The sequence below is a fragment of the Pezoporus occidentalis genome, unplaced genomic scaffold (assembly GCF_034315485.1).
Source record: "Pezoporus occidentalis ecotype Australia unplaced genomic scaffold, CSIRO_AGI_Poc_V1 ctg81, whole genome shotgun sequence".
NCBI lineage: Eukaryota > Metazoa > Chordata > Aves > Psittaciformes > Psittacidae > Pezoporus > Pezoporus occidentalis.
In genome coordinates, this window is record NW_026916170.1 from 5,561,242 (window position 1) to 5,849,599 (window position 288,358).

A 288,358-nucleotide genomic window follows, 5' to 3' on the forward strand; every position below is an offset into this window, starting at 1 on the left:
GAAAAATTGAACCAAGTAAGATTAAAGTGTGCAGTCTGTAATCCCAGACTGCACAGAATGGCAATAACAAATATTTGTGTATGTTCAGACAGAGCATTCAGAGGGTAATCTCTCTTCTTACCATTTTCACTTAAAGATACTTGAGATACTCTGTCCCTAGGGGCATCAGCCTCCCTTCCTGAAGTTGAAGGCTGAAAAGCAGGCTCAGAAGAGGGCTCCTCTGGATCTGTCTGAGGGATGAGTTTCAAACAACCCTTGTTCATTCCCCTGTTTATTATGACTTTTGTACCTCAATAGAATTCCCACTAACTTGCAGAGAGGCAGTATTTCACTTTAGGTACTTATCTCCAAAATATCAGATTCTTTTTTTGTTCTGAAACGGTGGAATAATTTTAAATGCATTTCTTTTAAATAAGGAGAACAGTAAATGCAACTCAAGAAGAAAGAAGGATTCAGATTAAGAACTTTAGGTAGACTTTAATTAGAAATCCAAAAATAGGCTTTTCAAGAGTTGAACTAAGTAAGTGGGAAGCAGTGGTATATTTTTGTCCTTTCTACAACAAATCCTCTAATATAAGCAGAAACCTTTGGATATCCACCTTTCCTTCATGGCCACAAAAATAAGCTTATTGAAATGTTTCATGAGAAGTGGTGTGAAGAAACAGTTGTTCATGGAAGTAGTTCTCCACTGCTTTCATCAATTCCATTAATTTTTTCCTCAGCTTCATTAAGCAAAAGGTTGTTTCCTGCTTGTTTTGAGGTGGAAAGTGAGGCTTTCAAGGGTAATTTTCTGTCCCCAGTCAGAAAAATCCTTGATCAACCCACCAGTTTATGCATCCGGTGTGAAGACACTGAAGATAAAAGTTTGTGCACAAAGAGCTGGTTCAACATGAAGTTCAATGGAACTTGGGCTGTGTTGAAAAAAACGACTTGGCTGTGTTAAAACCAAAAAACAGTACTTACCAGAAGTACGAAGTTTGAACAAAAGCTGAATATAGCCAGCAAAAATGGGATCCAGGTCACTTGTCTTCCAGTCCATGCAGGTCATGTCTGGTGAAGGGACTTATCTGCCTGCTTACCTGTGGTGTGGGAAATAACTTCCCATGCCTTCAACTCACATAGGTCTTGAGGTGAGCTTTGTGAGAGATGAATGGGAAGGATGCTACCCACTGAACAAGAAACACCTCCTCTCTTTGCATAATGGAAAATGACTATCCAAACTACCTACTTTGCTTACCGTACCATGCAAATAGAAGTCCGAAGAATTGTTTGAACAGCCTTCCCAAAGACTGGGGGGGATCATAGAACAGGCATGTTTAACATGTGCAGGGGTCACAGATCACTTAGAAAAATTATATGAGAGATGAGATCAGTCATGGTAATCAGATGTCTGAGTTGCAATTTGGTTAAATGTTTTTTATCCTTGTCTTGGGTTCAGCAGTAGCAGCCATTTTTCTCCTCCTTGGTAGCTGGTGCAGTGCAGTGTTTTGACTTTTGTAACAGAGCTGATAACAAGGATGTTTTGGGTTGGCCAAGGACTTTGTGAGCCTCGTGCTCTGCCAGGGAGGAGGGAAAGCCAGGAGGAAGCAGAGACAGGACACCTGACCCAAACTGACCAAAGAGGTATTCCATACCACAGCACGTCATGCCCAGGATGTAACTGGGAGTGAGCCGGAAGGGCTGGGAGACTGCAGGGTTGGAGGAGGTATCGGTCAGTGCTTGGTCGGGCTGGGGGGGCGAGTTATCGGTTGGTTGGTGGTGAGATGTCGTATTCTCTTCCCTTGTTATTTCCTTTCTCATTGTTATTATTGGTGGTAGCAGTAGTGATTTGTGTTATGCCTTAGTTACTAAACTGTTCTTATCTCAACCCGTGGGAGTTGCATTCTTTTCGATTCTCCTCTCCGTCCCTCTGGGAGTAGGGGGAGGGAAAGAAGGGGGGGAGTGAGTGAACGAGCCCTCTGCCTGGTTTTAAACCACGACAATCCTTCACCTATTTTAATAAAATTTGGAGTTACAGGCATGAAAGGTATTTGCTCCATGTGACAGTTTGCTGCTGGAATATGAATAGTGAGATCTGATGTACCTTGCGTGGGTGAAAGACAATAGGGAACTCCTGCAAGCTTTGTCTATCTGTTCCTAACTGTCTAACTGACATGATACAGAGTAGATACACCACAGGCTCTTGAAACTGTCTTTAAAAATACAATTATGTTAGAACATGTGTATTGCTTTAGGGTGTCTCAAGCACAATGTACAGAAAGCACCATGCAATCATTATCTGCCACAATTGTACAAATTAATTCAATACATCTTAGGGCTAATGCATATTCTGGTCTGATGCCCACAGGGTGAGAAGCTGAAGGAGCTCACACTTCTTTCTTTTCAGTGACACTCTGATTCCTGCATGAGGCATCAAAGACTGCTATATCTAAAGCTTGTTCAAGCCCTTGCTTGGTGGTCTGAAAGCCAAGTGACGTGCAGCTATTTGCGGAAGGGATGGGGCAGAGCTGCGCTGTTGCTCTGATAGCTAGGGATGGGCCTGGGTGCATGTGGTGCCCCAAAGGCTGGGCAAATGGAGCTGCCAACTAAGACGAGTGAAAAGGGGTGGTTTAAAAAAAAAATGGTGCTGTTATAAATATGGGAGGGAGAACTCTGAGAAATGAATGTGTGCTATGTAAAGTGATACTGCTGGGAATAGGAAAAAGGCAAATACCAGCCACACATATCAAGTATTTCTTAATGATTTTAACACAGCATCTGTGTGGATGAGGTAGAAGATTTTACGTATAGCTGTCTTGGAAGACTGCACATTTGGCTACACTTCTAACCACTGCTACCAGTTTATTTCTTTAGGATGAAGTCAGCCTCACCTCTGTGGCTGGCAAAGTCTTGGAGTAGATTCTCCTGGAAGGCATGCTAAAGCACATGAACAACAACAAGGTGCTTGGTGACAGCCAGCATGGCTTCACTAAGGGGAAATCCTGCCTGACCAATCTGGTGGCCTTCTATGATGGGGCTACAGAACTGATGCACAAGGGCAGAGCACGTGGTGTAATCTACCAGGACATGTGCAAAGCGTTTGACACTGTCCCACACGACATCCTTGTCTCTAAATTGGAGACATGAATTTGATAGGTGCACCACTCAGTGGATAAAGAACTGTCTGGATGGCTGCATGCAAAGAGTTGTGGTCAATGGCTCAATGTCCGGCTGGAGACCAGTAATGAGTGGTGTCCCTCAGGGATCGGTGTTGGGACCAGTCTTGTTCAACATCTTTGTCGGTGACATGGACAGTGGAATTGAGTGTGCCCTCAGCAAGTTTGCCGATGACACCAAGCTGTGTGGTTCGGTTGATACGCTGGAGGGAAGGAATGCCATCCAGAGGGACCTCGACATGCTTGTGAGGTGGGCTGATGCCAGCCTCATGAAGTTTAACCATGCCAAGTGCAAGGTCCTACAGCTGGGTCGGAGCAATCCCAGGCACAGCTACAGGTTGGGCAGAGATTCAGAACAGCCCTGTGGAGAAGGACCTGGGGGTGTTGGTTGGTGAGAAACTGAATATGAGCCAGCTTCAGTGTGTGCTTGCAGCCCAGAAAGCCAACCACATCCTGGGCTGCATCAGAAGGAATGTGACCAGCAGGTCCAAGGAGGTGATCCTGCCCCTCTACTCTGCTCTCGTGAGACCTCACTTGGAGTATTGTGTGCAGTTCTGGTGTCCTCAACATAAAAAGGACATGGAACTGTTGAAACAAGTCCAGAGGAGGGCCATGATGGTGATCGGGGGCTGGAGCACCTCCTGTGTGAAGACAGGCTGAGAAAGTTGGAGCTGTTCAGCCTGGAGAAGAGCAGGCTGCATGGAGACCTCATAGCAGCCTTCCAGTATCTGAAGGGGGGCTATAGGGATGCTGGGGAGGGACTCTTCATTAGGGACTGTAGTGACAGGACAAGGGGTAACGGGTTCAGACTTAAACAGGGGAAGTTTAGATTGGATATAAGGAGGAAGTTCTTTACTGTAAGGGTTTTGAGGCACTGGAATGGGTTGCCAAAGGGAGTTGTGAATGCTCCATCCCTGATGGTGTTCAAGGCCAGGTTGGACAGAGCCTTGGGTGACATGGTTTAGTGTGAGGTGTCCCTGCCCATGGCAGGGGGGTTGGAACTTGATGATCTTAAGGTCCTTTCCAACCCTAACTATTCTATGATTCTATACTGTCATCAAAAGCCATTGGGAAAAAAAGTTAACATTTACTTTCAATCTTGACAGTCATCATAACCCTCACTGCCAGAGGAGAGACGGGGCTGAGAATATCTGGGACCTCTCCATTGTTGCTTGCCATGAAAAGAGGGGTACAACTGCTAGATCTTCCCTACCCACAATTTCCGGAGAAATCTATCTTATTAGTTTATCGTTCAGTACACTGAATACTGTAGACTTTGATCGATATTGTTATTTGAGGTTACCAGAATGAATTGATTCCATCTTATAAGAAAGCCTTTAAAAGCATATATTCTGCTGGCCATACTAACACGTTATGTCTTTTTTCTATTTCAGGATGTATTGTACAGTTGCAACAAGTTTTCTCCTGTGATGGACTTTCATCTGAAGTCAGACATCTTACAGCAGTGTGTTGGTTTAGATGATATTTCCTGGACAAAAAGTCCTTTCAGCATAGTTATTACAAGGATTGTGGCTGAATTTACTGTAGTTCTTCCTCTTTTTGAGCTAACTTTTCTCAACTTTGATGTAAAATTCTGAAATGAAAAGCAAAATTGTAATTCCTGTCCTTAATCTGTCATAATGGATGAAGTCCCTCTTGTTCATAGTACAAAATACATGATTCAATACTTTATTAGTAAAGGTAGGTTTTATCAAGTTTAAGAGCTGTGTGCTGGTGTCAGTAGTAATAAGCAAAAAAGTTTAAGCATATTGCAGTCAAAGATAATTATAAAAAGCTTGCAGATTTATTTCTTTTCATATAAATTCAAGTACTTCACTGCAGGTATTTCTGATAAGGGTCCTGGCTGGAAGTTTCTTGAATAACACTTTGAATCATTCTACCAACAGCAAATTTAAGTGTTGTTTGCATATGGCGCATTAATATTTGTTTGTATCTTATTCCATTCTTGAATCACCCTGCAGACACTATAGCGAGGTGTCATGTTGTAGGAATTAAGAAATATCATGGGCAACAAACTTGTGCCATGTTAAAATACAGTATCTTGAGGGCAGTATACACTAAAGCTTAAAATAATTTAAAAGCTGTCTCTGAATGCTTTTCATTATGCATTGGTTTATGACAGCATGCAGAAGCATGAGAAAGAGTTTTCAATGTCATTTCTTCTGCCATAAGATCATTACAGACATATTTTTCTATTTCACATTGGAATTCTTAAATTCATCCTCCCAGCTTCCACAATCTTTGTTAAATGGCATCAATGCTTACTGTGTTATCTGGTGCAGAGTCAGTTATCCAGTTAATCTGAAGAGATGGAAGGATGAAACATTTGGTCTGATCACCTGTTCTTGCTTGGTCTTGGGAAAGAGACAAGGTGGCCCTTGGTGCTGCTTGCAGCCATCTAAGGCGTAGCTGAGTTAGTAGGCAGTGCAGTGTGGAAATAGTCAGCCCTGGAGGAGGAAGGCATGTTCTGTACTTCTTCCCCAGTCTAATAGTCCAGGGAAGGTTGCATTAACCGGTTACTAATTTATGTGAAAACAGGCCCAAGCTGGTAAATCTGTGTGGATCCACACTGTGGAATTCCCAGACCAGGTTATTGGCCTTTCCTCCATAGACATCTCTCTGTAGTGGGCTTTGCTATAGCTCAAAGTCAGCCTAGCAGCTGACTGCTGCTTGTGGGCCCTGAACTTGTTCTGCCAATGACAGAGTTGGAGGACTTCACAAAAAAATGAGATCTATTTAAATTCAGATATTGGTTGGAATCATTGCAACTGTTCTTCAGCATACAGAGATTTTCATGGCAATGTAAGACTCCAGGGAATGAGTTTTGTCCAATGTCTGGCCCTTATACACCACCTGGTACATAGTATTGGCGGAAAAAAACAAGTAGATGTGAATGAGCTAAAAATTAACCTTAGGCTGATCAGTAGAACTTGATTAATTAGGAAAGAAGTGAGGCTCTGGAGCAGCCTTGCAAATGAGACACAGGGTATGCAATAGAGGCTATGGTTGTTTACCCTGTTAATACTTACGCATTTTCTTAAAAAGCATATTGCTGGGCAGCATTGGAAGACTGTTTAGGTGTCCCATGCTGGCTGGCAAGGCAAAGCTGTCACAGAGACGGGGAGGTTCCCTCTACCCTTCCAGTCAGGAGGAACTTTTGGAGCAAAGATGTGGCATGTGGGTTTGGAGGGTAAGGCAGAGCAGGCAGGGAGCTTGTGGCACAGGCTCAGACTATAAGAGAGAAGCAAGTGGCTACTTTCTGCAAGGAACAGACTCACAGACAGGCCCAGAAGCTGCAAATTACTGCTCCCTGGGAAAACAGGATTGAAAGGAAGGACATGCCTTTCCCCACAATGGGCTGGCTGTGGTCTTGTTTTCAGACTTCTGTGGTTTGCATTTTCCACTTTAAACAGCTATCTGGTCATAAACTGTAGAGTTTGTAGAGTTTGAAAGCCTTGTGATGCTTCCTCTGGGAAGGAGACATTTTTTGTAATCCAAGTCTCTGGGCATTTCAGCAGAGGGAGAAAAGCCCACACTAGTTTTTAAAATAGAGACATATGAGTTAAATAAGAGTACTGTAAAATGCAAATGCTGTATTCGGGCAGCAACTGGACTTCATGATCTTGGGGTCCATTTGCCTATGTCCATGGTAGGGTGGGTGTCCATTAAGTAAGGTCATAATACATGTAAGCAGATCCTAACTCTGTTGAATCATCCGCATGTTCTCTAGTACATTTTTAGTGGTCAAGATGTGCTCTTCATGCAAGGTTAAAGGTGGCTTAGGGAACAGCACAGGCCATGGACCATTTCTAATAGATGATATGGAGAATGTTGTTCTCATCTTGTGGGATGAAAAGCTTAGGTGTAGGGATGCAAACTATTCTATGACTCAACCAAAAACTGGCTGGGATAGGCATGCACAGTTAGTGTTGCTTAACAGACAAGTCTATTTCAGAGAAGAGTAAGTCAGAGCACTTACTTTCATGCTGTTTTGTAGAAATTTGGTGGTAATAAGTAAGGTGTATAGATAGCTATTAGCTATTTTCTCCTGTGTACAGTAGAAGTAAAATTCCAGACCACTGAAGAGAAAGGGGTAAAATTGACTTCTGTGACCAATGGTTAATCCTAAACTTGTGTAATCTTACAGGTTTTTCGCTGCACAGATAGTTTCAGTAGTTTCCTAGCTCTGGTTTCCGGCTCAAGCCTGCTGCCCTGCATTTCAGGCCTGACTGTCTCAAGCACCTGCTTTTTTCCCTGTGAACAATTTTTCTTGTCCTGAGAATAGGGAAGGAAGTTTACTTAAAAATGCGTAGAGAATGGGCTAAATTTCCAACAAAACAATTCGAGAAAAGACGTTTCTATAAATAACTGGATTTAATCTTATTTCTCTGTAATAAGATTTATAAAATTTCCGTGTGCCTTACGTCATAACCTCATGTACAGTGCATTGGGCCCTAGGCGATGACCTGTTGGTTTGGGATATGATTATGTATGATGTTCTCTTGTTTCTGAGATTCACTGTGTAAAAATACATTTTCATACTGTGGCTCTTCCTCAGGGTGAAGCTTTCCGATCTCCCCCATGAGCTCTTATGTCTGCACAAGGACATTGCCACACGTAAATGAGTCAGATTATCTCACGAAGGCCCTGCTGGGTTCACCAACAAGATAAGGGGAGGTCGCTCAGGATGTGGTTCTGGTGGAGCCCATACAAATGCCTTGAGGGCTTAGGTAATTGGTGGTGAACAGGAAGCCACTGTTGGGTGCTATGGCATTAAGACATCTGCAATCAGATGCTGCTCGAAGACAAATTTCACCAATGTTCAGATTTAGGAGATCATGAGAAATAGTGAAATTATCTGTAAACATGAAATTTTGCAGGGCTAAGTTAATAGCTGAAAAGAGAACAACATGAAGAGAGAGTATCAAAAGTACAAAAGTCAGGATACAGAGTAGTGTGTGCTAAATGATCCTACTTCCTTCTGGCCTGAAAACTCCTAAAAGTTGGCCTTCCCTGTTACACTTTGCTTCTGACCTGCTATTTGCATCTGTGGCCAGCAAATAAATGCACTATTAGTAACCAACTGTGTTGAAAGTGAGTTGCTAAAGGCTTTTGCAAATGTTTTTCCAAGTTGCCTCTCCTACTTCTGTACTACTTTTCATTTTATTTTGTATTAAGTACACAATGCTTGTTCGAGTGTTTGTGTATCTGTACATTTATAATTTGATGGGAACGACTGCAAGGATTGTGTAAGTCTTCTCTTACTTGGGTCACATGCGATTTGAAGACCTTGTTTTTTATCTCCTGTTTTTTTAAGTTAATTGTAAGTAAATGTCATCTCTGCAGGGTGAGATCAGCTAACTTGAAAATAAGATACCTGGACATGATGAGACATTTTGAAGGTTTGCCACTTTTATTTCAATGCTAGAGGTGGTTTATATTCATAGAGCATGCAATCTCTAGTCAAAGCAAACCAAACAACTCCTTACTTAGTGTTGTAGCTAAAAGTAGCAGTATAGTCTGTTACTACCCTGAAAAACATTAGAACTGTGGTTTGAAAATAGGAATATCATTAAACACGTACCATTTCATCAGTTTCTCAGCCAGAACAAAGGCATGACTGCCAAAATTTGCCATACAGTATGGGTTTTCAGTTTAAGAAAATCTCAGTATTTGTGATACTCAATTCTTCGATGTGACCGCTGCTTTCCAGTTCTCTAGATAAATGTGTTATCCATGCTCTTTATTTCAAAAATTGTTCCTCTTAGTTCAGTTAGTAGCAATAAACTAGGACAAAAGCTGGCAGAAGCTGAGTGCAGTCTAGCTGTGTTAGACTGGGGCCTTTGGATACCCTCCTGTGCCAGTCTGCTGGCTTCTGGGGACTGACAGAAGATATGGGATTAGGCAATAACTGTAAATGGGGGTCTTGAGGTTTACAGGAGTCTGCTACAAAACTGGATGCGGAAGAGAGAGAGGTCAGCTGTTGTGCAGTATGCTTGGTCAGTAGGGATCTGCTTACTGAGCAAATGTCTATGCTCACCTCAGGAGGAGCCTCTGTTAACAATGCTGAGTCCAAAAGTCAAGTTTAAAAGTCAAGTCCAAAAGCAGAGTGGTTCCACAATCCATACAAAAGCCCCCACAAAGTCTTCCAAAAGTCTCTGTGAAACAGCAGGGCAGAGAGGTAGAAAATGAAGGGATAATCTTCCCTGCTGCATTTGTACTGTAGTGAAAGCAGTTGATGGTGTACCAGTTTATGAGGATTATAAAGTAGCAATCAACCTTTCTTCAGACATGGATCAATGCCTCCTTCACTTGGCGTGTCATGGGAGGTCAGAGGCTAGCTGAGCTTACCAGAAGGTAGTGCTGGGTGGTCACCCTTCCTTGCCATCAGTTATTAAAAGGATTATTCCAGTGTAACTTGTTGCCCTGGGGTGCAGGGATGCAACATTTTATTTTTTCATACCACTGTAGAGTAGTTGTTACACAGTGGTTTTTGGATGGCATCCTCATGACTGCTGAGACAAAGCAGTACTTGCAACTTGAAAATTACATAAAGCAGAATGTCCACCTTTGTGTTAAGACTGAGAAAATACCACAAGTGTTTGCAGGCAATTGTAAATAATTTTAGGGGAAGAGTTGATGGTGTTGTAGTTCAGCTTCTTATGTCAGTAATACAAACAATAAACCTAGCACAGGCTGGAAAACTCCTGACATTGCTATGATGCTAGGGACAAGTCATTTCATGCTTCCTTGATCTTGTAAAATGCATAAGCAAATTGTTTCTGGAACGTAAGGTATTGGGGTGGTCATATGAATGCCAGAAGGCATTCGTTTGCAGTTGCTACATGGTAAAGAATTTCTCTTTGTGCCTCTAACATGAATCCAGAGGTAGAGTCTTGGTAATGAAAAGCAGAGTTTGTTTTTAGCAGTAGTCAAACAGTAAAAGAGGTCTTAGATCTGTTTCTTAGTAGAAATCTTAAATTCAGTACATGGATATTATGCAGACTCTGTTTACACTGAACATCTTTCCCACAGGAACTAAATATGTTCCTTGAAGAATAGTAGAAGGTGGAAAAACTTGAATTTGACAGTAAATAGAGAAAATCCTTGAGACAACAGAGCACATCATTGGTCAATAAATAGGATTTTATTTGAATTTCTTGGAGAAATGTGTCTCTATAGAACTGAGAGTGATCATTTTCAGCTTTAGAACTGAAATTCTTCCCATTACTGGGACAAAAAAATGTTTTTATTCTTAATTAGCAAAATTATTAGATGATTTGGACAACAAGCAGTAGATTCTTTAAGCAAGAATGCCTCAGTAAAATAAAGAAGAAAATGACACAGTTAAAAAAGGAATCCATTGAAATTCATTATGACATATTTATTGAATTCATGGAGAACTATGCTATCCATAATTGTATCCTTTTGTGCACCTGTTTTTGAATAAACTTTTGTTTGTGTATGTGAAACTTTCATTACTAGAAAACTAAAGAGGCCTGTGGTGATTATAATTTTTTCTAGCTTGCTGTTAAATTTTAATTATTGTATATGTATTTGGATAAGTATTGTATATGTAATTTGATAAATTAATAAACTTATAATTAAATTAGTATTTACTCCAGACAAACAAACAAAAAAACCCTCACATGCCCTAGTTATTCTTGACTCCACATATTGCAAATAACATTGGAATTTTGGTACCATATTTCTAAAAATATTATTTTTCCATTTTCTGCTTGGTATGGACTTTGCAAGAGCAGGTGACAAACAAGGAAACATTGACTCCTTATGAAAAACATGTAAAAATCTAATGAGATATAAAAAAAATCCAAAACAAACCAAAACCCTTTAAAAACTACAAGGGGATCAAGAAAAATCTATTCTCCTAAGACAAGCCAAAGCAAACCAAAGCAAACCAAACCAAAAAAAGAAAAAAAAAAAAAAGGTCACAATTCAAACCATTTCTACAATGTAAGCAAAAGGTAAGAAACATACGGGTCTTTTTACCTTCATCTACCTTACGAAATTTTTCATTGGTATTGAAATTTCCCCTCCATTGAAACGAACGGGGTTTTATGCATGATGCCATTTGGGTAGCTGCTCAAAAGCATAAAAATGCCTATGATTATGAAATCAAAAAAAGCAATTGCACAGAAGTGTCTTCAATCACGCTAGTTTTATTTGGCCAGCCCAGGCACAGCATTGCTGTTGTTATCCAAGCCTCATATAATAGTTTGAGTAATTCTGGCCCATTTCAGAAGTCTTGTTGTGCTTGTTTCCAGACAATGTAGAGAACAATGACATTCCACATTTCTTTCTGAATCATACCTACAAATTTGCAGTGAAACATCTCTCCTTGATTCATCTCTTTCAAAACTCTGAACAAATGCTGTTTCATCTCCCAGGCTTGCAAGGACTGTATAGGCACAGCATGCAGATATTATCAGAGTCCCATTAAAAGTAATTGCAGGCAGTAATACAGACAATTATTTCTGACTGACTGGGTTATTGATCTTTTCAGTTCATGAAAACAATATGAAGATTCTCTGCCCTCTTTTCCTATCTTGTCCTGTTTAATTGACAGGCCAGCATTGCTCACAATTTACAGATTTGCAGATTGTAGTCTCCTGTCAGAAGACATTCTGAATTCAGAGCACAGTCTTACACTGCTTTGCTGCTAAGGTTAATTAACAGTTCTTTTTGTTGATCCCAGGAACAGAAATGTGAAGGGAACAAGAACCTGGCATAAATGGAAATCTGACAATTATACCCTGCAAACTTAAGTTTAGATATTGTCTAGTGACAGTAATAAGAAAAGCAAGTTTATCATCTCTATTTTGCAGAAAACACTTTTTCCTCATTTCAAGTCAGTATGCATTTGTAAAGCATAAACACTTCCATTTTTGCTTTTTAACTTTCTTACTACAACAGCATAATTTGCCTTTATTTTTGTCACCCTTAATTCTTAAAGATTTTCTTTTATTTCTGCCTTACCTGTTAAATCTTCCCCAAAATATTTCCAGTGCATAACAGTTTAATTTGTCATTATTCTACCTCTGTAAAAGTCCTCATCTTCCCCTAATGATTTCTCACTAATTAAGTGCCAATTATTTCTAAGTTTCAGTTCCTACAGCTCCTTTAAGTTTCAGGACAGAAAAACAAACCAAAAACCAATCATCTTCAACTAAGTCCAGAAGATCCACACTGATATCAAGAACCATTAAAAAAACTGGTTTCAATGAAAATCATCCATAGCCTGCCACCAGCATATGGATGAATTCCTTCCTGTATGTCCATTTTGGAAAAAGAATCAATGTTTTTGAAGCATTTCCTTGAACACATCCCACTCATGGAGATAGGGGTGGGTTGTAATAAAAAAGTTATATTAGTTGTAATAATGCAAGTAAAGCAGAATAGGTTTAAGTTTAACTTTGAATTGCAGAGGGAAATCACAGAAAGAACACTAAGGTCACCACCCCTCCCCACTACTCTTGTGCCACAGTGTACAGATTTCATGATTTCTTCAGTTTGAAATGGCTTTATACAAATTAATATCCATTTTTCCTTAAAATGTTCCAAAGGAACATCTGGAACATTGTTCCAAAGTCCTTCTTCTTATCTTTACCTACAGGAGCTGTAACATGGCTGTGGGACCAGGTTTCTGAGTGAAAAGTCAAAATAATTTTATGTAAGAGACATGCTCAATTAACATTCATTTAGGCGTAGCCATAAATGAATGTGAGAATGGTGACAAAAGGTGCCCTCAAGGTAGCCACCTTGCATATGATTTGAGGTGAGCTTCTGGCAGACTGTGGGAAATTCACGTTAGCGTAAGTTCATTTGAAATGTAAATGCATTTCAGAAATCCTAAAAGGAAAATTTATGGTGAGAATATGGGAAGATGACAAGAAATTGGTATACGGAAATCAGCTTTCAGTGGGAGGAACTGGGACCCAAAATCAAGATGTCTGTAGCAGCTGTAGAAACCCAACATTTCTTCAGTATCAACTGTAGACTAATAGAGGAAGGCTGCTGACAAGACTGCAAGACTTCTCTGTTTAATTACTTCATCTTCATAACAGACAGACCTTTGTTGGTAATATTCCAGAACACTTCAGGGTACTTTTCCTTGGACAACTCAGATTGTGGAGAAAAATATTAATTTTGTTTAGGACTTAATGCTGTCTCTGGCATAGAAGTGGGAACTACCTACCTTTTAATACTTAGAGTGAACATCATCAACATCACCTTTTCTTCATTTTTTTTCGTTTTAACTAGACAAAGATACTGCACCAAAATGGGATCTACTAGAGCAGGGTATGATAGGTTAATTGGACCATTATTGTTGGATGATACAATGCAATTATCACTTCTGATTCTGATGTAATGTGGAAGTGTGGGTTCACAGTATATTACAACCTATTGTAAAAATCTCATGACTGGGAAGAAATTAGCCATGTTCAACATTGTAATTAGGAAAAAAAGTCTTGGTAGAAGCAGTGTTGGCATACCTCCAATTCTTTAAAAATACCAAAATTGTTCTTCACAAATCCGTATTCTGCAAATTAAAATGAAGTACATTCAAATTGATTCTGTCTCTTTGGGACTATATTATAATTCTGCAAAAGGTAAAATATTTCCAGTAGGCTACTTTAAAGAGCTACTCCAAGAATACACACCAAATTAGGAAGCCGAACATTCCATAACTTCCTTTTTGAAAAAAAATTATTCCATATATAAATATCAAATTATGTAAATCTGCATGGTTTGAGAATGCCATCAAAGACTCAAAGGGGAGGAAGTCCAATCCCCCTCCCAAAGAACAGAGAGAAAGTTTTCACCTTTCATCATTTCTAACTGACATTTATCTTGCTTACCCCCAAATCTAATGATGAAGAATTCAAGGCAATCTATAGCAGTGTTTACTTCCAAATCTCTTTTAAGAACAGAGCCTATTGCCTGGGCACTGTCTAGGACAAACACATTGCTGAACTAACTTGGTTTAAACTGAGTTTTAAAAGTGCTAAGTACCTAGAAATTGCAATGAAGGCAATGGTGACTTTTGCTTTTATACTGAAAATAAAGACATCAAGTTTCACAAGGTGAGGAGTAAGCTGCCAAGTTTCAATTCCTAACCCAACCCATCTTTAACACATAAAGATATTACCCAAGTAGAAATAATTACATACACTTCATGTTCTCATTGCAAATTCAAAAATCCTCATAGCAGAACATTTACTTTCTGCAGCATTCTTAATATTTACTTTACAGAGAGTGTTGAAAAGGAACGGGAAGGCTCTAAGGAAACCTTTCAGATGCTGGATGGCAGCTGTGCCTGTTATTGTGCCCTTAATCTCCAGGCTCCAATCTAGCTGACCATTTAGGTTGGTGTAATTATTACTTACAGTTTTTGCATTTGTGGGAGAAAGTTATGAAGCTAAAACAAAACCTGTACTATCTGTGTTGGCTGTAATGACATTTAACATTTTGAGTAAGGGAAATTAGGAGAGACGTTCCTGAAGTGCTTTCTGTCTGGCATGTGTAGGGCTGAGCACTGTTTGAAACTTAGCAGGATGGGTCTCTCCTCAGCCATTACTGTTAAGCAAGCAATTGATCCTTATGGGAAAAGTAGTTCATTGGTCACTGGAGTTTCTCCTTGGCATCTGCTGTTTCTGCAGACACAGGTATCTGAAGATGCATTTACATTAGTATCCATATGCATGAATTGTGAAAGATGACTGTCCTTTTGAGGGAAAGGCCAGTACAGAAGGATACACGAAGTTTTGAGTTATTAAGTATTCATGATGAAAGCAGGGGGAGATAGACTACTGATTATAGAAAAGACCATACAAATCATGATGGATACGTTCCTCTTCGAGCAATAGGAAAAGAATAGGGTCCTGAGGGACCTGAGCAACTTGACCAAACGGGGTAACTGCAACAAAAATTGGCATTGTTTGAGCAGGTGAATAGGACCAGATGGCCTCCAGAGATCTCTTACAAAATGAATTACTCTTTGATTCCATTATGTAATTCTATAACATATAAGCATAGAAAATTGCACTGCACAAGGCTTCATGAGGCCATGTAGTCCCTTCTCTCCCAGTGCAATCTCATGTGTTCCTGTTTTTCAGGACTGAAGCATTTGAAATATTCTCTGTGTCTGGACATTTTTACAGCCTCCCACAAAGCTCTTACAGCTTCCAAATAATATTAGGAATTTTTTCTTGACATCAAATTTAAATCTTCCCCGGTGTAATTTAAGCCCATTTTATTTTGCCTTAAACCAAGAGCTGAAAAAGAATGATTCATTAATCATTTGGTTTGCAGCTACCTTTTCTATAGCTGAAGACAGCTGTACATCATAGAATCATAGAATCGTTAGGGTTGGAAAGGACCTTAAGATCATCTAGTTCCAACCCCCCTGCCATGGCCAGGGACACCTTACGCTAAATCATATCACCCAAGGCCTCGTCCAACCTGGCCTTGAACACCACCAGGGATGGAGCATTCACAACCTCCCTGGGCAACACATTCCAGTGCCTCACCACCCTAACAGGAAAGAATTTCCTCCTTATATCCAATCTAAACTTCCCCTGTTTAAGTTTTAACCCGTTACCCCTTGTCCTGTCAGTACAGTCTGTAATGAGGAGACCCTCTCCAGCATCCCTATAGTCCCCCTTCAGATACTGGAAGGCTGCTATGAGGTCTCCATGCAGCCTTCTCCAGGCTGAACAGCCCCAACTTCCTCACCCTGTCTTCATACAGGAGGTGCTCCAGTCCCCTGATCATCCTCATGGCCCTCCCCTGGACTCGTTCCAACAGTTCCATGTCCTTTTTACCTGGAGGACACCAGAACTGCACACAATACTCCAGGTGAGGTCTCACAAGAGCAGAGTAGAGGGGCAGGATCACCTCCTTCGACCTTCCTGTCATGGTCCTTTTAATGCAGCCCAGGATACGGTTGGCTTTCTGGGCTGCAAGCGCACACTGCCAGCCCACGTTCATTTTCTCATCAACCAACACCCCCAAGTCCTTCTCCGCAGGGCTGCTCTGAATCTCTTCTCTGCCCAACCTGTAGCTGTGCCTGGGATTGCTCTGACCCAAGTGTAGGACCTTGCACTTGTCATGGTTAAACCTTTCAAGGTTGGCATCAGCCCACCTCACAAGTGTGTCAAGGTCCCTCTGGATGGCATTCCTTCCCTCCAGCGTATCAACCGAACCACACAGCTTGGTGTCATCGGCAAACTTGCTGAGGGCACACTCAATCCCATCATCTTTGGCTCCTTTTCCCTACACAAAGTAACAGGGCATCTAGGCCTCTGACCATTCTTATTACTTCACGGAATCACAGAATGTTTGAAGGGACCACCAGTGGTCATCTAGTCCAGCCTCCCTGCTCAAGCAGGGTCACCTAGAGCACATTGCTCTGGGTTGTGGCCAGTTGACTCTTTAATATCTCCAGGGAAGGAGACTCTACAACATCTCTGAGCAACCTATTCCAATGCTCAGTCACCCTCACAGTAAAGTGAAGTTCTTCTTCATGTTCAGTGAACTTCCTGTGTTTTAGTTTATGCCCATTGCTTCTTGTCCTATTGCTTGGCACCACCAAGAAGAGCCTTTCCTCTGAACCTTTTCCAATAAGTCCATAGATCTTGGCTAAACAAAGCCCCAGCCTGGAACCAGTTCTACAGGTGACTCCTGTAATCATCTGTAGCTCAGCTTTCAGTGCTGAGCAGAACAGAGATTATCAGAAGAGTTTCAGCAATGATGTGCCTCTTTGTAGATCACGATAAAATTTTACCATTTAAAACCAGCATAATATGACTGACTCAACCTCAGATGTTAGCTTTGTAAAGCATGATCCTCACTCTGAAAGTTTTCAAACATTTTTCAATTACCACATTGCTGTTATTATGTCTTTTGGTGAAATAGAGCTCTCTGCAGGAGCAAAAAGAAATTATAGGACAGCACAGGCTAGAATGCTGTGGTAGAAGGACGGTATTTCAAAGAAAAAGTGAACATGGACTTTCCTATATGTTACCCTGTCCTAGAGAAATATATGACCTTTCCTGAAAGGGAAGCAATAGATTACTTAGAGTAATAATATCTTAGCATGTATTTTCAGTTAATTATTGCACATGCTGGGTGTTGTTTTGTTATATGTTATCAGAAAGAACAGCAGGTTACAATAAATCAAGGAGTAGAAAAAAAATAAAATACAATAAAAATGCAGTTCCTGTACCTGGTTGGATTTCCTTATTAGCTACAATACTTTTTACATTGTGATTTTTATTCTGTGTTCTCTGCAACCAAATACAATTGTTAGCAATCATGTTATGAAGGACATCTAGAAATAATGAGGCCTTGAAATGCTGCCTTCCCTACCAACAAAACACTATCACTTAATTGAATGCTTTTAGGAATGCCTCAGGAGAACTATGCACAGGATGGATCACTTCCAATTAAGTAAAATAATGATGCCTCATAGAAGCTTTTTTTTTTTTTACTTTTGTTTTAGCAATTTCTACCTCAAACTATGGTAAAAAACAGTGAAATACTTGCCTTCAAATCCATTAATAGTCATTGGATGTCGAAAAACTGAGACCAGGGGGAATTGCAAGGCCAGCCCACAAGAGATCTATGGCAGAATGGGACATGTCTAATGAATCCCGATGTGAAAGATGCAGAGCTATTGTTCATTTAAGGAACCAAAGGACAAAAAGTGGCTAATAAGTTAAATGAGACATGTCACGCAATATTACACTTAGGAACATGCTGTTTCTAAGGTATACAGATGAAGGAAGCTGTGTTAAGGAGAGTAGGAAAGCCATTAAATGGTTGGAGCGTTGATATTGTGCACATCCTACTGAACTGTGAGGCAAAATCAAAGCCTTCCATTCATCTCACAAATTGTCTACAACAGTGATCCTCAAGAGGCCTTAACTATATTACTGCTTAACTTTCTTAACTTCTCATGGACCACTGGGAATCCTTTGAATCAAGCTTTTAACTGAAAACACTTTTTTTTTTTTTTTTTAATCATTTCACAGACACCAGTGGGCTGTGGGCTAGTTTTGGAGTCATTAATACAAAGAGGCATAGATCAGAACTCTCTGGCTGTCTCCTGTGGGTATAAAAGGCAAACTAAAATTTTAGTCTGAACAAATATGTCACAATGTTGTCATTTTCAAATACCTGTACAAGCTATGTGGATAATTTCCAGAACTTAGCTTCAAATAAGAAAATTCTTAGTGTTTACAGCCATAGTTCAGTTTATGTTATAGAGGCTTATTTTCTTTATACACAGAAATAACTTTACCGATCATTTCAAGCTGTTTGATCCAAAATTTGGTTCAGACTTCCCCCCCCTTCTCTTTTTTTGGCTATTGATTGTTAGCTGTTTCAACCCTTTCATATGATCAGCTGTAGCAATTCCTGCAATATTAAGCATCAATTCACTAAACCACAGTCTGGGTAAAAGGAAGACCATGTGATGTCTGACTGAGATACACACATGGGTAGAGCGAGCCTGTTGTTACTAGGGAGTGAGCCAGTTGTTACTGGGGAAAGTACCAAGAGCTGGGCAGGCCGGGCAGCAGAGAACCTAGGAAGGAGAAGGAAACGCTGCTCACATGACGCAAGGAAGAACTTACAGGGGACATGGCAGGAATCTGGTCTGCAGGGAGGGAATGGTCTGAAATGGCTCAGCAAGCCAGTCATTTTCTTCTTGTGATTTCACTGCTCGTTTCCACTTGTTGACGAAGAACAATATTGGTTTCAAAGTCAGTGTTTTGAAAATGAGAGTCTGGCAAAGGCATAAATGGAGTGAGTGTTTAGATTTATCTAGAAATGTGCGTGGCATAGCAGAAATTAAAAAGCAATATATCTAGTCTTCTAATTTCAAAAATGATCCATATCATTTGAGAAGCAAAACTTTTAATACATATTTTTTTTTTAAATAGTACACAAGCTTCTATGTGTGTATTTTTGAAAGATCAGATTCAAAACTTTATTTGTTCTGAATATGGAAATTCCTTGAACATCTTACATTAAACATAACAAGAAACTACTAATTTATCTATCTTACATATTTTCTAAGAAATCTTAAGATATCTTTTATGTCTATAAGTCAGATGTTTATGGTTAACTTTTTGCTGCTGAAGCTGTGTTTCCTACCACAATTTAATGAAAAACAGGTATAAAGGATACTTCATTGTTCTAGAGGGATGATGGGGAGCCAAAAAGAGAGTAAATAATTCAACGGATGGAACAGTTCTTGTCAAGATGCACCATTAGTGGTAATACAGCCCTCCCCTTTAAAAATGTACCACAAGTGTCACTGAAATGTCCAGCTGGAAATAGACAGACTATTATAGAAATTTTACTTTTCTTGCCATTTTGCTTTAGATTACTGAAGGCTAATCTTTAAGAATGAAAAGGAGGTTTTATCAGTTAGAAAAAAATAATGTTGTCCTTAATAATCACTCATCTAAAACTTATTTCATCAGCTCTAATGGCTCATGTGGAATCTTACCACCTCCTGCTCTGGAGGTGGTATTAATATCCTCCCTCCCCCCACCCCGTTGCAATTCTCAGGGACATTTTATTAGGTTATGTGGGACTGAACAAATTAAAACTGGCAAATACCTCCAAAATATTTGGGTAAATGTCAGCTCATGTAAAAAAAAATAAAGAATAAAATTCTGTTTAAGCTCATTTTATTTTGATAACTCTACAGAAAATCCAACAAATCTGGAATCCATTTGTTGTATATATGATTTTTCACCTCATTTGGATAATTTCCATGGAAACTTAGACTCTCATTTCATTGTTAGTCTGGGTGACTGAGTCAGGTAATTGACTTGGGTGACCATGGTACTTCAGTCACTGGTGTCCCCAGTTACTCAGGTGTCTTCCTTAAACAAGAGAGAGGAAATCAAACAGAAATTTCTGTAGCTGGACTGTCAGTCAGTCAAGATTATATTGTAACCTTTTGATATGGAGATAAAAAGGAGGTATTTAATTTCACCAGGTGAATAAAACCAGGATATTACTGCTATGGCATGAAAACCCAGAAGTGTCTGGAAAGTGAAGGAGAACTATTTGTATCTAAATAGGAAAAGTTTTACTTTCTCTTTAGATATAGAGGCAAGGTTTTAATACAGATCTCTATGGAATTGAGGGAGGCTGAAGGCTGGGGATGCTTCAGGGTTCTGAAAACTCTGTGTAAGTGACAGCCCTCCATCACTGGGCAGGCTGGTGGGGGCTCTAACAGATGGTCATGGGGGCCGATAACAGAGTGCCCTGGCATTGCTAGTGTGGCTAGAGCAGACACTGAGACCATCCCACCAGAGGGATCAGAGCTTCTGTTGAGCATGGCTGTAATATATAATTTTCAGGTCATATATGAAGGGTTTATGTTATGCAAATATGTGATGAGAATGCCTGGGTTTTCTTGATGCTTTTGAATACCTGGAATGATAAAAAAGGCATCATTTTTCTATGTCTGGTTTTGTTTCCCACATACGTGGAATCAGACTATATTTAACTTTCCAAAAAAGTGCTAGAAAAGAGATTCTTAAAAATGTAAATCAACAGTGAAGATCCACAAGAACTATATAGGAGAGTCAGATTTACTGTCTTTCCAGGACTGATGATGTTAATTTACTGAATGTTTCTGGGAACCTTCTTAATCTGGCCACTAAATGGAGGTGGGGTTCACAGTTTCTCCTCTTCTTTGTCCCTTTTAACACAGCTGATGGACTTGCAGCTTGAACAGCATCTCAGCTGCAATTCTGCATTAAGTGTTCCCAGCAATATCGTCTACCACCTTGTGCATTTTGGACTCTGAAGGTCTGAATAGATGAAAGGGGGGAAGAAAGAACAGATACTCATTTGGTCTTGTGGGTGAAAATAATCACAGTTTAAAAAGCAAAATACTGCTTCTATCGTACCTGTTTTGGATTTCCTGGAAATGGATAATTGGGAAATGATATTATTCTGAAATAACCCTACCTGAACTTTCAAAGTTCAGAATCAATGCTGTGGTATCAAAACTCAGTGACTCTCAAAGTAGCATGGACATAGCTTTTTTGTTCATCACTTAGTGATGACATAATCTGGATAATACTTACAGACTTTTATTGAGATCCACACAGCATTCCACATATAAATGATATTACCTTATTTATCCAAATAAGATTTCTCCCTTCTAGCTTGAATATCATCTTCATTTTAATCCATTTTTCTTGTAGAATAAGTCTATGTTTGTCTCCATGGGGAGTCATCCTAAAAAGTGTCTTGTAGCTCTGTGTTGGGAAAAGGGTCATTTCTTATTACAGGTCTTTGCCGTTTGCTGAGATATGTAGTGACTCAGACAGGGTTTCAGTAATGTCCTGAATTCTGCAATGCAGCAAGAAGCCCTAGATGAAGTTCATGGCCATTCAGGAATTGTGTGATCTTTCCTGTGAAGGATATTTTACGTAGGAATGCTTTTTGTGGGATTGAACCAGTGTTTAGCATATGACTAAGTGGAAAGTTACTTTGAGGACATATGTTAAAAAATGAAAGCAAATAAATAATGTGGAAGAGACTAGACTGCTCTGCGAATTTGTTGCGAAGGTTCACAGACATCATGAATGATGTTCCATCACAAGAAAGGAAAATAAATGAAGGAAGACTGTTCTAAAGAAAATACAGGACAAAAAGATTGACATTTGCTAAATGGGAAAGTCTAGCATTTTTATTCAGAGACACATATTTTTATTCAGAGACAGTTTTGCATTTCCAGAAAGTTGCTTCAAAAGCAATTACAATTAAATAAGGAAGCAAAGGTTTGATTTCTCCCTTTCCTTTCTCTACATGTTTATTCATCTTTTCCCAATGAACATGATTTCTAATTGAAATCAGAAAATGGACTTGTTTTGATTGTATTAAGTGGTAAATCAAGTGTTAAATAGTCACAATTCCTTCTGATATCAATACGAGTTATGTATGAAGACATGTAGAAATTAGTGATGCAGACCAGGGAAGTGAATTTAGATTTGAAAGACAAAAATAAGTAAGTAAATTCCTTGATTCTGGAAAAAAACAAAACAAAACAAACCAACCAACCAATTGATATAGGCCAACATGCCTGAGCTGGATATGGAATATGTAAGTGAATTTAACTGCGTGTGAAAAGCTTCCCTTGTGAACTGAGGGTAGTTTCCATTTTCGGCACTGAAATTCAATAGCAATGGAAAAAAAGGATGTGGTCAGAGTATACATAAAATAAATCTTTTAAGTTCTCTGCACTGCTTATTTACAAAAAGCATCATCAATGATATACTATAAGCCTTCAAATACTAAAACCAGGTTGAATGAATAATTCAAGAAACATCTTCAGTAGTACTCTAAAGGGACCAGTTAGGTCCACTAGATAAATAAATCTAAGTTTTTAAAAGTCTGCAAGCAACTTACTGCCTTGATGGCAGGACTTGGCACAGTATATCACACTTGATATGAAGCACATGTGATTATCCTTCTGGGTTAAGCACAATAGGGAAGACGATTCATTAAATATACACTGATTAGCATTTATCTTAAGCTGGTAATTCTTTTTTTTTTTTCTTTTTTTCTCAAGTTCCACTCGTTTTGTGTTCTCCCCAGAAATGATACTGGAGAATATCCCCACATTAAATGATTCCAAATCATCATACTGCCACAAGGAAAGCCTCTGCACCTTAGCAAAATTTTCTTATAAGAGAAAGAAGGATTAGACAGTTAACTAAAACACATAAGCTTTTGGTTTAATTAAAAGATGTAAATTGCTTTTTCAGTACATACTGTAGATTTGTGGTTCTACAGCTCTGAGGCAGCAGCTCTCTGAAAAATACAGACACCTTCAGTTGAGCTGCCTGCATCTGAGAATGCATAAGGATTCATGTGACACAGCTGGAATTCACTGTTTCTAATGGCTTAGGTTGGAGAGGATGAGGCAGGCGGATGTTAACTTCATTTATCTGAAGGTTTTCTAGGAGGCTGTCTTCAGGTGCCCAAAGGGTTAACAAGACAACAAATTGGAGTTCTGACCTTAAATATTGGTAAAATTGACCCATCCATCATCATCTCCTTCAAGATCTGTGTCAGAATGACACATTTGCTGCAGTGGTGGTATTTCCTCTGCATTTATAGTAAAAATATTTGCTCTCTTGACTGTATTCCTAACTGGTTTGGCATTCATGGGAGAAGAGTTAGAAGTGTTGATGAACTGTTGAAATATCAGACCTGGCATCCAGGCACGAGAGCTGCCTTGGCTTGCGCCAAGAGAGGTTCAAGGGCGCAAGATAGTTGCTACCTTTTCCTGGATGATAACTTGCTGCTTTCTGAGTCTCAATGAAACCTGGTGCCTTCTTTTTCAGTGTCATTTAATAAATTCATAGGGTTTGGTTTGGTTTGTTCTAAAAATGCTCTCCCATGATTTTAAAGCCCTGTACAGTTTATATGACTGAGGCAATTGGCATTAGCAAATGGCATGGTTTAGCATGAAAGACCTCAAATTTAGGAGGAAAGGATAAAAACTGACAATGCTGGCCGTCCAGGGTCACTGCGTTTCAAACTGGACCATGGATATGGTCAAAGCGTATCCCTAAGGGTCTGTAGGTATGCTTTGGATCTGTAATTATGCTTTACTTACTTCTGGATCTATATTTGCCCAAATAAACTTGAAGGCTGTTTTTCTGTACTGGTGTCAGTCTTTGCTGACAAGATTTGCTATCAAGATTCATTCCACAACATCACAACTTTTAACTAGTAATGGTTAATATCTTTATTTCAAAAAATCAGTACTGTTCTTGTCTTTCTTAATAGAGATATCCACAGCTGCAAGACAATCTTAATATTTTGAGATTATGTTGTTCAGAAGGTTTTGGGTTTGTGGATTTTTTTTTTTCTGTCTCTCCCATTTTATACTGATTGTTGAAGCAGCAAAAGCTGAACACTCCAATTTTGACAAAATATAGTTCTTTATGAATAGCAGATTCTGGGATGCTGCACTACTCAAATGGTTTTAGAAGAGGCTAGTAACTACCTAGTAACTAGATAGTAACTACCCAACTATAAAATATAACTGTGGAGATGACTGAAACCTTGGCATAAGCAGTCTTTACTGAATATACTTGAAAACAAAGCAGGTTTTTTGTTTATAAAAGCTTTGAAGCAAACCTGCTTAACAAGCTGAATACATTTAATATCTGAAAGCTCCAATGAAACTCCAATTGACTTTAATTTGGCTCATACTTTGTCAGGAAAGGAGAAAAGCCTGGGAGAATGACCTTTGCTTGTTCCCTAGAGTGTAAACAATTGAGATAGATATGAACAGATCCACATTCTCTGTAGGAGCCTTTTTGTCCTCTCAGTGTGTAATGAATGTGCAACTCACATTGGTGTCGATAGCAATTATGTACATGCACTGGGAGGGAATGAAATTTTAAATTGGTAACTCTTCATAAAATCTTATTACAACTGTTCTATAGGCTATTGTTCAATGCAGTGAGTTAATAAGCATTAGTCAAACTCCTGTTGGGGCAGTAGCAATAATACAAGTAGAATGTTTAATAGAAACTTGTGGCTTAATTACTTTCCAAAGAGAAGAGGGTTCAGCTAAAAGATCTGTTTTGTAATAAATTTTTCTTTATATTATCTATCACTTAGGACTGGTTTTGTCAGTGAATACCACCAGATGTGAAAAGCTTGTTTAAGCATCGGATTAATAAAAAATTCATAGAAAAAGCAAGGTGAGAGAATACAAACCTGCATGGTTAAGCATTCCAGTTAGGAAATGTATGGGCAATCTTCATTTTACCCCATAATGAATAATGTGTTATATTATAGCCTTTAATTATGTTATTGTATACTATTTCTTGAATAATTTTCTTCAACACATTTTAAGTACTGGTTTATGCAATTTTTGTAGTGCTATCAATTGCTCAGTGTATACTAAGAAGGATCCAATAAAGTGTTCTATATAAAATCCCATAGCATGCTAATCTTGCTCAATAAATTTATAAATAAATCACCCTTTCTGGAACACTGAAATCTTTGGATTTCAGACAGCCTTACAGATGACTGAGACATTATTCAGAAGTGTTTTAACAATTCCTCTAGGTTCTAAGTACCTGACCCTGCCACAGCATGTATCGTTTTCATAGGCAAACAGATGCTTTAAAGTTAAGAAACGATCACAGCTCAAAGACTACTAATGACTTATAGTATACCTTGCAAATATCTCTATTTATAGAAAAAAATTATTATGAATATGTGCATACCAGTAACATACAGCCCGTGAATCTGGAGTCAACACATCTTTGGGTCTTTCCTCTGCTTTTGAAGTTTAATAGACTCCTTATCACAGGAATATCCAAGTTCTGCCTGCTACCAGGCAGCTGCAGAGCCAGCAGTGAGTCACAGTAATGTAGAAACTGAGATCCCTCCCTCTCTATGCTGCACCACAGAAACTAAAGTGGCTGTCAGATGAGGTGGAAAAAGCACTTTCCCTTGCAATAGCTAGTACCATGGAAAAGACGGGGAAAGCATTTGTGCACCCCCACACTCACACGTTTGCTCTTGATATTCCTCTCTAGTAAATGCTAGAGCAAAAAATAGAAGTGAGAGATACTTCTGTGGTGTGGAAACCCACAAAACAAACTTTTCAGAGCACACATCAGTATTAGTTTTGTGTTGTTGATACTTTATTGCATACTCTATGCTACTGCTAGAGCATGCTGTTCTGTGACTAAAGGACTTTGTAGTGCAAATGCCACAGGTGAGTGTTCAAATATCACCTGGGACAAACATTTTTCCCTTTCTAATCTGGGAGGATGGTTTAATTTATTTACATCCATTAAAGTATGTGTCTGCATTTTGGATTTGCTAGGGGATGGCTAATCCTGTTAAGGTAGAACCAGCACAAGGAAGACACAATTATCTAAATCATTTATATTTTGTACTATGATTATTTTCATCATGCTCTTCACCAGGCATATAAAATTAAAGTACCAGTTTAAAGAAACTCATGTAATCCATTTATAAATAAATTAAGCTTTACAGCTTTTCTTCAGTCTGCATACATGATTACACCAGTTTGAATCTCACCACCCTTATGGCTAGATCAGATGTCATATTGTAAAATCTATTTAAAAATGTTATTTTGAATAAGCTTGGCATGCATTAAATGGGGTAAAAAATTGTTTTGTTTCAAGCCAGGAAGAATGCATACTTGATTAAATATCAAAGACCAAAATTTACAAAATAATACCGTCAGAACAGAAGCAAGTTCAGTTTACAAGCATTAAGGGAAGACATGATTAAACTGATTACAATGTGCAGCATTACTCACTGATACTATATAATTCTGCTGCTGCTGAAGTCTCTAATCTACTGTAAAAGTAAGATATTTGGTTCATGAGTTAATATATAACATCTGGAACAAAATAATTACTGCAAATGAAATTGAGAAGTGTGACAGAATTTTCATGCATTTATACACACATATTGGAATCAAGTGTTCACTAGATAAATCATATTATTACAACTTGGTAGTAATCCCATCAGACACACATTAGATAAATCTTTTGCATAGCTCTTTTTTCTTTTGTTTCTGTTACTACTTAAAAAAAATCAAAATACAAAAGCTGAATGAATGTTGGTCAGACACTGAGTTTGGCTACCAAATTCTAAGAATTTAATGGCCTGATGATTTTCTACAAAAACCTTCTCTCTCATAGCTGTGGTTAGCTCAGATAAAGTAAAAAAGGAGATGGGCAGGAGCATATATTTACAATACATTTGTTAAGTACAGTTTCATATACAGTAAACACAATCATAACAGTTCATATCATTAACTTTTCTTTTGAGTGGCTCCACTTAGTATGCTCAATTTGTATATGATGTATTTTGTAGAAATTGTAACTGATGATGTTCTTATCCAAGTGAAATTAAACAAGAGTTTTCAACAGTTTTCCTGTAGTGATGATGATCTAGACAAAAGCCCAGACACATAGACAGGAACAAGAACTGATCTCACAGCTGACTCAACTATACTTTGGGTATAAGTGTGCAGAAGTAAACAAGGTTGTTATTTCTTGGTCTCTGGAAAGTGGGCAATGGATAGCAGCCTGTTAATTCAGGCCACTTTCTCTGCCTTCTGACTATCATAAACTGAAGTAACACAGTTCAGAAAGGGAGAAATCCATTGCTAAAACAGGTTTGGAACCACTTCTGGCTGTAAGGGTCCCTTCTAAGCCAGCCAGTATTTCCAGGTAAGGAGGTTCTGATTTTGCAAGAGAAGACTTAAAAAGCAAGGCAAGGCACCAGTTTAATGTTTAAGACTGTTTTTTTTTCATCATGAGTAGAGGCTGCCTTTGGTGGAAGGGTCCTCTTCGGATATTCTCTTGAAATACGTCACATATAATACATGCTGTCTTAGCAATTTAAGCCATAAATGACCCCTAAGTGCTGGGAATTATTCAGACTCACATTTAAATTGCCAGAAAACAATATGAAAGGAGGGATAAGAATAATTTTGTGATGTTTCTGAATACTACTTTTCCTCCTGCTTGAGTATCTGCCAGTTCCTCCCAGTATGAACCACATACTGGGACTGAAGGTTGAGGGCTGAATGAGTAGCTCATTTTAACCTTTTTTCCTCCTCCTTCTCCACAAGGAGATCTGGACAGGTTGAAGTACATATAACTTTATATTCATATTTTCCCCTTATTTCCAATGTTATCTTATTCCAAAAGCCAGCTATTTCCATTTTATTTGTGTGAAATTCTCCCCTATTCTGTAATGGCTTCACTGCATCTGAAGAGTAGAGATCTATAAATCACCTAAATCGGTCTCATGGCATAGGAAGTTATTGGGAAAACCAGAAATCTGATGGTAATGCTGGAAGTCAAAAGCTGAACTCACGTGAGCCAACTGGTAAAACTGAAGTAACTCCCTATGTAATTAAATGTAAAGCTACCAAACAAGAACAAATTTTCAAATGAGTTTTAGTGTATTCTTTATTTTCTATCTTTGCAGTGTAAAGAAATTACACTGGCTAATGATATTACAAGGCACTTTATAATACAAAGATAAATATAGGCATATATTATAAATTATTATATATGTAATATATAATATACATTCAAATGTTCAGAAAGTAAAATTCAGATGTAAGAAGTAAACTGAGTACAAAATTATATTTACAATACGTAATTCCATTCAAGAGAAATTATGTCCTCCCTCCAGCTGTGCTTATTATTATTTAAAAGCAAAAACCATGTGATAAAGAATAAGGACTTCTATATATTTTTGTTGAAGTTTTGAGATACTTAGGCAAGTAATATATAAAAAGAAGGAAGGATGTGAAAATATTTTGAATATAAACAGAATAAAGCTGTACTGACTAATGCTTTGTTATATCTGTTAATGTCAGATATAAAAATGTTACATATATATATGTATATGTTTATAAATTACGTAAACATAATTCGTTTTCATACTGAAAAGCTACCTATTGCCTTGTCCTAACATAACTAAGGCTATCATTGTTATTCACTGAAAGAGACTTCTTATTAACACAGTTCTTAGAGTTAAACAGAATTAATTTACAGGTTTTGATCCTTTACATAATTTGTTATGGTACAGTTTCAAAACCAGGCCAGTTGGTTTCTTATCCTTAGCTCATCATGCAGTCATGTTAGATTACCTTCAAGTTTTTGTTTTGGCTTTTTTACCTTCACTATAATTGGATGTTTTACATAGACTGTACTCTTTATTAATTTATATTTGGCAGTTTATTGGAATACACTTGGCATTGTTAACAAACATCCAACAATTATGATAATCTGACATACCATTTTGAAAGTTATATTGAATTTTCTCTTCTTATAGACACTAATTGCACATTTGAAGTGATGTATTTTGCTTCCTTAGAAGCATGCTTCTGGATCACTTATTTATCATCATTTGAGAAAGCGGTATGATCTTATTTCTTCCATTTCGTAGAGTTCCAAAAAAGCATACACAATGCAAACAAACGTAAATTATGTGCCATCAACTGTTATAAAACCACTTACATGGAAACGGTGATTCTGTCCTATTTTCTGCCCAGTAGTTAGTGCTTAATAAACTCAGGTGGAATAGAGTAATGACTAAATTAATTCTTACTTGAAATAATATACCACATTTAGCATGATTATCAAGCTTTGCTATATGCCTGGGGAACCAAAGGGATGCGTTATTCAGTCTCTTCACCAGAGAAGCAGCATTTCCCTCTTATCTTCCTCTGCATCCCAGTACCATTTTACTACAAGCTTCCCCGTCCTACCCCTTGACTCCCATTCATTTGCCACACTTCTGCAGTTAGAAATGTGCTGTGGGAGATAACAAATGAGTGACACTGGAAAGAATCACATCCATGCAACTCGATGTACACAGCTCATCCAGAAACTGCTGCACATCAGTGGTTGTACTCATAGCTCTGGCTCCTTCAGAAGAAGGTGACTCTGAGAAGTGCAGTGTACATTCCCACAAAGTGCTTCCAAATGGTCCCCTTGTCTGCAGAACTGTGAATCATGCCTCACCATCGAGTGTGCATTTAATAGACACTCAAGTTGTGGATGAACGACAACTTAGATACAGTACTCAAAAAAACTATACTTTTTTTTTTCTTTTTTAATAGAATTAGGATGAGGAAGAACTGTTGCAAAAATGACTGACATCAAGAACTTTCTCATGCATGTGTTAACTCATGGAAAAGTTGTGAAGGATGCACTAAAGTCTGGCCCTCCCCTCCCCCTCTTCCAGACACAGATGGGAGTTTGACCTAAACCCCTCTGATTAGAGGAAATAGTTGCTTTGAGCCCTCAGAATTTCAAGAAGAGAGCTATTTGAGTGACTGTTGCTGTTACTTAAGTTAGTATCAGTAAAGCGCTATTTTCAGCCTTTAATAATGAAGTTTTATTTGGCACTTCCATGTAACCACCATGTGGAGCAACATGTCACTGAAGCCTCCAGGCATTTGGAAGTGTAAGGAATGGTAGAGTAGATACTCAAAATTTTCGTTATTACATCTGTCACCATATTTTTACAACCCCAACCCCAATTAAGGGCAGGTTATTTTGAAGAACTTCCTGCAACTTTCATTCAGCTTAGGGATATAACTATTTAACATTTCAAATATCTGTGAAGCACAGAAAATGGCTGCTAGCAGCTAAATCTTGGAAAGCAGACTTCCAAGTAAGTTTTCTTTAGTTAGATAGCTAACAGAAATGTTCAGTTACTTTCTCCAACAAAAAAAAAAGACAATGAACATTTATGGGTCTTTTAAAAGCATGTCATGTCACAAAACCCATGTTAACACCCTCATTGGAAAGACACCTGCAGTATTCAGTGACTTCTGCACTAGGAACTCTGCATTAGGAACTCTGTGAGCAGTCCTGAGATTCCCCACACTTTTAAGCAGGTGGCAGTGTAGGTTAGAGAGACATAGATTTTTCCTGCAGCTGATAGAAATTGTTGCTTTCCAATTTCTCCATTTATTTTAACCCAAGGTAACAGTATATAGCAGTTTTATTTGGCTCCTTTCTAGATGGGAACAGGCACAAATTCTGAAAGGTTTAACTTTGTTGATTCAAAACCACTCCATTATTTTCAGATGCAGCTTTATGAGCTTTATTTCTCAGAGCGAGACAATGCAGTAAGAAACATAACAACCTCTCTTTAATATGTCAGTAGGAGGACCTATCTTCTGAAGAGGTTAGAGGATATTACAGGGCAGTGATTCAGCACCAACACTCAACGTTTACTGTTAAACACTGTCAATTTTAATAAAAACAAATTCTGTGGACTTTCTTCTGCTGGACCTTCATTTATACTATTGACTCAGCAGGAAAGACTACAGATTTAACTTACATTTGTATGTTTGGACTGATTTTTCCAGTTATTTCAATCTTTTGTGCATAAGGTGTTTTAATATTTAGCACTTGCACCTATGAATAGCAAGTAGATTTTCTTTTTCAGATAGGTCCTACACTATTAAAGTAAACAAACAAAATGCAGCAACTGACTTTCATTTAATGAACAGCAAGTGGCTTTGATCTCTTGCTAATGCAGTAGTAGAACATCTCCTTTTCAGAAGCAATTTTTGAAGATGACTACAAATATAGTAAAAGTATCTGTCATGGAGAAGCAGATTCTTGTACTTGGGAGATTGAAGAAATGTGTGTGTGCAAATACTTTTGTGGAAGTGAAGCAGTGTTCAGGTGGTCACATACCCAGACAGGAGAATACAGCTGGACCTAAAACTGAAGGAAAAACAGTAACTTGTTTATTTTGGGAGTGCAGGATGAGTAAAAAAAGACAACTTCTTTGCAGGCATTGGTTTCCAGATTGTTAAAACAGATTTAATTATGATTTACACAAAATTTAGGATTTTCCAGTGGGAAGCAACTGAACTGGTGAGGAAGCATCCTGCTTCTTTTCAGGGTGTTGCAGAGTGCACAGAACCAGAGGGTAAGCAGTAGTGGGAGGGAGGGAAAGCCATGGTGGAAGCAGAGGAAAAACCATTTTATATTCCCTGAACATCATGAGATAGGAATTGTCAGCTGCCCATTTAAACCTACATGACCAAAATGCTTTAAGGGTTGTAGTGTGTTCAGCAGTTTCTTTGGTCACCATATGTGCTTCAGAGGGGCAAGTTATTCTCTTCCTCCTCTTTAACAACGTGACTCCTCAGTGACATCTTGGGTTTAACAGGAGAACCTGTAACTGAGCAATAGGGAAGCACTGAGGGAAGGCCATGGGACTGACTTTGGAGAACGGCAAAGGTGGGCCTCATCCCTACTCCATCATTGCCCATCTGTGGGGTCTTGTGTAATTACATTCCTGTTCCAACTCCCTGTGTCCACAAAGAGAAGTGTCTCCTTCCAACGTGTTGGGGTATGGAGACTGAAACATCCCCTTGTAAGATGTCTGCCATTATCTTCTTTTCTAAACCATGGGGAAGAGAAATAAAAAACAATTGGAAATAGAAACTACACAATCTTGCCTCTTTGGTATCTCCACAAACTCCCCACAGACTCCTCACACTCCTCCTCCTCACACCCACTCGGGTCTTTTCGGAGCAGCTCCCAAGAGAGGAGCCAGCTCCTGTCGCAGGGACTCCTTCCCTGCGGGAGCTCCTTCCTGCCTCCTCTCTCCAAGGAAGCAGAGGTCTTCCTGTCCCCTTTCCCACTCACCACAGACACCTGGAAGAAGGAGGCACTTCCCTAAGGGGCGCGACATGGCTCCCTGAGCGACCCCACGGACAGAGGGACGGCGCACACGGAAAGCCCCTCACTTCCCCCCCCGACTCACGAACACCCCGCGCAGTTACCCCCCCGCACACCCGGAGACACCCCGTCACACACACCCGCACACACCAGGCGCCCCCGGGCGCGCACACGCAGGCACGGACACGCGCACTCACCAGCCTCCACTCGCTGCCCCCCCCCCCCCCCCAAGCTCTCACAGACCACGCGCATGCGCAGTGGAGGGCTCGGAGCTGTCCGAGTACTGAATTTCTCGCGCGGTGCGCTCCCTCCCGCCTCATTCCAGCACAGGCTCCGGGGTTCCCCGCGGCCCCCGCCCGGTCCATCCCTCCCTCCCTTCATCCTTCCTTCTGTCCCTCCCTCCCTCCCTGCCCCCCTCCGGCAGCGCCGACGCCTCCCTGCCCAAAGAGGGGAAATCCAGACCGACCCAGTAGCTCAGGCACCAGTTATAAATACTAATTTTCAAAGCGAAAGGGGAATCAAACGTACCAGCAACAGAACGGCTCTCAGCACTATTTCCCTTTTCGTGATGCTCCTTGCATAGCGGGGTTTCCTCTTCCTTTCCTTTCCTCTTTCTTTCTTCTTCTTTCTTTTTTTGTTTTTATTTCCTTTTTTTTTTTTTTTTCGAATTTCGTTTCCCCCCTGACATCACCAAAAACTAGGTGGGGGAACAACCAGGTCTGGTGCTTTGTCTGTTTCATGCTGGCTGCTGGAGATGAGCCTAGGCTTGACTTGACCATGAGTCCAAGGACTGGCACTTCTTTTTTACCCCCAGTTTGTAGATATCCAGACCTTCTCTTCCTGATTGTCAAGAAAATTAAATTATTGCTGAATTTGGGAATCTAAGCAGCACCAGCTTACTTTTCCCCCGCATCTCTCTGGAATCGTTTCTGGGATATTTTCCAAATCATCACAGAAAGCAGGAGGAATGAACCGGCAGCTAGTGAAAATTCTGACAACCTTGTTTGCATTTTTCTTAGAGACAAACAACTTCAGGTAGGTGATACAACTCTGTGTGATGATATTTGTGAAAAGGTTGTGGAAATCATAACTATAAAGATACTATGTCATATTACCTAGTTTGTTTGCTGTATTTGAGAGTATTTCATGCTAATTCTGTATAGGCTATCCTTTTTACACTCGGAGTCTCGTTGCTTAGTAACAAACACAAAAAATAATAATCTCAAGTTTTTTGTATTTCTCTGATTCAAAGACATGTTTTTTCACTGAGTATTAATATAGCTGAAAACATTCTCTTCAGTTTTAATTCCGAAACGCAAATTCTCTGTTCCCACTGAAGGTTGTTTAGGAAGTTGCTTTGTAATTTGGAAATTACAGAATCAGCCCTCTGATTTTGGGAAAACCGTGAATCAGACCAGTATTGTGTTCACTAAAATGCCAGCACACACGATTGTTTTGAAATTTTCTCAACATTTCATGAGCTTTTGCTTCAGCTATTGACTTCTTGCTGCACGGAGCAAACAGGTCATCTACTAACCAAAGCACCATTTCAGCTGAGATTCATTATTATGCAGTACGCTGTTGTATATCTACATGTGCACATACAAAGTGGGTTTATATGACTGATGAGGTACATACACACAATGACAGAGTGAAATAGTGTTCATATCCATGAATCTGGGATCCCAATTCAAGTCATAACTAGTGAGCTTTGAATGAAAACACAAGTAATTTGTATAGGAACACCCCAAATACGTGCACTGGATTAATTTGCAGTTTTTATCTTAGGTGAATGGGTTTAGGACATAAGTGGACAATATTATGCATCAGCAAGTAAAGATATTTTATAATAATATATGTCATTGGCGAAAGCAAAAAGGAGCAACTGCCCCCTGTAAATGGAACCTGAAAAAACGTGGGGAATCACACTATGAGAATTTACTATCACCTTGCCTTTTAAAAGTTCCAGTGCTTCTGCAAAGGGATAAAGGTTTGCTATTTGCTTCTCATTTCAGATGCTTGTATATATATAAAATTTTTTTAGACTTGTGTATAGATGCATGAACACCCCCCCCCCCCCCCCACACACCCCCCCCCCCCACACACACACCCCCAGAAAGACTCCTGAAACTGAATGGCTCGCTTTGGGCAAATATATAAGAAGACACAGTCATAGAATTACTTTGAATATAGCTCAAAAATTATGTTGAAGCATAGATACAATGAAATTGGTTATTTAAGAATCAGGTAATGCTTTATGATTAAATCTGTGCCTCTAAACACCAAATATGACCATTTCATTCTAGTTTCTTTTTCCTTAGGGAACAGACATGGGAAATCCTAAATTCTCTTTCCCTGCATAAATAATGTATTTGCAATATGTAAGATGCTATGTACAAAGCATTTAATGTGCATGATATGATACCAGAAGTTTGCTCTTAAATTCTGACAGCAGAGACGTATTTCAAGAGCCTTCATATAAATATCAGCTGGTAATAATACTAATAGTTTGTTGGGTTTTTTTTACTTGATGTTTACTGATAAAAATCCCCAAAGATCAGATGTGGCTGGCTCTGGAACCCTTTTTGCTGTGTCGGGGAAGACTCCAGACATTCACTAGCATAAGTCAAACATTTGTTGGGTATCATTTGTAAGAAAGGTTTTTTTTTGCAACTATCTCCTTCTCAACATTAACAAAATCAGTGTTTTTCAGTGTTGCTTGGTGTGTGTTACCAGCTATTGTTTGCAAGTTTAAGACTACCTCAAACCCAGGGTTAACATATACTTTTAACAGTGTACATGCAAGAAAAGCAATGATATGAAATAAGATTTCAAAGCCCCTGTAAGATTGCTCTAGACATAAGGATAAAAAGTAAATTGAAACTTCTAAAGTCTTAAAGCTGTAATGAATTTCTTTTTAAAGCTGTGTTGTTTGCTTGCTTGTTTGTTTCTGAATAACAAACTGCCCATGCATATTACCTTAAACTCATAGAATAAAGTTTTCAGATTAAAAATAGACTATATTGCTCTATAAAAATAATGCTACATTCACTGGATTGAGACAATTTTATTTGCTGTTATAATTTCTCCATAACTTGAATACAATACAAGTTAAATATTATCTAATCATGGCTAATAATTTATTTAGGACAACTTTCTGTAAAGAACATGATTCAAGATCTGGAAAATCCCCCTCACAGACCCTGTCTCCTTCAGATTTTTTGGACAAATTGATGGGAAGGACATCGGGGTATGATGCTAGAATCAGACCAAATTTTAAAGGTAAGTTTTTTAAGACTTCCAATTAATTAATCAATTACATTTTTGGCAAATTATAGGTTTGAGGGGCTTAATTCTGGGTTCTAATTCTCTTTCCAATAAATTCAGATTTCCAGTGTGATAGTGGAGATCAGCTAACCCATGGGGAGGACTAGGAGAGCAGTGTAGGTGATATGGGTCCAGAGCTTGAAAAACCTCTTTTCATGCGACAGTAATATTTAGCTGTCAGAGGATGCTTCTGAAGATTCTGCTAATTCCATGTAGTAAATAGAATTCTAGTTCCAACTAAAAACATTGAGATAACTTGTTCCTGAATTTTTTATCTGTGAAGACAGTATCTTTTAACACTGCCATGCTGAACTGTCATGTTCTTTATAGCAGTGTCTGAAGAAAAGGTCTATGCTTTCATTCAACTTGAAGAAAGTAAAACCTCTTTCTCCAAAGTAGAGAGATAGGCCTCAAGGTATGCACACATAAAATTTTATCCTACGAATGCTGACGGAATGATAAAAAACTATTTGTCAGTATCCCTACAAAATATAAAAATATTTTGGTTTTCACTTCCATAACTCCCCCCTTTTCTTCCAAAATTTGCACTGAGCTATGGAGAGTCACCATCATTCCAGCACAAACAAGGCTGTGGACTGGAAACCTCTTTTGCAACCATTACTATTCACAGCAAGTTTTCCTTGATGTAGTCTTGTAAATCCCTATGGAAGTAAGCACAGAATGAGTTACGGCTTTCAGTGAAAGGAGTTGAGAGAGAAGTTTTCACTGCAAACATTTTAACATTTCTGGAAAGCTCTGTAATTCTGTGAAACTGGCTCTTCTATGCCAATTTAAAGCTTAGAATGTGTTTTTACATTGAAAACTGATAAAATGCTTCCTTAACAAATCTGATGCCAATGTACATTTGCACTCTTATCTCTCAGCTTTGGTCACCGAAATGAATGTTTTCCTGTACAGAGCCATGTTAGCAGTGCTGTGAATGTTGATAACAACTGGAAAAAACCTGTCATTTCTTAGCTAGTGAATGAACTGTTAGGAAAGAAGCTCGCATGTCAATTAGAAAAGCGCTTAATTAAATTTAGATCAAAGATTAGTTTCTTCTCTCTGTTCCACATGTGCGAATTACAAGATTTGGAACAAAGTGCCTGTTTTTGCTGCTTGCTTATGGAGTTCCCAAACTGGAGTCCACATTAGCTTGTAGTAACTAAGCAAGCATTAGGCCCTCATATTCATTTTGTGCATTTGTATGAATATTAGTGAAGTTTTAGAGAATGCAAATAAAGGCAGAAATTCCCTGAATTGAGCAAGGTAGCAATCATTAAAAACTTATTCCTGCTCTTTACATGAAAGGGTCACTAAAACAAGATTTCCCCTTCATCTCTTGAAGCTCAGATTAAATCAGGAATAGTAGCAGTCCCTGTACATAGAACTACTTAAAGACTGCACTTTATTGCTCCCCAGTACGTGCCTAAAGCCGTTTCATGAAAAACACAGGAGGAGACAGATTCAAAGCTCTGCTGTCAGGATGTTCAAGCAGGTAGAGCAGGTATGGTGTGCACGATGTTATGTGGTGCATGCTGAACTGTTTGACAGACACGGCTGCTCTCCAAGTCTCACAGTTTCTTTGTGTTCCCAAAGTGAAGCTGCTCCTGATGACATCTATGAATGCTTAATGGCAAAGAATATGCTGTTTCTTATTTTTTATTTATTTTTTTATTGTCACTTTCCAGAGCAGGACAGTACTTTGCAGCAGTGTTTTCTTCAGTGTTTTTTCCTAACTTCACATCTCTGAGCTCTCGCATAAGTCTCAGTCTTCTGGGGAGGGGTCTGAAAGGTTTTCTTGTTCTTTGCTATGTTCCCTTGAAGGGTATTTTATATCTCAGAGTTCAAAACTAAGTCATGCAGTTTTGAACTTCACATCACTCATAAAAACCTTGTCAGCTGATAACCCTTTTTAATTATTCATTATGATGCACACCCATGTTCTAGTTGCCCAAGTCTTGTTAACTTTTTAAAGAAATTGAAACTACTTTTTTGCTTTATACTGCATATTTATTCTTTTTAAAGAATAAGAAGTACACCTGCAAAGAGGATAAAATAAATCTGTCTTGCATGGAGTTAAGTATTATAAAGTTTTTTTTTGTACTGAGTTTTATTGTGACCATAATACAGATTGTTTCAGTTTCTCACATTCATTAATCTCTTTGAGATCTTTTTGGGGATATAGGGTATTGTACAATACCGATAGTCTAAACCATACAAATGGATGGATGTATGAAATGTGGAATAATTGCCTAATTTAGAACACTTTTTGTATTTTAAGGCAAGGACTTTTAAACACAAGAGAGCTCCACAGGAACAATGGTTTACACTAAGGATCTGCTATGTGGTTTTGCATGCAGTCTGGGGCTAATATTTATTTTCTACATTTCACAAAACACGTGGATCAACATAGTTGTGCAATTGCTCATGCATTTGTCTAGGTTTTTCTATTTTATACCATGTACATGGCCTTCTGTGAGCTCACTGTAGGCATTTAAAAGTATCAGAAATGTCTGATCTCATGGAAAGGTAGAACCTATACCACTGATTATAAAAGAATGAAATATGCTTTGATGACTAGTCTGAATTACTGGAAAACTACAGCTATTTGATTAATTTGTGGACTAAAGGCTGCACATTCTAAAAAGAGAGGAAAATGCTACTTACTGGAACAAGGTGCTTTATCCAGATAAAGCACTTCATCATTACTTATTGCTGTTCCCTAACTTGCTCTTGCAAATCAGAAAATTCAAGAAGGTAGCAGGAGAGCAACAGGTGAATATATGAAAGTTCAAACATCAGCAACAGTTTGTTTTGGCTTTTTTTTGAGGCTTTTGTTTGTTTGTTTTTTAAATAAAAGTACTGTATACTGAAATATATTGAAAGATCCTTTCTTTTTTTTTTGTATCTTTCTGTCTTACACAATCATTTGAAAGCAGAGGACTAGATTTCTGGTTCTTCACACACCAAGCAGTCAGATACAAAATGACCAGGCACTGAGAGCAACTGCCCCCCGATGAGCAGCCACAGAGAAGTGCCAGAGTGACAGCTCTCAAAATTGCCTTTCTTTAATCACTGTGAGATACTTAATGCATATTTTTTCATCTTACACTTACCGTTTATTGAATCTGAGTAGGCTAATAATTTGCGTAAGAACACGGAGGGGAATATTTTTAAATGTAAATATGAAGACTGCAATCTAATACTAGTTGAAATCCCTGAGAGCCTTTCTGTTGACAGCAAATATGCGCTAGTGGTCATATGAGTTGTTTTGTTGTTTCTTCTTCAGTTATAACATCAGTCGAGCATGATTTCTGTAAAACAATAAAACATGAAACCTTCATGATGTACTTTTTACCTGGTTATTGTCAATGTTGTATCTTTTTTAGTGGTAAAAAACAACAGCAAGAAATCAGAGTGATGTCTTTTAATTTCTCCACTGCATATTTTGCTTTCCTCAAGAAAACTAGAAATAGTCGTGTCAGGCAGCTGTGCTATAAAACTAGCCAGGAATGTGCTTTCTCATTGGTAGAAACCAGAGATGGTGAAGTGGTATCTCAGATTAGTGTATATTCAGTTCAGGCTCCCTCAAGAGCACTGTCGTAATGCTATGATACAAGAGATCAATCTGCAACTTAATCACAACGTGAGATGTGGGGCTAATGGAAAGTCAGCTTGAATTTAAAATTTCCTAGCAGGTGTTGACCTTCAAAGATCACTAAATTATTTCCACTTTTTAACACTTTCACCTTCTAAATCCACTTAAAATCTAAACATAACCTAGAACTTATCAGATAGAGAAAACTTTCTCTATAGGCACTACTACATTCTTTATGCCAAATACTTTATGTAGTAGACTAGCTGTCATGCAGTGAGTGGAGAGAAGTGGAGTTTGTCACCAAAAGCTCAAGAAGCTTATTATCTTTGGTATGAAAAAAGTTTGCAAAGAAGACGATAGTGATTTTCTCCTGTATTGAATTTTCATTCTATGTTTTAAGTGCTTTCTTTCACACTAATTAATTTGCTAACAAATATTCTGATTTTTATGGAGGTACCTGGAGATGTGCAGCAACACTGCTGATGTTACTCTCATCACTGGGTGATGCAATCAGTGTGAATTAACTTGCTCAAAAGCTGCTGTTTCTGAACTCAGAGAAGACTTGTCAGAGGGTTGCAGTTTGGGGGTGTAGTGGCTGTATCTGTAAAAGATTAGTCGGTAATTGGAGCAGTGTAATGTCATTTTCATGCCGAGTCAGTCGGTTTATATCTGAATAATAAACATGTAGACTAAATAATTTACTGAAAATTAGCTTGACAACTGTTACAGGAAATGGCTTATACACTTTAATACCTTAACTCCTTGGCAGCAAGGGTCAGTTTTTCCATATGTTCGAGCTCATTGTTTACTTATTTGGCCCCTGAGTTGGTCAGTAATGAAATCCTTAAAAAAACATGAATGGAAACCAATGAATGACATTTAAGGGTGAAATTACTGGCATCAGGCTTAATAAATGAAAGCAGCTTCTATGTACATGATGAGAAGAGGAACTGTCCACAGAAGGTGACCTTAATCTGGATGTGATACTTCACAATAAAACCTGTTAGAAAAACAACCTGTAAAACATAGAAGTTGAAAAGCATAGGCTGTGGGATCCATTCTCCAGTGCTTAATAACCTTCTTAAAGGAAGACTTCAGTTGCTAACAACTCCCGAACATGAAGTCAAATGCAGGGAGTATACTGTACTGGGCTATTTTCCACACAGTTCAAAGGCTCAAAGGACCATATCCAATGGAGACTCAAATCTAGCTCAGGCATGATGGCATGTAGGAAGGAAGTCCATGCTCTTGGTGTATTCTCATTGTAGGCCATGGGCTAAAGGTTCATTGTAGGAGAAGGGAGGCTACCTGGACAGTTTTTGGATGTGGCCAAGGCCATTGCACTCCCTAAATTTAGGTTGCTTGGAATGTGCAAGCATCCATTATTTGTAAGGTGTGCTTCTGGTTTATTTTCTGCCTTGAAACATGTCTACAACTACACTGCTTTCACATGAAGCTGTGTATGCACATCTCACTACACAGTTAGATGCTGCATGAGGATCTTTCCTAACAGGATATTTGGTTTCTTTGGTTTTACTTCATTTTTCTTCAACTGCAAAGAGGTAGCTAAGGAAATGATGTTCAGTCCCTACCCTAGGTATGGACTTTTTCATGCAGAAACCTTTTTACCTCAATTATGCAAGGATCCTTTTAACTGTTTTTCTTTTAAAATTGTTCATAAAGAGGGATGTGGAACTTGTCCTTCTCCCTCTCTTTCTTTAACTTCAAGTTCTTTCCCAGAACATGAGTAGGCTGGGGAAATTGCATGGCTAGTTAGGTTGTGTCTAGACTTCTAGACAAATGAGACTAGACAGCAAGATCAAGCAGCCCCCCTGATTATCTACACTGCTTAGCTGTTTTCTCATTCCCTGGATCCCTTTCTGAGCTTCCTGCAGGCAGCTCCCTCCAAAGCAGGTCAGAAAGGCTGTGAGCACGTAGCAGTGTAAGGCACAATCTAACCAGTGCTGCTTGGCATCCAAACTGAGGAACCGTCTTGGTCTTCTTTTATATTTAAAAGGTTAGCCACACTGATCTTTATCGTATTGGTATGTTGCCTTTCTTGCAGAACCAATGATTTAATTAAGAGATATCAATGGATTTGGCTGTTGTCATGGAATACTGCTGTGCTGCTGCATAAACTGTCAAGAGAATTTATGAAAAACAAATGTCAAAGCAGATCCAAAGACCTTTGATATCAAAACAGGAGACACTATTGTTTTTATCATGTTCTAATTTAATCAAGGATTTTCTATCACATACGTTGTCATGTTTAGATTTACATTTTCTATGCAGCTGAAGGCAGTGCCCTTGGGTCACTCATTAAGAATCTTGTGTTTTGGAAAACATGAAATTTAAATATAGAATATATAAAAGCACATACACTTAATTTACCAAGAATGTACACATATTTAAACTGCAAATCTATTACAAACAGTGATACAGTAACTAGGAATATGTATACATAAAAAAGAAATATGCAGTTTTATTAGAAAGATTTATTTATTTTTTTCCTTCTGGAAATATGAATATAAATCCCTTATTAAGGCAATAGAAAATGTATATTTGATGGTTCAACTTCAAAATATGCATTTCATAGTCTTTCACAGAAATGAGTGATCTTAACAGTCTGCAAAGAAAAGCTCCCCTAAATGATGTAGACAGGGCAGTACAGGTTCTGGCAGAGCTCTAAAATTAAGAGTGAACAATGTCTGGCATAAATAGTGGCCTGCCAGTGTTACAAACCCCAAGCCCATGGTTGAAATTCAAAATTTACAGAAATATAAAACCTCTGATTCCGGAAACCATGCGAGATCTGAGGAGTACAGTTCATGACAGAGAAGTGCCATTCACCAAGTATTCTGCTACTTAGAAGGGATAAATTAGAGCAGCCTAGTGGCTTATCTGAACTGTGCCAGCTACCAGCAAGCATCAAGTGTTGGAAGAGCATGAAGGCACACTGATTGCTCCTTATGCCTCAGCTACATGGCAGCAGCTGGGAAGGATGGGAGCATAAAGACTTCATGAACCAATAAAAGATGGAAGCTTTAAAAACTGGACATAGGTGGAATGTAAAACCACAAACAAACAATCCCCCCTGGAATTACCAACTTACCTACTCCGTAATACTGGCAATGCATTACTGTTTTTCCTCATACTCTCTTGGTTCTGCTCCTGGGTGTGCCCAGAATTGCTGCAGGCTGCCTCGGCACTCACATCCCTTCTAAGCCAAATCCAGGCTGTTTGATTGGAACCAGATAATCTTAAGGTCTTTTGCAGCCCTAACAATTCTATGATTCTATGATTTTATGATTCTATGATGAGGCACTGTTCCACCTCCATTTCCCTGTATGGAACAGGAATCTCAGAGCCTGCTTTATATTTATTCCCCAGGAAAGGGATTCCTCTCAGGGTGGGATTCCTCTCAGGTTGGATCAGTGAGCACTTAAAATCTCACAAATACAAAACAGTGTCTATAGGTGGCCCGCCTTCCTCTACAATACACAGAAGATTTTTTGTCATTTCCCCTCAGCTTGAAGGGTTCTGCATCTGATCCAAAGGGCTATAAATGATTCTGTGTAGCCCATTTTGCAGCATTATGATTAATGGAATAAATGTTATTTCATTTTCCAGGAAACCCACAGCCTAGGAGGTGCAAGTTTGCATCCCTTCAATCTGAGGCAGGTATAGAAGTCTAGAAAGGACTCTTTCTAAATGAAATGTCTCAATGTTTTCTTATTGCCTGCAAAACTGGCTGTATTTTAGATGGAAAAACTGATATTCTTGACTGATTTTTCAAAGTAAGGTTGTACATTTTGACTTGGTGGAGAGTGGTCTGAGTAGTGGATTTTGAATGAGGTGCCTCAACCTTGCTGAGAAGCAAGGATTCAGAAAGGCTCTCAAAGAGCCCACTGAAAATTATTTGCTCTCTGCAAGTGGAACCCCATTTCCTATGTTCATGGACTATATAGGGTCCTTAGGGTTCCTCCTGTGGTGGTACACATCAAAGTATCAGACATAGCAACTCCTGCCTGTCATGGGACAAATATTGTTTTGGCTATAGCAAAAAGGGGGCTGCTGCACAGTAGCAGTGTGATACTCTTCTCCAAAAGCTGATAACTCCTACATGGGTGTTTCTGTGCCTTCAAAACCCAGGACTGCATAGAAGCAGCTGGGCACATCTGTGACTGAACTTGGGGTACTTTTCCTTAAAGAATGGAAACTGGTACTAAATTGATACACATTGCATGAACAAACTCAGTCTTTTTCCATCCTAAGAACACCACTATGAGTTATCTCCTTTGCTTTTGTATTTGGGAAATATAGATGAGAAGAGGTTAAATGCTTTCCTTAAACCAGCATAGTTAGTCAGGGAAAAGCTAAGATTAAAATTTAGCAGATCAATACTCATTATGTTAGGCTGCCTATAATGACTATATTCCCAATGTGTGATGGCCGTGTCTTTGTCTTAGGCTATAAAACTGTCTTATCAGGATTAATCTTTCTTCTATTTTGTTTACTGTGTCTAATAAAGAAATAGTCCTAAATAAAATATAAAATAACAGTAACACATTGGCCAGAATGCTGCTATAAATTCTCACACTGCCATTTAAAGCAGTTGTTGAAATGATGCATGCAAATTACATGCATGGGTCCAAATCAGGAGCGTATGTAAAAAATCCTTCTTTGTCATAGCTGAATGTAGCCTGTTGCCTGTTGCATAAACACATGTACATACTCTCCCTCATGCCAAACTAAAATGAAGATGTGGCCGCTCCACATGAGAGTTTCAGAATGCAGCAATTTTCCTTTCCAGAGAGTGATATTCCATCCAATGGAGAAGTCTGAGGTGCAAAAAGCCTTTGGTCAGTCTGGTTATAGGAGACATCCTAAAAATAAACGCCTGAGAAAAAGTTTTAGCTCTTTGCCTCTATACTTCTGAGAATAATTTTGCAGCTCTCTGGCTCCATACCCCTGAGAATTCTGGTTTTGACACATTTCTGTGGTGTGTTTGCATGAGGTAAAGCACACATAATCTGTTAAAAACAGATTTTTTTTTAATAAAATAAAACATTTTACTTATCAAAATTACAAAAATAATTAAGGACAAATTCAGTTCAAGCCAGTAAGCTCATCAGTGTGTATATAGACTCATTTGGATCACTTTGTAGAAGACTCCTACTCAGCATAGCTGTGGTGGTAGAAACCAGAAAAAGACCAGATGCCCTGACCCTGCAACAGGCTTAATGTCAGCAGAGCTCTAAGTCTTTGTGAAAGCCATTTGATGCTTCTCACAGCAATGCAGTGAACATCCTTCATCATAAAGCTGATTTGGTATTGATAAAAAAGTAAGTTAGTCACTTTATAAGATGCTTACTTTCTAGGCTGGTGAAGAGCTCTCATTGCATCTCCCATTCTTCCAGACATTTTATATATAGGAAGAACTGATGACTGAAAAAAATCCTGGTGAAAGACACCCAAGAAGTGCCTTAAGGATGTCTTGAAGTTGCAAAACAGATCCTTTTGGCATTCAGGATGTGGGAGACCCTTAAGGAGGTTCCAAAGGAAGTGGAGATGTGTGAATGGGAGGGATAGGAGGCTGGGAGAAATGTGCAACAGATCAGATGATAGGAGCATTGAAGCTGAGAGTCAGGAGGGAGGAATTAATTTCAAAGTAATATTCTGCACAGATTGTATGGAAATTAGTGGAACTATAAGGAGGCAAAAAATTGAAAAGTTTTGAAAATAAAAAGAAAATTTTATTTTATTAATGCTAGATATAGTGGGATCTGTATGTCTCTGACCAGTTGCAGATTTCCATCTATACCAGCTCCTGATCATTTCTGTTGCCATTTATCCCTATGCCTGAGCTATCCCATTTGTCTAAATCCCATCATTCACCTGTGTCACATATATCATTTGGTGTATTATTCCCTAGCAGCCATAAATCAATGTCTGCTCATAATTTTAGTCATCCAAACTGCTTTTTTTCTCAGTCTTGTGTAGGCCTTCAAACAGTTAAAACAAGGAACATTATGGAGAGATTAAAGGAAAAGCTGGCAGAACTGTGAAATACAGTGAATATGTGAGGCTCAAACAAACAAACTAAAGGAGTTAAAATCGATTCTGAGACCTTTCTGTGGACATGTGCTTGAGACTGTGCCTATTGACGTTTATAACTGAGCTTTCATTAATTCCTGCAGTGCAAGATCAGAATCACAGAGAAAGAACGAAGAAATATTTTTTAAAAAAGAAAAAAGTTCTAATTGTTTTTGGCTTTTTAAAAATAAACATTTTGAGGTATGCTGAGCAGAGTGCAGCTGTTCATTATGACTGAAAATAGAAACCTAGGCTGATTTACAACATTTCAGTATCTTTATTAATACTTCCCTTTTTCACTAAGTAAACCTTCCCTCCTGCCTTCTCTTTGCAGTGAAAATCTTTTATCTTGTGGTTCCATGCAGTCTCTTAGATGAGTTGGCTACGCTGACTTTGTAAAACATTATTAAAAGTAAGATTACTTAGGAGCAGTTTAACTGACTCTACACTGGAGTGCAAATTTCATGACTAGACATGTAATACCACCTTTTATTTAACCACATTTGGGAATGTTCCAGGCCTCTGCACACATGCAGTTCACACGCCGATCAGCAGTGAAGAGCTCTGTCTCCATTAGTGCAAAGCAACCAAGCAGTTCCTCAGAATAAGGTACAAGGAGGATCTCTGCTACTTGCTCCCAGTAGGTCTGAGACCCTCTGCCTTTCCATTTGTTCACTTCAGTGAGCACAGTTTTGTGATAAGAAGCCGGTGCCTGGACCTTTTTATGTTATAAAAAAAGCAACCAATTCAATTTCCCTAAATACAACCCATTGCTCTATTGTACTGGAGGAAGGAAGACTTCAGAAAGTCTTGCAGTGATGTGCTTGTTATGACTTGGAATGGAAAGATTTGAAAGAAGAGTGGAGGGCTCAGAGATAAAAACCAAAGTTTGATGGACATATGAAGAGTTAAATCATTCATTTTAATATTTCCAAAGTTGACATAAGTACTAATCAACTTTGCATTGTAGGCTTGTAGTTCCAACAGGAAGTTTCCGGATGTAAGTTTTGTGATTCACTGGTTCTTAGATTTACTCCCACAGACTAATTTGCACATGGAAGACTTTAGCTCTGGGACTGGCTGCACTCAGTCACAAGTACAACTGAAGCTTGTGCAGAAATATCTGAGTTAGCTTTCAAGTAATTTGCTCAGAGGTGCTCTGTGCCACACCGACATGATAAAGAGCTCAGCACAAGTTATAATGCCTGAGGTTAATGGCCTCCAGTGAATTCCAGCATGCCATGACTACATCAGTTGCAGCCCTCAAACTACCTACGTGAAAGCCAGCTCCAGCATTTGTACAATTCATTGTGACTGCTATATATATTGGATGGCTATATATTCTTTTCAGACTAGCTCAGGTTAGCCAGATAAATCAGGAGCATTTCAACTGTTTAAAGGGCTTTTCATTCTGCAGTAAAATAAAATAGTGCCTAAATATTGTTCTTGTGCACTGTCTGTTAGATAACCTATGTGAAAATATCCCACTGAACCCCAGAGCTGTCAGTAATATATGTTTCTGTTATCAGCCTCAGCAGAAAGAGTCAGGGAAAATAAACAGATTGTAGAATACCTTGTAATGCCAACTGCAGAACTGAAGGTTTTGTAGTGTGAGACTTACCTTCCTCTTCCAGTGCTGGGTCTGTGGACAAAGGCTTTCCAAGCTTGCCAATCCAAGAATTTTCACAAGTGCTTTAAAAGCACACAAAAAGACGCATCTTAGCAGGGATTCTCCTTCTGTGAAAAGTTGATAGGATTTCACTGGCATGACTCCCATTACATTCAGCAATAGTCCCACAGCTGAAAACTCACAAACCACTTCTCAAATTGATTACGCACTGTTTGACCTCAGACTATGTCAATGTATATATATTGATGGCTTTAGCTGCACTTACTCCAGAGAAATTTTCTTTCTGTGTCCGATACTGTAATCACCTGGATCTGACAATCACTGGAGTATTTGTCTTGTGAGGCCTTAGTGGCATTTTGCTGAAGAAGAGCTTTCAGGTTTGGAATGTTGTATGCCCTTTTTATATGCAGGTCACATCATAAGGCCATGTTTTTGGTCAGATGTTTTCTCAAGTCAACCAAGTGAAGGGAAACAGCTTAAATCTTGATGTAAGAGGAGAGTTCTCTTTATGGCAATTTGTTTATTTATATTTGTGTGTGTGCCTGCATGTGCATGTCAGGAAATAGGCACCTGAAACTAGGAAAAAAGATACTTTCTCTCTAATGCTTTTCTGCAGATTCTATTCAGCCCTGCCTCTATCTCTCAGCTGCTTTGGGTAGGTCATGTTGTGTCTCCTCCAGTATGTAAACATAATTGTCATAAGAGGTGTTGCTCACATATATTCCTCAGATACTTGGTAGTATTTGGTCTAAGTGATATCAGTGGGAGACAGTCCTAAAGAGGATTTAGACACCTAAATGTCTCTGCAGGTCTTGCTCTGGCTCTATAAGTGCCTTGTGGTTCTTAGTCTTATTCTGTTGATAATAAATGTATATTGATGTCACAGAATATGGTTCTGAGTCTGAGCAAGCACCCAAAACTGTTGCCACATTCCCATCAGGAGATATGACATTCTCGGCAAGCTGAGTTACTATATATGACAGATGAACTTTCAGAGGATGTTGGTTTTAGCTTGATGAAGCAGAACAATAATTTTCTTATTTGATTTTTCAAGCAAATTGCATCAGTGCAAAGTACCATGTAATTACTGTATTTCACAGGTTCCTGAAATCTGTGCCTGTTTGGTTTTGTTATTTTTTCATTTGGAGTTTTCTTTTTTTTGTTGTTTTTGTTTAGTAGGTACAATTGTCATCAATGAATAACAAAAATGACATAAGCATAATAATTTCTGGGGTACGTTGTGTTGTGGCAAGTGCTTTCAAAAAAGAAGGAATTCTCAGTTTACCAGTCATATAATGACTTGGGGGGCCAGGGTGAGTGCATACTCTACAGGAATCCCACAGAAAGACAACCTCATAAATGAAAGGCATCACTCCCCAGTAAGAAATGTCACCTTGATTTTTAAGCCTTAGGATAACTATGTTTTCCTGCTGTCATTAATTTTGCCTCCTGTGACTGATTCCCTTGCTGTTAACATTCTAATGAGATGATTCTGCTGAAATGGAGGAAACATTGTTTTTTCCCAAAAGCAGAACAATAAGGAAAGTTAAAAGGCCTACCTAGGTACTTGCAATAAAGACTACCTATGGTCTACCTCCTGCTTTCTTATTAGAAGCTCAAGCTTGTTAAATCATGTGAATTTTCTCATCAGCAGTTGGACTATGAATTATACAAATCCTTGAAAACAATTGCGCAAGCTAAACTGCTTCTGGAGTAGCTACAGGATCCCTGTGGCTCAGAGGAATTTTTCTAGCACATCAAAGCTACCTTTCTCTCCTTGGCCCAATATCCATGGGCCCTGACCACAAGGTTGGCTGAATTGCCTTTGATAGCACCCTGCCTGACATACTCTGAGCAGCCATGAAGGTAGACAAGCCACTTGCTCCTGTCTAATGACCACGGCCATCTGAGGTGTCCGAGCAGTAGTTCAGCCTTGCTGTTTGACTTACAGGGATGTGCCTGGAGGGCCATGAAGAGATGCATTGGAAAGCTTTTGAAGTTGGAATTCAGGCACCTGTAGAACTGCAGCTGCAAAAGCAGAGCCCTCCATAGGGGTTAGCTCTGTTTCAGGTCTCAAGAAGACTGTGCTAGACTCAGAAGCTGTTCAGTTTGGTTGAGGATAAATGGTCGCTAAACCCACAGCTGCCTTTAGAACTGGCAATTAAGAAACCATCTCCAACAAGCTCTGCTACCCTTCCCTGCTGCCCTGGGATCTGTGTTACCAGTGTTCAGGTCAGCATATGAGTCTTTGTCCTGCTCAGCCATATTTGATCACCTCCCTTGTTTGATCTCAGACATGAAATACTTGTTCCACAGATGAAAGGATGCTCAGTCCCTGGTGGGTTCACTGCCCCCTCACTTTGACCCTTGGTCCTGTTCCTGTGAACCTGATCTATCCCCACACTCAGATGGGATTGATTTTAGTCTTCTGAAACAGTCCTGATGCTTATCTTGCTCTCTGTGATAAGGTAAGAAGGGCAGCTCAGCTCACCTCTCTCCCCTGTATATGCACTGAGATGGTGGGAAAAGCGTTTTTCCATTTGTACCATTTGCACCAAAATCAGAAAGTAGACCAAAATCTACTACATATACAGAAAGACATAAGATTCTTCACAGATCTGTAAACATTTTGCCAGAATTTTCATTGCCATTCCATGAGGTGGTTCGGCCTCACTATCTCTCATTTTTGCTTCCACATCTCTCTGATTTGCCCACAGTTCTCTGTGTGTGTATGGTATTTTAGCTTGCCTTACAAAATCCCTTAATAATAGACATATAAAAGAAAATTAACAAGTGCAGAGGTATCATTTTAAATCTTTTGTATGATTATAATATTACCACTAATGATATTTTATCTATATGGTTGAAATTATTGTAAAGAGAAAAAGGCTACCAGGTGCAGCCTGGAAGTTGTACACCAAAAGGCAGTTAGGATGGATGTGTGAATACAGATATGATTAGTTGCAGTTAGGATGATCTCCAGGGCAAGAGTACAAGTAGGTCTGCTCAAGAACATACCAAATGAAGGAAGCTTTCAGGCTGTGTCTTATCAAGACTGGAGAATATTCAGCAAAAGCTGCACTTAGCAGCTGGATGGGGCTCAGGGTACATCTTTCAGCACTCATCAGTCAACATGGGGATTCACCCATGCAGTGGGATGGATTCACCCCCTCTGGCAACTGACAAGGAAAGGATTCACTCTCTAGCCAGGCAACCAGACAAGGTCACAGACACCTCTGGTACATGAGTTGTGAGGCAATATGCCACAGCAAATTCAGGGAAATATTTGGTATAGTCAGGTTTCTCATGAGTAGGGTGAGCAGATGAGTGCTGAGGACTTTCTGTAAGTGCCAAGTGCCCTGAAGTCACAGGAGGTGTGTAACATACCAAAATGTCAGAGTTTTTCCATAAGACAGTGTATTGGAGCAGTAGTTTTCTTGACTGGCAGTATTTGCAGGGGGACGAGAGTGTAGGGAACAGAAACAGTATCTTAGCTGTTTGTCAGAATACAAGAGACTGCTACTGCCTGGTAGCTTTGAGCATTAGTTACCTGTTTGGTTTTTTTTTTTCTTTTTTTCACCTGTGTCCTTTCAAGAAGCAGACATTTTCCTTGTGACTCGAAAATCACTTTGATTACCTCAAATGTGCCTGAAATGCAGCTGGACTGTTACCCTGTTGCATTGGAGGTGGCAAAAAAAAAACAAGTGGGGGAAAAGGGATTTCATTATAAAGTATACTTTGCTTAATTTTTTAGAGGAAATGACAACTCTTTTTAGATTTTAGGCAATAAAGACAAATTAAATATTTCCTTTGTCTTTGAAGAGTTTTAGATTGTGTTCTCAAACCTTGGCTATACTTCATAGAAATTTACTGCTTTCATTTTAAATTAATTACTAGATCAGAAAAATCTCATAGGATGCAGTGTAATTCTTAAGATGTACGAGACCTATACACCCCTTCCCCACTGGAATATTATCAGTAAAATAAACCTGAAAGATCAATACAAAAGAATAGAAACATAACCAAATTCAGTGCTCAGTTAGCTATCTTTTTCTTATCTACTTCATTTAGCTCATCTTTTTTATGCACATTTAGAAACCCCATCACCAGCAGACTGACTTTAACAGAAAGTTGGTCTTCTAGCTTAGAATCTGTGATTTATGTGATCAAATGCTAGATTTTAAGATACTTTAGTAAATATCTACAGTTCTCATTTAGTTGTAAATCTTGCATTACATTTTTTATGTTTATAAGTAAATATAAATGATCAGGAAAAAAAACTGAATTGGTGATATCTCACTGACAAAACTCTTTCCAGGAAACTCTGAGGGTGAAGAGAACATGGTCAGTTTTGCAGATTTATAGAATCACAGAATCATAATCTTAGAATAGTTTAGGTTAGAAGGGACTTTGAAAGATCATCTGGTCCAAACTCCCTGCAGTGAGTAGGGACACCTTCGACCATTATCAGGCTGCTCAGAGCCCAGTCCAACCTCATCTTGAATGTTTCTAGGGCTGTGAGCACACATTGTATCCAATATAGAGAGAAAGATATTGTAAAGGACTCTGTCAAAGGCCTTACAGACATCCAGATAGACAACATCCATAGCTCTACCCTTCTTCACTGATGTAGCCACTCTATAACAGAAGGTTGCTAGGTTGGTCAGACAGGACTTGCCCCTGGTGAAGCCATTCTGGCTGTCTCAAACCACTTCTCTGTCCTCCATGGGCCTTAGCATAGCTTCTATTTTGGTGTCTCAACAGAGTTGAGACTGACAGGTTAGTAGTTCCCAGGGTCCACATTTCTATATTTCTCTTTACATCTACCAGCAGAAAACAACTGAGTAGAGAAATGAAGGCAGATATTTTCTTTGTTTTCTTTGTTGTAAGATACAATGCTCTAGCACATACCTACTTAGTGTTCATCTGAACTGAAGTCTGTGTTGAAGTAGCATGTTTCCTAACATAGGTAAGCATGTTTACTGGGCTCTGCTGGCACTCAGAATTGAAAGTCATGGTCCTCATATTTGGCAGCTTTTGCAATGCAACACCATAAGATTAAAGAAAATTTGACAAAACACATGGGAAAACGACAAGGCATTCAGTACCTTCTTCATCTCAGTCTTCACTGATAAGGTCTTCAGGAATCCAATGCCTCTGAGACCTACGGAAAGTCCAGATCAAGGAAAACTCAGTGGAGAAGAATCAGACTGCAGAGTATTTAGGCAAACTGGGTACAGATAAGACCATTGTAACCACATAGGAAGCACCCACAAGTGCTGAGGGAGCGAACTGATGGTATTGTGAGGCCATTTTTAGTTATCTTTAAAATTTTATGGCCATTAGAGGAGGTTCTTCATCATGGGAAAAAAGAAAAAAAAATCATTCCCATATTTGAGAAAGACAAGGAGGAGGATCCAGAACTACAAACTGTCCAGCCTTACTTTGAAGCCAGAAGCAAATCCTCCTTGAAGCCATTTCCAGATACGCAGGACAGAAAGATGACCGGGGTAGCAAGCATTCCTGACACATTACTTATCTTTCCATTTTTCAAAAAAGAAAGTAATCATGTTTCCATCTTTTGCAATTTCAGGTCTAAATATGAAACCAAGTGTAGCTATTTATATTCTGTGCACTGACATTATTTTATAATATTACAAAAATTATGTGAATAAAAACAATGAGAAAAGAGATAAGAATGTACTTGATACTCGATGTTTGTACCAACTTTTGTGTCACTGAAATTTAGGCATTTAGCATTAATCATTGTTGATTCAGTTGTGAACCCCTGTTTATTTCATCACACCTAAGAAATTAGTGGCTAACAGACAACTAATTGAATATTAACTCCGCATTCATTCTGCTACATGTCAGTGACCACTGAAAAACAGGAAAGGATCTGGGAGGGAAGAGATTACAAATAGCTGTTTAACAAAAGCTATGTTGAGCCAGAACAGATATTGCTAAAATATTTGCTTATGGCAATGCAGACATCTTCAGATCAGGTGCACAAAAGGCTTCTTGTCCAAGTCTATTTTCAGTGGATTTGAGTCAGTATGAAAAGTAGTCCTTGTTGAGAATTTCAGTGGCAAGACTTTGCATACAGAGTGAAATAAATGTGGAGAGATAATATTTTAATTTTAAGTCTGAGAAGGAAATGAGAGAGGAGTGTTTGTAATGCTAAACCATATTCTGCATTGGTACAGTGGATAAGGAAAAAACTGTTATACTCCTGCCCTCACTCAACTCTTCTCATAAATACTTAAATGCAAGGATGTAGTTCTGTGTATTTATATAACAACTTCCAATGAAACTAGGTTAATTAAATTACTGTTAATGATGTTTTTCTTTTCATCAAAATTTACATGATCTGTTTGGGAAACCTCACTTTTCACTTGTTTTCAGCCACATCTGTACCAGACTGTACGGAGGCTGAGGGATCTGTACTTTTGTTTCAATGTATATTGCAACATTTTTATTGCATTCCACAGGTCCTCCAGTAAACGTTACTTGCAATATTTTTATCAACAGTTTTGGATCAGTCACAGAAACCACAATGGTAAGTGCTATGATGCCATTGGCAAGAGAGCAACAATACTTAATATATGTCATGAACACAACCTGTCAATTTTTCTATTTATTGTTCAACTTGCAGGTCCTCCTGTAAATGTTACCTGCAACATATTTATCAACAGCTTTGGTTCAATAGCAGAAACTACAATGGTGAGTGGGACTGGTCATTGAAGCCATCTTGTGAAGGAGTGGGATGTGATGTAGAATAGAGATGCTTAGGACGTGGGGACATTCCTAAATTATGAAGCTACTACAAGCCTACCAGATGAGCTGAAATAAAATAAATATAAAATAGCTATCTAAAAATATATATAAAAATACATATAAATAATTAAACTCAACTACCAAGTCTAAACATACCTACACAATCTGTACTGTCTGTAATGGCAGCAAATATAGGTGAGCATAAACCAGCTTTTTCAGGTTGTATTAACACTGAAGAGGCGGAGGAATGGCTAGAGCTCAGCTGTGGGGCTCCCTGCCAAGCACTCCATATTTTGAGTGGGTCTTACACCACATGTTGAATTATCTGCTGCTGCAGATTGTGCTGACAGAACTGCCAGAACAGTCTTGTTTAACTTTGCTAAATCTCTGTGCATTGCAGCCACATCAGCAAATGAAGTGAATGTATAACTTGAGTTAAATGACTAAAACATATTTTTCTACAAAGAAATTTGGGTATTTTGAGGGTTAAATTGGTACTATGGATCCCAGCTGACTGAAATGTGTATTTTGACTGAATTCAAAGAACACTATCAGTCAAAATATATATTAAAATGAAACATTGCAGAGTTTCAATTTTGTTACATATAAAAATAAATAGCTCAATTTTTCATGTCAAGATGAGATTTTTCTTCAAAAATTGCCAAAATTTAGGGATAAAGGAGACAAGCTAAAAAAATTAAAATTTTAGTCCAACTTTTTTCTGGTTTACTCTAGACATGAATTTTTTCTTTTTTTTTTTTTTTACTATTTGCTAAAAAAAAAACTTTTCTGAGCTATTAAAAAAGATGCTGAAGTTTTAAATCTTTTTCAAATACTGAGTAAAAAAGATCACTTATGTATTCAAGCATACATATACCTGACTACTGCTGTTAGCCCAGAGAGTGATTTTTGATGGCTTTCTTATAATAATGTGATAAACCCATAATAATTATCAGGTATTCATATACAGGAAGAATGTTAAATCCATTCCAGAAAGAGCCTGGTTACAAACTCCATTTCGACTGAACTATTCAAGTCACTGCTACCACAAAATAAATTAACCTTCATTGAAATTTTGCAAGACTTCTTCTCATTGTTTCAGGTGGCTATAGAAAACTATGGGCACTTCTGAAGAACTGCAATGTAGTTTTCCAACTGCTTTCCAGGCATTGCTACAAAGAATCCAGGTCTTTCTGTATTTGCTGAAGCCAGAGGCAATAAAGATGCTTAGCATCCTGTAGGATTGAGTTCTTGGTAGCTAAAAATGAATTTGTTACACAAAAGGACTTAAGATATACCAAATAAATATTTTTTCATAAAAATTGGATAGATACTGCCTTGCGATCTTTGCATTACAAAGGAAGAACAGAGATTTAGCCCAACAGAAATATTTAATTTAATATTCAAATACTTCATTTAAATTCAATTGTAATTCATGCCATCATTTTAGAAAGTGATGCTTAAGGAATGTCCCAGATATTTTTACATAAACCCCCCTAAGATGCTATTTAATGTTTTCTAGAGATAAAGTAAAATTTATATGTAGGGCAGGTTGATTTGTTAAATAGTGTGGGAAAGACTCTTCTATAAATGACAAGCTATAACATACAAAGCCATAAAATAAACAATTAAGTAAAACTTTAGCCTGTGTATCTGTAGTATTTTAAAAACACTTTAAATGAAAACTAAAATCAAGTTAAAAAATACAGGAGAAAACATATTTTGATGTAACATAATTATCAACTTCCTTAATTTTCTTTTTTTTTATTTTTAAACTTTTTTTAATATATATTTAAAGGATTCTGAGAAGATAGCTAGGCATGTAGCCTTTTTTACCCAGCCACGTCTGTTTATCCTAGTGTGCAGAGGCATTAGCATAGTGTTAAGTAGCAAAAAAACCTGCACGTCACTAGCTTTACAAGATGGCATTCAATGAAAATATTTGCACGACCTAATGCTGATTGCATTAATTAGACTCCTTCATTGCTTTGATTAAATCCCCTCATTGCATTTTACCTTCTATCAAATATGTTAATGTGCACCTTTCCAATGTTCATTAACACATTTCTGCTGAAAACAGCCAAACATTCAAGTAGATGAAAACAAAGAAATTGGCTTTCTTATTTTGCTTTGTTCATAATATCTGCAAAACTATGGAAAGATTTCTCTTAGATGCTGTTCAATGGTTTGATATTGATTTTCTTAATGCTGTCACCTCTTTAACGACTAGTGCCATCACTTTTAGGATGTTTTAAAACTGCTCTGAGAGGCACACATCAATTACTGTTCCATCTACTTTGCCTTTCTGAAATAGACATAATCATGTGGTAAAAATGTTGTCATCCCTTGTGATAAGTACTGAGTTTTGTTTGACTCCTAGGATTAATTTTTCCCTATAAAGTGCTCTTGATGGTTTTGACATAAAACCAAACGATTCATTTAAAACCCTGGATTGTAAATTCAATAGAGACACTCCTTTCTCAGAGGACAGGAATGCTTAGTGAAACCATGCATATGTACCGAAGGGACATGAGAACATGGATGATCCGCAGCAGCTCATTAGAAACTTGGGAGATGAAAACTTGTTTAGAGAAGCTTTCAGTAGGAGAAATGAACATGGAAAACAGGATTACAGTCTCAGACCTACTAAATTCAGTAAGCCAGGTTCTCAATAACATTAACAGGAGTAGCTTCTGTTTTCTGAATAGGACAGACACCATCATGAAATTCATCCCTCTGTGAGAGGCCAGCAGAGCTCTTATGTCCAGCATATTCTTCTAAAAGCTAAAACATTTAATTCAGAAATAAAACAGGATTTTGTGCTGATTCTCTCCAAATGGATGAATCCCACAGAGTATTCACAAGTTTTGTTCCCAAAGATCTAGGGAAACAAAATGCAAATGTATTAGACTTTCTGTACTATAATGCACATATGGGGCAGTAGCACAATTGATTTCTTTTTTCTCCAAAAGAAATGGTTTCTTCCATATTGGAATGGTATATATTATACCAAAATAAAAATAGTAAAGAAGAAGATGAGTCAAGATGTAATCGTTGGAAATATTCTTCGTTGATTTATTTAAGCCCTAACTAGCAGAGAAAGGTGAAAAGGCATTCCTGAGTAAGTTCACTGAATAAATCAGTTATGCCAGTAAACTCTGTATCCATTTTTGGAAGCATTCACACATGCAGTATTCAGCAGAAAATTCACTGTACAGCGTGACTGCAGCTGAGTATCAAAGATGAGTAATCCACATTGGGCTGGGCGGAGTCCCAAAGAATTCAGATGTTCAATGCTGCTAATGACCAGGAATTTTAGCTATCAGCTGTAGGAGAAAGTAAAAGCAGTTTGTTCATCGACAAGCTAATTGTTAATTACAGAAATTATTAACTGTGAGGACTTTATTATTGTTGTTATGCCCTATAATCAGTGACTGACACTACGCAGCAGGTTCGCTGTTGGGGTAAATGCATCAAACTCTAGTTGTGTTTTGAGTAATTTTGTTAGCAGAAAGAAAATGCCATTCCTTTGTTTTAAAAGCTTGGTTGTGTCTGAATGTATATTATCTTTCCAGTAGAAAAAACATAACTGCAAATGAGCTTGTTACATGTGGATTAATTCACATGTATAGTTTTAATTGCGTAAGAAAGTTCCACTGAAGCCATTGGGGACACCTTGCATGCTTAGGTACATAGGTAACCAAGTGATCTTCTGTAACATCTTCTGAGCCTTAAAATAGGTCATTAAACCACTATTTTTCAGTTAGCATTCATATTTAGGATTTAGAAAGAGAGAGAGCAGTCTCTTTGGCAAGACCTTCCTACCCATGGAAGGACAGCTAAAGTCTGCTGCTTTCGTCAGACATCAGTCTCAAAGCCTGAGAGATCAATGCTATTGGCAGGGGGCTAAGATGGAAGGAAGGCTAAGATCAGTTCAGAGACAGAAAGTAACACTGAAGAGGGAGCACGGCTCCCCTGCATCAACCCTGCCATAGCAGTGCCTGAGACCAAGGGCTTTGCCGAAGCTCTGGGCAGCAAATCTGGTGGTTGCTGAAAGACCATTTTTATCTAGAGTCCTGTAACACAAACAGTATATTTGTAGATTGAGTGCCTAAATCTTCAGATAAATCTACTAAAACTAATCAGATGACTATTTCTTCAGCATGTAACTATTACTCCCATCTTATGGTTTGACAACAGACAAAAACTGTTTATCTGAGTTGCCTTGAGCTATGTTGCAAACTGATTGAATCTTTTGGTCCACACTCCTCGTTCAGAGCAGCAGTGCTGTCAGAAAGAATTTGTGGAGCAGGTGTACTCATAGTTGTGTAGGTGTGCATTACTACAGTCCACCCACTTTTACCCTCAGGAGCTTGCAAAATACACACTGTAGTCTGCCTGAGCTCTATGTTGTGAGAGTTTTCTCAGGACAATTTTTCTTCAGAAGATAGTTACACAGTTAGCACAGGAAAAGTAAATCCAAAATTCTGCACATGACTAAGTCTGACTGTGTAAACACACATCCTTCCCAAGTGGTTATACCACAAGAACAGGAGAAAAAAGTAATTGCAGTTTTGTGCTGTACCTGTTATATTTCCATTTTTCTTTCTTATTAAATTATCTATACATACATATGTATGCAAAGCCTATCAGACATAAACACAATTTTCAGTGCTGTTATGCTTCTAACAACAAAACTTACAGTGAGAAAGCTTTTCTGAGTTTGTCAGTGTGATGGCTCTGATGTATTTATGAAGATACATACTAGAAAAGACAGCATAATCCTTTCAAAATTATTTATGCTTTTGGTATAATATATATCATCATACACAAACTTCATTGAATAAGGATTCTTCAGACTCTTTTCTGTTATCTAAATCACAAACCACTGAAGTTCATTAAAATATTTATTTTTAGGTATTTCTAAACAATTTACTAATTTGACTTGTTTATGATTTCTATGTCATGGGGGGAAAAGCCCTCTGCTTTCCATAGGCTTCATTATATATCTTATTTCAAAGAAAAAAGAAGGCAGTTGCACAACTAGTTGTAGGAATTTTATTCTATCAGCACTTGCTCATGACAGCTCCTGCCTTCTTTTCTGCAGAATGAAAATCCAGTGCTTTCCTGGATTTATAACTAAAACTGTCTCATTAAACTTATAAGACATGCTCAGCTTCTATGATGAAAACACAAGGGAAAGTATGATTAGGGTTAGTGTATCCTCACAAGTCCTCATCCTGTATGAAACAACACCATCATAAAAAGTACACTGGCTTGTGAAAAACAGATACAAGCTTTTTTAAGTATCTTGAATACATGTGCTGTTCTTGAGACCTCTCTCAGGACTGTCTTGCTTTGATTAGTAGACACTTCTGTTTTGACTCACATCTACACAACAGCAAAAAGAAAATGACAAAGAAAGCAAGAAAAAAAAGAACATGGCTCCCAGTGAGATTGTAGAGCATCAACCCAACGGGTTAGAAAACTTCATCAATCTGGATGTCAGAATCAATCTCTTAGGGATGCAGTACACCTTGTCACAAATGTACTGAACTAAAGATAGGAAGTGCTCAAGCCTGGAGAGGCTTGCTCACAGGGTCTGGATATTGGGCAAACTGCTTTCTGCAGCTGTAATCTGGGTGAGAATATTTATCTACTCTTCATAGATGATAAATTCTTTAGACTATGCAGTTCAGTGGCCTAAATAAGCCCAAGTCAGCTCATACATTTTCCAAGTCAAAGCATAATGCTGCCATATTAATGTACTGCACCTTACCATAAAGTAAATCCTGAATGTGAGGGTCTTTACAGTTGGCAGAATTATTTGATAAAATATTCCTTCAGATTACAGTATTGCTATTAATGTTATGAAATATTTTCCCTTCAAAGGAAGAATAGATGTATTTCTAAGAGGGTGCTCACAAGCAAGTGAAATGTAGTAATTTCAGGTAAACATTTTATAATAATAAGGAAAGATGGGGGAGATGAAGCTATTATTTGCTGACTTTGGAATTTCAGGATAAGGAGAATACGCATTAGCATCTTCCCATTCCCTCCAGAGAGTCTAGACCCTAAAAGCTCCTTTCACAATCCCCTTTAAAATAGTCAGTTCTTGACACAATGTTAATGTCAATTCTAAATGAACCTCTAAGTAATTGCTGCCTTTCCCAATTTTGACTAGCAGACCACACAGCAGAAGAATGAAATTAGAATAATTTCAATGGGATGCAGAGAGGGAGGAGTGAATGAAGTAACATACAGAGAAAAGCATACAGTAGATAAAAAAAGGATACAAACAGTAAATAAGTAGTGCTGATCTAATTTATTCTATACAAATCTGGCTTCACTTGAATTAGCAACTATTCATGAGTACATTAGAAATAACTGATTTACATTTCGGAAGTAATTTATTTAAATTACTAGTTTTTATAGAATATTTGTTGAAATTGTATATATCTAGCTGCAATGCTTTTTGACTTTCTAAGTACCTCTGAGTTAACCCATCACATTGGAAAAAGGTTTATATTTAATATTTGAGGATGCAATTAATACTTTTTTCATCATTGAAGTAATTTTGATTTGGAAAATGTTCCAGTTGTGTGTGTTTGGTTCAACACAGCTTTTAGACTGCTTTATTTTCAAATGAGATCTCTTATGTTCAAAGGATAACATAAATGTTTTCTGCAACACTGGTACTGTAGTAAGTCTAACAGCATAAAGAAAGCTAAAGTGGGCTCCAAGTTTCGATAAGTGGCTTAGTAACCTTTTCACATGGCATTTCTGTAGGACTACAGAGTGAATATATTTTTGAGACAACAGTGGAATGACTCACGCCTGGCTTACAGCGAATATCCTGATGATTCCCTGGATTTGGATCCCTCTATGTTGGACTCTATTTGGAAGCCAGACTTATTCTTTGCCAATGAGAAAGGAGCAAACTTCCATGATGTCACAACAGACAACAAGTTGCTGAGGATTTCTAAGACTGGAAAAGTGCTGTACAGCATCAGGTAAACCAGTTAATTTTTTATCCCTTTTTTTTTCTGTTCATCTGCTTTTTTCTCCTCACTCCCTGTTTTTCTGCAGGTAACTATACTCACAGAACATAATGGACATATTTAATCTTTTATTGTCCCATGTGTACAGCTGAAATGAGACTTAATAATAACAGGGTAGAAAGAAAATTTGCCTGTGTTCCTTTGCTCAGCTTTTACTTTTCACAAGAGTCTGTAAGTGGCACAGCAGTACTTCTTAGTCTTGTTGGAAACCTGAGGCTGTCTAAAACTTTAATGGCATGCCTCAGTAATTCCCATTAACGTTAGCTCAAGTCACTCCTCTTACAAAGAGAGGAAATCAACTCCTCTGTAGTTTGTGTGTTGCAATTTAAAAGTAAAGGGGAATACTATTTTAAGTGACGGCTGAACAGTTTAAGTAAAAGACGTGCTTGAAATGAAATAAACTTGACATGCAAGTCAGTGGGTAATCAGATGTATCTATTCACATTTTAAAAAGACTGGAATTACAGAAAGCATTTTTAACACTGAGTTCTTTGAAGTGTGTGCCATGTGACTGGATTTAGGCTGAATTAATAAACACTGACAAAACATGATTTGATATGACCTGATGAAACAGGACATATGCAGAGAATTGGAATTTAATTACACAGGCATAAACAGCAGCAAATAATACGCAGGATTTATTTAACATTCAGCTTACTGTGCACTGTTAATTGTTTAATATAGGTAGTCAAAGATGCAAAACACTGTATTATAGTTGTTAACAATTGTTTTTTTTTTAAAGTAATTGCTGTGTTTTATTTGTTCCTGAGAGTGCTTTTCAGCTTTTGCCTTCTTTGCATTATAGAAAGTAAACATAATAGTATTCGTTTAACAGATCGTTTAGTTAATTTACTCCTCTGTAAGGCAGATTAGTTTAGAAGGGAGTTGTTTCTGACTAGGCATTCTGTTTGTCACTTGCATTTTCATTAAGGAATTATTATTGATCTAGGGTCAGGACAGCTCTGTTCTTTAGGATGATAAATAAATAGATTATAATGTGGCACTTCCTCTGTTTGCATAATTCTTGTGGAAATTCCTTGGTAAGACCCCAGTAACGTTTGTATGAAGTAGGGTAGAAAGGAAATGTTTATTGAGCAAGATTTGAAATCGGTGTACCTGAACAGTTTGAGAAAAATAATAGGATACAAGGATGGAACTAGCACAGGCAGAATGATAAATATGTTGTCACTTATGAATATTTCTTGTTTCACTCTGGGAAAGAAATGAATGCATCTGTTTGTTTGAGTGACATCAGACATCATCTTATTGCAGGCAACAGTGCAGTTGGGTGCTGTTCTGAATGCAGACAGATAATTTTCCTGACATTAGTCCATGAGGGAAAAATAATATTTTGTGCTGTCATATCACATTTGTAAAAATCCCACACCTAAACACAAATTAATGTGAAGCAGAGTAAGCAGGATTTCAATGGAGTACTAAGCAAAACCCATTGTTTCTCGTTTGTATTGCACAGCAGTAACAGAAGTTTACCTGGCACCTCTAACATGACATATAATTTTTTTAGTACATTCCAGGGTATAGAAGCTTGAAGTCAGAAGTCTTTATTCTCTAGATACTGGGCAAGATACATCCGTGTATTGCCACTTTTAGCTGTGCTATGCAGAAACAAACAAGAACATTTTAGTGACTGGTTTCAGTACATAGAAAACGTAGTAGTAGTTTCACTACTGCACCAACAGCATTTCACCTGACATCATTATACTTAACACTTGGCATTTAGTGTGTTCTAAATGTTTAAAGCACTTCACAAACATGCCTGAGAAGTAGTGGTGTAGGCTATTTTGTCATACTCCTAAATTTAATAAAATCAAGGTGAAGTTAATCTCATGCAAATATATACTGCTCTCTGCATAAAATGAGTTTAGAACCGCTCCTAGTAATTAGTGGGTAAGAAGCAAGTTGTGTGCATTATATGACAATGGTATTCCTTTATATACTGCACTGAAAACATAGAAACACAGAATCATGGAATGGTTTGGGTTGGAAGGGACCTTTAAAGATCATCGATTTCCAACCCCACTCCCATGGGCAAGAACAGCTTCCACTACACCAGGCTGTTCAAAGCTCCATGCAATCTAGCCCTCAACAACATGGAAATATGCTACACAAGAGGCAAAACTGGCTTATGCTGTTAAATGCCCTCAGAGCCAATCCGGCCCTTTCTGAAAAGAACATGGAAGGTCACCTGGAACTAGATCTTATGGTGTACAATACAGGCGCTCAGATAAGGCATGGAAGGGCCGGTGAGGGTCTGTAGACTGTGTTACCCCTACTGTAGTGGCTGGCTCTGGGAATTATCTACCCTGTGGTAAGCATGAGGCTCTTTGTCCTTCTGTCAGTGAGAGATAAACCATACTGCATTTGCTGGTGATGGTAGGCAAGACGTAGATTTCCATCATAGTTTGCCTTATCATAATTATAATGTTCATGCTTGCAGACTCCTAGATCTATATTTAATTTTCTGGGAGTTGTTCATGGTTGATGTATTCACCTATGAATCATGTAAGTTTAGGAGTCCAAGCCTATTTTTAGATACTTGCTTCATGCTCAAATGACTACCTTTGTTTTGATCTCAGATAGCATGCTATATATGCTATATAAAGCTCCAGACTCTATATCTGGATAACTGGTCTAAACCTTTGGGTACTGCAGGGAGAACTAGATTCTTGTGGAGGGAACTGAGCACTACTCAATACCACAAATACATGCTATTGACACTAGAGATGCACCAACAGCTCTTAGAGGTGCACACATTTTAAGAAGTCAGCAGTTTCAGAGAAGTTACATTCAGCAAATAACTGCACTTTAGTGAAGATGAGTCTCAGCTGCACTCTTTGAGTTGCAAACCAGTTAAATAGCTATAACTTTAATTTTAGAGCCCTCTGCAGAGAGCAGTCAACAAGAGGGTTTTGTTATAGCAGTATTCAATAAAATTAGCTGGTGAATATTTTGTGTGTTGAAAAAGCAATGAGAGTCAAAATCAAAACCTACACAATATTACCCCTTAGACGCTTGTGACTCATCTTCTCCCAATCCTTGAATGATCTCCAAAATCCAATAAATTGGATTTTGCAGGGGGTCATGCACTCAGAAAGAGTGGCAGTGCTGTTCATGATACCGATAATCCTGTTCCTGGCACTCACATTTTGTGTGACACCTGGATTTTGCACCATATACACTGCTGAACTGATTTTGTGTTCCAGGGGTAAGGATCATATCTTCTCTGGCCCATTACAAACACCTGGGTCATGAAGAAAATATTAAATAACCTCTGAGTTCTCTCCAAGCCACCCATGTGTGCTACCTGATTCCCACAAACTCATTTCAGGCTGCCAGACCACTTAGAATATTAGCATCTGCTAAAAAGCTTATTTTAACAAAGTGATAGAAAGTGGAATGATTTTATTTAAGGTTTGGGTGGGTTTTTTTCAGCATTAATTGCCCCCCTCTCCTTTTAACATTTTCAGGGCATCTCAGCCATATGAACTTGATGCAGAAGGTGATACAACTCAACTGTAACGCTGATCCATGGCATTGAACCTAGAATATATTGGTCAGGAAGCATGAAGGGGCTCTTATTTTTTTTTTTATTTTTTTTTTCCACCTGCTGCTCCAGAAAACACTCCCGATTGCCTGATGATGGTATAGGGCTGTGCTCTGAAACATAGCGACTATGTGCTTAGCCAGAAAGAGTTACAAAGCAGATTACCCCATATTTTTAACGTGTTTTTTGCACAAAGATTTTAGAATGTCTTGCTTAATTGACAAAAGAGCCACTTGGAATTCTAGGGAGGAGATCTGTTCAAATTCACAAATTGCATTTCTCCTCCCATTTTTATTATTCCTGTCCAAAGAACAATGAAATACCTAGGAAGAATTTCCTTAAGTCTTTCAAAATACCTGTTTTGTTGTCTTTGTTTATCTTCACAGTGCCAGAAATGTTACAGCTACGTAGACAAACAGTTCTTTGTGGCTTCAACTCTTGACTGAGATTTAATTGTTAGATGTTATTATGGATGAAGGCAGAGTGTCTGCTGGAGAGCAGTACTGTGTGGTTAGGGCACCACAAAAAAAGGGGAAATTCAAGCTATTAGATGGCTCTCTATTTGTGCAGCTGTTCTGGGGTGATTACTAGCCCCTCCATTTGGCAACAAGTAGCTGACAGGATGAGTTGGCACATACAAAAGCCCTTGCCTGCTTATGTAACCAAAGAGAAGTATCTGTGAAAACAGCACATTTATTTGCAGTACCATCTCCCATGCTAGCTTCCTTACTCGGGAGTTTCCAAAATCAGCTCTTCCTAGTGTGGCCCTACTGCTGAGTGACGTAGCAGAGTCAACTCTCCCCTGCACCCCCACCACACCACACACCATTTTGGATTTTATTACAAGTTACAATTATCATGTCTCTCACTAAATCATCAGAAGCAATCTATAGTATGTTTTAAATTCAGCTTTTCTGCGTGAAACTTCTGTGTACTGTAGTCTACTCTGTAATTGTGTTCTTTGCACTATAGGAAAGAAATACAAAGCAGCGTAAGGAAACACATGGGTAACTGTGCTAGTCCCTCTGCAACAGACTATTCATAGGGCAAAAAGTCCACTATCGTTCTGAAATATTTTGTTTTTAAATAAGATCAGATCTTATTTTTTTGGTCAGGCATGGGTTTTCAAAAGCAATTTCTAGGCCAAGATCTTATCAGCATTATGATACTGAAGCTCCATTTACACCTGATGAGACAGTGTGTGAATCATCCATGGCACAGCACAGTCTAGCCTAACAGAGTGGTAAGATATGTTATGTTCTGCAGCTTTGTGTGCATCCTGCGCTTTAATTTGAAGACATCAATTTTATTTTACAATATAATGCTGGGATTTAAGGGGATTTGGACTTTACTAGCAGCATTGTCTTTCCATGCGACAGATAAGCAGAGGAGAGCAGAGAGACTGTTATCATGATTGACATGATTGCTTATTATGTAGGAAACCCTCTCTCTGACCCCACACAATCATATTTCTTACCTCAGCTCCTATCAGAATAATACTGGTACTGACAAGGTGAGGATTTTCCCTTAGAAGTTAATAAAAATCACCACAGGAACATTTTCATAGAAAATTATTTGGTTTTCCAGTTAGCAACACTGTCCCATGCTCTCTGTCCTGACAACTTTCCAAAAGCATACAATGCCTTCATATACCTCAAACTAAATTTTCCACATTTAAAACAAGCCAATACATTGAAGAACAATCAATGCAGGAATGCTAACTGAAATAGAGCACATATCTAAAGAAGTTTTGAGTTTGACAGCTATATTGTAGGCAGAAGTCCTATAGACATTATATAAATAGTGCTAGAATCAGTAAACTTTATTAAACTGCACAATATTACTGAGATAACGGTGACTTCTCAAATTATGGCTGCATGCTATGTGAATCCAGTGAATTTGAAAGATTTATGTTCTCATGGGCATGATTACAATAATAACAATAGTTTCAGAGGCTAAATTATTGCAGCCTTTTGTGGGAAATGCAACCACTCTCATTATGGCTGACCCAATGTCCTTGGATTATAACTGTCCGCTTTTCACCTATCCTTTTTCTTTCTTTCTTGCCCTTATTCCTGCTTCTCATTCTATCCCAATTTCCTTTCATTTTAGGGTCTTTTAATTACATAGCCTCAGATTCTTCTCATATTTTGGGATGGTTTCCTAACACTACTTGCTTTCTCATTCACTCCCAATCTACAAATTCAGTCTGAGGATTTAGACCTGGGTTTCCAATACTCTTATTTTTCTGTGGTATCTAAGGTATCTTTTTTGCACAACAAATAATAAAAACTACTAAGTAAATAATGAGGCCTGATATGGGTACTTTGCCATGCAACTGCAGGAAAAGAAGATAAAAATGACAGAGGGGAAAGGAGAGATGAAATACCGTTCTTCATGGAAAGGAAACAGGCGGTTACAGAATGTAACTGTTACATGAAATCACGCTTGAATATAATTTCATAGATTTGCTTGAGCAATAATTGGAAAATCATTTGCTGGCAGCTCATGCACTGGCATTGTGCATCTACAGACAGTGATTGCATTACAACGAGAAGTGGGATGCCTGTAATGAGAAATCCAGCACCCTGTTCCATGCCAGCTCCTGTGTTGTTAAGCAGTACATGAAGCAAAGCAAAGCACTGGAAGGAGCAAGAACATGCTTATAAAGAGCAGTACCTGAAACTCCAGCCTACATCTCACATTTTGCCATAGCAAAGAAGGCTCCACATCTCTAAGCTCAGCTTCAGCCCATTCCCACCTGACCGAAATGAAGCTGCAGAACATGATAAATATTAGGGAGTAATTGCAGGACTCAAAAAAAAAAAAAAAAAAAAATAAAAAGAGCGGACAGTTTGACTGTTCCATTTAACAGGACAAACCCAGTAGAATGTGAAAATTACCGGAATTGACATTCAAAATGATGACTCAGGTGCCTGAAAAAATAGAGATGGACTACAAAATGAAAAGCCCTTTAAAAGAAGAATGTCACTGGGATTTTATACTTTTTGTTTTTTCAGCCTTCTGATATATGAACAGTGTGTGTACCCTTCTTGCAGGCACAAATCACCCAAGAGAGGGGGCTGGGAGGAATAAAAGGAGATTTTAGTTTCTCCACCCTGTTTCAGAGCCACTAGCCTGAATGGCATTTGCTCCTGCGTCGTGTAATGCTGTCATGGTTGCTGTGCAACTCCATCTCCCCTGCCAGTTTAATGGGGAACTCTGTTTGTGCTTAGGTAGTATTTCAATGTTATTTGAGCAGCTCTGAGGATCAGGAATTTAATCTTCCAAAGAAAAATGTACCACTAAAAATACTTTTACCTACATTGTCAGCTTGGAGCTTTCAGAAAAATACCAGGTATCTTGCAATTTATGATAGCATCTATAGAATTGGCAATATGGGAAAGAAAAAAATAAATCCCACTTGTCTCACTAAATCCAACACTATGGGCTTAGCACAGGTATAAGACTTTTCACTAAAATGGCTCAAAGCCAAAGTTAGCAGTGACTGTGCCCATACTATATGTGTTATGGCATTTGCAGCATAAAATCCTAGATTGTGAAGTCTCCTGTCCCAACAGCTGAGGTGCAGATGGGCGTAGCGTGAAAGAATGAAGGGATAAGAAAAGAAACAAAAATGTTATTTTTGGTACCATGCCCACATTTGTTGCTTTTCATGCTTGTGAAGAGATAATCATGTATTTTTAGGAGACAAAAGGGACTTGTACTCTTATCTCCAAGACTGTTTAAATTCCCAACAGTGTTTCTTTATTTAATAAGGCTGACCCCAGTTGTCATTAGAAAAAACTCTATGAGGAGGCTGTTGTTCTGAAGCCCACGCACAAACCACCAGTCTTTCAGGATAATTAATGAAAATTATATTCCCCTGTTTTCAGATACCTCATATTGTGATCCACGGAGCTTTTCTCTTGTGGGATCAGTGTTCTGTCCTGGGGCAAGTTTATTGCTTAGATAAAGGGAAGTTTTGAGTAAGCTGCAACACATCAGGCTAAGGAGTGACAGCTGCTTGGAAAGAGGTGTATTAGAATACAGTTTAATGGTTGCTGCAGATCAGGCAAGATGTCAGATCCCAGTTAAAATTAGATATTCTCTTAAATTTATATATTAAAAAAAAAAATCCTTGGATTATGTAATGTGTAAATCCAATTCCCTAAGGATTTAACACAATACTAGCAGTTCCCTACTTCAGTTCTGTGTTGCAGACCATTCACAAGCAGTCTGTATGCGTAGAACTCTGAAGCAGTTTTGTAGTATTGTAAGATTATCACAGAAGTGGTATGATGGTGAGGAGCATCAGTATTCAAAACCCTCAAGCGAAAGAATGAGATTGGAGATCATCTTGAGAGTAATCCGTTTACAAATATTTTACCCCTATTGATTTTTAATTATTTTTTTTTTGTGTGTGTGTGTATGTGTGTATTAAAGGACCTTACCCTCTGCTGATGGTGCTGCTTTGGGGATTAGGTGTCAAACAGCAGACTGGTCTCAGAGGCTTAATACTCTGAAGAGAGATGGGAAAAGGAAGGGGAAAGAGTAGAGGACAGGCTAGGATGAAAAGGAAAGAGGCTGGGCTCTGGGTTATGTAGGTGTCAGATGGGACAGAGGCAGGGGAGATGGGCAGACATAGGAGAAGGCGGGGAAAGTATCCCCAGGGCCAGAAAAAGGACAGGATAAGGGCAGGAATGGGTAAAGTATAAATATAGGAAGCACAGTATCTCGGCCCCTGAGCTGAGCTCAGGAATTGATTGCATTGCAAGTAAATACCTCTGAGCTCCCTGAGCTGCATGTGTGTCAGCTCCCTTCACTGGCTTTCCCTTGCAGGACAATGGCTGGCAATGGCAGCTACATTTAGGGCAGCGGTAGCACCTGTGCTGAGCTATGCTGCTGGCCCATCTGAGGGCATGTCTACTCCCACCTGGACAAAACACTGACTTTGCAAAACAGTGTGTTCAGGTGTTAAAGATCACCAGCATAAGGGTTTCTGATTAATAACATGTTGTCAAGCTATTTATTTTTTCCCCACAGGATAGCTTAGTCTGGTTTCTATGACAAAAGAAGATACAGCATGCAGGACTTCTGCCTTCCTGCCTGCAGAAGTAGGAAATACAGATCTCTGTATGATGCTGTAAGGGGGTTTCTGAGGTAGCCAGAAATAAAAGATGTTGAGCTGGGCTCAGAAGAGAGACAGGTCCAAATCTGAGTGATTTCTCTGGACACCAGAGAATGAAAGTGAAACCAGAGAATGAAAGGAGAGTGTGTGGGTAAGCGAGGATGATGAATGAGATACCGAGTGAAGAAATCCAGCAGTGCACAGTGCATTTAGAAAGCATTTGAAGTATCAACAAATACTGCTCAGAAGGTCTTTCATGTATGAGGGAATCCTCAGGAAGAGGGTCCAAACTTGAAGAGATGCAATACTGCCCTGGTGTAATTTGATTAGAGCCCTGCCTCTGCCACAGCATTGCTCAGTAAAATTACTGATTTTTTTTATTATTATTTTTTGTCACAGCGCTGGCTAATTGTTAATTCCTTGTTTTCTGGCTCTGATTCTGCATTTTTTTCTATTTATACTCTATTTGCACTGTTCCAAGGCTTGATTCTTCCTGACTGTGGGGTAGGTGAGGGAGCAGGGAAGGAAAGAAGAGAGTAACTTTACCTCTCCTCACAGGTGTCTTGCTGACCCTGGCATTGTGCCTGAAGTGCTGGGAAGCTGGAGACAAGATTCTCTCCTGCTCTCTCATCACTTATCTACTCAGATGGAAAATAGAACATGCCTAGCTCCAGAACTCTCTGTGAGTGACCTGTGTGAACTGAGCCTGGCTAATAGTGGGTAAAGGGTGCTTAGGTACCTGAAGAGAGAATCAAGTCCGTGGTCATCTACTTCTCCTTTTGGCTGTACAGATTGCCATAAAACACTTCCCATCAGTGTCTTATGGTGCTGTGCCACCAAATGTGTTGTTTATGCATCTCAAACGCTTTGGTGGCAGGGTGCCTGAAAAATAAAATAATTGTTCTATAGCAATTTATTCTATTTTATTAATGATTGAAGTGTTCATCAATGTAATTGCCAGTTAAACTTGCACTTTGCAACAAATCTCCAGGGGTACTTCTTGAATTTGCTAAGTGTGAGATGTTCACTTTGCTGAAATGTATTCTGCCAATGACACTGATACTATAGGCAATGTGGGTTGCTGTATCTACCTAACACTTTACATTGCTGATCCTGTTTCTTCATTAATGTCAATATACAAGTAGTGTATGGCACCTGGGTTTGGAAATAGTTGCAGGATCATGTTTTTACTGGAAAAGTCAACTGCTATAAATTGATCCACCACCATGGCTTCAGTGGAGCTACTTCAGACTCCAACAGCTGAACATTTAGGGTGTAGTAATCTTGTAGAAAAGTGATTAATCTGTGGACAATACCAGGCTGTAAGCGTTGGTTCAACAGTTGCATTACCCCTACTAAAAGGGACTATGACTACAGAGGCAAAGATGTTAACTATGAATGGCTTCTCTGCTAAGATGAGCAAGTAGAGGTAAAGCTATAAGGGCATGATTTCTTGAATAGAAATTATGTTCCTTTTGTCAGGGTGAACAGTGTCTTTGAGTGAATTGAGTCTTTGAAACAGACACACAGTTGGTTAGGAAGAGAAAGAAGAGGTGTTAGTCTCTGTGCAAACCTATATAGTCAGCATTTTCTCAGCTCACCTCCAGAAGACAGTTTTTCTCTGTGAGGCTTGAAAGCTGCAACCGGATGTATTAACTTTCTCATTAGTTATATTATTAGTTCCTATATTAGACTAAGATGAGACCCACCCGCCCATGTATGTAGTCAACCCTCCAGATTATATGAGGTTCTTGGGGAGTAGAAGGGTGGAAGGAAACAAAGTCAGTATGCAGCCCACAGCTGACAGTGAGTAAATCGGAGGGGTGGATAGGCCATGCCTACTTCAGTAAAAAATTAAAAGAAATATGTATTTAGAAAAGCTGCATTTGTGTAAAGACATGTTTGAAATGAATATAAAAGATCTAAGCCATAATTAGGTGGTGACAGAAAAGAAGGAAGAGAGTTTGAGGTAGCAACATTTCAGGGGAAAAGGCAGAAGCAGTCTTTTGTTAATGCTGGGGATTAGCAAACTAATTAGCTCAATCTTCAATGTAGGAAATTACCTAACACAAATGACACTACTTAACATTTGCAGGGCACTTAAAATGCTTAAATGAGTAAAGGGCAGAATTCCAATGATGTTTATGCATCTACTAGATGTACTTTTATCTTTAGATGGAGAATTTTTCTCAATGCTTATGGTATTTGCTCCCAAAGGTTAAATGGGAGTTTATTTACTATGGTGGTGTTGAGAGGATGACTGGGGGATTTTATTCATCTCAGTGCACTTCACTGCCACAGACCAGTCAAAAGATCTCTAATTTTCTGATATTACCATCTTATATGTCAAAGACTGTGTCAAGAGCAAAATATTATGACTTTCTCTAGGTAGCCCGCTAGTAGGCAAAAGCAGTGATGAATGTCATTTTTGATCAGGTTGAGACCATTTTGATCTCTGTTACCTAAACATCATCTTCTTGTCATAGTGATTTGATGGCAGGACATTAGCGCTATAAAAACCCAATCAGGCCATCCCTAAAGAGTCACATGACCAAGAAATAAACTGGAAGAACCTGAATCAACTATATGTAGTGAGAAGCACAAAACCACTAGGGGAGACAGAACTTAGTGAACTATTTCTCCATAGAGATCACATTTGTCTGTGGGACAACATATTTTCAGAGTTAGCAGCTAGCCTGTCGGTTCATTGGCACTATTAAAAAATTGTTCTCATTGTACTGTGTCAGCATTTCGGTGTACATTCAAATCAGAAAATTTAGTTCTCATCTTTTTATTTATTTGCTTTCTTTGTGTCAAGATGGCTTTATATACTGAAGTTTATCTGGAATAAAAATTTATTCTTTTTATATTTGAACCAAAATCTTAACAATTCTTCTGTTTTTCAAAGCAGCCAGTTGTTTGTAATGATATCATCCAGTATCTTGGCTTGTTAAAAATGGTTTCCTCTCCCCATATAAAAAATAAAAGAAATAAATCAGAGAAGAAATCTTGAAACAGATTTCAATCAAATGTGGAAAAGTAAATTAAAAAAAAAAGGGGGGGGGTAGAAAGATACATTAAGAATGTTCTTATCTAAGTGAAATTAGCCTTTATCTGGGACAAAACAACTGAACTACTAAGAGAGAAATTTAGTTTGTATGATAATGTTCCTTTAGGCTTACTTTCTTCTATCTGCACTCTTTATCTTTAAATGCTATGTGATTCTTGCTTCTACTGTATGGTTTTTTTCTTTCTTTTAATTGCTAAGCAGTAAGAATGAAGTGCTGGAAATAGATCACAGTATCACAGTATCACAGTATGCTAGAGATTGGAAGGGACCTCGAAAGATCATCTAGTCCAATCCCCCTGCCGGAGCAGGAACACCTAGATAAGGTTACACAGGAATGTGTCCAGGCGAGTTTTGAATGTCTCCAGGGAAGGAGACTCCACAACCTCCCTGGGCAGCCTGTTCCAGTGTTCCGTCACCCTCACTGAGAAGAAGTTTCTTCTCAAGTTTAAGTGGAGCCTCTTGTGTTCCAGTTTGTACCCATTACCCCTTGTCCTATCATTGTTTGCCACATCTCATACACAACGAAAGCACCGTCTGTTGCAAAAACCCATACTTGTTTTCTTCCTTTGCTTTTCCAAAACAAAGCTTAAAAGTGTGTGTCCCATGTTGAGACATTTTAGCTTTTGCATTATTTGAGTTCAGTAATGCACATCAAACATTCACTGGTACATTAGTGGAGAGTGTTTCTTACTGTCCTGATGTTGTCTTCTCTGTCTCTGTTCTGCTCAGCTGTCACAGCCAGTGAGTGCCCAGTTTGCTCACACATTCTGTCTTCACAGTTCTCACATCCCTAAAATTTTAGAGGGGAGAGTGAGCCCAGTCTCTGAGTTGTTAAGATTTGTTTTTGATCCTTTAAACTCTAATATGGGACTTTGGATAAAACCTATAGATTTCTAACAAAAGCTTCTTTTTCTTTTCTTTCTTTTTTCTTTTTTTCTTCCCCCCCCCCCCCCCCCATTTTAGGCTTACTTTAACCTTATCCTGTCCCATGGACTTGAAGAATTTTCCTATGGATGTACAAACATGTACAATGCAGCTAGAGAGCTGTGAGTGTCCAACTGCTTTTTCTGTTAAGAATGAGATTTTACCTTCACATTTGGTGGTTAGATAGTATCTACATTATTGTATTTATGTGGTGAAACTCAATATTCCTATTTTGTAAGGGAAAATCATGGAGGAACAGTGATTTAACTGTCCATGAATGTGTCATGCAGGTCCCTTGTCTCTGTGCTGTTCCTGTTCTCTTCCCTTTCTGCCTCCTTGGGCACTTCACCTCACTTCCAGCAATAACCACAACAATGCTGTGCAGGAGAAATTTTTAAATCTTGGGAAAGTAAAAGCAATTAGTACACAGTCAGGGATTAGTACACATGTCTGATTGAGACATGCTATAGTCTTTTGAAAAATGAAAGCAACATACCTAATAAAGCAGAAGTCTTATTAGTATATTTATGCTGGTAAGCTAAACATGGCAAAAGCACGGACTTGGGTACTAGCATGCACCCATTCGTACCATGTAGCTGTCAGCACAAACTGTGGCACCATTTCAACCTGTACCAGGTAACAATCAGACAAAACCAGGGGCAGCTCAGATAACAGCATGCAATAGCAATCATTCCCAAAAGTCAGTAGGTGCCAGGTCACCTTGGGTTTTTTGGGGAGGGGAGAATAGGTTTAGCTGTATGGATATTAGCTGTAGGCTACCACCTGCCTTTGTGCCCAGAGAATTATAGATTTATAGAATGGTTAGGGTTGGAAAGGACCTTAAGATCACCTACTTCCAACCCTCCGACATTGGCAGGGAGGCATGCTAGACTATGTTGCCCAAGGCCCTGATTTACCCATAAAGATGTAGCCATTGCAGTCAAAAAGATTCTTGTGTGAATCAAAGCCTCTCTTTTCCCTTCACACCTCTCACTGGTTAGCTCACAGGTTTATAAAAGCTGCTGTTTTCTTTTCAGCAAAGGCAGTTTAGAAACCTTTGTTTTGTTGGTGCATACCAACTCCATCATCAAAGAATGATGAAAATAAAGCAAATAGATAAAGCAGGCTGACCTGTAAGCACAGAGAAATGTCATTTCAGTTGTAAACGGTATCTTTGATGGGCCAGCAAAATTACTTTTTAGTGGCAAACTAGGGCAGTATTTCAGAATGCTGCTACTTGATGCTACAGAATAATAGCGCAGTAATAGTAACTGGCAAGTAACAGCAGTAACACCGCTGTTAACCTGACAGTTTAAAAATATAACACTTATTGCAATAAAACACATGCTTCTTGGACATAATAATATTTGCTTTTGATGTTTTCCAGTCAGCTAACATCTAACAAACTCTAATTTCTTTATTGTAGTTGGCTACACTATGAATGATCTGATATTTGAGTGGCTAAGTGACGGACCTGTGCAAGTTGCAGAAGGTTTAACCTTGCCACAGTTTATTTTGAAAGAAGATAAAGAACTTGGTTATTGCACAAAACATTACAACACTGGTAAGCATTATACTATGTTTGTTTTTTTTTCTACAATCGCCTTAATGGTATTTTGTGTCAATTGACAAAGGAAAAAGAGGTAAAACGAAAAAAAATTGAAATCAAAAGTCTTTTCAGCCACACTTATTTTTTACATCTAAAAAAAAAAAAAAAAAGAAGAAATATTCTCCCTTTTGATTTTGTGTTTAAAAGATTTTGTTTCCAAATTTCCTTTAATTTCATTGAAGATATTTTAGTATACATATTCTAATATTCTTAAAATCAGTAAGGAATTTAAGGTCTTAAAAAATAATAAAAAATCTAGCTGTCTTGATTTCCTTAAAATGGAACATTTTTAGCAAAGTGAATCTTTTCTTAAATATTGATTCATCACTTTTAAAGTACTGGTTTTTTCTGAACTTGATATTTTTCTCCAGCATATCAAATTGCCAGTGAGGAAAAATATAAAATTTTCACCAGCTTTTATGTGTGGTCTAATTTATGAGGCGTAGTATTTGAAAGGACAATGCTTTCATTGCTGATCTGAATATTGTACAGGCATGGGAAATTAAATGTTTGTTTAATACTCCAGTGTTTTTCTCATATTTGCTGTTTTGAAGTCTCAAATGCTGTGTTTTCTGTCTTTAGCCTTACAGAGAAGACAGAACTCTGTTAAAATTTTGATCTAGCTGCTCGGAGTTTATTTAATGGGGACAGCACTTAGAGAACAGTTTGCTGGGTGCTTGCTGGGATTAAATATAATCCCTCTCATCTAAAATAGCTTTTTCATGATTTCATCATAAGAGTGAATCCTGTTGCATCAAATACATTTGTTTTGCTGACTGAAATAATACAGCATGAGAGGTTCTGCTTCTGCCAAAAATAAAGTCACATTAATTTCTTATGAATAGACAGGTACTGTTTTTCATTTTTATAAATGCAGCTTTGCATTTTGGGGCCCAAAGTGCCAAGGAAAGAAAACTTCACGATTACACAGTCTAAGACCTGTGGAAAGGGGGATTGCTGTGACTTCTCATACTTAGAGGGGATAATCAAGAGTAAATTCCAATAAGTATATATAAAACATAAATTATTTCCCACCATATGACTCAAACTCTGAATAACAGAGTTCATCTTCTTTTCTAACTACTTTGCAGGGACAAATACTGAAAGTAAGGGAGAAGGGAGATCACAGGCAATAGCTTCCTTATATATCTAGGAAGACTCCCCACAATGGATAATAAAAGCTTCCATTATATGTAATAAAACAAAATAAACGTGTAGGTATCAGAAGTTGAAAGTGTGTAGTTTGGCAAGGGGAACTGACAAGCAGTATTCAAGCAAAAAAAATTTTGCTTAGAGGCACCCACATTCTGCCTTCTCTGTAGTGTGCTCCTTCAGATTTGGTGTGAAATTAAAATGTGAATAAAAGCTGTACTATTTAGCTTTGTCCTGCTTACACTGTCCAGGTTGTGCCCCAGGAATCTGGAGAGCATTCAGCAGGTAGGGCTTCTTTCATGCCATGGCCACCTCACTCCTCTGGAGTGCCCTTGGGGGGACAGGATCAGTTATTATCCATGTCTCAGAGTCTGCCTTTAAGGTCACAGGTCCAGCCACTCATTTCAGAGCTTCTGTCCTGCCAGAAGGTACTATTCAGTTCTTCTCCCCTGCTTGCTTTGTCAAGCAGCCTCTGCATTGTCCTTTGTGCCAACTCTCACACCCTGCCATTCAGCTTTCTAGACTAGCAGAAAAATATGTGTACATCACAAAAGGAGGAAAAAATAGCTCATTTCTCCAGAAAGGATGAATGAGAAACAAGGCATCTTCATGCATTTGACCAGCCAGCACAAGAGAGGTCCTCTGAAACCATAAGCATGAAACTTCAGGAGTGACAGTATTTATCATACTTGGTGTAGTCTGCCTCAAATGACAGCCTTCACAGTACCTAACCCACAGTAATTTGTAGAAAAGTCATGGTGACTGCATCAGTAGATGTTGCAGCTCAGGGCTATGCATCCCCCACTGAACAACTAGCTCTGCTGTCAGGCAATCCTAAACTTCCATCCTCTGCTATCTGTTTGAAGAATCACTCCCCTCCCACAAAGAGATTGTTGTGGGTTCCTGGAATTAGACTATTGACAAAATTCAAAGTAGGTCTTGAGTTGATTCTGCTGCAAAATGTTATCCACAGATACAGGCAAATGACATGACCAGAATGAGAAGGTGTGTGATATATCATAGGGCTGTAAGACTACCAGTTTTTAATTTGTTTTTTTTTTTTTAAATACATTTTCTTAATCTCATGTCATTAAAATAGGAAAATGCCGTCTCCTTTTAGGACTAAACATATTTGACTAAAATAGAATCTCACTGAAATCTGAGAAAAAAAACAAAAAAAATTACATTTTCTGGAACATATATATTCTGGAGGTGAAACTGCTGTGCTAATATTCGTTTTCTCAGTTAATGTGAAGAACTGGGTACAGCTTACTTCAAAGGTCCCATGTGTCCCCCAGGCTAGTGTGAAACAAATGGCTGACTTGCAATTGTGTATCAGGACCTGGTTATACTCTTAGATTAGGAAACAGGCCATGCACCTGACTTATGTTTGTAAAATGAGATAAAAATGTGCAAAAAGCATTTATGAAAGTAATTTCATGTTCTAGGAAAGTTTACATGCATTGAAGTCAAGTTTCATTTGGAGCGTCAGATGGGATACTATTTAATCCAGATGTACATTCCTAGCCTGCTGATTGTCATTTTGTCCTGGGTTTCTTTCTGGATCAACATGGATGCTGCTCCAGCTAGAGTCGCACTGGGTATCACTACAGTTTTGACAATGACCACGCAAAGCTCAGGATCAAGAGCTTCCCTCCCAAAAGTAAGGAAATAATTTCACACCACCAATTTGTTACTAGCAAGAAGTATTTGTACAATTCTTAAAGTTTCTCAAAGATCTGTGTAAATTTGCATCTGATAAGGATACATGAGAAAGTGGTAACAATGTGATGTTAAACTTGTAGTCCTCTTGCATTTGGATTCAGGCAGGTTTCTGCTGGTTTGTGGGATGGCTAGAGGATTCGACTGTATGGATTTTTAGAGTTTCTGCTAATTCTGAGACTTAGTTTTCAGTATGTCAAAGCCAGATTTTCTGAAGTATTTAGGTACCTAACTGGATTTCTGAAAGTGCTTTCGTTCTGTCTGACTGGCTACTTTATAAACTCTGGTCTTTTCTAGAACGTTAGACTTCATGATAATTTGGTGTTTCTAGATATGGCACTTGGTTCAATGTATATATAAATATACATAAAAACAGGTATATATAAAACACACACACATATACGTATATAACACATGTATACACCTAGAAGGTTTCTCTGGAGAATCTTTTCAGTGAGGAACTGCTGATGTCTTTGCTTCATGTCAGAATTTGTCCACGTTCTCATTCAAGTGTTGTCTGCAGACCTTTATCTTTTCTATGCACAAAAATACACTCACTAAAATTTTGTGTTATTTTTTTTAATCCAGGCCAGATGCTGTAGATGGTTTTACAGATTACAAACTGGATTCTGTGTTTAGTCACGCTGACAGCTCTTTTCAGCATAGGCACAGCCTGAATGCTTCTGCTGATAGTAGTCCCAGCAGAATTTCATGTGCATGTCTAGGTTTTACAGTTTTCAGGGACAGAGCTCAAAGGTAGGTCAGGTTACAATAGTCTAAGGAGTCATGAGATATAGTCTCTCTTTACAGAAGTCCAGCATCACATGGATTGGGATCACAGCAGCAATGAAAAGCACAGATTTTTGAGTGTTTGTATAGAACATGATCCATTCCAAAAAGCATGTTGTATTTTGTGCTACTTTACCCTCAGAATCACATTTAGTCACATTCCAAATACTGTGATTTTTTCAAGTGGAGTGTGTATATATATATAGATATATATATAGGGCAACTTCAAAAACTGCACAGATTGCGTTACTCTTTTGTTGGTAATGAGAAGATATCACTTAAAAATCTGGTGACTAAAACAGCTGATTCAGCTTCACTTGTTCACTTGGAGATATGTATAATTTTCCATGCAAACTGAAAGTCTTTTGTATATTAACTTCATATCCATTTCAAATGGATAATTTCTTAAACATTTTTTTCAGACAATTCAGTCAATACTGTGAAGTGAACACTCTGAAAAGAAAGTCAACAAAGAGATAATGTTGGCAAGGAGCATACAGACTCTGTACATAGAAAATTTAAAGTCAATGAACACTGTGTCTAGGTGGTACTGCATGAATCCATGTGTTATATTTCAAGTTTCTTCCAAATTAACTGGAATTAGAGATGGTACAATCACGTTAGTGGAGATTTCCATCCACATTTCCAACTGGGCAAACATAACCTGCCAAGAAGCTCTGCAGTGTTAGCATGCCCAAAATGCTGATGCTTTAGAAATACTTTTTGTCATATGCCTTTGATCCAGCTGAAATGTTTTTCGCTTTTGTATTCTGCCTTGTTTGAGCAGAAAAGTATTTGCTGGATAATTTTCTGGGCTTTTGCTAAGTAGAAGAAGTGGTCATATCCAGAATTTGTTGATTGTGTCTATTTGAATAGTGGAGAGTTTCTCCTCCAGCCTCAGGAATAAATACATTTTCACAGCAGCTATCAGAGAACAGTGATGCTCTGACCCTACTCCATCTTCTCCTTTCTTATTGTGTTCTTTTGCCAGAAGATAAGCACTAAGGGAAAGTACCTCACCAGGTAGCCCAACACCTTATTTCTGTCAGGCTACACCCGATTGTTGCAATTTCATTGTGTAACTCAGCTCAGCTGTACTTTAGTTTTATTCTCTATATAAGTGAACTAACATGCATGGGGACTTTTGAAGGTTCTGACTCCTGCCTTGGATGACACAGGTGCCCAAAGAAACATGGGACCGACCAAAATAAAAGTGCTTCAAAACGGGCTTTGTGTGCAAACACATCCCATCATCAGTATCTGATTCCTTACACAAAGCAGAAAGTTTTTGTTGTTGCAGGCACATAGCTATTTTAAAACCTCTTCTGTAACTTACTACCAAAATTGTATTTCTTAATAAAATCTGTCCAGCTGAAATGCATTTAGAGATAAAAATAAAAACTGAATCAAATCACTGTTAAGTCCCCAAATGGGTCTTTAAAAGTAATGTTTTTTTTTAAGTCCTTCTACATACTGCTATGACACTGGAAGTTAGGCTGTCGATAAAACATCCATTTAAAAATTGCTCCAAGCATGAATTCTAACAGAATAAGACATGACAGGTTTATTTTTGCAAGACTACTGAAAGAGATGCAACCTTGCTTTGTGAAAGCAATAAAGCAACCTACATTTGAATATAAAAGTTCTATTTTCCCCCATCCTTCTTTTTGTCCTGTTCTTAACAACACACATCTATACAACTTAACTTTACCTTCAGTTTCCTACTGCCACATGCTAAGAGCTTCTTCTCATTCTTCTCTATTTTAGCAGCTCTTTACCACGCACACACAAGCAAAAAAAAAAAAAAATAAAATCAAATCATTAATCATTAAAACTCACCACTTTAAAAGGAACCTAAAAAAGACACAGAAGAACTGTGATAAGATTACCAGTCAGATATTCTGTCTGTTTCCAAGTTACTATATAAATGATTAAAGTGTTACTGTTCAGGAGTAATTACATACATATTGTTCTCAACCCTGGTACAGGATTACATGACAGAGTTCTGTTTACTTAGAACTGCTCTTTTCTGTATTAATAACCAATATTCATTGTCATACACAGATTTCATAATGACATTAAGCACTCTGGTGTCAAAAATTAAGCAGAAGATTGAGACTACTAAAAAGAAAAAAATTAAAGAAAAGGAAAGAATGCAATTAATTCCAACTGAGGTTCATGTTTGCTGCACATAAGGGAAACACCTAGAAAGCCTCTTCTAAATGAAGTGCAATTATATTTCTTTGGTAAATTCTGTAGTATTTCTGTAGAATTATTATCTTTGGAGTGTTTTAAAATTCTGGGTAAGAATAGAGGGTTACATTCCAATGTAAGCAACACAGTGATAAAAAAACATACTTTTTTTTTCCTTATTCTTCCACAAAGTTGATTTCTTTGTTATAAAAGGTAAGAATAAACCATGAGAGAGGTTATATCCCAGAAAAGCTAATACTGTTCTCTAGTGCCTGTTTCAGAAAGCAGAAAGGTTCTCTTCCTCTACAGTTTTAACATAAGCTGAGAAATACTGCATCCTGCTTCCTTCATGGAGATGAAGTAATGATTTTCTGTATAGGGAGTATCTGCAAAAAAAGTATTCACCAGGATGTTAAAATCTATTACAGTGATGAAATTATTTTGTGTTTGTTACAGAAGCATAGTGAGGGGTCCTATAACCAGAGTTACCCTTACTGGTTGTGTTAGGAGGTGGTGAGGAACTCATCCAGAAAGCTGGGCTTGAATACCTTCTCTGCAGTTCAGCTAATCCATTGCTGGGATGCCCAAGAATGGTGATCCAAAATAGCAGGGTTTCTATGATCAGTTCCCCTTCCCACACATTCATATGTGTACATCTTACCCACATCTGATATTCTGTGTCTGGATTCCTCTGGTTTTATTATCATTTTCCACTTAGGGTCTTTGACTAGATAAATGTTTGTGCACCCAGCTACACCAGAAACTCTTGCCGATCAGCCAGCTGAGCAGAAATCCTGGTTGTCAGCTGGGTCATCAGTGTGGCCACACACTGCAATGAAAACCTCACGAAACCCTGAGCTTTCTGTGTGAGCTCCGAGTATGAACCAGGGAGCCTGCTTGCAGCTAGGGTCTGTGGGACTTCACCTATGCAGAGAAACTCTACGGCACACAAATCAGGAATCTGATGTAACCTACCATACACCCATGCAGTACACACTTAGATCCAACGCCTTCTGGAAGTATCAGACCCACAGCACAAAAATGGCAGTATGTATTAATCAAAATACAGATTAAGGCATGTCTGAGCATCATGAGAGACATGGAGACATAGAATATGCCTTCATGTATTTTACAGTCCCAGCTGTATATAAGCTGGGGGAATAAAGGGAAGGATATCAATGTGCAATAGTGCAGAACTGTTGAGAAGTGTTAGAAAAGAATTCTTCAGAGAATCGAATGACCATTCTCTTGTTATTCTATTTATTTTTATACATCTTCCCTTATGTTGAATCAACAGAATCAAAAGTTTTCAAGCACTTTCAAATGAAGCATTTGAAATAATAATGAGTTCTCTATTGTGCTGCTAACTGGGTATTTTTCAGATTGCTTCCTTCTTAAAACACTTATATAAACCAAACCTTAGCAACAACAGCCCAAGAAAATGAATTCCTTCTAATGCTATAATGCAAAACATTTGAGGACATTTTAAGTCAAGTAAGTGATAGCAACTGCATTTTACACAGTTGCATAGCATTCATATTGTGTTACTTTAATGCACAGTGCTTGATGAATGCATGTTTCTTCCCCAGGGAGCAATCTCTGCAGAAAAAAAGTCTCATTCAAAGCTCACTGAAACATCTGGGAGTCCTTCCATTCACTTCATTTGGCTTTGGATCAAATGCATTACCAAATGCAATAAAAGCATTTTATTCTAAAAGGTGCAGAGACTTGCAAAAACAAAGTCAATGAAGTCTATGCCCTTTGGCAGCAAATGACTACTTTCATATGTTTTTCACTATCCCCAACATATTTGGAAACTTCAAGATTCTTTGGGTTCTGGCAGACCAGTCTGAGAAAGTAACCTCTCCCTTTTTGGATGCCAAAAGTTATGAAATAAAGAAGCTCCAAGAATACATCACATTTTATATTTTGAATTAAAGTTAAAATGATGCCATAATTTTTTTTTTTTTTGAAGGAAGAAACAAGAATAACAGTAAGAAAAAGGAATAGATGCTGTTAGCAGAAATTATATTCTTCGTTCATTTGTTTTCATAGTAAGTAGAGAACCTAAGGTGATAGCTTACTCTTTCATGAAAAAAAAAAAAACAACCTGAGGTGATTCGTTTTTGTGCAGCATTGTGGTAAAAAAGCAGGAATTGAAGTAACTTGGAATGGAACAATTTTTTGACAAATTACTTTTACTCTAGTCTCAGGATCTGAAAATAAAATATAGGAGTAATTCAGTGATCACGAGATATGTTAACTGGAACTTGGATTATGTGGATATCTAAACACATCATATGCTGCCTGAAATAATTAAGCTAACCCTATTTTTATTAGATGCTTACAAATTCCTGTTGGAGACCTAATGGTCCTAAAACATTGCCTTGATAATTAATATGCTTGCACATATTTATGTACTCTGATAAGGGAACTGCAAACAAATTTCCACTTTACAAAAAATCATTCAGGGGCCTTGAGTGGATTAAAAAAAAACCCATCCTAGTGGTTGTCAGTTTTCTTGACCCTTATAAAAGTGGGCATGCTGTCCAAACACTTGGCAAGTCAGGCTGTGCTCTCAGGTAACCATGAAAATCTGCTCTTTGATCATGTGCCTACGTGGAAATGTTTTAGCACTCTCTTGTACATTTCCAATATTCTTATATAACTTTCTTTTCCCTCCCCATTACAATTTTAACATATATTCCTTCTTTTACTTATATTAAGATACCAAGAGACCTGCTTTAGCCCTTTTTTTTCTTTTTCTTTTTTTTTTTTTTTGAACTTGGTTAAGCTAGGCACAACTAAATCTTATATTCAGACAATGTTTTCAATATCCATTGTTATATTATATACAGTATTTGAATCTGGATACAAAGATCTCTTCTACATTACATAACAAAAGACATCACATAGACTGAACCTATTTTTCAACCAAAAAAGTTCCAAAATAAAACAAAGTTTATAAGTAAGTGAGCATGTGTTTGCTTATTGCAACTTATTGAAGCAGTTACTTGAGCACAAACTGATCGTGACTAAATATAGTTCTCTGTGTAAAATAATCTGTCCTACAAAATATTAGCAGATAAATTACTGTCAAGCTCCTTATAAACATCTGCTCATAAATTCTAGCCCAAAAAGGAGTTTTGTTATTCTGCTCTACAGCTTTTTCATATTCCATTTCTTTATTCTTACTTCTTCCCCCTTTACATATGTTTTGTCACGTATGGTTTAGAGGTAAGATGTTAATGTGCTTGTGCTTGAGGTCAAGAGGGTGTTTGAACTGCAGTGGAAGATGTGTTATATGTATCAGATGATATGTGATGTAACACAGAGAACTTTCTAGCCACTTCCAAGTATTAATAGCTGGGGCCATGCTAATACCAGCTTGAAAATATGTACTTAGCCCTAATGAAAAGAGTCTGTGTTGCCCAGAAACTTCTCTGCTGCCACCACATACATCAGCTGGTCTTGTAAAGACACCTTCCCTTCTTGCAAATCTTGCACCTTTAGGATCTAGTTTGACACATAGATAGCCTATGAAGTTACAACTTCGGTGGGAGCAATATCTTAATTAAAGCAATGTTGGACAAGCTTTGGCGCAGTTATATATGCCGTGATCATGCATCCATTATATGAAGATTTTTTTTTTCTCCCATTCCACAACCATTTCTAATTTTATAAAACCTAAGGTTTGTGTCTGCTGCGCAGGTAGGAAGACAAAATACAGCAGGTTCTATGCTTCTTGTGAGAAGAGCAGGATGAAGAATGACATAGATGTTACAGAGAGCATATAAATCTGTTGCTAGAAATAGCCACATTAACCTGTTTAACTTGGCCATAGATGTTTTGAATTTTTGGGTCTTACAGTGGTTATGTATAGATTCTAGTGAAATACTTGCTGCCCTTCATTCTGTGCAAAGCTAACTGACTGGTATGTTGTCTGATAAAGACTAATACATCTATAGCAGGTTGTACTCCATGAAAGTAAAAAAATAAACGACTGAGTAAATCAGTCACTTTTTCCGCTGTACTAAGCTAAACTTTAGTTCACTTTTCTGTATAGGAAGACAGTGGTATTTACTGTAGTACAAAAACAGTGGTTGCTGCCATGCGTGACAGCTAAAAATACACAATAAAATGTGTCTGAATACCTTTGGGATGTAGTTTGAGTACTCCTGGCACTTCCTCAGCAGGTTTTATAATGCAGTCATCTGGGAGGGCTGGCATTCAGAGGAACTTATTTCAAGCATCAGAGAAGAGTTGAAGTCATTGTGTTCACCAGTCTGGTGGCTGTTTCATAACCCTGGCATGGTGCTGGGGCTCTCTGGCTCTGTTGTTGCACCCTCCAGGACCTTCTGGCAGCTTTTAGCAGCTCTCTGAGGAACACTCCCTGACGCTCTTTCACATACATAAGTACTGCAAACCCACTCTGAAGGAACAACACACGCTGTTGTGGCTCATTCATTTCAAGTAATTGCAAGCCTTGACTCTATTAGATCATCTAGGAGTATTACTTATGAATATCCTCTGTTAATCGGAAAAAATGTTGATGGGACCCCCTGGAGTCTGGGAAAATACACTTTAATTTGAAGTGTACCTTAAGGCTGCCACCTTCCTGTCTGAACATCAGTGAACACTGCACATTGCTGTTAAAACAGCTGAGCCATCAATGTCTTATTCCCCAAAAGTTGTCTTTGGGTTACAGCCCAACTGCTTGAATTCCGTTGCTTGAATGACAGGTCTTTGGTTTTGTTTTTTTCTTTGGGAAACATTTCTGTGGCAAAAATACCATCGATACTGATGCCTAGAACTATTAACACATTCCTCTTGTCTCCCACTACCTCAGAAAGAAAACAGAGAGAGGCAATTTCCTTTTTTCCATGAAAGCATCAAAACAAACTTCTGCAGGAGGAAGAATCAAATGACTCAATATCTTGTTTTTATATATATTTGTGTTATGATATGACTATGAAGTAGTTCTGGGCAACCTGGTCTAGTTGAAAACGCCCCTGCTTATTGCAGGGGGGTTGGATCAGGTAACCTTTGAAAGTCCCTTCCAATCCAAACTATGATTCTATAGAATCATACAATCAACTACGTTGGAAAAGACCTTTAAGATCAAATCCAACCATTACCCCAGGACTGTCAAGACTACCACTAAACCATACCACTGGAGACCTAATCCACATGGTTTTTGAACACTTCCAGGGACAAATACGATTCTATGACTTTAATTTGCCAGTAGTGAGGTGCACTATTCCTTGTTGCTGTAAAATCAGCCTTGGAAAAAAAACAATTCTGAATTAGGCATTGGCAAGAAAACAATATAATTTTGTTCTAAGTCATGGGAATATATAGTAATGCGCTCTAGAATGCCTCATTATTCACAGATCCTAGTAGTAAGGTTTAAAAACCTGATGAAGTAGTCTCTACTCCTCATTATTTCTTCTTCACAGAAGCTTGGAGTTAACTGAGATATCTTGTCTCAAAGAGAAGGGAACATGAAATCAAAGAGCTTTGATCCTCAGTAGCTTCTATCTGGTGCTAGGCTTCCCTGCCTGTGAGAAACAGACACAGTGTGCTGTCTTTCCTTATTCTACCAAAGGTTAAGGCTCTGGAGAATTGTGCCAGAGCTCTCAGTACGTCAGGAGAGAAATGTAAGTGACTAAATCACAGCAGAAAACATAAGTTAGAAAAAAGGAAGAACCCATAACAAATGTTCCTTAGTACACGTATTCACAGAATGGTTCATAGTATTAATGTATAATGTTAGTTTAAAAGTATTTTATCAATATAAATTATTGCATTTTTTGTTTCTTTTCTGCAAAGGCGATTTCCCTTTTTTGTGCATAATAGCCATCAACACACTCTTGTTGATAGGTTTGTATTAAAATATGATGAACAGAGCTACTTTTAAAATTTATCTGTGGTCAGGGGACGCTGATGCCCATCCCTGTATAAGGCATGATCAGCTTAAAAGGATCTCTTAATTTTCCAGGGAACCACGTAGATGGTCACAGATAGCAATGAGAGTACCACCTTCCTGGATTTCACCACTTTGTGCTTGAGTGTGGTTTGCTCATCAACTGACTTAAACCCAGTTTAAATTTGCATCAAACTGACAAAGGAAAAATGAAAAGTTAAAAAAGTGAAACAGTCCAAATGTCAGAATTATAATGAAAACTCTTGGAGCTAGACAGTGTTCTGTTGCTTTTTCTCATTAAAAAAAGACCAAACTGCTCATTTGTTTTTTTAAGGAAGCTGTAGTTGTCTGACAAGATCTATTTTATGAGGTTGTTGGCTGCATTTTGCTGTCTCCTGAGCCTTCTAGCAGAAAGAGAATCTGCTAGGAATGAAAACAAAATCCTGTTACTGGATATGCTGTGAATTAAAGCATTTAGATTCTCAGGCTTTAGCACTGCTCTTACTTTTTATCAGGGTTCCCCAAAGTTAAGGATGATGGGGTTATGCCATGAAGACAACAGTGCAGAACAACATAGTTCTGCATATATCTATATTTGGATGTGACACCCCCTTTGCTTTTATGTATTTCAGAATGGCTAAAATACTACTCTAGCAAGCAATGTGGTGTCCTTATTTTTGTCTTGTTTTCTCTATCTACCTGTCCCATCTAGTGAGTGGGAAGAATAAGACAGCTGTTCTTGTAATTGGTCAATTATTCTCTCTGAAGTTAATCCATTTGCCATTCTTTAGTAATGGTGTAGCGTTGATTTTAACTGGGTACTGTTGTCTTTTGGTAAATAAAAAATGTGAATTTGATTTTCTTTTTTAACAATTTTCCTATCCCTTCTTAGAATGGGGACAAACACTGTATTGCTCACTCCAGAAGTGTTATGTGACAACCGCCCTATGTTGTATAGATGTGATTTCTTTTCTTTTTCTACCTTAAACTGGAACAGAAGATAGATGTTTTGCAGCAAGTCAAAATAGTGCATATTGTACATGCTTCCAGGCAAGATTTGTAGCTTGGGTAATGATTTCATGGTGAATTGTTTTAGGGTAAAACTCTCTCAGTAAGAGCAACTATAAGAGGTGATAAGTTTCTTGCATTAATGAGGTTTCAGAAGCAGCTTTTCCCAAATTGAAAGACATATCTAATTAAACCACTGTGGATTACCTGAATATGGGCACTGCTCTTAACGGCAAGTTCATCTGTCCAGTTTTATTCCTGATTTCCGTGATTATGCTTACTTCCTCCAGATGTACTTCCCTCTTAGTTAAGGACAAGCATCCTCAAAAGCAGCTGTTGACCACTGCAGAGTTCAAAAACATCTTACCCAGCTCCTCTGCCATCTGTGAAAGACCTTTAAAATAAATCCTTGCTAATGCTTGCATTGTCATCATTATGATTTTTCTTTTTTTTTGTAGTTCATACTTTTTTGAGATGCTGTTAAGAAAGACGGCTGAAAACCATCCTCAAGAGACAATGAAAATTTTAAGCTAGAACCAAATTCTGCTATTTTCAGCTAAAATCAAATAAAGAGCTCTTCCTAAATCCTCTTTGTCTGTGTAGTACACATTGTATTAGATATGTGTTCCAGTAGTGATATACATTTTAGATGCAGTCAGGATTTTTTTTCTGAGGGACTGTTTTTTGCAAACCAAAAAGACCCTTTTTCGAAGCTATCTAAAGGATACTTAAAATACTGTTCTCATTTATTGGAAAAATTTCCTAAACTGTTGCTCTTGACTTCCAACAAGCACTGTCTGAATTCTCCAAGACATTTTTTTTAATTTGTTTTTGAAACTGCTTTGTTATTTGGAAATCAAAAATTAATCAATCTAAAAATATCTGAAAAGCTTGATGTGAGAATAGAAATGATGAAAATAGTTCAACTGACATGATTTAAAAATATTTAATTTATGATTTGTGACTTTTTTTTTTTTTTACATTTTCTTTTTTATTCTAATTTAGAAGACATTTCTGAAATGTCAAAAATCCCCAGGGTAGGGAAAAAACACATCCCACTCAGATCTAGCATTTACTGAGATACGGGTAGGCACTTTTCAACTTTAAATAATATTAAGAGTTCAGAGAAAAGTTGCTATAATTAAAACCTTACTACAGTCACAAGATTGTGACTGAAACACTGAGAGGAAGAGAATAAAACCAAAACTACCTCATAGTGCTCTTCAGCCATGCTGTTTGTAGCCAACATATGAATCTTCCAGTCATTGGCGCTGGTTTTATTCTGATGTGGCTTAGTAACTTCTAGAAATCATAGATCTTTTCTGTCCAGAAGTGACAATGTGGCCTTCCAGGATAACACTGTTATTTTTGCATCCAATTGTTATTACAGTTTTGTTCTATAACACACGGGGGATTCTCTGGCTTTGCCCTCCAGCCTGTGTTTCTTGCTATGTATTTCTTGTCTGGTCTATAAATACTTTCCAGACTGTTTTCTCATTCAAGAATTCCTATGATGAAATTGAGTAACCTTGTGATCTCTTTTTTAGTAAACTAAACAAATTGAGCTTCATTTATCTCTCACTGACACGATATCTTCTTCAGACTTCAATTCTGTATCATCTTCCTCACTGTACCAATATAATTTTTTTTTTTAATATAGCATCTACAACTCTGCTACCATCTCTTCCTCCTCCTGTGTTCTGTTTATACACTCAATAGTCATAGTTCCCCACAGCTTTGTATAGCTGATGGTCCATTATCAGTCCCTTTCAGTTACATTCATGGTGCGCAGCACAGCCATGCTGCCTACAGATGTGGCCCCTTCCTTGTCTCCAGCACTTTTCACAAGTGGGGGCTCTTTTCACAAGCATTTAGCTTGGAAGTGCCTAGTAATCCTAATTACACTGTTCTTGTCATTGTTTATAGTTCTACCACTCTTAATTTCTTCTGACATTTTTTTGCATTTTTCCAGGACATTCTGTTTCTACTGATTGGTGCTAATGTTCCTCTGGTTTTACTTGTTTTTTAAGTATTTTCTTTTTAGCTCTCTTTCAATAATAATGCCTATTTCTACTTTTGTCATGCTATAAAAGGTATTTAAAAACCAGATTGGGACAGTTCAATGGCTGTGGAATTGCAGTTTTTAAAATCTTTAATTCTTGTATGGTTATAACATACTTAGTGCTAATAAATAAGAAAATGTTTGTGAAAGTCTGTGCTTATGCCACATAAACCAGGAGAAACCCAACTGATTGTAAGTGATTAATTCTCAGATGGAGGACACTTTTAGAGAAAGCTATAGCTAAAGCAGTATCAGAGTGTAAATAGGGACAAAAAGGAGCACTATGACATTTTATGTGACTTTTCTTGCCATTTGTGGATAAGAAATTATGCTGAAAACTAAATTTAAATCAAAATGGAAAAGTCAGATTAAATTGAGTAGTAATTTCCAAGGAGTATCAGTCTGTATTGTGAAAAATGGTGGTTTATGCCCATTTAGCCAGTTAAAGAGAGATACAGCCTAGAGCACCTGGGAGAGGTGTGATTGTATGAGAGCTTCTCAGGTCCTCAGCCAGAAAAATAGCTGATGGTTTGGGCTGTAGCAGTGAGGTGAAGTAAGAATTTGTAAGAAGTCAAGTTTTTGTAGCACCAGATAGGAACAATGTGGATTAAGATGCAACACACAAAAGAGAAGTTTGTGAATTTCATTAATTATGAGACAATAAGAGTTCCAGTGAAAACATTAGCCTGGGAGGAGAAAAAGCACTTCATAAGCAAAACTGGGGAGACAATAATTTATAGTATCAATTAAAGTGAATAAAGACAATAGTAAAAGTTCTAAAATGTAGATTTTCTTTTGGATTTGAAGAGCTGTAATCATCATAGAATCATACAGAATCATAGAATAGTTAGGGTTGGAAAGGACTTTAAGATCATCTCGTTCCAACCCCCCTGCCATGGGCAGGGACATCTTGCACTAAACCATGTAAAGAGTTACTTTTCCATCTATGTAAGATAAAAAGTGCACAGGAAAAAGAAAAAAAATGCTTAACAGAGGGTGAAAAGAGAGGAGGAAATAAGTAACAAGCCCCTTAATAGAGCTTTAAATCAACTAGTGATATACATGCACTAAAAATATTCATATGTAGCTGTCTATGAAGAATATGAATAAAGGATTAATTTTCAGCTGTGGCTTGTAATAACAGATTGAGGAAAGAGTAAAATAGCATATAATGGAAAGAAATCATGTTTCAGTTGCATCTGCCTTTTTGAAGCTTTCTCGAAAAAGCCGGAGCAATTCTTTACACTTAGACTAATGATGGCTACTTTAATAGACTCATCTGTATTTCACAACCAATTTTAAATCAGAAAGTAAATACTGGTCTTGTAAACCTCCAGTGAGATCCAACTGTCACAACTGAGGTGACGGAAAATTGTTTTACACTGCCTTTCTAGTCAACAGAGAAAAGGAAGCACTTTCACTGCCAGATTCTGCAAGGTAGGTCAGAGGAATTGCTTGCCAACAAGGGAAGCCAAGGTGACCAGTCTGAAAGTCAGATGTCTGAAGTGGTGGGAGGTAAATCCAATCCCAAACACACAGTGTGAAAAGTAGTAAAATGTGCAGCATAATACAGAAATATTCAAAACATTAAGCTCTGCTGTTTTTTTTTTTTTCAGACAAGCAGCTATATGAGAATCTTCTTACATACATCTACTGTTTGTGTGTGATTAGGGTCAAACCTGTGGTATTAGGAAAAGAAAGTAATTGTTTTCCTTCCCATTCTTTTTTAGTGCAGTGCTGACATGGATTAGAGTGAATGAATTGGGGATGAAGTGGTATCCAAGTGCTTGTTTCATTATAGTCTGTTACACACTTGTTAATCTTTAAGGGAAACGGGTTACAGGAGGTGACTGTAAGGCCCTGTGTAGAGCCAGTGGTGCTGCTCATACGGCATAATTCAGCCTGCAGAACCAGGCAAAGAACTGCAGAATCACAAGTACTCAGTTTAACTCTTGGAGCTGTAAATTAGAAAATTGAATACATACAAAGTAGAAATAATTGAAGCAGTAGATACGTAACTTCACAGTAGATTAAAAAAAATCAATTCTCAGCATAAACTGTCACACCACTTTGTACATTCTAGGAGGAAATCAGAGAAAAGGGTTTCTATTAGTCATTTCTCCAATGCAAGCATTTCTGGATAAACATTATTTAAGCATTTCAAGAATGGATTGTCATCAACTAATCTTATCAAATCCTCTTGAGTATAAAACGGTCACATTGCATACCGACTGAAGCCAATACTGTTGTTCTTAGATCATTTTGAGCGATATACCAGTGGTGTTTTTCCATTTATGCACAGGTCTACCATGCAGAGAGCATTTATATAATGCTCCTTACTCTATGAGAGCTCTGGGTTGTGTTTATTCATATAGTGGATTTTTAGGCCTTTGTGGATGTCACTGTGATTATGTGTGTTTGAAGGACAAAAAAGTAAATGCAAGGCACATGCCGCTCTCTGACATAGGAGATGTCTCTCTGTCTGTGCAGAAGACCAGTGCTCCAGTCTAATATATAATGTCAGAGCTTCTTATTCACTGGGGTTGCATTTTATTTGCTATATTTTGGGTAAATGCATTAAGAGTTCAGTGCATGAACAAGGTTACAAGTGTGTCTTAGAGTCTAATATAAGAGTGTTTGAGCTCTTTGCTTTAGTATATCCAACAGGGTACACAGGGAGATTCTAAAATCTTACATAAAATAAAAAGTTGAGCTTTCCTATATAAATTCTGCAGTATTATCTGATCTGTGAATCTCTCATGTGCATGGAACAAGCACACACCACACAATTGAGATATGCTTTTCACAGAGGAGGCTAAATCTTAAGTTCCTTTGACAAAACTGACAAGATGCAAATGAAACATGATTGACTTAGACTTTGATTGGCACAAATCCCCTAACTAATTTACCAACTGGAGACCTTGTTTGAGTACATTTATTTTTTAATAGAAGATATTTATTCTTTTAATTCCATCAACCTTCTGTAAATAAGTGTCGTCTTTTAATGAAAAACTGAGGGATTTTTTCTTCAGATGATCCAAAATAAATCCATTCAAGAAAAGCTTAAAGTGTTTCCACTTGGATAAACTACTGCAATTGTTTCAGGAAAGTTGGGAATCACTTACATCATTGTCCCCTTTCTTCTGTGTCCTTCACTGACATTTCATTTTATTACTTTCTATAATGCACTCCTGGCTCCTTCCAAAGTGAATGTATCACAGGATCTAACAGGATGTAACACAGGAGCTAAAAGGAAAACCCATAGAAATCCCAGGAGGGATTTCTCTCTGTGAGAGAAAACCCCACGGCTCAGAAAATACGTGGTGACTCTTTGTATTGCGTGATTTGTATATTGTTCCAAATTTGAAAGTTGACACATGTATGCTGTTCTGTGTGCTCTTGCTAGATCGGCTGCTCCATTAGAGGCAAACTGCTGCTAGTATTTCAACACTGTTCACATAATTGCTTATATGATTTATAAGCTGTGTGGTTTGGTTGATACACTGGAGGGAAAGAACGCCATCCAGAGGGACCTTGACATGCTTGAGGGGTGGGCCAATGCCAACCTCATGAAATTCAATCAAGCCAAGTGCAAGGATCTACACCTGGGTCAGAGCAATCCCAGGCACAGCTACAGGTTGGGCAGAGAAGAGATTCAGAGCAGCCCTGAGGAGAAGGACTTGGGGGTGTTGGTTGGTGAGAAACTGAACATGAGCCAGCTTCAGTGTGCACTCGCAGCCCAGAAAGCCAACTGTATCCTGGGCTGCACCAAAAGGAGCATGACCAGCAGGTCGAAGGAGGTGATCCTGCCCCTCTACTCTGCTCTTGTGAGACCTCACTTACATTGTGTGCAGTTCTGGACATGGAGATGTTGGAACAAGTCCAGAGGAGGGCCATGAGGATGATCAGGGCACTGGAGCACCTCCCGTATGAGGACAGGCTGAGAAAGTTGGGGCTGTTCAGCCTGGAGAAGAGAAGGCTTTGTGGAGACCTCATAGCAGCCTTCCAGTATCTGAAGGGGGGCTATAGGGATGGTGGGGAGGGACCCTTCATCAGGGACTGCAGTGATAGGACGAGGGGTAATAAGTTCAAACTCAAACAGGGAAAGTTCAGGTTAGATATAAGGAAGATGTTCTTTACTGTGAGGGTGGTGAGGCACTGGAATGGGTTGCCCAGGGAAGTTGTGAATGCTCCATCCCTGGCAGTGTTCAAGGCCAGGTTGGGCGGAGTCTTGGGTGAGATGTTTTAGTGTGAGGTGTCCCTGTCCATGGCAGGGGGGTTGGAACTAGATGATCTTAAGGTCCTTTCTAACCCCAACCACTCTATGATTCTATTTCCCTATGTTTTTGTTTCTTGGTCATTTCTACAGTCTAGGATCTTAAAAGCACAGGAAGCTTTGCTGATTAAGGAAAACAGTTCTGTGAAACCACAACCAGTTCCCAGTATGCCAATCTTCTGAAAAAGTTTGCTTTTCTTTTATTCTACCAGATAACCTTCAGTGCAACAGTTTAAATCTGAAACTAGCAGTGGTCACATGACATCTTACTTTTCATATGCAAACATTTACATTTTCAGAGGTCATTGTTTATGCACGAATTTGGTGATAAAAGCAGAATATTTTGTAAATTAGACTCTCAAAAATGGATTAAAATGAAAGAATTCTGTGATGAGATTAATCCATAAGTGAAAATATATTTTATCTAACAAATAAACACATGCTTGCAAACTGAGAATTTTATCAAGGATATTATACATGTTCAACACTTCTGCTTATTGCTATGTAACAAAAAGCCTTTAACTATTTCACCATTGCTACTAATGCCCATAATAACAGGCGATATAACAGTAGATAAGAGCAGTGCAACTGGGATTTCATTGTTAGAACGTTATTGGAGGAAAGTAATTATCTTGCATCTTCTTTTTGCCTTCAACTATCATTTCTGATGCTATGAACTTGGCTGGAAATCTGCAAATTGGTGGCTTCATGCAAAACCAAAGCTGCACTGGAAAAAGCAATCTGTCCTTGTACTGTTCATGTCACTTGTGGAAATGAACTTGAATGTTTTTATACAAATATTTTCAAACAGCCACACTTCCTTCCCTGTGCTACCTCACTTCCCTCCCACATAACCACAGTCCATCCAGACTTGCCAGGATACTGTGAGAAAGGCTGGTTTTGCCTCACAGCTTGTGCTCAGGTACAGAAATGTGATTGCTTTGGAGAGGGCTTCTCTCCACAGAGTTTTCATGCCATGTTGGCAGGCTTGGGAGATGTGCATCAGAGGTATCTCCATTAGTGCTCTCTGGGTGAGGCACATCAATATGTGAGAATGCACTGGAGCAGGTGCTTCTTGAGATTTGCTCCTTCCAGAGTGTCTTTCACATTTTTCTCAGCTAAGCTTCACTGAGCTGAAACTTAACTGCTGTTTACAGCACTTGGAGAAACAGCAAGAAGGTGCTGACATCAACTGCTCTTTACCCTCCAGGAGTGCCCAGAGGTCCAAGTGATACTCTGGACTCACACCTGTGTAGCCAGGTGCCCAAGTTGTCTGTTGAAGAGTATGGATTTTGACCATATTGGGGGATTTTTTTTAGCACAATCTTTTTTTTTTTTTAAATACATATTTGTCAAATTCAGGAAAATTTCCTAGAGACAGTAGAGACAGGATGATATGTTATGATTCCAGGACAACTAGCAGACTGAAGCACAAAACCAGGAAATTAAGATCTGAGTTTGATTAACTGGTCACATCTGATTTTAAATCTAAGTAGGGTAAACAAAACCTTAACTCCACTGACTCAAATTACTCAAATAAATGAGCTGAATTACACACCAGAGGCGTCTATTTTTCTCCTCTTGTTGTAAAAATAACAGGTCAGATGCAGAGCTGTAAAGACGCTGCAGTTAGATGAAATGACCCCCCTGCCATCATATGTGTCTGCTGCAGGTTCGCTAACTACTATTTAACTAGCTATTTTAATTTATGATCTTCTCCCCCCACAGTGTCTCACTAAAAATAAAGATGGATCACTATTTTATTTTAAAATAGTCAGGGAAAAAAAAACAAAAACAAAACCAAATTATGAATATTTCCTGGACAAATTTTTTATTTTCAGACTATTACCCATGTATGGCTCACACTGCAGGAAATATGTTCTGGAAAGCAGTAAATCTCAGTTTTAGAAACTATAGGAGAAAAGCAACTACACAAGGACTACAGAGAGATGTCACGCAAAAGGGGCTAACTTGGTCTATGGCTGTGTCAGTTGTGCATGGGAATGGAGTGATGGTTTTAACTCTTTATATAGCATTTTTATGACCAACACTTCGGTTTTCCCTTTTTATGTGACCAGGCAAGAGAGAACTCATACCTACTTTATAAAATTAAAAAATGTATTCTTTGCGTAATGGTCCTCAACGCAGTTTTACTCAAGTCTGGTTTTTGCTGAGATTACTGTCTTCTCCTTGTATTCTCTTTTTTTACATTCTGTGCTGAAATCCTTTAACATCGTCCTGCCATCTTATATGATAAAGCTCTGCATGGCCTCATAGATTCATGCAGGTAGCTGCAGTCTGTAAGCATGCACACAACTTCTACAGAGAATGACAGCATAGGCACTGAAATAAATTATAAGGACACTTTTTGTAGTATAAGGACACTTTTTAGCTGTCGTAAGATCTGATCCAGAGCTGAAATCCAGGTGGCTAAACTGCTTTACAAGGATTTCACTTCTCTTTTCTCTAGTTCATGGTTGATTAACTGAAAATAAATTCCCAATCAAAACTAAGAGAACATCTGTTTGCTTAGCTGTCTCCAGTGTGCCAGCAATGTACTAGCTCAGTGCCCAGCTCAGCTGCACTAGCTTGACACCAGCTGTCTTGGACACTGTCAAGGGCAGCTCAGTAAGAGCTAGTGGCAAACTGCATTAAACTCCCAAGTTCTGTGCTTAAGCCAGGCTTGCTTTCTGGCTCTCTGAGGTATATATGAACTCTGTGGACTATGGTGGGGCAAGTTATGTGAGTGAATCAGGTAGCTTATGACCTGCCAGTGTCCCTCTCTACTTACACCACCAGTTCTGTAGTCATATCATGTCATCAGCATCAAGCAAACAATCTGCCTATAGGTCTCAAAAAAAGCTCAGTGTCTGAGGCAACGCAAGGACTGATAGCATTACGTTATTTAGGGGCCCCCACACATCATTACTGACAGCTTAATCCTTTAAATGTCTAAGGTGTCTATGCTCTTTCAGCACTAGTCTCACCTCTGACCCAACAAGAACCAAGGAACCCTAGCTCATGCTGAAGCCTTGGAAGACAGGTCTTGGAGCCCGCATCTCTCACCAGCCCAGTACATGCTGTAGGCATTTTCCAAGAGGGGCGAGACATGGACATATATCTGTGCCAATGACACTTCAGGGACATGAGACAGAACAGCATACTTCTCAGGCCACTTAGGAATTGAACACTGAAGCCCCTGGGTTCACCTGAAGAACTATCAGACAGCAAATGAATGGCACCTAGTCCTACAGTAACAAATCCCAGTAACTTCAGGTTCCCCCTACCCATGCTTCCTTCTTGTAGAAAAGCAAGAAATTCAATAGAGATGTGACACCACATTCACTGTAGCATAATTTCAACAAAGCTAGTACAAGATCAACTTATCCCTTAATGTTTTGTTCAACAATCTACTTGTGTCCCCCTTTTCTTGTCACTTTGTCCTTCTAAGGGAAGAGAATATGAGGTTACTGAGACAGTTTTGATCAATAACAGTAGGATCTGATAGCCTTGGCTTGCCCTGGTGTGAGAAGCCCTAAATGTCACTAGAAAAGTGGCTGACCAGCTCAGGATGTACCTTAGACCCATGTTAGGCTTTGCATCACAGGAGTTTACTTGTGAACTCCAAACCCACTCCAGTGAAATAGCACAGTCACAAGCCCACTTACAGTAGGTGACCCAACTCTGCTCTCTGCTCTGGACAGTATGCTATTGCATTACCATCTTAAAAAATAGAGAGGTATTGTTACTATTAGCATGCTGTGACATCATAAGATTACAAAGACACTCTGTCCCCCCCCAGAAACAGCTAGTGGCATCCTTAATTCTGCAACAACTTGTTTGTGAAGTCATCTGTGATACCCCTTGGTGAAGTGTGGGTTAATCCTGCCCAGTGAGATGCATCCTCCTGCAGGCTGCGCCTGGGGATTCCCTGACAGAAAACTCTTGGCACCCTCTGGGTCTCTGTAGAGGCCATAGAAGAGGTCCGAAGCACTCCCTGCTGTCTCCTGTGTGCTAGGACTCAATCCTGCCTGAAAGGACCCAAAACTGGTGTGAGATCCCTTGCACCCACTTCAGTGCCAGCCAAACAGGGCCTGGATGCAGAAACACAGTTCTCTGGAGGCATTAATTCATTTCACTATACGCGTGTGTGTATCTGCTCTGCAGTTGGTAACCATGATATCTCTATATTCACAGCCATGGTTTAATTAATCCTCTTATGGATAGAACCTACCACGGCATTAAGAGAGCAAATATTTTTAGCCTATATAAGGAGTCAGTCCTGCCCACTCGCACGAAATACTTTAGAAGCCAACTTACCTACTGCAGGTAGCTGGGATGACAAAAGAAAATGAGGTTTAGATTATAGTAATTAAAACTTACTGAGCAAAGGAAGCCCTTTGTGAAAGAACATGAATAACTGGTGACTTCACCTTTTAGGGAAAAATAAAAACTATTCTGCTGTATGCCAGGCCCCCTTCCTGCCCTCAGGGCAGAGGTCATACCATTTTTGACTGTGACTTTTATAAAGGTGTGAAAATAAGCCATTTTAACTGCTGAGTTCACACCACTGAGACTGATGGAAGCAAATTGCAAAGATTGAGGGAAAAACCACCATGAGAGGCAGTGTTTTACGTAAGTATTATGAACAACATCACTCACCTCTTTCTGTTTGTCAGACAGATTTGTGCTTCTTCAGAACCATCAGGACAAGAGCACACATGAATTTTTTAGAAGTGTTCAAGCCCTAATAAACTGAAAAGGAAAAGTGAGTTCCCCTCTGCCCCTTCTCTAGGAAATTACAAACTCAAACTGAATATCTACTACTGATTTGCCTCTATGTTCATGACTTAAGCATGGAAAAGCCCTATTAGGACACTTGAGTATTCCTTCTTGCCTACAAGTAACACTTTTTAGTGATACTTCATATGCTTTTCTTAAACATTTAGAATGAAAATAAATCCTTACCCTGAAGTTTATATTTTGCTTCCTACAACTCAGACAACTTCCACTTTCTGAAAGAAACAGCTCAAATGTTGCATGTGTTTGAGTCCCAGGGAAGCGTTTAGTGTGGTGGCCAGCGGGAGTGACAGACTTACAAGTAGCTATGGATCACTGAGCTGTGGCAGATACTGTGCTGAAACTCTATTTGAGGAAGAGTATTCAGAAACTCATATAAACTGAGATTTTTTTTAATCCTTTACATTGCAAGGAACTTTCTCTGAAGCCTTATATGACCACTTTCTTACTCAGAGCAAATACATAACTGTTGGTAAGAAAATTATTTTCTGAACATATATTATTTCCTTGGGATAGAAATGCAAGCAAATATTGGGGGTGAGGTGGGTGTAGAAATGGTTCTTTTATAAGAAAAAATATCAGTAATGAAATTTAACCCAACTCACTGTATTGAGGAAGTAGCTGTTAATGTTTTGGGATATGTCAAATATTTACTTTTTAATATTATTAATATTAAATGAAAGAAAATTAATTTTACACATGCCTGATCAGGATAAAGTCAATTTTGACTAAAATCCATGTGCTGTGGACTACCAAGCTAAACGTTTTGAAGGAGGACATAATACAATTTCCAATATGAGGGCAGACAAGAAGAGACAGAGAAAACCATTTTCTTTTGGAACTGATTATACATTTCCAATTGAAAGTAAAAGATGACTTATCCTGACTCACATGTATAAACATATACACCAGTCTAGTGTGCACACAGCAGCCAGTCTTAAAGAGCCTTTTGAAGCCCTCCTTGACTTGTCTTTGCCATGCCACCCACTGTCCAGCCTAGTAACTATGCCACCTCTCCCCATCTTTGCTGTAGCTGGGATAGAAATCATGGGAAGAGTCAGAGGAAAGGTGCACCTGCATCTAGAGGTCTCTTTTGCTTCCCTGAAGGTGTCTTCCAGCTCCCTTCTTGACAACTTCTAGTGTCACGCTGGAAGTTTCCTCGAACTACCCTTACCCCTGCTTCTTGCCACCCTGTGGCCATCCCTTTATAGCAGCCTCTCATCAAAGCTAGATTAGGAAAAATATAGGATGATTGGCTTTGTTGCCATCAAAAAGACCAGCACTGCAAGGCACCAAGATGGGGGAAAGAAACAGACTCCTGTGCCTCAGCACACCTTTCCATCTGTTTCTTGCATGTTCCTGATACCTTCTCCCTTCCTTCACCTTCATGAGCACAGATCAGCTGACAGTTGAGCTGGTGAGACAGGGACCTTCTAGGTCAGACCTACAGGATGATCAGGGTGAGAGCAGGGAATCACCTTAGGGAAAGGGAGCTGAACAGGCTCAACAGGCTTTTTTATTGTACTTCCACTGGTTTGTTGTGTTGTGATGCTTCCTGTCAGCATTCTGCTCATAAAAGATCTCTTGTCCCCAAACCAATCTGCTTTTCTCAGGACCACCGTCTGCTCTACTAAGAGAGAACTCATTTCCTCAAACCCAGTTTTGAGTCTGTAGGCCATCATGGCTGCAGCAACTCCTCTGCTGTTATTTATTTGCATTCTGCTGAATTGCAGTAGATTTCAAGCCTCAGCTGCTAAACACAGTACTAGGAAAATCAGTCATATAGCTGTGTTCTTCTCCAGCATCGATGGGATGGATTCCTCCTGGACGGTCCTGGAATAATATCCTGGAGTGGCTTTGACAGAAGCTCTGCCATCATTAGCTTCTGCAGGCTTTGTAATAAAAAAAAACCTTTCAGTGGGCTGCATGGTCTGTCTAATCACTTCTCAGAAAGAGAAAATCCATGTTTCAGTATACTTTCTGAACAACTTCTATGTGAAGGAGATTTTAATTGTGTTGAATATCAGTTGAATATTAAAATATGTGAAAAAATACTTCGAAAGTGTCAGGGATTCACTAATGGAAATTAAACCAGTATGCATTTCTAGTTAGTATTGAGTGAATCATTAAACATCTGCTGCAGGTTATTATAGAAGGAGAAGCCAAATGAGAATGGAAAATGTGTACTCTCAGCTGCAGGAGCTGGAGGGAGACAGCATGTAAATGCTATTTGAGGGAATTGCCGATCACTCTGCATTGCTCCTTTGAAAGCCAGGGGCTTTTGTGCTGGACCCTTCAGCTCCTGAACAAAGCCTGTGCACAGCAGGAAATTGACAAACGGGCTGGAGAGACTGTGGAAAAGGCCTGACTGTGGGAAGCAGAAAAGAAGGCAGCAGAGACACATTTGCATGGATTGGACAGGGTAGACAGGATGGATCCCATATCAATTCAATTTGCTCCCCATTGTGGGAATTAATTAGTTGATTGGGAGAGAAGAAAGGCTCAGTAGAGGTGCTATGGCAGAGGGCAGGCAGTGAGGAACAGATGCTTCCTGAGGAATGGCTCTGAACCGACCAGTCTGTAAGTTGGGCACTAGGGAGTACTTACAGTTATCACAATTAATTTCTTTCTCTGCTGGTTTGTTGTTCAGCGCTCAGGGTAATATGTTGTTCAGATCCAACCACTAATTAAGGGTATCTCTTCAGTGTGAAGTACCCTAGAAACAGAACAGGTACAGATGACATGGATGAAGAATTACAGGATTTCTTGGGTCAAATGTGTTCAAATCCAGGGTCTATTCTCAACCTCTCTGTGGTTGTAGCACATGCCTCAGGTCCAGAAGCAGCCAGATTACGAGTATGTCCACACTCAAAAGAGTCAATGTTGTACCTTGTACATACATGGCACACAGCTGAGCAAGGGCACCTCATAACAATGGGCTCACTGTGCCCGCTTTATGAAATCTGCTTTGCTACTCTGCAAATCGAAATAAATCCCTGTGGTTGAGCCAGTCCTACCCAGCTCTACATGTTTTGGGCCAGGTAGTTCTGCTGAAGTCACAAAACTCTGTACTCTTCAATTTTCCAAGCTACAAAATAGAGACGAGGAACTTTCCCCAAGACAATCACAACACAGACTTACAACAAGGGGCTTCTTCATTTGCTCTTCTCCTTATGTTTTCCCTCTGCAGGCTCTAATACATGCAGAGTATACATATGCAGTCCCATAGACAGACAGTAACTATGGAGATGGATAGAAGCAATGGGGATACCTTCAAACCCTGAAGGTGCAGCAGGCAAAGGCAGTGTGTTAAACTGCCTGTAAAATCCCCTCCTAGCCCAGGTCTGCATGGCATAGCAAGCACTTACAAAAAGCACAAGTGCTTACAAAATGTCACAGTCTCACACTAGCAAGTTTCAAGAACCTTCATTTTCCACTGGGACTTACGACTTTAAAAACACTTGAAATGTATTTGTATTGTGTTTATTTCCTCCATTTTCACATGAGAGAAACCTGTCAGCAATTTGCTAAGGGGATAGGTAGATGGGATGGGAGAAGGTTGCTGGAAATGTAAGATCACCTGCCATCTTGTATTGGGTATGGGTGGTGAGGTTTTGGTAGCCGGGGGGGGACTACAGGGGTGGCTTCTGTGGGAAGCTGCCAGAAGCTTCCCCTGTGTCCAACAGAGCCATCTGACACTGCCCAAGGCTAAGACCATCAGCAACAATGGTAGTGTCTCAGGGATAACATAGTAAAGAATGGGGAGAAGTTACTGCACAGGAGCAACTGCAGCTGGAGAGAGGAGTGAGAGTATGTGAGAGACACATCCCTGCATACACCAAGATCAGTGCAGAAGGAGGGGAGTAGGTGCTCCAAGCACTGGAGCAGAGATCCCCTGCAGCCCATGGTGCAGACCATGGTGAGGCAGCTGTGCCACTGCAGCCCATGGAGGTCCATGGTGGAGCAGATCTCCACCTGCAGCCCAGGGAGGAACCCACACCAGAGCAGGGGGATGCCCGAAGGACCCTGTGGACCTTGTAAGAAGCCCGCACTGGAGGAAGCTCCGGGCAGGACCTGTGGCCCCGTGAAGAGAGGAGCTCACACTGGAGCAGGTTTGCTGGCAGGACTTGTGACCCCGTGGGGAACTCACACTGGAGCAATCTCTTCCTGAAGGACTGCAGCCGTGGAAGGGACCCACACTGGAGCGGTGTGTGAAGAACTGCAGCCCGCAGGAAGGTCTCACATTGGAGAGGTTCGTGAAGGGCTGTCTGCTGTGGGAAGAGACTCCTCTCTAGAGCAGGGGAGGAGCGTGAGGACTCCACCCCTAAGGAAGGAGTGGCAGAAACAAGGTGATGAACTGCCTGAAAGGCTCGGTGCCTGTCTGCCTGTGCTGCTGGGGGAGAAGTGCAGAATTTGGGATTAAAATAAAGCCCAGAAAAAAAGGCAGGGGTGAGGAGAACATGTTTGTAAATTGGTTTCTTATGATCATCTCATATCTCATTATTTCTATTCTCATTATCACTCTGATTTGATTGGTAATGAATTAACTTGATTTCCCCCATGTCAAGTCTGTTTTGCCCATGACGGTAATTGGTGAATGATTTCTTCCTGTCCTTATATTGACCCATGAGACTTTCATTATATTTTCTTTCCCCTGTTGAACTAAGGAAACAGAGTGATAGAACAGCTTCAGTGGGCACCTGGTATCCAGCCAGGATTAACCCACCACGCATCTTCATCAGCTTGATGCACATTAATAGGTCAAGGCAAGCTCAGCTTGGTAGTGCTTACTCTCATGACAAGACAGAGCTTTAGTGTATGCACCTAAAGATAACCCCTCATCTTTCATCTTTTCCCTTTTAGGCAAGGTCAAAGTAGTCAGGCAACCTGTACAGCAATTTTGTCACTCAGGAATGGGCAAACTGGCTTTTCTGTGCTGCAGATCTGTCCCAGAAGTTTTTCTGAGGGACTGTTCCTTGCAGCTGGCAATGCTTTAGAAATAAAGCCATAATTTTTAGTGAGATAATGTCAGAAGAATGTAAAATTCCTCCCCTGTTTATAGGGAGTAATAGAGAAAATGAGGGGCAACAGGTAAAAGTTACATCAGAAGCTTCATATCAGTATAAACCAGATTTTCTTATCAGTGAGAACGATTCTGGAACACCTGCCCAGGGATGTGGTAGGCTCCCCATCAGTGCTGGTTTTCAAGATGCAATTGGACAGGGTGGTAGATAGTCTCATGTAGGCTCTCTTTCCTGTGAAAAGTGGGACCAAATGATATTTGGAGATCCCGTCCAACTTGGCCCATTCAATGATTCTAGTTTTTTTTCCCTATAATATGGATCTTCGGTGATTCAACAGCAGAGAGATTTGAAATCTTTGAATTTTTGCTCTGTTGGAAAATTTCATTGAAATCGCTTGATTTTTTCAAGTTTCTGAGAAATGACAGAAAAAGATATGCATGGACAAGCAAAAGATATCTATACAGCAATGTAGCATTCTCTTTCTTAGAAATCAGACTAAAAATTGAAAAATCAAAGTATGGAATAACTTGCTCCAGGTGTTTTTTCTCCGGTAACTGGGAATTTAAATGTTGCAGTATATAGAGTAAACTCCTTTGCCTTCATTCACATTCAAACATGTTGCAGATTTTCACATAGTCAATAGTGTGCTGATTAGGTTGGCCTCAGATGAATGTGTCAGTCTGAAACCTTATAATATGCACAAGAGAAATGAGAGAAATAATTTGTTCGCGTTTTCTTGATTAGACATCAGTTTTCCTGTGAACGTGGAAGCCAAAAATCAGATTAGCTAACATGATGCTCTGCATGACTGACTCTTCTGAGGAACTTAACATCCAGTGTCACTGCAGCTAATTATGATTAAATAGCTGACAGAGATAGCTCTTGCCAGTTAATGTTGAACATTACTGGTTAGTCAGTTGTGTCAGGTTAGTCATGTCATTAAATCATGATAAACCAGGTTCCTTTTTGGTGAAGTATGCACAACAAACACGATTGCCACCAAATGATGGAGCTGGAAGTCTATCTTCTGCCAGGGCAGAGCTAATGAGCAAGAACTGGAAGCTTGCTTGTTACTGTAATGTTTCTTTGAATTGGATAAAGGATGTCATACATAACTGTGTGACCAGTTTTGGTCTTCTGGAATTTAACTGGTTTGTGATCCTTGAGCATACATCCTGCTAGGGCCTGGGTATCTTCAAGGTCATGGCAGAAAAAGGCAGCGAGTAAACATGGTACCCAGCAAAATTACATCCCATTGTCATATGCATATTTTTATGGGGTTTTTGTGTTGCTCAGTTTTAGGATATTTTTAATCAGGATCAGAGCAGAGCAAAAATGTCATGATTTAAGCAAGGACTTCAGCTAGACATTTTGCAGAGAAAAAAGCAGGGAATCAGACATGCAAAGAGTAAATAAGCTGTTCTTCATGTCCTTCTCAGGGTATGAGTAACTAGCATTGGCCTGTTACTCTTATTTTTGTATGGATATTATGGAGTTGTCATACTCATTTTCTTCCCACAACTCACCCACGTTGAATACATGGGTCATGCAAAAATACTTACGCAAAATGCAATAGACAGCTCACAAAGCCATTTGCAAATAATGTGCCAATGACACCAGCACTGATCTTTTATTTTATCATGAATTCATGTAAAAAAACTAAAGGAATAGAAGGCCTGCTGTGAATCGTAATGTGATTGCCCTTCAGTTAAATAAACTGAAAGATTTTTTTATTTTGCCTGTGAATCTTTATATTTCAAATGTACTTTAAAATGAATGCTATCAATTCATATTTCATATCATTCTCTTTGGACACTGTTGCATGAGAATTTTTTAAAAATTGTCCCCAGAATAATGTGAAACTTGCTTCTTGGGAAGAATCCTCCCAAAATGTGAGTGATTTAAAGATAGGAACTGAGCAAATCTAAACCAGGAGCTGTCTGGTATACTTTCAACAAGACAAGCTGACTGATATCACTGGGATTCAAGTTTATCCTCCTCAAGAGAGGGACAAAAGGGGAGGGTTTTTCTCGTCTCCCATCAGTATCCCCCTAAAAATTGTGGCATCGCCACAAAGTGTTGCCAATTGCAATGAACAGTCCCTTGGAAAAACCTTTGGGTCAGATCTGTGGCACAAAGAAGCCAATTTGCCCTTTCCCAGGTGACGAAATGGTTGTACAGGTGGCCTGACTAGTTTTACATTGCCTAAAAGGGAAAAGATGAAAGCTGAAGGGGTCAAGCCACCACTGTCTTTAACTACATGTATCTTTAGGTGCTTATACTAAAGCTCTGACTTGTCATGAGAGTAAAGCACTACAGAGCTGAGCTTGGCTTGACGCATTAATTTGCATCAAGCTGATGAAGATGGCAGGCAATTTTCTAGTATTTTCAGTGCATTCCCCCTATCCCTTTTACCTATCCCCACAGCAAATTGCTGACAGGTTTCCCTGATGTGAAAATGGTGAGGATAAACACAATACAAATACATTTCATGTGTTTTAAAGTCACAAGTCCCAGTGGAAAATGAAGGTTCTTGAATCTTGCTAGTGTGAAATTGTGACATTTTGTAATGGCTTGCACTCCCTATGCTGTGTAGACCTGGGCTGGAAGGAAATTTTGCAGGCAGTTTAACACACTGCCTTTGCCTGCTACACCTGCAGGGGCTGAAGAATTTAGAGCATTATGGCTTGTAAGCACTTGGTCCTCAGCTCTGAGCAACAGAGAAAAGGGTGAACTGTGTGTTTACTGTCAGCAGCTGCTTGTGAGAAATGAATCCTGTTTGCCTTCCTGTTTGATTTTGACAGAAGTGGGGGAGACAGAGTGTACTCCTGCTCAAACTGTGCTCCATGGCTGCTCTTTATACCCCAACAGCACAACCTGAGTGCCAGTATCCTAATCTGTGATGCTGATCTGTGCTTCCATTGCACCAGAGCTAAGCACTGGACCTAATTTTGGAAGAGAACACAGACCTTTGAGGGTAGGCACAGGAATTTTAGTGTGCTTTGGCAAGTTTGGGAATGACCAAGCTGTCCAGACACACAGGGACAGTTCCTGTGACCCTATACCTCTGCATCCCAGTGCAAAGGGTATAAAGTGTACCAAAACTTTCTCGTAGACCTGTAGGTCATTATCCATAAATGCAGTGTTTGAGAGGGAAGATTAAAGCTGTGGGCTGAGAAAGTTTAAAGAGCATCTGTCCACTTTTGGTGCTAATAAAACACAAGATGTGATGAAAACTAAAGGGGTTTAGCATGTACTGCTGCTGGCCAAATATAGATCAAAAGGGATTCAAGCTCTTCATATCTCCTTTTAGCAGAAAAAGTACATGTTTTACAGGAAAATACAATAGTTTAAAGTTGCATACACATATGCAACTGTGAATTAAAAATCTCAGAATGGCATGACTTATTGAAAGAAGGTAAAATAATAATGTAGTGAAAACTGCAGTTACTTTCATTTGTCAAAACTTACCTTGCTTGCTCTGTTATAGCCTGTAATGCCAGGTGCTGAAGTAATGCCAGGTGTGTCTAGATCTCCTTTGTCCAGATTTAGCCACATATTTCATTTTGGAGCATGTGAACTGCAGAGCTGAAGTGCTGCAGTGCAGCTGGACACTGACTCAAGTTTTCGATGAATGTTTATGTGTAAACTATGTGGTGCTGGAGACTGTAGTTGATTCTCATCTGCTGAAGAAAAGGGAGCTTCCTAGAGATGCTTCATGTGTCAGGTTACCATACGTATTTCCTCACTTGCCAAAGTAGCATTATGCTCTTTCACTTGTCTGAGCAGGACCAAAGAAGTAATGTGAATATTATGTTGTGTTTCTCAATGTAGTCAACTATGGTCTTGTATGAAATAGGCAGTATTCACAAATCATGGGTATTGTACCACTACCTAAGGGTAGAAATGGAGAAGGGACTGTTCTGCCATTACTTGTGAATGAAGATAAGCCTGGAAATGGCAATGGTTTTATCAAAAAGGTAGTTTCAGTGAGCTTTTTGCCAGAAAATGTAAGGTAAAGAAGCTACATAAATTCTTAAGAGGTGGAGTTAGGGCATCTTTACACACAAGTATTTTGTGTCAGGCTCACAGGAGCTAAAAGAAGAACTTCTGCTATGCAGGAGCTCAGTAAAATATTTAAAAAAGTGTTCTTACTTGTCAGCAGAAGTTTCTGTGACCATGAGGTCACTGGAAAACAGAAAAATGAGTTGAAAATAGCCCTATTTTGGGAATTCTTGTATTCTACCCTAGACTCATGACCGATGGCTACTTTTAGAAAGATGATGTTCATATTCTTAACAAATTGTTGACATTCCCCTTTTGTGATACAGTTGAACTGCCCAATAAAAGCAATGATTTTGTATGGTCTAAATGTTTGTCATTATCTTTGTATGTTTCATATGAGAGAATCAAAATCACCCTAGCTAATTTTTTTCTGATCTTGAATTTCATTCTGATGTAAATACAGTCCATTTTAAATTAATTACTGCATATGATGGTTTAGATGTTCTTGTTTCAAACATCCTAATACATGATTCTGTGTAGCCAATGTGTCATAATTTGAAGACAAGATTTAATAAAGTGGCACAGAAAACTAAGATAAAATTCCCCAAACTACAAAACTACCTTCAATTTTTAATTTCCAAGTGTTTGTTCTGCATTACTCAACAGCAACGACAGTGTTCCATAACAAAAGAAAAAAAAAAAGGAACCATTCACTCATTTTTTGCAGATGGAAAAAGCAAGGGTACACATGGAAAGAAAGTCAGGAATTTCCTAAAAGAAATTTTCTTTCCTCTCTCATTCCTACCTGTGAAGAAGGGACAGAGACAACTCATGAGTGAGAGCAAGCCAGGGACCAGGGGCCATCTACAGTGCAAAGCAGGCCAGGTTGCTGACTCACAGCATCTGGGCAAGTCTGGGGTAGTGACGGTGGTGGGATCCACTGACTGTTGCAGGTGAGGTGAGGTGGTGGCTAAGGGCTGGGATGAAACCAGCAGGACAGACAGGACTAAAGGAGACAAGAAAAAGAGATTCGAAATCCAACCAGGACTCAACCAGGAAGACCAGGAAGGCCAGGTGCCAGTAAGGAGAGCTGGAGGCCAGCCGGAGGCCAGCCTGGTGGTAGGGATAGCTGTAACACAGGTTCAAGGTCTTTGCAGGGGACCTGGCTGGGCAAAGCCTATGTATGACACAGCCCAAACTAGGACACTCCTGGGCCCACAGGGAGAGGAAGCATGGCTGGGGCCTCAAGTGATACTGGTCAGGGCAACCAAGCCTTGCTGGAGCCCCCAGGGACCTGGGAATATCTTTATGTTCCCTACCACATCTGCTTGTGTTCTTGTTTAACAAGAGGCTTTGCGTAACACTCTCGAAAAAATGGGCCAATGTGCAGATGCAACTGAACTTTAGAAGGCAGTGCTTTATTTGAACATTATTTCTGTAGTAATCAAGCTAAATAACAAGGGTATACAAATAGAAGGTGAAGCCTTTGCCTTCTCAGAGTGTCTAAGAAAGGCTTGTCACAGTTTGGTGTTGTGGTCTCTCTAGCTGATTAAGCAAAGCCTTCCTAGTGTGGGTTCTGAAACTTTAAAGTCTAAGCTAATTCACTGAAAGGGTAATGGATACAGTGTTAATTGCAGTATGGCTATATTTGCTACAATTACACCAAGAAGAATTATCATTCAAATGAGAAACATGAAGCATGTAGGACTGCAGAATCGCGACATACTGTGCATATAATGGCCCAGGCAACTGAATAGTATTTGACATTTGTCTGCCTAAATCTTTATCTCTTTCCATTTGCCTGTGCTCCTATGCTATTGTATATGAGGTCTTTCTTTCAGTGTCCAGTATGAATCATTAGAGCAGAAAAATACTTATGTAGTTTTGCTCTCTATAGCAAAATACTCTGCATCTAGGAATAAACTGTATGACAATGTATGCAGCATCTGAGGAAGTATTGTATTTCAAAATGTTATATTTAACTGTATGTGTGGGAGGTGGCTTTGAAATTTAGACTACTCCAGCAGAACAAAAAAGTCTGAGTAATGCTATTTGCATTCATGCTATTTCATTTCTTTTTTATTTTTTTTGCTCTTTGCCTTTCTTTGTTATTACCGTTTTTACATTGCAGGAAAATTAGTACTAAAGAACTGATTTCCGTCTTGGTGTGCAAAATTGATTGGCTTCTACCCCTGGAACCATTCAAATTAGTTGTGCTTGGGTCCTGACTGCAATGCTATTAAAGCAGGAGAAAATTCTCAAGGCCTCATGTCTTAAGTTAATAACAAGTCCTGTCAAACTAAAACATATCCAACCCTTTTAGTCTAGACAAATACTTTAGCTTTCAGTTTCAGCAAATATTTGCCATTTGAACAACATTATTTTGGTTGATAGGATTTTTTTTTTAAACAGAAATTATAGAGCAACAAGGTTCCTTTCAAGAGGCAAAATCAATGGAATAAATGACATTAGCATGTGCAACTGCAGTCTGGTGCACATGAGTGTATTAAACATTTTTGCAATAAAAAGCCATCGGCCTGGAACAGCTCAGCTTTCTAAGCTGATAACATTTTAGTGAGAAAATAACTTTAATAATCCCCCTGAACATCATATGCATGCACAAATTATTAGATTAGGCTGTCCTAGTTATTTGGTTGTTAGAAGGCTTCTGCAGGAATCACACCCAAGCCACAGGAAAACACCGATTAAAAAATCCTAAAGCCTAAAGACAGCATAATTACCACAGGGAAATAGGTGATTAAACAATAATATTTAAAATAAATGGCAGTTTTGACAGGCTTTTCCAAACTGTGTTTTAATAATGTTTGTCTCTGTTAAGCTTTGAAGATAAATAGACAAACCAGGATAAAAAACCGGGAACTTCTCTTCCTATTAGGAGACTAGTCACAGCAAGAAGAGGACAGAATGAGTCAGGGAACCCCTACATGTTTGTATTTTCTGAACTGAACCCCATGTTAATTTCGTTGGATTTTTCTGCCTTATATTTTTATCCTCCCCACTTCAAATGCCTTACCTGGCTTTTCAGATCGATTTGGCTAGCAGGTATTCTTTATGTTAGTTACCTCTTCAGTGGATGGAAATTGATACTTCCAGGGACCCATTTCATACCTATGGCAAATCAACATCTAATGTAGATGGGATGAAGTCTACCCTGCAGCTGCCTGTATCTTCAGATGGTGAGCTGAATCCTCCCATCATTCACATAGCTGAGGACTGTTCATCTGACAGCGTCAGTACTGCTATTTCAAGTTGGATGGAAAGCAAATAATTTACCAACCAGATAAGGAGCTTCTTCATTCTAGCCAATAACTGACATCATACCAGAGGCATCTAAGGCATGGCTCCTTCTTCCTTGCTACAAAATTCATGAATCTTACTTTCCTTTTGGTGCAGCTCCCATTTGAGCTTTAAAATCCCTTCTCTTCCCAGCCCTGCTGGTGATCTGATACAGATATGTGGGATGTAGAAAAGATGCACTGATATCCTCTCTGGCTTGGGAAGGCATTTAAGGTGTATTTCCCTCCTTCTTGGTGAATATGGCTACCACAGAGCTTCCAGTGGCAAGGGTGGCATGATTTTTTCTTTAATATTCCTGTGGGTACTGAGGCATTTTTTTAAAGCACTGAGAATGTCAGTGTGTACTTACTGTACTCTGAATAAACTCCTGTACACAGTCCTTATATGTTCTCATTGTAGCTCCTGAATCATGTTTGGACCCAGGCTGGAGCTAGATACCTCCCTACATGTAGAAGGAGATATTTTGGGTATGGGCAGAACTCAGCTGCCCATAAAACATTAAAGTTAAACAACGAAGGACCTACTGAACTTCAGTTATCTCCAGAGTTATGCAGCAGTTGAACAAGGGCAAAGTATTGGGACTGAAACACCCAGATCTTTTATGTAGCTATCACGAAAGGGTTATTGGACAAAGAGGTGGTGAATTAAACACTCCCCTCCAGCTAATTGTTATTCCTTTGTATGGACATTGGGTGGAAAAGAGTAAATACTTAGGATAAATATCTTGTTAAGAAAGGCCAAGAAGGGAACCTTGTTGAGTTGAAAGAAATAATAGCATAGTAATACATCAAATGACTTCACAGGGCATAGGACATCATTCAGTCATGAGAATTCACCTTCCCTATAAAATGAGGACAATTTCTTCAGAAATGATATTGTGCGGTTTTATTGTAGGAATGTATTCCAATGTTCCAATGCACCTGCTGCACTGAAACACCAGTGCCAACAGGAACACTGACTTGCAGCCTTCTTGAAGATATATTGAGGAGTGCTCTAAAAATAACAGCCCTCAAATAGGAATGCAAAGAGGTCCCCAAGAGCTCAGCAGATCCTCTGTGGAGACCATCCTGTGCAAGAAAATTTGCTGTCAAACATGCTGGACAGCTCTGAAGATGTCCGCTAAGGATAAAAAGCCTTTGGCCAAGGATGCTGTGTGCACCCCTTCTTCTGGTAAAAGCAGAACTGGGTGGCAATGATGTATTTTGATGGGATGTGCAACAAAGGGATATGGTAAGCATGCTTACTGGAGAACCAGGCCCTGCTTGTGGCTTTTTCTGTGTTCTTCTGCAGCTACTTGTCAGCTAGGGATGTTAAACAGATGTGGATTTGCTAGAAACAGGAGGCTATGGAGACTCTTTTTCTTTGCTCTCCTTCTACATTAGCACCACTTAGTGTAATGTTTGTGCCTATGACATGTCCTGTGGGAGTAGGGCTGAATGGCTGTTCCCCCTTTCTTCTTTACTGCCCCCACATTTGAGACTGGGGCTGTGGCTGCTCTGGCACACAAAGCATGTGAAAGATGCAGCCTTTAAATTTTAATTTCCATACTTTAAAGTGATTTTGTGTAGGAGTTTCTGCACTTAAGCTTCCTGATATGCAATCAATCAAAGTCATGGCTGCTAGAATGACACTAGGTTCAAGGTACCCTTCAGGCAAAGTAAGTGTTGTAAACTTGACAAATATGTTTACAAAATAAACATTGTATTGCTAACTTAAGCAAAATCCCTCTTGCAGCTGCAAATGCTGTGAAAAAAAAAACAAACCACTGAACTGTGAGTTAATGTACACTGAAAAAAACCCAAAACTTTATAAATTTCTCTTCATTGCTTCTTATTATGTCCATAAACAAGTCAACAGCAATAGTCAAGAAGAAGTGGGTACTATTACTGCATATGTTATCCTGTCTCTCTTCCTGATGTGTGTGACAGTGACACAAATATGGATTTTTTGCAAAACCCTGTTTTTAGTGGGGTTGTGATGCAGCATCCTCAGAAAACTACTCATGGATTTAGGCAGTTCTGTGGAAGAGTCAGCAATGTTGATCCATTCCATAGTCAGGTGGGAAGGATGATCTGGGCTCTAAAACATAGATGTGGTAGTCAAAAAAGTTAAGATTTTGTGCAGAGCTCGGCCACTGGCTCCTCCTGCAGCCCTGGGCAATGTACTTGCTATATGCACACCTAATTTCCCTATTTGTAAAATGGAGCTAGTAATATTTCACTGCAGTGCACATGCTCTTTGAGAGCTGGTGGCTTAGCTTCTTTAAGACACTTCATTAAGATCTTTCAGGAAAAGAGGCAGAGAAATACTGAGACCTTTTTTGTAGTCTTTGAGTCTATCAGATTCAATCTACTTTCTGCTAACATGTACTGTTCCATGCAGAATAATTATCAATTGTTTTTTATTTGTTTGTCCTCTTTTTCATCTCCAATTCAATGACATGTGAGAATATGTCAGTTCATAGGAGAAATATTTAACAGGGTTCACCAGCCAGGCAAGTACTTCTGCACAACTCTAACTAATAATGATAGAGCAAGCCTTACTGAAATTTCTGACATCTAGTAATAACTTATCAGACATAAAGATAGTTCTTAAATATAATATGAAGTGTGTCTCTTTGTATTTCTAGCCATGTGTCACTCTCCTCAGCAACTTGCTAGTGGGGTCAGAATTATTAAAAGGTAGGGACTTCTGAAGAGATACATTTATTAATGCTGCACATGAATACTGGGTACCAGGACAGCACAATCTGGGCTTCTATACAGAACTAGCAGACATTTCTTTTGATCTAATAGGAGTCAAAACTGTGTATTATATGCTAATTCTGCTGAGTCATGATGGAAATGGAGCTTCTAATAACCATCTTTTATAGATGTAGGTGTGCATTCCTGTGTTTAAACTAGTAGAAGGGACAAACAGATGTAAGAATATGTAACATTGGAAAGAAAGCTGGTGGTGAGCTATTACTACTCTAAACCTACCAGCAACTGTAGGCGAATGCCTACAGAATGATTTGAGCAACATATATGTCCATTCCCAATTATGCCAATAGAATTACTGTCTTGAGCAGTTAATGAAAATCTGAAAGGGTTATAGGCTGCCCCCAAACTTCATGGTTTAAAATTCTGACCAGTGCATTTTCTGAGCTTCCTTATAATTTTCAGATTTAGGGAAGAAAAAACAAAAAAAGAGAGAGAGAGAAAGGGATTTAACATGACTCACTTCAAGGCTTTGTTCTGCTCTAGCTACTTATGGAACTGACAGGGGAAAAGTTATATAGGTTGTTGTTTATATATAGGCTGTTGTCTTCTCTTGTGTAGGCTGGAACAGTTTTAAAGCTTCTTTGAAGTTTCATGACTCATCTGAGCAAATCAGAATTGCTCAAAAGTCAGAAGATCTGTTCCCTTTCTCTCCCTCCTTTGACATGTGCAGTGCTCAACCTGGAGTAGTTGGGCTCGTGCAGTGCCTGTGTCAGGTGGCCTGCTGTCAGACAGAAAGCAGAAAATGGGCTCTTAACGCACCCACATCTGTGACTTGGCAAGAGGAATAATCCCTGTGAGTTATGTGGTTGCTCCTTTTTGGGGGCATTTCAGGGCAGCTGTAAATTATGCTCTTGGTGAACAAGTTGTCTTCTGCTTATGCTCTGAGACCCTGTGGCTACAGAGAGGAGTATCAGAGGAAACACCCACTCTGTGTCAGACACATGAAAGGCTGGGAAGTCAGCTGAAAGACACAGAGGCTGTTGGTTTTGTGAAATTGTGCCTGTGTCAAGACCCTATATCAGCCAGAGCTTTGAGGTGGATGTGCTTGTATTCTTCTCACAATGAGATCCCACAAAAGATAAATGTCAGGGGGTGGGGCTCAATTAAAAATTACCCACTTTTTATCAGAACACAAATAGAACAAGAAAAGTTGATTTTTTTTTTTTTTAATAAATAAAAATCAAAACAACTGGGTAAGACAAAGCATATATGCCAAGGTTGATACACAGCACTCCTCCTACCTGCTGTGTTCTCAGTTTCAGCCATCCCAATGATTCTGAGTGACAGAAAGATCAGTTTGGTCTCCTCTGGGTCTTAGGAAATTACCCTGTCCATCATTTCTGAGGCGTGTCTGACTTCTCCTCAGTAGAGTTTCTCCAGATCCCTTATCATTAAGTCTTTTGAACTTTCTCCATTTGAGCAGGATTAGCTGTTCCCCTAGAATGCAGCAGTCTCTCCTCCTTATAGGAGACTCAACCTCACCTATTCACTGTTTTGTAGACATAGCATGCAACACAAACTAGGAACACACGCATGAAAGAAAAGGGACCTATACCATCAGTTGCAATTCCATGCTTATAAGGATATAACCCAATACATCATATGCAAGAGCCTATAAAATTGCAAATAGAAATAAAAGAACCAGAAGTTATTTATTCCCTACTTCCTGCACAGATGAGCAAGTTTTGCTGTGAATATTCACTGAGCAACAGCAATACATTCAATAGATATGCAACTGTTAGTTCCCTCCAGGATTTCTCCAGCCTTTTGAAAGATGAGCATTCGTCAGTCAGTATCATGAAGCCATCTTGCAAGCAGACAGCAAGTTTTGCTTGCTATAGGGCAACAGACTTTAACAAGCCTTGAGAACATGACATCAGACTGACATGAAAACCATTCCCCTTACTTGCGCTGCAGTGCTTTGAACCTCCAGGGCCAACAGAGGCCTTTCTGAGAGGTGCCTGCATGATCCTGTAAAGAACTCTCCATCTATAATCTAGATTTGCTCAGTCACTGGGACTGAAACTGTTGTGGGAGCCACTGGTACTCAGTGGTGTGGGGCTCAGATTTCCTGTTTCTCAGAGAATCTCTGGATGCTTTAACTACAGAAGCAGACAGTACAGAACAGATGCACCAACACTGACATTAGAAAATGGACAAGGAAGAAAAAGTATTTTATAGCAGTAGATACTGGACTTTAGGTTAAGTAATCAAATAACCGTCAGAAAAAATCTCCTGTTATGAAAGTCCAGTACTTTGGATCAAAGTTACGCTGAGAGGAGAAAGCAGATGTGCCCCAAACATAAGACTGCATGGCCAGAAGGCTTCTGCATAAACATCCTTCTGCAAGAAGCAGTGATGTTCTTACCTATTGCTTTTTATATATATTTGCATTGGACAACTAAATGTTGTGGTTGAAAATGATTTCAATCAGCCTTGCAGTCTCATGGCACTGTTTTAAATAGAGCTCTTAATATGGGGGTCCTGAAGAAAATTCAATGTTACAGTCTGATTCATAAAGTACTTGGATTTACAGCTCAGGTGAAAATGAAATTCTGTGAAAAACACAATAGCTGCAAACAATACTTTAGTACAAGACTGCTTGGAAGTGAAGTCTCAGAATTTGAGAGGCCCAATTTTTACTGTAAATCAACAGATTATTTTGCATGCTGAGTTGTGAAGGAGAGAATTGTATTCTGAGTTATGTTAGCAGGCCATCAATAAGCTGTTGCAAATGATCAGAATATGCAGTAGAAAATGAGCATGAATGGTGATACTGTCTCTTCTGTCCTTGGGTAGCCTGGTGAGTCCTTGCAGGTATTCCTGGCAGTTCCATGTGAACACAAAAGGGAGCCTACAATGAGGTGTTCCTGTGCTGATTTTTCCCTGCTTTTTTTGTTCTATGGCTGGTCTTTCACAAGTAGATTGAAAATTTAATCAAGTTAAATGTTAATTGGTCAGACATCTCTGGCTGGAAATGGCAGGTAGATCTTGATTAGGAAGTACTACCTTGTCATAGTTTAAGCCCAGCTGGCAATTCAGCGACGCAGCCCTTGCTCACTCTCCACCCTTCCTCCCCCCGCTCCCGGAGGGCTGGGGAGGAGAACTGAAAGAATGTAAATCCCACGGGTTGAGAAAAGAACAGTCCAGTAACTAAGGTATAACACAAACCACTGCTGCTGCCACCAATAGTAATAATGATAAGGGAAATAACAAGGGAAGAGAATACAACTGCTCACCACCCGCCAACCAATACCCAGCCCGACTCAAGCAGAGATCTCGCCCTTCCGGGTAACTGCCCCTAGTTTATCTACTGGGCATGACGTGCTGTGCTATGGAATACCTCTTTGGCTGGTTTGTGTCAGGTGTCCCATCTCTGCTTCCTCCCGGCTTCCCCTCCTCCCTGGCAGAGCATGAGACTCATAAAGTTCTTGGTCAGAGTAAACATTACTGGGCACCAACTAAAAACATTGGTGTTATCAGCGCTGTTCCCAGGCTGGAAATCAAAAACACAGCCCTGAACCAGCTACTAAGAAGGAGGAAAAAATGACTGCTACTGATGAACCCAAGATATACCTGACTTTAAAAAAGAGAACAAAAAATCATGAAAACTCAAAGAATGTGAACAGGAAAAACAGGAAAGGAGGTACTTGCTAGTAGCTTCAAATCTATGCGGTTCTGCTTCTACCACAAAACCTAGCACAATATGAGCCCTCAGTCCCAGCCTTTTTCTTCCAAATAGGTGGTACAGTACAGGTGGATCATAGAATCATAGAATAGTTAGGGTTGGAAAGGACATTAAGATCATCTAGTTCCAACCTCCCTGCCATGGGCAAGGACACCTCACCCTAAACCATGCCACCCAAGGCTTTGTCCAACCTGGCCTTGAATTCACAACTTCTCTGGACAACCCATTCCAGTGCCTCACCACCCTTACAGTAAAGAGCTTCCTTCTTATAATCAATCTAAACTTCCCCTGTTTAAGTTTTAATTTATTACCCCTTGTCTTATTACTACAGTCCCTAATGAAAAGTCCCTATAGGCCCCCTTCAGATACTGGAAGGCTGCCATGAGGTCCCCACTCAGCCTTCTCTTCTTCAGGCTGAACAGCCCCAACTTTCTCATCCTATCCTCATACAGGAGGTGCTCCAGTCTGATGATCATCCTCGTGGCCCTCCTCTGGACTCGTTCCAGTAGTTCCATGTACTTTTTGTATTGAGGATGGTAATGAGCTGGTTAGTGGGACCTATAGAGTGCGTCAGGTGGGCCGTTGGTTTGAGAAGTCCATGGGACAGGACAAAAGGCTTGGTTTTCTGCACCATCCTGAGTAAGATGACCTTCTGCAAAACAGTAGTCAGGGTATGTAACTTGCGCTTCACCAAATGAAGCGTTGATCCCAGGTTCTGAGGCTAAGGGGTTGGGTTAATTTGGGTGTGTGATAGGTACATTTACATTAATGTGGCAACTCTGATACCTTTAGAATATAGAAACTGATTCAGTTAAATTAAGAAAAAAAACCCCATCTGTATGAATCTTGTGAGAGCTTTATTTGAATTCCATTTTCTTACCTTTAACCTGCCTTCTTTACCCTGTTTTCTTTCTTTGTGTTTATTAATATTCAGACCATCAATTCCTTTCTACGTACATTTTTACCTTTGCCATGTTCTATTATTCCCATTGTAAACTCTCTTTCAATTCTGCATTTCCTTATGTCGTGGTTTAAACCCAGTCAGGTAACTCGTTCACTCACTTCCCCCCCTTTTCTTGCCCCCCCCCGCTCTCGGAGGGACGGAGAGGAGAATCAAAAAGAATGCAACTCCCACGGGTTGAGATAAGAACAGCCTAGTAACTAAGGTATAACACAAATCACTACTGCCACCACCAATGACAACAATGATAAAGGAAATAACAAGGGAAGAGAATACATCATCTCACCACCAGCCAACCGATAACTCGCCCCCCCAGCCCGACCAAGCTCTGACCGATACCTCCTCCAACCCTGCAGTCTCCCAGCCCTTCCGGCTAACTCCCAGTTACATCCTGGGCATGACATGCTGTGGTATGGAATACCTCTTTGGTCAGTTTGGGTCAGGTGTCCTGTCTCTGCTTCCTCCTGGCTCCCCCTCCTCCCTGGCAGAGCATGAGCCTCACAGAGTCCTTGGCCAAACCAAAATATCCTTGTTATCAGCTCTGTTCCCGATCTGAAAGTCAAAACACTGCACTGCACCAGCTACCAAGAAGGGGAAAAATGACTGCTACTGCTGAACCCAGAACACCTTACATGCTTTACTGTACATGAAATATGATTCAATCACACTTACAATTAGAATTGGACCATGTTATTCCTCCTGAGCCTATGTTTCCTTTGATGTCAGATTTGGCATCTTTTCTAGGGACATTTTTATTTTTCATTTCAAAATCCCTTCTTTTAAAAGAGAATAATTTGATGGACTGCATATACTGATCTATTTGTTGCACCATTATCGTTAGTTCCATATTGCTTCTATTATCCACAAAAAAAATAAAATAAAATTTCCCTTACAGTTTAAGCAGATGAAAGTAGCGATTCAGAATACAGAGCCAGAAGAATCATTAAGAATGATAAGTGACTCAGGAACATTAAATAACTGATCAAGTAATATTCAAGAAAGAAGCATATGGAGGTACTGAGTAGTGTAACGAAGCATCCCTTTCTCAGTTGGTTTAGTCTGATGTTATGTTTAGTATTAGTAAGGCAATTTTCTCTAACAAAGGATTAATTTAATTTACCCATCTGTAATCTAGACAGACTGGCAGTCATAAAAATACACAAATTACTTTTCCCACCAAATTACATAGCTGGAAGTCCTAAAAAATCCAGAAGTTAGAAGAATACTCTTAAGGAAGAATTAGATAAACAGCTCTCTATTCAGAAAAAGCAGAGACCAAGATTGAAGGAAAAACCGCATATTGCTCTAGGCATCCTTTTTCTAATTTTAGGGTTTTGTTGTTTGGTTCAGTGAATTGGATCACTTTTAATGGTTCGCTTAGTTGTGACTACAATACGAAATACAGCACAGAGAGGATGTTGTAGAATGTTCTGCAGTCACATGAGCTTTAGCACAATTTTTGTGCTATCCAGTGAAAAAATAATAGCTAAAAATGAATGTATACGTGCAAATGTTCTGGGTATTGATCACTGCCATCCTCCAATTCTGTGATTTGTAGCTGCTTTACATGAAAGGAAGAGATCTGTTTCCATTGCTACAAAAATAAAATCCTGATTTGTTATTTGATAACAGTCATAGACTGAGTCAGTTAACTCTTCAAAGGTCAAAGAATAATGCAATTTGGTGCAATTCTTCCTAACTGGGAGGCAGAGATAATAACTGCATCTGGCATGTCTGTAGCTGAGCTGAATGAAGATTACTTTTCACCTGAGATAGGTGAGGAGCTTTTGGATCTACAAAGGAAATGGAAAGGTTTTCCTAAACCTGAGTTAATTCTCTGTTTGAAAAAGCAAACTAACAATGAAATAATTTCATAAAACTGCAATCCTAATAGAAAAGCTGTTGTTTTAGGAGCAGGCAGTCTGGCTATACTCAACTACATGCCATATTGGCTTCTTATGTCCAATGAATCTTAAATATAAATTGTCCCTTGTTAAGTATCAGCATTTTACTCTGCTTATAAGTTTAATGACGTTGCTTCAAAATACGACCAGTGGTTCTGCCCATCAGAATCATGGTTTTGTGGCTCCTCTTCAATCTTCCTCAGCTTTTATTCCTCGGTGATTGTTTTTATCCAAGCTCTCATTCACTGAAGAATTTACCACTCTGGAGTCCAAGCAGTCAAGTGGGTATTTAATGACATTAAAGAAATATTATCTGTTGATTTCACTAGGAAGGGACAGAGACTTCTATTGTAAATGAGACCTGAGACTGACATTGTCATCTAGCTACAGAGGCTGTCTGTATGTGTATTTGCCAGTATCTTAACTCAGCCACATATAACTCTCAATTTCCACTGAGCTCAGCTGAATGTGGGGGTGTTACTGTGTGATAAATGTCTTTCAATTACTTAGCAATAAGAAGCGGCTTCCTTATAGCAGGGGCATCAATCCTTATTTGTCACCTTCATAAAATGATCACCATGGCTCCACCAGTCTCTTGTTTACTTTCATTGGTCCATACACAAGAAATATCATAAATATTGGTATTATTTATTTTATTCCTGTCAATGTAAGCTTGCTTTTGTGCTTTGCTTTATTCAGGAGCCAAACCTAAAGGAATAATTGGTTGGACACTGAGACACTGTAGTAATCTGTGGGGAATCTCTGTGCATAGAGATACCTAGTTTTTTTTTCTGTGGGGCAGCAGGTTTATTTTTCCTTTTGACTGTAGAAAGCTTTTAAAAAGAGCTCTTTTTCAAGATAAGTTGCTTGAAGACAGAAGAAGGCAACATACACAAGCAGGACTGAAGGAAAGAGCAGAGATATGCACAATATTAGTGGCAAGAAGATGATGCTTAGGTTTGCAGGTTTCTTTCTGAGACAGCTCAAGCACAGATTGTGGGTTTTACTAGTCTGCCTGAGATCTGACAAAATCATACCACCTCTAGCAATGACATTGGGGTGGGGTTAGCTGTCTCTTGGTCAGCAACAGTACTGCAGAGAACATTTTTGTTGCCCATTTAAGTCAGACTCTTTTTATGAAATAGGCAGAGAGAGGCAACCAGGCTGGATAGTGACAAGAACCACAATTCCCTATTTCCACATAGTGCTGAGGATGTGGGTGAGCTGGTGACAGTGGTGGTGTCCCCTGACTTGTTCTTGCCCAGTGTTTTTCAGGATCAGGGCAATTGATTCCTAACATTAATTGGTAATTAATGATGAACAGAAGAATTTTCATTCCCACTCCCTCCTCTCTTTCTTTTATTCTTTCAAAAATCTGTTCCCCCAGGGGATCTCAAAATCAAACAGAAATAACTAGTCCTTTTGTCATTTGGTCCATCTGTGGGTCCAAACCTCACACACCCTGATGGAGAGCTGCTCAATCCTAGTTCCATTCTACCCTGTTCACAAGGAATGAAGTCAGCACAGTTCTTGGGGAGGGCCACAGGAACCTGCTATTGCCAAGTTATTCATAATTTCCCTTCTGTAACGTCTTGTTTCTGTAGCCATCTGAGTTAGACTAAAATCCTGGCCTAGATATGAGAGGCATTTCCATTTTATTGTCATCTTAGTGAATAGTGATACAACACACAGTTGACTACCATTTGCAAAAGTAGGCTTTTGACCCTGATTACAATTTCAGTTAGTGCTATTTCATTCCCACTAGAAGAGATCAGCCTGTTCCTGTATTATCAATGCATAACAAAAATCACCCTGTTTGCTCCCAATCTGAGTACCACCACCATTATCTATCAATCAAAAGCACAAGCCTTTGTTTTCTCAGCTGTAACCTGCCCTAAGCTATCGCTCTCTATTTTATGTGGTTGATTTGTGTCTGAAAAATATTGTCACACAATTTTCCAGGAAATCAAGGGCTTTTGAAGTGGAAATGGTACATTCTGTCTAAATTTCCTGTACAGAAAGAACGAATTATCAGAAATAGGAAACACAAGGCAGCTACACCATACGATTGCACAAAATGACACATGATGAATATGCCAATACTTTCTATGCCCTTGGAAAGTTAAGAACAACAGTCTTGGATTCACCAGTCTGATAACTGATTCCATATTTATGGGATTGAATTTTTTCAAAGGTGGAAATCTGCTGCTTGAGAAGAAAGATAATAAAATATGAATAGACACAGCTCATGCTAAAAAGAAATATATTATTGTTTCTCTAGATTGGCTTTCCTTTACCTGGAACACAAGTTTACTTTTTTGGTAATGTGTCACACAGAATGTAAAGAAATATCAGTCTCTGGTGCACAGTTACTGCTCTGTGCTCTCTTTATCACATCCTTCAGAATGTACCGTAACACAGTCCTGTGTCATCTGAATCTGGTGTTAGCCATGTGTTGTAGAAGTTCACAAAATGTTAGATAATGCCTGCAGATTCTTGTGAGGCAGCCCCACGCTGAAGTTAGGGAGCATCTTGCTTGTTCTCTTTAGTGGGAGTGTAACGGGCACAGGGGCAGCAGTCGGCACTCACAAACTGACACTGTATCTATCTGTGGCACCTTGGGGTGGTTGGCACAACAAAAATAGCTATTAGCTGCATTAGTAAACTCTGTTGCACACCTGTGATCATCTCTTCTGGCCTCTGCCCTGGGGCCTCTTTCAGACCATCTTTGTAAATACCTTAACTCCATTATCATCTTCAAAGACTTGAAGAAAACCTTCCTGCATCTTTGACAGAGAAACAAACCGTAAAGAGTTTCCATACTTTTCCTGGCTTGAATACAGTCAGCATTTAGTTCTGCGTCACCAGTGGTTTGGAGGTTTAGCATCGCCTGAGAGGGCAGAACCAGGGACAGAAATAGAGCAAAAATTTTTGGATTAATAGTTTATTCAATGGAAAGCAAACTGGAGCAACTTCTGAGTCCCTGCTGAGTGAGGTGGATACTTTCAGATGGAATCTGAATAATAGAGGGAGGGTGAGAGAGTTTGTTTCAGTATTTTTAAATTAAATATTTCTTGCTTGTTCCTCATTTTGTTTTGAAAATTGCCCACATTTCGTTTAACCATGAAAGACAAAGTAGAGATTTCTAAGAAAAAGAAAGAAAAAAAACCCAAACCAACAGAAAACCCCAAAACAAAAGAAAAAAAAAGTTAAAATATTTTGGTCAATTTTAAAAAATTGAGTTGTTTTATTAAAGTAACTGGAAAAAAGTGTGTTTCACATTCACCAAATATTGTCATTTTTTCATTCATCCATCAGTTTTGTCATAATCTCAGAACAGGTATTTTACTCTGAGGGTAGTAGCTCGGTCACTGAATGGGACATTTAGGACTTGATTTTAACCCCATTTCACCTCTGAAGGAAAAAAGGTCACCAGCCAGGCTGGTTGTTCTTCCAAGACATTTAGCAATGTAGTAAACTACCTGATGGATAACTACAACTTCCACAAGACTCATTCACTGATGAACCATCTCCTGTTAAAATCTGCCTCATACCATGAGCACTTAATTTCCAGTAACAGAATAGTAGCTCTAAGGAGGTTCCTTACTATGTGAGTGATGAGGCGGTGGCACAGGATGCCCAGAGAAGTTGTGGCTGCCCCATCCCTGGCAGTGTTCAAAGACAGGTTGGATGTGTTAATCAACCTGGTCTAGGGTGAGGCCTCCCTGCCCATGGCAGGGGGGTTGGAACTAGATGATCTTAAGGTCCTTTCCAACCCAAACCATTCTGTGATTCTATGTGATTCTACGACAGCTTAACCTTTTTCATTACAAAGTACATTATCAAAAGAAATGACATTAAAGTCTTGAAGAGGGAAACAAACATTTACCGCAGTCTGGAAGACAAAAGCTTTCATTCTTATTCCCTAATCTGCAGCAGCATCCCCCTTCAAGAGCAGGTCCCCAAACAGCTGGGAAAGACAGTTGCTTTATTTGTTCTCTCCTGAACACTTCAGGAGAAGTGAGGATGAATCTTCATGAAGACTAATCTTTACAAAGATTTCCTTATCAGGTGATCAAGCTTACTAATTTTAAGCTTGGTGGAATTTAAAACACTTTCTGCTTTATGCCATGCTGTCCACTAAGCTAAAAAGACTTCTCGACCTGAGCCACCAAGGTGTTGCACAATCACTGTGCATCTTTAAAATTCCATGGGATGAAGAACAATAAACTGGGAGCTGTTTCAACAATAGAATAGTATAAAATTACTGAGGTTTTAGGACTGAGTAAGAAATTTACCTTTTCTGATATTTATCGGGTTTAAAATTATGATGTTTCATGGATGTGAAACATTTGGATGAAAAAGATTGGGACTAAGAGTGAGACAAAAGAATATTCCTAGTAATAGCAGCTGACAGCATGTTCTTCATTCAGAAACCTCTCTCTCTGGAAATTGTGATGAAACAAGGACATTTGCTTTCAGCTTCACTTACATACAGCTGATATGCATGAAAGCGCTATCAATTTATTTATGAATTCAAGATTTAAAAAAAATCTATTAAGTTTTATGATAACAGAATACAGTATAATTGGATTTTAAAAAATCAAGTGAAATTTAATGCAACATCAATGCCTTGTACAAGAAGGCAGTTTTACATAACTTTGGTTTCTTTTTTGATTTAAAATGTCAGTTCTATTTCCACATTTCCAATCTGAAAAATCCTCTGAAACCCTTTCCCATAAGAGATTCCTTTAATGTATAGGATAAATGAATTGTAAATTGTAACATTTACCAGTAGTTGAAGATCTTTTTTAAAAAAAAATTACCTAGAATGCGATATTGTGCAAAAGCAGAGGTTTGGGGTTTCATAGCACAAGTCAAAGGTATTTTTTTATTAGATTCTATCAACCAAAATAAATTAATATAGGGGTTTTAGCATAGGCTGAGCACCTTGCATTGTCAGTTGAAGTTCTTTTCACAATGCAGAATTCTGGGAGAGAATGGATGTGTCTTAATTTTCCTTTTACACCTGAGTTAAAACAGTTGTCTGCTTTAGACAGAGTGTTAAAACAGTTGTCTGTTTTAGGCAGAGAGTTAAAAGAGTTGTCTAGAGTCTCATGAGTCTGGCACTGCAGCAGAAATAGAGCTCATATTTGGATTGATTCACAAATGTCAACAAATGATAGCTGCTCAGCCACAGGACCCATGACCATGTTTTCCCCTGGCTTCTCTGCACAAAAGCATGCTTCCTTCTGGTGGTGACACATCGTGATATGCTGAAAGGTGCCCAGAAGAGAGTCACAGTGCTAAAATCAAGAGCTGGAGAAGTGGAAGGTTTATTCTTTGCAAGACCCTCAGGAACAGAGTAATATTCGTTGGACTTTCATTTCCAGAAACTTCACTCAGGTCATTGATGCTTCACTCAGGTGCTGTATAGGGCATTATCTGGTCTTTCATTTATGTAGTGGGCATGGGCAAATAATAAATGAGGAAAATAATAGAGCGAAAGTTGTTGCTTTGTCATGTTTACTATGTCTTGCCTTAACATACTTGGCTCTTGGTGCAGGCAGCTCTCCTTCTGAAAAAGTTCCCTCATTAGCTGTCCCTAATTTACATCTACAGAGCATCTGCATAATTGATATAATTTATGGTTTTATTAGTAGGAGCCATTAAATCCCCTCCCCTCAAAATAACATCAGAGAGGAAGCTCTGCAACATGCAGTAAAGAATGGAGTTATTTAAAGAATAAAAGTGCAAAAAATCTTACTGTGCTTTTTAAACATGATAATGCTGCATGAGGCAGGGTTTCCAAATATCCACTTCTAAAAGTACCACAGAGTAAGTGGAGCCAGTGTGCTGTCAGGGTTACAGGCTTTTCAGAGGGGCTTTTACAAGGTCTTCCTTTGAAAAAATCCCCTGGTGCTAATTTTTCATTTTATGCTTGGTAGCATCATAATGACAACTCCAAATTTGTAGTGTTGCTGCAGACCTTGTGTTCTGTCCTGCAAGTGAAATTATGGGAAAGGTGGCAAATGCTCAGGTAACAGTCCCTGTTACGTATGCTCTTGTGGGGTAACTGCTGTTATTTTGCTCATTTCACTTAGGATTACGTCAAGATACTAACAGAGCTAACAGAGATGACTCAAAAGCTTTATCTAACCAACGCTGGCATATATCAAGCAGACATATATACCACAAATAACCATTCAAAACTCCAGTCTTGGTCAAAAATGAGAGACTGGTATTTTTAAGGTACAGTTTACTTGATGCTAATATAGATATCTACCTTCCACTTCAATGCATTTTGTTCCCAAAGTGTTTATTTCTTATAATTAGTTAAAACCCCGCATGTACAGAACATGTTTTAAGTTAGGTGAGATGAAATCTTCTCAAAGAAAATCAGGGTCTGTACTGTTCTACATGTACATGGTAGTAACTGTAGAACATGGTACCTAAGGAAGCTGGAGATACAGTATTGTTTGATGAGTCTTTATGAAAGCAAGTGATGTAAGCTTTTAGTTGAGCAAAACATACAAGGTTTTTCACACAATGCTATGACCTGGTCGGTAACACTCTTTTTGAGTTTGGTGGAAAGATTTCCCAGAGCAATGGACGTGCCTATCATATCATGAAGTACTCAGTTTTTCAGACCCCAGCCCCTATAAGCATGTCACTCAGCAATATTTTAAATTGAAAACTGGATGTGAAAGGTTCTTTGTACAGTGCAAAGGAGAAATAAGAACCTAGGAATGAGATGCACACTAGAGCCTGCAGAGCAGAGAGTTTCCTATTAAGGTGAGAAATGGCTGAGGAGCTCCTAGAAAAAGGCATTTCATTGACATGTGAGACACCACTGTAAGAAACTACAGCGTCTGGTAAGGAAGTGGTTATAACACTCACTTGGAATGTGCAGATCAAATTCACATCCTTTATGTGCTCATCTCGCTGAAGAAACTGGTCAAGTACCATGAAATAATCTGTGGTAGGTCTTTCTCAATCCCTGCATGTGTTTGAGACACAGAGGCAGAGAAGGACTTTGTATTCCTCTGCTTAAGATTTGCATCTAATAAGGGGAGATTCTGTTCCCAGCCCCCAAGCTAATGTATTTTTAAGTGTTTTCATACAAAGCAGAACAGTTTCAGCAGAGGTGGCTGGGAGAGGTCTATTTCAGAGCAGTTTGTGATCTGCTAGATGTGACCATTTTCTAGTTGAAGGAAAACACAGATAGAAGTCAGCTAAAACAGACAGAGACCCTAAAATCCACCAAAACTTCACACTGTGTGTGCTTTAGTTACCAAAATGTTGGTCTAAGATCTAGGCAGTCACTTTTGGACTTTTTTGGAACTATGTACTAGATGAGGCCTTCCTAGACTTGATGTAATAGATCTATGTCATTTTCCATGCATAAGTCTGGCTTAAGAAAATTACATGAGGTTTTTAGGCTTTTAGCAGTATAATTCAGTACATGCTGAGGATACATAGGTAAAATTACATAAAGTGATTTGCAAACAAAGGCGTCAGCTTTCACTCATTGCAGGACTTCTTTTATCTATTTATTTTTCATGCGTTGTTGGAAGCAATTGCTTTCTGTTTCCTCATTTAAAGCTGTGCCATGGTGTGGCAATGGCTAAACAACAAAACAAGCTACGTATCTGCCAAGTATATTGTGATCCTCTGATTCCAGCTGAGAAGGTGACCTGGTTTAGTGTGAGGTGTCACTGCCCACGGCAGGAGGGTTGGAACTAGATGATCTTAAGGTCCTTTCCAACCCTAACTGTTCTATGATTCTAAGGCTGGTGTTAAAATAATCCAGCTGTCTCAGCAATTGTGTGGATGTCACTTATAGCAGCACAGTTTAAGTGGCAGGAAGGCTAACTCAAGGCTTCCTTTATTATTTTGCCTTCCCTGCTTTAAGCCCACTAGGACAGGATTTGCACAATCAGAAATGCTGATTCTTGTGGCTTCAACTCCCTGCATTGTGCTGTCTGTAGCAGCACACTCCAGCTGTTTATGCATGTCTAATACATCTCCTAAGGGTATTTGTGAAGGAAAACCAGCTGCCCCTTCAAGGAAGGTAACAAACATTCTAAACTCAGGTGCATTTTACACAAATTACAGTGACTTGATTCGTACTGTGCCTCAGCCTGTGGCACAGAGTGCCTGTGACATTGTTGATTTTTTTACTGGGTTTCACAGCTGCTAAATAAAGATGTAACTTCTAATTTATTTTTTTTTATGAGTGGGAGAGAGAAATGCATACCTGCTGTGTATCTAATTGAAAGTCACAGATTCATAGTGTTACCTTAGCCTGCTAAATCCTCCTTTTCCATGCCTAAGCATGTTGTATTGTGGGTATTGCAGAGTGGAGCTGCACTATAGTATCAGCTACTGAAATGTATGTACCTGTGATGCAGGTTGAATAGCGGTACTTGGCTCCTATAAAATGTCCTGCTCAATGTTCAGGATCTGCAGGATGGATCTCTGTATCTTTTCTGCCCTGCTTTAAATGCCAGTTGCTTTGCTTATATTGTTTGCTGGAGCATACAGATCAGTATATTCTGTTGTTGTTAACAAAAATTCCTCTACAGACATTGAAAAGTGATGTTATTCAAGCACATGGTAAATAGGAGCAAAATCTACTGAAATAGGTGTGCTTCCCTTCATCATGAAATGGTAGCTACAACTGTAAGAGCAAGGTCATTTTGAATAGTGTGTGCAAAGGATAGAGGTGAAGTTTTCCAAGGCTGAGACTGGATATCCTAAACATTAGCATGTTAGATGCACAGCACATCCTTTCCTGCTTTCTTTTCAGACCACTGTATGTTTTGACTGCATTGAAATGTTTGGCTTGCAGGGAATTATTCAGATGTTATATACTTTTTATTATAAATTTTCAGGGTTTTGGTATTACCTGTTTTGCTTATCTTGATTCAGTTGTATGGTGAGACCATTTGAGGTCACCTTGGGTATCTGAGGCATCTCCAAAGGACTGGTTTGTTAGTATGATGCTGCAGATTTGTGCTTTGCTGGATTAGCTAATGGAGGCTACATACCTAATGTGGCAGTATGTGGTGCTTTTATTTAGATGATTGAGTAAAGCCCCATGTGTCTATGCTTAGTAGTTCTATGTTCCCCTTTACAGACACGAAGAAGCACTTTTTGGGTGTTATTCATCTCATCCTAGAGAAAATATCTAAAACAATTCACATGCATTGCATCCTAGAAATAACTATTCTTCTTCATTCCTTGATTTATTTATATCAAAGTAGTTTAGGCGACTGGCTCATATGTATGTTGAAGACATTAAAAGTCAGATGATTTTAATTCCACCCTGGATGCAATATCTGATATCGAAAGAGGCAACCTGCTGTTGCCTAATCATAAGGTCGCTGCTTAAAACCTGCAAGACTACAAAGAAAGGCAGAGACCTAACACAGCTATGGAAGACAATTTACCTTTGATATACATAGCGCGTAGCTCATTAATTGGCTATTGTTTGGCCTAGTGCAGGTAATACAATAAAAATCTTGTGACATTGCAGTGCTGTAATATATCTGTTTTTATTGTGGACCTGTCAATTCAAGCCAGAATAGGCTTTTACTAGAACAGGGGCATCTGCTGTTTGGGTGTTTTTAGTAGATAATATCTGTGAGTTATATTTTTCTTATAGAATATTTGGATATAGATCAAGAAGCTAGATTTAACTATTTAATTGGTAAAGTCACATCAACCCATAGAATACAGTACCCTGAATTTTGTATGAGGTTATGGATACCAAACATACATAATTAAACAATATGGTAATTGGTTCATAGAAGATGAAGAAGGTGATAACTATAAATTTTCTATAGTTGTTTTTTAAAGGTATTTTATCACACCTTTTATTTGTTTTCTTTCTGATAAGCTGTGGGCACTCATAAACTATAAGAGCACTCTTACTTTGTTAGATTAATCCTAATTCTTTTTCTAAAGGCAGTAGCTAATAATTTATGTATTCTTTGTGAAAACACATTTTCATTAATAGTTGGATTATTTATCTGTAATAAGCAAATAAACTAACAAACCAAGACAAAAAACAAGAACATCTTCACCTCATTGAAAAATGGGAACTCATGCTGTGCAGAAATGTGTTTATTTTTTCACATCAATAACTTCAGCTTATGAAGAAGTTTGAAATGTAACATGCTGTGTCCTATTTTTTCCTAGGTCTCCTATGTAAAAGCTATCGATATCTGGATGGCCGTGTGCCTTCTCTTTGTCTTTGCTGCATTACTGGAATATGCAGCAGTCAACTTTGTTTCACGGCAGCACAAAGAGTTTCTGAGGCTTCGAAGAAGGCAAAGAAGACAAAACAAGGTACAGCTGCTCTTTACTTGGGGGGACGGCATCTGCCTTAATAGCACACTGATGTGCAGTTGATTTCTCACCTCAGTCCTGCCTTTCAGGACAGCCTCATTCTAAAATTTGCTTTCGAGTGCTTTACTCCCTGGTGAAGATCTGATAACTGGCTTCAGGGTTTATTTACAGTTTATGAAGTTATTCATAAATGTCAATGGACTAGTCACTGAGCCCAAGAATTTTATTCTCTTTTTGCAACTGCTGAGGCAGCCATACCTCTACAAATATTGTGCTACTCTGTGGCACCCACCAGTGGATAAGGAACTGTTGGAAGCAGTGACATAGATAGAGTACTGATATTATCTCCTTGACATCATACAGATGTGCTGACAACAACACATGCCCAAGACCTGTCTTTTCTAGTGCTATGCTAGCTAGTCATACTAAAATGGGAGATTCCTTAAGCAGCCCATCGCAGTGATCGGCAGTTCTGCCCTCACTTTTAAACCAACAGCAACTGCTGTCTTTTCCAGCTGAAACCAGGAAATGTGGGCACTTTAACAAAAAAAATAAAAAAAAGAAAAAAAGGAGAAAGATTAGGAGAATTTCCTCTCTAGATTCTACTATTTCACAGTTTGTTACTGATACAAACTTCAATTTTTTTAAAAAAAGACTATTTGTGAATATCGCTGTCATATCGTTTTATACCAGGGACTGAAATGTAGAAAGGAGGCTTGGTTTTAACCTAGATGTCAGTCTTAAAATATTTTTAGTAAGTCTGTCCATGTTTCCTGGTTTTTTTTTAATTTATCTGTAAATGGAAAGACGAGAATAGATATTAAATTGAATTTTAGTCCAGTTATGATCATCCCCACAACTATAAAGATTTCATCCTTCCTGCATCTGTGTCACCGATTTTCAGTATCAGTAGAAACATTTAGGTTGACGCTGTACATATGCATTTTCTAGGTGAAGTAAATATTTGCTTGAGCTGTGCAAGTGCTTCAAGCCACAAATAATGGTTTCCTTTACAAGAGAGATGACAACAATGGCACAGGGCATTTGTGTTTTGACAGGTCTGTCTAATAAATATTCTGTACCTAATGTAATATTTGATGGATGCTCTGGGAAGCAATCCAGTCAGATGAATTGAGATTCCCATTAAGATTAGATTACAGGAGAGCAGAAATGCTTGCCCAACTACGGGCACACATGCCAGATGCACTGGCACTGAAAGCCTTTGCTTCCAAAACCAGCATGGCAGCAGCTGAAGCTGCTGTATGAGGCCTGCAATTTCAAGTTTGGATACAATGTCTTCTTTAGAGAGGAACTGGTGGGCAAGAAGCCACTATTGGTTAAGAATCAGTATCCAGTGGCATCATTCAAAAATGACAAGGTTTTGGTCCATGGAGGTGGTGGTTCATCTATGGTGGGAGTGATTATTCTGGTAACTATTAAAAGGAAGTTATTTAAAATCAAATCACCAGAAGATCTGTGTTTATCCTAGGGCAGCTGGTACATGGATTCTTTGCAAAATAGGTGAAGTCCTAACTAAATCAAGGAAACATTCTTCTGCAGTAAAAGACACCTATTTGCACAATCTTTTTTTCACATTTCCTATTAAACTGGTTCTACAAATTTCAAAATAATAATGCTATTAAGACCATCTTTTTGAGAGGTATTTTCTGCATCCCTTTACTTGAATTTGCCTTTCATTTCTCAGTTTATTTTTCTTTGAAAGCAATTCACATTGTTTTGCATGATGGTCTTCTCTAACAGAGCCGTTCTTCTCTTTGCTTGTTGTGTATGTGTGTTATCATGTTACCACTGCGCTATTCTCATTCTTGATGCTGCTATCTATGCTGACACTCTGGGGACAGGCACAGACTATGACTGTTGGGAATGAAAGCATTGAGTCCGTGCGGCGCATGAATGGCTTGCGGAGCAAAGAGTCACCAGTTTACGGGACAGTGAATCAGATCGGCAATTCAAGTTTGAGGGTAAAACTGTAGTGAGAAGAGAAAGCAAGAGACAGATTTAGTATCAACAACGATGTCATAAATCAGCAAAATGGCTGATTTTGATGGCATCAGTAGTAGTCTCTTGTGTTCTCTTTGCTAAATGTCCCCACAAAATACACAATACTGTCCCCAGCATGAACAGCAGTTCAGTGTTGTACATTCTTGTGGCCCACCCTTATGCTTGTTTTCTTCCATGTTTGACTTGTGCCACCCCCATTCCAAACCTCCCTGGGAAAATGCATGTATATTTGCTAACCTGATCCTGTATAAATATAAGGTGAATGGGGAAGACAGAAGCATAGGAAATGCCTTGTGACAGTAAATCCCACATTGTGTCATCTTTCAGATCAGTGCATTCCAACAGAATTTGGTATGCATAATGAAATGCATTTTTATTGGTATGGTATTTATTCCTGAACTGTCAACCATCAGTGTTTCTTCTTGTGACGTCCTGAGCCCTGTGTAGTGGAGTATGAATAGCTATGAATGAAAAGATGTATTTCATTGATTTCATTTTATTTTCTTGGAGAAGAGCCATGGGGCTGAAATCTTGTACACAGTGTAACGTGTAGAAGATCAGAAGCAATAAGATAGCAGATGATAGATCCAGATTATGAGTGAGATGTGGAGGTAATAAAATCAGTGATGGAGAGAGAAATGAGCTTAGTGTGCAGCTCACTGCTCTGTAGTAGTAACAGAGAAATGAAATGTATTCATTTAAATAAAATGGGACCAGGATTTAAATCTTTCCTAGAACAAAAAACATTGTCTGAGCAGCTTTTGAGCAGTAATGAGCCTCTTATTTTGATCAAACTCTGTAAAGTTATGTGATTATAAGATGCAGATGATTTCAGTGTATTTTGTGTAAGGGGAATTTTGAAAATCAAAGAAAAACCACAGTTCATGTTACACAGCAAAATTAGGATAGAGCAATAAATTGTTCTCTTTTGGAGCTACAATAGCAAGCAGTAGAAGAGAGCCTTCATTTCTGGGTATTTTCAATTGTAAAAATAATTGTATTTACACATATAGAAAACTGAACATGAAATTAAAAAATCAGGGTCTTTCTAGAAGATACGACAAATATGACTATGCTGCCACTGGAAATCTGATGCCATGCAACTACAAAACCAGTCCAAGTAAGCACTCAGTGTTACATGTCTTATCAGTCACAAAGTGCTAATAGTCCAGCTAAGGTTTGTGTGAGTTAAGACCTGGTTATCCTCTCTATAAGAAAGCTTGCAGAAACATCTCTTCAGCTTTTGAGCACTATGTATTACATATACAGAAGGAGTACTATGCAGAGGGGCCATGCCACTGAAATACTTTTGCTGCAGAGCCCTAAGAGCCGGAGCTGCATTCCATTGATTTCCCCTGAAGAGCTCCTACAACAGAAGTGATGTGCACCTGGGAGATGAACAGAGGAGACACACCAAGATAGAGGTTTCTGGAGCAACACTACCATAGCTTCAGCTCAGTACTTTTATGATCAGGAGAAGGATGTTTTTGTGCAGAGGAGAGCATAGCAGCATAACCTGTGGTGCCACAAGAAGCCTCCTAGGGAGCTTAATTTGCTGAGGTATTGCTCACTGAATCAAGGGTTTATGGCGAATGCAAATCTAAAAGTCATAGTCAAGAGGAAACAGAGTAAGAGAAGGGTGACTGAATATTTACACTGTATCATTCAATGCTAAGCTGGGGAGAGAAAACATCGGCACTAAATCATACCTGACCAGGTTTTCTGGTTTTAATAGATAGGTCTACAAAACAAGAAAAATACTGTTCTGTTTTGTAAGCCTGTATCTCTGCCACTGGTTTTGTTATTGCTTCTGCCAGGTCTTGTCCTTAGTGCTGCAGCCCTCAGAGCACTGCATGAAAGCACAAGGCACCTTTAAGAGACTATTAGGTCTCATAAGCCAAAGATCAGACTGGCTAAAGTCTCTCTATACAAATGTGCGTTCTGACATTGATGATCCAGAAATTATATTTACAGCTGAACCATTGACATGTCATTGCATTAGAAAAGATTGTGTTATCAGGACCTGCTGCCATCTTCCATACAGAATATATCTCTATATCCTCAGATAATTGGTGCAACCTTCCCCATGCAGTTTCTGTTAGAGAAAGCATTAATACTTGTCCTAAAGATTTGTGGAGTCTTCCTGCTCACAGTGAAATATATACCCGTCAGCAGCAACACTTCACTGTAAAGAAAAGTGTTGCCTATGTATTGCATATCATGCTACTACTTTTTGCATAGAGTATAGGCTGCAGAAGCCATGAGTCTGATGGTACTGAGGACATAGTACAGTTTTATTATATTAAAACCTAAATTTGCATAGTGCCAGATGACCAGAAAGATAATAGATTCTTTTTTAAATATGATCTGTAATAATCAAACAAGATTTGCTTATTTTCCAAAATGATGGTTTTCAGGGAAGCAGAACTCTGTTTACAGAGGTTCAGTCATCCCTTTTTAAAAACAATAATTATTATGTTATATGATCAGTAGTCACTACAGTACACTAGTATTCACACCATCACCTCAAAGGAGACTTCCTAAATTATTTCTGTGGTGGTGATGTGACAATTATACTGTGACCAAGAACAGGGGTTAAGTTTGGGAATGTTAGGGTTAAAAGCAATACTTTATGGCTTGAACAAAAAACTGTGCAGCTGGAGGCTGTGACAGACTTTAATCCCATGTGCAGGGAACACAGAGCAATACAAATAACAATGCTGCAGCCAATGGAGTTCACATGCATGCAGATTAGGAAAGGGAGGCACAAATGGTGTTTTCAGTTGAAAGAGCTGGGACTAAGTGATTACAGCAGCAGAGGATAACTCGACTGAGCAAAGATGGCAGCACCTTACTGAGTGCTTCAGAGAACTGCTGGTCTCTGGATGGAGCTGCCAATGGCAAGGTGGGTACCCCAAGTACCCAAACAAAGTCACTGCGACTGTCAAGATAATACAGTACTTCCATATTTAAAAAGGAGAAAAGGTATGCAGTAACACCAGTTTTCGAAGGCCATCTCTGCTGTTTTAATAGGATTGAAATCCCTCCGTCAGACCCTCTGAACAATTTTCTAAGATTTTCTAGATTTGACTATTGAAAAAAAACTCAGTGCCTTCAGCCTGACTTTGCCTTTAAAACACTTGGTACTACTGTCCCTGGCAGAAATTCTTGCCCACCAGCATCCATGTGCACTCGGCGGGATGATGTGCTTGCGTTATGTAAGGTGCTGCATCTTGTGAATAATGGAAGTGCTCAAGGAAAGCCCTTTTTGCTGAGCTATTTTTGGTACTCGCTAAGCGAGCTCAAGCACACAAGCTTCATTGTGAAAAATAGGAATCCAAGTCTGAATGGCTTTCTCTCTCTCTCACACACATATCTTGCTTACTTAATGGATTAAAGAGCACGTAGCTTCTGCTGTAGATAAACACCCTCAAGATATTGTGGTTACTTTTATTTCTCCAGGGCAGTTGCATTAGCACTTTAATGTAACAGTGCAGAAAAAATCCAGCAGAAGATAAATACACCAAAATGATCATTTAGCTTGAAGTTATAGTTCTGCATATGACTGCAGAGAACCAGTTAAATAAAATACACAGTACATTTCAACATGTTGCCATGTCACCCTGTGACTTCATCTGAATGTCCTTGTTTGTCTTTTCATTTTGAGCATGAATAGGCTAGTTAACATCAGTCAAAGTATCTTTATTGTTTATTAAATGGACTTACTTCAGTGAGTTTAAGCATTTAAACAAAAGCGTCACTTTAAACTAGAAAAACATCTTGATATAAATCGTTAGTCTAGCTCTGGGCACAAGTTTAAAGCAAGGCAGAAGACCCCAGAGAGAGAGTAACCTGTAGAAAAAGAAGCAGTTCAGCCATGGGGGTGGTATCCAAACAGTGGATCAAAAGTCTAGTGAGAGCAGTATGTTCAGATGGGCAGAATTTCCAGTAAAAACCAGAGACAAAGAAACTGGAGAGAGAAATTAGTTTTTATAATGGCCTTTTACAAATGTAATTTAAAGCTGAATGGAAGATTTTCCTTCCCTTATTGGAGGAGGGAAGGTAAAAAAATCAAAAAAGTGTCTGTGTTTCCTGTGTTTTACAACTTCAGACACAATAAGATGATGAACTGTATGGAGTAGATATTTTACCCCAAACCAAGAAACAGTAGAGAAAAGGGATAATCACATTTCAAGCAGAGAATTCTGAAAACCAAATAAAAATTTGGGTATAGTAAACATTCTGTAATCAAGGGCAGCGTTTGGTTTATGTAACATGTAATATTGATTCCTGAGAAAGACCTCTGAGTATCAACTCCCAAATATCTTAGCATTAATTGAAGCCAAGAAGAGTACAACTGCAAAAGCTGAAGTAATGGAATCTAGGAGAACAAAATCAGGAGAACAAACTACAATCTCAGGAAAAACGAAAAACAAACAAACCAAAACACAAATAAACATGCACACAAAACAAAACCACAAACAAAACAAAACAAAGCAACTACCAACGAACCAGCACAAAAACACCAAGAAAAAAAAAATAAGCACAATTCAAAAAAGCATCGTCCAGAAGTGGCAGAAACCAGAGGAGAACTGTTGGGGAGTTGGTAAGACTTCAGAATGGTTCAAATGGTGCAGCACAGAGTACTCTGTGGGAGCAGGGAATACATAATCTAACCGTAGGGACCAGGTACAACACCAAAGCACCAAACAGGACATGATGCAGGATAATGACTCACGTTGGCCAGCTTGCAAATACTTTAGCAAATTATTCCTTAATGTTAAATAAGATATGAACAGTATATATGCATTGTAAAGGGCTACAGAACAGTAACATTATTAAACATTAATGCCTGTAATTTTGAGCAGGGATTTTGGACTAGATAACCTCCAGTGGCCTCATCCATCCTCGACCATTCTGTCATTCTATGATTCTGTAACATTACAGTAACTCAGATCTTAGATATGAAGTGACTGTATGCTACGTCATCTGGGACAAGGACTGGCAAGGCCAGAGGGAGAACTTGAGATAGGGTTTTTTCATTTGTTCTGTAGAGTTACTTTGCTTTAGAAACTCTGAGTACTCTCTTGTACCTACCCAGCACACAGTGGCTGAAAGGATCAGCTCTGAACTGACAAACCTTGGGGACAGAAGTTTTCACTTAAGTGAGTTTGTCCTGGTGGTAGCCTATGAACAGCAGGAGACACACCAGAATTGAGCTCCGCTGTTTTCCAGCTCATGAAAGGTACTCTCCAGCTGGGTGCAAATGTATCATTTTTTATTATACCTAGGGGAGAGTGCAAGCTGAAAATAGGGGAGAGGAAGGTAGAAAGACACCGGAAATGGTGATTTTATTTTTGATGCTTTAAAGCAACAAGAAAAGTTTTTCAAGAAGCATCTCCCACAGGCACAAGTATTTGTTTTCCAGATTATTTTAGAAAACAGTGGTTCTTTAGCTGGATGTGTTCTTGGCCCACCTCATTTAATGAAAAAAAAAAAAGCCCAATGAAAGTGCTGTCAAATATGTGTTGCATGCTAAAAAGATGAAGAAAGGGGGCTTCAGGAGTATGTTTAACCTAAACCACCCCTAACCAAGAGTCCAGAAAGAGATTGAAAAGCCATTGCAGTCCCAACATTTAGGCTTAGGCTGCACAAGGGATCAAAGAAACAACTTTGCCCAAAGTTGGTTCCTTTGTTTTTCTTCTCTGTATGTAGCTTACCTTTCTCTGCCCAGAGTCAGGACCCAGTAAGGCTCCAATCTCAGAGATCAGGTCCTCTTTCCAATGGGAAGGTGAGGAAATCTGGGGGAAGAGTTTCTGATCCCAGGTTGACAGGGATCCAGCAGGATGCTTCATATCAGTTCAGACTGCTGTCCCAAGACTCATTTTCAACAGCAGAGTATTTCAGTGTGAATAAATATAAATTAATATTTCTGCAAGAAAATGAAAGGGTCAGACAGTTAGAGACAAACATATGCAGGCAGAGAATACCAGCACTGCTGTATCTGCGTATTTCTAGCCTGACTGGCAACTGTTCTCACCCTGCACATCTCAAGAGCATAGTACACCAGTTGTATCAAATTACATAGTAAATTGATGAGATGGGCAAGTATTCAGTAGGATCCATGAAATGCATATTTACATCTGACCCAATTAATCACATTCTCCACAGGGGATAGAAGCTGCTATTTGAATGTAATTAATTGTGAAGCATTCTGTAATGATGTTGTCCAAATGACATTGTGCAAAACCAAATTGTATTAACTAGCCTGTTGAAACCTCATGCTGTTTCAAGGTCTGAAAAACTTTACAGGTTTCAGCAAAATCCAGGTTTTGTGGTACTTTTTCAAAAGTGGTGTTTAAGTCACTTGTCTCTCTATCTTTTTTCTAATGGAAAGCCACATAATTTAGTCATTCCTGTTCAAGTTGTCAGCCCTTGCTTATGGCAAAGTGATCAGTTGGAGCCTGATTCTAACACATTTAGTTTGACTTCATGATCAGATGTTTATTTCACTTGATCCGCTGCTAGAGCAAGATGTTATTTACTGTAAATATGAATATCTGTACTTAAGTATTTCTTCTGCAGCCTGATTTTTCTTCTTTTTCTTTTCTTTTCTTTTCTTTTCTTTTCTTTTCTTTTCTTTTCTTTTCTTTTCTTTTCTTTTCTTTTCTTTTCTTTTCTTTTCTTTTCTTTTCTTTTCTTTTCTTTTCTTTTCTTTTTTCTTTTCCTTTTCATTGTAGTAACACTGATCTCTCTTGCACAAAAGAAGCAATTAGACATCTAGGAGTAGATGGATAGGTGGGAAAGGAGATTTTCTTTGCTACATGAGGGGTGGACTAGAGGTAGTTACACTGGAAGGAATAAACACCTTGAAATTCCACATATTCTGAGTGCTTGTTTCTCAGAGTCTTCACAGAGACCCATTTCAGATGAGGGGCATCTCAAAACTCTGTGCCAAGCCCCACCACAGGTCACTAAAAATTGACACAACTTCCACTCCCTGGGACTGGTTTCTCCCCATGGTGTTTTAGAGCTGGCACAGCCCTGACTCTTCCCACACAACACTTCTTGACTACAGCAGGATCAATGTCAAGAAGAACTTACCATTGGAAAGTGCAGTTTTCCAGCAGCTGATTGAATGTATCTGGCATACTGAGTGTGCCAGAGTGTCTTTAGGTCCTGGAAAAACAGACCGGAAAGGTCAAAAAAGGCTGCTGTGGTTGCCAAAACGTGAAGTGATGAAGCCCAGAATTCTACCCAGTGAATTTCTGCATCAAGTCTGTAACTTCTCTCTTTGAAGAGCATAGCTCTTCAAATCATTTAGTTTCTAACTTGTGTTTATAATTTCTCATGCAAATACTGCGTGTGCATTGGTACACACACATTTATAATCAAATTGTGTAAATGCAAGTTATTTTACCAAGGTGCCAAGGTTTTAATTTCTCTGTGATATCATGACAAGACTCTAGAAGACATGGCACCTTTGTTTTCATGTCGCACCTCACTCTCATAAAGCTGCTCTCTATGCAGTTTTCTAAGAGAACTCTTTCTGCTAGTCATGTGGAAGTGCTCTGCCTGTAACTGACTCATCCATTTTTCTTTTAAGGCTTCCACAGCCTATTGGTATAGAGACTTGCCTTTAGGTGCTCTGTAATCTTCATCTGTCATAAAAGTAACCAATGAAAAATGGAGATCACAAGCTCCCGTCATTAGAGATTACCTGAGTTGCACAAATGTGAGATCTTACATGGCTTTCTAGGAAAGCAAGTTGTGCGTTTCCTGCTCAGGATGTAAAGTCTTACAGGTACCTGCATGTAGCAACCTTGACACTCTCCAGTACAAACACTCCAAGAAATTAATCTATCTGTTGTCTTTTAATTTAGGCCAGCTTTCTCTTTAATATCCATGCAAGGCTCCGTTTTCGAATATGGCTTGTTTCTGTCGTCAAATTGACAGAAAACAGCTGTACAATAGGTATTTGTGTAAACAAGAGAGAGTTTTACCATATATTCAGGTTTTGCAAAGCACAGTATAGAACCAGATGCTAGATGTCCTCATTTACCCCATCTGTAGAATTTTCATTTTGCAGGCTTTTTTAATTCTGTGCTGAGCATGGCAGGCAAGTGTAATCAAGTGTGATGCCACTACAGGCTGGTGAGACAGAGAACTTGTGCATCACAGGATGCTGTTTTAGAGCCCTTGGTATCTTCTTTCTGAAAGAAGTGCAGGGTCCAATACTCTTTTTTCACCATTACATACCTAGTTAGACGAATTAAGATCTACTTCTTGGGTCTCGTGTGTTTCATGGCATATGCAGCATGGCTGCATAAGTACTGCATAAATACACTGTCCTACCTTTGAAAGGTTGGTGACCCTGCCTGCCACTGTCACAGGACTTCCCATGAGGAATCTGGGGGACATTCTTGTGTTTGCAGATATTTACACCAATGAGTTGATATTCAAGTCTTCTGAAAATCACTTTGTGCCCTTGCTCAATAGTTTTCTAGCCCTACCAATAGAAGGTATAAGTAATTCTTATAAACTTCCAGTGGCTCTTGCAGAAGACAATTAGCTTTCTTGACAGTTTTGCAAGTCCTTGCCCCATCTTTTAATGATAAGCTGGGACAAATTATGCAGTTATTCAACTGCAGTTTCCTTATTAGACCATAATGTCTGCTAATCTTCCATCAGACAGGTCCTTCCTTGGGTATTTGTGTATGTATGTGTGTGTGTCTAAGATGAAAAAACAGAGAAGGCACTGCATATTTTAGATATTACTCTCCCTACATTAGCTTTAAACTGTGTATCCTGCATAGGTCACTGAATTTCTTTTGTGCCTGCATACCCAGTAATTGTCAGTTTTCTTCAGGCTGTCATATGCTGACATGTCTTGCCATACCTGGGCTTCAGCTTTTCTGAATTTATTAATTCTAGTTGTCTCTCTGAGCCTCTTACATTTGGGTATCATGCTTCTCACTCCAGGTAGCCTCAACACTATTTCTAGCAATGATTTGTCTAGCAAATCTAAAGGAGATTAGTTGTTTCTTGGTTAATCTGCTACCTTCAAAATTATTGCTCTATATAGCTTTTTTAATTACTTTTCAACCCTTTCCTACCAAGTGTGAGCTTAGCTGCTTTTCCTAACTGGTGTGCAAATCTGCTTTTTGGCTTTTCAGCTTAGGCAATGTGCTCTTCATCTAACATTTTGTTTTCAGCTTCATCTTTCTACCTAGCAACAGTCAAACTTCTTATCACAGACCACATAAAACTGGATTCTTATTAGAAATAATAGATATTATAGTTTTTTTTAAAGAAATTATTGTAAACAATTGTTTTAGTAATGCCTATAGAAAGGTATAATACTGCGTTTAGATTCTTGTTTTCAGGTTTATACCGTAGACAAAATTAACTTGTCGCTAGTTTAATTTAAACATGCTGCATTATAGTTAGAAGGCAAAAAGGCTCAGTAGGAACTTTTCTTCTGGTCATTATCCAGACTTAGAAGTTATATAGCCAGTGTAGCTTTGAAATTCATGGGGCAGCTGTTCAGCAGCCAGCTGCTTCTCTTCTCATGTGACATCCCAATGTCCTCAGTCTCACTTCTTTTTTCTCACTGATACACCTTCCCTGCTGCCCAACCTGACTTTCCTGAGTTTGTCCAATATTTACCTCTTCCCGCAGTAAGGTCTTATTCATCCAAGGGGAGAAGAAAGGATTTTAAGGGGCATACCACACTTGATCTCCTGTGTGAGCTGTGGGCTGCCTTAGCCCGAGGCAGACACCTGCACTCCCAGAGCACTGTACCCCAGGGATACAGGAGTGCCTGAAGGGTAATTGATGTGCCATGGTGGGATGTGAATTTTGATTTTCCTTTTCCCACAAATGTTCCCTTCTTGCCTTCCATATCAAAGTGAAGATGCCTTAGGAATTTGTACCAAACTCATATGAATCTGGGGATATTTTCTGCCAGCAGCTTTTGAGGTTTCTAAGCAAAGAGGCTTAGACTTTAGTCTGTTTACATGTTTAAAGCATTACAACACAGGGAAAGCTGTTTGGCCTGGGCAGTTACTGATTTTTGTTCTGTTCTTCAAACTACAAATACAGAATTGTAGGATGACAGGGAACAGGAACAGAAGTGCCCTTAAGAGCCAGCTGGCAAAGCTAGCACCAGGCAGTACACTGCAAAATTTAGCTACTGAAAATATTAATCAGTGCTGTTAAACATTTTCTTCAGCAATGTGCCAAATAGATCAGGAGTGAGTTTAGGAGAGATTTGTGAGGGGTTGTTTCTCAGAAAGGCTGTGAGCTGAATTACATCTTTCTGTGCATACGCTGACCCTCAGTTGAGTATTTCTGATTTACACCCTGTAATTCTCCTTGACTTGCAAGTACTCCTGGAACAAAAGGTCAGTAAAAAAGTCTCTGAACAATTTATCATTCTGGGCAGGAATAACGATAGGCTCTTTCTATCCTGAGGCTCTTTGGTTCCCCTTCCTTCTGCAGCAGCACAGGTTACAGCTGAGGATACACTACCTAAATACAGCTACAGAAGTGTGTATTTAGTAACTCATGACAATCTCCTACTGAGCTGTCTGCTTTCTGAGTCTGTGCTCTCATACTTTCTTAGCACTGAGAACTGCCCTTCACCCTGAGGTCCCTTTTAGAGGTTACTCCTAATTTTAACTTTTTGTACAAAGTGAGGAAACAATTTTTCAACACATAGATGAGGAGCCAGGATTAATCCAATACTTACTTTGACAGTGTTAGAAAACCCATAAATGCATGATGCAGTCTAAAATCAACCTGGCCAAGCATTTAGATCAGTACTCACATTTAAGAAATGGTGGCAGAAGAGCAGAGCTATGGATTAAGTTGCACGATAATTTATTTAACAGAAAAGCATGCAGAATTTTAATTACAATGAGGAGATTTTACATTTGATGGAAGTACTCGTGGGTTGCTGATGTGACAACTGTGGTTTGACAAGGAAAGACCACAAAAGGCAAGACTTGAAAACTTCCAGACTTGAAAACTTCCAGACAGGCATGCAGTGACTGTTTCATTTTGGGCCCTGCAAAGAACACATATCTAAAATGAGTATGTGACAAGTGGGGAGTGTCGGATTTCTGTGTGAGAAGTTGACAAGTCAGACAAACAACAACCATGTATTAGCTGTGGTGGTGAAAAGATCACATCACTTACAACCTTTGAAGCAACATGGAAACTGAATGCAACATCTTATAATGATCTAAGAGAGAGCTGTCTCTTTTTTTTTTCCCTCCCCAGTTATATATAGCTGTTAGAGAGGGCTCTGCTGAGTGGAAAATGGAGCATATGATCAAGGGCAGTCCAGTGAGTCAATTTACTGACTAATACTGTAGGTTATCATGTCAAATATATAGTACCAGCAGTATGAACAATAATGAAGCCCACTTTATTTCTTTCCTGTAAATTGAAATGAAGATGTGATTGGAATTGTCACGCCTTGGTTATATGAGCCAGATTCCCTTAATCATCCAAAACAAATTGCCTTATTCTTTATATTGACGTATATTTTAGGAGCTATTCCAAGCTGAAACCATCTATTTAAATGTGTCAAGCACGTTTAAAATATCCTCCAGACAGCTGCCCCCTTGGGTGATGGTTCAATGGTCTCGCACTTTGAAATACCTGCTCCGCTCAGACCCAAAGAAGGTATAACTCAGCCTTTCATCCTGTAGGGAGAAATCACTCAGTGCAGCATCATGCAGAGGCACTGCAAATGAGCTCCGGGATCATCGGTAAACCATCCAGCCCTGAAGCTGACAAGGCAAGAGACTCATAGAAATCCCAGATGGTCAAGGGAAGGAGCCTTTTCTTGCCTGATCTTCTGTCTTCCCATGCTTCAGGGTGTCAGTGAACAAGCGTGAGGAGGGGGATATTGCCAATATTGTACAGAATCCATCAGTCTTCTTCCATTTCTTTTGTTTTCTTTCCAAACTATAGGGAGAACATATCCATGTGATTTGTAGGTTTATTTATGGCATTGATCATTAAGGTGGTATTCTCTGTAACATCGAATTGGACACTACCCAAAGAGAAGGTGCAGCTAACAATTTGGCAAAATTTCCACTCTACAGAAAAGTTTCATTTTAATTTAGCTGTACTACGGAAGGCTTCTTTTGTTTTGCTGGTGCCCAAGCTCCAAATGAAATTCTGATCACCTTTTGGTCTGTCAAAATTCTGGCATGAGCAGAAAAATAGGAAAATAACATTTGAATCATAGAATCAACTAGGTTGTAAAAGAACTTTAAGATGATCAAGTCTAACCTTTACCCAAGGACTGACAAAATTATGTCACTGAGGGCCTCATCTTCACGTTTTTTTAACACTTCCAGAGACGGTGATTCCACCATTTCCTGGGGAGCGTGTTCCAATGCCTGACCACCCTTTTGGTGAAGAAATTTTTCCAAATACCCAGTCTGAGCCTCCCCGCAATTGCAAATCACTGCCATTCCTTCAGGGATAAAAAGAGTACATAATCAATGCTATTGATTTCTAAACTACTTTCTGTAAGAAGACAGCTAAGAGCAATTGGAGAGACATTTACTAACTGTTTGCTAAAGATAAGCCCCAAAGCCCAAATATTGCTTATCTGTTAAGTATAATTTCCTGAAGGTGGTGTGTAAACTAATATAGAAATTCACGCAGTGTTGCAAATTTAGCACATATAAGGAAAAGCAGATGATTCTGCTGTGATTGGACATGTCATTGGAGTGTTCCTGAGCATGCCAAATCTTTAATCTATTACTATTTGCATGTATTACCACGTTACTCAGCTTTCAGTAGACTAGAACAACATGTATTATGCACAAAACACAACTCTTTTCACTGAGCTTTAAACTTAGAATAAAAATGAAATCCTGTTTGCTGGTTTTGCAGCACAGATTTTTCAAAGCCTCCAAATGTTTCATGCTGCACATTCTGGGTGGTCAGAACAAAGTCTCAGACAGTTCCATGGGCCAATGCACTCACTGATCTTCAGCTTTCCATGCCAGCAGCGAGGCATGATGTATGTCATGAACAGTAGTAAAAATAAGAAGCAATACTTTTCAAAATGCTTTGTGTTACTGGAAACTTTTTGAACAATTACAAGCTCTCTGGTTATCCAACAGTGGAAGATTTAATTCATAAAAAACCCAATCCAACAACAAAAAAAATACAAACCAAAACAATAACAAAAAAAAAACACAAACCGAAACCAAATCAAACCACCACCACCAGCAACAACAAAAAAAACATAAAACAAAATCCCCAAATCCCTAAAAAATACCCCAATCTGTTTCTTGGTTATTCTCAAAAGGTAGAATAACACCTCTCAGTTTAGAGGAGGTCTTGCAAGGTGGAGCTCTACTTTTATGATTTGTCTTTTCTCTGGAGTAAGAGAATTTAGCTGCAAAGAGCAGAAAGGAGCAAAAGCAGATGTGGGTTGAGGAAGGAACTGAATTTTGCAAGCAGAAGGTGAAGGTCACATTTGGAAATGAGGGTGAAAGCATTAAAGAGGAGGTATGCAAGTGCAGAACTTGGAATTAGTGAAGCAAAAGCTGTGTTAGAAAAAAAGTAGAAAAGGAGTCATGAAAAAAGACAGGTGCAGAAGAAAGGAGTCAGAGAAGCAAAAGGACCAAGAGTAGCTATTGAGCACCATTTCCTTAGTCAATTTGCCTGTGTTTCACATTTAGTGGTTTTAAGACCTCATTCATGTTTCCAGCTCAAAGGACAAACAAATCAGGATAATGTACACTCATTATTAATGCACAATGCGTGTGTGTGATATACTATTGTTCATTACTTAGGCTGCTCCCAAATCCATCATCTGTCTGATCCCGGTAGAGTGTTCCTGCCCGGTACTCATGAGGCTGTTGGATGTCCAGTCAAGTAGAAACCCAGGCATCTGGGTCTCCCTTTGTCCCAGGGATTCCTGCTTTGCTTCATTCTTTGACTTACTGGCACATTTTCTGAACACGATCCTTCTCCAGGTGTTATCCTCTGACAAAAATAGGACCTCAAGGTCAGGTGGTCATAGGCACTCAAAATGAGTTCTGGCCTCTTCAGTATACTCAAGGACAGAGGAGAACCTCCAGCACTGCAGTGATTTAGAATAACTCCAGGACACATAAAAGATGAAACATACAACATGCGTATTTCAGGACAGCTGCTGGCATAGCAACCCTTTGTTTTTGTGTTATTCTTGTGTTCTCTCCTTTAGATAAATTAATTCAACATTTCTTCTTCCATTTTCCTTGATATTCTTGAGCAAAGCTTCCGTTCAGATGAGCATCTGAGTGTTTCCCTAGAATACCGCTTGTACTGCTATAGCCATGCTTTCATGTTTCATCTTCCTGTACCTCTGTCTTATATGTTATTAAATCTGTTGTTTCAGGTTATCCTTTCATCAGTTTTGCCAAGTAATAGAAGTCCATCACCAGGCACTTTGCTGCTTAGCTGCTGGCCTGGGCAGATGGTCCTCCTGGAGAGGTGCCAGCACCCCACCAAGGAGCCTGTTCATGGGCAGAGAGGATTGGGAATGTTTAATGACCCTTTAATGACCCTTGCCCATGTGTTCTGTATCCGTGCTCCCAAGAACCACATTCCCATCTGAAGAGGAAAAGGTAGCTGAAAAGTTCAGATTTTAAGGCGTTATTAAAAAATAGAGTTTTCATTTTGATAGATGTTCTGGAGGCAACTCCTAACCTTAAGCTGGAATTCTTACGAGGTGGACTTCCCACCAAGGAATGCCTTTAGGGAATAAAAAAGGCATTAGATGACTAAAGTAAGTAGATGCCCACAATAATATGTATGTACACGTATTTATGTGTATGGGGGCATACAGACTGTGTGAGTGTGTATATTTACATTTATCTAATGCAGTAAATGAAAAATTATCAAACCCATTTTAAATGAAATCTTATCTCACGCCCATTGTATGTATACCAATGACCTTGTAGTATTTGTGGATTTATTACTTATCAACGAATATTTATCTATGAAAAAAAAACCAACCAAACAAAAAAATAGCCAGAAACCAAAAAACAGCAAAAATCCCCTCAAGAAACCCAACAATTCTGTCTAAAGATTGCGCTGTCAAATTGCTATAGCATTGAGTGCCATTGATTTTTACATGATGATGAATGTTTATTTTGCTGTGAATAAATATCGGTTTCATAGAGCAACCCCTCAGAGAAGCAAATCAAAATGAAAATACAGAAATCTATTTGTGTAGTAAACTTCTAATACATTAGAAGAGTCAAGATGTTTCTAAGATGTAATAATTTAAAGTTTGAAGTGCAGATACCTGCCAAATACTTTGTTTAACCCAATCACGCTTCAGGCCTATGTAAAAATAGACAGAGAAATCCAGATTGAGATCTTGGCTAACAACAAGAACTGATATGCGAATCCAGAAAAGAAGATAAGGAAAAAAACTTAACCCAAAACATTATTTATTAGAAGTTAGATATTAAGAAGGGATAACTGGAAAAGGAAGGCATTTATTTATCTGTTGGCATGCCTCCTTAGGAAAAAAAAACCGATGCACAAAACTTGTTAAATTTACATGTGAACACTTTAGGATTATTCAGATATTCTTATCTATTTTTAGCTACAGAATTTAAATTATTAATATAATTTGCAATATTTAATTCATTTTCCGCAGTATTTGCAGAAATTAAATACATGGATGTCTGAGAAAGTTCTGGTAATCTCCATCTGCATATGCTGCGGTTTGTTCTGGGTGTTGTAGCAAATGGCTTGAAGAAAAGAATCCACCAACAAAGAGGAAAAAAGTCCTCTTCTTCCCCTTTTCTTTCGTCTTTTTTTTTATCTTACCCCTTGTCTTTCCCCTTTCCCTTCTCCTTCTTGCACCAAGTGGGAGACAGCCAGTGCTCAGCAGGGTCATGAATGCCACAGTTCCCAGCACTGCATCCCCAGCCCTGACCCAGGATGTGGTATGGTGTTCACTGTTCCTGTGGGCTGTAGATTGGCCCTGAAAACTGAGGGACCTGACGAAATTCAAGCTTGAGCCTGAAAAAAGCCCAAGCAGCATATTGTTCTACAGGGTAATCTGCATGAATTAAATCAGGAAAGCTGCTTATGGGTCCTGTATGCACATATAGATTGTTTGGGCTTCTTTAATTTTGACTGTTTGACACATGAAGTACTCCGAGATGCCACACTTAGGGCATGCGGGGTGCTCTAACAAAGTCATCTAAGGTGATTACAGCTGAGGCAGAGGGAGGCCAGTGAGAAATCTCCCAAAGGTGCAGTGAAAACCCTCTTCCCCAAAATATTTAAATCTGCTCAGAGAAAAGTGCCAGAGAACCTGATGGAAAAAATCCTGGGCAGGTGGGCACTCAGATACCCCTGCTCATGACTAAGGTCTGTGAGCTCGAGTGCCCTATGCGCTGGGGTGGCTGTTCCTGAAGCTTGTCACACAGCTTGTGGTATAGGACTTGCTGAGTTGTGTTGGCCCTGCAGCAGGATTCAGGGCAGGAAAATGTTGAAGTCTGAGGCTGTGGCTTGAGCACTGCAAACGGGAGGTAGGTGAGAGTCTGCTTCTGTCCCATCTCATTTCTCCTGAGGCAGATGTTTTGCAGGAAGCAAGAGAAAGTGGGATAGGTGAATTTTAGGTACATTTCCCTTGGGGATTTAGGTTTCTGTGTTCTAGCATTTTAGCAAATATAGTCTTGCTTTATATTATTTTGCTTTCATGTGGCCATTAACCACTATTCCACATTCTAGCAGAAATAGTCACATATTTAAACACTAGCTTTGCAGTTTGCTCAGCCTTGCGTGCAGACAACATGTGCAGAAGTTAGTTGCCCTGTATCCAACAGATTCGTGGTCAGAGCAGATTATCTTTCAAATCTAGGTCATTAACATGTATTTGATAGAAAACACAAATGTGCCATTCCCACTGATAAAGTGGCCAACTTCTGCTTTCATCAGGGAGAGACTGGCAAAAGAGTCTTCCAAGAGCAGTCAGGTCTCCAGACTTCATTGCCCCCAGGGGATTGTTATGTCTGTAAGGCAGTCACAGATCACCGTGTCTGGGTATTTTAAGACATTAGTTTCCTTTAAAACAAAGGAAAACCAAGACACTGTTTCAGGAACAGATCTGCTGTTATTTAGAAGCTATAATTCTCTGTCATGTCAGCTATGATGTTTTGCAAAATAACAGTTAGTCTGTTTGTCCCTCCCTCTCTCAAAATTAAAATATTAATTATCTATAAAACATTAAAGTTGAGTAAGAAAATTACATTAATTGCATTTGCAAAATTGAGAGAAGGAGCCCTTTCTTTACTAAAGGAAAAGGAAAATCTGTTTTTTTTTTCTTGTAACAAACTGATTGCCCTTACCGACTGTATAATCTTTATTATTAAAGTTATCCTTAAAAAATTTAGATTCCACTTACAGATATTTCAAGCCAGGAAAGTATTTTTGCACAGCAACATGTTTAAATTATGTTACTCTTTCAGTTGGATAATGTTCAGTTCCTACTCAAAGAGGGCAGAGCCACATTAACTACCATTTCATTATTGTATTAACAACAGTTCACTTGCTGTTCTTACAGAATGAGTAAGTAAATCACTCATGCTTCAGAGATTCTTCTGCTGTTTATTGGAGACAGGAGGTATTATTAAACACAGCTTTCTAAAGCAAATGGAAATTTGTCCATTAGAAACCCTTACAAGGACAATGACTTAATTAATTAATTAAATTAATTAAAATATCAGTGCTATTTACAATAAGGCATGAGTGTATAAATGAGAGAAAAAACAAACCTCAGTGAGCAGGAAAATTGATTTTAGAGAGGTAGAGAAAAGGTGAATACTACTGTCACAGACAAAGTGGTGGGTCCTGATAAGGCAGCATCACTCAGTAGGATTGGACAGAGAATGCTTATGTTTTTGATGGAATTTCTTGTTGAATATTTAGGAAAGACAATACTTAGGCCAAATTTTGTGATGTGTTTGATCTATACTTTGGACAGGATTGAGGTGAGAAAGTGACAATTTTTCATCACCTTCTTCTCCTCTGAAGCCTAGACTAAGGAGGAGTGGGAATGGCATCTGGCGTAGGTGAGCTGAGATCCAGAGCTCTTCAGGGTGAAACTATTCAGAGATGTTTGTTAGTGACCTCTTTATTAACAAATGCCACCAAAGCTTGCTCTATTTTCTGTTTTACACACGTCTAAGAAATTGGAACTTACAGGTTTTCAATGTAAGTCAATTATTTCTATGTCAGCAGGATTTAGCCTCAAGGTGGAAACATGTGAAAAGAAAAACTAAAAGTACTAAAAACTTGGGGAAATGCAGGACATTTCAACATTGGCTCCAGCTCCTGGCATGTTATCAGGAGATGAAAGACCTGAATTCCTGTAGGACATTGCATATTTGATGAGAAGGAATGGCCTCTGTTCCAGAATCCTTTCCCCAGCAGTGGTCAGGCATGAATATTGAGACAAATTGTATTTAAAAGTTCCAAGATAAACATAGAAGGACTTTTCTGTCTTCTGAAAAAAAGCAACAAAGGATACACTTTTCCATGAACTAGGTTGCACTTTCAGTAGCTGCACAGGGACCTATGAATCTGTGCCATATTGTTATTTTCATAATCTGAAATGTTCTCACATAATGATTTACATACATAAATTAATGATAACTTCCCTTTAAAAAAATAAATTCTCCCTTTCTCCTTCCTGGTGTTACTGTGTTTTATGTTTTCTGCAGTGAAAAAAAAAACAACAAAAAAACCAATAATTAGTAATTTACTAATTTTCCTTCCTTTATTTTCACCATGTTTTTATAATCTCTGTGATATCCACCCCCAAACACAGCTTTTCTAGGATGAAGAAATTTCATCTGCTTTTTTTCTCCTCGTGCAGAATATCTTTTCTCATTCTTGCTGCTCCTCTTTGCATTTTATCTAATTCTACTATGTCTTTGGGGATTTTGAGTGACCAGAAATGTTCCCTGCGTCCAAAAACTGATCACACTGTGAGTGGATGAAGTGGCAGAATCGTGTGTTCTATTTCATTTGCCCTACTGGTTAGCAGAGCGCTAATGTTGTCAGAATCATCTATTTGGTAATTGCCCAAACTCCTACTTGGGAAAGAACCAATTTTGAGCCCATTACTATTTGAGCCCATGTGTAATTAGGGTTATTTTTTGCAATGTGTTTTGCCTTGCACTTATCAACCCTGTATTTCATTTATCGTCATGTTGTTACTTAGTCACTCACCATTTAGAAATCCTTTGAAAGCCTGGGTTAGATTTGTCCACTTTGAATAGCCCATTTCACCTGCGTACCTTCCCTTGGGAACCTTTGTCCCAGCTCATTTATAAACCTCTTCCTTTTTACTGGTTCTTGCACAGATTCCTGGGGATTGGCTCCAGTGAATCCCTCAGTTACGGAATTGATCTTTTCTTCCTAAACTCCATTACTGCCTTTTAAACAGTTAATCTCATCTCCTGACAACTTAGCTTTGTAAGAACCTTCTGTGAGAGCCAAAGAGGATTTGAAAGTTCAAACATGCTTCTCAGCTGAACTACCTCCATCCACATACTCAGTGATTCCTAAGTACTGAAACTGTGTGAGCATGAGTGTCTTTGCAAAACCACACTGTGAATTATGCGAAGTCCTGAGAGATGGGAGGGGTCTCAAAATCATGAAGGTGATTTAGGAATTAATTCTCTAAAGCTATTTGGGTGACTAATTCCACAGATTCCATGTTGCATCCAAGTCTGAGTTTATTGCAAGTTTCTAACTTTGTGTTTATGAATGCCAAAAAGAAAATCTCTCTAATGGTCTCTACCCTATACTTAAAAATAATCTCCAATGTCCTTGAAATTTAGTTAAACCAGCTAGCTTTCTAAACTCTTTGCCCATCATACGTTGGGAAAAAATTAGCAAAAATAAACAAATTAATTACATCAGAGATCAAATTTAATAGACTGAAGCTAGCCTCTCATTTTCCTCGTTGTTAAAACTGAGTCAGTGCTGATGATAAGCACTTAAAAGGGGTCAGGAAAAAGCACTTCAGAATGAATTGTACAGAAAGTGGTGCATGCAGTGGATTTTTTTTTCCCATTACTGGTTGTTTTGGTATGAAGCTGGTGGCATAGATAACTTTCAAGACCTGATGGAGTAGAAATAAAAGCTTCACAAAGATTGAAGATTAAGAAAGAAAACCATGTCATAAACACCGCTGATTGCCTACTGTAAAGCTAAGTCAAGAGAATCTAATGCCATTACTTTGTAAAGTACAGAAAATTACTAAATTCATAAAGGGGAATTAAAAAATAAGACAAAATATAGTTCCTGTTTGATGAAAATTGTTTAACGCCAACACCTAAGCATGTTCATTATGACACCATAAGATAACACACATAAACCTATGCAGCTGAAACTCATCTGTAGAAAGCATTTGCCCAAATCTCAGGAAATGTAATTAGTTTTCAAAGGATAATTCTTCTATAATGCTCAGGAAACGTGCATGAGAAAAACAGAAAAAGAACACTTTAATTTTGCTATGTGTTTATTTTCTGCTTCCTATCCTAGCTTGTGACCCTTTTCTCTATGTCTTTATCAGGGACAGATTGATTTATGACTATGCAAGACTAACTTCACATCCCTATAGAAGGATTAAGTTATGACTTCAATGGCAGTGGATTCTGCCACTTCAGTAGATGTCCAATGGCTTCTGGCTGCTCTTTGATTTTCATTTTAAAATCTGCAAAAAACATAAATAGGCTAGAATTTAAGCAAGTGACATCCTGTCTGGTTTAAAAGAAATAACTTTGATGTGCAATCCGATTAATATAATGATAGAGATGTTTGCAAAGTCATTTGGACTATTGTACTAGCAACTAAGTTGGTGAACAGCACAGGTTGAAGACTATCTTTGGGCAAGTCTCCATGGTAGGGTATGTCAGATGATATGAGCTGATGATATGACCTTAAGAATGAAGAGTCACTGTGCAGCCCCACAAGAAAGAACCTTAGGTAGGTTGCCCAGTAGTCCACCAAGCCTCTAGGTTAAAGAAAGAGATATCCACTGTGTTAACAGCAGGGTAGAAACAGTACCATTCTATTAATTAATAATTTAGTCATTGAAAAAAGTTTTTCTGTTAAAGGTTGGAAAAAAGCTACTTAAACCCACAGTTTTTATTTTTTTTCAACCAGCAAACAGCTTCATGTTGGGAGAACAGGTAACAAACCCATCCAGAGATTTATAGTGGTGAGAAGGAGATTCAAATCTGCTCAAGCACACAACAACTAAGAAACAGAACACTTGAAGAGTAGGAAACAGACCATGCTCTCCTCACACACCAGGTGAAGGCTGTAACCCTGGTATTCAGTGTAAATCAGAATATAGAATCGTTAGGGTTGGAAAGTACCTTAAGATCATCTAGTTCCCACCCCCCTGCCGTGGGCAGGGACACCTCACACTAAATCATATCACCCAAGGCCTCATCCAACCTGGCCTTGAACACAGCCAGGGATGGAGCATTCACAACCTCCCTGGGCAACCTATTCCAGTGCCTCACCACCCTAACAGGAAAGAATTTCCTTCTTATATCCAACCTAAACTTCCCCTGTTTAAGTTTTAACTCGTTACCCCTTGTTCTGTCACTACAGTCCCTAATGAAGAGTCCCTCCCCAGCATCTCTATAGGCCCCCTTCAGATACTGGAAGGCTGCTATGAGGTCTCCAAGCAGCCTTCTCTTCTCCAGGCTGAACAGCCCCAACTTCCTCAGCCTGTCTTCATACGGGAGGTGCTCCAGTCCCCTCATCATCCTCGTGGCCCTTCTCTGGACTTGTTCCAACAGTTCCATGTCCTTAATATACTGCAGTCCTAAATAAAAAAGTAGCATGGGGAGAGGGCATGGTTCCCTCGTTTTTTTTTTTTTGTGAGAAAGAAGTGGTACAACCAGCTCCCTGTGGAGGGAAAAGCAGGGTTCAAAATCCCATTGGGAAAAGCGTGTCTCCTTACAGCTAAAGGATGGGTACTGAAGACCTGAAAGAATGTGATATAAGCATCCCTGTCCCTAAACTCAGGTGGCTTCCTGCTCAAGTTACAACACTGTAAGCTTAAAAGCAGGCTGTGACATTGAAGAGGAATTGCTTAGCCCCACATGACAAAGGTGTGACCCAGTAGGGCACAGCAGAAGTTGAGATTCTCCAAGTCCTGTTAAGCTCAATACATTTTTTTTTTCCTCCCATAGATCTCTCAGGAGTAACAGAAATTAAATGTTTTAAAAATGAATGAAGTACATATGGCAACACAGCTGCTGAAAATCTGTTACCCTTTTTAATCCCCTCCCATGTCCTGGGCATGCATTTTATCCTTCAAAGTCAGAAAAAGAGAAAGCGCTGCAAGGAAAGCAGTGCCATGTGTTACTGGGGGACTTTGTGGTGTTAAGTCACACAAGAGAAGTCTTGCCTACAGTTCTATCCAGAACTTAGGTCTCAGTGTGTTCATCTTTAAAATACTTTACATATTTATAATCAGTAGGACAAGCAGAATTTCAGAGTTTTCACAGGACTGAAACCATAAATAAATAAAATTGAAAAAGGAGAGGACCATGCATCTTCTTCTTAATGATGGTGAGCTTTGGAAATGAAAGGGATATAAACCCTGGGTAAGTTCTCAAACAGCTTTGCAATACCACAATTTTTCACCTGCTCATGGGTACACGGTAGAATAATCCTCAGGCTGAAGTGACAGGGGCTCCAAAGCACTGATTACTGCCTATCCTCCTTCCATAAGTACTCAATGCCATAAGCAGTCAGAGTGACTCATATTTGGTAGCCTTGGAACACAGTACTGGTTATTCATGTTTGAGTGTCAGCTCCAAGGTAAGGAGAGCAAGCCTGTTGATATATTAAATTCCAATTGTGGAGCTGGGAGATAGAAAAATGCAATTATTGAAGGAGATGCTTCTGTGAAGAAACAGTGTTTTACATCCTGAATAGGTATAAATTGTCCTCTCTCCCCACGCCCGAGTTAAGCAAATGTGCTCCTTATTCAGTATCTTGCTACTGTGATGTTTTGGTTTTTTGTTTTTTTTTTGTTGCAGTCTCTCATTCTCGGTTAAGATCAGAAAGCTGTGGTTTAGCAAGAGATATGAGGGAGTACTGCCTGTGAGGAAGTGGGCTCTTCAAGAAGTGATCGTTTTAAGTCAACAATGAAATATTTGTTGGATGAAGAAAAGGTCTTTAACTAGGGTGAGCTGCTGGACCTGCAGTTCATCCCAGCTAGAATGAAAAAGAATAAGGATGTATCTTTGTTGGCTTTGAATCCTTTATCAAGGGCTGTCAGTAGCTGTTAACTTGTGTGTTATTATTATAGAATCATAGAATAGTGAGGGTTGGAAAGGACCTTAAGCCCATCCAGTTCCAACCTCCTGCTACTTGTCAGATAAGACAGAAGAAATGGCAGTGAGAATTTAACAGCATGGTCAGAAACCCTTCATCACACAGTTATGGTGATAAAGTTCAGCAATAGCTACTCATATCTCCAAAACCAAATATTACCCATCAGACAAGAGAGAAAATAGATTTCTGCAAGATGGTCCTATATTAGCTTCTGCTATTGCACCTGACACCCTGTTACCACTAAATTCTTGTGCCCGGTGCACTTAGAGCATTCTAACACAGTCATCAGGGCACTCCAGAGAGCGAGGAGGGACTCTTGTTTTGTAGATCAGAGACAGAGGTGCAAGGCTGCAGTTAGACTTAACACTGGATACACATTGCCATGAGCCTGGGCCCCTGGATCTCTCAATTCAACCAGGCTGGAGCAGACTCCCTGCTAGCAATATGACCATGTTTCTTTCCCACAGCAAGCCTAAGAACAGTGAGGAACTTGTACCAGATCCCTTCCCTCAGGGCACTTGATTTAGTCATAGCTAGGAAAATTAAAGCTCTGATTCACAAACACTAACAGTCATCTAATTTCCATGCATTTTTAGTGTGAGTTTTAATTGCTTGCTTGTCTTTGAAACCTGGACTTTGTATCACAGTTTAACCAGATAATTTGCTTAGGTGCTTTGGAGGAGTGCACCTCAACTACTCCAGTGTATGGCATGTTCAATAGGCAGGTAATGTGCGTCTTATTTGTCTTCTTTATCCCCCAGGAAGATGAAGTCACTCGTGACAGTCGATTTAATTTCAGTGGCTATGGGATGGGTCACTGCCTCCAAGTCAAAGATGGCACAGCAGTCAAGGCCACCTCACCCAACCCACCTCCAGCACCACCAAAGGATTCAGATTCCATCAAAAAGAAGTTTGTTGACCGTGCAAAAAGGATTGATACGATATCCCGTGCTGCGTTCCCACTCGCCTTCCTCATTTTCAACATCTTTTACTGGATTACATACAAAATTATACGGCATGAGGACATTCACAAGAAATAGGCAACTCTGGTTCACCAGGACTTCTTAGCCAAAGTGATCCATGTGTAAATAAACAGTGAAAAGCCTTTCTGTCATTTGGACTAAGGGTTTCTTTTCCCCCAGGACACTGACGAAAAAAACGAACAAAGTGGAAAAGAAGTATAGAAGGAAAAGTGATTGCATGAAAAAATACGCTGTGAGACCAGTCAATGAGGGTTCCCCCTGTGTGCTCTCAGTGCTGTTCTTCCACATTCAACATTGATCAGACATCTGTAAATGGGGCCAAATTTTGCCCAGCTTTATCACCAAGATATTATATTTCAAACAAGAGAGAATCAGAAAACATACAATTCTCCTAAAACATCTACCAAGAGACTGTGGTGGCTACAGTACAGTGAGTTATAAGAGGACCAAACTTTTTCAGGATAATGTTGCCTTTCTATTTGAAACAAGTCTACTGAGCTACATTCCATGACCATGTCTGTAGTTAGTGGTTTCACCAAGGAGTCTTTTTGTGGGTTGTAAATTATTTCTACTGATAAGGGAGAGGAAAAAAAAAGAAAAAAATATTTATACTTTACTATCCTTGTGGGTGTGCATTTTAATATTATCTTGCTTTACTAGAATTGTTATTTTGGGGTTGAACTTGTGTGTCGTGTGATTTATTTGATAGTTGACACTCCAAAAGCAGTGAAACCGACTGGTTTATTTTTGTTGGAAGACAGTGCACTTACTTCATTTTATTTCTGCTGATTTTACATGCAACTTGAGGTGCCAAATTGTATTTTACCTATTGTGCTACCCTGTACCACACTACTTAGTAAGAACTCGTTTCCTCAAAGGTGTAGCTCAGTTTATCATTGAGTTTCTATAACTGCTCTCATTGTAGCTGCAATCGATAGCTCTATAGGTAAACACAACTCGTTTACAGACCTCTAATTTATATCTTTACTCAAAGTGGCTATCATTTTAAATATCATTAATTAACCTAAGAATTTTAAAACTGTACTGTGATTTTCAGAACCTGTTACCTTTTGGTGCCAGATCTGCATTATTCAAATCCTTGCTACATGTTTTAAAGTAGAAAAGGGAAAAAAAAAAGGGAAAAAAAAAGATGGTATTTTTGCTTACACAGATGTCAACCTGTAACATAAGATGAATCAAACATTAAAATTTTACACTTGCTGTAAAAGGGTTTATTAAAAAATGGTATTTGTTCAATTTCAATAAAGCTAAATGTGGTACTAACATTTCTTCAGTCTCTTCTTCACTTGCAGCTGGAGGATTGTGCAGCACAAAGAGGGTGAAAAGCAACTTTCTGCTGACCTGACATAGCACACTATGCTATTTATCTATCTATGCTGTTGCAGACCCTGAAAGCATAGAAATATAAAATGAATGCTTCCAGGGATGGTGTGTCCATCACTTCTCTCAGCAAACTGTTCCAGTATTTTACCACCCCCACTGTAGAATTTTTTTTCCTAGCATCCAGCCTGAATCCCCCCTGTTTCAGTCAAAAACTGTTACCCCTCATTCTATTGCAACAAGCCCTGCTGAAAAGCCTCACCCCATCGATCTTGTAGGTCCCTTTTAAGAACTGAAAGGCCACAGAAAGGTCTGCCTAGAGCTGAATTGCCTCAACTCTCAGCCTTTCCTTGTAGGAGAGGTGTTCCATACCGTGTCAAGGACCATATCAGACATGTGGCTAGGATATGACAGACCTTGAAAAACATTTGCATTTGCTTCTCATTTGCTTCCGCTAAGAGGTACAACAGCTTTGCTAAGCCATTTGTGTGTGTGTGTCTGCATTCGTGTCTCTGCGTATCTGTGTCCCATCCCTCTCTACGCAGATGCCTGTAACCCCTAGGCTTTGTTCCAGTACCAGGACAAGGGAGAGAATCTAGAGATCTTGACAAATCTGATTACTAAACATCTATGTAAACTAATAGTAAAAAGCCAGTTGTGCATGCTATCTCCCCATACCCTCCTCAGCTCTGTAGACTCTCCTGTCACTTACACCTGTGACAGAATTGGAAACAGCCGTCTTGATCTGAGACTGTGGATCCAGACATAACTGACAGCCCTGGAAGGGTGAAAAAGTGAGAACTCAAGACAACGGTTTAAACTATTCTGCTTTGCAAAATAAGATTGTGACTCAAATATTGTAATATATATGTTTTATAGTGTAAGATTTGCTTTTATTCCTTTTTAAAGTGGAAGAGCATTATATTAATGGATAATAAAGTAGAGGAAAATCCCAGTGCAATCCTAGTTCCATGAGCTCCAGCAGGGTGAGGACACTCAGCTGTAAACTGTTTGTGTGGGAAGTTAGAAGCCTTCATTGATACATAAACACTCAGGACTTGCTTTTACCAGCCCCTTGTTCCAAAAGTTCTGCTTTAAATGAAGGTATAATGGCAGGATTAATCTTAATCCTCAGTCCCCACATGTGTTGCAAATGACTGTCAGAGCCTATGGCTCAAAGTACTCCCCAAGGACTGCAGACCACTGCAATAGCAATGCAAACCAGTTCTCAGCTGATGGATGTTTGTACCTCTCTTCTTGTGGTGAAGCCTATGTGCCTCCAGCACTCACATCAGAAATTCCCTTCCACACTTTACTTGGCTGTTAGCATTGACTAAATAGTCTGCTAAAATATTCTGCTGATCAAATTTGAGGTACGCTGACAGTATCCACAAGATTACTCTGTTGTTGCCTTGTATATACGTTTGGGTCCAGTCAGGGAGTAAACTGTGTGCAAAATACAGGTGTCTCTCTTCTTGAAGACAGTCAGAATTTATAGCTGCACAGCAATTAAGTTGTGAATCTTGAAATTATCTGACTAAATTTTGGACATAAATAATGCATGCAAACAGACAAAGCCCACCAAGCACACCAGATAGGAATGGCCACATGATACAGAAAAGTTCTCAGCATGCTGCTCAATGGCCTCTGAACCACGCCACACAAAAATGGTTTGATACCAAAATATACTGGTATATTAGTAATACTAATCTTTTCCTCAAAGAATGTGGCTGGCAGCAGAAAGTTTTACACTGGCTGAGAAACTGCCTGCAGATAAAAAGTCAAATAACAAGGGTAGCAGTACTTCCAGAAGGACATGACTTTCCTAAAGAAATGCTCTGTAGGGTTATCAAAGAAATAAGACTCCAAAACTGGACACCTTGCATTCAGAGCAGCAGCAGAATTAAAAAGTGAATGGCTTTCATTTCAACAACACCATTGCAAAAGGAAAAAGAATGGATTACAAAGTAAGCCCTGGACAAATAGCCTTCATGAAGCAGGAGACACAGCAGGATGGAAGGAAAGAGACCCAGGATTAATTCTGAAGAGCTTCCAGATGTATGGGCAAACCTGCAGGTTACAATTCTAGATGGTAAGATAAAATAAAACCCTAGGGAATTTAAATACTTGCATTTAGCTATAAAACAATTATTATGACTTCTAATTTATCAAGACAAGCTTAAAAAGCTTTAAACACCTCTTTAAAGGATGCAACATCAGGTCAGGCCATTGGCACCCTGTTGTTACAGGCTGGACCTGAGTACTGAACCATTTGGTGCTCAAGAAGAAAGCTTTAGCCATCTCTCACCAGACAGATGCTGTCATGTGCTGTGACAAAGCCTATTGGATAAAAGAGGTCTTTAGGAAAACTATGTTGCAATAAGAGGAAAGTGGGGAGAAAAAGGTGCAGTATGAGATGAGAAATCTTTTTTTGATCCTCTTCTCTGTTTCTTTTTCCTTGTTTTTTTTCTGGTGACAGAGGCATCACTTGTGATGTGCTGAATCATTGGCTATAAGTGGTATAGCAATAGAGGGCTTTAGAGTCTCCATTATGAGACATTAGCAATTCATAACTGTTGGGGGACAACTCCAGAATCCATGATGCCTGTGGGGTCAGATTTTTTCTCATGCTACAGAGGTGAAGAGTAATGAAGAGTAAAGGCCAACCGTAACTAATGTTATTGAAAAAGTTGTGAGGAACCCAGAACTAATCTTTGCAATTATACACATGGGCATCTCCTGGGAAGGGCTCTCGCTGGGCTGGAGTGGTGTCTTTGGCTCAGCAACAGGATTCTGCATCACCTGGAAGTCATATTCCATGAATTTATTCCAAAGTTATATATATTCTATACTTAGAATATATTTCTAGATATGGAAAGAAATAACATTTGATGTGTAGTTGTAAATAGCATATGCACAGCTTTCTAATACTTATTCTTTTAAAAACTAGAGCATGACAAGGAACAGAATACTAAAAGCTGTCGGATGAGCTTTGCATTAAACAAAGAAGCATGAAAGTAATTTTAATTAATGTATTCATTTTCATTATTTATAATATAGTAACAGTTGAAAACAGGTTTCCACCAGACTTGTAAAGTAATTTATTCTAATGCTTTTTTACATAGAAGTTTGTGTCTTACAGATTTTGGAAAACCAGAAAATCAAACTCCTGCCTGAGGGAAAAATCTGAGCAAAGTAGCGCTTTCTCCAAAAATGTTCCTTACAGATTTTACTTTAAAAACTAATCTACTCTTGTTTGACAGGAAGAGAAAAAGAAGATATTTATGCCATTTGAAGATACTTTTCCTACTTTTGCAGGGAAAATGTGAAAAGTCATCATATTTAGGGCTAAGCTGCAAAACGAGAGTTTTACCAGTTCCAGACAAATATCTAGACAATATATTTTCAATTCCAATGCATTGCTCACTGAAATCAAAAGGAGAGTAAATATAGAAATAAAAATAAAAAGAAAGAAGAAAATAAATAAATAAGAAGTACTTCGTTGACTTTAATAGATCCTGTATCAGTCCCTAATGAAGGATAAGTTTCGAATGCTAAGCACTAGAAATAATCTGGGAGGGAAAATATTCAAAGTGGATTAGCTCTTCAGTGTCCTCTAAGGAGGAATGGAAACTTGAGTCAAATAAGAATCTTCAATATTAGGAAAACTGACTTTGTGAAATGCATACACTCAGTTCTTTAAGTTCCCTCTGAAACAAACATGCCAAATTAATGTCTTTGCTATGGAAAAACCCTGTGAATCAATATTAATGAAAAAGCAGTGAATTCTGGGGATTGTGACAGCATTTTGCTTGTGCTAAAAACTGGGATTTTACTGGGACAAATTATATTAAATCCTTTCTAGCCATCTGAAGAGCTGTATCACTGATTCAAAACCAGCTTTTTCAGCTTAATGTAAGACCTGAATCTGACTTTCTGCAGGGGGAGTTCCTGTTGCTGGGGATGGCAGACAGCATGCGCCATGCCAAGAAGATGGCAGCTGGATGTATTGCCCCTCTTCCCACTGCCCAGGAAAAATGGCAAGACTCTGAGGTTGCACAGGGGAATATATCCCTTAGCAGGACATAGAGAAAACGCATTTACACAGAGGGGTTGAAGGATTCACAGATTTCCGAACTCCCTTTCCTTCTCCTGAGATGATGAAAAGTGCTACCCTTGACCGTCACAGGGTCAGGACTGTGGCTGGACATGTCTGGACATCTCATCTTTATTCCTTGACTCCTGAAGAATTCCCTTCTCTCAACTGCAAATCCCCTTTGCTTGCCACAAAGGGCCACTGGAGCACAGCAAGCCACATGTGCCTTTGGGAACAGCTTTGACTGTCATTACACAGCATCTCATGGCTCCCAAGCAGGGAGATGAGAACAGAGGTTGCACCACCAATGCTTGCTGTGGGAGAATGACTACATGTGCAAGGATGCCTCTCCTCCCCACTGAGAGCCTAAACCTGGGACTGAAGCTCCTCTAGGGCTCACAGGTTTTGAGGCTTACAGCACATCCTGAATCTCCCCATGTTGTGAATGTTGTATCTGGCTCCAGTGCTGCTCAGAGACCTCTTTATTGGCACATTAAGCCTATCCTACCCCCTGAGATGTTCAATAGGTTGCAGCTGTAGCTGCAGAAGTAGTTTGAGAACTACTGCAGCACTTTGAAAACATCTGTCTGTTTTCCTTTTACTCTAAAAAGAGAAAAGAGCTATGCCAATGAAAGCAACAGAAACTAGATCCAATGGCTGGTATTTGCAGAAATGTCAAAGACCCTCATGTGAAGATGTGTCTCCACAGTAGCCTGGGCATTGCCTGGTTTAACTGACCCAGGTGCCAGAAGAGTGCAGTGAGGGATATAAGCAGCACAAGGGCTGGTGCAAAGGAGAGGCAGATCAAGGGCACTGGCAGTGAAAGATGTGAGAATGAGCCAGTCAATGCAAACACCATCTTGGGCTGCTCTGCAAACCTGCTCTGAGGTGAGAGCCCACAGGGACCTGCACAGGACCAGCCCAGGGGAAATGGAAAAGAGGATCTCCAAGGATAAGAAGTGGCCCAGTAATGGCCACAGAGCAGGGCAGTGGTGGGAACAAGAGCAGAGTGCACAACGGATCAGACTAACACAAAGCAAGAAACCTCATCAAAGAAAAGTCAAGTCTAAAATATGAATTTATAGAATATCTTCAGTCTTGTCTTGTCTTCTGGGTGCAATCTCCCTAATAAAAATGAAGATCCTACTGCAAAACATTTGATAGTGCATGTGATGCAAACAGGAAGAAATCATAATGTTGCATGTGGAACCACAGAGAGTCTTTAGCAGGAATTTCCAGAGAGAAAATGAGAACAGTAGTCATTGATTTGACACTGGAGACACTACCTCCTCCTCCTTTCTCTGCATTGTCAGGCAGAGATGCTATGAAGAGGCATGAGCGTCTGGAAATGAAGAAGCCTGCCACTGTGTGGTTAAAGATGTCCTCTTAGCTAGTGTTTAGAGGACAAAGGGGAGATTCGTATGTCTCCTTTTGTGGGAGACCAACAAGAACAGAATGGACAAATGTCTATGATGAGCTAAATAACCTTTGGAAGAGTGAGTGCATTTTTTCCTGTAATAAGCTAATGAATCCTGCCTCTGGGAGAGATGTGGAGCATCGTCAGTGCAGCTTCCAGCAGAGGTTGCCAAAGGTGCTCTTCAGAGGAGAGGTGAAGAGCAGGGCTGCTACTGAGACATTAGCTTGAAAACCAAGAGCTGAAAGAGCTGCCTCCTGCAGGAAAATTAGGTTCCCCATCCATGTATATTATGTTCATTGTAATAGGGCCCTGAAAGCATGTTCTCTGCTTGGAAGAATATCAGAAACCTCCACTAACCCGTGACAGGAGCAAAGCAAAAAAAAAAAAACCAAAAAACACAAAGGATCTTTTCTTGACATTTTTTACTTTGAGTAGTTCAAGTGAAAACCAAGATAAACTTTAATGCTGACCTTGAATGTTAATCTGAGCCATGACAATTTGATGGTGAGTGCTTCAACAGGGGCAAGATCTCAGCCTGCATCTCAGCTGTCTGCTATTATGGCACATTTGCTTCTCATTTTGGAGACCAGTGACTTTGTTTTCTTGAATTACTATAAAGAGAGGTTTCATCACTAACTTTTCTGGAGTTGTAAGTGCATTGAGTAAGCATAATAATGAAGAATTTCCTAGACATTATTTAGAATTTCAATCAGAGTTTCCTCTCATCAAAATCTGTGTGTATAATTGTGCTTCAGAGCTTTTTTCCAAGGGACAATGGTAGACACTAAAGAGCATTTTAATGTTTCCTTTGATTTATTAAGATTAGCTCAGTTTTTAATTTACTGAAAAGGAGTGTTCCATTAATAATCACAGTCACATTTTACATTAGAAATCCTAAATGTGACCTATTCTATTTTTAGAGGAATTAATTCCTGTGCATTTTATTACTTATTCCAAGCATCACCAAGCCTCAAAACATAAGGCCTGTTCTTGACATGTGGGGAGTTTTCTTTGGTTTTGAACAGCTGTGTTGTTATTTTAGCTGTAGCTTTCTTTATTAATATCAGTGGGCAGGACTGATTTTATGACACTAAGGAAATAGGGGACAATATTTTAGCATAAAGGAAATTCACATATTTGTTGCTCTAATGCTAGAGAAAATGCCACTGGAAATTAATGATTTCTGCAAATTTAAAAGCTTGAATTTCATTTGTGCACACACATGTAGATACACACATCTCCTCCCCCCCCCCCCTTCACTTTGTATCCCTTAATATTATTATGGGATTTCCTTGGCTGAAGTCCCTGAAAATTTCACCTGTTACTCAGTGCTTCCTAGTGTTGTAGCCCAGAACAATATCTACCTTATTTATCTTTGACCTAGTTGCGGAAAAAGTCCAAAAGTTATCTTCAGCCTGATTAATCTAAGTCTGATCTGCTAACATGCTGCCATGGATTAAATATACATGTCATCTGAAATTGCTGAGGCACGGGTCAGACACCCTGCAAATGGCAGCACTCAGATGTACCTGCCGTCAGTTCTGCTAAGCAGCCACTCTGCCTGGTGCTCTCTGATAAGGTTTCTGGGTCAATTCTAAAGACTTTAGCAGAAAATGTGATTCTGGGTACTACCAAGGCACATCTTAAAAATTTAAATCTGAGCTGGTATTAATAAATCAGAAGGGAAACATGAACTAAGAAGCCTGAGGAGAGATCTTCAACCTATCCCTGTGGCTGGTTCTGGAGGAAGAGTCATAGCAATGCAGAAGGACTTCAACAACCCCATCTGTAGCTCAGTAGGGCCCTGATGGCACCAGCTCTTGGAAAAGAAACCCCAACCTCCCAGATCTCCTCCAGAGCACAGGGAGTCCTGCCTTGCACCAACAGACAGGTCAGGAGGCATCTACAGTAAGGTATGAGCAGTTTTTGTCCTTGGAACAGACCAAGGTGAAGCTACTTTACAGGTGATTTAATGTTGTCATCACGCCTTGGTCAAGTTGTCTGAGGTTGCCCAAGGCCTAATGTTCACAGTGGTGTTTTTAAGCTGTGCTTAAATGGCTATGTAGTTACACACTTGCGGCTTTTGCGACTAGTTCATGCATATCTTTTCTCTGACCACTTCAACCTGGAGGGTTTACTAGCTGCCCTCTGTGCTTCACTAGCTATTCTTCCCTTAGAGTGGGTGGAGGAAGTGAGCCAGATCCTCTGTAAAACAAGGCAGATGGAGGAAAAACCCACCTGCCAACACCAAACCACACAGAACACTGGTCCCCAGCTTGGCTGTGCAAGTCTGGGACATTTGCTATGAGCTGGTTCAAGGGCAGGAGGGTGAATATGTTTGCAGCATTGTGTGCAAAAAAATACTGCAACTGGAAAGCAAAGAGAAGCAGGTTTTGGAGATACCTTGAAAAAGAAAACAGAGATTTTGGGGAAGTGTTAATGACTAAAGGAGAAAACAGGGAGTGGAGGAAGGGCCTCCTCTTGCTCATCCCAGTGGTGTTCTGAGGAAGACAAGCAGGACTCCACCAAGGATATTGTAACTCATTGCTCTTTATAGTGGAAATCGCCTGGCAGATGCCCAGTATCAGCTACCCACTCAGAGGGGCATTTCTATTAATAGGACATCTGGGAGAATAGCCAAGGTTTATATTAACTCCATTACCAGCTAGCTTTAATGGGTACTGGGGAACACCTCTGAGTTTTGGAAGAATAACTGCATCTCTTGTACAGTACTTTAGTGTTCCTCTGTTTTAAGAAGGTCAGCACTGTGATCCTAAGGAAAAAAACAAAGAAAAAAAAATTAAAATTCTAGGATGAAGTAATGGAAAATCAAAGTAGGAATGACCTTAAGAGACTGCATAATCTACTTCAGCCCCAAAAAGGCTGGGCTAGAAAGGGTTTATGGAAAGGATTTGGGGTAATTTTAAGAAAATATGTGTTTGGTTTTGCCTCTGTAACTCCATTTCCTGGCCAGTGCTCATGGTGAGCACTTAGGTCTTGCAGTGAGAGGAGCTTTCCCTGCACCCCCCTCAGGACCTCCTTTTGCCTCTGCTCTGTCTCCTCAGTCAAGAGGCTCTTCCTGATGCCCTGCTCTGGGACAGCAACCCAGTGAAGCAGCTAGGATGTGGAGAGAAATCAAAATGGAAGAATCAACAGAAAAACTGATAGAAAAATTTTTATCACACATAGTATTTTCATCCTTACTTATACATCCTCATGAGAAAAGTCTGCTCTCCCCAAAATTTGTAGATTCATTAATAACTTTTCCCATTTCATAGGGTTTTACAAAACAGTCATTAAATTTTAAATCAACTGAGCCATTCAGCAAAGAAATGGTTTGTTATAAAAAGCACAATTCAGTGTTGAAAGTACAGGTATTATTCCAAGCTATAAAGCAGGCTAAGTTGAAGACTTCCTGAGATCCCATTGCTCCTGCTAATTCCTGGGAACTATTATGTTCTAAACTACTGTGTGTTGTTTCCTAAACTACCAGGGTGGTGGCTTATTGGGTGATTTTTTTCTTTTTTAATTATACCTTTCCAATTCTGCTCACTCGGCTTCAAGGACACGGGATGTTTTTTATTATTATTATTTTCACGCATCATTGGAGCACCTGAACAGTCTCCTACAGATTCAGAAAATCAGGCTGCCTATAGAGAATGAATCCTTCAAAACCGGTGATATTATTAGCAATTCTGTGTCATTGAACAGATGAGCTAAATGCTAAAACCAGAAATTTCATTAAAGATTAAAGAAATATCATTTCACGTTTCACCTGCTCCATTAATATCAAATATGAGTTCTATCTTTCATGACACAACTGAAGTGCAGTGTAAGATTTCAGATATACTATTATTTAATCTTGCTTTCAGAGATAGAAAAAATGTTCAAAATCCTTGAAGAGATGTGTATCAGTCTGACAATATGTTTTGTCTGACCATTTTAAGTCACTAAAGAATATCTTGGCACAGTCATTCTTCAATAACTCCCTTTCTTCATGCACCACTTGAAATATATTAATGGAGACATAATTTTCAGGAAATGCCAAGCACTTATGCTCTGAAAGTAAGGCCTCCAAAGACTTCTCTGGTGGAATACCCAAGAAGTGAGGTACTCGGAATGATAAAGTGGTTTTGGGAATCTCAACCTTAAATATTATGGTCAAACTTCTTCTTTTATCTTGGAGTTTTTCCCAGTTATTGATTTGCAATTCCCTCCTTTGCTTTTTTCTCCCAAAGAGTAGTCTCTGAGTAGGCCTTTGTCTCTTCCCCGGAGTCCAAAACCCCTGGGCACCTTGCTTCTCTGCAGGGGGAGGATTTTAAAGGACTATAGAAGCTGCCTTAACAGGAAAAAAAAAAATGTGGAAGATGCCTGTCAGATACTTTTCTAAGAGGGTCCTAGCAAGAATACAAGTCCAGAAGGCCATCCTATCACATTAATATTACCTACATATCTCAGAGACAGAAGATTGAAATAGGACACCCATGTCTTTCCAGGCAACACATTTCTTCCCCAGTGTTCCTGTATCATTTTCAGCAGAGGCTTTCAGAAGACTATCAATATCCAAAGATGTAATTCTCCCACACAGCAGGGTATAAATCTTGCTTGTGCGCTCTGGTTGGAGATATGCATATATATGTGTTTGTCATGTTAGTTCCAGCATCCTCTAGCAGAAGCCATGAGATGCTCTACCATAATTCTTTAGGTCTGCTACTTTCTGCACTATCTCCTGCTTTTTCCAACAACACATACTGGTGTCTCTACATACAGTGTAGAGCAGGCTTTGTGGCTTTGCCCAGGGGTGTGTATGAGCTTCTTCCTGGGAAAAAGGGAAACCTCCTGACACCACCATGCTGGTGAAACAACTGAGTTTTCATCAGCACCCACTTGGGGAACAAAGCTGGGGTTGCTCCGGTCAGCCATTCCCTGCAAATATCCTTATCCTGTCTATGGCCAAACTGTACAGGTTTCCAGGCCATGTGTCTGTGCAAAATGTTGAGTCCCTAATTTAAGGAAACAATGACAGTAATGAAGAAAAAGGAAAAAGTGCAAAAGCATATATTTTTACAAAGCTACAGCCCTGGGGCAGCTTTACAGACGCTGATTCTCTGGAATGCCAGGAGTGGCTTTTAGTATCTACTGCGCTTCATGGTGGGGGTTACCAGCACATGTCTACATAGGACCTGCCTGGTCTCTCCCCACTCCTCCTGGCCCATGGGTGCACACCAATATGTCCCCTTTTTGCTCCAAGCTTCCCTGTTCACAGGCGCTTCTTCTTATTTCATTTTTTGTCTTTCCTTCACAGGGTGGGTGCAGAGATGGCTTGGTCACTGGTGATCCCCCCTTCTCCCTCTCCCCCAGTCCATGCAGCCCCCAGGGGCAGGGGCAAGCTGTCCCTGAGTCCTTCCAGCTGCTTCCACTGCACAGCTTGCTGATGCCGGGGCAGTTCAGGCAGTGCTGCCAAACCTGCAGTGACAGGTCATTGGATCCCTATGAACATTAATGTGATGTTTACTGCTTGTGCTGAAGTGCCACATGGGCTGCAAGCTGTTTCCTCTTGGCCAAGAGCTTAGAGGGAGAAAATCCCAGCTGCCTGGTGAGCAGGGATGTCTTCCCCTGCCACTGACCACGTAAGGTAATAGTACGTTTGCTTTTTGTTTGCAGGGAAGTCCCAGTAGAGGTGCATCAATTCTGTCTCAGCTCCTCACAGGAATCCTTTTCCTATAGGTACTACGTGAGGCAAGGGAAGGCTCTCAAACGTATGCCTTGGAGAAAAAAAGCAAACAGATGCCACCTTCCTGACTTTGCATGCAGCACAGGGTTTGTCGGTCAATCCTAAATAAACACAAGCTTTCTTTTAGCAGCAAATAATCTCAGCAGCCTGCCATTTGCTCCCAGTCTAATTCTCTGGACAGACCTCCAAATCCTTGTCCAAACATCCCTGATTTTCTCACTGCACTGCCAAAAAGATTGCTGAGATTGGCAAGGATTGGGCAACCTAAGCAGACAGAGGAGGGAGAGTGAAGACGGGGTCCTTGCTGGCCACAAGTTACTTTTCAACCCATTAATAGCTCAGCAGGGCATACAAGCGGGAAACAAACAGATTCTATTGGAATGAGTACTGCAAACATGCCTAAATTATTTGGGAAAGAGAAACCCCTCAGAGACTTCCATTTCCCCCACAGAAAGTGAGCTGAAGTTTTGTAATAAAAGGAAAGCACCCCACCATGTTTTCTGCTCTGAGGCTGCATCACTCAAAAACATGAATTTGGGGTTATCCTGAAATTGTTTCACAATCCCTCACATAATCTTTCAAATCCTCCTACAAACCTAGTGTTATCCTTCAGGAATGTATCAGCAAAAAGTTCTTATTTGATCAGTGCTGAAATCTTTTAGGACAAATAAATTTAACTGTCAAGAGGACTATGTCATTCATTAAAGCCAATTGAATTCATGTTTTGGTAGGTGAAAAAAAACATTAAAAACTTTTGGTTTAAAACTTTTAATCTGCTGGTCTGGCAAAATCCATCCATAGGAAACCCTATGGGTGGGAGCAACTTAGTCAAAACGCATCTCCCAAGGGCCTGGTTGATTCCCAACCGTATAAAATCTGAGGGGGCCACCTCCTCCTTGGGCAACATGAAGGAGTCATTTGAATAATAACAATTTAAACTGTGATCCCCATTTAAATCCTCTTTTTGTGCCAGGGCCTGGGTCTCTGTCCATCTCTACTTCAGAGGTTTGAGGCTGGCAGAGATGGTCCAGGAATAACCCTATCCTGAGAGCCTCCAGAGAAGACTCCTTTTGCTGGAGTTCATATTGGAGTGTACAGGAAAAGTAAAACAGCCTCTGGAGGATGATAAGTATGCAGTCAGGGTATGCATAGTGTGTGTACAAGGCATTCATATGCAGACATTCATTTCAGCTCGATACCTAATCTGACCTCCTTTTCATTCAAACAGCATCACTCTGGTCCATATTTTGATGAGATACCTTGTTGGAAAGAACCCAGAAAGCCATTGACACTTGATGTCCTCTGGGAAATGGCTAGAAGGACAAACAGACACTGAAATGCTGTTGGGCTTTTCTTTTTAGCTACTATCAAAGAACACATTTCCATCATTGATCTAGGAGACTGAATTCTTTCCTTTACCACTTGAATCCATGTAATCCTCTGTGGATCTGGCCAAATTCAACTTTGGCAATTGCATTTTCCAGAAGCAGAGCAATTTTAAATCAATAATTAAACAAAATCAGTTAGCATTTTTGATGTACATTGTATTTTTGAACGGAGATTTACTGAAAGCAGAGATAATTTATAGACATCTCCTTCAAGAATGTTCAGCCTAAACTATAATTTAAATGAACTGGAAAAAAAAATACTTCTAGAAGTTGAATCAATATGTCATGAATTGGCATACTGCATTAAGCAGGGCAAATAAAATTGCATAGAGCGATTGCACATCCTAGACTACAAGGTGGCTGCTATGTTCTCTGAACCTCAACATTTGCAGCTTAATGAATGATGAAGAACAGGTCTGGGTAACTAAGTGGTCTGCTTTTATTTTCTGAAATGAAAAAGTATCCTTACTTTGTATCCCTGAAGTCTAAATCTGAGCTGCTCTGAGGGACTTTATTTAAAAAATACAAGAGTTCCCCTCCAAAGAAAAATTGAGGTTTTGTGGGTTAGGATCCTTTTTTTCTGTTTGCAAAGGATTATTTGTTTGGGTTTTTTTTTTAATTCAGAGAGAGTTACTTCATAATACTTAAAATGTTAAATAATACTTAAAAAAATAATTAAATAATACTTAAAATGTTAAATGTTAAATACTTAAAATACTTAAAATGCTATAATAGTTAGCTTTAATGAGCTTGGCAAAGTAATAGCATAGACTCCTCAAATTTTCCACATAGTCGTATCTTACTGAAATCTGAAACTTAGCTATACCTGAAAAAATTAAATCATGACTTGTCCGATTGGTCAGCAGTGTTCACACTTGATTTGTCATAATCATAGTCAAGCACAGGTAAATGGTATATGGCACTCTTAAAACATGCTGTTTCTTATACCTGTGATAAAATCTGAGGTATGCACTGTAGTGCACGTGAGCTAGCTTTAATTTACTTGTCAGGTATGATTATAACAATGCATTGAAACCTATGCCCTGTTATCTTCAAGCTGTTGAAATCATTTGAGACCCTGACTGCCTGGAAAATGGCATGGAGATGAAGTTTATGTTGTTATACCTACACTGCTGTTGTTACTGCTATTGAATTGTTTGAACTCCCTATTATTACTGAATTAGTGAGGTTAAGCCTGCTGAGGTATGCTGGCATATGCAGCAATTACATCTGTGGCTTCAATATAGACATAAACTTTGTGAGTTCAGGGGTGATAATCCGTGATGATTTTTCCCTCTAAATGATTTGCACATTGCTGTCTTCTCAGTCTGGTGATGACTGCTCTTCTAGACTTGCCACTCTGAGCAAGCCCAGGCCCTAGGCTCTGAACACAGTGGGATTTCCACTCTTTATTTCTACTTTTACTAGGCAGAAACCAAAGTTTGAAAAAGCCCAGTGTTAAATGATGACTTTGAAGTCCACCTGCCACAGAGGGTGCCTGCATGTGTATAAGTGGGAGGGAGAAATCCTGATGAGGGCACACTAGAATAGAAATCTGCAAGTAGGAACTGATTTCTGTAAAGAGACTGTTTGGCTCAGTAAACCATGGTCCTGATGGAATGCTGCTTTAGAAAGCAGCAGCAGAAGGGGAGGAAAGAGGTGGATGGAGGTATCTGAAAGCTGTCAGGGGTGTCAGGGTGTCACTGGGGGGCTTGAGTAAATCTCACTATGTACACCATATAGGCTGGCATAGCAGAACAAACGAAGATTTCAGCCCACATTTAGCCTCTAAGTCCTGCTTTTGTGTTTAGATTTCAGTTCTTAAAGGGACTTAAAAAATACATTTAAAATAAATAGGAGAATGCTGTACAATATGCAATTTGGATCACAGAGACTACCTAAATGTTAGTACTTTCTAGCTTTTGAGTGATTGAATTATCACCTTCTAACACCCTCTTAATATAGTTAGTGAATGTATTAGATTGCAGAAGCTGGCTTCAAACTTCATCACAACTGCATCACAAGTAGAGACGCTCAGCTTAATGGCCTCTAATTGCATATCTCTCTATATGTCAGCTAGATGTGCTTTAATTCATATTCTCCCACTATTACCTACTGTTGACCCGATCAGTTTTCTGAGACGTAGCTCTGATGTTCTGCTACTGACAGCAGAAGTAGTAGTGTTAATATGTTATTGCTGTCAACAACAGGAAAATGTGACAAGAGACAGATGAAGGGCACAAGACAAAAGGCAGTTGGGAGAAGAGGAGAGGTAAAAGAGAGATTACTCTTGCTGATCCTCATTTTGTGCTTACTTTCATTCTTAGGGTTGTTTGATCAAGTACCTCATCCAGTACTTGAACATCAACTTAAACATCTTGAAGACAAGAATGAGGACCACCAGTGAGAGCTGCTTCTCCCACCAAGACACATTTGAACTTGACATGCAGGAAGCCCTCCAGGCTAAGAAGGTGGGCTAGTTCCCATGGCTGAGCAGCTCCATCACACTTTCTGCTAAGACTGAGGTGAACATTTTCTGCGAGCACCATCTGTGATGAACAAACTTCTCACTAGCAGCTGGGTGCATTACATATAAGTCACAGAACAAACAGGGAGCCGGGCAGGCACCAACCTAAGTACTAGTAGGCTGTCCATTGACTTCCATGCCTATAAAGAGTACTAACTCCTTTATAGAGGATACTTAAGTAAGTAGTTACATTTTCTCACTCATCTCTGCAACCTGCACATAAGCAAATAGACAAGAGGTCTTGCAGGATCTGAATCACAGTAGAACAAACTTTCCTAAGCTTATCTACTGGGTATATTCTATCCGGTAGCTTTATCCAGTAGTTCTTGTCCTAACAGCATTATGAACCATCACTTTTGAGCTCACGGGCTTACTGCATTCAAAAGTGTTGCTAAGGTACATGTTTAAAATACCCTACAAGGTGTTCATTTCAGATGTTACACTGTTGGCTGGGCAGCTGGCAAGTATCTTGGCCTCAGAAGGAGGTGTCACTGGGGCTAAACAAGTTAACTGAGATTACTGTAAAGTAGGTAAGTCTTAGGAGTATAAGGCTTTATTTCTCCTACTGCTAGTGGAATAGCCAACTTTTTTGTCTCATTGAAGGATCTTAGCAATTGTACCATTTGGAGAATGCATAATAAAAAAGGACCCACCTCAATTCCTGTTCAACAAAGAGAAAAGCACTTTAAGTAAACATCTGCTGCTCTCCCTAAGCCTTTGACCACATGAGATCCCAGGTAAAGAGTCAGTCGGTGCTGACAGCCTCTTGGATTCAAGGCTTGTACAGGACACTAAAGGGTTCCCAGAAAGGGCTGTCAACAGTATGCTAGTGTGGGTAGCAGCCTTACTGCAGGCAGGAAGGACATGTGGTATCTCAGATCAGGATTTTTCTAGTACCAGCAGGAAAGCTGCTTTTGAACAGGCTTAAACCCAATGCCTTAGCCATTCACAACTCTTCCTCTTCCAAGGTAAACTACACAAGATGGAGAAAACATGGAGTGAAGAAGAGTAAAGTATGGGAGACTGACATTATATGGAGATGTTGAGTTACTGTCAAACCATGAATTATTTACCTAAAGTGTTTGTAGTTAAGGCTGTATTTCAAAGAAAGGCAAATACTTTTAGGAATGAAGGTACACAGCTGGTGTTTGTAAATAGCCTTAAGTCTACCCTGCAGTGACACCTTGAGGGGGAAACATTAAAAATAAATAACCAGAACATGCATTTCAAATCAATGATAAAAAACAGGAACTGCCAGCCTACCTGGGCAGACAGCTGCCTGGTTTCCTGGAGCAATTCATGACCATGTGGGGCTTTATAGCACCACACCTTCCAAACAGCTTTCTGTTAGTCTAGTCTGAACCACCTCTCAACTTCTTCTGTATGCATCCCATACATCTGCAGCCTAAATCTCTTTCCCTTTTATTTCTTCTCCAGAGGAGTTACTGCAAGTATCTTGTGATTTTCAAAAATGTTTTGAATCAATGCTCTGTTTTGACATTATTTCTGCATCTGAAGATTATCTTCCACAGGAAACTTGTCATTTTTCAGAAGATGCAACCTCTTAATCCTTTTGTTATTAGAGGAAATTGCTCAGGTTCCTGGAGAGCAACAAAAGGTGTCAGGGTGACCTGGAGGTAGCTTTCCCAGGGGAGTCTGGTCTTGGAGATTTGAGCTATGGGGTCAGCCTGCTGTTACAGCTGTAGGGGGCTAATCGGTTTCTGCTTCTCTCCACCCCACCAGCCTTTTCTTTTGCAAGTTTTCTGTTGCACACTAAAGGCTGGTTTTAAGGGGTTTTCTCTGGCCATGACTCAAGAATGGCACTGGAGATGTGCTCCAGGAAATGGTCCCTGCTTAGGTCTGTGTGGCCTCATCCCTGCTGAGCAGAGAGGCAGACATTTGGGGAAATGAACTCTGTGGAGCTGTTTTAGCAAACTGTGGTGACTAACCATCTCTGGTGTCTGAGGGATGGTCAATTATGAGGAAGAGGAGCTGCAAATGGCCACTGCTCCTTACAAAGGGTTTTCATACAGAAACGAACACTAGCATCAGGCCACAGGTTTGAGATGTGCTGTGCAGACGAATAGCAGGTCAGTACTCTTAAGTGCTTTGTAACTCCTCCAGCAGGGCTTTGTTTCATCGTTTCAGAGACCAGGTAACGCAGCAGGGTTTGTGTAGCTCACAGCCTCCGTGTTCTGCAAGTAAACGCAGTCACTTTGAATTCAGCTGGGGGAAGGGGGAAGAGGGATCTCTTTCATAATGTTTCTGCCATGTACAAAGCAAGAGATAACACTGTGTGCTTTTGCTAGGGAGATAAAGGGCACACACACGCGCAAAATTTACATTAGATGTTACATGCTCTGGCATACTAATATGAATTAATTTTAATTTCTAATCAGTATGTTTAATTTGTAAATCCGTAGAAAATGCAACTGATGTCATTTCAGAAGGGCACATACTAAGAAAATTAAACTTTTTGAGTACAAAATTCATTTTAACCCTGCCTGTGGAGCTGCTCCTAACCTTCATAATTAAATTATCTCAAATGACACAAAAAAAATCTTAAAATACATTTAAAGTAAAGGTTTTGTGAGTTCAGTCAAATAATAGAGTCAATACATTGTTTACTGCTGCACGTATGAAATTCTACAAGTTAAATTACCTTCAGACAGACAGTGTCACCACAGCAGTCAAGCAGCCATACGTGTCCTCTATGTGCTGGCACTGGGGGAATGGGAAATATTTTTTCTACTCACTGTAGCATAAGTCCCAATTGAAATGAATCTACCGGGGGAAAAAAAAACAAAAACAAACAAAAAAAACAAAAGAGAAAAAAAGAAGTCAATCTATTCTTGGTTAGCACTTACAAAACATAACAAATGACTCTGTAAGGGGTTAATCAATAATTACAGACCATTGTGGGATTCTGTAGGTCAACATGTTGCTGACAGCCTTCTCTAGGAAATCCCACAGATGTGGAACACAAACACCAGACACCGTCTCTGCATTTCATATGCCAGTATCCTCCACTGACTGGCTAATCAGCCCACTGGAATAATTTAGAGGAGGGCATTTTATCTCATCTCGAATTACCCATGCCTGGGCACCAGTGATACACAGGCTTCCTCCACCTGAGGCAGCTCATGTAGAACCAGGTTTATGAGATATGAACGTGACTATGTTGTTTTCAAGGCTGCCTTGGGAAACAGATATGCTACTTCAGCTTGGTGTGCAGCCTGGACTCAATTTGCCAAACCCAAGCTCACCACACATGAGGCCAACTGGGATATGCAGGCACGTGGTCCCTAGAGCTGGACAAAGCATCACAAGCACAACTAACCTTCATCCAGCTTTCCTGGGAGGTTATTAAACCTTGCTGGATGTGTCTATCTGGATGGAAATTAGTGGTAAAATTGTCAATATAAGATACAATGGAAGGGGAGGCGATATTTCTTTAAAAAAATCTCCGAGAAAGGTAATTTTACCTGTTCACAGCCATTCCCTCGTGCATTTAGTTCACTCATTCTCTCACAATGCATACTCAGGACCACCAAGTTGTTTGCAAATCCTCCATTTGCCCCTAGGGCTCACCTTGAGAGCCACACAAAATGACATTCTGGACAGATCTTTTACATCTGTTAGGAACCATCAGCTCTTACTGAGCAGTCCCTAGTCTAAGCATCATGTTGACTTCAGGTCTCTCATTCTTTGGGCAGGTTGCTGCTGCTGCTGCTTGTTTTTACTTGTTTGGAAAATATATCCATCTTCCTCATGGGCTAGTGAGAGGAGTGCTATATGTTGTATGCGATCTGTTGCTATGTTGGTGCCACCCTTCTGCTGTTAGGATGCAGGGTCTGCTGGGCTGAGATCTTCTCATAAAGCAGGTCTTCTTGGTGTGGTATAACAACCCTTGCCTCCATTTTAATGCTGGAAAAGGTATCTTTTGGGGGGAGTATTTATGCATTTGACTCTTTGTTCTGCTGGTTCTTTTGATGCTCAGTTACATGTACTCACTTCCCTTAGCACTTTGTTCCTACAAATCTCCCCAACCCCTGGGGTTTCCCAGGTTCCAGGCAGACTCCCTAGCTGAGATAAGTTACAATGCATTCACAGAGCTGTATATGTGGCTCCTGTTTTGCCTAAATGATCCTGGCAACACTATCTGCTGGTAATGGCAGCAAGTGATGACCTTTGCTTGTGCTGTTTGGCAGCTGCTGCAGAGAAGTGATTTGTATTGAAAGAAATTTGAGGCTGCTCAGAGGTATTTTCTACACCACAAGCTATGCTGAGCCTTTGCAGTGGGGGTCTCCGCAGAGCAACTGCTGTGTCCCCTCTGAACAGCGCCGCCCATGAGCCTTGGATGCTGCGACTGGTCAGAGACAGCTTGGCTGATCCTCACTACTGGGAGAAGCTGTCCTGGAAACCTGCAAAGCCTTGCAGCTGGCTGCACGCCAACTGCCTCTGCACACAACCAGGGTGGGCCTTTTTCCTTCATTTGCCTGCGGTTAGCCCTCAGTGGCTTGCCTTGGGTTAAGTGCCAATGAAGCTCTTCACCATGAGGAAGACGGCTGAATGAAGCCCAGAACATGTTTTGCTTTGGAAAGAGGAAAGAGAGGAAAGATATGTTTCTTTATCACCATATATTCCTATTCATTCTGCTTTTAAGCACATGCATGGTACCCTGTAAACTCCATAAAGCTTTAACATTTGTGGTGCCTACAGCACTGCAACACAGCCTTAAAGAACTGACAATTTTCGTTGTACAACTCAACTTTATTTTATTACCAGATGAATGGAGTTTCAGCCTCTGGTAACTATCATTTGCAGTTTTCCTTTGAGTAAAGACTGCTGGGTAGGCCTTTTTAAAAGGGGTGAAAACCAGCTTTGAATTGTACAAATTGCAATGAATAATGGCCAGCTCTATGTATACCAGTCTGTGCCACAGGGAAGATGGATATTGTAAGTGTTCTGGGATTCCATTTCATCTTCTTATAGCAGCTTTTTCCCCACCACTGCACCCTCTCCAGTAATGGTGTTAAATAACGCATGTGTAATTTTGTTGTTTTGCTCTCTGGTTTGCTTCTAAGACTGGACTGGGACTCTGTTTCCCTCCCTACCCTGAAATTCACAGTCGAGGATATAGAAATTCTATCATTTGTTCCTGCAGTATTTGAAGAATTAGAAAACACTGTCTGGAGCACACACTGCTTTTTCATTGGCACCTCTTGACAAAATCAGATGGTCAGACACTGTCATGCCATCTGTAGTAAGCCCTGCAGGTGGATGGGCCATGCCAGCTGATTTTGTTTGACAGCCTTTATTCACTAGATGAGTTTGCAGGAAGCTCACTACCAAATTATGAACCTTCCTGTTTCTGGTTAATTATCAACTTCACAGTCTGTTGGGTGAGGTCAACTGTCTTACAAGAGTCTAATAGTCCTGTAAAAGGATTTCGGTTTTTGCTCAGGTGTTTTAGTGCACCATTTAAAAGTGAACCAGCATTTCAGAAACTTTAATCACAATTGTCTTTCAGTCATCTATATAGATATCTTCACTGAAAGAAAAGATGGCAAAAAAAGTTGGTAAAAAATAGATAAATGGATGTAGAGTATGCTGGTCAGCTTTGATAAATTCTTTGGTTTTGCTTTAGCACATTCACAATGTCAACATGAAAGGCCAATCCTTCTCCTCCTATAACTCCACAGACATCAGAGCAGTTGCATGGAGAAGAGCTTGGTCAGAATAATTTATAATTTCTTTGTCTCTTTTCTATGTGAATATAATTATATAAATCTAATACAAATATAAAAAATTAGTCTGAAAAAATCACGTATGATCTGTTGAAAGTTCTGCTGCTTATTTTAAGAGTTTACACCTTTCAGGCCAGACACTCTTTTCTTCTGTGTTTGCAGACCATCTATTGCATTCTGGGTACTAGTTTATTTTCAGAAACTCTTAATTTTTTTTACAATCTTTAGCATTCAGAGCTCAATTTCATACAAAGGTGGGTCAACACAAGAGAAATGAGTGCAGAGCAATAGCAAATGCCATCAGAAACTGTGGTGCATCAAGAGAGACCAAGAAAGCAAAGAGTCAGGTGCCACTAGGTACAGGACCAGGGGTTTTACACCTGGAGAGGCACTGGGTTTGCTGGCATCACATAAGTTACACTGTACAGACGTGAAATTTGTATTCCAGACTGGTTTAGGGCAAGCTTCAGGTTGTGACTAGTAAAGCCAAAACCAGGACAGAGCCACAGAAAGCTGTGTAAGGGAGGAAAAATTGCACCATCCATCTCACTCATTGTGCAGACTTGATGGGATCGGGTTCCCCATACTGTCCTCCCTTAGCAGTGTAATTTTGTCACCCTGTGCTGGCAGTGCTAGAGGGTCCCAACCACCAGCAAGTGAAGAGGAGCACTGCTGCTGTCCCCGCTCCCTGCAGCACCTTTCCCAGGGGCACAGGTATAAGTGCCCAGTGCCTGGCCCTGCTTCCTGCACATGCTCTGCCAGTGTTAGGCTGCCAGCTGTTAGGTTTCACAGTCCTCCCTCACTTGGGGCTGACAGTAACACAGTGCACCCGTAAGGTACCAGTTCCAAGGGGAGGCTCGTCATCCTACAGAGCATCCACCCAGCTTCTATGCTGTACAAACACTGCTCCCTGTGAATGCAGACTTAACCCGTGAGGCTGAGCCCTGGAGGAGATGTTCCTAGTTAGCATCAAACAGGGAAAAATTAAGCAAACGACTGCAGACTCAAGAGTGCAGTAGCCTGCAAAAGCCTGCTATGAAATCGTAACAAGGAAAACCCAGCAATTCCTCTCTATGAAATGGGTTCTTTGTGTTACCTCTATAAACAAAATGACACAACACTGGAGAAAACACATCTTTGCAAAACACAAATGTAGCTAAGGAATATACAAACAGGAATACAGGAATGCCACACTCTTCTGTAACATAATTCTGGGTGAATTTTCAGAAATGGCAAAATGTCACTTGTGTAGAAGGTAAAACAGATGTCCCTATCAGCTGGTTCTCCATCCTGTCTATGGCAATTCATCAATAAAGAGGTGTCTTGTGAAATGCTCATTATATGTATTATGTATAGATACTATATTTAAAATGGAGTGGGAAATATTTTCTTTAGTAAAATGCATCTCATCACAATTAAATGATGCTTTGCAGCTGTATAGTGCTCTAATTAGGAGATAGATAACAAATCGATTTACTCACAGTAAGCATCGATTTTATAGCAGACTTCTCTAATCACAAAGATAAATTGTCCGTCTAAAAATTATTCTAGCAGCGAGTTTGCTGCAGGCAGCACAGCAGTGTTAGGTGCAATTCCTGCTGTGATCACTAGGTGGCATTTGGCTGTGTTGGAATAATTCCACTTTTCATTTTCAAATGAGATGGAGTATTGCGTTTTATACAGAGGAGTGGAACTTAAGCAACAGTTCAGTGACAGAACTGAGGATGTGGATGGATGCTAGATTTTGATTCATAAAAATGCTAGAATAAATAAACAAAAAAGAGTCTTGCTGTAAGATTGTTGTAAGGTGCTTGATGATAAGTAGTGTTACGGCTAAGCTCTGGTTAAGCTTGTTATTGAGAGAACAGTATCTACTAGTCTTGTGGCTGTGTCCTGGCCATCAGCCATGCTGATTGAGTGGGATCATGTAAGACCGAGGAAAGCAAACAACTGCTGGACTCCCTCAGGCATGACTGTGGTACTCACTTCAGCTGAAGAGAACCATGTATTTAAAATCTGCTAGCGCTGTTGCTTTCCAGTTCCAGCAAAGGATTAAAAAGACCACCTAGAAAAATTTGTTTGTCATCTGAAGGACAATATCAAGGAGAAAAAAAAATCTTTTGGAAATAAGAGTATGTTTTGTCTGCCCTTTGGAAAAAAAAAAAAAACTGATTACAAACGGCCTCCTTAACTTTGCCTCTAGAATTACTTATAGACACTTACTACTTAGGCACATGCAGGGGGCTGGGATGTTTTTTCTGGTTTAAAGGCAGGTCTGGCAGCTCCTAAAAGGAAAAAGCAAACACACTTTGTAACAATATTGTGCAACAGTAGCAAAAAAAAAAAAGGTTGGGTAAATAAAATGCTGTAAGGGAAATAAACATTTTTCTTAACACACAAATGCATCAAGTCCCTCCCTCATTTCTGATATAGAAGACTCTTGATTTTTTTGCTGAGTGTCAAAATACCAGCAGGCACAAAAGTACATACCTCACACCAGTTATTTCCTCATACAGTCATCTGTAGACATATGACTGTTGAGATGTCCCTTTCCCTAATATTTGCAAAAAAACTAAAGCAAATAAATGAACTACTGGGTGTAGATAAAGTAAGTCACAGTGTATTTATTCACCTGAACAAATCCTAGACTTAGTGTGATTAGTATGCTTTTATAAAGCAGCTTCTCAGTTTCCATCAGAAATATTACTGCATATGCTATAAAGGAGCCTGTTTTATATCCAAGGAGAAGGCTGTTTCTCAGAGAAAGTCAGCACTGAGGCATTTATTTCCTTTTCAGCATTGCAACCCTTCTCCTCAAGGCTCATAAACATGCAGACAGGGACACAAACAGTAATTGTAAAGTTAGTGAAGTTTCAGGTGATTTGCTGCACACTGCTTTACCTCCCTTACACTGACCTCTTTCTCTGGCACCAAGCAAGAACTGAAACATGAGATCCATCTAAAGGTGAGATGGCAGTGCAAGACTAATGCATTGACCTGCTCACCGCAGATGTTTCCTCACCTGCATCCTAATCATCACAGGCGCACTGCCAATCTCCAGCCATGCTTTCAGAAGTAGTCCCTTCCCAGTGCATTTGCTCTTCGGTCTGCCACCTGAATCCTCCCACTGCTAGCACTTTGGAAATGGGCCTGCCAATTAGTGTTGGGAACAGAAAGTCAGGCGGTAGCATGTTGTGTTCAAACTGGAAATGGGGATGTTTATTTTTCCAGCATTGCAAAGTCACATCATATACCACTCGCCTCATGAAAAATTGTTTTGCTTCAGGTTTGAATCATGAAGTCTCTTAGCTGGGTCATTCCCAGCCTGGCAGCAGCTGAAAAGCGTGACTGTGCCGGGGCTACTCATGCTTGTGCGTCCTGGTCCTCTCTGTGCAAAGAGATGAACCCACAGCCTTCACTTTGGGCCACCAGTAAAGTACTCCCAGAGTGGGGTCTGCATGTTAATTTTGCAAACTTTTCTTGGACCTATTGCTGCAGGCAAGAAACTGAGACTAATGAGCAAAACAAGTATTTTAATGAATCCAATTGTGTGGAGGAGAAAAAAAAGCAAAATAACTCACAGCACAAGCCTGGCGCTCTGTTACCAAGCTCACGGTGCTTCCAGAGATATAAATGCATCAGCAGTATGTAACTTGCCACCATCACTTTAGCAGGACATGTAGCTCTCTGCATGTGCAGAAGCACCATTTTGGCTACCACCTTTCCTGGAGCATTACTTCTGGCCATGAGGTTGCAGCCAAAGTGAAAGCCTGCAGGCAGGAGACAGGGGGACCACTTCCCTGGGGGCTCAGGCCACAGGGACACTCAAGGCCATCACAGCCCATGGCAGCTGTTGGCAGGGGTGAAGAGCATCCCCAGTGACACTGAATGCCACGTCTTTGGGAGCCTCCCCCAGAGAAGGGTGGATTCAAAACAACTTGGGCTAGCAAAGCTCCAGTTTGACAAGCCCCCTGTGGCTCCCTCCTCCCTGATTTCTGCTACTATTGCTCTGTAAGGACTTCTCTCTCCTTGACTTTCTAAGCAGAGGCTAGAAAGCTGCAGAGAAGCGACCAAGTGCTCTGTGGCACCCTCCAGTTTGAGTCCAGCAGAAAGGCACTTCAGAAGTGCCACTTGCTTGCAGTAGAGATCTCCGCCTTGCCAGCATTGTGCTTGAGTTTTTTTGGAGCCATCCTGCCTGCTCCTCTGGCAGCTTGAAAGGGTTTATTGTGCAAAGCTAGCAGGAACCACTATGGGAGGTCACCTTGAGGTCTGACAGTCGCTGGAAGTGCTTTTGGTGCTTGGTTGCATGCTGCGCAAGAGAGCCAAGCAACAGAAACCATGTCAATGCTAACCAAACCCGGCCCACAGCTACTTCTGCATGAAGCAGCCATCTTCCTCCAAGACTGGCAGAGCCACAGCCAAACTGCGCCCCAGGATCAGTCCTCAGTCCCCCTAACCTGTGCCTTGGGACATCAGTTGAGGAGCATACACTGGCCTCCCCCAAAAACGTGCTGGGAAACATTGATGCATGCTCAACTTCAGACAAGAACCATGCCCATGGCCAGGAATTGCAGGGGTCCTGGATATCATAACTCCTCCAGCCCTGCCTGCCAGGCAGTGACTGCAAGGCTGCTCCCATCAGTGCCCACCTCCTCCGTAGCAGAGCACAGGCTGCACTGAGGAATCACATTTGGACCCAAGGGGCTAGATGGGACACAGAAAGCAGTTGTGTGGTCATGTGAAATTTCCTGCCTGCCCTGCTGATAAATGCAGCCACAAAAGGTCCTCCTAAAAATTCTCTGTGCAGTTTTAAGATAACACCCACTGCACATAGACACAAACAACCTCACTTACGACACCATCTCCTATTTTACATATCCACAAAGGCCAACATGCAGGCACACACTTTTAGTGAATGGCATCTTCATAATCAATGGTAGACTAACCAGAAAATCCACTGGAGGCTAAATCAATGTCACAGCAAGATTTAAATACAACTTTATTTCTTCCAAGAGCAGTTGAAGAGCTATATCTTAACAACTTCAAATAATATGCTAAAATAACTTTTTCTTTTAGAAATAATATTTCATATTTCAGATAATGAGCTTTACTACTCTTTATTCAGTGATACAGTCTTGCTTTAATACAATACAAATTCAACTGGTTTTTGTTGGTTTTTTTTCCTTTGGAAAACACAAGTTTGTAAATGTTTTTTTTTTTAATTGCAGTATGTTTCAAATGGAGAAACTCAGCACAACTTACCTAAGATTTTCTCTGATTCAGACTAGATTGAAAAGAAATTCCAGCACAAAGGTGAAGTAAATCAATACATATCACCTGCAGTAAAGACTTGTAAACCATTGAGGGAAAAGATAAATCCTGTTTAAGTGCGTATAAAACAGCTGAGGAATTTGTAGGATTCTATTTTTTTTTCAGTAAGTAATATAAGGTAACAATCTTGTTTAGCACCAACAGATGTCTTCAAAGCATTTTATTAGGATCAGCTATCTTGTAGAAGCTTCTTAAGATAAATAACAGTTTCTGTACTAACATCACTATCTACACAAGAGCACGGAAGTATATAAAGAATGCTCCAAAACAAGCAAGCAAACCAATTCCCAATTTGCAGTCTCACAAGTCACCTCAGAGTACCCTACAGAAAGCTCACTGGTGGCTTACTGCTTGTGTTCTTCAACTTTCAAACTCATACAGGGAATAGCTTAACTACATCAATTATTCCAATATCACATAATAGTACCTGTCACAGGGAAGTTGTGTGATTTTTAAGTAGGAAGATAATGGCCAGAAAACTCCCTATGTTTTGGCTAGCACACTCAAAACAATTGATAATTACTTCTGGTTATATGCAGTCAAGTGTCAGTAAGGTCTATTTAGCTTTTGAGTTACTCATTTTATCTCTAAAACTTTGCGTTAGAAGCTGGAAACACAAGCTCCTTAGTGTGTCTTTGTTCCATTGCTATGATATTAAAAGAACTTGAACCTAAAAGGGAAAAAAAAACATGCGGTATTTCTACTATAACTTGAAAAAGTAGTGGTGTTTCCTTGCCCTGAAGTTATATGTAACTTTAATGATTCCTCATAGTTTACAACTGAAATCTGGTTTCCTTTTACAGCACACATTTGGTATTCAAAGCACATGCATTTTAGTATTTGTTCATTCAATCCTCAAAATGCGCAGTTTGCCATGTAGATTTACAACTAAAATATCATTCTGAATGACTACAATAAGCTGTATTGTTACTCTGTTGAATTTGGGCATGTTATTGCCAGCTTTATTGGAGATGGCTTCAAATAAAATTGAAGCATCACGTCTGTTGCCAGTATAAATAAAAAATAAGAACGGCGACTCAAATAAACAGTGAATAACTGCAAAACAAATAGAGGTATAAATTTATTGCTGTGTTTATAATTTATTAGTTATCTGCCTTTAACTTCATCCAAGTTGTACCTAGTAAAAATATTGCATTAACTCCTGACAAAACTCTGGGCAAAGGGTTAAGACATTTGTAAATCTGGGTCTGTGGAACACCCTAAGCCCCTTTGCTGAGAAAAAAGGCAGGTAAAGCTTAAGGTCCTTCCCAACCCTAACTATTCTATGATTGCATATGCATAACATAGCAGAGCTTTCTGTTGTATTCTGCTCAATTCTATTCCATTTTATTGCGTTCCATTCTCTGCAATTAAAAGTTGTACAATGAAGAGATCCTTAATTACCAGAAATGCCAAGGGAATTTTAGCACCAAAAAAAAAACTTTCAAAGACACAAATCAGAACGGTTACAGGTGGAAAGAGTATTTTATTTATTGCTAAAAGAACATATTTGATTAGCTTAATTTGGTTAATTTTAGTCTGGTTTAGTTTAGACCCTTCAGTTTAGCTGCAAAAAACCTCCCTTGCAGCCTGACAAAGGAAAGCCAGGGCAGGAGCGGTGCCGTGGTGGTGCAAGAGCAGTGCAAGGAGAACCCAGCCAGAAAGGGCCAGGGAAGACCTGACAAGGGGTGGTGCTCAATGCTCCAGAGGACAGCAACAAGTCCCGGGGCCACGCTGGGGCCAGCCTGGGAGTGCAGAAGGCTCCCTCCCCCCGGATGCGGGGCACGAGGGCCGCCTGCGTGCTCCTCCCTCCTCCCCCCTCCCTCCTCCCTCCTCCCTCCCCCTCCCTCCTCCCTCCTCCCTCCTCTCCTCCCTCCTCCCTCCTCCTCCTCCCTCCCTCCTCCCTCCCTCCCTCCCTCCTCCCTCCCTCCTCCCTCCTCCCTCCTCCCTCTCCTCCCTCCTCCCCTCCTCCCTCCTCCCTCCTCCCTCCTCCTCCCTCCCTCCTCCTCCCTCCTCCCTCCTCCTCCCTCCTCCCCTCCCTCCCTCCCTCCTCCTCCCCCTCCTCCCTCCCTCCCTCCTCCCTCCCTCCTCCTCCTCCCTCCTCCCTCCTCCTCCCTCCCTCCCTCCTCCTCCCTCCCCCTCCCTCCTCCCTCCCTCCCTCCCTCCCTCCTCCCCCTCCCTCCCCTCCTCCCTCCCCCTCCTCCTCCTCCCTCCTCCCTCCTCCCTCCCCCTCCCTCCCCCTCCCTCCTCCTCCCTCCTCCCTCCCTCCCTCCTCCCTCCTCCTCCCTCCTCCCTCCTCCCTCCTCCCTCCTCCCTCCTCCCTCCTCCCTCCCTCCCTCCTCCCCCTCCTCCCTCCTCCCTCCCTCCCTCCTCCCTCCCTCCTCCCCCTCCCTCCCTCCCTCCCTCCTCCTCCTCCCTCCTCCCTCCCTCCTCCCTCCTCCCTCCTCCCTCCTCCCTCCTCCCTCCTCCCTCCTCCCTCCCCTCCCTCCCTCCCTCCTCCCTCCCCCTCCTCCTCCCCCTCCCTCCCCCTCCTCCCTCCCTCCCTCCCTCCCTCCCTCCCTCCCTCCCTCCCTCCCTCCCTCCCTCCCTCCCTCCCTCCCTCCTCCTCCTCCCTCCTCCCTCCCTCCCTCCTCCCTCCTCCCTCCTCTCCTCCCTCCTCTCTCCTCCCTCCTCCCTCCCTCCTCCCTCCTCCCTCCTCCCTCCCTCCTCCCTCCTCCCTCCTCCCTCCTCTCCCTCCTCCCTCCCCCTCCTCCTCCTCCTCCCCTCCTCCTCCTCCCTCCTCCCTCCCCTCCTCCCTCCTCCCTCCTCCCTCCCTCCTCCCTCCTCCCTCCCTCCCTCCCTCCTCCTCCTCCCTCCTCCTCCCTCCTCCTCCCTCCCTCCTCCCTCCCTCCCCCTCCCTCCTCCCTCCCTCCCTCCCTCCCCCTCCTCCCTCCTCCCTCCTCCCTCCTCCCTCCTCCCTCCTCCCTCCCTCCCTCCCTCCCTCCTCCCCTCCCTCCCTCCCTCCTCCCTCCCTCCCTCCTCCCCCTCCCTCCCTCCTCCCTCCTCCCTCCTCCCTCCTCCCTCCTCCCTCCTCCCTCCTCCCTCCTCCCTCCTCCCTCCCTCCTCCCTCCTCCCTCCCTCCTCCTCCCTCCTCCCTCCTCCCTCCTCCCTCCTCCTCCCTCCTCCCTCCTCCCCCTCCTCCCTCCTCCCCCTCCTCCCTCCTCCCTCCTCCCTCCTCCTCCCCTCCTCCTCCCTCCCCTCCCTCCTCCTCCCCCTCCTCCTCCCTCCCTCCTCCTCCCTCCTCCCCCTCCCTCCTCCCTCCTCCCTCCTCCCTCCTCCCTCCTCCCTCCCTCCTCCTCCTCCCTCCTCCTCCTCCCTCCTCCCTCCTCCCTCCCTCCCTCCTCCCCCTCCCTCCTCCCTCCCCCCCCCTCCTCCTCCTCCTCCCTCCTCCCCTCCTCCCTCCCTCCCTCCTCCTCCTCCTCCTCCTCCTCCTCCCTCCTCCTCCCTCCTCCTCCTCCCTCCTCCCTCCTCCTCCCTCCTCCTCCCTCCCTCCTCCTCCCTCCTCCCTCCCTCCTCCCCCTCCTCCCTCCTCCCTCCTCCTCCTCCCTCCTCCCTCCTCCCTCCTCCCTCCTCCCTCCTCCCCCTCCCTCCCTCCTCCCTCCCCCTCCTCCTCCCCTCCCTCCTCCCTCCTCCCTCCTCCTCCTCCCTCCCTCCTCCCTCCTCCTCCCTCCTCCCTCCTCCTCCCTCCCCTCCTCCTCCCCCTCCCCTCCTCCCCCCTCCCTCCTCCCCCTCCTCCCCCTCCCTCCTCCCTCCTCTCCTCCCCCTCCCTCCTCCCTCCCCTCCCCTCCCTCCTCCTCCTCCTCCCTCCTCCCTCCTCCCTCCTCTCCTCCCTCCTCCCTCCTCCCTCCTCCCTCCTCCCTCCTCCCTCCTCCCTCCTCCCCCTCCTCCCTCCTCCTCCCTCCTCCCTCCTCCCTCCTCCCTCCTCCCTCCCCCCCTCCTCCCTCCTCCCTCCTCCCTCCCTCCTCCCTCCTCCCTCCCCCTCCTCCCTCCTCCCTCCTCCCTCTCCTCCCTCCTCCCTCCTCCTCCTCCTCCCTCCTCCTCCTCCCTCCTCCTCCCTCCTCCTCCTCCTCCCTCCTCCCTCCTCCCTCCTCCCCCTCCCTCCTCCCTCCCTCCTCCTCCCCTCCTCCTCCCTCCTCCCTCCTCCCTCCCCCTCCTCCTCCCTCCTCCTCCTCTCCTCCTCCCTCCTCCTCCTCCTCCTCCCTCCTCCCTCCTCCCTCCTCCCTCCTCCCTCCTCCCTCCTCCCTCCTCCCTCCTCCCTCCTCCCTCCTCCCTCCTCCCTCCTCCTCCTCCTCCTCTCCTCCCCCTCCCTCCTCCCTCCCCCTCCCTCCTCCCTCCTCCCTCCCTCCCTCCCCTCCCTCCTCCTCCCTCCCTCCCCCTCCCTCCTCCCTCCTCCTCCTCCCTCCCTCCCTCCTCCCTCCCCCTCCCCCTCCTCCCTCCCCCTCCCTCCCTCCTCCCTCCTCCCTCCCTCCCTCCTCTCTCCTCCCTCCTCCTCCCCCTCCTCCCTCCTCCCTCCCTCCTCCCTCCTCCCTCCTCCCCCTCCCCTCCCTCCCTCCCTCCCTCCTCCCTCCCTCCATCCCCCGCCCCTGCCTCCCTCCTCCCTCCCTCCCTCCCTCCTCCCTCCTCCCCTCCTCCCTCCCTCCCTCCTCCCTCCTCCCCCCCTCCCTCCTCCCTCCTCCCTCCTCCTCCTCCCTCCTCCCTCCTCCCCTCCTCCCTCCTCCCTCCTCTCCTCCTCCCTCCCTCCTCCTCCCTCCTCCCCCCGTTAACCCCCTCCCTCTAATTCACCCGCTGCCTTCAGGGCTTCCCCTCGGATCCTCTCAGCCTGCCAGCTCTGCCCTAGTGGCAGCGCCGGCACTCTGGCACTGGGACAGGGGAGGGCGCTCCACTTATACTGCCTCAGAGCATTGTGATGCTGCCTTGCAGGGTGCTGGCACTATGACATGGCGGTGACGGGGCCCCCGCAGCCCTGCCCACTGCAGCCCTGCTGCTGCCGTCCCTTCTCCCAGCATCCCTTGGAGAAAGGCCTTTGGGCTGCTGGCCCTGACGCAGTGCCTGTGCCCAGGAGGATGTTCCTGCCCACCATGGCCACACACTGGGCACCGCTGCGGGGTGTCCCTCTAAATAAATCTGTATGTTCAGGCCGTATCCATAAAGGCTTTTATACCGCGTGCAGTCATTTGACTGTGGCCATCCCAAAGGGGAAAGAAAGGGGTTTGGGTTGCCTCTGCATGAACTTTGCAGAAAGCAAAGAGACAGCATGCATCCTTTCCTCACCATTTCCTATTTCCAGGCACTTCTCGTATGAAGATGGGCTGAAAAATTTGGGGCTGTTCCACCTGGGGAAGGCTGTGTGGAGACCTCATTGCAGCCGTCTAGTATCTGAAGGTTTCTATCGGGGTGCTGGGGAGGGACTGTTCATTAGGGACTGTTGTGACAGGAGAAGGGGTAATGGTTTAAAACTTAAACAGGGGAGGTTTAGATTTTATATAAGGAAGAAGTTCTTTACTGTAAGGGTGGTGAGGCACTGGAATAGGTTGCCCAAGGAGACTGGGAATTCTCCATCCCTGGCATTGTTCAAGGCCAGGTTGGACAAAGCCTTGGGTGGCATCGTTTAGTGTGATGCATCCCTGCCCATGGCAGGGGGGTTGGAACTAGATGATCTTACAGTTGTGTTGAAAAATGCACATACATACAATGTTACATGATTTTCTCTGTTGTAAATTTAACTTATACAACTGATTTGGGGTGATTAAAGAAACCAGCACATATTAGTTGCATTTGGACACACCTGTATGACCTGATCATTAGGAAATTTCATTCTACTTTGGAAAAAGAGAGATTTTGCCAACCCCACCCTAAATTTGCCCCATCTTTATTTTTACAAAGTTTTTGTACTAAAAATTCACATTCAATTCTAGATTAAAAACTAGTAATATACTAACACATCTAATGAGTGCTGAATTTTCTTAAACGAGGTTGAGAAGAGTCAAAGCTTGAACAGAGGCTTAAAATGTTGCAGGCCGCATTAAAATCCACTGCCAATAAGTAGAGGTGAATTAAGAATGAGCCTTAATTGCAAAAATCTTGGAAAAAAAAACAAGCCAACATATTCAGTGATGAAGTACTCATGAAGGGTGTGGGGAGGAAATGTTGTTTGTTTTTTTTTTCTCCTGTATTGCACAATTAACTTGCTAGAGTGCCTGGAGCACTTGAAAGCTTCATTAAGGTATGCTTTGCATCAGGGACAGGACTTCTCTGTAGATTATCTAATTTAGCAGAGCTATATCCCTTGGAAAGGAAACTATACCTGTTTCTGACATGGTAAAGAAAGGCAAAGTTATTTTTTTTCATTTAGAAGTGACTGCCTTTTTGGTCTTCAGTATTTCATTACTGGGATGAGAGGGGGAGGGAAACGTGAAGGCTCTCAAAGTGCACCATCCCTAGTGCCTGTGAGGAGGGAATAGCACAGGCTGTACAGAAACAGCAGATTTCCATTAACCATGAATTTTGGAAGATTTTGGCAGCTTCCACTTTTCCCCTCATACTTGAGAACATTTCAAAGGCAGGATTACAAAAGAAGACATCACATGTTCAGTTCAAAACCATAACTGGGGCTCTGAGGAGAGGAAAGGGGCAAGTTCCAAGGCAGCACATGCTGTTTTGAAGGACTTAACTACAAAGCACTTACCTTTATACCTCTCTGCACAGATAAGAATTGCAGCTGGCAAATGATTCACCACCTCTCCACTTAGACAATAAGAAGAGGAATTTGTTAACCTGACACTGCTTTACCAACCTGTGCATCTGATCTAAATACCAGTTAAGCAACAGAATTTTATGAATGTAGGGCTTTGGGCACGAACTGGATTGCTACAAACCTGACACTTTGGCAGTTTTTGTTCTAACCAAATGATTTATGAATGTGCCACTGTCATCTTGCGCCTACAAATTATGAATTTCTCAATGCAGTCAAGGGGTAAGTCACATACCAGAAACCTGAGGTCACAGGAAAGGCCATGGTAGTATCACCTCTTTAAAGTAATAATTAGCATGACTGAACAGCAGCATTAAACCTCCTACTCTTTTGCATTTTCCCTGGGAGGGTTTCATTCAGCTCTTCTCTTGGCTAGAAGCTCCTGCTATGTACTTGCTATGCAAGTTGATCACCTTGTTCCTACCCAGCGGCATGCCTAGAGTGCAGAGAAGAGTACTGAAAAAAACACCCTAAACAAAACCTGAAAGAAACTAAACGCAACAACAAAGTAATGCTTAAACTTTTACATCTAGTCAAGATTTAAAATCTTTACATCAACACTTACCTTCCGCTTGTTTACAATTTCATCTCTCCAAGGGAAGCAGAGAAGGGGGGAGAAGAAAACTATTACTGTTTGGATACTCCTTTTGCTTACCCTATCATCTTTGTTCATAGTATTTAAATACCTCATAAACATGCTTGCGTTATCATTGTCTTAGCAAAGTCAGCATGATTCAGAAGAGAGCAGTCATGAGACTGTCACAGTTCCCAAACTGCCAAAAGCTGTGGGAAAACAAAAGTCAGCAGCTGAGGGAGAAGGCTTAACTCTCATTACCATAAGCAACTTAGCAGCCTGTTGGTTGATCTGAAATATGCAAATACCCACACAAACTTAAAACTGTCTATTGCTATGCAATAGAGACTGCTCTGGAGCAGACAGGAGCAGACAGGTTTCTCCTGCCTGAAAACAATAGAGAAAAAGAACTACAAGTAAATTTATTTATTATACAAAATTGGCTGAAAACCCAGAGTTCTTTGACACCAAATCCCACTTCATAGGTCCTTAAATCATGTTGACTTTAAAAGGGCCAAGATAGACATGAGTGCATTTAGCCATGACAGCTCATGCTTCCTATGCCAGACTTCCCTTCTGCACTCCAGTGTTTCAAAGCAGGTGCTAACAGGGCCATGACAAAGTACACATCTACATGCTGATCACTGCCCTGGCCAGAGGACTGGAGCTATTCCTCTAGATACCTGACAGAAACCACTGACATCTGCTAGTTTTCAGAATTCAAAAGTACAATTACTTGACCCTTTGGTGTCAAGACAAATTGGCTCTGGGCATAATTTTATCATGTTGTTAAAAGCTTGTATGTGATAAAGGTCCCTTCTGTGTGAGTTTGTGTGAAGGGGTTCTACAGCTGAGCAGATTATATGATGAGCAGCAGCATGGCAAAGTCTCTCAGGTAAACTCTGGAGACTGGCTCAAAACCACCACAACTGACAAATTCAGAACAAGAGCCTGCTGGCTGTGTACAAGGCCACTACCCACATTAGTATCACCATGGGTTGCATTAGTTTAGATCATGTACAAGCAGATAGCAGTTGATATACACAGACAAAAAAAAAAAAATCTACAGGATTACATACTCACACCTGATAAAGCAAACGGCTCTTTGAGACACTTCGGAAACTACCTACCTAGGAGCTGAAGAACCCAGGGATTGGGACTGGCCTCCCAGTTGTTGCTCCAGAGTAATTACAAGTGTGCAAGTAAGTGAATATATTGTGTGCATAGTTACCTGCTATCAGTAACAGTTTTAGTAACAAAAAGCCTTCTGTTGGTTTGTGATCTGTATCTCTACCAGCTTGATCTGCTATCATCAAAAAGGGAATTTACAGAATCAAGCATCCAAGTATTTTATCAGTCATTTCTTGGCAATACTAATCAGTAAGCAGGACTGCTGCTGTTACCACTGATATAATTTCTCAAATTGCTTGCTAAAAGAAAAAAAAAAATAAATAAATTACTTGCAGAACTCACTCTGTGCAAGAACTCACTACCAAGACCTTCTTGGAAGTCCAGAAAATGTGACTGCAACTGTTCATGACAGAAACCTAGTGAGCCAACCTAACCTGTTTGCCTAGCTCATGCAATTTTCACTCTCCATTTGAACACCAGCATGTGCTGAGATCAATCATCATGACAGACCAGATAAACTGAAGGCTAACACCTTTAGTTGCTTTTACCTCTGAAAGGCAAGTTTAGGAAAGCAAGTATCTCTAAACAAAGTTACTGCTGCTGCCACTTGAAGATGCTAGACAGCCTGAACCTTTGTTCAATCCTGCTCCATTTTTCCATTAATCCTGACCAAAACCCACCCATACCAGCATAAAGCTTCCAAGTATTTCCAGCAGACCTTTTATATTTTGGCACATAAAAATATCTCCCAATCTACCAATTGCATCACTACCACTGAAAGTTGTGCCATGTCATTATGCATTACCAGTCAGCTATATAACTACTCCCACGAATCTCAGAGCTGTTAGGAAAGCTTTCAGTGATCTCATCTAGTGATATGCAAACTAAAAATTCATGCTTCTGGAAAGACTCTTTAGTAGGAATATGTTGTTGTATATCTTATTCTATTCTAATAATTTCACTTATACACTTCTATGATTTCACTGTTTGCTTCTGTTAAGTAGAAATTAAAAACTGGCAACTTCTCTCTTTCACAACCTCTCTTCATTTGTCCCACTCTACTAGTTCAATAACGGGATGGAAACACAGGTCAAATTGTCTCTTTAAAGACGTACATATGATAGGTAGTTACAACATGAGACCAGGCTGCTACAGTAGTGCTAATAAAAGTCAACTGCTGCACTGTTTACTGCTTTGTGTAAACTCCTTCAAGTGCCCTGAACTGAATAGTAGCTTTGTTGCTCTGAAACTTTCTGCTCCACTGGTTCACCAAGGTCCTGCCCTTAGCTGCAAGCTACAGAACTGCACTTGGAGATTTTTTTACTTCACTCAAGTGTTTATAATCAGGAAATTTCTTCTGGAAAGTCCAGTGACAACTGACTGCCAAGCCCTGGTAACAAGCTCTTAAACTTTGAGTATGGGTTGAAAAGAACTGTAGCTTAACAAAGGAAGTTGTGGGGTTTTTAAAAAAATTCTTTCTCATTCAATAAATACTGAGTTTCAAATACCCATGACAATTTCTCAAAGCATTCTAGACATATTAATGCAAAATTTCATTTCTAAGTAGCCCAAAAGGAGACATTTAATACTTTGAGTATCTCAAAAGCCAGACTGCATCACTAAACTGGGTTGAACTTATACAGCACAGTGTTCTCTCATCTACTGTTGTTCTAGCTAGTGTTTTGCATTTAGCTGCGCACTGTTTTACTCCTGTTGCCAATATGAGAGAACACCTTGGACTGGAAAACATCACTAATGCTTCTAGAAGACATATATACAGAACTTGAACTTTCTGATGAAATGCCAGTGTTCCTTTGAGTCAACAAATATCTTTTAAGTATCTTTTATTGCCAGAGTGCACGCTGTAGGCATTAACTATTAAAAACTGTGTTTACAGGAAAACTGAAAAGCAAAATATTGACAACTTTAGAAAAATGGTGACAAACACAAGGAATGTTTTGCTTACATAAAGCAGAGATAAAGGGAAGCAAATTACTGTGATTTGGGATTCTCTAAGCTTTCTGCCCCTCACGAATCTGGAAAATGGTGGGGAAAAAATGATTAAAAAGCAAGTAGTACCTGCAAGATCACATGCAGTTCTCTTCTTGGATGCATAGGCAGTATCTTGGTTAAACCAGAGAAGGGAGGAATAACAGACAAAGAGTTGCCCATTATTTAAAATATTTGAGATAGGCCAAAACCGGTGAGCAGCTAGTATCACCAGATAACCATTTATGACTCAGGGAATGAGCAAACAAATCTTCTGTCATTGAAGCTAGGTTAACGTCCAAGGAAAGACAGCTTCCTCCAAGATTAGTTGTAGCACCAGATCCTAGGTGGGAATGGACCTCTCAAACCTGAAGGTGTTTTATTACAGAGTGAAACTTTATGAGTTCTTGAAATTTTGTAAAAGGCCTGATATGGTTCTCCAGCTCCAAAACTTCAAAATCACTCAGACCTGAGGGTGGACTCTAGAAGATAGGGCTGCAAGGTACAACCAGAGTTTTGTTCCTCAAGTAGTATCATTACAAGTTATTTGATATATCACAAACATAAGATCCCTCTTCTTTAAATTTGTCAAACCCCCCATAGTTAAATTATTACTTTTTGTTACTCAGCTTTGATCATTTCTATAGCTGTCTTAGGACTGAAGTTTTACCTGTGTAAATGGTCATCTTTCAAGTTTAAAAGGACTATTTTAAACTGTACATACTTGTTATCTTTTTTCCAATACAGTTCATTTGTGATTCATGAAATATAATTTTGGAAGAGGAATTATTAGAAAATACTTTAAAAATAGTATTTTCAAATTATGTAACAAAGTAACAACTCAGCAACCTTTAATATTAAATTCTTGCCACACCAGCTACAAGTCATCAACCAAAACACCAGTATTTATCTGTAGAAATAACTGAGCTATACAATAAAAAGTACCCATGAAAATATAAATATTTAATAGTATAATTTTAATAAAATAGTCTTCAAGATAAATATTGTAAATAGTTTCTAGAACTTGCTCAGTCTCCATGCAATCATATCTGAACTGCGCTGAGCAGCTGCGATTTTCAAAGAAATTTCCTGGTAAAGGGCACCATTCATTGTTTGATTCATACTCAGCATACTCTCTTCCCCTTCATTCCGAAGCTTTTTTCTGAATTGCTGAACCTCTTCCTCACTGTCCAGTAAAGAAGCCACGGGAGCATCAGTGACTGTCTTGCCAGACTCATTCCCCCATGTCAAACTGTTTCCAGCTTTACTTTCTTTTGAGAAGAAAGAATTCCTAGAGGTGAGCATTTCTTTTTCCAAAGCCAGCGCTAACTGTTCAGTCAGTATACCTTTGTTTCCACATTTCAGGAGTTCTACATCACAGCTTGGTGGGAGAACTCTAATAAGGCTATAAAGGCACTGGAACAAAACAGTCAGATTTCTGTAAAATAAGATGATGACAATTATTATTATTCTTAGAACTACCTTGTATCTTCAAAATTCTATCATGGAAAATAAAACAAAATTACTTAAAATGAAACAGGGAAACATATATGCCGATTATGCTTTTAAGTATTAGGCATACTGTACATACAAGAGTCAGCAAAGGTTTTCTAATGGTACACTAGCCACCACTTTGACACTAAGCAAACCTCAGGAACATTACTATTCTATGTTAAAATATATGTGCACAATTAAGGTTTCATGAGCATCAGTTGTTTCTTTAAACAGCAAGCCATTGTACGTGAAGGCTACATATAATAATACAAAGGAAATGCATTGTTTAGTCTACACTTAGGGGGAGTAAAAAGTCACTTTTATTCATAGATTGTCATGATCAACTCACAGCATGGCTATCAGGTGGCCCACAGCTCCTATTTAAATGGTCATTATAGAGGGAAAGTTGCACTTAAAAATCAGACATTCAAAATTATTAAGAAAGCAAGATAAAATAGTGCTTGTAATCATCAGGAACCTACTCTCCTGGACACCAGTGTAGCATATATGACACAATGACATAGCCCTTATTCTAAGAGGAATGTAGAGTTTGTCCAAAGTCTTCTTTCCAGTGTTTGCCATGATACCTTTTGACGGGAAAAAAAAAAAAAAAATCCCAGAAAAAAAATACCACCAAACCCCAAACCATCCACAATAATAAAACCAAGCAAAAAAAAACAAACCCCAAAACCCTACAAGCATCCTTAGGTAGCTAGTTTTCTCAGAAAGGAGTAATTTCAGGAAAAAAATGCCTATTTCAATTTACTTATCTTGAACCTTCCACTACTTATAACAGCTATAGTAGTTTATGTTAGTTCTGAGAGGCTGTGGAAAAAAAAATAGTCTGTAGTTCCCACCAATCACAGAAATATCCCAGCTGGATAAAAGATTAAGCCAAAGATGGGAAACAAAGACATAGAAAATACCATCATAGTTACACCATAAACATGCAGTTCACTATTAATACTAAGTTGGATTAGAAGTGTATAGTATCAACTAACATTTTAAAAGGAATCAAAAGCCTTTAGGCTTAAAAGTTTACTGATTGACTTCTTAAACAATTTAGCCTTTCCTCTCAGATAAAAGAGGGGAAAAAACTCCTACATTGAGGAAAAGATTCAAACTCATAAATTAGAAACTGTTGAAAGATATACCTTCTCTTTCTTTTATTTTTAAGCTAGAAGTCTCCAGGACAGGCAACATTTGTCAGTACAACATATTTTTATGTTGTGAGCCATATCCAGCTAAATGATATATCATGGCAGTATAACTAACTTGTATAGCCTGCTTTAGGAAATTTTATAGACATACGTCCAAGAATCTACGTAAGAAAAACAAATCACTGAGACTCTTCAAATTATTTACTTTTCAAAGACATTGTGGGTAGGAAATAAATACTTCAGAAACACATACAAAACTGGACTAAATTTATGTTGCAGTACCAAACTACAAAATGACACAGCAATAAATTAAAATTTAATATAACTTAAGGTTTGTTGCTGTTTGTTTAGGGGTTTTATTTGTTTTTAATATTCCCTTAAGATATTTTTTAAAATCAACACATATTGAAGAAAAATTGTTATACTAAGAATAATGTAAAAAAAAAATATAACATTCAAGCGCAGCAAAATGAGCAAAAGAAATAGTACCAAGCAGATATTAACTGGAGACTAGATTTATCTGTAATTCAATGTTCTAGCCTAGACAAGATTAAACAATACAACTGTTCAGTCATAGCTCTGATTTCAAATTAATCTGTTGTTGCTGGTGATTGTCATATCATTAGTATTAGAAGACTATTAATTATGGTTTTGGCGGTTGTTCATGGTACCTGTAAGAAATACTGTAAGGATAAAAAAGTGTGCATGCAAACTGAAAATACAACTCTTTTTAAGCAATTTTACCTGCAAAATAATATTAGAAGCCCTTCGAATGGATTTTTCAGGGTCCATTTAAAAACTGTACCGTATACAATTCCTGCTTTATGACAGAATATGTTGTCATGGCATTCCTTAAATGGTGTGCACTCCATTTCTCCCAGTAACCATGAATTTACCGGAGTCAATGTGCAATCAGAAGACACAATTTGAAAGGAGAATCTGACAGATACCGCAAGGACAGCAAGTATATCTTCCAAGGAGCCTGCAAAAAAATACAGTAACAAAATATTTGGCCTGAACATTTTGATCATGTAGCATGCATTAAGCTTTGCTTATGCAAAAACCTGGGTTTACGGCCCCAGTTTTATGTAGAGTTTGCACCTGCATACAGGCATTTTTGGGGAGTTTTCACCTGAATTCTTATACCTATTTCTATCAAGCAAATGAGTTAGCTGATTAACAAAGCCCCACCTATCTAATGAAAGCTCTAAAGATAAATGCCACCTTGCCAAAGACTATTAACAGCCTTCTGTAGACAGTAAGATGACATGCTGGCTTTAGCCCATGATACAGCATTAAAGGAATAAAGAAATTAAAATTCATTACAAATTATCCAAAGGGTATTTCAGTACATGAGCAGAAGCACAATTCAAAATCAATTAAATCAGAAAAACTAAAAGAAACAAAAATAAATGACCTTAATAGACATGTAGATGAAGAAAAGCTTCAATTACTTTGGTATTATCTAAGAGGTAATACTATAGCAGAAAAGAAAATATTCTTGTATCTAATAGTTAAGTATCTTTCTTGTCAGAAAAAAAAAAAAACAGCATTCAGCAACCTGTACTCATCTTCAGAATTAACCTATCCAGAGACATTTCAGCACCAATGAAAGCACAAAACTCCTACAGGAAATCACTGAACATTTTTTCCATTTTGAAAAATGTTCCGTCTTGTATTCCACTCAGCTTTTAATTCCATGCAGTTCATGTTCAAAGACAGATGTGATTACATCTTCAAAACAGCTTGGCATCACTTACAGTGAACAGAAGAATCAACCATGTATTTATGAATCCAAAATGTATCAATCCATTTACCTGTACAGTAATTATTATCCTTTAGCATCTTTACTGAATATTTTCCATTTGAAACATCTTCCAGACTTAACGAAATTTTCCCACAGAGTACAGTAATCTTTTTGCTCTCCTCTAAACTATCAGTCTGATGTTTTTGTTTCTTCGCATGTAGAAGAACTATGCAACATACACGGTGAAACGCCAGTAATGGTGAAAGGCTGGTAACAGCAATGACTGACTTTGCTTCATTCAGCTGAGGAAACTCTTCTTTCATATCATACTTGCCATGCAAGTCCAGTTTCATCTTTTTTGGAGGAGGCTCAATTTGACAGGAGGAGACAGTCAATGCTGAGAAGGTTTTGTTCAGCTTAATGATCTTATTTCGACACTCAATAATTGGAGAAATCGAAGAGAACTTTTGATCCACCACTAAAGATAAACTGACATCACTCAGTGACCTGTGAAAATCCATATAAGATGACTGCACCCCCAGTTTGTATTTTGTTTTCTGACAAATAACCAGAACTTTGCAGAAATATATATATATATATATGTGTGTGCATCTATCTATCTATGTATCTATACACACACACACAAACATTTAAGACTACCACAAACTCAATATCATTCCAGGTTAATTCATAGACTGTGCAAAGAGTGTAAGTCCTTCAAATGACTATTTCATCTAAGCTTAGTATAAAGATTTTCAAAATGTGGACTGAATTTCTAGGAGTTAGATGCCTCATTTCAACTGAAAAAATTTGGATTTCTAATTCACCCAGAAAATGTTGAAAATTCCACATAGCCCATGCAGATACTCTATGACATTTATAATTTATTTTTAAAGACTTTTCTTTTAATAAAAAAAATTACAGAAAGTATCTTCTGCCCTTTTTGGGGACTAAAAGCTTTTCTGATATTCTATTTTATAGATACCCAAACAAAATTGAAGGTAGGAAGTAAATTAAAAGGTTTTAAATACCTTTAAAATGCAGTAATTTCCTGAAATATGCAAAGTACTTGATTTATTTAACACAGGGTTCTTTCAATGAAATGCAAATATTACTATTTCAGATACTCTCTTAATGAATATTTTATTCTGGCAATCAATTCAGTCTCAAGATGTCATCTGAAAGTCTTATGACTATCTTTTTCTTTAGGGAGAAGTATCACCACCTCGTAATGCAATCTAAAGCTTCACTGCAATCCTGCCTTATTAGGAAGCACAAAAGTAATCAATAAAGACTTACAGTGTTGGGATGGAGAGAAAGCAAGCCCTTTTTTTCCCTAAACACAGGTCTTTGTGAACAGTACTGAACTGGAGCCCAGCAGACCTAGGTTCTGCTACTAGCCTACCAGGAAACCTTTGACAAATGACTTCATCTTCACAAATCTTTTCTCAACCGTAAAAATGGGGAGAGAGCAATATTGCTGCTGGTTTATAAGGGGTGGTTCCAAATCTTCTGAGAATTTCTGAAGCTATACAGGAATGAAGTATTTCATTTTCAAAAATAAAGTCATCATCATCAAAGCTAGAAGAATGAATACTGGAAAGGCAAAAACAATCTCTTGCCTCAGTGGCTCTTAACAGAATCTGTCACCAAGATGAAGTCAACTTTCTTGTAAAGTTACAGCAGTCTGGCAGTTGAGAAATAATATACCCACAGCTCCAGCAGAATGGCCAAAGGGCATAACAGGTCAGCTCTCTCACCACCACCTGAATGATTTTCAGTGGCATCAGTAGTCTTTAAGCTTACCCTAACACAGTATCAGCTACACTACTTGTGGAGATACAGCTCAAAAGGAAAGTTCTGACTCCACCACAGTTTACATTAAAACAGAAATTTGCAGTGTGCGTTGTGTAATGTAATCCTGGTTTGCTGAAGTGTGTTCCAAATTAATTTGCTCCCTGCAAGGAGGAAATGACACATGCAGTATTTACATCTGAGCAATTAAAATGAACAGAATAAATGAATACATTTGAAGACAATAATAAGAACAAATAACTTTGAAAGTTTAAGTATTGTATGTCTGATTGTTCCACATGTTACACAATACATAAGCCTAGCAAATATTTATTTGAATGGACACTTGGCTGTAGGATACTTCAGTTCAAAAGCTGAGTATTTATTAAGTTGATCAGTGAATTTAAAATGCTTTCTTTTGTGATTCTTTAAGCAAATCACTCTTCAGGAATGACAAGATATTAACAGTAAGGCATCAAGAACTATATAGCTAAGACAAAGCTTTATCTACACCCCATACTAGTATCAGCATAGCTATGTCAGTCAACATGGACTATGAAGCCTCCGTAAAAGCCTCCAGTAATGATGTGTTTATACTGACACAACTGATTTTTTCCTATACAATGTTTGGTTTGTTTTTTTTTGTGCAGAGCTGGAGAGATATAAGCAGCAGCCACAACACTGACAAAGACACACTTGAAAAATTTTATATACAGATGTTCAAAATGAGAAAGTTCAAAGCTCAAAAGTGCACTCTTGCTACTGCACAGCTTAACCTGCAAATTCAGTTTCTATAAAACTACTCAAAAATATGATATAAATTTATATACTTACAAGTAAAATGATTCAGTTAGTTTTACTCCAACTATCAAGCTGTCACCAACAACACGCTGCCACAATTTCTCTGTGAAGTGCTCTGGGACTTTGGATGCCAATGAGGTCTCTTTACTAAGAGAATGAGGAGGATTTTCTACATCATCCCAGAGAGAGACAAGACCTTCCTTACAGAAAAACGTTGGGTCTTTTAGATAAAGTGGAGACATTATTTCTTTTTAAACTGCATTACTTCTCGTTTTACCACAAATGATTGCTGGAAGTGCTTTTAAAATACCTAATTGAAGTCTATATACACTACTTTATTCTCTACAATAGATTCAAAAGATAAAATTGCATTTTCTTAAAACACTATACCATGAAAAGTACAACTCATTCTGTCCTTGTAAACAAGATCAACTCCATTTCAAGTAAATTAGGACGCGTCTTTTGAGCAACACATTAAGATAACATTTTCCCAAGCTCAACCGCCTTCTCAGAGCACAGTTCACTCTGTTCCCGTTATAAAATGAACTTTGCTTATACATATCTATGACAGCTCAGTTTTCCTAACATGTTCAGCCGTAGATAGGTATTCAATATCTAGGCAACTGTGCCAGTTAAGATTGCACAATCCACTTCTGTGTTAGATGTTACCCATCCATGCAACTCAGTTGTCAGCTGGTATTGTGCAAATCAATTTCAAGAAACCCAAACTTATGCACATACACTGGCAGGTTAAGGTAATAAACCAGACTTAAAAAGCAGATTAATGAGTTTTGATAGTGACAATACTACTGATGAAAGTAACAAGTGGCTGAGAGAAGCACCCTCTACAAATGGCTGGGCAGAATTCAGAATTGATCTCTTCTGCAATTTACCTCTTTTGCAGTTGGTAGGATATGAGTTCTTTCTTCAACGAGATCTATTAATGCTCTGCAAGATTCAAGAATAACCTTCTTTTTGAGTCTTAAATGCTGCTGTAGCTCTCGGACAGAAGCGTAACCAGCCTGCAAAAGATAAAAATTATCATTACGCTTAGGTCTACTGCAAATAAGAACCAATATTGAAGGTACTAATATATTTCTTCAGCTTTCTATTTTTATGCAATCAAGATCCAAAATATTAATCCGAGTATCTTGGCCTCTTGATATGAAACCTCAAGTTTAATATGAACTTTTAAGGTCAATTTTATTTAATTATGTAGATATTCAGCCTTTTCATTATTATTCCTACTTCCCTTTTCCATTGATATGAGTTTCAATTTCTTCTCAAGATTCGTACTGATTACTGGTCAACTAAATATATTGAACAGTTGGCAGTTTTACAAACAGAGAAAAAAAAAACAAAAACAAAAAACTCAAAAAGATAGCAAGAAAGCAGCATGCCAGCACCAGCTGCTTAGATTTTAAGAAAGCTCTCAAAAGCTATTATCAGGAAAGCAAGATCCTGAGAAGTCCTATGCTGCCAAGGAGTGGAGAGAACAAAGCTCACCACTGGAATGCAAACCCAAACTTCTCACCCCCACCCCCACCCCCACCCAAAAACCCTGAACAAATAATCAGGATCAATCATAAGCAACTGACAAGCCTGAATGAAGACCACTTCATGTAAGCAAAGAGATGCCCTCTGCTCAAGGTGCAATGGTAAAGACCATTTACAGAAAGTAGCACTCATCATTATAAGTTCTGTAAAAAAATTAATTTGCTACCTATCTAATCATGCATTGCAAGTACCAGATTCCAAGCAATAATACAATGCCAGACTTGAGAGAGGAGAAGAAAAGGAAGATTTAAGAACAAGGATGCTTTTATAACACCTTCCTAATCAAGGTCATCAGAATATTGAACTATTTTCTTACTGCCATTGATGAGCAACTCCTGAATAAATAAGTGAGAAACAAAAAGCAAATGGCGAATCACAGACTGTCAAAATGGCCAAAGATTCACTGAGGTATGCCTGCTTATCAATCTGACATTTGCTAGCCCTTTTTGCTCACAAAGCAAACAAGAAAAAAGACCCAAAATCTACCACATGGCAAACCAAGACTGGGTAGTGCCCTCCGTCAGCTCCCTCTGGCACATCCTTTCTGCCATATGCCAAGATATATTATGCAACAAGCACCAGTAGAAGTCACAATCTCTGCACAGGGAAACTAAGAAAATAAAACTAGATCACCTTAAAATATAAAATAAACATCAGCATAAAAATAAAGCAGTATAGAGCCAAACACAATACAGCTGTAAAACAGCATGAAGAGCAGAAGAGATGAATCACTGCCAAAAGCAAAGCAAATTAAGGCAGAGGCTTAGTACTAAGCAGAACAGCCAAGTGCTTTGACACATTCCATTTAAAGTTGCAGCATTCATAAACAAATAAATTAATACCCATACATACAAAGCTAAAACCACTGAGCCAAGAACTGTGGGACTTCTAGAAAGCAAAGAAAACGGAAAGGAACATTCATGATGGTTAAGACTAAAAAATACAGGGAAAAAAAAAGGTAAAATGGAAGAAAAAAAAAAAAATAAAAGCCAGAGAGAAGCAATTCAGAAATCTACAGGCTGAAGCAGCTCATGCACTAAATAACTGGGTCTGTGTTTTTCAAGTGACTAAAATCCCTTATGTAAAAACACCAAAAAAACAGGCCAATCCAGAACAGATGAAAAATTACTTAAAACTTATACTAAAAATAGTAATAAAAATTAAACCATAGAACATTTCTTAAATTTCTACCCACCACTAAATCAGCATTATTAGAATGAGAACAGAACAACCTGACAATGCAGCAATTCAACGTCAGCACCAATAAGGATTGAAAAAATACCTGCCCAAAACCAGGCAAATCAAGTCAAAGGAACAAGTTAATCACAGGAAAAAGAATCTGGCCTTACAATCCATACACAACTGTTAAGTACTTGTGGGGGGAACAGGCCAGTGGACATAAAAAGACACTTCTTTTTATATCTGGTTGTCGTGGTTTAAACCCAGTCAGGTAATTCCTGAACCCAGGACACTGGTGTAACTCCCAGAACAACCAAACCCATGAGAAACCCTGTAACCTCAGCTCTTGTAACATAATTGCAGTACTCTATCAAAGGGAAGTCTTCTTCAGAGGGTACTAAAACGAGTGTTAAAGAAAAAAAGTCTTCAGAGGAGAAAAGGTTGGATGCAGGCAAAGGACAATTAAAAAATGCACAGGGTGATACATTTTTAAATTTCCCTACTGCAAAATGCAACTTACATGTATTACTGCCTACAACTTAAATGCAACCTCCTTATAATGCAGTGGACCATAATTCAGTCCTGTTGAAGTTCTCACACGGCTAGAAAACAGCTATGCAAATGTGAAATAAGGGTTAAGCAACAAAATATGAAAAAGGACTGCATCTCCTATTTCTTTTTGCCCTAAAAGATTCCATAGAGACTGTCAAAACGTGTTTTGATTGCAGATTTCTGGAAGACCTAAATTTTGATGATAAAGGCTAAAAAAAACTTTGGAAGCTAAGCAGGATCCATGCACTATGGTATCAAAACAATCATCATTGAAATTCAATTATATATCAGATGACAAAAGAACCAGCAAGAGTATTTCATCATTCAGGGAAACATACAGAACAACGGAGATCTCAACAAGGAAGCAAGAGTAAGGTCAAAAAAGAGATATCTGCATATACTTTGAAATTCATCAGCATAACAATAGCAAAGATTTACAGCATTAAAACACAGGAAGATTTCCGACTTGCTTACAATGCTTGTGCATTGAAAACTAGAGATCAAAAAGATCTCTAAACAAACAAATGAAAGTCTTATGGAGGAGTCTGTGTCTAAGAACTTTATCAGCAGATGCTACATGAAATTTCCAGCCAGTGCTTGTTTCTGGCAGAACCAGTAGAATGCACAAAACAGACTATTCATTTGATCTTAACACACAGAGCTGTACCGCTGAAAGCCAGTTGGTGTACTAAAAGAACAGTCACAGAACACAGTTACACAAAATATACAGCTGTCAATTGCAATGGAAAATCTTCCTTTCAACAGTGGAACCAACAACAAATGAGCAACAAACTAACTTCTGTGTTGTAGAGAAGGAAAATAATGTAATCAGTAGGGAAAGAACGCAGCTGTTTTAAAATAGATAATTACCTAAAAGAATCCAGAAACAACTAAAACAACATGCAAACTGACCAACTGTAAAAATGCAGGGTTGGAAGGGACCTCAAGAGGTCCCCAAAATTCAACCAACTTCTCCTTTCTTACACCTTCCAGTTTCTGAAAAAACTGAAGGAAAATAAAGAGAAAACAAAACCATAAACTACTATCCAGTGTTCTGCAAACAACGGCTTTTATCTCTTAGAAGTTGTATAATAACTAGACATCTTGTTTGTAATTAAACCTAGAAAAATCTTTTCTTTTTTAGACTTTTCATAATACGCCATAGTCCTCCTTTTCTTCCAGTAATAAACTTCCGCCAATTAATTTGATTAATTTTTAAAGACTGTAGATAAAACTGTCACAATATCCTACTTAAGGTTTCACTAATTCTCAAATCACAGGAATAATTACGTCCTATCTCAGATATAAGCACTGTTAGCAAACTTAACAATAGCCTCACATCATTGGCTCAATTTGAGATTTACACTGACCTCCTAAAACTTTTTGTTTTAATCAATCTTCCAATTTTGTCAATTATTACTTACTTGGTATAGGCCATCACACAGCACCGCAGAAGAACATCTCTGAGAGTATGCTGGGTGCTTACTACCGGGATGAAAGGTAGAAAGGCAGGCAATGCCATAGTCCCATTGATCACTTGGACTATGGCAAGTCGTCCCCCCCAGCTCGTTTTATAAAAGATGCTAATTAAAAGAAGGATACATTTTAGCTTTACCTACTGTACTTAACAAAATTATCCCTGCAAAATTATGCTTATAAAATTGCTAGTAACAGGAGGAAAAACATCAGTAGGTGGTGAAATAACCATGGTCACTAATTGAGGCAAAAGTGAAAATCAATTTGATTGAAGTCTGTGGACAAAGAAACAGACCATAACACTCATTATTTTCCGGATTGACTGGCACTCTCATTGGCACTCACTGGGGATCTGGCTCTACACTATCTCAAAGTATGTAATGCGGAGCAAAAGTAGTAAATGTTCTGGTTTTGCTAAATTGATAGTTAAATATCTGTAATATGAGTGTTATGAAGCTTTGACAGGATAGCTTCAGCATAGTTGCAAAATTTTCATTAAAATTCAGTTAGGCACTTCCAATTACCCAAATGCATTTGTAACAACTGAGAGAACTGAAACACAAACTATCATTGATTCAAGAACGGATACCTAACAATGTTGTCTTCTCCCTGAAACACTTCTCCAATAAAACCAGTATCATTAACCTCTCCCTTCAGCTAATGTAATGGTACAGAAAAGTAATTTGGAGAAAATAACAGAGGCAGAACTATCAAGTACAAACCTGTAATCGTGTTTCAAGGGCTTGGACAGTAAGCAAACCATTCTCTTGCAATCCTTCTGCAGCAGGAGCATCATGTTTATAATTAATTCCACTCTAAAAAAAAAAAAAAAAAAGAAACAACCACCTGAATTAATTAAAAAGCTGAAGGTAAGGTATAGGCTATTACAAAGCATTATAAAAATCTAGGGAAAATAGAAAAAAACAGCAAAATCACAGTGTGCATTTTACAAGAAAAATCTTCTTAATGCAATTAGAGTGTGATAGCACATAATGGAATGAACCAATTATAAGAAGATAATTAACAAGCACTATGGCCTTAATTAAGAGTTCTTCGACAAAAAGTAAGCATTGTAGCATACATATGTCAAGCATTTGTAACTGCATTAATTTAATTTCCCCAAATTAGGCTGATGTTATCAAAGAAATAGAATAATCTCTTCAGATAAATTATTTTATGTTTACAGCAAGGAATGTTAGATTCAAACTTCAGAGCATTTCACAACACACATCAAATTTCACTTTGCACCAATCCTTCAGCGATTTTATGCTGTTTTGTTAATTTAGTAAGCACAGACTGAGCAGCTGAGAAACAGCAAGCTGAACTTACTGCATAGTCGACCTCTCCAAGATCTGTTATTTTGAATGTACTTAACACATCTGTATTGGAGTCATCCTTAAAAAACAGTAACAGTTGCTCACTTCCAGATCCAATAAAATCATCCACCAGAACAGACTTCACTCTTTGCCATTTGGAAGCCACCTACAGTAGAAGAGGTTTTAAAATACATAGTTTTTAATAAATCTTCAATTTGAAATTTAATTTTGGTGAAGCGTGCTTTTCATAAAGAGGCAGCCTGTTCAAGTGTGTGGAATATAGTAATGTTAAGAAGCTTCAAGCTCTCACTCTATCATTAGAGTCTATGTAACTCTGGGAAAAAAATAGATACTTTCCAGAACACAGAGAAGATGATAACTTTTCAGTGTACTCAAACAGCTGAATAGCTGAGTGCTGTAACATTATTTAGAACCAATAATGTTTGCAGATCTGTTAAAGACATGATAACCTTTGATATTCAAAAGTACCTTTGTTGCATTAAGCACTCAAATATGTTTGAAAGGTAAAGACAAATATATATAATAATGCTGAGGACTAAATAAGACTAAAGACATTTCTTCAGTTATGTAAATTGTCTTGATAAGAGTGTCACAAAAGCCTAACAGTTAACGTTGTCTGTCCTGACTTTAGAAAACATAAGAGAGGCCTCCTGTCATTTTCGTGAAACAATACTTCTTGTTACTAGGAAGTGAGATTCAAAACGCTTTTAAATTTCAGCAAGAAGTTTATGCTCTGCAACGGTGCTAGCTTACTTTCACTTTAACACAAATTATGCAATCACACTCACAAGTATCTTACAATTTCAGGTTCCAGTACTATGGAATTTTTCAATCAGAAACAGAAGCTTTGGCTCAGATTCATGAAATGTATTATTAAATAACAGAATCCAGGGTTTGCTGTCAGATACATAAGCAAGCAGTGAAAGCAAAACAATCCCGTACTTTAGGTAGGTTATTTTAACAGAAACAACAATAACAAAAAAAAAAGTTCAAAACTTAAAACATACAGCTTTTTGGTTGCAGAAACTTCTAATAACAGAATATATACAAATAAAGACATAGTAGTAAAAGGGAGCTGCTTAAAGCCACAAATACCTGTAAGCTGTCTCTCCTCTGTACGACACAGACATTTCCAGAAGCAAAAGACACAATAAATAGCACATCATTGCTACTGGTTACAGCTGTTTTTACTGAACATGGTTTCTCATAAGGAAGCTCACAAACACCTTTAGGGAGACCATCCTGGAACCAAATAAGCTGATTCCTGTGGGTTATTGCAACAAGCGATATTTGGAGCTGTTTTTTCAGTATCTCATTCTTGCAGACATAGACAGAAGATACCACTCTGCTGTATGCATGAGGCATAAAGCATGTGCCAGTTAGCATTTTTTGTGTTTTTATTGCATAGCCAAAGAATTCACTACCCCAGATGGCTCTGTCTGAAGTGGAAAACTCATCCTCATCTTCACCATCTGGCAGGCAAGTAGTTCTTATCCCTAAGACAACTGTGCCTTTATCCTCCATTTCACCTGTCCATACAACAGAAGAAAGCTGAACAGGAGCACTTAGAACTGTGCAGGTGTCAGAAGAGATGTAGAACAGCTTGTTGGCATGCCTCCACAACACTGAAGGGCCAGGAAACAACCTGATGTCTTCTTTCAGCTCATAATCCAATTTAAAATAAAAGGACTGCTCAAATTGATTTGAGCTGTGAAGCAACAACAAAAGGTATTTGATAACATTGTTTCGTTTTCTCTTTTTTATCAAAATGCAGGGAAGAATAATCCCTGTTCTGGAATCTGTTGTGCAGCTACAACAAATTATTTCAATTTTTAAGTGACTGGCACGCATGCTGAATGCTCCAGAAGACTTCTGAACAAACAGCTTAGTGTCTCTGTTGAATGCCATTCTTCTGACACACAAGTTTGTTGTTTTATCAGCAGCGCCCTCCACATGTTTTGTGTTTGACAGCTGAAACAGAAGGACTTCGCCATTGTAGGACAAGATTTGCTCTTGCTCATCCAGAAGCATCTTTATTCATGTATATTCCTCTACAAGAGGATTGTATGCACCTCCATTTTTGTCAGGATTCTCTCTGAAAAAAATTAACTTATCTGAGTGTTTTCCACCTACAAAGACGAAGAGGAAAAAAATGTAATTTTGGGAAGAGCTGAACAAATCCTTAAGAATTAGAAAAACTACACACTGCAAAGCAATGACAGACTAATTTGAAAACATGACTCCAGTATGTGCTTTACCTTGAAATGAAGTTAAGCAACTTCATACTGAGATATTTAAGTGGCAGAAACATTTTTGAAATATATATATAATAAATAAATTTATTTACCACAGCATGATACAGGTACACATCATACCATAAGTTGAAAGAAACCATCCCAACTCATGTATGCAGTTTGTGTGACTGAATTGAAGGTGTCAGCTCCACATTTGCATTCTTAAGTTTAAGAGTTTTCACTCAGGTACAGGCTTCGTTAATAAACACAACTCATTCTTAGTTAAAGTATAAACTTTTTTCAAGCAAAAAATTCTCTGAAGAAGAGTCCAGCCACTTTGCTGCCAAGTTGGCTCCCTCCCTTTTCCTCTCCCCCTTCAATCTCTCCCCTGACAAGACCTCGGGTTCCAGAGCGCCCCGCAGCCTTCTCACCAAGTTTCACCAACTTCAGGGGTGCAAAGGGCACATCCCTAAGGTGCCCGGACAGCTAAGGCACCACAGGGGCCACCCACGGGTCCTCACAGCCGCAGCCGGGCCGAGGCAGCAGCGGGCCCCGGCCTAGCTTCCGCCCCCCAAAAGCCGCTGACAGCTGCCCGGCCCAACGGGGGCCACACACAATCTCCTACCGGAGGAAGCCGAGCCCGAGAGGCACAGCGGCCGCCAGCCCGTTCCCACCAGCTGCGGGTCCTAGCTGGGGTTAGAGAAACGGAGGGAAGGAGGAATCAGAAGAGAGCGCGCGCGCGCCAAAACTCCCGCCGCGGGAAGCATGACGGGAGGGGTAGGGGGCGGGGCCACCGGCTCAGCCCCGGGAAGTGAGTGGGGCCGGCTGAGGGAGACTTGTGGGTGGTTGGCAGCGCCGGCGCCTCCCCTTGCCCTGCCCCTACTGGGGTCACGCAGCGCCTCGATCCGCGTTTCTGTTTCCCCGGCAGTCGTAGGCCTTGCTGCCGTGGTGTGGCGGCTTTGCTGGGGTATGGCGGAGGTGGGTACCTGCGCTCCGATGCCTCTTAACGGCTGCCAGCCCGCCTGGCCTCCCTTCCCCAGCCGGTTCCGGCCGCCGGTAGCAGGTTGGGGGGTGAAGAGGAAGAGGTGGGGGTCGGATGGTGAGGGCCATGCATTGGAGGTGCCGGGGTTATGTCGGGCCGCAGCCTTTCTCTTCCTTTTACACCTCTTCTGTCTCGTGTTTGTTTTCAGCAGCGACAGGATAAGGCCCCTCTGGTGAGCGAGACTCGGCGGCGTTTCGAGGCGGAGTACCTGCCAGGTGAGCACCTCGGCCGTGGCGGTGGAGGTCGGGGTGGAATGGGAGCTCTGTGGCTGTGGTCTCAGAGGCTCGTCCGGTGTCGCTGCTTTTCCCCTGAATGCTTCCTGTGTCCCACATTTCCTCAGTGAGTGGATCTTTCAGCCTTTTCTTCAGGTGGCCGAAGCTGCTGGGTGGGGATGCTGTATAAAGCCGAGGTTTTCTTTTGGGGTTCTTGGTGCTCTCTGCTGGATCGCCGTCTTGGGCAACAAGACATGCTAAGGCGAAGGTCCGGGTGCTGTTGATTCATGTTTACTTGGCTGTAGTATGGGGTATGGCACGCTGCAATGCTTGGGCTTTTCGAGCATAAAACATGAGGTGTTGGAGCCGGGGGGAAGTGAAGGAAAAAATTCTGACTTCGGACAGTTTGTCAAGGAAAGAGTAAGTTTCACTTCACATTCATGATGGCCTTAATTAAAACATGCTGCGTATCCAACTCGCAAATGCTTTTAAACTTGTAAATGAAGGTAGGGAGGTTGCTGGGTATGCCTGGGGCTAAGCCGGGGGGGGGGGGGGTGGGCATGTCCTTCATTTCGAGGTTTATTTGCATTGGTTATGATAGAAGAGTAGTAGAGTATGCTAACAACTGCAGTAAGGAGTACACTTCATTATGACTGACCAAAGGCTATCTATTAACAACATGCTTTTATCCATTCTTAATGCAAATACAGTAAGAGCTCAGTAGTTTAGGAGTTGCATATATCTCCTTTAATATAAGCCCCAGTCCTGCAAGCACATACTTTGCTTTGATGTTCCTGATCAGAATTATTGAGGTTACCTAGCTATCCCTTTTATGTATGGGTTGCATGCTTCTATGACTTATTTGTAATTGGCTGTAGTATTTTTCTTGCAAGCTTTGAGGATCTTGAGGTTGGTACAGCTTTGTTTCATATGGTTGCTCTGCTAACTTCCGTAAAGGAAATCTCTTTGGTCTTGGTTAGAGATGACCTATATGTCTAGCAAGATGACAAAATTATTAGAATAATGTCTTGAAGGAGGGAGAGCATATTTTACCATTTGATATTTCTGTGTGAATAAAGATGTATTTGGCATTCTTAAAGCTGAGGCCCAGCAGAGTGGAGGATCATCTTAAATGATAAATTATTTTGGCTGTTCATGTTTTCAGCTAATGTGTATATTTTCCTATGGTAGGTGATTCATCTTGTTTTGTATTCTATTATCCGAGAGTTGCACTCGTAAACAGTAGCTTCAGAAAGCCTAGAACTTCTCTGGGACATTTGCTGCTAAAAGGGAGTATTTATTACCTTTTAAATTTAATTGTCCCTTACAGTCTTAGAGTTTCGCAAGTTTCTGTAGTTGCAGTGAAATCTCTGTTGGGCTGCTTGTTACAGCCATTAAAATAATTGAATACTGTTGCAAGGTAAACTATAATCCTATTTGCAGTATTTTGAATGTATTTTCTCAGTAAGCCCATTTTTGGGTCATGATTTAGGACTCTTAGCCCTTTCAAGAAAATAGGATTAGGACTTTTCTGAGTTTACATTCTGAAGTCCCTCCCTCGAATTTAGGAATGCCTCAAGCAAATTAACATTGTCGTGCACAATCCAAGTATGAAAAACACACTGTTTTAGTTTAATGTGGTCTTTCAGCCTTTGCTGTGTATCTTCTAACATCTTTTATGCTTCCTCTTACGTGAAAAATGATGTGGAGATAGTCACTACCAAACATGTGACTTTCTGTGTTGTAAAGGTAGAAATGCTTAATCTCCAGCAATTTTAGTTTGCTTTAAAAACTAGGGCTACTGTTGGGGCACTCTGAGAAACTGATACTTTCTGTGAAAGTTTAGTGTGGTCATAGAACTGGGTCTCTGCAGAATGAACCTAATTCCATTTATGGGTGAGCTGCAGGTATTAAAGTTTGAGTAAAATTTTCAGGAATTTTTGTTTCTGGGGGCTGCAGCTGTCACAGTTTTATTTTCCTTCTGAGGAAGACAGTGTTCCTGATTATTCTAGAAACTTTGCATTTGTCTTATGAAGTGATTCTTCCATATATATATATATATATAGTTACTGATTTCCCTCCCATGAGAAAGGATTGCTAATGATTGCAAATGCTATGATGGTCTTTCAGTAATGTTTACTTTGTTGTGAAATGAAAACTTAGAGGGCCTTTGAAATCCTGATTTTTGGTTTATTTATTGGCAGAATACAATGTTTCAGATTGAAACAGAATATACAGAAATATATATAGCCAGTTAAGGAAAGTCTAGTATTAAATCGTATCTAATGCCACATCTAATACATGTTGGAATATTTATCATAAAAGTTACAACAAATAATACATTAGTTTTGACTGTTTTCAACATAGGATCAGAAAAGTTTAAGGAGTTGAAAGCACCAAAAATGTTTTCTGAATTGTAAAGTTATTTCATTTATGTGACTAAATCAAAGAATTGTTTTAATAGATACAGTTTGAAAAACCTGGAGTCGGAGAACCTTACTGATTCATTTCCATGAAGTTTTCATGAGAACTTTCTTGTGTAAGTTGTTCAGCAAGCGTGGCCATTGAGGAGTTCTAGAACGAATGCTTGGCCACTGTGAGATCTTAGATGCAGAGCAGTGTTTAATGTTAACTGAGATCTTGCAGTGGTAATGTTTTTTGCTCTTCAGTTAATTTTCTAGCTGTATTTGAAAGACAAATCCAGTTCAGGTGAGGAATATATATCCCTAGTAATGAAACTTGTTGCTTTTATTTAAAAGGCATATTTCCAATACTGAAAAGTTCCTGTTAGTCCAGTAGACCAGCAAATGTTATAGGATATGGTAGGTGGACAGCATTTTATCTTTGCAGTCTGGGGGCGTAATTTCTGTTTTGTCTGTTTGGATTCTTTGTGAGAGTTGGTGATGTAAATGATTTGGGTGGTGACAGGAACAATGAAAACAAAAGGATTATTTTCTAGTACTGACTGGTACTAACTGTTTTCTAGCAAATAGCCTTGTCTTTTAGTGCATTTTCATTCCTTAGAGGATTTCTAAAATTAGCTTTTATTTCTGGTTTATGGCTTTCCATTTTAATGTTATGGTGGAAATTATTTATAATCAAATCTTGGTAGATTTTTCCATTCAGGAAGTCTTTTCTATACATCCATTTGCATACTTACTATTTTGTATTGCCTATATTCCATGCCTCCTGCCCCTCACCATTTATATCCCTTTCCTTTCTCTTGTAGGCAAAGCTTAATTGAAAAGAAAAAGATTTTGCAAGAGAGGTTTCAAAATCCAATTTAAAAGATTAAATTTCATCATGACTTCCTTTAAGCTGGTAGCAAAATGTGCTTTGTTAATCATATTGGTCGGTTGCAAATAGTTTTAGACATGGGGTATCCTGAAAAAGCATAGTGATGTTACTTTTGTATATGATATACTGATATATTTTTGATACCTTGTTTATTTATGATCTGAAAAATCTGTTTTCCCCAATTCCTGGCTTTCAGGATAAGAAATACTTGAAGGATAAAATAGTAAACACAGGTAGAATAAACCGCATACTTTTGTAGAAAGCTATGTGATATGGTTGAGCTCTCCAATGAAGTTAGTCTTTAGTGTCACTGAGAGTGTTCAGTCTTGCTAAAAGTTTAAATTTATCACGTTTTGTGGAGGGAGATATTTTGTTTAATGCTGCTTGATTTTGTTGAAATAACTCTTTATTGGGGGAAATAACTTACGTTTTCTTCATCCCTGTCCTTGTATGGCTACTGACCTCTAAATTGCTTTCTTGATTTCCTCATCTAACGCTTGGGGGCACATATCTGAATGGCTATAGGGCTTAGCTTAACATATTAAGCATGTACAGCCAATTAAAATGGGTTTCTCTTCTCTAGCCAAGGCCAGAGGAATAATTATGACTGTTTCAGACCCAAGACTTGTTGGTTGAAATAGCTTAAGGGAGTAGTTAAATTGAGAGGCTTTGTGTAATTGAAACACTTGACATTCTTTAATTTACTTTTCCTGTAATTTTTTTGTACAATGAAGTGGTTTGGTTTTTTTTTCTCTATTCAAAGGTATGGAGTTGCTATCCCTTCTCAGCTTTGTGTATGACTTGTTCTATAACATTTCTAGATAAGAGTTCTTTCTGAAGGGAGGAGTCATTTCTGCAGGTTGTGAATTCTGAACTTCTCTGGATTAATTTAGTGTGGGACTTAACTGTGCTGTCTGCTTTTCAGTCTTGTAGTCTTTGTTCTATTCTTGTTGAATATTCTCAAATTTCTATTAGCTTTCCTAATGCATGAGTGCCAGAAGAAAGCACAGCAGTGCAGCATTGGTCTCCTCGTAATGTAGATGGCGCTTAAAAAAAAATGTGAAGGGATGTTACAACTTGTGTGTCAAAGAATTTAATTAATTCTTCCAGTGAAGCTGTGGCAGTGAAACTTGTTTTCATTTAGTTCTGCATGATGCTATAGCTCTTTTCAGAACTGTTGTCTTGTGTTATACAGGATACTTTATGTTGGAAGATAGTAATTAAGTCCACTGTAAGTTTCTCAGCTTGAAGACAACTATTGGAAGGGGAGAATGTGGTCATAGAAAGGACTGAACTTCTCTCTTAAGCAAGAAAGAACTGAACTTCTCTCTTAAGCAAGAAAGAAGGCAGGCAACTAATAGGAAGAAGCTGCATTCAAACAGAACTTTTTTTGTCTTCTCCCAGTCTTCACCCCTGACCTCAAATGTTTAATGAGGAAATGAAAGTAACTTTAAGTAGCTGTTTTTAAATTAAGGTTAAATAAAACTATAAACTTTGATACCTCTAAAATTACGTCTGAGATCTGGTCAATCTTCTTGCTCACTCAAATTTTCATTGTTTGAAAAAAAGTTTCCAGATGCCTGCAGAATGATGGGAAATGCACAGTTTTGAAGAGGAATTCCTTCTCTGAATTAGCCTATTTTCAGTGACTGGATTATTGGTAGGACTCCAGCAATTTCATGTCACTCTGCTTTATATGTGTGAGATAAAACACCTTTCTTTTAGGAGGTAGATTTTGACTAGGTGTTCCTGACTTAGCGTGTGTTGTAGTATATATGTAAATTTATATTATGTGTGTCATCTTCTTGAGAATTCAGTTACTGAATAAAGGAAAATTTTAATTTTTTTTTTTCAGCTGTTCCTATGTGTGGATATAGCTTACTTTTCATTGATGCTGAAAGTTTGGATAAAACGCTTTCTCTGTTCAGCTTTCACTTTCGTTTTCTTCAAATATTCACAAAGTTATATTTCTATTATTTTTTAGTATTATCTAAGTTGAGAGTTTGGGAACATTTGTTAGGGGCCCAGGTACGTGTGTTCTGAGACACATTCCATGTAATGATGTGTGAATATTTTTAAGTTATTGTTTGATACAAAGTCTACTATTCTGTCATTTTGACAGTTCTGCTCAAAGAGATACTGGGAGCAAAGAAAATGTCCAGAAATATTATCCTCTTAGTTTTTACCTGTTGGTGCGTGGCTTTTTAATTACACAGAGCCAAAAGCCCTTATACAAATAGGGTATACATGGAACTAATCTCGGAAAAATACTTGGCTGATCAATTAACAGCAGTCACTCTTAGCTGGAAGCTAGTGTGTGTTAGATACTATTAAACCAAGTTGGAGTAAGGTAGCTCAGGCACTGGAGTTATACAATACTGATGTTAAAATAAATCTTTGTTCTTGCAAAGCCCTAGTTTACTGTGGCTATGGGTAGCAATATGTGGCTTTAATAGTCAATATACTGTATTGAATAATACATAGTATAGAACAGCTAGTATATCATGGCTAAGAGAAGCAAGTGCTTAAGTACTTCTCTTCCTTTAAATTGACTGTGAATGTGCCATTTAGTTACTTGTATATGACAAACTCTTTGAAGAGGATTTGGGTTGGAATGCATGTTACATGAGGGGAGGCTCTAGAATCCCTCTGCCCTTTTGTGTTTTCAAAACTTGACTGAAAAAGGTACGTAGCAACCTGTTTGAATTTGGCAGTTAGCCTTGCTGTGGGCAGGAGTTGGGACTGATATGGCCTGTAGAAATCCTCTCCTATTTTTTTTTTTTTTTTTTTATGATTCCAATTTGAAACTAGGTATTGTTATTATTTCTCAGGCAGAAGTGTCCAAATAGTAAATCACTGGCGGGGATAGTAAATGAAATTTCAAAGGGAGATAATCAAATTTCAAATGAGCAGTTGAGACTTTACAAAATTTAACGCCCAAAATCTTTGCAACTTATTCTATCTGTGATTGACTTAGAGCCACAGCATTTCAGTCTTATGCTGAGTGTTCACTCTAATGGGCTTTGTCAGAATACAGGGAATGATCTGTCTGGTGCAGCAGACATTTCTCATATGGAAGTTATGAGAGAAGGGACTGAAATAGTGAGAGGTTTTAGTGGATTGGAGATTTTGGGCCTGAGAGGAGAAAGTAGGACTCTAAAATTAGGGAAGGTGGGATTTGACTGTAGGCTTGGGTAACGTACAGGGTAAGGTAGTAGAATGGGATCCAGGGAAGGAGAAATTAGAGACCTAATGAAGAAGGAATCAAGTAGGTAATGTATATGAGAAGCAATTGGATGGGAAGAGATGCACTGGGGGAGTGCAACTATAATAACTCCTAGTGGATGGATGCATTTAAACTGGGTGTATTCTTACGGTTATATTAGCTAATTTGTGCCAGGAAACAGTATAAATAGAAAGGTAAGTAAAATAGGTCATACCTTTGCATGTAGGCCAGTAAAACTAAAAATAGTAATAAAACTTAATGGTGTCTGTTTCTTAACATCTTTCTCAGAGTTACAAAGTCTGAAACACACATCCCTACAAGTGTTTGGTCGTGGTTCTAAATAGTTAGGTTTTGATGGTCCTGAAAGTAGCTATTTTGAATTTATGGCTACTGACATGGGAACAGTCTTTCCAGTATGTTAAAATTAATGTCTCTTTTATTAACTACCAGTCTTAACTTTTTCAATGCTAATAGCAAAGAATTTTAAGTGAGTAGTTTAAGAGCTTATGTGGTTTTTAGTAGGTAGCAAAGAGATTTGTACCAGTGTCTATTGCTTTCAGAAGTCTGTTTCTATCATGGGCTCTTACTTGATTTACATTCCAATTATGCAGATTTCTCTGACAGAGAGGAACATTGATCTAAAAGCTGAACCTTTGTTTAAGGATATCTACAATAAAAAATAGGACCAGTTAGGCATCTGATTTTCCAAACTTCTATGTTTGAAAAATAGTTAAGAAGAAGAAAATAAAGTAAGGAGCAGCAGCACTATTTCATCCAAAGTACTTCCTAAAGCATGTTAACCTATTACCCTGCTGCTAACCTGATACAAGAAGAATTTGAACCTTGGGGATTTTGTACTGCTCTAGCATCGCATGTGATTTGTGTCCATAAGGTAACAATTTCTAACAAGTGTAGAATGTGTAGTCCTGTTAAAGAAAACAATTTTGTTTAATGCAATGTTGTATAGTGTGTGATCAAAAATAGTCATTTTAACATCTGTTGTCTGGCTTTCTGATGCCTGTAAGTTTGAGAAGTCAAGCTTGAACTAATGGTGCTTAGTGTATACAATATACATTCATCAGTACACAGATTCTTAGACTGTATACTAATTTTATGTTAACTACAGAAACCTGGGTGTCGGTTTGGTTTTTTGTTGTTTTTTTTTTTAAATTATATTTTCCCTTCACACACCTTCTTGTTTGTTTTTTTTTTTTTAAGAAGAATCACAAAAAATATTTTTCTAGTGAGAATAATCTTGTAGTGTGCCTAGATGTCACCACAGTAGACAGACAGTTTTAATCAATTTCTTGTGCTGTGCTTTGCTTAAGTTTGGGACTGCAAAAGAATCTATGTACGTACCAGATGCTTATATTGAAACTTGACAATGTTTTCATAGCAAATGCTATCTTCACAATAATTGATTTATTTGTAGATAAGTCAGATAAATACGATTCTAGAGATGTGGAAAGACTTCAGCAAGATGATAAATGGATTGAAAATTATCTGATTTGGCGTCATGATGTTGTGGATGATACATTAAAGATGATTGATGAAAGCTTTCAGTGGAGGAAGGAGTATACAGTTAATGGTAAGCTATGCTAAATAACAATTTTGATGGTGTTTGTCGCTTTTCTAATGAGCGACAACTGATTATGTAGTTTCATAATGTGCCTTTTAAAGTTTTGTAAGTACCACAGGGTGGGTGTGTGGGGGGTGGGAATTAGAACTATTGCTTTTAATGTTTATCTGCACTGAATGGAGTCCTTAAAAAAAAGCAAATAACAACAAAACCCTCCACAGAAACCAGGGTTCTGTTGTCATAGTAGCACTGGTCTGTCACCCTAAGTAGAATAGGTCTGAGTTTTATATTGTTGTATGTTGAAGGTGAGCTCTATATACAGGACTTCACAATCTGAATTAAAGATTAGAGCAAGAGGGGCTTAGATATGAACAAAAATATACATTTGCAGTATTTTTGTAGTAAGTCAGTTTTTTTTTTTCCTTGCTTTTTCCTAAATAGATCCTACTCTACAGCATGAAAGGAAGAAGATAGTAAAGATTTCAAGAGAGTTCAATATTTGTATTTGTTTAGTAATGGCCTTGGAAAGTGGGTTATAAAGGCATTTTTGTGTTTTGTTGCTAGACGTCTGCATTTTTAGCGACATCTATTAAGTTACAATGCGATTACTAATATGGTTACTGAGATAATGTTTCTTTTGGTTTTGCAGACTTGACAGAATCTGTCATTCCAAAATGGTTATTGGAAAATGGTTCTCTCTTTCTGCATGGATATGATAAAGAAGGCTATAAATTATGTAAGTTACACAAAATATAATATTTTCAGTCACTGAGCATTATTTTTTGTTTCCAGCAGATTACCATCTATTCTGAAAAATAAACGTTTTAAAACCAGAAGAAGGTACAAATTGACAACTGGTTTTTACTAAAAATGAGAATTTTTAGTAAAAATAAGAATGGTAATTTTTAGTATCTCTTTGTATTACAGAAGTGGAATGAAATTATGAAACTCTGTCCTAATTATAATGCAGCCTTTAACTTTCCTTTACATTGTGTCTGTTCCTACTGTGGTGAATATGTGACTAGTATAAGTGCTCATTACAGTGCATTGTCATTGCTTTTCTAGCAGCCCACATTTTTGCAGTGGCTTTGTTTTTTTTCCTTTTTTTTTCTGATGTCCTTGGAATGTTCAGTAATAGCATGGGCAGCTCAGGATTGTTCAAGTCTCAAGTTGTATGATTAATTTCTAGTAATTAAAAAATTAGATTTATAGGGAACCAGTAAACATTGCCTGAAATACTCCCAAATTTGTATTTAATAATATATAATAGATGGTCAATATTATGACAGCAGACCAATTCATAGAAAATATGTTACATGTTTACTTTTAATTAAGCTTAAATCCTGTGAGGCAAAAGAGGCTTTTTAAGCAAATGTCTCATGAGGCTTTCCAAGCAGTGATCTTGAACCTTGAAAAAGACCAAAAATTTAAATCTGAAATTCTGCTTTTCCTTGGTTTCCATGGGCTAGTGTGCACTTCCAGAAATACGCTAACAGTCCAGTTTTCTACAGAAATTACTGTTTTAAACACCAATACAATTTTCTATTAAAAAAAATCAGAAAAATGCAGCTTTTATGCTATAACTGTGTTTTGTCAAACTGCCCCTTCTCATTATAAGTGCTGTATGAAAAATTGCTGCTCTGTTACGCTTCATGGTTTTCTTTTGTCTTCCAGGGTGTTCAAGGATAAGTGGTAGTGATACCTTTTTTATAGCACTTGGAAATCTGTGTGTGATTATACTGGGTGGTTCCAATTGGTGAGATAGGGAAGGAAGAGAAGTAGGAAAAAACATTGGTTCCTTGCATCAGTGCTTGGGCTGAGAAAATTTCATGACAAGAATGTGAAGGCTGGCTATATAGTTTTATTTTCATTGCAACATAACTAATGTCTCAATTTTCCATACCTGAAATGTTTCTTCTGTGAATGTTACTTGGGTCAGAGTATCTGACTTGATGTGCAAATTCAGATTGTGTCATAGTGAAGAGCTCCTTGTTAGTTAACATTTGAGTCTGCATTCTCCATTCTCATTCTGCTGTATAAAACAGACATTTCAAAGTATAAATAAGTTTTTCAAGAACTATTGGTTACTTTCACAAGAGCCCTGTGTTTGAAATTCTTTTGAAATTCTGAACTTACAGTATCTACTTAATATGCTGAGTGATTTCACAACCACAACAATACTTAGAATATATGCAGAACATAATATTAGGACTACCTTATTATAATCCAGAAAAAAGTAGCCTTTATAAACATGAAAAGTATTTTTTTACTCTGTTTGTTCTGTAATTGTTTTTATTTCCAATTTTTAAAAATTTCTGTTATTAAAATGTGAGCAAGGAAATGGTGGGGAAAATGCAGTTGCTTCTCTGGCTGTTCAGTGGCCATAAAATCAGTAGAAATGTGGACTGCAAACTCAGAGGAGTTAATAAATTTCAGTGCATCTTGTGTAGTTATTTGCATAGTGGTTTTTGTTAATATGGATCTGTTTTTTCAATTTTTATGTGTTTTTCTTCTCACAAGTTTGGTTCAGAGTGAAGCATCATATAAGAGATCCTAAACAGCAGCTTGAGAAAAAGAAACTGGTAGCTTTTTGGTTAGAACATTATGCCAAGAGAGATCATGGAAAGCCCTTAACAGTGGTATTTGATATGTCCGAAACTGGTATCAGTCACATAGTAAGTATTTTTATTGCACTTTTCTGATTGCTTTCTGAGTTATGTAACCTGTGTCTCTAGAAAAATAGAAGTCGCTGTGCAGTCCTTGACATCTAAATATCTGTGCTGGGTTCAGCAGTAGCAGTCATGTTTCTCCTCCTTGGTAGCCGGTGCAGTGCAGTGTTTTGACTTTCGGCCTGGGAACAGAACTGATAGCGATGTTTTGGTATGGCCAAGGACTTTGTGAGCCTCATGCTCTGCCAGGGAGGAGGGGAAGCCAGGAGGAAGCAGAGACAGGACACCTGACCCAAACTGACCAAAGAGGTATTCCATACCACAGCATGTCATGCCCAGGATGTAACTGGGAGTTAGCCGGAAGGGCTGGGAGACTGCAGGGTTGGAGGAGGTATCGGTCAGAGCTTGCTTGGGCTGGGGGTGGCGAGTTATTGGTCAGCTGGTGGTGAGATGTTGTATTTTCTTCCCTTGTTATTTCCTTTATCATTGTTATTATTGGTGGTAGCAGTAGTGATTTGTGTTATACCTTAGTTACTAAACTGTTCTTATCTCAACCAGTGGGAGTTGCATTCTTTTTGACTCTCCGTCCCTCCGGGAGTGGGGGGAGTGAGTGAACGAGCTCTCTGCCTGGTTTTAAACCACGACAATATCATAAGAGTTGCTTACATAAGTGGTATATAGGGCTTTTTCCCCATGACATGAGCAATTTCCAAAATCATTTGTTATATATTAAACTTCAAGTCTTGTGCAGCACAAAGTTGTTTTTACTTTGGTGGCTAGGCCAAAATAACTATATATAGTAGTTCACCAGCTTGGTTTGTTGGTTGTCATATATGATATTAGCAGAACTTAGTTTCTAAGCACCCAAAATGCAGTAGGCTGAGCCATCTTTTATTGTGAGTACAGTTGCTGCTGCTTCTTCAACAGCTTTGTTTTCCTTGTCATCCTCTTTTCTGGATAAACCAGTCAGTCGAGTGAAGGATGGAAAAAGGGGATAGTGGTGGAAGATGCAGTGGCTGAAATTTTTGAGAATGATAATCTGTTCTGATAAATCAGCGTCTTCAGTTAACAGTTCTGATCCTGGTCCTGCCTCTCTGTCCTCCATGCTATGTATGCTGTTCCTGTATATTTAAATTGTGGTCATTTCTAAAGTCCCTGCATGCAACTCCACCAACTTGAAATTCCATCTTCTAGGTATTTGGAATAAGTGTATAAAAATAATTTCATACCAGTTAGTCATATGTCAAGTCAGTAGTCTGCTTTGGGCATTACTTAAAGATTTGTTGTAGTTACACATGGGTTTGTGTAATACCTTTCCTGAGGTAAACTTCAGAGAATATTGAAGTTTAGATGCTCATTGGAATTTAGAAAAAGTTCATGTATGTTACATGAAACTTAAAAATGCATTTAAGAATCTTCCTGAATTGATAGTCTTAAGAACTGTTAAGTTCTGTGTCTGTATGGAAAAGTGGAACATCTAAAGAATGTGATCTGTGGGCTTTTGAATTTTCAAAACCTTTATTTATTGCTTCTTTGGCCATAATATTTCATAAACTGATCCTGAAAACAATGCTGTGAAATGTTAAAATTTCCCCCAAAGTCCTCCCCATGGAATGTTCGTACTTGGGAAAGCCAATAGTTGAGTATCTTTTAATTTTTGCTAAAGCTTTCACAAAGCATGTAACTATCTGGTTTTATGTGACATCTGGAATTTTGTAGCGTTTGAGGACACTCAGCATTTGCTTTTGCTTCAGTGGTTCTTGCATCCTATGTGAACGTGTTGTAACTTAGAGGAACAGTGCAGGAGGTGACATTTGAGTAATTTTAATGTAGATAGGTGAAAATCTACAGAGTTCTCTGTCATTTTCTTCAGCTGAGTTCAATAGAGAAGTACATTTTTAGGACTCGCTTTAAGAAGAAGAATCTAAGCTGGTTTAGAAAAGATGAAGATCTTTCCTATCATGACATATTTATAGATTTAATCTAATAACTAAAAATCTCCCAGATTGTCTGTAGATTAAAAAAATTAGGCTTATTTCCACAGAATCTTGGCTATCCTGCCATTTCTACAGCAATGGCTGAAACTTGTTTGTTGTTCCTTCTTTGTAGTGTAGTGGGAATGCATTTAAATATAAGGAAAAAACCCTTTCCTTTCTGCTTTTTTCTGACAAGATTAATGTTGCATTAGGACCTTGCAGCTATGCAATACAGGGCCACAAGCTTTTGAGAAGATATTTTAACAAATACGGTTTAATTCAGTTTTGCAAGGCAGGATTGGTGCTCTTATCTGTACTATCCACAGTTCTAAAGATGATACAGGAGCCATGTTTATATAACAAGAATTGAGGATTTTAATAGTTTCCTTGATGTGAAAAAACAACTTGATTTGGGTTTTATGGGGCATATCTTGAAGCAGCTTTTTTTCTAATGTCTTTGGGACTCCCAGAGATAACACTGAGACAGCAAGTGCTGTCCATAAGTGTCCCATTGTACAGTGTTGCTGTGTAGTTAGAACATGTCTTACAGCACAGAAATATATTTTTAATGGCTGTTTGTACCCATGTAGAGAGTTGAAAAATTTTTCCTGAAAGAACTTGGATTTGTTCCATAGATCTCTGTAGATCAGCTTTCACCACTGTTCTGCAGCCAGGTAATTCTAATAGCTCAAGACTTGCTGCACCAGTTCAGGTAACTAGAATAGATGCAGTTCTTGAATGGTCTGCTGAAGTCTGTACTTCTAATTTCAGACCTTGATCACAGTAATGGATCCATCCTCCTAAAATCTGATAGTGCTGCTTTTGGATAGGCAGTGGAATAAAGAGCAGCATTCTTCTTAATGCACAGGAGATTCTGATCAGTTCTTGGGAATCTGTCACTGTGTTTATGCTGTTAAATGAAAGATACTGTATTTAGTAAAAGCAACAGCCAGTTGAGATAAATACTTGTATTAAGGCTACCGTCTCTCTAAAGATAAGCTTTCAGCTAGTTTTCAGTTAATGAAGCTGCTAATAAACCTTTCAGGTTGTGGGTAATCCTCTTATCCAAGGTGGTGTGTTGTTTTGGTTTTTTTTCCCCTCTCTGTCTGCAAATGCTGTAATAGCCTGTTTATATCACTTTAGGAGCCTGTTCACCTTTGGATCCTCTGTCAACAATATATTTTGTACTATTAAAGTTAACAGTAGCGGTCACTCCTATTAGAAGCACTGGGGAAAGTATGAGTACTCATATCAGGCTTCCCACCTAACCAAAGTACCTTATTGTTTTAAAGCATCTCTTTATATCTGTTTCATAAAATTCCTTTTTTTGCCCTTTATTGTGTAGTCAATTCTATTATACCTGGATTTTGCAATGGAGACTTGGCTGTACTCTTTCAGTGCTGCTGCTCATTGGATGGAAGCACCCTGAAAATGGGTGGTATACAAGCAGCTCTTTTGAGAGCTGCCTCTGGCCACAGTTTTTCTGCATACCACAAACTAATGCAATATGTAACAATATGTAAGATAAGTTATTGAAGGGAAATGTTTAATGCTCTCCCTTGGAAGGCTTTGAGATAATCTGTTAGGCTTCTCTAGTGCTAATGGTTTATTTTTCCTTTATCTTTCCTGTACAGCTTAAATCCTGCTGATACTATTGCAGTACTTTAGATACCTAATTTACTCCACTGAGATTAAGTCTGTTAACTTCTTTCTTAGATCATAAAGCTAAATTTGACCACAATCCTGCAGTGTTTTAATGAAGTGAAAAGCATCGCATTGAGTTAGGATGATGTTTGTAGTATGTGTACAATTTGAATATAGATTAGGAGATAAGTATTTTATGCTATTCAGTAAATGCCTTAGCCTAACTAAGCCTGCACTTTTCATGTTCTGATTTACATTGCATTCACTCTCTGCATTTATTTTAGGACTTGGATTTTGTTCGGTTTATTGTCAACTGTTTTACAGATTATTACCCAAACTTTCTCAGTAAGTAACGTGTATTAGCTCTTAAGCACTGGAGACTTGTGTAATAATAGCATTTCATAATATCACAGATGATGGTGGGAAAACTAAGTCTTGGGGGGGGAGGTCGTCTTTTTGCATGTGCTTTATGTGGTAACTACATAAAATACATGGACGTTACAGATGAGTATTTTTGTGCTCATGAGTCAGCACAACTTTGTATTGTAAATAAACTTAGATTCATAATCAACTGGCTTTTCATGAAATAATAATCTAAGACATGTTTTTACTGATTAAAAATCTAATAGAATTTATTTGGCCTGTTTTTTCATTTGCTACTTATTACTTGGTTAGAAGCTTTGCAAACTTGCATAACAGTTTGTATCCATTATGAGTCTTCAGGGGACAAAGAATGAACAGCTATAGAAAATTTTAGGGAGCAGTTGTTTACTGTTGACGGGAATTAGGCAAGTTCGTGTGTGTGCTTGGAAAAACTTGCATACTTGCCTGCTATTTTTTATTTTATTTTATTTTATTTTAGTGGATAGGCAAACACCAAATAGCTTTTGCTATCTCTTCTTAAATGAGTCATAAATTTTAGGTGAAAATGTGTCTGTAAATTTTGAAAATCTGTGTAGCAGCTGCTTAAAGTCTGAATATTAGATTTCACCTTGCTGATCAAAGTTCAAAATTTTATCAAATATCAGATTTAAAGACAAGTGCAACATCATGTTTTTTTGACATTCAGGAGAAATATTGGGACACTTAAGAGCCAGAGGACTTTTCAGACTTCTGCTAAAACAAAGAAAGCTTAGAAAAAATGTAGATTTACAAAGACACTTCCTATTTGTTTAGGAAGAAGGGGGGTGCTGAATATACGAGTCAAACTTGTTTTCCAGTCAGTAGTTGCTTTTCAAGGGCAGGCTGAATCCTACTGCTCTCTGACTTATTTGAGAAGATTAATTATAAGTAACAGTATGTCAGAGAAGTAGTATCCCAGAGAAGTGTATAAGCTGTGTATAATTTAGAATTTTATTAAGTGTTAGCTGTTTCCTTGGAAGGTGTTTTTATATGATAATAGAAATAGATTTTATACAGTTGTACAAAATTGTTTCTACTGGGAGGTGAACATGGAAGTTTCTGAAAATGAGTATTCACTTTTTACATGACCATTATTGCTGTGCTTTCTCTTAAACAGAAAAATAATGACACTTGGCATTCAAGACTTTTTCCTCTTTTTGTCTTTTCAGCAAAGATAGTTATCTTTGAAATGCCATGGATCATGAATGGTAAGTTGTTTGGTTTTGAGGTTTTGGGGTGTTTGTGTTTTAGATGCTGATGATTATTTTTTTATTTTATATGCTACTGCATAGATAGGAAGCACTTTTCTGCTCTGTGTAGATACCACCAAATGATGAGAATTGTTAAACACTTACCTTTAAATTTTTCAGTTAGTAGATTGCATACTTCTTTTGTTTTTCCTTCTAGCATTGTATTTTGCATCATACTTCACATGGAGTCTGTATTCAACCTGTTATCTTTAAAGCTTGGGAAATCTTGATATTAGTCTATTCCTTGAATGTTTCAAACTGTTTCTTTTCAAAGCTAGGTCTGTTCATAATGTAGGAATACTGTCATCAACAAATGATGTACACTCGTAACCAGCCAAAAAGTAGAAACATAATTTAAGATAGATGCCTGAGGTGGGGTACAGACACTAGTACATATGTTTTTATGTGTATACTTCAATAACTATCTTTAATTATAATGTATATGAGAAACATGTTATTCCTGTATTTTTACTATATGAATACATATTTAAGTGCTGGCTTTATATATTTCTGTATATTCATGTTTTGCCATCACTGAAATAACTGTGGTGTTTGAAAATCCTATGTAGACATAAACAGTTGTCCTTTAAAGGAGCAAAACGTATCCAGAAAGAAGAGTGTATACCTATCGTTCTCACTCTCTTGTCCCTCAGATTTGGAAATATAATTGGTTTTGCTCCCTCAGTACTTCCTGGGCTAAATTCCAAGACAAGTTACTAACTCAGATATTCTTTCTGTGAGGGCCTGTGATCTAACTACATTCATCTATGGAAAAGTATATGTCAATAAAATATTTTCTCTGTAAATAATACTCTTTTCCTTGCACTGTGTATCCCTATGGTAATAGATAGTTTCACAGCAGGTCCTGCCATATCTTATGGGATGTAGCTCACTTGTGTTCAGTAAGGTCTACCAATGCACTGGAAAAGAAAAAACAAAAAACCAAAACAAAACAAAAAAAACACAAAAAAAAACCTTCCGGACAACTTATGTGTTCCTTTTTGTTTGTTTGTTTTTTTAAAGCTGCTTTTAAAATTGTGAAGGGTTGGCTTGGCCCAGATGCAATAAGCATGTTAAAGTTCACGAACAAGAGTGATGTACAGGAATACATTAGTGGAGAGTATCTGCCACCTCACATGGGTGGAACTGTAAGTATATTAACATTTCATGGTCCTTTTGTGGTAGACTGAGACACCTATATAAATTACATATGTGGGGTTGAGAGTTGGCGCTTCATGGATGTGAATTTTCTTGGAAGTTGTTCTGCCAATGATAATTTGTAAATCATATTAATATAAAGTAATTTATGACAATTTTGTATCTGGCAGTCTTAAGTACAGTAATAATTTTTCTGAATCACTTCACCCACTTTTAAGTCACTGGATACCATGTAGCTTTTTAGACCTTTAAAAAAAATCCATTTTAACTGTCATTCTTCCTCCTATTCTTTTTTTTTTTTCCTCCCACCTGATGAATTTGAGATTGTGTTGCTTAATAAAATATTTTCTGTGAACAGAAAATAGGCTTCGTGGCCCTCAGTTTTGATCCTGCTCCAAAGCTGCTATTCATTAAAGATAATTATATTGCTATTGCTATTATTTTGTCTTTGCTGTCTCTAGGGCTGCATTTTAAGACATGGCTGTAGAAGATTCTTTTTAAAAGGGTACAATATTGCTGCAAAGACTATGCCACAATCCAGTATCCCACTAACAGAACCTGAATCCTATTCCAGTGCAATCTAAATAGCAAAACAGTGCAAGCATCTTGTACATCAGGTTTAACTTTTCACAAAGGTGGTAAATCACTTCACATAATCTTCATAATTTAATAGAATAATAGGGAGCATCAGAATAGAGTAGCAATAGTAGGAGAGGCCATGTTCATTTGTATATAAACTCAGGGTAGCCAGAATATGAAACTTGTATTGGGAACATAAAGGACTAAGTACGTAAGTTACTACTGAAAATAGCAGCCTTTAAAAAGTGCTTTTTCATGAGACTCTTGAAGAAAAGATACCCTCTTTCTCCATGGAAAATTGCTGCCCAGACTCCCCAGCCTCACATAAGAACTTTCTCACTTTGAAGAAAGCTGAAATTGCTGAACTTCAGGAGTGGGAATTGAAGGAAGGGCTGATGATGTCCGATGTGGTTTCAGTAAGGATTTGAATGGGGTATAGTAAGGGTTCTGGGACTAGCTCCCGCAGTATTGTACTCCTGTTGCAACAGAGGGGAAGTTTCTTTTCCTCCTTCTTAGAGCTACTTCCTGTCTGCTTTTTAGACCAGCTTGCCTCATAGGTAATTACATCTTTAAAGAAAGAACTTCTGGCATTGCTAAATATCATCCTGAAGTGTCTGGCTGAGTATAGTCTTTAGAGTTATTCTTTATCCTGCCTTGGTCTCATTGCCAGTTAGTGATTGTTGACCACGTTGGCTCCATGTTACCTGTCTTCTAAGAGTGTTCATAAATTTCCCATCTAAGGTTTTTCCACTTTTCCTAACATCATGTTAGTCTTTGTTTTGAGAAAAACATGCTTGTGGAGACCTCTCTTGAAACAAACATTTTTTAACTTCTTGCTGGTTAGCATAGCTTGGGAACTTTTTTCTTTTCTTGTGGTTATTACAAAATTACAGTACAAAGAAAGTTTTTTGTCACATTTGGAACCTTCTTTAGAAATAGTTGTCATATCTAAACCATGTTTCCTACAGCTAAAAAGAAACTTGAATATTATGACTGAATGCTGATTCTTGATAAGACCAGATTCTGCAGTTGTGCTGTGGCTATAAATAACAGTAGTTAAAATTTAGTGGCTTCATTGGGTGACTATTTATTTGGCTATTAATGATGACAAAAACTATTGGTAGTGTCACCTTTCTACACAGGAGTCCAACTTAGAATGGATAAATGAAACATACAAGTCATGTGAGGAAAAAAAAAATTTATAGTATTTTCATTTAAAAAATACTAGAGAAGGTACTTCTCATCCTCCCAAATAACTGGTCCTGTAAATATCTCCTTATGTTTTAGGATTCTTTCAAGTACAGTTATCCTCCATTGGTTGACGATGATTTTCAAACTCCTTTATGTGAAAATGGGCCCATTACTAGTGAAGATGAGCATGAAAGTAAAGAAGAGATAGATGCGGACACCAAGGAGACTGGAGAGCTGAATGAAACACAAAACCTTAATCAGAAAAAGGTATCTTAACTCTGAAGGCTGAGGCAAGCCTAGTTAAATGGTTAGGTTACAAAGGGGGACAGGAGTCGTACAAATTTTGTTTCTTGTCTGGCTTTTGTGTGTTGAATTTTTTTCTTCTTTTTTTCTGCTCTTCATTTTGTCGAAAGAACCCATTAAAACTGAAGATTATTCTTTGCAGTTTCAACCTTGCTTGTTTTCTTTTAAGACCAGTTTCATGCTTCTGACTGAGCAAAATATATACCAAGTATTTAGTGTATGTATCTCTGGAATACAGCAAATTGTTCAGTAAAATTTGAAAGTTTTCTGTGATTTGTTTTCAAAGTTTGTCTAATAGATTTATTTTTAATTTTGGGTTATCTAGTGGTAAATCTTAAAATACATATAGCTTTCTTAGAAGTTGAAGTCAGTATGTACATGAGAAAATATTAACAGTTTAAATATTTATACTATACTGGATATTAATTTGTTCTCTTAAATTATTGATAAAACCTCAGCATATGAAAGTTTTCATTTAGTCCTAGGAGAAATTGTGTCCCCAATCCATCAGTTCTGTTTTACAGCATAATCTTCCTGCAGTGGTGTTTGTCCAGAAATATAAAGGCATTATTTTACGCAAGTCCATATGAAGTGTTATTTAGGACTACGTAATGGTAGTCAGTGAGGATATTACTCTTAAAAATAGTAGGAAAAATCTGAAATACACTACTTTTATGCCATAATTAATTTTGGAATATGCGTTGCAAAGCTTCTGTTTAGTGGAGTAGAATACTTTGAAACGCAGAGCTCACTTTTAGTCCAGTTGTTCTTTGCAGCTTGGCCAGCAATCCAAAATAAGGTAATTTCACTGACCTTAGGGTAAAAAGGAAGCATTGCATAACCATGGCAACTTCCTGACAATTAGACTCAGTAGCTTGTTTTGATTGTAGCACATCTTCCAAGCTCTGATTCTCGGATACAGAAGTGTGGAAAATCCTTTTTCAGTGCATAGGTTGGCTTTGGTGCTTAATAACCTCAGTATGTGTTTTAATTTGCTTGGCTGACTTCAGCTTTCTATGCAATTATTTTTAAGAGTGAAAATGTAAAAAAACATCTGATTTTTAGTTCATGGTGTTTTCTTTTTTTATACAGTGTAATCAAACTGCTAATCATCTTTTCAGTGAATTAAGATTGACATTCATGCTTATCATGTAGCTATCAGAAGGCACACTTAAGGCCCTATGTTTGTTTGTTGGGGGTTGTTTTTTTACTATTTTAAAATTGTTTTTCAGAAGTACTCCCTCATTGTCTCTGAATGGTTGGCATTTCTTATTTCTAAGTTAATTATTTTTTTACTTCACTGTGTCTAAATATAAATACTCAAATACTGTTTAGTAAGGCCAGCTTTCAAACTAGCAGATTTAAAGTGATCTGTGATATATCGTCTTCATTATTTACTGCACTACCAGTCTTTATATACAGACTCTTGTCATCACTAAGAATTAATGTTTTATTTTAGATATATTTATAGATATATATCCATATAAATATATATATGTATGTGTGTGTGCACATATATATATGTGCTTCCCCATATCCCACAGAAGGACTTATTTCTTTCCACAGAACAGAGGGAACCATGAGTGATAAACTTCGTTAATAAGTGCCTGTCCTGTAATGCCTCTGACTTTAATGTGTTGGTGGCTATAGGAATATTTTTTTTCTGGTAATTTTGATTAGATTTATATAGAATTAAACCCAACACATAACTAGTGCAGTGTATTTACACACTAACTTTTTACTATAATTATAGATATATATAAAAAGGAAATAAAATTGCTGTGTGGTTTCTTTTTATAAAATCTATTTTCTATAAAATTTTGTGTTCCTTTCATTCCCATATTTCTAATTTACATAAATGGAATTCTCTTCATGTCTTTTCTTTGTATTTTAAGTTCAATAAAACCAAAGCTAAGCAAACTGTTCAGCTAGCTCATTTTGAGTTATGATGTCACTAATTTTTTCAGTCTCCTGTATTTCTTCCTTCCCGGCCCTGTTTGCACGTAATTCCAGACTTCTCTAATTTTTTTTTTATAATAAGATGTCCAGGCCTGCTGACATCTATTTTCTTAGTGTAATAGAGGAAGAATCTCGGAATGTAAATATTTGCAATTTTGGATTCACCAATTCAATCAGGATTATTTCTTACAAGTTCTTCAATACTTCAGAATTCCATCTAAAAGCTGTGAAGATATGTTTAGGAATTGTGCCATGCAATAAAGTCTGCAATTGTTATTGTGTTTTCTGTTCAGTGTCGCAGTGATTATACAGGCATGTTTGCTTTAATTGAAAAGTTTTTGCAGTGGGATATCATCAGTGCTTTGTAATCTTAAATATTTGAAGTACTAGTAATTTAACGTGTCTGGAGTTCTCAAAAATAACCAACATGAACATCAGGAAAATACATGGAAAAACAAAACTGTAGTTTTGTTTCATGCGTGTTTAATACATTATGTAACTTCTATAACAAATCATTTTATTCAGCGGACTTCAAGCAGCTTCAGGGAATTAATAATTACTAAACTTGGCCTGCAGTATGTAAATTGTTGAGATAAACCTCCCTAGATTCTCTGAAATACCTGCATGATATTGTAACCTGTATAACCCAAGTTTCTAGTTAATCATTATAACTGTCATTTTTACTCAGATGAATTCTGTAGAACAAATTTCCAAATCAGAGGAAACTGACAAAACAGAGATCAAACCAAAAAATGCAAAGAAAGCATTAACTACTTTTAAAGGATCTTTATTGCATATCAGGTAATAATTTTTTTTTTTTAATGTATCTTGGACACTTGAGTACTGAACTAGTTGGTTTTTCAAAATAAGCTTTTTTTTCAGGCTATTAGAGGAAAGCAAGTTGCAAACATCCCTCAAAGAGTTATTTAAGAATTATTTTATTTTTACAAAGCTCAAAGAATATTTTTGGGTTTATATGCTTTTAGTGAATCTTTTGGTGTCATCATTGGCATGCTTAGTAGGTGTTCATTTCATACAATCATAGAAACATTTCATGGTTTCCTTTATATTAAGAAATTGTTGTTGGATTTAGTTAAACTTGTGCTTAGCTGTAATGAGAGCAGTGGTTTGACATTGATTGCATTGGCTTAACAAAAACCACTGTGTTTTCTAAGACAGCTTTCACTATTAAATCTCTGTTGAATTCTTTTAATGTGTACGCTAGTAGTTTGCACCAATTAAACTTAATGAAAGGGTTCAATTTATCTTGCCTGGGAAGTGCTCTGTATAAGTAACATATCTGTTCAGAAGATTTTGTCATCCAAGGTGCTTACATCTTGTAGTTTATCTGCCTTTTATCATTAAACTGGGGGGAGGGGGGAGAACAATTAAACAATTTCACTTTTTCTTTTCACTGCCTTTCAGGGTAAAATGATTTTTTAGAGATTGATTTAGGTGTTAACTTTCATTTTCACTTCCAGTTTTCTATTAGATGAATGAAGAAAATATCTAATTTGTAGGTAATTCCTTAGCTAATTTTGTAAGTGCTGTACTGACTTAGTTTTGGAATGAATTTGAATAATGACATGCTCATTTCATAAAAAAGAAAGACAAATTTTCCTGATTTTGAAACTAAAACTCTATACCCCTTTGTGCAGAAAACCTCCTCTGTATAGAGTTAGTTTTTCCTATGGCAGGACAAAGGCATAGACTGCATAATTGTAGTTTTTAGAAGAATGTTTAAAGCCAAAAGCATCCTTGATCTTCCATCCACTTCTGAAAAACCCAAACAAGCATAAAACAAACAACCCAAAAAAACCATGACCAACCAACAACACGAACGAAATCTCAAACATAAACACCCAAAACCCCAACATGAACTGTACCTTCTTTTCTCTCAGAATATTTCAAGTTCTACCATTGAAATGGAAGTGCTGGAGTTAATGTAAATTACATGAAAGAGTAAACTTGGTCAAGTTTAGAGGTGCTAATATTTCTAGTCTTGCTATCATGGAAAATAAAATACTGGTGTGTCCATTTTCCTTGCTGTTTGGTGTGTTGATTTTTTTCTTGAGTAAGCTCTTGAAATTATGTGCAGTTGTTGCTCTTTATTAATACTCTAACTCTGTAGAAGCTAGAACTGGATTTTATTTTCCTTCACTCTTTTTCAGCTCACTGAACCAAAATTTATTGACCAGATGATTTGTGACTAGTCACATGCACCTCTCTTGGAAGCCCTGCCAGTATAGTTAGCTTGTATCCTTGCTGGATAGCAGCATTGTCCTGTGAAGGGAGCAGCTTAGAGCATGACTAGGAAGCTGAGGCACAGCAGCTCTGGCACCATGAAATCACCAGCAAGCCTTTCTGTGACTAGCTGAAGACGCAGTGAGGCCTCCTTAGAACCCCTTGCAAGAATACTCTTTACCTATAACTGTGTGGTACTTGTGGTCTTCTTTTTCTTGTATTTGTAGCCATACTAATCAGCTGGCTACCTAACTTAGACCACAACTGTATTTGCTTTGCATACTGTACTATAAAAGGCTGGTCTTTATTGGCTTTCCTCCTGAATAAATGAATTGATTTGGTAAGACAAAAAAAAGCAGCAGTCTATTTGCACTGTCTGGCAAAAGTGTAGCTCATGTTGTGGGTATATTTTGAGACAAGAATTTCTAGTACAAGCTGGAATGGTTACTCCACATGCATCAAAGTGAAAAAGTAGGGTTTCTAGACAAATTATAAAGCTTCAGTGTTCATTTAAGTTTAAACATCCCGCCCACCTCCAATGCCTTGAAACTGGTTGACTGCATAAACATCAGGCATACAGCAGTGGCCCCAAGCCTCACTCATTTCGTTTGTTTGTCAGTAGCCGCAGGTAGTGGTGGAACAAGAAAGATCAGGCTATGGTGGAACATTCCTTTCCCTGAGCTCTTTTTCTGGCTTGTTTTGATGTTAGTTATGCTTTCCTGCCTCATTTTTTTGTTCATCTTGCAATTGCTGTAACAGGCAACTGAAGTAGCCCAGTATTAAGGTATCCGAAATACTTTGTAACAACAGTTCTTCATTTCCTTACTGATGTTGGTTACCTAAGTTGAGAATTTGGGAATGAATTAAAAAAAAAAAAAAACAAAACCACAAAAAGCCGCATCAAAACTGAGAGAAGGGGATACAGTTCTCCTATTAATCTGTTTTAAACCCATCAGTTTCTGCTTTTTGACTCTGCACACTTTCTTCCCCACTAAGAAAAAGAAATAAAATCTTGTGGACTGTCTAATGCATTGTAAAGCAGAGACCCCCCCACAACCCCTCTTAACCTCCCCATACAGTCACTGCCAGACTGCTTCTACCATGGGCTTTCAGGCTTGCCCTATATCACCAATTTTTCTTCTCAGGTAATACACTGCTTTAAGGGAGAGAAAAGAAGAATTGGTACTGTAAAATGAGGCATTTTGAGGAGGAGGTCAAACTAATGTGAAATTGGCATTCTAGAAAGGGGGGAAAGGGGAAAAAACACCTTTGACAAAACTTTCTGTCAAAAGAATACGCAGTTCTCATACTGTATAGTATGGGAGTTCTTTGTGTACTCCTAATGTGACATGGAAAGAACCAGTTTTTCACTTGTTACTTGAGTTTCCTCTGAACCTGTAGTATATGAGCATGCCCTAGTTTCTGCCTAATAGTATTCATTTGAATGCTTATACCAAAATGAGTTGTGTTAGTTTGATGTGGTTTAAAAGATTTCATGCATGACTCTCCTAATTGCACAAGAATATTAAAAGCAAGCAATAACTTTTATTTATGCATGTGTCACCAGAAGTATGTGGAGATTGACTCATAAGTACAAGTAGATTTAGCGTTGAAATGATTGCCACTCACATCTATCTGCCTGCTCCTCTGATGTGTGCACTACATCCCTTACAAGGATAGATGTATGAGATGGTAATTACTCCATGGCTGTGACACCTTGTACTCTTTAATATTAGCATGAATTAAAATTAATGATGCTTTCCCTTAATGTGCCACTCTAAGATGCAGTGGCTGAATTGACTGTTTATAGCTGTTAGCTATTCTTGGTGTTGCAGGTGGTCATAGCTCATCCAGATGGAAGAAATCGAGGGCAGCAATCAGATGAGGCAGCTAGATCTGCTAGTGCTCATGAGTCAACCCTGAGCTTCACTACAGAATTTCTGCATTTTGTTTTCACAGCTTTCTTGGTGAAAAACTGTTTATAGTGACCGTAGCTGCAGGGTTGAAAGTGTTTTTTTTTTTCCTCTGTGGTCATATTTTTTTATGGTATGTTGTATAGATAATTTGAAGAAACTAACTTTTCCTAAATGTCTTATTAGCCCAGCAGAAGAGCTATATTTTGGATCCAAAGAAACTGGAGAGAAAAAATGTTTGATAGTTCTCACAAATGTCACTAAAAACGTAGTGGCTTTTAAGGTAAGTATTTTATATGTGGCCTCATTTACTTCACTTAATGTGTAACTTGTTTTGAGTAAGGAGGATAAAATACTATTAAACTCGATTTTCAGTCTAAATTTTTTATTCTGTTGTGATGTTTGGAGTAGATCAAAGAAATCTGGCTGAATTTATGCCTGTTATGTAGCACCCTGAAGAGAGTAATCAGTAATAAAAATGTTTGGAGCACTGACTGAGAAAGAGCTATGGCAATGGTTACTTCTTTAGTAACCTAAGAGTCTAAACTCTGAAACAGTGCAAATCAATCTGCAGATGTCACTATCAAAGGAATCAATGCAGTTTTGTTTGCTTCAGAAATACTGAGTTCACTTGCATCTTGATTTGTTTTTCCACCACACCTTTTGTGTTCTCTGCACAAACAAATAACTAAAGTTTCCATACTTTCATATCAAAAATTTTAACAGATAGTGCATTTAATATTCTTGGCTCTTTTTAAATATGTATATAAGAGGGGAAAAAAATGGTATATGTCAGAAAAGAAGATATAGAAGTGGTTGAGAGAGGAAAAAGTGAAATACCAGTATCTGATTACTCCTACAAAAGAAAGTATTTTAAAGATTTGTCTTAATATTTGTCTTAATATTTAAGCTTTTGGGGATTTTTAGTTGTTGCAGAGTGAATGAGGTTATGAAACATTAATACTTTGTACATGCATTTACTGTATGCTTGCTTAGTATTTCTTGTTTTTAGGTGAGAACAACTGCTCCTGAAAAATACAGAGTTAAACCCAGTAACAGCAGCTGTGAACCTGGCACATCATTGGATATAATAGTCTCTCTTCACGGTGGTAAGTAAAAGCTTATAATAGACTTTTTCAGAAGTCCAGGCGAGTTTTAACAGGCTGATGCTCTAGATTTGTATATGCTTGCTGGGGTTTAAGACTGACAGACACCTGTGTCTCCTTGCCTCTTGTATGGGAATGTTCCTCTTTGTAAAAAAAACATGGGTGTCAGACAGTGTTTGAGTAACTGCCTGTACTGATTAGCTGCTCCACTTATGCATAAGCGGCTGTTGTCGGCAGCCCATTCTGTTTCTTGTCTTCAAAAAATAAAAGGCACAGTGGCAGGTGTCTCACTTGTGCTCTGCTATAGTTGGAGTTTATCTGTCGTAAATCAGTTCCCTGAATTGTTTCAAGTTCGGGTAAATTTGCTGGAGAAAGTATTTTTTACAGAATCCTGGGTTGTGCTTGAATCATTCAGATGAAACTAATTCTGTAAAATTAAACTAGAATTTGGGGAAACTAATCAAAATTATTGAGCTTAACATAATGATTTATTTTTACTTCAGTGTCTGATGTCCTGCAATAAACATTTTGTTGGGTTTTTCGTTTGTTGGTTGTTTGTTCATTTGTTTTTTTCCCAAAATGCTTCTGTAAGCTGTGTGATAATGTCATTTTATCTAAGGACGCTTTTGCTTTCCATTTTTTTTTTTTTGGTCTTTGAGGGCAGGTTTTGCAGCTTCTCTGCAGGATCGTTTCCTTATAATGGCAGCAGAAATGGATCAGTCTTCTGGAGCAGGTGTACCAGAGCTGACGCAGTTTTGGAAAGAAGTCCCTAGGACCAAAGTGATGGAACATAGGTGAGCATACAGTTTTCTACTGGCAGCAATTTTATTTCAGCCAGCATCATTTGGCTGATTTATAGCATTTGCATATCATAATCAGTGAAGGATTCTCCAAACCCAGTTGTGTGCTTACAGACTTGAAATGTATTGCTGAGGCTTCTGCTCTGTTTTAGCTGATTAAACGTAGATTAAGAGTAGTGGAGAATATAATTATTGTCTCTTTAATATTATATGTGCAAGTACTTTATCTGAAGAGTCTACTTAGATTGTATTATGCATATTTCTCCCTTTTTTGTTTTGTCATGCTGGGAAATTTTAGCATTTCTCTTCCCTGAAAATAGAAAAATGCCACAGCCTCCATTTAACAGTTTCTTTAGCAAATAAATTCATTCCCATCCTGATTGACTTGCATGTTATTAGAGGAGCTTCTGCTGTATTTTATAAGTTGTGTAGGATTCCGCTACCTTCAACTGTGGCTTGAAATTTTGTTCCTGCATTTTCAATTGTGGAAAAGGTGGACTCTATTAAAAAACATTGATGATGAGGTTTAAAATGTAAAGAAAACCTTTAGATTTTGTTTGCTTAGATTTTTTTGGTTTGAATAAATTGGTAGTAAATATTTGACTGACTAGCCCAGTACATCCTGTGCTATGAATTTAAAATAATACATTGTAACTGAGCATGCAGATAATCTTGATCTTGTTTTCTATATCAAAAGCTGTCAAAATGTAATTGTGGACTGAGGAAGTCTTTTCAGACCATCATTGCAATAGTCGTTTAGAAAACTAATTGACCAGAACAGACAATAAAACACATATAATAACTGGAGATGGACTGTTTACTATTAATGATGCAATGTTACATTAAATTTATGCTTGGTGCATATTTTTTTTTCCCTCTTCACAGGCTCAGGTGTCATGTCATAGAAAGTAGTAAACCTTTTTCCCTAACATTGAAAGAGAATGCATTTAGTATTCCAGCAAAAACCAATGAGGATTTACATATACAGGTAACAGTGTATTCCTTTGTCTTGAATATTGAACAAAATTATAGAATACGATAGAGATACAAGAATTTGTACTAAATCTCTTTGGTACTATGTATATTACACTAGTTTAAAAGCTCAGCAGCAGAAAGTAACTGAAGCTGTGATAATGATTTAATAATTTTGTGATTGGTTATGTTTTAATAAAACACTATCAGTGCAGTTTGCTCATTCCTCTTGTGTATATTACAGATCTGGGGTATCGGTGAACCTCAGTGGTATGTTTTGGTTCCTAGTATAAAGATGTCACCTGCTTGATGTAGGCAGTAGGGACTATCCATAACTTAAAATTTGAAGTTCCTGTAGTGCAATTGGTTCCTGAAATATGTACTGATAAAAACTGTATCATTAAGTCATCACAAAGAGAAGTCTTTTTGTGTCCACGTGTGTGTGTGTGTTCCCTCTCCCCTCCCCCTGTTTATAGTTACTGGCTAAATAACTAACAAGTACTTTCATGTGCAGTAATTCTAATTAAGTGAAACTATTTCTGTTTTCAGCTAACTCATTTACTACAAATTAATAAAAGACTTCAAGAGCAGATTGATCGCTGCCTTTGGTTCCAGCAGTTGTCAATTCTTTTATCATTACTCTCAATTACTGTTGTTGCCTTCTGCTTCTACCTGACGTATACCCAGAGAAGCTAAAAAGAACTCCTGTGCACTGGATGCGCTTGCCTGTCGTGACTGGTTGGAGTGGAAGAGATTGCGGTGCTGCACTCAGATTCTGGAACTGCCAAAATGAGGGTTGTGAGCCCACAACAATGAATGATGGTACAATTTGCTGAATGAAAAAAAAAAAAAAAAAAAAGAAATTAATAACCAGCAAAGGAAATTACTGAAAGTTGACACTTGGAATATGGCACTAGGAAGGTGTTAGAGCTAGGACCTATTTTCACTGTACAACTCAATAAATACTACTGAACTGGAAGGAGAAAACCAAATACAGCATAAGTTAAGACTGTTTAGGGTTTGTTTTTTTCTTAACTACTTTAAATACAGTATTTAATTTTTTTCATCATATTCATTCTTACATTAAGAATTGCTCTCACAGAAGGTGCTGTCAACTTACTGTATTCAAAAGGTTAACCTGTTCAAGAAAATTTACAGAAATGATGTAGACTACAGGTAGATTTTTAATATAATCTGTATACATGCCTATATAAAGGAAGATATTTGCTGTTACTGATTATTTTGGTAATTCAGGCTTATTTCTTTCACTGGTTAAATTCCTTATTTTTGTGCTTTTTCTGGATGCAGAGTTCTTGTAAATATTTCCTACCAAACAACATACAGTCATACTGACCAGGAATATAACCCTTGTTTGATTCCAAAGATATTAATGAAATCATCATGATAAAACACAGTTCCTGGTTTTTGTTTGTTTGAAAGCAACTCTGTCAAATTGTGGAAGGAATGTGAGAGTTGAGTTTTGATGACCTATTATTGGTTCATAAAAGGCTAATAGCATAGTCAGTGTACAAACTTACCCTGAGATGTGCAATATGCTTAAATTACAGATGAATTTATGAAAAAAGCAAGTCAAGTCAAAAAGCAAGGAAGATTAAATACTGCTGAAGGCAACATAAAAGTGTTATATCTGCCATTTCTCAGTAACTGGTGGAAGTGGTGTATGAAGCTAGTGAGAACTATTAACAAGGATTCTTTGTACTCATTGCTGTAAATACGTTTATTAAAATGATAAACACCTAAAAAGAGACTGATTGTATCTTTCATACACTTAAAATTTTCACTCTTGATGATGTTTAAATATTTAAAATAATTTCTTTACTAGAATTAATTTTTGCTACAAATTGGCTTTGTAACAGATTGTTTAGTTTTGTCTGCTGATTTCAGCAGAGGAAGAGATCATTGAGGAAAAATAAAGGTCATGCTCTGCTTCTGTTTTTTGCTTACAGTATCTTTCCGGTGCATTGTAGATGTAGTATTATCTCTAGAGCAAAGGGCAGTTTAAAAAAATGCATTAATTAACACATTAATAAAGCAGTGATACACTTACTAAAAAAGTTACCATGTAAAAGGCAAGGCTACAGAGCTGCTTGGTGCACAGACTTCTTTTCTACAATGTTTTACCACATCTGCATTTTCTTCATTTGTCACTGTTGTCATTTCTGTTCAGTTTGCTTCTCAGTATTTTGTTTTCTTAATGAGTTGGCAGCTTATATTGATCACTGCTTACTCTGAGGCTGTTGTTTAAATTATTTTCATGTGCTTAGCTTCCCACAAAATGGGTTGTTGTCTTGTTGAGAAAGGTAACAAAGTAATTTGTAACCTTAAAATAATAGTGACCATGCTATTAAAATGTCGATTCCTTAATTTGAGTGGATTGAACAGCACTTTACTGTAAAATTGCAAGAAATATATTCTTACAGTCTTTGCCAATATGAATATTTTAATGTTTTGGTGCTTTCATATATTTTCAGTATTTTATTACTATGCTGGTATTTTCTTTGTATGATAAATCAGATGAACATCTTTTCTATTTTAATATGTTTTAGAAAAATACAGTTATGAAATAAATATAAGGAAATACGTAGTCTTGAATGTTTAGTCTTTCAAAAATGGCTGCATGCCCTGAGGCTTTTGGTTTTCTTGGTAGTCTGCAGATACTTAAGATGAAGGATGGGTCAACCTGGTAATGACCCATAGTAATAGAAATTGTGATAATACTTGTCAGACAGCTGTAAAAGAGATGATCCATGAATTCTTACACAGAGTGCCTAACATAATAACATGGCACATGATATTGGCAGGTGAGCACCACCATGGCACAAATGATGCACCATACAAATACATATAAATATCTTGGTAAAACTACTATGTAACATCACACAGTAAATGGAAAAAATACATATAAGAAAAGAAAAAAGGAATGGTAAAGTAACTTTAAATAGAAATTGACAGTAGTTTACTTTTTATTTTTCTTCTCTGAGAGTGCAATTTTTTCTGTCACCTAAAACATATGGTGATCCATCAGTATTTTCCCAGTTTTCACTTGTTAGTAGTTGCAGGTTTTGTTTGCCAGCCTTTAGAAGCACAGATTTCAGCCAGTCCATTTTGGAAGGTTTTGTGTCTGACACACTGAAGTTGCAGAGTGCACAGCATTCATGTGGTATGATACCCAAAATTAAGAGAATAAGCAGAACATTGCTTTCCAGTTTTTATTTTTTCACAAGACATGAGACTTAGTTTATAAATGTGGGACATTTTAGAACTTTGCTAATTCACAAAATAGGATTTGATTGCAGTATCAAGATACAAGATTTAATTTTCCTTTCCCTCATTGTAGATTGGCAGTTAATCTTGGATTTTACAATTAAGCAACAGCAATGACTATAATTCTAAATATTAGCAATTTGTGCTCCAAAAGAACACATACACTTTTCCTAGCAAGCAATTTTTGTGCCTAATTCTTGGGTTGAGTTTTTTACTTTATTTAAGCAAAAGATTAAATTTAAGACTTCCTAGATAGTGCTTTGTCCATAATCTCTTCCTCTACTTCCAGAGTCATACTATGGGATAGCTCTGAACCATAGGCATTCCAGTGGCATCATTCACATTGGCTCTCATGTTCATCCTGAAATGATTTACTGTGGTTTAATGTTACAGTGTGTTTGAATGCTTAATGAGCCCTATCCCTGTAAAGTGTTCAAGGCTAGGTTGGATGGGGTTTTGAGCAACCTTGTCTAGTGGAAGGTATCCCTGCCCATGGCAGGGGGGTTTGAACTAAATGAGCTAAAGGTCCCTTCCAACCCAAACTACTCTATAATTCTGTGATAAAAGCATATTTTACACAGGAAGATTTCATTTTTTAATAGTGGCAGCAGGAGTTTTTGCATAAGGATGCAATCATACTGGTTTTTTTTAATTAGATGCAAAGCCGAGGTATTTTAAGGAAAAAATGTGGGATTAGTCTAATTGGAGGAGGGGGAAATCTTGGTTATAGCATTTGGATGCATCAAATAGGACCAAGAGCAGGGGGGTTTAATTACCTTTCTATTTCATTGCTGATTCCCTGTTGCAACTGATTTGACCAAACAGCACTGTCCTGTAAAGCGCATCGCAGGTGGTTCTAAGAGTTCATGGTTTAGACCTTGTAGTAGTTCTGTAGGGTGTTGTGTTCGAGACACGATGTGTCTATTTGGAATATATGTATTAGTTTAGGAACATCTAATCATTTCTAATTAGCCATGAAGAGCAGGTTGAGTGCTCTTTTCTGAGGTCAAAGCATCTTAAATCGGTTTCTGAAGCACATGGCTTACTGTTCCCTGGAAGATGGCTCACTGAGAAATTACTGGCTCGGTATTATGGCACTTGCTACACATGTGTATATGTTAACACAGGTAAATGCTGATAGAATCATAGAATAGTTAGGGTTGGAAAGGACCTTAAGATCATCTAGTTCCAACCCCCCTGCCATGGGCAGGGACACCTCACACTAAACCATCTCACCCAAGGCTCTGTCCAACCTGGCCTTGAACACTGCCAGGGATGGAGCATTCACAACTTCCCTGGGCAGCCCAGTGCCTCACCACCCTCACAGTAAAGAACTTCCTCCATATATTTAACCTGATTTCCCTTGTTTAAATTTGAGCCCATTACCCCTTGTCCCATTGCTACAGTCCTTAATGAAAGAGTCTCTCCCAAGCATCCCTACAGCCCCCCTTCAGATACTGGAAGGCTGCTATGAGGTCTCCACGCAACCTTCTCTTCTCCAGGCTGAACAGCCCCAGCTTTCTCAGCCTGTCTCCATACAGGAGGTGCTCCAGTCCCCTGATCATCCTTGTGGCCCTTCTCCGGACTTGTTCCAGCAGTTCCATGTCCTTATGGTAGGTTAATTATTCAAATTAGCTGCTATTCAGTATGCCTATTGGGCACGCTTCAGTATCAGCAGCTTCTGTGTTTCCTGTAGCTGGTGAGAAGTGTAGCCTTCTTCTCTGTTTTCTTGATCATTTCAGTCCCACTTTTCAATTCAAACCTCACTGTTCTTGCTTTTAATAGTCTTATGGTGAATGTTTACAGTACTAAACATTCTACACTCATATGTGTATGGTAGTGCACATAGACGCAACTTGAAAAAAAAAGTACAGAAAGCCCATCTCTCCAGAAGCATGGCAGTGGTGAGAGGTTTTCCTTCTTTGCAGAGGAAGTGTGTGAAGTTCCGCACAGAAATACTGAAGTTTCTGAGCTCTATGAACAAAGAGCAGCCTGCCAGATTTTTTCCACCAGGCGTCTCAACTCCTGGTTTACTTCATTTGCAAGACTGGTGCATCAGCCTGCCTATCGGGCATGCTTAAGTCACTTCTGTTTTCCTGAACAGTGAAAGAAGTACTGAGCTAACAGCTGAAGAGTGCTTGATTTTTGAGGTATGATTGCAGCTGAGAGCACTTGTTTTTTAGATTGCAGTAGGCAATTCGTTCTGACAGTATTGCTGAAGTTAATAGTGAAGTCCAAAAACAAAGCCTTTTAGGGGAAAAAGAAAGGCCTAACTACGTTTCAGTTGCCAGTCATTGTAGTCCTCACCATGATCCAAAGCGTAGCAGTAGCCCAACCAAAAGACTGCTACATTCTCCCTAACACCAGTTCAGGGTCTTTTGATTTGTTAATAATAACCTCTCTGTTCTATTGTAATTCTCTTAATACCAGTTGTGCTATATTAGCACTGTACAGGAATTGGTTGAGATGTCAGTAAACCTGAATATGGAAAAAATAACTTCTGTTTATTTATCTTTTATTTTCATTGATCAGCAGTAGAATGTATTCATTACTTTACTGTCACTTGGTAGTTTTCCCAAAAATATTTTTGGAGGGCTTGCATCCTGTTAAAAATATCTTGTTGGAAGGATGTTAAATTACGCCTTCATTCATCTTGATTAGCCTATGAGACATGCCAACACTTGGTGGTGATTCAGCTGGCAAGAAGCAGTGATTTCCTTGAAAGTATTCAAGGATCTTTATTTTTTTCCAAACATGAAGTCACTGTCCCTCATTTTTTTTCCTATACTTTTGAGCAGACCTTGCTCCTGCAGTAGATAAATCTTCACAAACTTACTTAACTCCTTGAGGAGCAAAAGACTTGGCCTATTGAAACTTACCACGAGGAACAGATAGTTGAATACATACCTTCTGTTACAGACCTAACTACAAATTAACAGGTTGCAGCTACTCTTGTTATACCAGTATGCATGTGTATAGTGTGAAGTAGCCACACAACAAACTAGCATTGCTATCTGATGAGAAAGTGCTAAAGATTCATCCCACATACCAGTTGTGTCCAGAAAGTCAGGAGGGTAAGGAGGGGCAATGCTACATAATGAAGCACTCTTCCCACCGCAGGCTAAGCAGTCTCTCTAGCAAAAGTGTTCCCTTAATTCTGGGCCCAGGAGTGGAAGCAAAAGGAATCTTGGCAGGTTTTGATTCAGATCCATTCCTTAGATTAGCAAAGAAATGATTCAAGAGAACTCAAATTCAGGTCTTCAGTATCAGTCCCACCATGGCCAACATCCCATTTTGTGTTTATGATGAAATCTGAATTAAGATATCCTCTGAGTAATATGAGGTAGTCTTACAAATTCTATGTGGTGTTTAATTATTCAAAATTACAACTTTCTTGTATTTCCCTAGCCCTGTATCTGTTAAAATCACTGCCAGCTCCATTTTGGACAGCTTTTAGCTGTATCTGAACACCTGTACTTCAGGCCCCAGGGAAAATTCAGAAAGGAGGAACACCATTTAAATAAATACAGATTACAACAGTAGTGTGAAAAAGAAGTATAAACAGCATTTGTTAAGCTTTTATTTTCTAGAATGCTAAACTGGATAAATTCCTGAAAGGAAAAGCAAATCTGGGCAACCACCACAGATGCTTCATTAATCTGGTGCACTAACACTTACAGATTGATGCTTAACCTACTGGCACCTTCATTTCTATAAACCCCATGCCCTGAAGTGATTTTTCTTGTACACAAGTAGCATTTATCATATTTTCCTTTCTCCCTTTTTTTTTTTTTTAATTTAAACTTGCAGCTGATGGTGATGACTCACAAAAAGATTTTGTAGTGCTTTCTGAAAGAAAGTAGCATTTTCTTCTGGAGTTCAGTTTAGTGGGCTTTGTTCTCCAAAGTGGATATGAAAACATAGCTTCTCAGTCCAGTCTGGATTTAGGTGGGAAACCTCAGAGAAAACAATGCTTGTTCACTACAAGAGTGGTGAGGCATTGGAACAGAGAAGCTGTGGCTACCCCATCCCTGGCAGTGCTCAAGGCTAGGTTGAACGGAGCTGGGAGCAATGGTCTAAGTGGAAGGTGTCCATGCCCATGTCAGGGGGTTTGGAACTAAATGATCTTTAAGGTCCCTTCCAGCCCAAACCAGCCTAGGATTCATGCTAGTGTGTTGCAAATTTTACATACAATCATAAACAAATATATGTTGATGTATATGTAATCCTAGCTCTTGCTATCCTAGCAGACATTGTGATTGATATGACACTTCTTCACACTCCTCACACTGGATCTGTGTTGGAATTTGGGTTAGTTGCTAAGTCATTTATTTCTAGCCCATACTAAAATACTCCAATAGACCTGTGCTGGCTGTCCCATACTGGTATATGGGTGGGGAAAATGGGGAGCTCTGAGACTTCAGAGAGGGCATAGATTTAAGCCAGCAATTTCCCAAATTGAGGAGAAACTGCAAAAGCATCAGAGGAAGAGCATCTAATTCTTTTCATAACTCTGGGCAGATGCATCTGCTGGAAGTGTTTTACACGATGAATAAAAAGGTAGCCAAGGACAGAGCTGTACCTTGGTTTTGTCTGCTCTAAGCTGCACATTCTAAAAACAAAGTAGACAAATAGATTTTGTGCTCTCTCCATTTTCAGTGAGATTTGCCTTCCATTAGCTGTTACACTTTGGAAATATACGTGGAGTTCCTTCATCATGCAGATACTGTCTCATAGCAGTCTGGCCCAATGGATGACAAAGCTTGCAGATCTGCAACTTTAAAACAGGAATATGTCTCCTTTTAATAGTTCTCCTTACAATTATTTACTGTAATTGAAAATATAATGTTGATTTTGTCAATCCCTAGAAAACTGAAGAATGTGTGGAAAAGCCACCCTGTGTTTGCAGGAGATTCAGAGACAAGAAGCATGTTATTGTAGAATATTTTCAGTTGGATGGGACCCTATTAACTGAGGCATTAGAATTTTTAGAACTCTTACAGTTGCAAAATACAGAGGAGTTTTAAGATCTTGATAAACCTATTACCAACTTTGCAGCAAAAAAAGCACCTTCTAGTTTGGCTGTTGCTAGTCAATCATATGCCATTCCTCAGCAAATCCATTCTCAGCCCTCAACTCCCTGGCACTCTGGGAAATATTGCAGATTGACATGATTTCTAATTTTGCAGGCAGAATTAAGAATCAGGGCAAATGGTTTTATACATGTTGGTGACTCAGTATTCCCAGCTTCCTTGAATAGTGGCCAGATTTATTGGTCATACTCAATGCTGTGGTTCAGGTTCTTTTTAACTTCTCTTTTTAAGTACTTCTAAACTTGCAAAGAATAAAGAAGTAATGCAGTCATCTTCCAGTTGGATTAGATGCTGTATCTTGGGTGAAAACTTCATGGCTATCTTACAGCCTACTCAACCAGGAGAAAATAAATTTCCAGAGTTTCTTTTTGAAGTGTTCCCATTGCTGAAATTTGGGGAGATGTATATCTTCTTGCCAAAGCACCTGTTTCTTTGGTAGAGTTTTCTAGATCTGAGTCATGCTTTAGCAAAACAGGATTGCAGTCTTTTGCTAATGAAATGTTCTTGTCTTTTGCATTACATTGCTGCGTATGAATCATCAGGAATGAGAGAGGTGCACAGATAAGCCTCCAAAGAAAATAAAATGCTAACTCAGTTTGTAATAGCAGACTCCAGGGTAGGTGTTTGAAATATGCTCCCCTGAGGGCAGACTGCAGGTAGCTGTCTGGAGTACTGAATCCTTTCCTTTCTTGCTGTGCTCAGCATGCTTTGAAAAGATGAAGGAGGGGAGTGTCAGGGCACTCAGATTTTAACACCTGCCCTGTGATAGTACTTTAAGTTCTTTCTCCTATAAGAAAGTACTGATATTAAGTGAAATTATGCCTTATTTCAAATCTCAAATGAAACATGATTCCATTTCCTACCATTTCTAGTAGCATAGCGCAAGGCTCTGAGTAACTGGTGTGTAATGATATGTTGGAGGAGTTAAGCACAGTGCAAGAGAGACTCCTACTTTCCTTCAAGTCTACAGGTATTTTTCCAAGTACCATTCTGCCCGCATGTGTGAAATTTCCATTTAAAAGACACCGCATAACAGATGTGCTAGTTTGCTTCCTGTGCAGGGAGTACGCACCACGTGTCTGATGGCCTCATGCAGGACTGAGGCAGAGGCCTCCAAATTCACACAAGTGGGGCACAGGAGTGACAGACACCTTCTAATTTTCTGTGTGCCAGCACAAATTAAGTTCACTGTCCTCCCGGGGCAAATGAAACACCCTCCAGAAAGCTGTAGTCACAAAAAAATATGTGGGAATTGCTTTGGTAGCCAAATTGAAAATTGCTTTGAACCATGCTATGAAAATGTTGTCTTGATAGCTAAGTTACCCATCAGTCACCTGAATGTAATGATGGTCAGATGTACGTGAATGCCCTCTGAGGTAGATTTGGCAGCTCTCAAATCAAAATACATGTTAGCTGTTCTCAGTCATGTTCATAAATGCCAGGGCTGCTCTTGCCAGCCTGTCTGGGCCAGCAAACAGGACACCTGTCTTGCGCTGCTCTGAAAACGCAGCCTGGCTTAACCAGAATGATAGCTGCTTTTGTATTGTCTCCCAAAACATTTCAGCCTGGAATTGCAGTGGTGCTTCAAATAAAGCTCTGTCATGCCAGCAAAAATGGCATTCATACATTTATAACATGTATATGGAAATTTTTAGGCTGAATAGTGACTTGAACTCAAGAGAAGTAAAAAGAGAAATAGGGGAATATTTAGTCATCAACTCACCAGTTGTCAGTATTTCCCTGATATCAATGAAGAGACTGACTAGATACAAAACCTGCTTGCAGAGGACTACAGTTTTGGTTGCAGTGTATAAGGAAAAACAAGTCACACAAAACCTGTAAGCATTGGATTGATACAGGAGTCTTCTACCTATCTCAGCTAAAAAGAAAATAGTAGTAAGTACTAGTAACTATGAGAACTGGTGGTGCCTACACTGATATTATTTATGCCCAACTACTGATATGAATGGGAGTTTTCAGTTTTAAAGTCAATATAGTGTGAAATAGCCTCAATTGTTGAAAGAGATGTATGCCTGAAACCAACACTCTTCTTGAGTGAAGAACTTGGTACCAAAAACTGATCTCAACCATATTCTTTGAACTGATGACCAAAGCTATAAGCAAATGATATTTCAAGTTTTTTATTCTATATTGAAGCATTAGATTAAATATTTTTTTAGTTTAAATTTGTTGAGTTAAATTTCTGACTGTATTTCTCCTCTAGGAAAAATGTAGAGAGTTCTGGAACATCAAAAATGAGTTGCAAACTCTGGATCTAGAAACATACTTCTTTGGGGTAGGAATGTATATCTTCTTCAAGGCTAGGGATATATTGTGCTGTTACTTATCGTGGGGTTTCCTTCCAGAATGTATCTGAAACCTCACGGCACACTCTTCCAGAAGCTGTGGAAGAAGCTGACAGACAATTCCCAATATAGTTTGCTACATAATGCTGGAGGATAATAGAGTCAAAATGTTATTGAGTTAGTTAGAGAAAATATTTGATTGGTGTAAGTCAGTACCTTGCTAGGATTTAGACCTGAAGGACCCTGGGTAAAGATGGTACTCTGGAGTTCTGGAGGGGTGGAAAATAATTGTAGGCTCTTGAATGTAATGGACTTAAATTGTCTAACACCTGACACAAAAAGAATAAGCACTTTTATTACATGTTGCTCAGCCATGGGATGCTTGTAAGTAGCCACTTAATGCTGAAGTAAAGGGCTGGCACACACACTGCAGGCTGCCATGGAGGACAGGGGCAAATTGCAGCAGGTACCTCTTTGCTGACCATGTCTGTAACTCAAGAGGCAGGAGGCTGCGTGGAACAAGGAGCCCTGCAGATACCAGGCAGGGGTTTGCCTGCAATCTTTTTTTCTAATAGCTCTGCATCAGGCTTATGTAAATTGCACTGTAATTGCTAGTTATGATAATCTTCAAACATATCAGCTTAAAAACACAAGGCTGACATTACAAGGAAGTGGTTTACTCTGCCTGGTAAGCTGGTGCCTGTTGTAAGAAGAGAGCAGTTCCAGACAGTTACATTGCACGTACCATTGCTGCTGTAGTGAAAAACAGCAAATTTTCCAAACACATGCTGAAGCAAATTTGGACTGTACTATCAGATCTGCTTTGCAACCTGATTGTATGGGAAAAGCAAACAGGCAAAAGGCATAAGTCTTCATAAATGCAAAAAAAGAAAAAAGTTTGAGCTCTACCAATACTGTACCTATTAACATTACATGTAGATATTGCATATAATAGTCATTTTACTACCACAAAAGGGAAAATATTTTTGCAGGTGATGAAATTTTCAAGCAGTGCAGTAGAACCTCCTGGGTTTAGTGCTTCTCAGCTCCTTTTCCCACAAGCCTGGAAAAGAACTAGGATTACACTTGCATGTACACTAGCATTTTCATGAAGTTGAGAGGTCTGTCAGCACAAATCAGAGATTTCTTGGTGTGCTGGTTTTGGCTGAAATAGTTAATTTCCTTCATGGCAGCTAATATGGGGCTGTGTTTTGGATTTGTACTGGAAACCATGTTGAAAACACAGGGATATTTTAGCTATTGCTGAGTAATGCTTGCACAGCAGCAAGACCTTTCCTGCTCCTCACCCCACCCACCAGTGAATAGGCTGGGGGTGCACAAGGAGTTGGGAGGGGATACAGCCAGAGCATCTGACCCCAACTGATCAAAGGGAGATTCTACACCATATGGTGTCATGCTCCATTATAAAAAATATTATATATTTTATATTTATTCAATAAAAGCTGTGGAAGAAGAAGAAAATGGGGGATGTTTGGAGTGATGATATTTGTCTTCCCAAGTCACCAGTACGTGTGATGGAGCCCGGCTTTCCTGGAGATGGCTGAACACCTGCCTGCCCATGGGGAGTGGTAAATGAATTCCTTGATTTGCTTTGCTAGTGTGTGCAGCTTTTTTCTTACCTATTTTACTGTTGTTATCTCAACCCACAAGTTTTCTCACTTTTCCTGTTGGGGTGGAGCGAGTGTGTGGCTGGGTGATGCTGGCTGCTGTTAAACCATGACACTTTGCTGTTCACAATTTATAACAATTGTGATGCTACTGCATGCAGCCTCTTTATTCTTTAGTGTCAGACTGACAACTCTGGTATGATGGAAGAAATTTTGGGTCTCCCATTGCTCAGCGCTCTGACAGTAGGCTCTGACATTTTTGAAGAACAGAGAAAATAACTGAAAGGTGTGGCAGCCAGTAATATTAAGTTGCTTTATCTAAATTAGACAGATAGGATTTGCACAGATGGGATGCCCACTGTCACTGGCAAAAATGACTCTTTTGTTTTACTGGACATGTTTTAAACCCAAAATGAAATAGCACTTTTGCAAGATCCACCAGGAGACTCTGCCTCAAGAAAGTTTCACGTGTGTTTTAAATATTGCTCTCTTCTGTATCAAGAAAGTCTGTGTGAAGGCATTTCATTTGAGAGATTTGTAAAAATGACAAGCTGAGGAAGAGAGTGTTTCTTTGCAATGCTTGGTGACTGTCAGACAAAAAGGCCCTCTAAATGTCTAGAACCTAAGAAAAACAGTGCTAAAGTTTCTGCTGGAGAGTGAACGCACTGAAGGCTGTAAGCTGCTTAAAGGTGAAGAGTGGATAAACAAGCTGGCTTTCCTCACAGATACTTATATTTTTCTTTGTGAGCTTAGTATGATTCTCTAGGTGAAAGACTGCCTTTTGCCATGCTGCGTAAGGTAGTTTCTTCTCTTGTGAAAAACATATAGACTTCCACAAAGCAATATAAACCACTTTCGTTTTTTACAACAGGTAACGACAGCAGGCAGAAACTGTACAAAATTGAACTTTTCCTCTCTGTAATTCATGTAGTTCCAAGCCTGAGGACTTTGAGGCAGTGTCGCGGTTTAAACCCAGTCAGGTAGCTCGTTCACTCACCCCCCCCCTTCTTTCCCTCCCCCTACTCCCGGAGGGACGGAGAGGAGAATCGAAAAGAATGCAACTCCCACGGGTTGAGATAAGAACAGTTTAGTAACTAAGGTATAACACAAATCACTACTGCTACCACCAATGATAAAGGAAATACCAAGGGAAGAGAATACATCATCTCACCACCAGCCGACCGATAACTCGCCCCCCCCAGCCTGACCAAGCTCCGACCAATACCTCCTCCAACCCTGCAGTCTCCCAGCCCTTCCGGCTAACTCCCAGTTACCTCCTGGGCATGACGTGCTGTGGTATGGAATACCTCTTTGGTCAGTTTGGGTCAGGTGTCCTGTCTCTGCTTCCTCCTGGCTTCCCCTCCTCCCTGGCAGAGCATGAGGCTCACAAAGTCCTTGGCCAAACCAAAACATCCTTGTTATCAGCTCTGTTCCTGAGCTGAAAGTCAAAACACTGCACTGCACCAGCTACCAAGAAGGGGTAAAACAACTGCTACTGCTGAACCCACGACAGGCAGAAAAAAACAATTTCTGTTCACTGCCTCAGATGCAGATGCTGACAAATGGAGGGTGTTGGGATGGAGGAACCACCCTTCTGATCCAGTGTGGCCATCCCTGAGAGCTGGGGTCACAGCATCAGGAGTGAGTCCATCTACCTTTACTGCATGGAAAGCTGGCCCATCAGCAAAGGCACTGGTCTTTTGTCTATGGAGACCAGATTAGGGTCCATGATTTCCTCAGAGGGTCTACAGTTCCCCTAGCCTTTCTGTGCATAAACTAAGAGGTGATACTAGACATTCCTTATTGCAGGAGCTGGGGGGATTAATACATAAGGACTGAGCTGTGGTAAAGGGCTTACTCATAGCTACATGGGGATGTCAAAGTGCAGAAATATGTCTGCAAATAAGTGAGAAAGAATAAACGCCCTTTATGGGGGCTGCACACGAGTATATCATGGACCCTGCTGGCCCTTGCACAATGGGGACACGCAGGACTCATGTCCCAGCTGTCCCCTTCCATCCACCCTGGAGCAGCAGCACAGGAAGCACAGGGTGATGGAGATCCCCCTCCTTTCCTGGTGCTGTGTGTTGTGCAACAACTTTTATCCTCTGTGCCACTGAGTCTGCCCCAGGGAAAGCATCTTCTGGGTGCTTTTCTGCTATTTCAGCTTTTTGGAATGCTACATGCCCCTACCCATAGGCTCCTTTTTCTTCCTGAGAGAATTTTAGGATTTCTGAAGTAACTGTTCAACTTCTTGTTTCCTCTTGTCATTGTGTACAATTTTGTACAGGTTTTATACCTGACTTAGGCATCCGTAACAAACCCTTGCAAGCAGTGCAGTTAGTATCTGTAGGAATCTGTCTCTCCTTAGAATAAGTTTAGAACTGGGTAATCTTTGCTCGTGTAAACTAAGTGTTTGAGACTATCAATCAATCAATCTTATTTTGGGAGGTGTTAGAGAGCACAGACGTTTAAGATTCAGAGAGCAGAAGATGAGGGTAAAATATAGCCCGCGCAAGATAGGTTTTCACAGTCGATCAATTCCCATGTTTTAACAGGGGTAGAAATAGCATGATTTATTTTCTTTACCACATTTACTTCCACCATGCTTGGCCATAATGCTATGTCTCTGCGCATAGTGACAAGGCCCATATGGCATTACCTGGACTTTTGCTGCTGGAGAATTTGGGTTGACTCAAGTGAATGAAGTTCCGTATCATTAACAAACTTCAGTTGATTAGAAAATAATAACTTGCTGCAGTTGATTAGAAAATGAAATTGCATTGCTGTAAGAAAACACCTGTTTGTCTTTAGGAGACTTATATACATAAGCAGAGCTGGATGCTCCATGGTACAGATGCATCAACTCTTGTATTAGACTATTGCTATGTTGTACAAACCTAAGGCTGTGCTCCCTTCATGGTGCCTTCAAATGGCAGAAACAGCCTTGGTCTCTGCCAGAGGTTCTGTCAGGGGCTCACTGGGGAGGAGGAGGAGCAACAGAGGGATGCAGCTCTTGGATTAGGCTGCCCAACTCAGTGGCTGACACCAAAAGGTGGTGTTTTTCCCATCATGCTTGGATGTGCTGTTGGAGATGTCCCTGATGGCCAGGTACCGTGTGTGTATCCTGCTGCAAACTCACAGGAGGTCCCACACCTCTTTCCTTGTCAGACATCCCCTGTGCTCTCAATGGAGACTGGAGTCAAGAGGGATCTCCTACTTCTGCAAACAACATCAGCTATGACCAGATGCCTATGCCAGGACAGAGCAGTGCATGGAGGTCTTCAGGCACAGGACAGAGGCTGATATACCACAGCACTCTTTGTCACTGCTGAAGATGGGGGTGCTCAGCACCTCTGAGTAATCCTGCTTAGCCTGTCTTACATTTGGCATGTAGGGAGTACCCTCTCCCCAGACCCTGGAAAAAAATGCCATTCTGTCATCAGCTCAGTCTTCTAGAAATCAAGATTAACATCTGGCTGTTTCATACATGCTGTTCAAGACTATACATGCACACATGCATACATCTGTCTGTTTCTTTCTGTTTCTCTCTATTTACCTATACACTTCTGTTTGCATAAGTACTCTTTTTTACCCATTTACCCAGACTCTGCAGCATAAATGTCAGTGATTTCTGGCATTGTCTTTCAGTAGAGAAAGAAAAGTTGGGAAACAGCACTCTCTTTGTATATGCTTTTTCCATGACACCACTCTCTAGTTCTGCTGTTATTATATGAGAAAAGCATTCAAATCCTTCTTCAAGAGACTTGTAATTGAGACCCATTTTGGCTTGCTTCTGAGAGGTGCAGAAATATGCAAAGCGCAACGGACACAAAACATGACCTTTTCTTGCACTTGTCAGAGGCAAACCAGCTTCTCCCCAAGCAGCTGGGGAGCTTTGTAGACCAGCTCAAAAAACCAAGTCACCACCTTCAGCAGATTTCTGCTGTGTCTGTGCTCAGTGTTTCCCCTTGAAACCCATTCCTAGGCTGGTGGGAATGGGTCACTTCAACATTTTAACTATTAACAGTTATTATGGGGTTGAATGATGTCTGGAGACAGCCACAATTGTCCACTCATAATGTGCTTAAGCCTGCTGTTGAAGCCTTATATTGCGTGACCTGCTATTTCGAGGCAGCAAGGACCATATGAGCACAATGGAGAGAAATGCTGTTATTAGGACAGTTTTAGCAATGAGGCAAGTTTAAAGGCAATGAGGGCATTTAAATGAAGGTGAAAATACTTTCTTTTCAAAGGATGAGATGGAGGACAGGCCGGGGAGAGGGAATCACGTCAGGAGCAGTAGCCAAGGAGTCCAGCCGAGGGAGCAGTCAATGGCGAGGCTCTTCCAAACACAGGTATGGAGCCTGACACCAGCAGCTCTTCAGCTGGCTGGAGGATAAAGGAGCAGCAAGTTCAAATACCGTATGAAGAAAGGCCTGAGCCCCAGTGAGTCTTTTCTCTCTGCATTAGTATGTATTACAAATACTACTGAACATCTCTCGGTAATTTTGTCTCATTTGAGAGGGAGGTCAAATTCCCATATTTCAATACTTCAAATGTGAGACTTATATGAGAGGATTTCTTCCCAGTTGCATGAATTCATTAATAATTTAAGTTTTCATCAAATAGAAATATCATTCGAGTTCATATGAATTTAATAACAGTGTGGAAGCAAAATAAAAAGTAAAACATTGAGAAAGGGCAATATTGCAGTTCTAGGGGTTATGATCTCTTCTCTGAAAACCTGACATCTTTATTTACAAACCATGAACATCCTATTATCTGAATGTATTTGGATGCTATGGTTACTTGACAGTCTTAATCAGACACAGGTGGCTCCAAGCAGTAACTGCAAACATATATAAAACCAGGCAACCACGCAAAGAAAACCAACCTGGTTTTCCCATAATCTGTAGCTCAAGAGTTAATATGACATCCAGTAGATCATTAAAAAAGCGCATTCATATCTTGGTTTCCTTATTCTATATTTTCTTAGTATTTTCTTATTAAATTTACATGGGATTTTACAAAATAAGAATGCAATTTTTTAGAAAGAAAGCAGTGCCCTTTGTTTAGTGGAAAGCACAGCTTTTCTCATACAGTTTTGCAGAATATGGAAGGCACAGGAAAGACACCCCATAGTCTATTACAAAGCCAGTTTCTGAAGGCGGTTACTCATTTTACACCCTTTAGAAGTACCTAGATGCACAGGTTAAAAATAGTGTTTGCTAGTATGTTTGCTCCATCTGTGGTCAAGGTTTTAGTGAGCTAAGAAGTGAAATAATAAATTTGAAAAACTGATTTCTACTGATCTCAGTAGAAACTCAGAAAAAGTGCAATAGGAATTTTTCATTTTGAATAAAGCTGGAATTCATGCCATGCGTACCTTCTTTTTTTTTTTTTCTGCCAGCTGAAGGGGACATGTTTTTTTTTTCTTCTGTGATTCCATGTGCTTGGTAGATACGTATATATCACATACACTGCATTTTAGCTGCACTTTGCTGATGGGTTTTGCAATATAAAATCCATGAATTTTTCTAGCCTGGAACTTGATTAAGCAGGTTGTTTTACTCTCTAGAGAATATTCTCATCAGGCAGGTTTGCCCGAACCTATCTTCCAATAGTATGATACAGGAAATAGTATTATTTACCAAACCTAATTTAGAAAGATATGGCATGATTGAGACTACCTTGCTTCTGTGGCCTAAACAGGTGTACAACTCTTCTGATTCTGACTGTCCTGCAATGTTTTTTGGCAAATTTACTTTGAGACGAGCGTATTCCAGAGAATAAAAGCTATGATTTCCTCAATCTCCCTGTCTATGTTTTCATTAAAGGTTGTGTTCAAGGCTGTTTCTGGAACAGAAGTGTTTATAATAGCATAATGACTGTTTAACCTTGGCAGAGGATGAGGAAACTACAGCAGAGTCCTTTTGCACTGATACTTAGAAGTTATTTCACATTATAGTTTTAGTAGATCCTTTATCACTTGGAAGTTCAGAAGCATAAGGTGCATTCTCTTTAGGAATGGTTTCTATGGTCATTGTTAGCTATTTGCTGCTTCCTGAAAATCTTTACTCTTTCCTAGACAGACTTTCTTTTGAAATAGGCTTCAGAAGATCTTGCTCCTACTGAAAGATGTGCAGCTACTTACTGGTGTTTTAAAAATATTCATGACTTTACAGTAAGGCTTTTTCTTTTGTTTGCACAATAATAAAGTTCTGGCTTATAGCACCATAGCACTTTTTGATGTAATTAGTGACCATTCAGTATACTTTTTGCACTGCTTTTGTTTTTCATTTACAATCCCATTATTATCATCTGGTTAAGGCAGTTGAAGGATTATACTGTAATCATTAATTTCACCCCCTAAAGTGAGGATTTACTGGGAAACACTGAGCATCAATTATTTGAACTGAACACAGAAAGCGTGTCGACTGAACAGCTGTTTTCTCTGTGGTGCTGGAACACAGTGGTCTCTCCTCAGGTTTGACTCTTGTCAGAGTGAGGTGCAGAGCCTTGGAGAAGGACGTTTCACTGAAGAGAGAAGGGTGATGTGGGAAGCAGTCTGAGACAGGAAAGTAGTCACAAGCAATGTGCTAGGCCACCTAGGATGAAACGAGTTTAACTGGAAAATATTTTTGCTATCAATGTGGACAAAACCCAGTAGAGCAGCTAGGACAACAGAAGCTGTGGAAAGGCAATGATTACAGCCAGAGCCACCTTCTGAAACCCTAAGTCTGGCTGACAGGGAGGTGGGGCACTGAACTGACACCTCACAGAGCAGCCATCAATAAAATCAGTCCCCTGTGGGTCTGGATAGGTCTTTCACCAGGCTTCCCTGCATTTAACACTCTTTTTTTTTTTTTATAGTGAAAATGAAATAGGGGGTGTTAAATGGCTCTCAATTTAGCTCTTGTAATAGAATGTCAGACTTCAAAGGAGCCATTAAAAGCACTGCTAGAAGCAGCCCTTGGGCTCAGAGTTGATGGGGAAAGAAGAAAGGAAAAGAAATGTAAAAGGTATGTGTTTGGTGGGGGTAAGCACTGCAGAGTGATAACTGTGTCAAATGCAGTGGGCACAAGGACAGTCAATCCCTTGCTAATACTTCTAATATGGCAGAATTTGATGTTGATGAGTGAAGTATATTTAATTTTCTATTCAGAAATATTTCTCATTGCCACAAGAATTAAATTCATAAAAGGACAAGGAAAGTATTGGATAACAAGAATATTTTAAACTCGAATTTTAACATAAAGGCACAATTGTGGTTCTTACTTGAGCTTGTCTGCATTGATACTTTTAATGACCATTTTAATGATTCATCAGTATTTGTATTGGCTGGCTGTAAGCCTCTGACTTATATTTACACAACTAAGTTTGATAACGTATTACGTTTCTTTGGTGTACATATATTGCTCAGGCAGAAATCACAGACAACAGGAGGTATTAGCAACCTAGTGGCTAAAGGAATTAACACTCTCCTAAACAGGGCTTCAGGGGAAGTAAAGTGGTATAAATCATGTATTTATCTTTTCCCCCTTTTTTTTTTTTGGTTAAAATTGTGGAAAATTGCATACCCTGATGAATATAACTCATGCTGCAGACATCTCACAGCTTTTTAAAAGTACTGGTTTTGATGCAAGTTATCAGGTAACAAACACAAACCCAGAGATGAACAATGTGAGAAAAAGGGATGCCAAAAAGGAAAAGGGGACAATAGAATAAACTTCTTGTTATCACATGGACATGTATCTAACGCCCCTCTGGTCATGAAAAGTGGTAAAAAAGAGGAGTTCGGGTACTCTATACACTACATGTGTGGAAATATAGAAAATTACTATACATTTTATGCATGCATAATTATATGCAGAGCTAGAGAAAGATTAGAAAAGAAATGGTTTACAAGGCTCTTGTTTGCCACTGATACAAGGTCTGGACTGCCAATAAAAATATACAATTGCTTTTATTAGCCCACACAGCATTACAGGTTGGGGCAACACTACTCAGAAAAGGATAGTTTTACACACCATTTTTAAAAATAACAGAGGAAAACTGAGGAAAACCTTAATGGCCATGGGCTAACAGCTCTCTTGTAAAACAAGAACAGACAATGGGTATCAATAAGGCTTTGCCTTGTGTTTCTGTCTTAATTTTAATTGATTTGGGTAGGATATGATAATTTTCAATTTTAGAAGAGAAGGAACATATAGGTTGCTCTGAAAATGATATTGGGTCAAGCAAGATGAAGGCAATGTCATCAAGAGATCAGGCCAGTGGGCTGTACATCAGGAACCTCTGCATCTATTAACGTGTCTAGCTGTGAGACCTCCCTGAGTTTATTTCATCTCTGTGTTCTGGCTCCCACCTTTCCCGGATATCACCTTTGGCACTAGACTTGCTTGAAACCCTTTGAAAAGTGCGAAACTTTATTCGACTGAAACTTGATGAGAAATGCTCTCTTTTAGGAAATATGTTCATAAGAGACGACGACATCAGGTCTTTCCATGATGACAAATTGTGAGCATTTAGCTAAGTCAGTCAACATGGTCAGAAAAAAGGTATATTTCAAATTGTCAAGTTCTCTAAAGGAGGGCCCCCACATTCATGGGGCACAAGAGGGGATAAGTTCCCTTGTCATACCAAGAGTATGTGTCTCCAGCTGTGTAGTACAGAGGGGAAACAGCTCCAGAGTGTTTGCCAGCAACTTAATGGTGAGTCACTGGTGACTTTTAGACTCACAAGCTTGAGGCAGGAGCGTAATTTAAAGCTAAACTCCATTTTCAGTGCATAAGTAGAGGTTAATCTCCCAACCTTTTCTGATGATGCCAGTCTTGTCCACTGTCCTGTTAGCATGAAGGATGCGTAGATGACTCCTGGGGGGTGATAAAGTAGCACAAAACCTGTCTAGCCTAGAAACAAGGGAGAATGATAGCTGTGAAAAGTATTTCTATTATATTATAAAATCTTTAAGATGAAAATATATTCAAATTTCAAAATGAGGTAATTTTGCAAAATTATGTACTGTGGCAATAATACAGCCTTCAAACACTGAGTAAAAGATGGCAGAAAGTAAAATCTAGGTTTACTGACTTTACTGCACCACAGTAAAAAGCATGTTAAAGACAGTTAGCATAAGCTCTCCTTTATTAAGTATCTATCTTTACACATAACAGGAAAACTTTGCTATGAAAGATGCAGCAAACTGCTTGGGAAAAGGCTCTAATTCAGATAATTCAACTGCAAGAAAGAGGAGAGGAAAGGAGAGGAGAAGACAAGATACAAGGAAAGACAAGTTTTTCAGTTGGAAAGGACCTACAGGAATCATCTAGTCCAACTGCCTGAATAGTTCAGGGCTGACCAGAAGTTAAAGCATATAGTTATGGGTATTATCCAAATGCCTCTTAAATGTTGACAAACTTGGGGCATTGACCAGATCTCTAGAAGTCCTGTTCCAGGGGATTTTACCACCCTCTCAGTAAAGAAATTCTTCCTGAATTCTAGTCTAAATCTCCCTGATGCAGCTTCGAACCATTCCTACATGTCCTGTCACTGGATATGAGAGAGAAGTGATCAGCAACTTTCTTTCTGCTTTCACTCCTCAGGAAGCTGCAGGAAGCACTGAGGTCTCCTTTTCTCCAAACTAGACAACCCCAAAGTCTTCAACCATTTCTTCCAGCCCTTTCACCAGTTTATTGCCCTGCTCTGGACACACTCAAGAACTTTCACATTGTGACTTAAATTGTGGGGCCCAGAGCTGCTCACAGGACTCAAGGTGAGGCCACACCAATGATGAACAGAGCAGGATAATCATCTCTTTTGACAGCATTGTTATACTGTATTTGACGCACCCCAGGATGTAGTTTGCTCTCTTGGCAACAAAACAGAAAAGGACTGAAACGAGCCTAGAGATGTGACATTCCTTGTCCCGGATCAAAAGAAGAGGCAGAAACAGTCTCTAGGAGATGAGCACTTGCAAATTATCACAGCCAACTGAGCTGTAGTTATTTGCTGCCTCTAACCACCTGCCATGTGTATCCCTGGTTCCTAGACTACAGTCTTGTTCACTGTATTATTCTAAATAACCAGCCAGCAGTTATCTTTCATGGCTTACACAGATAAGTAATTGGTTCAGTATCTTGTACAATAACATTCCAAAAAGCAGACTCATAATCTGAAAATACAAGCATATACAAGCATCAGCCATCTGATTTCAGATAACAGCACAAAAATACAAGTTTTAAAGCTCAAAGTTTTACTTTCTGTTTATCAGCTACATTGTAAAAAATACCAAAATTTCTTCTTTGTATTTTTTTTACCCTTTGTGCCTTGTTGCTTAGAGATATCTGCTGACTTACATCTGGATGAATCTTTGTTTACTAAGATTTACAATCAATCTTTGACAGTATTGCAAATCAAGGAACTGCATTTATTATTATCGCAGGATATTAATTTTTATAGTCTTGAGAGATGACAAAAGATCAGGATAATCTGCGCTGCTATCACATTATCTAGCTCACAAGCCATAAACAGCTCACAACTGGAAGTGAAAACCCTCTGGAGAAGGAACCATCCACAAGGTGCAGAACAAAGGTTCCAACTTGTTCTCATTACAGCCATGCAATCTCTATGGAAAAGAGAGAGAATGTATTTCTTAATGGAAACTATTTCATAATGGAATTTTTTGCAGAGTAAGATTTCGTAACACAGGTGGTGAGATGCTTGCACAAATCTTGAGCAAGGCAATCATTTTTGTTAGTCACAAAGGCTGGAAGGCACGATGGAAAACTCAGAGAGTATTATTCCTTGACAACTGAACATAAATAAAGCAATATCACTTTATTATTTTATTATGTAACTATTAACAAGAATATCAGATAACCCATGGTAATATAAACAAAAACTTTGCTGTCGTTTTTACTCTATCTATGAAAATCTGTCTGTTCCCTAAAGAAAACACAGGATCTGACACCAGCAATAAAAGGTTCATTTCCCAATATTTTCTACTCAAGTTGCCTGACCTCAGACTTGCTCATAACTGTCCTGAGGAATAGTATCAAGATTAGTTAAATTTTCCAACCCTATTTTTTTTGCCTGATTAAACTTTCTTTCCCCCATATGGTAGTTTGTATCTGACAGTCATCCTTGACATTGATTGCCAGGTTGATTCATATTAACAGGATCAGAGGGAGAGTTTTCCTAAGCAGTTCCCGGTGGGATATATCACTGACTTTTGTAACAACATCTGCTGCCACTTTAGGGGCTGCTTTCAAGAGGCCTACAGCAAAGATGGTAAATAATAATGACTGCATGCTACAGTGTCAGTGTTCCTTGACTGCAGGTCTTTGTCATCACAAAACTATCCTTAATGAATTCAGTGAAAACACTTTCAAGTAACTTTGTCCATTGTTGAAGATAAAGAGAGAGAAAGAGAAGAACAAACTCTGTGAAACTTTGGGTCAGAAGAATAAACTTCTCAATCTCACTTATATGCAACAACAAAGAAATTGATTTCATTTGTAATGTAATTAGAAATTGCATGCACTGCCCATCACATCACTGTGCATCTAAATGCTAAGCATAATTAATTGTTTATATACTTATTTCTTGGAAAAAATTTAAAAATCCAGACAGTCATTACATAAACTTGAGAATGGAGAGACAAGTGTATCACCCATTCCTGGCTCCTTAATATTCCTGAGAGGTAGTTAGGATGTTACACAAACTCAAAAAGGTATTGGAAGTCCTTCGACCCCGAGAGATCAGACAGACTATAATTCACACAGCAATGCTTCATAGTTCTCACCTTCACCTACGCGAATTGGCATGCACTGGCCTCCTCATTTTCTTCCCTCTTTTATTTTCCCCTCAGGTGTTTTGGAAAGCTGGTGAGTTGACCTCACATTTTACTTATCATTTAATTAGACGCGTACTATTTCACATAAGTTACTATCATCTTCAGTCATATTATCATTAGTGTATATACAAATAAGCTTCATTTGAAGGCTGGTTAAAGTAATACATCTAAGTAAACAGCTGTAGGTATGTGCTTAAATATGTCTTCACCTAAGTATCCATGTAACAGGAAGTCCAGGAAAGCTGGGGTGTAGATAATGCCTGCTTATGCACAGGAAATGTTCCCATATCTGAATGTGTTCCTATTATAAAATGGTTAATAACTCTGGTCAGTTTTCCTAATCACAGAAAATATCATTAAATTATTCTGTCATCTTGAGAGGATGATGTTGGACTGAGTTCTCAATGACCATGTCATTTGTGGAGTTTTGAAGAATTTAATCTAAATAGTTTCAAAACAGTATTTGGCATCTGCATAATGAGATTGGTGAATTAAGATGAAAAATATCTAAGCCAGACTGCAGATAGTTTGTGATTTGATGACTAAATGGCAATAGTTAGTATGTCAATAAGCTGCCTTCGGGTAATTCTTTACAATAAGTGGCAAAACAATCCTAAGTTCTCCTTTGTAGTGTAACAGTTGCATTAGTCACAATTATACAGTTTCTCCCATTTGTGTCAGACTTACATTAATTGTATAATGATTTATTTGGCTTCCTGCTATGCAGCAGCTGAGGTGGTATGCCATAGTTTAAAATCACCAGTACAATAGGGCACTACAGCCTCTCTATAGAGCATTTTTGTCTTAGGTAGCAGAGAGATGTTGGTGTGTGTAGGGTATGTGGCTTGTGCCTCTTGGCTTCCTCAAGGAACACATGCACTTCCACAAACCAGCTATAGGTGGACCATGTGCATGTACAGTTTATCACTGTAACAACAGCCAGTTCAGCAGCTCCTCTCACTATTCATATGCATTAGCATGCAGTCTGCTATGGAAAGGACATACACCCTGTGCCACAACTGGGGAGGAGGATCCCTTATCCTCCAGACAGACTTACTCTGACTCTTCATTTCATAAGCAATATTGTGTCCCATTTTGTATGTACAGAACAAAATACAGCTTTTGCTTCAGAGTCATAAAGTTAACAAGCAAAGAGAAAATGCAAAGCATCTCGGTGGAAAGAATATACCCACCTGAAACCCTTCTACATAGAAGAGGTTTCTATTGTGTATTGCTTCTGCAATGTGCAGTGATAATTTTCATTTGAAAGATAAAATATGCAAAAAAGCAGTTCTTTTTGGTACCATCCATAATCTTTCAGCACCCCAAGGGTACCATGCACTTCAGCCAGTGCCATCCACATAGTCTTCAGTCCACAGGACAATTTTTGGGCTTTTAGAAATTGTATATCAGTCCAGAGTGAGAGTACTTAAGCAGCTTTTTCTTGTATATTCTCCACATTAACTAAGCAGCAATCATTTGTCCCAGAAATTAGGTAAGAAAGATGAAAATTGAAATCTTGTTTTACTAATCCATACAGACTCCAGGCCTGTCTCCCAGCTGTCATTAGGCATGTGAACAATGATTCAACTTCTTAATCACCTGGGAAACAAGTATCTAAGCTAGATAATAAGAGCAGCGCAAACCTACCACAACTTCATTTACATTCTTGAACTGGCTGTCCTTCAGATGAAAGCCAAAGAGCTCTCTTAGGCATTAACTGCATAGCAGGATCCCCAAATCCATTCCTGGTTTAGTCTTAAGGGATTGATTATAGATAGATCTTTACAGTGAAAATTATATATTGGGAAAGAAGTATGGAAAGGAAAGGTTTGGTATTGGTTATACAAGCAGAACAAGAAAGGAAGGATTTTTGAAGTGGTGTAATACGAAGAAGCCAACAGAACTTCGGTGGATTTCAAGACTCAGCTCTTACCAAAGGGTTATAGGAAGTTTTCATGTATTCTCTTTGGAAGGGCTGCCTGCTTTAGGGAACCTAACCTAAACATCATCTAAAAATCCTCTCATCTTTAACATGATTTAACATAAGTTTTTATCTTTTCATCCTCTGCACTTCCCAAGTATTAATTAGCTTATGTACAGCAAGGGCCATGCTGTCAATTGCAGCCATCTAACACTGGCTAGAATAATACATCTGATCAAGATGTTCAGCAAGGTTTATGCAGCTTCTCTTTCAAAGGTTCTGTCCCCTTTCCATCACAGGAGGAAGAATCATTTTTCAAAAATAATGTGACCCCCCAGCAGTTGTACTGGGGACATGCCTACCAGCTTCACCTCACATTTTTGGATATGAGCACAACACAGAACTGCGCTCAAATATCCAAGTGTCAATGAATCTATGTGATTCAGAAGGTTTCTTCTTCTTGTACTTCACTTTTCTTCTCTCCATTCTGCTCTTCACTATATTACCTAGAGCTCATATGGGATGCTGGGGTTTCTGCACTGGATGTCACATTTTTATCCATGTGACTACAGAGTTACTCCTCACAGAGACAGGAGACTCTGTCTGCCCAACATCCAATTTATTTTGTAGGGCAGAAAGAAAGTATTGTTTCCAAGACAACTGTCCTTAACCACAGCTTTCATCTATAGATGCTGATCTGCCTAAGTGCCAGGTTTTTTAGACCTGTTGCCCCATTTTCTAATCTTGCAACATTACTGTTTGGTTTTACCTAGCAAAATCAAGCCCAACAATGGTCCATATGTTAATTTGCCAAAATTTGAGGAGTCACAAGGGAAATTGCTCTTCAAATCCTTTTATCCTGTATACTGGCGTAAATTCCAACCATTCTAAGCTTTTGCTGGTTGTTTAACAAACTTATGTCATCAGTTCATGGTATCTGTCTTAACCCTAACCTCTTCCTAAGGCTAAATGCATTGTTTACACTGCTGGCAGCAGCTCTTGTAGTAGGCCTGCAGGCCATACTGCATCCAGCATCAGTATTACATTTTCACCTTTTTTCTGGCCACCATCATTGTCCTACCCCCAACAGTGCAGAGCCCCTGAACTGCCCTAGCGCTGGCCAAAGGCCACAAGCTATTCATCATTCACCATTTCCAATATTATGTCTTTCAAGCTTTAACAATGAGCTGAACTCCTCTGCTTATGATGTCCAATCTCTAACCAATACTAGTTACACTGAAGTCCTTTATCTCTATATGTAAATATGTATGTATGCCCAGGTTACCATCTGTGATCATCAGGTCCTCTGGACTCAGAACAGGTGAAAGGGGAATAAGTGACTACCTGAGAATAAATTTGTGTTAGCAGCGATCTCTTGCATAATACCTTAGTGAATGCAGGATTTATCTAGGCATATAATACTATGACCAATGTCGTTTTTAACCAAAACAGACTCAGTTCCCACACCAGGATCAGTCTACAGTCTTTGGGCTGTTGAGACAGTGGACATTCTTCACATGAAGTTGGGCCATAAGGAACTCTGGGCTGCAAGATAAATAGATGGATAACTCTGTATGTGTGTACACCCATGACAAACACAGTGGTTGAAGAAGTTCATTTTGGGCAGTTTGGAAAGCTGCCTGGGGCTTAGATGTCTAAGTTCTGCCTAAGCCTCACTGCAGGTGGAAATTTTGGTAAACAAGGTCTTACCCACTGTGCCTAAAGCCATGTCTCTTGTACTCACTAGAGAAACAGATTTACTTCCCTTTTGTCAGTGCTACAATGTCTTCTCCCAATAATTTGGATTAACTTCCACCATAGCTGACATACACATTTCCCCGTTTCTTTCCTTGGGAATGCAGAATCTTTGTTGCCATATGCCAAGTGTCTATGCGCATCATGCCCATCCTGATGAGTGTATGTATTTGAACTGGCAGTGTGGAGAATTGACATCGGACACAAGTAATCTATGTGTCATGGCTTTGGCATGTCACCTGTCAGATGATGTTCCTTAATGAAGCCCATTCATTCCTGCCAGATGGGCCACTGATGCAGACATCAGCCTCTTCCACATATGTAGCTTTGTGTTCAAGACCAGTGATCATCTGGAAGAAACTGGACTGAAGAAAATGAATGAAGAATGAAGAAAACAACAAAGCCCAGTTCTTCCTGAAGAGTGTGGCTGTCAGCAGTGACCCTGTAGTCTGGACTGAAACCAGTGTTATTACCTTTTTAAAATATAAACAAAAAAAGTAAATAAAACGTGTCATTCAATCCATTTAAGAAAATTCTGAAACTCATGAAATCAAAATAGTGCCGTGGAAATAAGGGATTTTGGTCTACATGGCAGCATGCAGCTTCTGTTAAATGACAAAGATATTTGCAGGGTGAAGTGGTTTATTTTTATCCTAACTTTCTTTCCATTAGTGCATTCCCTGCTGGGTTGGAGGATTATATCTATTTTGGCTTGGAGGATTATATCAATTTGTTTTGCTACAAATTCAATAAAAATAAAAGCTAAAATGACAATTAAATCCAACAAAGCCCAGCTGGAAAGCATGCAGAATTCCTCTTTTCTAATTAAAGTCTGTGCAAACCAGAGCTTTATAGAGGCATTAGGGAGGGATGGAATAAAAGAAGCATGTTCCCACTAACACATTTACTGTAGCTACCTTTCAGGCCAAACAAATTACTGCAGAATGTTGACCCAGCACTTCAACAAGCAGCAAAGCCTGCAGGGTCTCCTTTATTTTGGGAAAGGGAGGGGAAAGTCGAGGCTGAGTACAAAGGGGGCATATGTATGCCATATTGTGCTGTTGGGTGCTGTTTAGGGCATGTTGCCATGTGCCCTAAAGACCAGTGAAGTTAGTAGGACCTGACTTCAATGGGCTTTGGATGATGTCTATAATGTGATTAGGAAGATGCCCTATATGCCAATTAACATCTCTCTTCAGCCTGGGCAGCAACACCTGGCTGCTAAAACTGCTGCTTTGAATGTGGGTGAAACCCAGTGGTTTTCTTTGAACACACCATGGCAGGCTGCTGCCTTCATCTTCTCCTGTTGCTTCCCCTGCAGCCACTGAGGAAAGCTGCTAGCACTCTTAAAAAGTCAAAGAAAACCTCCAACAATCACAACAAAAACAAAGAAATCTCATAACATAAAAAGAGTAAAATACAGATACGAGAAAAGAGAAGAGGAAAGAAAATGTGATGCATGGAAAAGACAACTACTTAGACAAATTTTTCCACTACCACAATGTGAAAGTAGAAAGATCAATGGAGTATACAGTACCTGTATTCCTGCGGAACTTGCTGCAATATTGAATCTATGAACTAAACAAGCCATAGGCTGTCCTTCCGTATCAGTATCTTATGGTATGTATTGATACACCAGTGAACAATGCTGGATTGCTTTCCCTCATCTTAAACCCTACTTTACCTCTTGTTTTGGCATTGTAGCACAGTGTCAACACTTGCCTGTCACCAGTCTTATGTGGTAAGGAGACACCATTATTAATGTTAGGCACTATTGTTAAAGCCACTGTTCACCTCTGGTGGACAGGAAGAATGAGATGCAGTTTCCATATGGCTAATGTGGTTTTTATATGCTATCCAGCATCAGACTGGACCTGCTAGTCATGTAATGATTGCAGAACACCAATCTGTGATACCGCTGCTCTTTGAATAGTCAACATTTTTTTATCAGTGAAATGAATAGAATCCACTTGAAAGTTAACCTTACAGATTGTGAAAGTTTTTACTTCAGTCAGAGAGGTATTTGCGCCAGTAATTTTACAATGTAAATGTTCCAGCCAGACTGCAAACAACACTTTCTCTCTGGAAACATTAGACCTTGATAGCCTCTGAAAACAAGGGTTTGGGCCTCTAAAAGAAGGACTAAGCGCACTTGTTCATTCCTACATGGACTATTAAACTGCAGGCACTGACTCTGCAGTGTCTGACCACTCATCCTGGAGACAAGGGAGCAAAATGGAAGTTTGCTCTTAGAAGAGCACAGCTAGGGATGGCCCAGGCTCATGTCTCAGGCATGTCCTTCCCATTGGACATTCAGCTCTGCTGGGTTATGCAACGCTGGCAGCCACAGGAGAAACACCCTCAACTGTTCAAGGAAAAGCTGCTTCTCAGAACAAGGTTATTTAAGCTGACAGAAGTACTCTTCCATCAGCATAATTAGATATACACAGAGGGGGTTGTTGGCATAGCTGTCATGATGGGAGAAAGACCTTTTTCTTTCCCACTGTTTTCATTGATATTGAGCTGTTAGCAAATTTCACTGTGAAGATGACATTTAGGATACCGAGATTATATTTTGCTTGAGAGACCCTCAAAAACGAATGACTGAGGCATAATATTGGGATTGATGCTGATTAGTTAGTTGAGACAAAAATGGTAATGAACCCTGTGAGCTCCAACTGAGTGCATTTGCTACTTGTCCTTCTCTAATAATGTTCTGGCACAAACCATCTCTCCCCAGTCCAATATGCTGGTCTATGCGTAACTCCAGTAGCTAGCCTTGATGGTCTCAGAAACACAGCTTTAAATTTTGTATCATGTTCATTTCTACTCTTTGCTGTTGAAAAATATTAAATCTACCCTCAGCCACTTGCTTTGCATGGTGAAAGACAGATGGCTGTGCTGGATCATTCCCAGCAGAGCAGATGTTGTAATCGATGACTCAGGTATTCTGCCAAGTTAATTAGACTCTTCCACTGATCTGGTAAAAAAGAACAGTGTACTGGCATTTCAAAGGGGTCTTGGTTTTAAATTATAAGACCCTGCCAGGTTGAAATATAGGTATGATGGGATGTTCTTTTAGTGCATCATATCAGATGACTCTAAAATAAAGTAGAAAGTTGTTAGGCAGATATCAACTGTTTAATAAACCAACATAAAATGTATATAGGAAAATAATCATGAACTAGTAGGGTAGAAAGACCTATGACATGTATGCTCCCATATCCAATATATTTTGTATCTTGGTGAACAAAATTCCCTTGTATCTAGTATTTTAGCTTAATTCTTTACTAGCTAAACTTTCCACACACAAATCCATGAAATACAAAGTATGCACTTTTTTTTTCAGCATTTTACAATACTATTCATAAGGCCCATAAATAATGCTCATGGTTTGTATATCTTTTTTCTGTTTCAGAACTTGTTTCTTGATATAGGAGGAAAACATGCATGAGACACATTCCAAGTTTTTAAAAAGAAGGATTTGGATACAGTCAGTAGGCAAGTATTATATTGCTGAGAAACACACTTCAAAATAGTGTTCCTCTTTCTGGACCATATTTCTCTTTGGTGCAACACCAAAGCAAATTCTCTTTGCGATACCTCAGTATCCTTACGGAGATAACAACAGAGTCTGAAAAAAACATGGCTTTGAAAATAGAAGTCTTCAGCAAGAAACTCACTGAGAAAGAGTCCCTGTGGTTTCGCTGATTAGCTACTTGCACTGTTAAAAAGGATCTCTGCACGTATACAAGTTTACAGATATATCTATTACGGCAAACAGAGGAACTTTATTGTATGATTAGATTTGCATGTCTTCTTTAATGTTTTTTTCTTTTTTAAAACTCAGACATTTGTTTTGATTACTGTAGAAAACATTACATTGTCCAGTACCATCTTAATGTTTAATGCTAGAGTACAGAAACAATGTTGTTCTATGAAACACTATTCCCTTACCATATTATTCTAAAATACTAGAAAGAAATAAGTGAAAGGCCTATGGCTGACATTTATTGTACCAGAGCACTATTCTTTCTGTTTAGAAACTAAGACTAATGGGCTACTTCTTCAACTGGCGCAAAGCTGTGCAGCTCCATTAATTTTAATAGAAGGATGTCAATTTCATACAAAGTAAAATCTGACAACATGACTTTCTGTCAAGCTGCATAACAGTCTAAGTGTGTTTGTTATCATGGAAGCCAGTGCTTAGGTAGTTTCAGAAGCTGTGGCATCAAGCATGTCTAGCTGTATCTAGAAAACACAAAAGCTAGTAACGTAAGGGTTACTAAAAGGCACAGACTTTACCAGGTTTTATAATACTGTAGCTTATTAGCTTGCTGTTTAATCAGCCTGAACCTCCCACCTGAGTCTCTTGAGAAGGTAACAGCAGACAAGTATTTCTTGAGAAAGTATATTATTTAGTAACAAATACCCTTTTCCCTAAGCATAGCACAACTAAGCAAGGACGGCCTCCTTGATAACTCATGTCTGAGCCAGCCCCTGCAGTCAGTGCATGGAAGAGCTCTCTCATGCCATCCCCTTTTGGTCCTCTCTTTGACCACTGTTACTTGCTGACCCCTTTGCTTCCTTGCCAATGGCTTCATCCACCCATTTCCTAAGCCTTGGCTTTGCAGTTGGTGCTTGAAGAAGTTCTTGTCCTTCTTTCTGAGGCACTTTGTGGCTGCAGTACCATTCTTCAGTTTAGACTCCATAAGGGCAAAAGTACTTAATTTCTTCTTAATTCAGCCAGAAAGAAAGCTACTGCTTCCATCAGCTTATGTCTAATGTCCAGGAATCAAGACACACTAGCTGTCTACTGCTAAAGCAGAATCACAGTACTGGTTTACTTGAGTGCCTGTGTGCTGACCATGATAGAGGATGTTTCTTTGCCTACACTTTGGCTGTCTGTATAGATGCACTGTGCTTCATCTTTTATCCAATAACAGAGACCTCAGCTGGCTGAAGGTTCAGAATTTGCCTCCAACCATAAGCACCGGTTAAACTGGAATCTGAATCCACAGCTGCTTTATATTCTCCTGACATACCAGTGACCAGTTATGAGGGCTAGTGATGAAATTATTCTATTCTCTTCCCACTGGTAAAACAGCGATGCAGCAGCCACTGACCAGGCTGACGCTGCACAAGTGTGCATGGTCCCAGCATCTTCTGTGCTAGGTCTTAACAAAAGACATTCGCTGTTTCCTCAGTCTTGGGGAAGGTGTGACTTCAAAATCACCTCCAGCTTGGCAAAAGAGGGCCACAGTTGAATCTTACAGAAGTGTATTTTTATCTTTTTGAGAAAATAGGTTTAAGTCTAGTTCCTATGCTATTCCTCAAGTTATTCCTCAGCAGTGTGATATCAGCGAGTAATCCAATACAGGTCATTTCAGGATGAGATAACAGTTTCCTGCCTACTCATAATGTTTCTTAACCATTAAAACAACCCTCTAGACAGCTATCTGTCTCCTTGATGTTCTTGATGTGCTAACTCTTCATGAAGTTAGCTCTATTTTCCCACTGACCCTTTTGCTATATAATGGCTGGTGGATTTTAGTGCAAATGAACTCAGCAGAAAACTTAGCTGCTGAAGCCTGCCTGGAAATGAAGGGCTCTGAAATGAAAAGTCTCCAGTACAGCAAGTGAACAGTGCAGAGGGGAGGTTTGCTGGCACAAGCAAAAAGCCCGTGCCAGGATAAGTTGATGCCTCTGGGGTCATCACATCCCAGCACATCAGGCAAGTAAAAGGCATCTACCTCACTGGTGAAAGGCAGCCATTCAGCATTGGAAACCTTAAAGGCAGTTATGGCAGTTGTTTACACTCCTCGCCCACTGTTTTCTGTTAAACACACAGCCCTTCATTCTAACTCCTTAATTTGCTGTAAAATATATGGACAATGCCAGCTAAGAGCTATAACAAGTTTTCTTGCTTGACTTGGCTTTGTTATATGATCATTACATCTTCAGAAAAACTGGCACCTTGCAGAGGCTTGCTAAAAATAGGAACTTGCTTTAAACATACATCAGAAAATATGAGCACTGCACAAGGGGTTTTCTTCCTCCCATAGTTTCAATTGCAATTATCCCATCCTTCCTGTTGCCATATTTTTGAGCAATATATCACACCTCCATTTTCATAAAGGCAAATCTGCGCTTAAGCACCAGTGGCTTACAGTACTAATTCATTATCTGAATGCAATGAAACTGATAATGCCCTGGTGTTGCAGCATAATCCATCACTGGAGCAAGTACACTACAAAGGTGTGTACCCTACAAGGTCCCGTAACAAGCACAGCAGATTTCTGCTTTCCAAAAGAAAAAAAAAAAAAAAAAAATTTAAAAAAATCACATTTTTCAAGAAAGCATGCTTTTTACTTGACATTCTGTATCTCCCTGAAATTCAGGGAGATACAGAATTCATATTACATCAGTATTTATATTATGAGGTAATTTCAGGCTTATTTGAAAATGAGCTGGCGCAAAATCCAGACCTGGCATTAAAGGTAAACATAAATAATTAAAAACCAGACAATTAAAAATTTAGTGGAAAATATCAGAGCTTTGTATAGCGAAACATATGAGAAGATGTGTTCATAGAATCACAAACTGGTTTGGGCTGGAAGGGACCTCAGAGATTATCTAGTTGCAATCCCCCTGCCATGGTCAGGGACACCTTCCACTTGACGAGGTTGCTCAAGGCCCCATCCAACCTGGCCTTGAACACTTCCAGGGGCATCCACAACTTCTCTGGCCAACCTGTGACAGTGTCTCAACATCCGCAGAGCGAAGAATCTCCTCCTTATATCTGATATCCCTCCTGTTTCAGCTGAAAAACATTACCTCGCTGTCCTATACCTACAGACCCTTATAAAACGTCCCCCTCCAGATTTCAGGCCCCTTTAGATACTGTAAGGCTTCTCTAAGGTCTTCTCTGAGCCTTCTCTTCTCCAGACTGAACAACCCCAACTATCTCAGCCTGTCTGGAGAGGTGCTTCAACCCTCTGATCTTCTTCATAGCCCTCCTCTGGACTCACTCCAGAAGGTCCATGTCCGTGTGTTCCCTCCTTATTTCTCTTACTTCATACATTATTATCATCACATGAATGCTTGAGAACATAAATACTTTCAATCTGACAAGGGCCCTGTGCAGTGGGGATGGGGAGCCCTCGCCTCAGGGCCAGGGCCTGGTCTGGGAGCTCTGCTCTTGGCTGCCTCGGCGGTGGCAGCTTCGGCACCAGACAGAGCCGATGAGAGGGGAGGCTGCAGCGCGGAGCTCGGGGTGCTGAAAGAGCCTGCACTGGTCTGGTGAGGCGAGGGTGCACAATGGGCAGGGCTGCGCTCGGTCCGCAGCGGTGGAGGTCCTCGTGCACTGGGGGCTGAGCTGCGGGGCACTGTCAGTAGCTGAAAGGTGTCAGGGAAGCTGAGGGAGCTGGACTGCTTGCTCCGGGCCCAGGCTGGGCAGGGGCCTCAAGCGTCCCTCATAGCGCACACAGAAAAGGAGGAGGGCAGTGATCCCGGGAGCTGGGAGCTCGTAACAAAAACAAAAACCAACCAACCAAAAAAAGGAGGAAGAGGTGATTGTGCTGCTGTAATCAGCAGCGGTGCAGGCTCACCTTGAGTACTGGGTGCAGTTCTAGGCTCTACCATTTAAGAACATGAAGGTCCTTGAATGCGTCCAGAGGAGGACAACAAAGCTGGCGACTGGGCGGGAAGGCATGGATGGCAGCAGCTTCCTGTGAGGAGCTCCTGAGGACACTGGGTCTGTCTAGTGTGGAGGAAAGGAGGCTGAGGGGTGACCTTTTTGCTCTCTACAGCTCTTCCCAAGGGAGGAAATGGAGAGGGAGGTGCTGATCTCTTCTTGCTGGGATCCATTGGCTAGGACGTGTGCAGGTTTTCCTGCAACACTCATGAAACACAAGCAAGTGACCCAGTTGTGTAGAAGAGTTTTAAACCCCTAAGTTAAGTATCACATCAGAAGAACATGGAGCTGTTGGAACAAGTCCAGAGGAGGGCCATGAGGATGATGAGGGGCTGGAGCACCTCCCGCATGCAGATAGGCTGAGAAAGTTGGGGCTGTTTTGCCTGGAGAAGAGAAGTCTGCGTGGAGACCTCAGGGCAGCTTCCCGTACCTGAAGCTGGCCTACAGGGGTACTGGAGAAGAAGTCTCCATCAGGGACTGCAGCGACAGGGCAAGGCTTGATAGGTTTAAACTTAAATGGGAGAAATTTAGGTGAGATACAAGGAAGAAGCTCTTTAAGTCTGGTGAGGCACTGGAATGTGTTGCCCAAGGAAGCTGTCAATGGTCCATCCCTGGCGGTGTTCAAGGCCAGGTTGGACAGAGCCTTGGGAGACATGGTCTAGTGTGAGGCGTCCCTACTCATGGCAAGGGGTTGGAACTAGATGAGCTTAAGGTTCTTTGCAACCCCAGCTATTCTGTGGTTCTATATGCAGAATGTAGCATAGCTTTCTGTTGTATTGTGTTCCATTCCATTTTATTCCATTCCTTTCCATTCCCTGCACTCACAATGACTTGTACAATGAGGAGAATATTATGTACCTGAAATGCCAAGGGAATTTCAGCACCAAAAGCACTTTCAAAGACACAAACCAGAATGGTTACAGGTGGAAAGAGTATTTATTTGGAAATAAAGTTATTTTAATTGTCTTGGTTTAGTTTAGTTTAGCTTAGTTTATTTAATTTTAGTCTGGTTTAGTTTAGACCCTTCAGTTTAGCTGCAAAAAACCTCCCTTGCAGCCTGACAAAGGAAAGCCAGGGCAGGAGCGGTGCCGTGGTGGTGCAAGAGCAGTGCAAGGAGAACCCAGCCAGAAAGGGCCAGGGAAGACCTGACAAGGGGTGGTGCTCAATGCTCCAGAGGACAGCAACAAGTCCCGGGGCCACGCTGGGGCCAGCCTGGGAGTTCCAGGGCCACGCTGGGGCCAGCCTGGGAGTGCAGAAGGCTGCCTCCCCCTGGATGCGAGGCACGAGGGCCACCTGCGTGGAGCACGAGCCACTGCCTTTGGGACACCATGACCCAAAGGAGCCCCATGAAGAGGCTGTGCTCGGCTGCGGAGGAAGGCAAAAAACCCCAGGGACGCTTGCTAGTCCACCCTGGGGGGAAAAAAGCACTTCCCCCCCCAGCTGCAGGACACGAGGGGCCACCTTCACGGAGCATGAGCACCAGGCAATAGCGCAGCCAGAAAGGACCGAGGAGCCCTGACAAGTGGTCATGCTCAGTGCTCAGAGGAAGGCAAAAAACCCCCGGGGACCGGTGCCAATCTGCCCCGGGGGAAAATTCCTTCCTGACCCCAGTGCTGGCGATCGGCTACTCCCTGAGCATGTGAGCAAGACCTGCTCCTGGTCCACACGCTGGGTATGCCTCTAAGGGGACAATGCGACACTGGCACTGCCTTTTCTACCTCCACCTGGAGCTATCTCAGGGGCTTCCAGGAGTAGCAAAATGCCGCTGGCATGATTAACTCGGGGGGCAAGAACCCTGCCTGTGCCTTGCAGTGGGAGCTATAAAGCACTGGGGGGGGGGGCACTGGGCCGTCTGTGCATCCTATTTCTTATGACTACACTACACTACACTATCTCCCCAGAAGATGAGGACAGCGATCTCCTCGATGACTGAAGCAGGATTTCCATCCATCCACCCATCCATCCATCCATCCATCCATCCATCCATCCATCCATCCATCCATCCATCCTTCCAATGAGCTGTGAGTGTGGCCCCTCCAGGAGCTGGAATTGCAGCAGTGAACCTCCAGCAGCTTCGGGCAGTCTTCTTTCCTCAGCCCCTCCAAGTAATTCCACTGGTGCCTCCAGGAATTCCTCTCGCGTGCTTTCAGACTGCCAGCTCTGTCCTGGTGGCAGTGCCGGGCACTCTGGCAGTGGGACACGGAAGGATGCTGCCTTATACTGCCTCAGAGCATTGTGATGCTGCGTCGGTGGGTGCTGGCACTATGACACGGGGGTGATGGGACCCCCACAGCCCTGCCCACCGCAGCCCTGCTGTTGCTGCTCCTTCACATAGCATCTCTTGGAGAAAGGCTTTTGCTGTGCTGGCCCCCTCAGGCAGTGCCTGTGCTCAGGAGGCCGAGGGGGATGTCCCTGCCCGCGGTGGCCACACGCTGGACACCCCTGCTGGGTGTCCCTGTAAATCGATCTGTGTGTTCAGACTGTATCTATAAAGGCTTTTATACCACGTACAGTCATTTGAACTGCAGGACACTGTCAGTAGCTAAAAGTTGTCAGGGAAACTGATAGGGAGCTGCACTGCTTGCTCCAAGCCCAGACTGTGCTGGGGCCACAAGCATCCCTCACAGCACATACAGAAAAGGAGGAGGGCAGTGATCAAGCAACCTGGGAGCTAGTAACTAAAAAAAAATATAATAATAAAAAAAAAAATTTGGACAATTAAAAGCAAAGGGCTGCCTCCAAAATCTGATGTCCCCACCCAGAACTGCTTTGCAGCTCTGGTTGGGGCTAACGAGGAAATGTAGACCACATCAATGAACATCCTCCTGACGCACCAGTAAAGAGGATCACTACTGATGCTGCCAGGAAAATGTTGTAGGTCATACTAGTGGGTGACTCTACTTTGAAGGGCACAGAGGCACCCTCTGTCAGCCTGACCCAGTCTCAAGTGATGTGTGTTGCCTACCAGGGACTTGAATCAGGAATGTTGCAGAGATGCTGCCTGGTCATGTAATTCGCACTGACTATTACCTACTTCTAGTGATCCATGTGGGTGCTAGTGATGGAGATAACAGTAGCCTGCGAATCACTAAGAAGGACAGAGATCTGGGAGACGTGATTAGAGGCTCTGGGGCTCAGGTTTTTCTTCAATCCTCCAGGTCAAAGGAGAGGACCCTGAAAAGGGCAGGTGCATTTGGCAGGTTAATAAATGGTTAGAACAGTGGTCCCACAGTCAGGAGTTTGGGTATTTAGAAGATGGGACTTGATTTTAGAGGCCAGGTCTACTGGAGGCTGATAGGGCCAGTCTGCCAAAGGAAGCAGAAGAGCTGCTTTGGTAGGAGACTTGCCAGGCTGTTCAAGGCAGCTTTAAGCTATATGTGTTGGGGGAGGCGGGCATCATTCCATCCCGACACCCCCAGTCAGTTGCCAGGACCTCTAATAAATGCTGGGAGTGATGTAGAGCTATTTCAGCTGCTCCAGCCAATGAGCCAACTTCATTTGGAACTCTGCTCAGATGCCTCTATACAAATGTTCATAGTATGGAGAATAAACAAGAGGAATTAGAGATGTGTACACAACTAGAGGGATATGATATCATTGGCATCACAGAAACTTGTCTGCACATGGGGTTTTCTGAATTGGTGAAAGCTGTGTCTGCGCTTCTGCTATGTTCAAATTAGAGAGCACTATGCTGTATCAGACTAGGAGCTCCTGAATCCTCCAGCACTGAGGAGCAGATACTAAACTCTTGTATGATAACAGCTTCCTCGGAATAGAGACTTGCTGGTTTCTGTACAGAAGAAAGAAGGGAAACAGATCCACCAGGCTGCAATGAGCCAAGCATCCTTCTGCAGGTCTGGTCCTGAGGGCTGTCAGAATGGGTGACTGCAGGCATGGAAATGTGCCTCAGCAGTGAGATGTGATGTTGTGCTTTTGTAAGATGACAAACAGCTTTGGGCCCTTTGAAAGGTTTGGTTTGGTTTGGACACTGAACTGACACATTAGAGTTTCCTCCCACCCAGAGGAAATTCCCACTGGAGGTGAACAGAAGAGAGACTGGGTGAAGCAAAAGGCAGGAAGAGGGTAAGGAGTGACTCTGTGGCACAGTCTGGACTAGGGCTCAGGTAACATGAACTCCTGTCCCCATTCACTAGGGCAAATACTTGGTTAACTTCATGTGACTCTTCCAGACAGGGGATGTTGGAGCACCAAATAAACACCAATCATTTGCCTCTTCTTCCTCTGAAACACTGGATGGGTTTAGAAATATTCTTTATTTGTACTGTAGCAGGTAGCTCACTGCCCAAATAATTATTTATTTTAAAAGCAAAAGGACCCTTTATTATTCTGTTCTCATAACAGCCAGAGCTAGGAACTGGCACAGTACCACTTTGCAAGAACTGAGGAAATTAGGAGGACAATTGCAATTTCAAAGAAGCCTCTTAAAGACTTCCTGTCTTTTTTATCTTGCAATAATCAGAAGTGCATTTTATCACTTGTGATATGTTCTCTCAAAAGAGGATGGAAATCATGTACGCTTTTTGGCCACATTTTTATTTACTATTGTGTATACATACACAGGAGGGTACAGAGACTGGCTGGTCTCCATTCTACAAGGGAAAGACATGTTTCATTGCTGAGTTCCCAGAAAGCTACTGGGGGGAACTGGGAAGTTATTTCTCCTCTCTCTAATTTTTCTTTTTCTCCTCGAACTCCCACCTAGACAATTAAATTAACGATTATTTAATAATGATTGTTTTTAAACTCAGTGGCCCATCATTTAATCTCTAAAGCAAAATCATGACTCCAGTAAGGATCAATAGACTCTCTGAGCTTCCAATAATGTAGTTAACCAACCTGCTAACATCATGTCAAAAGTGGAGTATTTTGTGTGAATGACAAAGAGCAGGAATAATTAGCAATCTTTGGGCAATCTAACCGCAAAGGTGATACTCTGGGGTGATTTGTGACCTAATGGTGGCCAGGTGAGGGACCTGTGAGTTACCTCCCTAGAGCCTATGTGTTGCACCTTGGGGAATTCCACACTAATGACAAATTCTTCTCCTCAGTGCTGGTTTTGGCTGGGATAGAGTTAATTTCCTTCATAGCAGTCAGTATGGGGTTGTGTTCTGGATTTGTGCTGGAAACTGTGTTGATACTTCAGGGATGTTTTAGGTATTGCTGAGCAGTGCTTGCACAGTGCCAAGGCCTTTTCTGCTCTTCAATCCACCTGTGAGCAGGCTGGGAGTGCACAAGGGGCTGGGAGGGGAGACAGCCGGGACTGCTGACCCTGAATGACCAGAGGGATATTCCATACCATATGGAGTCATGCTCAGCATATAAAGCTGCGGAAGAAGAACGAAAAGCGGAATGTTTGGAATGATGGTGTTTGTCTTCCCAAGTCACCATTACATGTGATGGAGCCCTGCTTTCCTGGAGATGGCTGAACACCTGCCTTCCCATGGGGAGCGTTGAACGAATTCCTTGTTTTACTTTGCTTGTGTGTGCAGCCTTTGTTTTAGTTACTATACTGTAGTTATCTCAACCCACAAGTTTTCTCACTTTTACCCTTCCAATTCTCTCTGCCATCCATTGAGGGGAGAGTGAGCTGCTGGCTGGTACTTAGCTGCTGACTGGGGTTAGACCACAGCATCCTATTAGCCCAGACACCTAATTTCTGCAGATAGCATACATCATCTTCCATAGAGTCATAAAAAACAGGCTTTGTACCACTCATTTCTTTTTCACAAACTCTAATGTGTTTTTAAATATTTTCTTCTATAAATGTTTTCTTAGCTGAGGTCTGCTTAAATTCTATTAAATTTTCTCTAAGTGATTTTTTTTTCCTTTGGATCCATCCATCTTGCACACTGCAGCACAAATACCTAGACTAGTTTTCTGTCAGCTATGACCAGTACAGTAAGCTAAGCCACTGAAACAAACAATGCTTTACCATGAAGATCTGAGTATGACTGTTGCACTGAAGTTTATTTCAGACATGTTTCCTCCTGTTATCTGTCTTTCCCAGTGCATTTTGGTTTTGCTTTTTCAGATCTCATTAGTTGTCATTACAGAAACCATATTAATTTACGCTGAGTTGTAGGTGCTTGTAGAGCCAGAACTTCTTAATACTAAGCATATGATACCATCAACAATACTAAGAAAATTGCCTCGAAGTGTAACAGTGAACATTATTCTATGATTACTATTATACTATTATACTATTCTATGATTCTATGATTCTATTTGTAAAACTATTTTCAGATAGATCAGATAGATAGATTCAGAGTTTTTAGAGATGTGTTTCAGTAGGAAAATCCTCTTGTGTGGCAGCACAGTACATAAACCGGTCAATTTATTTTCCCAGGAAAAGCTCTCCTGAACCTGTATTACTTAACTTAGAGAATGTTAGTAATGAATGTTTTTAATTTGAAGTTGAAATACCTTTGATCATGCAACAAAATGAGATCCTTGAAGATGAAAGAGCTCTCTGTTGTTAGATAACTGCACAGCCTATGAAAATAATGATCACTTGCATTTAGCTACAGAAAAGGTACATCAAGCTTGGAGTGAATTAATAATGGTGTCATCCATGAAGTTCACACAAATGCCTCTAATGATTTCATACACGAAGTGTCTTTTGAGAAAATGGAGACAGGTTGTCACAAAGGGTGGGTAGAAAGGCCCTCCCCCAAACTGCCCACTGTATATTTGACTTGGTGGATGCTTCAGAATTAACACTGCACATGTGAGGAGGGGAGCGGAAAACCAAAGTGTTTTCCTGCACGGAATTAGGTCAATATGCTTACAGGTGTCACCTTTCCACTTGGAAGTGTTTGCTTTGCAATAATACTAAGGCAGTTAGGCTTTCAACTTGTGGATCTGCAGCAGCACAACTACCTGGAGAATGTCTGCTGTTCTGCTTGGCAAGCCTTTCCTCCTTTCATGCAACTGCTTCCTTCACCATTACTACACCACGGAGAGAGGATCCTGCTAGTGAGGCAGAGACCCTGGCTAGGAAATAGGATATTTTTTAGCTTGGACCTATCCAGAAGAACTGCTCTGTTCATGGGCCACAGGCAGGGTTCACCCCACAGATGTCCCCACTGCTCCAGAAGAAGCGAAGCTACTCTGGTCCATGACAGCCAAGGGACCATTTTCAGCCTCATTTGCCTCCAGCCTGGCTCATCTTACCTCTACCACTGAACCCATACCTGCTGCGTTCCCAGGGCGGTGCAGACCAATGTGTGGGCTCCCACATCGCTGTCCCTGCTGTTTGAAGCATTTCTGTGAACTGGAACTGTTTACAATTAAGACCTCTTCCTGCTTTTAATGAAAAAATCATGGTTTTCCTCTCCTATGCTGTTATTTGAGTAGAAGTTACTCTCCAGACCTGGAAGAGATGGATGCCATGCAGGTTTCTGTGTGCATTGCAGGTCTCCCTCGCACCCTGACAGGAAGCATTTTGCTGAAGGATTCATCCATTCCTCTTATATATTCCTCCTCCATCACTGCAATCCTCTATTTATGATATTTATATTGTCCTCTGAGATGCATAGCACGGAACTTGAAGTTCATGAATATGGGCAAAAAGAGTGCTTGGAGTCAGATTTGTGACCTACCTTTTAAGGACTATAGACTTTATTTTGGTGTAATTTCTCCAGTCCCCTGTGAGCTGCTCTACCTTTTCTCCAGCATGCCAGAGGTCCTAACCCCATATTACAGCACAGTTTCGGAGGAGGCCCTGTGGAGATAACTTTGCTGGTATCTTTTGTAGTTGCTGCACTGGAAGAGTGTCCTCCTGGGATAAATCAGAAGATTTTGCAATATTTCTACTGTCTCTACAGTCCATCTACTGGCAAATAAAGTATAGTATGAGCCTAATGCTAGAGACCCAGAAAAGGAACGGAAAAGTGCAGAAGTCTTCTAAAGGCAAGGGCCTTCTTGTACTGAAAACACCCTTGTTGATCTGTAACAAAGAAAGACAAACTGAAAGCTACAGGGGAACTGAAACGACAGGTAATTTCTGGATTTCCATCACACCTTCCATTATATCCCTGAAAGGAGTGCACTTCATCACCCTTTCCTGTCTGCCAGGTGGCAGTGATTTGTGTTACTTTTCTTGCACTCCCTTCAATACCCTGTCTCTCCCATGAAAATATGTGGATACACATACTGTCTGAATATACCAATATAGTCCAATATAGCATATATATATATATATATATACACGTATACCACATAGAATACAGTATGGTGTACTCGAAATGCCCCAAATCAGATATGCCTGGGGAGGTATGTTCAAGGGTTCCCTCTTAGGAGCTGGGTCCTCATGCTGCTGAAGGCTTTGCCATCCCAGGAAGGCTCAGGCCAGAGATTCTGCACATAGACTCTTAACATACTGTAGGATTAAAAGCCTAGTAGCAGTATTCAATGTGCTATCAATAGAAGATGGTTTTGGCATTGACTTCCCTCTCACTCAACAATACTTTATTTAGTAGTGGCAGTCCTCCCTTCCATTAATATAGGCAGTCATGGGAAATGAATCATGAGTCTACCCTAAATAATGCGTATCATTCCTAGTCTTCAGTAGTTAAAAATAGATGGGTATGTTTTGTATTCCACAGGCATGAAGCAGGTAGATGATGACTGAATGCAGCTGGGAATTTATCTCACCTAGCTCAAGCTAGATGTATTATTCATGTGTAGTCAATAACAAGGATGAGTAGTCAAGCTTGAGAGTCCATTAAAAAAACAAATGCAGATCTGTGCAAGCTAAATTGGTTGGAGCTACTTTGTGTTTTTCCAGACTGTGGCTACAATGAGTGGCTCTGACTGAAGTCAGAACTCATGATCCTTCTGAGACTACTTTGGGACTGGAAAGCTGGTGACAGTGGGAGACAGGGTGTCCTTGCACACAGCAATAACTGTACAAAGAGTGAGGCATGACTGCCCATGGTTGCCTGAAACCATTAAATTTAAATGAAGTATAAATAAAGTTAAACCTAAAGGATTAAAGAAGGTCAAGAGCTGTCAATCTAATATTGGCCACACTGCAAATGCTTTCAAGCAGCATCAGTTTTTTAAGCTATCTGTGAGAATCAGGAGTCACAGAAAATCCACACCAGCAGCAATAACTATTTTTCTTCTCTCCGGCTTTCAAATGATATTCATTTTGCATAAGTCTGAACTTTTCTGACATTTCTAACAAATGTCCACTGACACGGAGACACAAGAGTGACTTCCTGGTAACACTCTTCCAGGCCCTGGTGCAGGAGGAAGTGGCTGCTTGACTCCTGGAAGGGGCTGCAGGTGGTTAGTGAGATGCCAGGTCAGGCCTGATGTCTCTCTGGAATGGCCAGTGCTACCAGAGCATGAGGTTCCTCTTGCCTGCTTTCAGCTGCCTGAATGTCAGACACACAGGGATCTGTTTGGGTACACCCAAGCAAGTGTCGGGTGCTTCTTTGTACCTTTGTTGGCACCTGTTTACATAGAACTGTAGAACCATAGAATTGTTTAGGATGGAAAAGACCTTTAAGATCATCAAGCCAGCACTGCCAAGTCCACCACTAATTCATGTCCCTAAGTCACATGTACACATCTTTTAGATATCTATATGGATGGTGATTCAACTTTCCCTGGACAACTCTTTCTGTGAAGATGTTTTTTCTAATATCCAGTCTAAACCTCCCCTGGCACAACTTGAGGCCATTTTCTTTCATCTTACTGCTTGTTACTTGGGACAAGAGACCAATATGCACCTCACTACACCCTCCTTTCAGGTAGTTGTAGAGAGCGATGAAGTCTCCCCTGAGGCTTCCTTTCTCCAGACTAAACAGCCCCAGTTCCCTCAATCATTCCTCACAGGACTTGTTCTCCAGACCCTTCACCAGCTTTGTTGCTCTTCTCTGACCTGCTCCAGCACCTCAATGTCTTTCTTGTAGTGAGGGGCCCTAGATTCAAGGTGCAGCCTCACCAGTGCCCATTACAGGGGGATGATCATTGCCCTGGCCCTGCTGGCTACGCTATTGCTGATACAGGCCAGAATGCTCTTGGCCTTCTTGGCCCCCTGGACACAAGCTATTCATGTTCATCTGACTGTTGACCAACACCCCCAGGTCCTTTTCCACCAGGCAGCTTTCCAGCCACTCTTCCCCAAGCCTGTAGCATTGCATGAGGTTGCTGTGGCCCAAGTGCAGCACTCAGCACTGAGCCTTGCTGAACCTCCTACAGTTGTCCTCAGCCCATCAATCCAGACTGTTCACATCCGTCTGTAGACCCTCCCTTCCCTCAAGCAGACACTCAAGCAGAACAACAACATGACACCTGTATAAATACTGTGGTCTAAGAGTTGTGTGCCATCCAGGATGAGATTCAGTCCAATGCCACCTGAGATGTTGTAGCATGTCCTGACTGGCCTCTGCCTGCTGCTCCCGGAGATCACAGGTGCCCTTGTAGATCCTGTGCCATATCTGCTGGCCTAGGAAAGATGCCTCAGATGCCCTAGAGTGCTTGAATTAGATGCCTAAGTGTAGGCATCTAATCCATTCCCCTCTATCTGTTTTAGCTAATCTGAGAAACTTCCTTTGTGCTCTGCAGTAACTTCTAGGACATGCTTTATCCAATACAAAGACAGGATGGGATGGTGGCATCTATGAGGTGGGTGCCATTTACAAACACTGGACAGACTCATGAAGGATCACCTTCTTCAGCTGAATAACAGCTATCACCCAGTTCTCCCTCTGAATACAAAAAGGGGGCACATTTGCCAGGAACTGCAGAGTACAGCAAGCCTTGAAAAACAGCCAAAGATGACATGTCAGGAAATTTTTAAGCTTTTCTATATCCATGATACACCAAAGGTCAGAGCTGTATCTTGCTGTGGGTTAATTCCTGCATTGTGTTGAGGGAGTTTATTTTGAGAATAGGTCTGGCAGATGGATGCATATTGTCATCAGTCTGGTTAATGCTTAAATTCAGATTAGCAAAGGAAAACCAATCTCTCTCTGATTTGTACAAAGACCTGAAATATGGTCATAATATGGTTTTCTGTATATTCTTCTATCAGCAGTTAATAGTTTTACCTCTCTTCTCCTCAGAAAACTACAAATCCTAAATAAATGCCTGGACCAGGAGTCACCCTGTGTCACAACAGCTGGCCCATCTATGAAACATAATTGGATTCACTCTACATGCCCTTGAGGAAGTAAGAAATTCAGAATATAATTAAACTGAATTAATCTGTTTGGTATTAACGGCACCAGATTCACCTTAAGATGAAATAGGATGTTGTGTCTCATCAGATAAACTTTAGGCTGCCACAGATCAGCTACCTGTTGTGTTGAATGAACGATAGACTCTGTGAAGTCTGCAGTAGACTGGATGCTGTGCATAGCACACACTTTGATTAGGGCACCCTTTGGGACCAAGGGGCGTGCTTTTCACAGAGGTCCTGTGATGCTTGTAGAGTGAACATGGACACTGTGTGTGCCATGTGCCAGCTCATAGCAACAGACCTCTGACCATTCTAGCAACAAACCCAACGCAGCACATCACCTGCCACACAAGTCACCTTTATCCAGGCAGTTTGGCAAAGAAAAGGTTTTAACTGCTGTTGGCCACAACTGACATGAAGGGGCTTCATTCTCCACCAGCAGGAACTCCAGATGTCCTCACCACAGTGCCTTTATGTGCAATATCTGTACATCATCAAACTGGACAGTGTCCCACAACAGGCTGGCTGGGAAGTGGAGCACATAATGTGGGGGAGAAAAGGAGACTTAGGGAAATAGGTTTGCGTAGCCTGGAAAAGAGCATGCTGAGGGGGAGGACTGGTTACAGTCTGCTGCCTCTTGAAGGGGAAAGATGGTGGTGCATGGTCAACATAGATCTGACAGTCACAGGTTTCAGAAAAAGAAACCCCCTCTTGGGTATAAAAAGTGTTTCTAACAGGTTAACACTGGAACATCTTACACAGAGAAGTTGTATCATCTCCATTCCTGAAGATTTGCATACTTTGCTTGGACAAGGCCCTGAGCAGCATGACATAACTTTGAAGTTTTCCCTGCTTTAAGCAGGCAGCTGGACTTGTTTACCTCAGGAGATTCCTTCCAAAATAAATCTTTCTGAAACTTTATGATTTATTTATGCACAGCCACACATACACTCAGTGAAATGGTTACATATATTTCAAAATATTTCACTCGGTGTTTGACGATTTAACGCATAGTGATGATTTAAATGCCAAC

The 288,358-nt window shown here is 39.6% G+C and overlaps 3 protein-coding genes and 1 long non-coding RNA gene across 8 annotated transcripts; 2 read left to right on the top strand and 2 right to left on the bottom strand.

Moving 5' to 3' along the window:
* The first annotated feature begins 33,164 nt into the window (after window positions 1-33,164).
* Window positions 33,165-158,928, top strand: GLRA2 (glycine receptor alpha 2). 4 transcript variants are annotated; one of them, XM_062603623.1, is made up of 9 exons: window positions 33,165-33,517; window positions 35,631-35,764; window positions 53,628-53,695; window positions 60,703-60,926; window positions 73,704-73,786; window positions 75,091-75,228; window positions 77,874-78,088; window positions 131,070-131,219; window positions 157,421-158,928. In XM_062603623.1, the coding sequence occupies exons 1-9, from the start codon at window positions 33,450-33,452 to the stop codon at window positions 157,697-157,699; spliced, it is 1,359 nt and encodes a 452-aa protein (XP_062459607.1). In that variant the 5' UTR covers window positions 33,165-33,449; the 3' UTR covers window positions 157,700-158,928. The 4 variants fall into 4 exon arrangements, with proteins under 4 accessions (XP_062459607.1, XP_062459608.1, XP_062459609.1 ...); XM_062603624.1 differs by lacking the exon at window positions 53,628-53,695 and adding an exon at window positions 53,792-53,859; XM_062603626.1 differs by lacking the exon at window positions 33,165-33,517 and adding an exon at window positions 53,792-53,859 and having other exon boundaries at window positions 35,713-35,764.
* A 37,616-nt stretch (window positions 158,929-196,544) lies between these two features.
* Window positions 196,545-210,959, bottom strand: FANCB (FA complementation group B). Of its 2 annotated transcripts, none has more exons than XM_062603628.1 (8): window positions 209,903-210,958; window positions 208,800-208,952; window positions 208,193-208,285; window positions 203,600-203,728; window positions 202,740-202,906; window positions 200,182-200,618; window positions 199,109-199,346; window positions 196,545-197,148 (listed from the first exon to the last, which is right to left on the bottom strand). In XM_062603628.1, the coding sequence occupies exons 1-8, from the start codon at window positions 210,836-210,838 to the stop codon at window positions 196,728-196,730; spliced, it is 2,574 nt and encodes an 857-aa protein (XP_062459612.1). In that variant the 5' UTR covers window positions 210,839-210,958; the 3' UTR covers window positions 196,545-196,727. The 2 variants fall into 2 exon arrangements, with proteins under 2 accessions (XP_062459612.1, XP_062459613.1); XM_062603629.1 differs by having other exon boundaries at window positions 197,071-197,148; window positions 199,170-199,346; window positions 209,903-210,959.
* A 910-nt stretch (window positions 210,960-211,869) lies between these two features.
* Window positions 211,870-243,168, top strand: MOSPD2 (motile sperm domain containing 2). The gene is made up of 15 exons (XM_062603833.1): window positions 211,870-212,019; window positions 212,232-212,298; window positions 220,251-220,406; window positions 221,047-221,133; window positions 222,918-223,072; window positions 226,971-227,031; window positions 228,258-228,296; window positions 229,362-229,486; window positions 231,363-231,533; window positions 234,217-234,329; window positions 237,872-237,968; window positions 238,698-238,794; window positions 239,456-239,585; window positions 240,477-240,579; window positions 241,113-243,168. The coding sequence occupies exons 1-15, from the start codon at window positions 212,011-212,013 to the stop codon at window positions 241,257-241,259; spliced, it is 1,557 nt and encodes a 518-aa protein (XP_062459817.1). The 5' UTR covers window positions 211,870-212,010; the 3' UTR covers window positions 241,260-243,168.
* A 40,057-nt stretch (window positions 243,169-283,225) lies between these two features.
* LOC134155968 (uncharacterized) lies at window positions 283,226-286,064 on the bottom strand. The gene is made up of 3 exons (XR_009961785.1): window positions 285,976-286,064; window positions 283,733-283,911; window positions 283,226-283,503 (listed from the first exon to the last, which is right to left on the bottom strand). It is a non-coding gene; the product is annotated as an uncharacterized LOC134155968 (long non-coding RNA).
* Between the last annotated feature and the right edge of the window lie 2,294 nt (window positions 286,065-288,358).

What these genes read in the sequence shown, in the direction of transcription:
- GLRA2 (XM_062603623.1), top strand. Translation starts at nt 33,450, where the DNA reads ATGAACCGGCAGCTAGTGAAAATTCTGACAACCTTGTTTGCATTTTTC. An exon ending in AAAGTGCTGTACAGCATCAG is followed by an intron (nt 60,927 to 73,703) that starts GTAAACCAGTTA and finishes CCCCCATTTTAG; the next exon opens with GCTTACTTTAACCTTATCCT. An exon ending in GGCAAAGAAGACAAAACAAG is followed by an intron (nt 131,220 to 157,420) that starts GTACAGCTGCTC and finishes TTTATCCCCCAG; the next exon opens with GAAGATGAAGTCACTCGTGA.
- MOSPD2 (XM_062603833.1), top strand. An exon ending in TTATTACCCAAACTTTCTCA is followed by an intron (nt 227,032 to 228,257) that starts GTAAGTAACGTG and finishes TTGTCTTTTCAG; the next exon opens with CAAAGATAGTTATCTTTGAA. An exon ending in AAAACCTTAATCAGAAAAAG is followed by an intron (nt 231,534 to 234,216) that starts GTATCTTAACTC and finishes ATTTTTACTCAG; the next exon opens with ATGAATTCTGTAGAACAAAT.
- FANCB (XM_062603628.1), bottom strand. Translation starts at nt 210,838, where the DNA reads ATGCTTCTGGATGAGCAAGAGCAAATCTTGTCCTACAATGGCGAAGTC. An exon ending in TTGGAGAGGTCGACTATGCA is followed by an intron (nt 208,286 to 208,799) that starts GTAAGTTCAGCT and finishes TTTTTTTTTTAG; the next exon opens with AGTGGAATTAATTATAAACA. An exon ending in CTAACTGAATCATTTTACTT is followed by an intron (nt 200,619 to 202,739) that starts GTAAGTATATAA and finishes GGATTTTCACAG; the next exon opens with GTCACTGAGTGATGTCAGTT.